The 281,988-nt window shown below is 49.0% G+C and overlaps 8 protein-coding genes and 3 long non-coding RNA genes across 35 annotated transcripts; 5 read left to right on the top strand and 6 right to left on the bottom strand.

The window, feature by feature from the left end:
- The first annotated feature begins 35,413 nt into the window (after positions 1-35,413).
- Positions 35,414-37,509, top strand: IFI27L2 (interferon alpha inducible protein 27 like 2). The gene is made up of 4 exons (XM_024231698.3): positions 35,414-35,672; positions 35,979-36,008; positions 36,618-36,779; positions 37,301-37,509. Exons 1-4 carry the CDS (start codon positions 35,666-35,668, stop codon positions 37,489-37,491), a joined length of 390 nt encoding a protein of 129 aa, XP_024087466.3. The 5' UTR covers positions 35,414-35,665; the 3' UTR covers positions 37,492-37,509.
- Positions 37,510-48,554: 11,045 nt separating this feature from the next.
- Positions 48,555-80,868, bottom strand: IFI27 (interferon alpha inducible protein 27). 4 transcript variants are annotated; one of them, XM_024231887.3, is made up of 5 exons: positions 80,744-80,793; positions 65,184-65,262; positions 50,368-50,397; positions 49,307-49,468; positions 48,555-48,807 (listed from the first exon to the last, which is right to left on the bottom strand). In XM_024231887.3, exons 2-5 carry the CDS (start codon positions 65,209-65,211, stop codon positions 48,722-48,724), a joined length of 306 nt encoding a protein of 101 aa, XP_024087655.1. In that variant the 5' UTR covers positions 65,212-65,262; positions 80,744-80,793; the 3' UTR covers positions 48,555-48,721. The 4 variants fall into 4 exon arrangements, with proteins under 4 accessions (XP_024087655.1, XP_054386439.1, XP_054386438.1 ...); XM_054530464.2 differs by lacking the exon at positions 65,184-65,262 and having other exon boundaries at positions 80,744-80,868; XM_054530463.2 differs by lacking the exons at positions 65,184-65,262; positions 80,744-80,793 and adding an exon at positions 58,504-59,346.
- On the bottom strand, positions 59,428-65,319 carry IFI27L1 (interferon alpha inducible protein 27 like 1). Of its 2 annotated transcripts, XM_054530462.2 has the most exons (5): positions 65,184-65,308; positions 61,632-63,638; positions 61,373-61,405; positions 60,165-60,326; positions 59,428-59,660 (listed from the first exon to the last, which is right to left on the bottom strand). In XM_054530462.2, exons 2-5 carry the CDS (start codon positions 61,732-61,734, stop codon positions 59,569-59,571), a joined length of 390 nt encoding a protein of 129 aa, XP_054386437.1. In that variant the 5' UTR covers positions 61,735-63,638; positions 65,184-65,308; the 3' UTR covers positions 59,428-59,568. The 2 variants fall into 2 exon arrangements, with proteins under 2 accessions (XP_054386437.1, XP_024087654.1); XM_024231886.3 differs by lacking the exon at positions 61,632-63,638 and having other exon boundaries at positions 65,184-65,319.
- Positions 80,869-80,985: 117 nt separating the features above from the next.
- Positions 80,986-112,124, top strand: DDX24 (DEAD-box helicase 24). Its single transcript, NM_001131566.1, is given in 9 exon segments — positions 80,986-81,074; positions 82,422-83,144; positions 100,414-100,938; positions 101,963-102,116; positions 102,418-102,933; positions 105,143-105,218; positions 107,853-108,041; positions 109,917-110,046; positions 111,578-112,124. Coding segments are annotated over 8 exon segments (2,580 nt in total). The 5' UTR covers positions 80,986-81,074; positions 82,422-82,426; the 3' UTR covers positions 111,850-112,124.
- Positions 112,125-114,124: 2,000 nt separating this feature from the next.
- OTUB2 (OTU deubiquitinase, ubiquitin aldehyde binding 2) lies at positions 114,125-147,433 on the bottom strand. 4 transcript variants are annotated; one of them, XM_054530458.2, is made up of 7 exons: positions 147,256-147,433; positions 139,826-139,947; positions 125,554-125,649; positions 123,945-124,063; positions 118,972-119,056; positions 118,247-118,441; positions 114,125-117,331 (listed from the first exon to the last, which is right to left on the bottom strand). In XM_054530458.2, exons 2-7 carry the CDS (start codon positions 139,829-139,831, stop codon positions 117,125-117,127), a joined length of 708 nt encoding a protein of 235 aa, XP_054386433.1. In that variant the 5' UTR covers positions 139,832-139,947; positions 147,256-147,433; the 3' UTR covers positions 114,125-117,124. The 4 variants fall into 4 exon arrangements, with proteins under 4 accessions (XP_054386433.1, XP_054386434.1, XP_024087653.1 ...); XM_054530459.2 differs by having other exon boundaries at positions 147,292-147,391; XM_024231885.3 differs by lacking the exons at positions 139,826-139,947; positions 147,256-147,433 and adding an exon at positions 136,495-136,728.
- CCDC197 (coiled-coil domain containing 197) lies at positions 143,011-167,510 on the bottom strand. 7 transcript variants are annotated; one of them, XR_008513195.2, is made up of 8 exons: positions 167,329-167,510; positions 167,035-167,123; positions 166,093-166,329; positions 163,007-163,181; positions 160,825-160,962; positions 159,137-159,253; positions 155,540-155,630; positions 143,011-143,164 (listed from the first exon to the last, which is right to left on the bottom strand). XR_008513195.2 is itself a non-coding variant. In XM_054530455.2 (8 exons), exons 2-7 carry the CDS (start codon positions 166,194-166,196, stop codon positions 155,613-155,615), a joined length of 639 nt encoding a protein of 212 aa, XP_054386430.2. In that variant the 5' UTR covers positions 166,197-166,329; positions 166,757-167,008; the 3' UTR covers positions 155,389-155,514; positions 155,602-155,612. The 7 variants fall into 7 exon arrangements, 6 of the variants coding, with proteins under 6 accessions (XP_054386429.2, XP_024087676.3, XP_054386428.2 ...); XM_054530455.2 differs by lacking the exons at positions 143,011-143,164; positions 167,035-167,123; positions 167,329-167,510 and adding exons at positions 155,389-155,514; positions 164,670-164,752; positions 166,757-167,008 and having other exon boundaries at positions 155,602-155,630; positions 163,003-163,181; XM_054530454.2 differs by lacking the exons at positions 143,011-143,164; positions 155,540-155,630 and adding an exon at positions 154,419-155,514.
- A 23,270-nt stretch (positions 167,511-190,780) lies between these two features.
- On the top strand, positions 190,781-234,975 carry ASB2 (ankyrin repeat and SOCS box containing 2). 2 transcript variants are annotated; one of them, XM_024232039.3, is made up of 10 exons: positions 190,781-191,126; positions 203,028-203,306; positions 211,297-211,401; positions 213,682-213,848; positions 214,659-214,814; positions 216,907-217,152; positions 220,632-220,803; positions 228,450-229,014; positions 230,272-230,425; positions 233,359-234,975. In XM_024232039.3, the coding sequence occupies exons 2-10, from the start codon at positions 203,101-203,103 to the stop codon at positions 233,493-233,495; spliced, it is 1,908 nt and encodes a 635-aa protein (XP_024087807.2). In that variant the 5' UTR covers positions 190,781-191,126; positions 203,028-203,100; the 3' UTR covers positions 233,496-234,975. The 2 variants fall into 2 exon arrangements, with proteins under 2 accessions (XP_024087807.2, XP_054386424.2); XM_054530449.2 differs by lacking the exons at positions 190,781-191,126; positions 203,028-203,306 and adding an exon at positions 207,313-207,415.
- A 2,622-nt stretch (positions 234,976-237,597) lies between these two features.
- FAM181A (family with sequence similarity 181 member A) lies at positions 237,598-249,223 on the bottom strand. Of its 6 annotated transcripts, none has more exons than XM_003778355.3 (2): positions 240,643-240,922; positions 237,598-239,897 (listed from the first exon to the last, which is right to left on the bottom strand). In XM_003778355.3, exon 2 carries the CDS (start codon positions 239,808-239,810, stop codon positions 238,932-238,934), a length of 879 nt encoding a protein of 292 aa, XP_003778403.1. In that variant the 5' UTR covers positions 239,811-239,897; positions 240,643-240,922; the 3' UTR covers positions 237,598-238,931. The 6 variants fall into 6 exon arrangements, with proteins under 6 accessions (XP_003778403.1, XP_003778405.1, XP_054386425.1 ...); XM_003778357.3 differs by lacking the exon at positions 240,643-240,922 and adding an exon at positions 240,471-240,567; XM_054530450.2 differs by lacking the exon at positions 240,643-240,922 and adding an exon at positions 240,467-240,489.
- On the top strand, positions 240,950-248,610 carry LOC129049827 (uncharacterized). Of its 5 annotated transcripts, none has more exons than XR_010137014.1 (6): positions 241,666-241,849; positions 242,338-242,495; positions 244,130-244,727; positions 245,769-245,874; positions 245,977-247,172; positions 248,368-248,610. It is a non-coding gene; the product is annotated as an uncharacterized LOC129049827 (long non-coding RNA). The 5 variants fall into 5 exon arrangements; XR_008513193.2 differs by lacking the exon at positions 241,666-241,849 and adding an exon at positions 242,788-243,015 and having other exon boundaries at positions 241,856-242,495; positions 244,278-244,727; XR_008513189.2 differs by lacking the exons at positions 241,666-241,849; positions 242,338-242,495 and adding an exon at positions 240,950-241,202.
- A 3,770-nt stretch (positions 249,224-252,993) lies between the features above and the next one.
- On the bottom strand, positions 252,994-259,591 carry LOC129049969 (uncharacterized). 2 transcript variants are annotated; one of them, XR_008513444.2, is made up of 4 exons: positions 259,474-259,591; positions 258,347-258,842; positions 256,870-257,068; positions 252,994-254,303 (listed from the first exon to the last, which is right to left on the bottom strand). It is a non-coding gene; the product is annotated as an uncharacterized LOC129049969 (long non-coding RNA). The 2 variants fall into 2 exon arrangements; XR_008513445.2 differs by lacking the exon at positions 252,994-254,303 and having other exon boundaries at positions 256,829-257,068.
- A 73-nt stretch (positions 259,592-259,664) lies between these two features.
- On the top strand, positions 259,665-271,157 carry LOC112128840 (uncharacterized). Its single transcript, XR_008513187.2, has 4 exons — positions 259,665-259,932; positions 260,714-260,856; positions 268,750-268,882; positions 270,712-271,157. It is a non-coding gene; the product is annotated as an uncharacterized LOC112128840 (long non-coding RNA).
- The last annotated feature ends 10,831 nt before the right edge of the window (positions 271,158-281,988 follow it).

The following is a 281,988-nucleotide window of genomic DNA, read 5'->3' as shown; positions in this document are numbered from 1 at the left end:
GGCACCCTGGACCCAAGGAGCTGGCTTTATTTGTTTGAAGTCCTGACAGAGGGTCCATGTACCCAGCAGCCTGGTCTCATGAAACTGCTCTAGCAGGGACCTTGAAGAGGGTGCCCAGCTTCATTTCCTGCTGGGTGGGACTCCAGGTGTCTGCAGCCAGGTAAGGGGCTCTGATCTCGCATGGCAGCCGGAGCTGCTTCATTAGCAACAGGCTGTGGCCGCCCAGCTTCTCCCACTCCCAACCCCCCCGCCGCTAGCCTCCCCATCAGCTGCCTCAGCCAGCCGCTCATGTGCTCGTCACTTTGCAAACTCTTCCTAAACTCCGCCGCCCCCTCAGCTGTCTCTGGAGGGGGAGAGGGCGTTCGCTGCCACCACTCCCCTTCTCTGGGAAGGGGTGTTTTTTCTCATGTGTGGGCTGTGTGTGTTGGGCTGTGCCTCGACTCGAGGGCAGATTCCTCCCTCCAGAGGTGATGATACGCGCCAGGAGCAGATTGCACATTTGTCTCCTGGGAGGCAGTGGGCGAGGGAAGCAGAATGCGCTGTGTGAGCGTGGGGAGGGGGTGCCTGCAGAACCGTGATGGGGTGATGGGCTCGGAGTGCATTGAGTGTGAGTGACTGTCGCTGCTGGCTGCCTGCAGAGGCAGCGGGAGACTGATTATAGGGCTGGGTCCCGTGGCCCTGGATGTGGGTGCAAGAAGCTGCATTTGCACTTGCCTGTCAAGGTGGGGGTGATGGTTGCCCTGGTGACTAGGCTGGGAAGTGGGTTGGCCTTGCCGGCAAATGCTGGAAGGAAAGTATGATAAGCACCATTTAGGGATTTTCTCTTTTCTTTTTCTTGATTGGAGCACCAGTTCGATAGAGCCTTGTGATCATAAATGAAGGATAACTTTCAGTGGTTGGACCCACCATATCCTTTCTGATTCCCTGAGAAAACCCCACAGCACCTGCTCTAAGCCCACTGAGCTGGCATAGAAAGCCTGGATCCTAATCCTAACTGGTTAGCCCTGGAACCTGGAACAAGTGGTTCCCGCCCTCTAGTCTTCACTTGGACAAGGAACCCTCAAGGACCTCTTTGTGTTCTGATTCCTCACCCCCAGACATTGTGATTAGTAGGTCCACAGCTGGGCTTAAGAATCTGCATTTTAGCCATTCCACCCTGCACCTTCCACATACACTGGACCTGCGTTTCAGAGCCGCTGTAATCTGTCATTAAAAGTGCTGGCTTTGGGATCTGACAGGACAATCTATCTGTAGCCCATCTAAGCCTCAGTTTCCTCACCTGTATAGTGGAGGAAAAAGGACTCCCACCCATGCAGCTACTGTGAGGAGCAGATGAGATAAGGCCACAAGCATAGCACAGGGCCCGGCACCTTGGGGCAGGGGAGTCCAACAAATGTTAGGCTTTCCGCTTATTATTCTATATGAACCTGCAGTATCTCTACTACCTTCTCCCCTTCCCAGCAGCCCCTTGCCAGGCAAATCCCACATCCAGGAAAATGGTTTCTGCAGTAAGCGAGAATCAGTCAGGCTAGAACTTAGGCAGAGGAGGAGGAGGCAGTGCTCACAGCTGGGGCACTCACACCTGAGAGTTCCAGCTCCGTTTAATCTGTTGCCATGACAATCGCAGCTTCACCAACCTCTGTAGGGTAAAATGACTTCCTCCAACATCCAAATGCTCTGGATGTCTGTGGTCATTTTACCAAAAGCACTAGGAGATGGCAGGGATACACACCTCTCTCATCCCGACCCAATCATCATTTCAGTTCTCATCTCAGGATATACTGAGGGCTTCTGGAGGACAAGGACTTGGCTGAATTTTGCTTCAAAGCCCCAGCACCTAAAGCAGTGCCTGGCATACAGTAGGCAGATGACAAATGCTGGTTGAATGAATAAATGCTGTGTAAATCTGATTTTCTTAATCAACAATTCACTTCATTTAGTAGAGAGATGAAATGCAATTAGGACTCCAGGCATCTGTTACTTGATTTCTTCCCCACTTACCTTTTTTGAGAGAACTGCATTTCAGCCCCTGTAAATGGCATTCAGTCCCCTTGGCATTAGTGCTAGATCCCCCTAGGAAAGCCCAGGGCATGCAGATACAACCCACCAGACCCTCAAACTTTTGAAGTACTGTTTCCTCAGCATTTTCATTCATACAAGCTCTTCTGAACCTTACTGGTTATTGATATATCAAATTTCATATGCAACAAGAATTAATATTTCCCTTGCAGGAACCTGCTTCCTCCAAACATGAATTCTTCATGCCTCATCAGTTCCCATCCCCTTCTGTCTAGCAAAAAAATGGAATTGATGAAACTCAAATCTACTCAGAATTGCAGCTGATTAACCAATCTCAAAAGAAGATTAGGCCAGGCTCAATGGCTCACACCTGTTATCCCAGTACTTTGGGAGGCTGAGGCAGGCGGATCACTTGAGGTCAGGAGTTCGAGACCACCCTGCCCGACATAGTGAAACCTTGTCTCTACTAAGAATACAAAAATTAGCCGGATGTGGTGGTGTGCACCTGTAATCGCAGCTACTGGGGAGGCTGAGGCACTAGAATCACTTAAACCCAGGAGGTGGAGGTTGCAGTGAGCTGAGATCCTGCCACTGCTCTCCAGCCTGAGCGACAGAGTGAAACTATGTCTCAAAAATAAATAAATAAAAAAAAAGGAAAAGATTAAAACTCTTGGCTCGGAGTTTTTTAAACAGAATTATCTGAGGGATTAATATATCTATGTTGTCTACCATTAGTAGATTGAGCTTTGGTTAACGAGGCCTGTGCTTAAGAAGTAACATTTGTTTATTCATTAACCAAGTATTTATTGAGTACTTCCTATGGCCAGGCCAGCAGCATAGGTAAATGACCTGGGCAGTTGTACAGGGTCCGGAGCTCAGAGGGGCCCTGAGCTTGGTTTCCTGTTGTGGCCATCTTGAAATTCTCAACAATTTTATCTTTGAACTTGTGTTTTGCAAATGAAGTCCTATGGGACACTGGAACATGTCTGTGAGCAGAGGAGGGAGGTAAAAGGCGTGTTCACCCTTGCTTGCTGCCAGTTACACAGTGTTCACGATGCTTCATGAACATGGAGTTCTGGGGACCCACAGGCATGGCAGTTCAGAGAGGCTCAAAGTGAGTCCAAGGTAACTGTGTTCTGCCCAGAGCCTGAAATTTCTATTCAAACTAGGAGACTTGCTTCAAACACAGAAAGAAGGCAATGGTATTCTAACCCACACCATGGCAAGATGCCCCATCACATTCTTCCTTACTGGTGCTGCTTCTCTGCATTGGCCAACCACACCCACCGAAGATGACTTAGAAGGAAAGGGGAGAGAAGGTCCCCAGAGCTCCCGTTCCTTTCAGACCTCCCTACTTCCCTCAACAGGAAGGCAAAGAGTGCTGATGAAACGTGCACATATCAAGAAGTGAAAGGAAAACAGATTAGCTTGTTTTTGGCAGCATTTCAAACACTGTCCTGGTAAAAATAAAGTACATAGGCACATGCAAACTACAAAATTCCGTGGTTCCATAAACAAGTTTAATGCATTCATATTTGCATTTAAAAATGGCATTGCGTAACATAAGATGAATGCTGAAATTCATGCTAATAAGTTTTTAATTTTTCTTTGCTTACAACATTAAATAATATATAAAATATACATGATAAGCTGAGAGAGATACCAGGGAAGACAGGAAAATGCTTTCTATTTTAGTATCTCTAATGACTTTTTTTTTTTTTTTTTTTTTTTTTGCTTTCTGAGCAAGGAACCTCACATTTTTATTTTGCACTGGGCCCCACAAATTATGTAGCCAACCTGGGGTCACAAGTTGGGAACACAGTGCCTCTCTCCAAAAAGCTAATTTCTTCTTCTTTCTTTCGTTATTCTGGAAAATGTTTCCATCCTTACAGAGCAAGCAAATAAACAGTTTTAAAAGAAGTGAAAAGGAGTAAATAACTGACTTTCATAGAGTTGATGAGGATTAAATGAGTTAGTACAAGTCAAATGTTGAGGACAGCATTTGCAGCATAGAAAGTGTTATCCTAAAGATGTCTTGGTCCATCTGTGTTGCTATAAAGGAATACCTGAGGCTGGGTGATTTATAAAGGAAAGAGGTCTATTTGGCTCACAGTTCTGCAGGCTGTACAAGAAGCATGGCACATGCATCTGCTTTTGGTGAGGGCCTCAGGCTGCTCCCACTCATGGCAGAAGGCAAAGGGGAGCCCATGTGTGCAGAGATCACATGAGAGGAAGCAAGAGAGAGAGGAAAGATGCCAGGCTCTTTTGAATGACCAGCTTTGACAGGAACTAATACAGTAAGAACTCATTACCACATGCATGGCACCAAGCCATTTGTGAGTGATCCACCCCCCCAAACAAATACCTCCCATTAGGCCCCACCTCCAACACTGTGGACCAAATTTCAACATGAGTTTTGGAGGAGACAAACAGCCGAACTATAGCAAAGGGTTTGCTAATATTATTGTTCATTCCAAGGAAGAGAAAACTTCCCTCACCCCTCGGTTTCTGAGGATGGGGTTCTGGGTTTCTTAGGCCAGTACAATATTTTGTTTGTTTTGGAATTTGAATTTCAAAACTATGAAGGGGAATAGCGCTGCCCAGTTGCCTCTGGCCTTACTACTCCTAGTTGGGGTAGAACCTGGCCATGCCACCCACTTGTTATTTCTCTGAGCATTTTATCCCAGCTTTATTCATCAGTTTCTTCAACAAGCAGTGTTGAAGGCTGTTTTTAGTTCCTGTCCTACATGCTCTCTTCTGTTGCGTAAAGGAAATGACCCCTTTATTCAACCCCAGTGCAAACCCTGTTTCGATCTAGCAAAAACATTCCTAAAGCTTTGCTCTACTCACTTAGCACCATGCTTGGAACTAAGACAGAACAAACGGCATCTAAATGAGGTGCATGCAACCCTTGCCTAGATGAGCTTATGATCTAAGACAAGAAACTACACATACAGACTGCTAAGTACAGCTGCATATAATGCAAATATATGTGGCTTAAAACCAGAACTGATTGTAGTTACTCAGAAATTACTTCTAAGGGTCAGGGCGGGAGTGGGAGGGGAGGAGAAAGTGTGTGATATAACTTAAATCCATGAATACATTAAATCTTAATACCATTAACTCCTTTCCCTTATGAAAGACTGGAAGGGCAGGGAATCACACCTAAGGTAACTGTTTGCTGTTCAAGGAGGTTGCATGAATGAATCTTTGGCCATCAAGATATTCCCTGAGTCATCAGGAGGCAGAGATAAAAGTCTTTCCCTGTGAGGGAAAGAAGATGCCCAAAACACAAGGAAGTCATCACAGTGGAAAGAATTAAGGATGGTGGCTGGGTGCAGTGGCTCACATCTGTAATCCCAGCACTTTGGAAGGCCGAGGCAGGCAGATCACTTGAAGTCAAGAGTTCAAGACCAGCGTGGCCAACATGTTGAAACCCTATCTCTACTAAAAATACAAAAAATAATTCCATCAAAAAGTGGGCTAAGGACATGAATAGACAATTCCCAAAAGAAGATTTACAAATGACCAAGAAACATATGAAAAAATGCTCAACATCACTAATGATCAGGTAAATGCAAATCAAAACCACAATGTGATATCACCTTACTCCTGCAAGAACGGCCATAATCACAAAATCAAAAAACAGTAGATGTTGGCATGGATGTGGTGAGCAGTGAACACTTCTACACTGCTGGTGAGAATGTAAACTAGTACAGCCACCATGGAAAACAGTGTGGAGATTCCTTAAAGAATTAAAAGTAGAGCTACCATTTGATCCAGCAATCCCACTACTGGGTATCTACCCAGAGGAAAAGAAGTCACTATATGAAAAAGATACTTGCACACGCATGTTTATAGCAGCAATTGCAAAATCGTGGAACCAACCCCCATCAATTGATGAGTGGATAAAGAAACTGTAGTATATATAAATACAATGGAATACTACTCAGCCATAAAAAGGAGTGAATTAATGGCATTCGCAGCAACCTGGATGAGATTGGAGACTATTATTCTAAGTGAAGTGACTTGGGGATGGAAAACCAAACATCGTATATTCTCACTGATATGTGGGAGCTAAGCTATGAGGACGCAAAGGCATAAGAATGATATAATGGACTTTGGGAACTTGTGGGGAGGAGTAGGAGGGGTGCAAGGGACAAAAGATGACAAAAAAGGTGCAGTGTGTACTGCTCAGGTGATGGGTGCACCAAAATCTCACAAGTCACCACTAAAGAACTTACGTAACCAAATACCGCATGTACCCCCATAACCTATGGGGAAAAATTTTTTTTAAATGAATAAATATTTTTAGATGTCACAAATGAAAATAAAAATAAATCAGCCAGGCGTGGTGATGCATGCCTGTAGTCTTAGCTATTCAGGAAGCTGAGGCTGGAGAATCTCTTAAACCCAGGAGGCAGAGTTTGCAGTGAGCTGAGATTGTGCCACGGCACTCTAGCCTGGGTGACAGAGCAAGACTCTGTCTCAAAAAAAAAAAAATACTTAAGGATGGTGATGTCTAATATTCAATATTAAGTTGTTTGCATTGCTGGGTGATAAAGGCCCCTCTTTTGCCAGTAAATCTTCAAGACAATTGGCCCCAGAGACAAAGACACTGTGTCCCATGAGTGGGGCTTCTTCACTGTGAAAAATGACTTTCTCATTTTTACTTCTCCCATTAGTGTCTGGCACTTGGCAGGAAATTGATGACTATTTATTATGAGAGAGATTTTTAAAAAGAAGAGATATTTAATGAATAGACAATTAGAGAGTGAATGATGGTCGACTAGCACAGATTTCTCTAACCTCACATCTGGGTACAACTGGAGAGACAGGATGCACACAAGGAGGGCGCTGCCCCAGGATGTGGCTTGGAGAGGCGACGCAGGGCTTCTGTTCCTTTATATTTGGAGACCCAGCTTATAAATAGATGCCATGGCCCCAAAAACTCTAAATGCCTCAGAAGTCAGCCTGTGTCAGAACGGCTCCCATTCAGGATGAAACGGAGTGAGCTAATGTACAAATGCTTCTACACAATTTCTCAGCAAGACTATGCAGAGATCGTTAAAGCCATGCCCTGGGATAGCGTTTGTCTTGGCAAACAGAACTATCGGCAGTCCGCTGCCACCTGTTTCACCACAATACCCGCTGATGCTCCTTCCTGACTCACACTGGCTCAGTTTCATAAGAGGGAGCAGCTCTGTTTCTCTCCCTGTGTCACCACAATAATTATTGAGAACAATAATTTGAACAATGAGAACTTATAATTCTCTAGTAACATGCAAAAGTAGTGTCATTTGCAGAAAAAAAAAATCTCCTGAGTATTGGGTAACAGAAACCATATGTTCTGCTTCAGTTTTCATGGCAAGCTTAAACCTTGGTGGTGAATGGGATTAGAACCATTCATTCATTCATTCGTTTATTCAGCACATACTAATAAGGCACCAGTGACACAGCAAGCAAGGTATACAGTGGAGACTAGTCTGGCTTTATTCCCTCCTACATCTTGATCCAGAGAGAAAGGCTGCCAGAACAGTGACCATTTGATGCTGAAGTTTGGGAGAGTGATAAGATACATCACAGACACCCAAGAACACCCTTGCTGCCATCTTTTAGGAGACACACTCTAATGGTTTAAGTCTCAAACTAGAAACCTCCTACAAATACCATAGACATAACAGAGTGGGCAGATTTCAGGCTTAATCCTAGTCCTGCCCCTCACTAGCTGTGTGGCCTTGGACCTGTTCTTCTCCTCTCTGAGCCTCTACTGCAGGAGGTAAAATGGAAATAAAGCATGTTCACTAAGATCACTGAAGCAACAGAAAATAGGAGGGACTGATGAATTTAGAAACTAAGACAGATCTTAAGAATAGCTATTCTATGCTACTCCAGGAAAATTGTTCTAACTCAAAGAATATATTAATGACAAGTATAAGCAGATAAGATTAGTTCCTCTTAAAATTAGCTCTAGAACCATGAAACAGTTTCAGGAATACTACAGCCTTTCAAACTCTTTGTTAGGTAACTACAATGCAATAGACCCTGGAGAACTCAATGCATGCACAAAATGTCCATCCACATTCAACAGTGACTCCAGCTCTTTATAGCACATGAACCTGGACCCAAACAAGACCTACTTAACACAGTTTCCAGTTTGTTGCTAAGTAACCACTACTGCCTGGTATGAGTGTGTGAGCACTCTGTTTCTTGTGTCAACTCATTATGCCAACATAATAGAGTGAACTTAACACTGGAGAATGGAATGTGAGATTTCATTTTTCATCACCTATACAGTTAGTCTATTATTGTCCAGCCATCTAAAGAGTGTTATCTAGAATAAGGTGAAAGAACAGAAAGGGCAAGGAAGAACTGAGAGCATATGGAGGAAGGAGGTAAATATGATTCTTCGTGTGACAATACACAGAAGCCCACCAATGACCACACTTAAACCAGGTGGCAGTCTATCATCTTTTGTCTTTTTCCTTGTCAAATACTGTGTTGTCACCTGGTCAAGTATGAGCACCTAAGACTTGGTGCCATAATGTACACTGACCAGTAGAGTGAGGGGCAGTATTTACACAGTGGCCGTCACCGTTATCCTAAGCCACTCCCCACTCCTAGCCCAAGGAGCACCAAGGCCATTGGGATTATGGTGGCATTCTCCTCCCTGAGGAGTGAGAGGTAAGAAGTGATGGTGTTTTCTCCTAGTAGCTCTGACCCACTGTCCAGCTGGTCCAGACAGCTGGGAATCCATGCACCTGTTGGTGGCTGTAGTTTCCCAGAGTCCCACAACCACCCTGGAGTCCAGAAACACTCTAGGTGGCTTCTTTCTGAGTTGCTGGAGAATGTTTTGTGAATCACTTCTCTTAGGAAAGCAAGTGGTCCCAAGGTAACTCCAAATTATTTTCCTCCAGCTTTATTGAGATATAACTGACAAATAAAAATTGTATGGACCATGTGATTTTTGATAAATATATATACATTGTGAAATGATTACACAATCAAGCTAATTAAGGTATCTATAAGATCTACTCCTATATGGTAGCAGCATGGAGAAGTGCAGAGCAAAGGGGAGTGGGGAAAAGCCCCTTATAAGATCTCATGAGAATATACTATAATGAGAACAGCGTGGAGGTAACCAGCCCCATGATTCAATTACCTTTCACCGGGTTTCTCACACAACATATGGGGATTATGAGAACTACGAGTTGAGATTTGGGTGGTGACACAGCCCAACCATTGTCATTCCACCCCAGCCCCTCCCAAATCTCATGTTCTCACATTTCTAAACACAATCATTCCTTCCCAACAGTCCCCCAGTCTTAACTCATTCCAGCACTAACTCAAAAGTCCAAGTCCAAGTCCAAAGTCTCATCTGAGATAAGGTAAGTCCCTTCCTCCTATGAGCCTGTAAAATCAAAAGCAAGTTAGTTACTTCCTAGATACAATGGGGGGTAAAGGCATTAAGTAAATACAGCCATTCCAAATGGGAGAAATTGGCCAAAACAAAAGGACCACAGGCTCCATGCAGGTCTGTAATTTAATAGGACAGTCACTAAACTTAAAGTTTGAAAATATTTCTTTTTTTTTTTTTCTTTTATTATTATTATTATTATTATTATTATACTTTAGGTTTTATGGTACATGTGCACAATGTGCAGGTAAGTTACATATGTATACATGTGCCATGCTGGTGCGCTGCACCCACCAACTTGTCATCTAGCATTAGGTATATCTCCCAATGCTATCCCTCCCCCCTCCCCCCACCCCACAACAGTCCCCGAAGTGTGATGTTCCCCTTCCTGTGTCCATGTGTTCTCATTGTTCAATTCCCACCTATGAGTGAGAATATGCGGTGTTTGGTTTTTTGTTCTTCTTTTGACTCCATGTCTCACCTTCAGGTCACACTGATGCAATAGGTGGGCTCCCACAGCCTTAGGCAGCTCTGCCCCTATGGCTTTGCAGGGTGCACCCCCCGCTCCAAGCTGCTTTCACAGGTTGGCATTGAGTGCCGGTGGCTTTTCAGGGCACATGGTGCAAGCTGTCAGTGGATCTACCATTCTGGGGTCTGGAGTACAGTGACCCTCTTCTCACAGCTCCACTAGGCAGTGTCCCAGTGGGGACTCTCTGTGGGGCCTCCAATCTCACATTTCCCTTCCACACTGCCCTAGCAGAGGTTCTCCATGAGGGCTCTGTCCCTGCAGTAAACTTCCGCCTGGACATTCAGGCATTTCCATACATCCTCTGAAATCTAGGCAGAGGTTCTCAAACCTCAATTCTTGTCTTCTGTGCCCCCTCAGGACCAACACCATGTGAAAGCTGCCAAGGCTTAAGGCTTGCACCCTCTGAAGCAATGGCTGGAGCTGTACCTTGGCTGCTTTTAGCCATGGCTGGAGCAGAAGCAGCTGTGATGCAGGGCACCATGTCCTGAGGCTGCACAGAGAAGCGGGGCCCTGGGCCTGGTCCATGAAAGCATCTTTCCCTCCTAGGCCTCCAGACTTGTGATGAGATGGGCTTCCATGAAGGTCTCTGACATGCCCTGGAGACATTTTCCCCATTGTCTTGGTGATTAACATTGGACCCCTCATTACTTTTGCAAATTTCTGCAGCAGGCTTGAATTTCTCCCGATAAAATGGGTTTTTCTTTTATACCACATTGTCGGGCTGCAAATTTTCCAAGCTTTTATGCTCTGCTTCCTCTTGAATGCTTTGCCACATAGAAATTTCTTGCATCAGATAGCCTAAATCATCTCTGTCAAGTTCAAAGTTCCACAAATCTCTGGGGTAGGGGCAAAATGCCACCAGTCTTTTTGCATAGCAAGAGTGACCTTTACTCCAGTTCCAACAAGTTTCCCATCTCCGTCTGAGACCACCTCAGCCTGGACATTATTGTCCATATCAGTATCAACATTTTGGTCAAAGCCATTCAACAAGTCTCTAGGAAGTTCCAAACTCTCCCACATTTTCCTATCTTATTCTGAGCCCTCCAAACTGTTCCAACCTCTGCCTGGTATGCAGTTCCAAAGTCGCTTCCACATTTTCAAGCACCTTTACAGCAGCACCCCACTCCTGGTACAAATTTACCGTATTAGTCTATTCTTATGCTGCTATAAGGACATACCCAAGACTGGGTAATTTATAAAAGAGAGAGGTTTAATTGACTCACAGTCCTGCAGGCTGAGGAGGCCTCAAGAAATTTACAATCATGGCAAAAGAGGAAGCAAATACATCTTTCTTCACATGGCAGCAGCAAGGATAACTGCAGAGTGAAGGTGGGGAAAAGCCCCTTATAAAACCATCAGATCTCATGAGAACTCACTCACTATCAAGAGAACAGCATGGAGGTAACCACCCTGATGATTCAATTACCTCCCACTGGGTCCCTCCCATGACATGTAGGGATTATGGGAACAACAATTCAATATGAGATTTGGGTGGGAACACAGGCAAACCATATCAACTCCTTTAGCAAATTTCAGGTATACATAAACTATGGTCACTGTGCTGTATATTAAGTCTCCAGAACTTACTCATCTTGGAACTAACTACAAGTTTGTACCCTTTGACTAACATTTCCCTATTTCTCCAACCCCCTGACCCCTGGTAACAATTCTTCTACTCTCCATTTGTATGAGTTTGGCTTTTTTCAAGTCCACCTCAAAATTTTTCATTCGCCCTCTCACCTAGATTTAAATTCACTTCCCCTATTTCACCGGACAGTCAATTGTGTAAAACATAGGTCCCAGCAGTGATGCAATAGAAGGAGCATAGGAAGACAGAAGTCAGCAAATGACCATCCAGTGCAGCAAGCAACGTGCTCAGTATAAACAGGTAAGCCTGTGGGGTCCCAGTGAGGCACCTGAATGGGATAGAAGGGTCCTATCCCATCTATCCCATCTATCAGAGGTGACATCTGAGGAGCTGTAGCTGTGGCTTCCCCACTTGAGAGCAGGGACTTGGGCCCAGCCAGCTTTGCATCTTCCCATACCTGGTACAGAGCCTTTCGCAGGGTGGACATGGAGGAACCACTGGCTTGCACTGTCACCTATTCAGCCATCCCAGATGACCACTTAGCACCTGAGCAACTGGGTTCACCTTTCTCCCACTCCCTTATTCATTGAGCCCTGGGGGTAAGTTCATTTACGTGTGTTTAAGGTTTTTTATTTTATTTTTTTTTTTGAGACAGAGTCTCACTCTGTCATGCAGGCTGGAGGGCAGTGGTGCCATCTAAGCTCACTGCAACCTCCACTTCCTGAATTCAAGCAATTCTCCTGTCTCAGCCTCCTGAGTAGCTGGGACTATAGGTGGGCACCACCATGCCCAGCTAATTTTTGTATTTTTAGTAGAGATGGGGTTTCATGATGTTGGCCAGGCTGGTCTCCAACTCCTGACCTCAAGTGATCCACCAGCCTTAGCCTCTTAAAGTGCTGGGATTACTGGCGTGAGCCACTGCACCAGTCAAAGTTTGATTTGCCAATTTTATTAAAAAAACAAGTGAAACCCGGCTTCCAGGCTCTCGGCTTGTCTCTGAAGGAGTTCATCTTCAGGTCTACATGGAACCCGGCACCCAGGCCAATTCTAGACATTCATGTCCTGAGGCTCCTCAGACTTTTCTAGCACCTGCTGAGGGATTCAGGCAAGTCAGGGAGCAGATGGCAGAGCTCTGTTAGAGGGACCCACCATCAACACTGACAAAATAGCATAGCACCTTACACAAGCTGTGTGGTGGACACACAAACACTCATAGGTTTTATTTGTGGGCAGCAGTTTTCCAGAAAAGTAATACAAGTGTCAGTTAAACTCATTAAGGCAGAAAAGGTAAAAAAAAAAAAAAAGCAGGGGTTGCAATCCTAGTCTCTGATAAAACAGACTTTAAACCAGCAAAGATCAAAAAAGAAAAGAAGGGCATTACATGATGGTAAAAGGATCAATGCAACAAGAAGTGCTAACTATCCTAAATATATATGCACCCAAAACAGGAGCACCCAGATTCATAAAGCAAGTTCTTAGAGACCTACAAAGAGACTTAGGTTCCCACACGATAATAGTGGGAGACTTTAACACCCCCACTGTCAATATTAGAAGATCAACGGACAGAAAATTAACAAGGATATTCGGGACTTGAACTCAGCTCTGGGCCAAGCGGACCTAATAGACATCTACAGAACTCTCTACCCAAAATCAACAGAATATACATTCTTCTCAGCACCACATCACACTTATTCTAAAATTGACCACATCATTGGAAGTAAAACACTCCTCAGCAAATGCAAAAGAATGGAAATTGTAACAAACAGTCTCTCAGACCACAGTGCAATCACATTAGAAGTCAGGATTAGGAAATGCACTCAAAACCTCACAACTACATGGAAACTGAACAACCTGCTCTTGAATGACTACTGGGTATGTATTGAAATTAAGGCAGAAATAAATAAGTTCTTTGAAACCAATGACAATAAAGACACAATGTACCAGAATCTCTGGGACACAGCTAAAGCAGTGTTTAGAAGGAAATTTATAGCACTAAATGCCCAGAGAAGAAAGCAAGAAAGATTTAAAATCGAAACCCTAATATCGCAATTAGAAGAAGTAGAGAAGCAAGAGCAAACAAATTCAAAAGCTAGCAGAAGACAAAAAATAAGTAAGATCAGAGCAGAACTAAAGGAGATAGAGACATGAAAAACCCTTCAAAAAATCAATGAATCTGGGAGCTGGTTTTTTTGAAAAGATTAACAAAATAGACCACTAGCCAGAATAATAAAGAAGAGAGAAGAATCAAATAGACACAATAAAAAATGATAAAGCGGATATAACCATTGATCCCACAGAAATACAAACTACCATCACAGAATACTATAAACACCTCTACACAAATGAACTAGAAAATCTAGAAGAAATAGATAAATTCATGGACACATACACCCTCCCAAGACTAAACCAGGAAGAAGCTGAATCCTTGAATAGACCAATAACAAGTTCTGAAATTGAGGTAGTAATTAATAGCCTACCAACCAAAAACAAGCCCAGGACCAGACAGATTCACAGCCAAATTCTACCAGAGGTACAAAGAGGAGCTGATACCATTCCTTCCCAAACTATTCCAAACAATAGAAAAAGAGGGACTCCTCCCTAACTCATTTTATGAGGCCAGCATCATCCTGATAGCAAAACCTGGCAGAGACACAACAAAAAAAGAAAATTTCAGGCTGATATCTCTGATGAACATCAGTGTGAAAATCCTCAATAAAATACTGGCAAACCAAATCCAGCAGCACATCAAAAAGCTTATCCACCAGGATCAAGTCCACTTCATCCCTGGGATGCAAGGCTGGTTCAACATACACAAAGCAATAAACATAATCCACCACATAAACAGAACCAATGACAAAACCACATGATTATCTCAATAGATGCAGAAAAAAAAACTCTCAATAAACTAGGTATTGATGGAACATGTCTCAAAATAATAAGAGCTATTCATGACAAATCCACAGCCAATATCATACTGAATGGGCAAAAGCTGGAAGCATTCCCTTTGAAAACCAGCACAAGACAAGGATGCCCTCTCTCACCACACCTATTCAACATAGTATTGGAAGTTCTGGCCAGGGCAATCAGGAAAGAGAAAGAAATAAAGGGTATTGAAATAGGAAGAGAGGAAGTCAAATTGTCTCTGTTTGCAGATGACATGATTATATGTTTAGAAAATCCCATCATCTCAGCGCAAAATCTCCTTAAGCTGATAAGCAACTTCAGCAAAGTCTCAGAAGACAAAATCATCGTGCAAAAATCACAAGTACTCCTATACACCAATAATAGACAAACAGAGAGCCAAATCATGAGTGAACTCCCATTCACAATTGCTACAAACAGAATTAAATACCTAGGAACACAACTAACAAGGAATGTGAAAGACCTCTTCAAGGAGAACTAAAAACCACTGCTCAAGGAAATAAGAGAGGACATAAACAAATGGAAAAACATTCCATGCTCATGGACAGGAAGAATCAATATTGTGAAAATGGCCATATTGCCCAAAGTAATTTATAGATTCAATGTTATCCCCATCAAGCTACCATTGACTTTCTTCACAGAATTAGAAAAAAACTACTTTAAATTTCATATGGAACTAAAAAAGAGCCTGTATAGCCAAGACAATCCTAAGCAAAACGAACAAAGCTGGAGGCATCATGCTACCTGAATTCAAACTATACTACAAGGCTACAGTAACCAAATCAGCATGGTACTGGTACCAAAACAGATATATATAGACCAATGGAACAGAACAGAGGCCTCAGAAATAACATCACACATCTACAGCCATCTGATTTTTTACAATCGTGTCAAAAACAATTGGGAAAGGATTCTCTATTTAATAAATAGTGTTGGGAAAACTGACCAGCCATAGGCAGAAAACTGAAACTGGATCCCTTCCTTACACCTTATACGAATATTTACTCAAGATGGATTAAAGACTTAAACGTAAGACCTAAAACCATAAAAACCCTAGAAGAAAACCTAGGCAATACTACTCAGGACATAGGCATGGGCAAAGACTTCATGACTAAAACACCAAAAGCAATGACCACAAAAGCCAAAATAGACAAATCGGATCTAATTAAACTAAAGAGCTTCTGTACAGCAAAAGAAACTATCATCAGAGTGAACAGGGCAACCTACAGAATAGGCGAAAATTTTTGCAATCTATCCATCTGACAAAGGGCTAATATCCAGAATCTACAAGGAACTTAAACAAATTTACAAGAAAAAAACAACCCCATCAAAAAGTGGGCAAAGGATATGAACAGACACTTCTCAAAAGAAGACATTTATGCGGCCAAAAAACCTATGAAGAAAAGATATCATCACTGGTCATTAGAGAAATGCAGATCAAAACCACAATGAGATACCACCTCATGCCAGTTAGAATGGCAATCATTAAAAAGTCAGGAAACAACAAACAGATGCTGGAGAGGATGTGGAGAAATAGGAATGCTTTTACACTGTTGGTGGGAGTGTAAATTAGTTCAACCATTGTGGAAGACAGTGTGGCAATTCCTCAAGGATCTAGAACCAGAAATACCATTTGACCCAGCAATCTCATTACTGGGTATATACCCAAAGGATTATAAATCATTCTACTATAAAGACACATGCACACGTATGTTTAATGCAGCACTAATCACAATAGCAAAGACTTGGAACCAACCCAAATGCCCATCAATGATAGACTGGATAAAGAAAATGTGGCACATATACAACATGGAATAGTGTGCAACCATAAAAAGGATAAGTTCACGTCCTTTGCAGGGACATGGATGAAGCTGGAAACCATCATTCTCAGCAAACTAATACAGGAACAGGAAACCAAACACCACATGTTCTCACTTATAAGTGGGAGTTGAACAATGAGAACACATGGACACAGGGAGGGGAACATCACACACCAGAGCCTGTTGCAGGGTTGGGGGCTAAGGGAGGGATACCATTAGGAGAAATACCTAATTTAGATGACAGGTTGATGGGTGCAGCAAACCACCATGGCACATGTATACCTATGTAACAAACCTGCACGTTCTGCACACGTATCCCAGAACTTAAAGTATAATTAAAAAAAAAAAAAAAACCACCAGATCTCATGAGAACTCACTTGCTATCATGAGAACAGCATGGGGGAAACCACCCCCATGATCCAATCACCTCCCACCAGGTCCCTCCCTCAACACACAGGGATTATGGGGATTACAACTCAAGATGAGATTTGGGTGGAGACAGCCAAACCACATCACCCATCTTTCTGCACATGGTCCATTCCGGTCTTCTACACTTTTCTGTGTTTTATGTCTCCTTTTTAAATGTAGAGGGGAATATAGTATAATAGGAAGCTCACTGCATTTGGAATTGAGTCCCAGCTTTGCCAACTATTAGCTGTGTGACCTTGGACAAGTTACTTAATCTCTCTGGGCCTCAGTTTCCTCATCTATAAAAAAGAGACAATAATGCCTACCTTGCAAAATTCCGGTGATTCTTAGAGGTAATGGGCATAATTGCAGTGGCACACAGGGAGCTTAATAGTGATGGCCACCCTTGGTGTTAATGAGCAGTAAGTCCTCCTTCTGCTGGCCCGGCCTTCCCTCAGGTCATAATTACAGACAGACAGCTGGCTGCAGCAGTTGCAGAATGGCACTGACTTCCTGCTTACCCCAATCCTGCCTGAACATGCAAACCCCTCCTACCTACCTCGCACAGTTGCTCCCTTCTAGCACACACAAAATGCTACTCGCCATTGTTGGTTCATGAGATAAATGGTCACTTTAATCTAGGGATATTGTTTGCTGGGCCTTTCAAGTGTTTACTCTTCAAGCCACTCCCTCCATGGGGCCCAGCTCAAAACCACCTCCCCTCGGGAAGCCCTTCCTCATCTTTTCAATCAGAAGTTCTCTGAGCCAGGCGTGGCGGATCGCACCTGTAATGTCAGCACTTGGGGAGGATCACTTGAGCCCAGGAGTTCAAGACCAGCCTGGGCAACATAGTGAGACCCTGTCTTTAAATATATACACATATAAATTATATATATGTATATATATATAGAGAGAGAGAGAGACAGAGAGAGAGAAAATAACCAGGCATGGTGGTATGCACCCGTAGTCCCAGCGACTCAGGAGATTGAGGTGAGAGGATCACTTGAGCCCAGGAGATTAAGGCTGTAGTGAGCTGTGATTGCACCACCGCACTTTAGCCTGGGTGACAGTGAGACCCTAGCTCATAAAAAAAGGTTCCCTGGAATGCCTCTGAATCCACCTTACTCTGTGTCCTTTGCTTGTGGCCCTGAGAGAATTAGATGAGTTATCCTATGAAAGGGCCTTAGAATAATTCCTGGCACAGAGCCGGCCCTGTGAACATGTTGGCCATTATTAACCCCTATCCTTGTCCTCCCTCGCCCACTGTGTTGGATGCCTCCGCAGGTCCCTCCCAACCCACTCTGTGCCATCTCTGTCCACAGGGGTTGACTTCCAGGGATTGCATCAGGAGGCCCCCTGGCCTCTAACTTCCTGTTGGCTTCAGCTAAGGAGGAAGGAGGAACGCTGAGAGGGTACAGGAGGAGGGAGGAACATGCTGTCAGGGTATTGTGTTTTTCCAGTGCCTTCTCTGTGGGCTGCTGAGGGCCTGAAGCCCCCTCCTCACAGCTCTCTCCCTCTCCAAATCCTGATGTGACCAGCCCCACCCCCTCACTCCCTCAGGCTCCCTGAGGTTGCCAGCCCCAAAGTATTCACTGCCTTTGTGGTTCCCCCACACCTACCCTCGCCTGTGTAAATGTTCCCTTCATTAAATTCTCCTGAAATGTCCCAGATTGACTCTGCCATCTGTTTCTTGCCAAGACCCTAATTGAGACACCTACTTTCTGAATATTAAACCTAACCATGTTTCGGGCTTTTTTTGTCAAATGTCATAGGTTGTTCAGGTTCCTTGAGGCTCCTCTGGATGTATTTTTTACAAGACTATTTTAAATATGTATATATATATATATATATTTTTTTTTTTTTTTTTTTTTTTTGTGAGACAGAGTCTCTGTCTGTCGCCCAGGCTGGAGTGCAGTGGCACGGTCTGGGCTCACTGCAACCTCCGCTTCCCAGTTTCAAGCGATTCTCCTGCCTCAACCTTCTGAGTAGCTGGGATTACAGGTGCCTGCCACCACGCCCGGCTAATTTTTGTATTTTTAGTAGAGACAGGGTTTCACCATGTTGGTCATGCTGGTCTCGAACTTCTGACCTCGTGATCCACCCACCTCAGCCTCCCAAAGTGCTGGGATTACAGGCGTGAGCCACTGCACCCAGCCATAGATATGTATTTTTAAGATTATTATTAAGTGTCAATTTTACCGAGATTTGGAGTGTTCTTCAAGGGTGAGAAATTAGCCCTATTGCCATGTAGTGCCGTAAAGCCCTGGGCCCTGGATGAGGGGTAGCTGGGAAGATGCCGTGGAGGCCACACTATGAAGGCAACAGACTTCACAGAAGAAGCAAATGCCCTTGTGGCTGAGCCTTCAGGGAGGGGCACCTTCAGTCCCTCCTCAGAGCCACAGTGCTCCTCAGAGAATGAAGGATCCGCCCTTGTTAGTGGCACTGAGCAACAGAGTGCATGATACCAGTTGGTCCCCATGTTGTCCTGGACAGAGTGGGGTGTGTTGGAGAAAGTCCTATGATGACTGACAGCCAGTCCCAAACCTTGACAATGGCAGCTCTAAGCCATATCTAATTTGATTTTAAAAATAAAGAAATGAGACATTTCTTTAACTTCATTGTTGTGGTGCAGACTGGTACTTGTTGCCCCTTCCTATTTTAAGGAGGAGGCTAGAGACAGACAATGGCTGTCCAGAATAAAGACCCAATTTCCCAGCATCCTTTGTAGTTAGATGTGAGCAGAATTTCCAGGGCCTACCCTCTTCTCCCTGTCCCCACTGGAATGCAGGTATAAGTGCAGAGCCAATTCAAACCTGCAGGTGGAGGCAATACGCTGGGGATAGAAGGTATATGTGGCCCAAAATGGCACAGAGAAGAGCCAAGTAAGAATAGACTACTATGTTTTTTAAGCTACTGTTATTTAGGGCCCCCTGATAGAGATACCTATGAGGCAAATATTGCATGTGAAAAATATGAAGTATTTTTATCTATGTAGAAAGTCAAAAAAACAAAAAACCAACCAACATTCCCCAAACTAATAAATAAGTTTTACAAGGTCATAGCATACAAGGTCAATACATAAAAATGCATTGTATTTCTATACACTAGCAATATACAGATGGAAACAAAAACTTAAAATAATAGTAGTCACAATAGCTTCAAAAACTGAAATACTTAGGTATAAATATAAAAAAAAAGTAACAGATATCTAAGCTGAAAACCACAAAATGCTGATTAAGGAAATCAAAGATTTAAATAAGTACAGGGACATACCATTTTCATAGATTAGAAGACTCAACAGAGTAAAGACTCCAATACTCTAAATTAATTCATAGATTTAATACAGTACCAATCAAAGTCCTAGCAGGATTCTTTCTGAGATATAGACAAACTATTTATAAAGTGTGTATGGAAAGGAAAAGGAATGAGAAGAGATAATAGAATTTTGAAAAAAAAATAAAGTTGTAGGAATCACACACTGTAATGTTAAGACTTACTGTGAAGCTATAGTAATGAAGTCGGTGTGGTATTAGCAAAGGGATAGACACACAGATCTATGGAAAAGAATGGAGATACAGAAATAGACCCACACAGATAAGGCTTATTAGTTTTTTACAAAGTTGCAAAAGCAATTAAATGGAAAAACAGAGTCTTTACACCCAATTGTGTACATGCAGCAGATCCTCAAATGGACTTCCAGCTGGGGCCGCTGTAGAGTCAGCACATTCTCCTTATGTGAGCCTAGGTTTTCTCCAGGTACTCCAGTTTCCTCCCACATCCCAAAGATGTGCACATTGGGTGAATTGGTGTGTCTATATTGTCCCCATGCCAGTGTGTGTGTGTGTTTGTGTCTCTGTGTGTGAGTGCACCCCACAACAGAATGGCATCCTGTCCAAGGTGGGTCCCTGCTTAGCACCCTGAGCTGCTGGGATAGGCTCCAGCCAAGCACCGCCCTGCATTAAAATAATTCTGCTTATTTTTATTAATCTTTCTTAACTGTACACATAACTCACATTTATTTCCATGTTTAATGTTAGAAGTGTTTTGGTCTTTATTTAGAAGCTCAGTGATGTTTTTGTGATGAGAAATATGCCATAGGAATTTAATTCTTCTTTATATCCATTAGCTTATGGTAAAATTGGTTTCATTATACGTTGTTTTGCCATTTCACTTATAGCCGCAGTTTCCAAGACCTAGCAATGGTATTGAGGACTTACTATACAATCGAACATTCATAGGCAGAAAAGGGAACCTAAACCTCATTCCTTGCACAAAACACAAAGTCCATCTAAATTTATCATGTACAATTATATAACAGTTAGAAGAAAAGGCCAGAGAACATCTACATGACCTTGAATTTAGCAATGAGTTCTCAGACATGGCACCAAAAGCACTATCCATAAAATTAAAAATTGGATTTTACCAAAATTAAGAACTTTTGCTCATGAAAGTCACTGTTAAGAGAATGTTAAGGGCCAGGCACGGTGGCTCACATCCATAATCCCACCCCTTTGGGAGACCTACGCAAAAGGAAAGCTCGAGGCCAGGAGTTTGAGACCAACTTGGGCAACATAGTGAGACCCTGTCTCTACAAATAAAAAATAATAAAAATATGTTGGTGTGCACCTGTAGTCTCAGCTTCTTGGGAGACTGAAGCAGGAGGATTGCTTGAGCCCAGGAGTTTCGGGCTGCAGAGTTATTATCGTGCCACTGCAGCCTGGGCGAGGATGTTGGGGCAGCTTTAGACTGGGAAGAAATATTTGAATTATATGCATCTGGCCAGGCGCAGTGGCTCACGCCTGTAATCTCAGCACTTTGGGAAGCTGAGGCGGGTGGATCACCTGAGGTCAGGAGTTCGAGACCAGCCTGGCCAACATGGTAAAACCCCATCTCTACTAAAAATACAAAAATTAGCTGGGCGAGGTGGTGCACGTTGTAGTTGCAGCTACTCAGGAGGCTGAGATGAGAGAATCGCTTGAACCCGGGAGGCAGAGGTCGCAGTGAGCCGAGATCACATCATTGTGCTCCAGCCTGGGCAACAGAGTGAGACTCCATCTTAAAAAGAAAAAAAAGAAAAAAGAAACTCATGCATCTGACAAAAGATTTATATTTAAAATACGTAAAGCTCAACAATAAGAAAATGAATATTCCAATTTAAAGATAGCCAATGCCTGGCACAGGACCTGACTTGTAGACAGAAGCATCAAATCAGTTTTGTCGACAAAGAAAATGAGAACCCAGAGAGACAATATGACCTGTGAAAGTAGCTCATCCTCCTCATTTGATTGACAAGCATTTATTGAGAGGTGGAGACAAATAGTGCAAGGCAGATTGAAATGCAGATTGGAATGCTCTTTCTTTGGGTCAAATCGAATAGTGTCCCAAGGAAACAGCCCTGCACAGGGTGACAACCTGTAGGAATGTGTCTTTTTCTGATGTCTTTCCACGTGCATCCCCTGAATGAGCCTTTCTCTGCAAGGTGCTCCGGTGTGCTGCCCTGCTGCCATCTGTTTTTCTTTCTTTCTTTTTTTTTTGAGACAGAGTCTCGCTCTGTCACCCAGGCTGGAGTGCAGTGGTGCGATCTCAGCTCACTGCAAGCTCCGCCTCCCGGGTTCACGCCATTCTTCTGCCTCAGCCTCTGGAGTAGCTGGAACTACAGGCGCCAACCACTGTGCCTGGCTAATTTTTTGTATTTTTAGTAGAGACAGGGTTTCACCGTGGTCTCAATCTCCTGACCTCGTGATCCACCCGCCTCGGCCTCCCAAAGTGCTGGGATTACAGGCGTGAGCCACCGCGCCTGGCTGCCATCTGTTTTAAATCCAGAGCCCCTCTGACCTGCTTAAGAAAAGTCAGACAAGAGCTGGTCCAGGAGAAGGCTCAGAGGTGAAGCCAGGTGATGAACTTGAGACTACAATTCAGAAGCCCACACGCTGGCCCCGACACTGCCCATAATCAATGAGTGGCTTCGGCCAAATGTCCCTGGCTATGGGCCTCTGCTTCCCTAGTTGTTCAGCAGAGGAGCGGGGTGTTCAGACTCGCAGCTGCACCCCTCCACCCTGGACATTCTCAGATTCACCAGAGCTAACGCTGTCGCTCATTAACTGGACCGCATTTCATTCTTCTTTTCGTACCCAAGACCCGAAACCCCGAGCATGTTAGTCCTTTGTCAAATGCCAGCAAGCTTAAACACAGATGAAAGCACGTGTCCTTGCTGACTGGAAACCTAGAGGTTGAACGCTTGGCCTCAATGTCCCTGCTATCTTGAATTCTCCAGGTGCCCTTGGCACAGCCCACAGTTCACCAACAAGTTCATCATCTCCAACTTTGTAGACCTTCTGGCAGATTGCAGCAGCTTCTATTATTTCAATGTATAATTTATATGGCCCATTTTCACTGCCAAGGACAGCCTACAAAGCACACTTGATCCTGCACAAGAAAACAGCGAGCTTTGCCCTCTGGGATTTGTGTGCTTTCCACCTACGGACACAAGCAACTTTTCCAAAGTCTTTTGCTTTACTGGGGCACCTCACTAGGGCAGGAACAATGGGACCTCAGAATAATAGGACAGTCACCACAATTTCAAGGCTGCTCTCAGAGGCAGGTATGTGGGTGACATTAAACACATAGGGTGGTTTCCAGCCACTGGAAGGCCATGCTGGCAGGCTGGAGGCCCTTTGCATCTTTGTAGGAGAGCAGCATGACGCCCCAGGCAAGAGGTTCCTAATCTGAAGCGGCAGCTCCATTTCCCTCATGCTGCCTGCTACCCAGGGAAATGCATATATGTCATGGCAACTTTCTAGACTTCAGCCTCCTCTCCCCTCCATCCAGGGCATTAGCTCCCGCCCTGACAGCCTTGCTGGATTGTGGCAAGGATCAAGACAAAAAATATATGAGAGTTTTTTTTTTTTTTTTGGAAAATGCTATGCGCTTGCTACATAAAGTTTGGTCCATGGACCAGCAGTGTCAGCATTACTTGAGAGCTTGCTGGCAATGCAGAATCTCAGGCCCCACCTCAGACCTACTGGATCCGAATCTGCATTTTAACAAGACACCACGTGATTTGCATGACAAGTACTGCAATACGCTAACGGAAACGTGGTATGGGAGCTCTGAGTTCAAATTCAGCTCAGCCACAAAGTCCTTCGTGGCCTTGGGAGGTGGCTGGGGCCTCCGTTCCCTCAGTAGGAGAAGTGTCACCCTGCTGCAGTAGGAGAATGTGGAATGGAGAGGACAGGGGGCAGAGGGCAAAGGGCTGAGCGGCAGGGAGCCCCTTCCCAGTGGCATGAAGGGAGTGGGTCGGAGAAGACAATGGAGAAGATCAGGGAGAGGCCAGCGCTTCCCCCTGTCAGCCCTGCTCACCCCCACCGCAACCCTTCCTCAGTCACCGAAGCTTCTTGGCATGGACCCTCAAGTCAGATGTGGGCCAAAGGCAGCTGAGAAGTGGAGAGCCCTGCTTGGTTGTCAGATATCCAAAGTGGCACCAGGAGGCCTGGAGGGTCTTCAGCCTGCCCCAGGCTGCAGAGTATCCCCCGTAAACCCAGGACTGAGATCAGTAAGTGGATCGGGGAACCTTGGAGTAGCCCCATCCTCCAAGTTGCAAAGGGACCAGCTGAGCGGATCTTGCAGACTGTCTCAGAGGCATCGTCTGCACATTTAACGAGCGGTATTCTCATTACGCTGGCTTTTCTATTAAACAAGCTTCTTGATATAACTCGAAGGTGAGGGCACTTGACCTGTGTTTCAAAATTTCCCTGCAATGCTGGGAAATGGACTGCATCATGCTCGACAAGACTCCATTCAAGTAATTACCCAGAGAGAGGTATGATAATTGCAAGGAGGTAAGTGTTCCATTTTGTGGGTTTAAAAATACCAACTTTATGAGGCTGTGGTGAGCATTAAATGTGAAAACGTGTGGCCCGCTCTTAGCACAGGTTTGCAATTAGCCTTTTCCCCATAGTCTTGCAGATGAATCGAAAGCTCTGGTCTGGCCCAGAAGCCCCTTCCTTGGCCTCCACCAGCAGCTGAACTCTAATGGCTCTGCTAATCAATGTTTCAAATCCACGGTGATGAAGCCATGAGCCCTAATCCTAAAAGCTGGACTCAGGGCTGGGGGTGTTCTTTTCTGAAAAATCTCTTCTATTGTTTTCAAGAAACACAAGCAGCTTGGCCCTACGTGCTTTCCGAGCTGCACCCAATCCCTTGAGGAAATCAAGTTAAAGGAGTCCTTTCTGACAGTAGTTTTAAATGCTCGCATGTGTGCGTTCAAAACCTAGAGAATAGGCCGGGCGCGGTGGCTCACGCCTGTAATCCCAGCACTCTGGGGAAGCCGAGGCGGGCAGATCATGAGGTTAGGAGTTTGAGACCAGCCTGGCCAACATAGTGAAACCCCGTCTCTACTTAAAAAAAAAAAAAAAAAAAAAAAAAATAGCCAGGCGTGGTGACGCATGCCTGTAATCCCAGCTACTTGGAAAGATGAGGCAGGAGAATTGCTTGAACCCAAGAGGCAGAGGTTGCAGTGAGCTGAGATGGTACCACTGCATTCCAGCCCAGGTGACAGTGCGAGACTCAGTCAAAAAAAAAAAAGAAAACCTAGATATACAAATAAACATGTGCATATACAAATAAACTGCAGGAGGACCTAACTGAGTGAAGACTGAGAGGAGGATCCCCCCAAAAATATATCCCTTGGGAAAGAGTCCCTTCCTACTTGGGCACTTGCAAAGTATTTCATTTTCTGGGGGCGGGGGGCTCTCATTTTTTTGGTAACAGAGGACTGTGAGACTCCCTCAATCTGTGCTGGTTTCAGATGCACTTTGGGATCACCTGGCAGAACTGGGAGGAGGGAGTTTCATCATTATTCCTGGGAGCGTAGCCTCACTGTGCCAGGGCTGGACAGCAGGTAACACGACTTAACGACGACTTTTAAAGCATCACGATGAGTGCTTACACAGCGACATCACAAACACTTGAACAGGAGCTATTCTAATGTGTGTAAATAAGGCTTTGGGGCTTGGGATTAATTTTCCAGTGACGGCATCTTTTATAGATTCCAAAAGTGGGAAAATGGGGCATGATGGAATATTGTGGGTCACCTTACACCCAGCATCTACGGTATTTCACACAATTCTTCTGGAAAGGCTCCTGACGCAGGCTTCAGTAACTCGGCTTTGGGTCTCAACAGTGATTGATGTGTAGAAACTGTAAATAAGTATTTGCATTTTGAACAAATGAATGAACTTCATTTTGATACAGGCTCTATGAACCCTACTGTGGGGCCCTGAGATGATATCCCACAGACCAGTGAGTGCTCTACCTTACTGTCTGGGATGGCAGGGAACAGACCAAGGGAAACAGTGCAAAGGAGAGAAAGGTGGGTCATTTGGGGGGATACAGGCCTGGCATCTGTGGCCATCAAAACAAAAGACTGATGCTGGGTTGGGAAGAGAGCCTTTCTTTCCAGGACTGGACCCCAGTTCTGGGGGTCTGCGGGCTACCTCTCCAAGGCTGGGTTAGCCATGGCGCCGTTGTTGTGTTGGATGTTGATGTTGTCTTAATGTAAGACTGTCCAGAGACTTTACTTCTCTTCAAAACCAGAAGATCTGTCCCTATGGGACCCCCATCCCATGGCACCTCAGATCCCTCCCTTCCTTTACACAGGACAAGAAGTTGTGTAACTTCCCGGGTTGCCTGAGACCTCCTTAGTCTCTGCTGCCATTTGTCGTGGCATTTGGACTGTAGCTTTTCTTACAGTAAAATACTATTAATACTCATGTCCGTATCAAAAGTGGGACAATGAAATGGGAAAGGGGATTTATATTGTGAACTTGAGGAAGGTTCCTGGTTGTTTAATACACAGACACTGGGGCAGGTTCCTGAGCTGTCTTTTGCTGCCTGGACATTAGCCCCAGGCCTCAGCCCAGTGCAGGCCTCCCCTCTCCCACCGCCCCACACTTCCCCCTGGGAGGGGTCTCTCCTTCCAAGCAAGAGCAGAGCAGGCTGGACCCATCTTTTAGTTCTCAGTCTCAAGGGAGAAGAAAGGTGGGAACTCCCAAAAGAGAACTCAAATGGTCAAATACCTGGAGAGATCAAGTGGCTGGTTCCCAAGCCCAGCCTGTTTTGTGGTGAGGCCCCATTCTTCCTACAAATACACCCCAATTCCTGCCAAGAACCCAGACCTGCACACCCCAGAGGGGGTTATGCACCAGCCCTGTGGACTTTCTGCAGTTTTAGGGTCTCGAACGGATCTACCCGGGCTCCCAAAATGAGCACGAATGTTTGATTATCTTCAAAAAATATAGTAGGATCATATTGCTAACTTTAAACCTTCTGTTTGCTTTCTACCTCACTTTGAGCAAAAGCCCAAGTCCTTTTGAATGCCCACCGGCCCTGCGTCCCCGCACTCCCCCCTACACAGCCTGCCTCCCTGAAGCTCCCTCCACCCCTCTGGCCCCATCTGTAGCCCTCACTCTCTCCTCTGGTTGCACACTCTTCCTCAGTGCTCTGCAAACACTTCCTGCCCCAGGGCCTTTGTACTGCCTGTTCCCTCTGTCCAGTGCTCTTCCCCACATTGCCACTTCGCTCCTGTGCTTCCTCAGGTCCTTCAGGTACCAAGTCCCACCTTAGCAGAGACGCCCTTCTTGACCACGTGACTTAAAGTGGCAGCCCCACTCCAACATTCACTGTCCTTCTTCCTCCACTTCACTACATAGTCTTCACAGCACCTGACATGGTATGTACTTAACTGTTTGTTTAAGGTTCATCTCCCTTCCATGAGAGCAAAGATGTCATTTTTCTCACTGCTCTTTCCCCGGGTTCTTTAGCAGCGTTTGGCGTGTAGAAAATGTGAATAAATATTTGGTGGGTGAATAAATGAATGAGTGAATGAATGAGTAACATTAGAAGCAGCCAGCAAAAATGGATTCCTTAGGACTCTGGGTAGCTTCAGGTATAATGAGGCATAAGCAATAAGGTCAAGGAGCATCTCAGAACCCAAAAGTTGGAGGCAGCCAGACCTCGGGAAGGTCTAGAAAGGAGAACACAGAAAGGATTATCTCTGTCTCTCACTCTGGCTTCTTCCTGAAAATGTGGTCCATTTCTCTTTCTCAGCAGATCAGCTTTTTCTCTTACTCAGCCCACGTGGAGGACAGAAGATGGCTGCTCCATGATTACTCTGTTGTTTCTTATAAATCCAGCTGTCCAGTTAGTGCCTCGATATCTCGGTCTCTTTCCAAATGTGCCTATCATCTTTGGTCCTATCAGTGTGGCCAGGAAAGTGAGGTCATGTTCACAAACACGGTGTCCAGGAGCCCACCAGGCAAGAGCTGGAGAGACATCTAAAATAACGCACTGCAAAATCTCTTCCAATGGGAGGCTTCTGCTCTCCCGGTACAAAAGTTAGCTCCAAGAAAGGGAGCTGCTCGTTCAGCCCTTTCAGTTTGAGGTTCAGGACAAGCCTGCTCCAGTCCTGAAAACAAAGCTCCAGCCCAGCCAACCCAGGCTCTGTGGGTGCGTTATCCAGCCCACTAGCAACTGCGCTTGCAGTTTGAGATATTGCCACGAGAGGGCACTCCAAAGCAAGAAGCGCATTCTCTCAAACTCCAGTCCTCAGATTGCAACTCAACTGCCGCGGGCCCAGCTAGGTTGGCTATAGAAAGTCTGCAAGGCTGGCAGAGACATAGAGGACAGGGACCCACGATCCCAGAACTCTTGGCCTGCTGCCCAGGCCCTGCCATATCTCATGAAGGATAGCACATCCCAGGCAAACCCAGTCACTGTATTTTAAGCTGGAAGTTTGGCTCAGAACCCCAGTGGAATTTTCAGAGGGGTACCGGGAGACTTGGCTAGAGGCCAGCCTAAGGACTACATTAAATGCAGGCAAAATGGGGAGAAACTCTAAAAGCTCTGCACCATAAACATTAACAGGGTTAGTGTTAGGAAACCAGGGGCTTTGATTTTTTTAACTTTGCATATTTATGTTTTCTAAATATTCTAATGAACACGTATTGTGTGTATAATTCCCTCGCTAATGTACATTTTTGGTTATTTTCAGTTAGGGGCTTTTATGAACAAAGCTGTTTTGAACATTGTGTACAAGCCTTTGTGTGGACATGTTTTCATTGCTCTTGTGTAAATGCCAAGTAGGGGAATTAATGGATAGGAATATCTTTAACTTTATAAGAACAGCCAATGGTTTTCCAAAGTGGTAGTACCATTTTAAACTCCCAACAGGAATATGTGATAGTTGCTCCATATCCTTGTCAACACTTGGTGTAGTGAGCCCTTTAAATTTTAGCCATTCTAGCGGGTGTGAAGTGGTGCTCCCTGGTGGCGTCATTTTACATTTCCCAAATGACGAAAGACGTTGAGAGTCTTTTTTGTGTGCTTACTGTCTACTCATATATTTTGCTTTGTGAAGCATTTGCTCAAACCTTTTGCCCCTTTTTAAATTGGGTGAGTTTGTCTTTTTCAAATTGTGCTATAGGAATTTTTTACAAATCCTTTATCAAATCTGTGCATGGTATGAACTAAAGGTGGAGGTTCATTGTTTTCCATTTGGATTATATAATTTCCTGTGTGTACTATAACAAATTACCATAAACTTGGTAGTTTAAAACAACAGAAATCTATTATCTCACAGTTCCGGAGACCAGAAGTCTGAAATCAGTATCACTGGACCACATTTAAGGTGTCAGCAGGGTTGTGCTGCCTCTGGAGGCTCTAGAGAAGAATCTGTTTCCTGCCTCTTCTAGCATCTGGTGGCTGCCAGCAATCCTTGGCTTGTGGCTGCATCACTACAATCTCAGCCCACGTGGTCACAACATCTTTTTCTCTTCTATGTGTCAAATATTCCTCTGCTTCCTTCTTATAATGATATTTAGGTTCCATACAGATAATCCAGGATATCTCACAGTCTCAAGATCCTTAACTTAATCACATCTGCAAAGACACTTTGCAGGTAGTGATATGGTTTGGCTGTGTCCCCACCCAAATCTCATCTTGAAAAGTAGCTCCCATGATCCCCATACGTCATGGGAGGGACCCAGCAAGAGGTAATTGAATCATGGGGGGGATGTTTTCCCATGCTGTTCTTGTGATCGTGAATAAGTCTCATGAGATATAATGATTTTATAAAGGGCGGTTCCCCTGCACAGGCTCTCTTGACTGCCACCATGTAAGACATGCTTTTGCTCCTCCTTCACCTTCTGCCATGATTGTGAGGCCTCCCCAGCCATGTGGAACTGTGAGTCCATTAAACCTCTTTTTCTTTATAAATCACCCAGTCTCGGGTATGACTTTATTAGCATGGTAAGAACAGACTAATACAGGTAACATTCACAGGTTCCAGGGATTAGGACCTGATATCTTTGGGCTAATTATTTAACCTGCCACATGGATCTTCAGTAATTCCAGGATCAGTTGAAACAATTACCATCCTTATTGAATTACCTTAGTACCTTTGTTGAAACTCAGTTGACCATATATGTTTAGGGTCATATATGTTTACTTATGGGATTTCTATTCTGTCCCATCTATCTCTCTGCCTATCCTCACACCAACATCACACTGTCTTAATTATGTAGCTTTATACTGTCTTGAAATTAAGTACTCCAGTGTTAATCTCCCAACTTTATCTTTTCATTAAAAAAAAACAAAAAAAGGATATTCTATGTCGTTTGCATTTCCATATATATTTTAGAAACATCATGTCAATTTCACACAAAAAATTAAACCCTGCTGGAATTTCTATTGGGATTGCTTTGAATCTACAGACCAGTTTGTGATGTATTAACAACTTAATACATCTTAAAATTCAGTCTCCCAATCCATGAATGTAATTTATCTTTTTTTTAGGTCCACTTGAATTTCTCTCAGCAATATTTGTAGTTTCAATCTATATGTCCTTCATGTGTTTTCATAATTTATTCCTAAATATTTCAGTTTGGATGCTATTGTGTCATTTGAAAACAGTTGGATGCTATTGATGTTTCGTTTTAACTTGTGTGGCTGATATTTATAAACGCAATTGATATTTGCAATATTGTTAAATTCACTTAGGTCTAGCAGTTTTTGTAGATTCCTTAGTACTTTCTACGTAAACAATGTTGTACATGAATAAAGAAAGTTTTACATCTTTCTTTCCAATCTTGATACCTTTCTTTTTTTTCTTCTTTCTTCCCTTCTTCATTACACTGGTTAAGGCTTCCATCATGATATTAAATCGAAGTGGTGAAAGTGGATGTCCTTGCCTGCTTCCAATCTGAAGTAGAATGCATTCGATACAGCAGCACTAAGCATGATATTTGTTGTTTTTTTCTATAGAAAACTTTAGAAGGTTGAGGAAGTTCCCTTTATTCCTAAATTGCTCAGAATTTTTAATCAAAGCATGTATTGATATGCACATACAATATTTTCCCCTTATTCTGTATATGGGGTAAATTAATTGATTTTCAAATGTTGAACTCACCTTATATTAACCTCACGAGGTCATGACATAAGTCTCTTTTATATATTTATAGATTTGATTTGCTAGTATTTTGTTCAGGATATTTGCATGTATGTTTGTAAGGGATATTTTTCTGTAGTTCTTTTTTAATGCCTTTGTCAGGTTTTGGTATCAAGGTGACATTGATATATTCTGAATATCAATTCTTTGTCAGTTATGTGTATGGCAAGTATTTTCTCCCACTATGTGGCACGACTTTTTATTCTTGTCATGGTGCCTTTTGTTGAACAGAGATTCTTAATTTTATTGTGCTCAGATAATTAATAATGTTTTCCTTTAGGTTTAAGTGCCTTTTTTGCGTTTGCTTGAGGCTTACAGTCCTTATTTGCATATTCTAGGAAGTCAGAAAAGGTCCAGTTGGCACTACTCAGGGTGTGTTAGAAGGCAGCTGGTGGCTGGGTGCGGTGGCTCACGCCTATAATCCTAGCATTTTGGAAGCCAAGGCGGGCGGATCACTTGAGGTTAGGAGTTTGAGAACAGCCTGGCCAACATGGTAAAACCTCGTCTCTACTAAAAATACAAAAATTAGCTAGGTATGGTGGCGCACGCCTATAATCTCAGCTACTCAGGAGGCTGAGGCAGGAAAATTATTTGAACCTGGGAGGCAGAGGTTGCAGTGAGCCAAGATAGTGCCACTGCACTCCACTCTGGGCAACAGAGTGAGACTCTGTCTCAAAAAAAAAAAAAAAGAAAAGAAAAAAGGCGGCTGGTAAACACTCGAATTTTGGGTTATCCTTGAAAGCAGCTTTGATAAACACTAAAGTCTATTTGGGTTTTTAGATTAATATTCAATTTACTGAAATAAATTTAAAATCTAGTAATCCTTAAATTCTTAGCTTTAATTAAAATCCTAATATTCTATTTATAAATCTAAGGGGACTTTTACAATTTAGTTGAGCAAATTCTCCGAAATATTTTAGGCTCCATGTATATTAACATAATCTAGTTTCCTTTTGTGTGCATGTGTGTGTGTGTGTGTGTGTATAAATATATAAGGGTTGTCAATTTTCTTTTTAAACACTGCATATGTCTCTAACAAGCAAAGACTTCCCATGAACACAGATGAATTTTATAAATTTAATAAAATAAACATATAATTTTGAGTGTTGTTTTCTTAAACAATATTTGTTACCAAAATTGTTTTTAAAGTAGAATACCTTTCAACTTTATAATCATGAGATTAAGTATCTTATGGAAGTACATCATTAAAATTGGAATTATAAGTAATCTGCCCCATATGCCAAGTTCTTATACACACGTTAAATACTCAATATGCACAAATTAGTCCTAAAACTAATGCCAAAAATGTTAATGCCATTGGTTTTGTTTATTTTGTTTTATTTTCTCCATAAGTAATTATAAACACTTCTAGGTTTTTAACAAAGGCAGTAGTTTTTAGCAGGCAGTAGTTTTTAACTATTAATACTAAGGCAGTAGGCTAAGGCAGTAGTTTTTGCAGGCAGTAGTTTTTAACCATTAATACTAAGGCAGTAGACTAAGGCAGTAGTTTTTAACAGGATGGTACTGCCCCCTAGGGGACATTTTGGAAATTTGATGGTGTGCTTTTATTAGTTAGCAATTGGCGACGGGATGCTTGTATTTAGCTCTTGAATGGGGACAGGGGCCTGACAACTGAAATAGGTAAGACAATCCTGCACAGCTGAAAGTTACCCTGTATAAATGTCAAAGATCTCTTCATACAAGCAAAAAGCTCATAATTATTTAGGCCTAGAACTTTAAACATGTTTTATGTGTTTTTGGCATAGTTTTAATATAGATTGAATTTTTTTTAGGAATTTTGTTATCTTGTAAATCAGGGAGAAATCATACTTTGATTTGTTCTGAACTTTACCAAGAGTTATTCACCATTTCAGAAAATCATGTCACTGGTAGCAATGTACTTCAGCCTGTATTTGCAGCTCCCTCATTCAGGGTGATTAGATGTAGATATATGTATATAAATATATAGATATGTTTCTTAGATCCTTGTTTTGAAACATCAAATATAAAAAAATAAGCATTGGCTGGGCATGGTGGCTCATGCCTGTAATCCCAGCACTTTGGGAGGCTGAGGAGGGTGGATGATGAGGTCAGGAGTTCGAAACCAGCCTGGCCAATGTGGTGAAACTCCATCTCTACTAAAAATACAAAAATTAGCCGGGCATGGTGACGTGCACCTGTAATCCCAGCTACTCGGGAGGCTGAGGCAGGAGAATCGCTTGAACCTGGGAGGCGGAGGTTACATGAGCTGAGATCGCACCACTGCACTTCAGCCAGAGCGACAGAGCAAGACTCCATCTCAAGAAAAAAAAAAAAATTAAGAATTTACCATTGAATATTGTATCATCTTAAATCCAAACTTTTATGGTTGCAAACAATTCATTCTTTCATTATACCTTTTGGTGTAATAGTGCTTGAGCATGTACATATTGAAATATACACTATTTTATTACAAATAATTTTCTTGTATTTCTCTTTTGTTTGGGCAATACCTTGTGTGTAACTATAATAGAGGATGTTATCTGAATTTCATTTCAGGATAGAAGAGAGCATTACAACGTATTTTTAATCTTCACATAAAATGTGTAGCCCTGGATTAACAATTCTGATACTGCTGTGCACAGTCAGATTTTAAATCAGATAATAAATTTATAAGATTGAAACAGTGTGATATTGTTGCCAGAAGAGATAGCTTTTTGGAACAGAACAGAAAATATCCAAACAGATATACTGGTATATATACCAGCTAATGAGTTTTGAATATAAAGATGGAATATCAAATCGAAGGTGAAATGTAAGATGATTTAATAATGGTAGTGGAACAACTGGCTAAGACATATATGGATACATAAAGCACTATATGTACCAGTCTAAATTCCAGATGGATTAAAGTAAATCTTAAATAGCAAACCCCAGAAGAATCTAAAGAAAATACAAGTGACAGTGTATTGAATAGCTGGTAGAAATGGCCTTTTCTAAAGACAAAAATAATAAAGTAAAATATTGGTAAGTTTGCATAAATATTAAACACTTTTCTATTTCAAAAAGAAAACACCAAAAAGGCAGAAATGAAGTGTAAATAAAAATTTGCAACATCTATGAGAATGATGAAGATAATTAATATATCATTAATTCATATATATCAATAAGGAAAAAAATACTTCAGTAGAACAGGGGTCCAAGAATATGAGAAGATAACTCACAAAATAAGGAGTACATGAAGCTAATAAACTTAAAAATAGTTTAGTCTCACTAATGGTGAAGAGAAAAGTATATTAAAATAAGTCACCTATTAAATCAACAAAGGGTTTTTGTGTTATTGTTTCTTAACGACAAAGCTAATTGTTAGTGAGGAGTAGAAAAAAAATAGATCCTCTTACATACTTCTGGGAAAATGTAAACTGATGACAATATTTTTGGATGCCAACGTAACAACATAGGTATCAGGTGCCGTAAAAAATGCACAGTTTCTGACCCAGCAGTTCCACCTCTAGGAATATACAGAAAACACCTGTGCCCCATAATGTTAGCGCTTCATGCTAAAATAACTTATCAGAGCAAAAATTAGACTTTAAACCCTTAAAACGGAGGGCTGATACGTTGAACCCACGGGGATGGAATATTTAATGACAATTAAATATCATACTGAAGTTCTGGAAAAGGCAAATGGGCGGGGATGGTTGCCAGGAGCAGGGCGGGGCGGGGAGGGGGGACTCCAAAAGCGCATGAGAGAATTGATGGAGGAGGGGGCGGGGCATGTAAAAAAAAATGGTCTGAATCGGAGCTGTCAAAGTCGCCCAGACTCAGAAGTGTACACTAAAAGGGTGAATTTTACTTTGTGTAAATTACGTACACCTTAATAAACTTGACTTTTTAAAAATCTTGTTGAAGAATATTAAACAGCCTGGGGAAATCTAAATGGTTGATTAACTAAAGTGTGTAATTTGCAAGGCAGAGTGTGACGGGAACTTGGCCGGTGGTGGAGGGGTGTTTCCATATTCAGGGAAGACATAGGCTGGAAGGAAACGTGCCAGAATGTATTTATATTAGTGTCTCTCTGGAAATTAAACTTCGTTTATTAAATTAAACATCGTTTTTCTCCTTGCATTTTGTTTGTTATTGTTGTGTTGTTTTTGGTTTTGGTTTTTGCAGCAAACAGCTCTTCTGTTATTGGCGGGGTTGGAGTGGGGGGCGGTGCTACAGCAATTTGGAAGCACGGCTCACTTGCTATGGCTTCCAGGTTCTTTCCACCGCTTTTCTCTTCGGTAGATCAGTTAAGCCGGGACAGGCGAGCCAGGAAGTCGCGAAGGCGCCAGGGCGAGCTGGGTGGGGCGGGGGGCGGGGCCTGCGTCTCTCTAGGGCGGCCGGAGTGGGCGCGTCCCTATTGGTTGGAGGGGGAAGTAACACCTCAAGAACGCTGTCATTTCCTGGGCCAAGTTGGGACCCGGAAGGCCTCACCATGATGAGTGAGTCTTGCTTCCCCAGGGGGCTGGCGGGCTGGGCTGGGGGCTGGCAGGCTGGGCTGGGGGCAGGCTTCCCCGACCCCAGCGCAGGAAGGGACAGGGAATAGCTTCATTCCCTGACTTCATCAACCAGCTGACCTACTGACTCCCTCTCCCTCCCTTCCTCCCTCCCCTTCTCTTCCTCCCTCCGCTCCTTGCTTCCCTCCCCCTCCCTTCTTCCCTCCCCCTCCCTCCCTTTCTCCCCCTCTCTCTCCTCTTTCTCCCCTTTCCCCTCTCCCTCTGCCTTCCCCTGGCACTATCTCTCTCTAGAACAGGCAGTTGCTGCTGCAGTGGGAGGAGGTAAGTTACCCGGATCGCCTGTCTCCAGGCCCTCACCTAGCCTGGTCCCGGGGGTGCTGGGAGAACGCAGAGATGAGGCGCTGGGCTGGCTCTCATCCTCTCACCCTCCACTTCCGAAGCTGCCTGAGTTGCCTGAGTGAGCCATAGGGGCCGAGAGCAGCATCAAAATACTCCAGGGAAAAGCTCACTCCCATTCCTGCCCCAGCTTCTCTTCTAGTTCCTTATGTCGAATAAGCATAGGAGGAAGATCGTTTGAAAGAGGGTTTGCAGCTAAACTCCACATGGCTTATTTCACATTTATGCGTGGACACACACACACACACACACACACACACACAAACTTGAGACCCAATGAAGGGTATTGACTTCCTCAGCATCACACAGCAAGTTAGAGACAAACCAGGGCTATGGCTGGTCCTTCTATGACATCTTTGCTTCACCTGGCTCCACACTCCATCTTTTCTTCACCAGAAGACCCCTAAGCTGCCATCTCTCTATTGCTCAAGGTGACAGTCCCCGGAAACTGTCAAGGAATTCCTAAGCGGGGGGCAGGGGGAGGGGTCCCTTCTCCTGAGCCCACCTCTGCACTCAGCTTCTCTCTCCCCACAGCCCTGGCAGTGGGGACTGTGCCCCTGGTGCTCAGTGCCGTGGGCTTCACTGGGGCAGGAATCGCCGCGTCCTCCGTAGCAGCCAAGATGATGTCCGCAGCAGCCATTGCCAACGGGGGTGGGGTTTCTGCTGGGAGCCTGGTGGCTATTCTGCAGTCCGTGGGTAAGTGTCCTAAACAGGACCACCAGAGCTGCGAGAAGATCCAGCCCTGAGGCTGAGCCCGAGGGAAGCTCTTCTCACCCTGCAGTTCCGTGACCCTCAGCTTCCTGGGTCTTCAGTCTCTCCCTCACTGTCCCCTCTTCTGGCTCCTTCTGAGTGAGGTTTGGGGTGGGAGTGGAGGGGTGATGGGGTGATGGGTAGGGAGAAGAGGAAAGGAACCTAGGCCAAGAGCAATGCCTGGGCTCTGACACCTGGGTGACCTGGGCAAGGTCCCCTGCCCTCTCTGGGCCTCAGTGGCCTCCTGTGTAAAGTGAGGGGCCCTGTAGCTCTTAGGGTCTGTCTGTGGATGACTCTCCCTCTGTCTCTCAGTTTCCGTGAATTCACCCCTGAGCTGTCTTTTAGTTGCCTCTAGCAGCTTCTACCCAAGGCAGAGCCCTGGGATTTTCAGGACCTGGAGGAGGGATCCAGGTGGGATTTCTGGGCCACTGCCCGACCCCTGTGCTCATTCTTTGTCTCCTCCACAGGGGCAGCCGGACTCTCCACATCATCCAACATCCTCCTGGCCTCTGTTGGGTCAGTGTTGGGGGCCTGCTTGGGGAATTCACCTTCTTCTCTCCCAGCTGAACCCGAGGCTAAACAAGATGAGGCAAGAGAAAATGTACCCCAAGGTGAACCTCCAAAACCCCCACTCAAGTCAGAGAAACATGAGGAATAAAGGTCACATGCAGATGCATCTCCCTGTCTTTGCTTCTTGCAGCTCTGGTTGGAGTTCTGAGCTGGAGGTTTCCAGTTCTCCCTCTCTCCTAGACTGCCCTGTCATGGAGGGGCAGAGGGAGGTGGTTGGCCATGCAGATAATCGGTAGGCAGAAGGCTTTGATTGGTCTCAGCCTTACGGGGATGGGCTGTGTGACTCAGGGCCATTCATGGGCCTTTTCTGGGCCTAGTTTCCCCCTTATTCAATGTTGGTATTGTCACAGGCTCCTGTTGGGAGGCAGGGGTGAGGGGTAGCCAGGGCACTTCAGGAACCAGTGACTGTAGAGCCTTCTGTTCTTCATTAATGGCACCAGATACCCAGAATGAGCAGGACACCATCCTTCCCTTGCCTAACCTCAGTCTTTTCAGAAGGCTGCTAAGCAAGCCAGCAGGAAAAGAATGTGTCCAGTGTTACATTCAGGCTCTAGGCACTTTGAGGGGAGGAGGCTGAGTCAGGAATGGTCACCAAAATGTGGCTGGAAAATTGAAGGAGAGGCTGAATTCATGCATGAAGACCTGGAACCCTGACCACACCCTCACTGTGTTAGTCTGTTTGGGGTAGCAATAAAGGAATACCTGAAGCTGGGTCATTTATAAAGAAAAGAGGTCTATTGGGCCCACAGTTCTGCAGACTGTACAAGAAGCATGGTGCCGGCATTTACTTCTGGTGAAAGCCTCAGGAAGCTTACAATTGCACAAGGGGAAGGAGGAGCAGGTGGGTCATGTGGCGAGGAGGGAGCAAGAGAGATGCCAGGCTCTTTTAAGTAGCCAGCTCTCTTGTGAACAAATAGAGTGAAAACACTCCTTACAGTGGAGAGGACACGGAGTCATTCATGAGGGATCCACCCCCATGACCCAAACACCTGCCACTAGGCCCCACTTCCAACACTGGGGAATCACATTTTAACATGAGACTTGGAGGGTACAAACATCCAAACTATATCAGTCACCTAAAGACTCCAGTCTTTGCTCATGTGACGGGTGCTACAGTGGATGGGAGGGGTCCACACAGACCCCCAGGAAACTATGATGTCAGGAGAAACTGGGCACTTACCCAAACAAAAGTGACACAGAGCATTATGTTCAGTGCAGTGATGGACTCCAGCCACAAGCAGGGAGCACAGAGGAGGCAGAGATATAGTCTCACATCTGGGGAGGCTTCCTGGAAGAGGAGGCAAAAGGCTTGGGCCTTGAAAGGCAAATGGAAGTCTGACAGAGGAGGAGGCAGGCAAAGGGAAAGGTGTCCCAGGAGGAAGGAAGTCCCAGCTGCTCAGTGAGAGAACTGGAGAGGGAGATGTAACTAGGCATTTCCATGGCAGCGTGGGTGGAAGGCAATACCTCCGAGAAGCCAGCAAGAGGAAGGGGACCTCTAGGCAGCCATGGAGAGCAACAGAGGCAGGAGGGAACTCCCAAGCATGGAGGTTTTACAGGGAGGCAGGTCTGGTCTGGATGACCCCCAGCTGTCCTTCTGCCCCCATGCATATTAGATTCCTTATGCTGAGGCACATGCATGTCTGCTGCTCCTGAAACTCCCCTGTATTTTGTGGGACAGAGACCTAGGCTCTGAGCCCCCCAGAGGACAATGGCAGCCCAGGCCCCACAAGGGGAGCACCCTGGTCTCCATCTTCCTCCCAAGGACTGCCTGCACAGCTGAACCCAGGAAAGAGAGGCCAAGTGTCCAGGACAAAACCTCAGCCCTTTTCCCCAAGGGCTCAGGTATGAAGGGGTGACCGAGAAGGCTGCCTCTCCTCTCCTCCAAGGGATCAGCATCAACTACACAGAGAACAGAGCAGAAGGGGCATCTGTCTACTTCTGTCTCGTCTCGAGGTCTCAGCATCTTGCTCCTTCCCGCCATGTTCCTGGCCCCTCAGAAGCCGTCACCACTGAGGGCTGCTGCCCATAACCCATAAGACAGCTCCAGCCTCCCCGTCTGGAGACCCAGACACGGCAGGGATGGAACCTTTTCCCTTCATTCTTCTAACCCTTGGTCCCACCACCATTAGGCCAGGCTGTGTGATGAATGTCATCAATGTGAGAATAACAGAGGCCCTCCTTAGATGGAATGGTCAAAGAGACGCTTTCCCTAAGATGTAAAGGACAGGAGAGAATTTCTTAGCTTCAGCCTCTGGAAAACTGAAAAATAATAAATAATTTAAAAATAAAATAATTTTTTTTTAAAAAAGAGAAATAACAGGATGGGAGATGACTACATTTATAAGTTAGACTTTTTTTGATTCCCTTGTTCCCCAAGGAGGAACTTCGTGGGTATTCACATCTCCTACCCTGGTGACAGGCATTTTTGGGTGTCCCCTGATGCTCCATTCACTGCTAGGGTGAAGTCTCACTTCCTGCCAGAGAAGCCTCATTCCCTGGAGGTGTTTCAAAGAATGAGGTATAAGTAGAAATGCAAGTTCTAAAATTTCCACCCACACTCTAACAGATGGTCTTAAGGCAGCCTTCTGGGTGCACACAAGGCATCTTATAGACCACTTGGTAACCTGTCAAGAAGGAAGAGCTGGCCAGGTACAGTGGTTCATACCTGTAATCCCAGAACTTTGGGAGGCCAAGGAGGGTGGATCACTTGAGTGCAGGAGTTCCGGCCTGGGCAACATGGCAAAATTCCATCTATACAAAATATACAGAAATTAGCCAGGTGCATTGGCACATGCCTGGGTCCCAGCTACTTGGGAGGCTGAGATGGGAGGATCTCTTGGGGCAGGGAGGTGGAGGTTGCCATGAGCCGAGATTGCACACTGCACTCCAGCTTGGGCAACAGAGCAAGACCCTTTCTCAAAAAAAAAAAAAAAAAAAAGGCCAGTCTACAAAATTCTTACTTTCCTTGAACCCCTAGGACAGCTGAGGTTGCAGGGGCACCAGATGGCCTGAACTCTCAGGACAGTCAGGTGCCTCCAAGGAGAGACAGGACTCTGGATCACTGAGCCCCCTGGGGTCCACTGCACAAGCAAGTAAGGAATCAGCTAAAAGTCTTAAGTGATTGCTAAAGGCCAACTAAGACTCACGTGAGTGCATAGGACCTTCAGAAGCCACAGAGACATCGTGGGTCCTACCAACGTGCAGACCTTTTTCCCTGTGGGCTGGGTCCCTGCAGGGTCCTGGAGAAAGCTTCCCTGGGAGGGGCAAGACTGGAGGAAGGGAGCAAGAAGGGCATCAAATACCCCCCACCTTCCTTCTCTTCTAGAAGAAGGGCACAAAAACCTTAAGCTGCGGGGGAAAGACAGCCAACCCTGTAGCTTCCAAAGCTCATGCAAAGACAATTGCAGAAGGAGAAGAAAAAGTGAAACCCTCCGCCCTTGGGGAAGAGCAAGAAACCATTCTGAGCCCAGACCTGGAGACCTGCTACCCTTAGGAGAGGGGCAGGGATCTTGAGAAAATGCCGCCCCTGAGCCCCAAACACACAGGGCCTGCCTAGACTGAGGCTGGATGAGGATCATAGAGAATCCAACTTCTCCCATCCAACCAGGCTAGCAAATAACAAGCAAACAGATGTCTACCACTGGGGATGGGGCAGATGTACAGAGACCCATATCCAAGGCTCAGGCACAGTGCAGAAGCTTAAAGACACTGAGCAAACTCCTCTGCAAGCCAGCCTCCACCCTAAGCACAGGGTAACACTGATCTGAAGCCAGTGGCACACTCACAGCAACCACAGTGTCTTAGTCTGTGCCCCTGTAAGAGAAAACCACAGACTGGTTAATTTATAACTAATAGAAATGTATTGGCTCACGGTTCTGGAAACTGGGATGTCCAATATCAAGGTACCAGTATGTTTGAGGGCCTTCTTGCTGCATCATCACATGATGGAAAGTGGGAAGATGAGAAAGAGAAAAACAGGGCCAAACTCACCCTTTTATAATGGCATTAATCTCACCCATGCGGGTGGAGCCCTTGTGGCTTACCTCTTAAAGGTCCTCTTTCTTAATACTGTTACAATGGCAATTAAATGTCAGCATGAGTTGGGACAAACATTCAAACCATAGCATAGGGGAACTACAAAACCCAAGTCCAGCTCGACTCCTGCTTGGATTGACTCAACCCCCAGGGAAAGGCCTAGCCAGAAGAAAAGACATACACATTTCCCAGCATGAATATCATTTGTCCTGTCTGTACTGTTGCCCCTACCCGCTACACTCTCTCTTCTAGTCCCTGCCTACTGCTCCCTACATCCAGCACCTTTGACCCTCCCTCCCAGGGTCCCACCCATGAGGCCCACAAGACAGGCTGAAAGTGTCCACGCATTGATCCAGAATAGACCTCAGCCAATGATGGATGGGAGTCGGGCGATTAACACCCTACAGGTGGGACAACTCTTGCCTGTTCCACATTGTCTCCAGTGATCCCCAGCGGGATTGAGCCTCAGTGGCCTGCGTTGCAAAGTCACTCATTAATCGACCCTTTCTGGGCTGCTGTCCCTTCTATTGCTCACCTCCCCATTCCCCTGTTGGTGTTTCCTGGGATCACCTCCCAAATAAGCCACTTGCACTCAAATCCTTGTGTATTAGTCTGTTCTCACGCTGCTAATAAAGACATACCCAAGACTGGGTAATTTATAAAAAAAAAAAAGGGGGTCTTAACGGACTCACAGTTGCACATGGCTGGGGAGGCCTCACAATCATGGCAGAAGGCTAAGGAGGGGCAAAGGTACATCTTACATGGCAGCAGGCAAGAGAGCGTGTGCAGGGGAACTGCCTTTTATAAAACCATCCGATCTCGTGAGACTTATTCACTGTCATGAGAACAGCACAGCACAGCCCCCATGATTCAGTTACCTCCCACTGGGTTCCTCCTACAACACATGGGGATTATGGGAGCTACAATTCAAGATGAGATTTGGGTGGGGACACAGCCAAAACATAACATCTCGTCTTGGTGTCTCAGCTAAGGCTGCTTCCCACTCTCTTCTCTGTCCCCACTCAGGAGCCCATAGGCCTGAGCCTAAGATAGCCACAGCACTCTATCATATTGCTCCTGAAATCTGGCTGTGTTCAGGTCTTATCCATCTCCTTCCCTTGGGATAAAGCTCAGACAGGTGGCTTTGCCATCTCTGTGCAATGATTCACCTGCTCAGCACCACAGGTAGCCCCTGACCTGTCCGAATCTTAGAAGAGTATACAGCTCAACTTTGGGGCTGGTCCCCAGCTGGGCTACCCTGGGCAGTGCCATGTGCCAAGGCATGGGGCAATGGGGTAAATCACTCAAACCGGTGATTGATCCCTAGGTCTTTGCAATTTGTCAAGGGAAAGCCTGGCTCAATTTCAATTTTAAATGTTTCTTCTCAGTTATCTTTTCCACTAGTAAATCCCTGTTACCAAAGACACTCAAGAGAGTTTGGCTGAGGCTGGTCCCAAAATGGTTAAAATTATTGAACTAATCTGCCCCCACTCCCACCCCAGACCTCTTCATCAATCTGAAATTGTTTGATTCATTGTAAAAGTAAATTTACCTCCCTGATTGCAGGCTGGTTGCTCAAGGAGGCAGCTGGAGAGAGCTAGTGGGCAGGCAACCAGATTCAGGCTGCAGATCTACTGGAAATAACCTGCAAAGTTGATCATTTTCAGCCATGGAAAGATGCCCATCTTTAATAGTAGCAGGAGTTGGGTTCTCTGGATCAACTTCTTACAAGTTCTTCTAACAACGTCTATAAAATAGGACCAGGAGCATCACCTTTCTTGGAATGGCGTGAGGATTTTATGTAATGAGACATGGGCAGTGACTTGACCATGGTGTGTGTATATAAGTGTTATTTGTTTTGATCTTCTTGCCGATCTTCTTGTTCCAGCACTTTTAGGACTGCCCTGTGGCTATTTAGGGTGTCCCATAGGTGACCCAGAGGTTGGTATGAGGACTCAGGAGAACAGAGGGCAGAGTGGCAGGACATAGAAGCTCTTTTCCTCCCTCCCCCAGTCCAGGTGCTTTGGAAGTCACAGCACTCCAGCCATATCCCACTTGGGCTCATTGCAGTCCTCACAGCTCATAACTCCTTTCTGTGCCCACTGTTTTCCACAAATTCAGAGCAGCCACTCCAGTCTCCCTTGGGTCCCTTGAGTCTCCTGGTGGGTGGGGAAGCCAGTGTTTAAGTTTCACAGCTGTCAGAGGGTGAGTGCTCCTGGATGGGCTGCAGCTGGGGGTGATAGGAGGGAGAGGATCAGAGACATGAGGGGCTCACACCTGCTTCCCCGTCATATCTGAGCCTTTGTAGATATCCAATGGCAGGCTTGGCCACAGGGGCTGTTCTCATCAACCCGAGAACTGTACTGTGATCTGACCCAGGCTTTCAATGGCCAGTTTCTTCCCAGAGTGTCAGAATGTGAGCATTTCTTTTCCTGAGCTGGTAAAATGCCTGGGAAGAATCTCCCCCTAAACCCACACACACACATTTTTTGGTTTTTTTCCCCTCTCATTTGGCCTCTCATTCTCTCTCACTCTCTCTGGAGAGTGGCTATAAACTCTAGCCCTGTGCTGATAGGGCTCTAGAAATTTGGTCTTGAATGTTTACAATGTAAAAGCAGACGAAACTTCTTTATTCTTTATCCTGGAGGACAGCCTAAGGCCTAAATGTTCAACCCATGACCAGGCAGTCTCATCATAGGAAACTTGTTTATACTGGCACACACTCTTGTGGCTCTTGTCTGACTTGTGTCCAGTTTATTCCTACCAAGATAGTCACACTCTAGGAAAGGAGTCAGGTTTACGTGTATTGGTCAGATGAGACTCAGAGGAGGCAACTCAACAAAATGCATGAAATAACAGAAACAGTTTATTGCTTACAGGTCCCAGAGAGAAGAGGGCAGAGTGCCACCCAGGGCCAATGGGAACAGGGCGCCCTCCAGGACACATGTGCTTGAATAGCAGATGAGAGTGAGAGAGAGGGGGCAAGGGACATGTGGGCTTTTATGAGGGCCCAGGGCATTACCCAAGCAGGTTTCCTTTGGGGGTTCTAATTGGTGGGTTTAGAGCATGCAGGCGTGACTTCTGTGGAGTCACACTGTGATTGAGAAGTGAATCAAGTAGGTGGTATTTAGGTGTCCCATAAGGAGGTGGTCACCACAAGGCAGTTTATGAGGCAGATATATGGATCGACCATCTTGAGAGACTGGAAGGCAGCAAAGAATTGGAAACTGTGTCAAGGGTGACCAAACCCTACTTCTGGTATGAGAAAGTCCAAGTTAGATTCAGAATGGAGGCCAAGGCCACATAAAAGTGTAAGAATTCACTGCACTTCCATCCTGAATGTCATAGCCTGCCTGCTAGTGTTCTAGGTGTCTACTGATAAAGAAGATTGAGAGACTTAACACTTAGTATAGAAACTTTCATTTTTAATGTGAAGCTCCTGCCCTTAGTCATGTTGGTGGCCCCCAGTCCAGAGACTCAACCTCTCCAAAGATAACTCTCCAGTGGTCTACTGGAGGGGGACTCCTGGGGTTTGCCTGCTTCATAAGCAGACTTCCAGCCAGCCCTCCTGCTGTCAATCTACCTTCATGCCGAGCTCCAAAGCCCATGCTGCTCCAGTGGCTGAGCCTTCAGGGTCCTACAGGGCAAAGCTGACTCTTTCTGCTCTCTTTACTGACAACTTAATATCCAGCTTTCTTGGGGCTGCTAAGTGGAACCACTTGTCCATGTCATTTCTGGCTGTGGGCCTTTATGGCGGTCCAGGGCGTTACCCAAGCAGGTTTCCTTTGTGGGGTTCCGGCTCTAATTGGTGGGTTTAGAGAAAGCAGGTGCAACTTCTGTGGAGTCATCTCCTTTTTTCTCCTCTTTGTCCTTGTGGGCTTATGCTTTTCTTTAATCCTTGACTGTTATTTTACTGGTGTTTTGAGATGGAACAGAGATGGAAGCAACTCTCTTTATTGGGTTAATTCTTCCATTGCTTGCAATTAAAAGATTCCCTACTGTGTGCAATAGAATGTATGTTTGTTTGCAGTAAGAGACCCTCTTGGCTTACACAAGAGGACTTTCTTCTCTTTCATCTAGAAGTATCAGCCAGGGTGGTGGCTCTGCTCTGGGAGACCCAGGCTCCTGCAGTCTTGTTGCTCTGCCTTCTGTAAGGTGTTGTTCTCAACTATGGGTGTAAGATGCTCACTCTTCCACCTGCAGCAGAGCCCATGGGAAAGGACAAAGGGGCAAAGGTGGGCCCATCCCCAATCCCTTTAACTGCATACCCAGATGAGTGCATCTAACTGCAAGAGGCTTTGGGAATGCAGTTCTTCCCTGGGGACTGTGTGCCTAGCCAAAGCCAGGGCTCTCTCCTACCATCTAGAAGGAAAGAACAGGCATTGGGTGACTACTAGCAGCCTCTGCCTCTCTGGTGAAGACACCAGTCTCGACAGGAAGCCATTCTAGATCCCTGCAATGAGAATTCTCTGCATCCCTGTTCAGCCTGCTGAGCCACTGTGTGCCACAGCCCAGTTAGCTGTGGATATGCCTGGCTTCCCTAACACTGCAGGCCTGAGGACAGGCAGATTCTTCTGGCATCCCACAGGAGTAGAACCTGGTGTCCCAGGGGCCATCTGGGGCCAGGAGTGTCAGGAATCCTGGGGCTGCCAGAGTCAGTTCATCCAGCTCCTAAGTGAACAAGCCTCAGCCCAGTAAAGGGAGAGAGGGTATCCAGGCTGCACACATTTTCTACTACTGTGTAACAAATTACCACAAACTTAGGTGGCTTTAAATGACACCCATTACTATCTTACAGTTCTGCAGGTCAGAAGTTCTGAGTTCTCTCCTTATGGCCCCACAAGGCAGAAATGGAAGGTTTCAGGCAGCCTGGGCTCTCATCTGGAGGATCTGGTAAGAATTGGCTTCCAAGCTCCTTCAGATTATTCACAGAATTCAGTTATTTGCCATTGTAGGACTAAGGTCCCCTTTTTCTCGTGGCTGGCAGCTGGAGACAGCTTTTAGCACTGAAGAGCCACCCACATTCCCTGGCTCATGGCATCCCTATCCACAAAGCCAGAGACAGACATCAGATCCCCTGCATGCTTCAAATCTCTGACTTCCTTTTCTGCTGTGAGCAGAGAAAACTCTCTGCTTTCAAAGGGTTCATGTAATTGGATCAGAGTCACCCAAATAATTTCTTTTCTTTCTTTCTTTCTTTTTTTTTTTTTTTTTAAGACAGGGTTGCACTCTGTTTGCCCAGGCTGGAGTGCAGTGGCACAATCATGGCTCACTGCAGCCTCAACCTCCTGGGCTCAAGTGATCCTCCCACATCTGCCTCCTGAGTAGTTGGGACAACAGGTGTGCACCACCATGCCTGGCTAAATTTTTGTGTTTTTTTGTAGAGATGAATTTTCATCATGTTGCCCAGGCTGGGCTCAAACTCCTGGGTTCAAGGAATCCCTCTGGTCTCCCAAAGTGCTGAGATTGCAGGCATGAGCCACCTTGCTCTGCTGATAATCTCCTTTTTGCCATTAACGTAACAAAATCACAGGAGTGATAGCTCAACTTGCTCAGAAGCTCCACCAACACCCAGAGAGGAGGGGATTATGCTAGGGAGGTTGTTGGGCACCATTCTTAGAATTCTGCCTGCTACAAAGGTCGAAGCTGAGGGTTTAGAGATAAAGTACCAGGTGAGAGCCACAGAACCGAGGAGGGGGTGAGGGGCTCAGTGCCAGAATGGAAACAGGTCCTCTGGGAACTGGGAGGCCTCATCTTCATGAGGGGGACGAGGGAGGAGGTCAGGACTCACACCTAGAATAATGCGTGCTCCAGGGTGACCTGCCTTGCAGGACCATTTACTGGGCTTCAGCTGGGATGCAGGCTTGTCCATCCTTCCAGACCCAGGTCAGACCCAAGTGCTTTCCTTTCGGAAGGGCTTGGATTTCTAGTTAACGCGGGGGGTTGTACCTTTCATTCCGATGACAGTCTTCCGATGTTCTAATGAAAGCCCTGACATTGAGGGTATTATTTGGGGAATGTGTACACTTTGTGGGGAGAAGTTTCACGGCTTTTTTCAGGTTCCCCAAGGCATCAAAGAAAGGGGAAGGTGGGGGAAAAGAATCATGTATTGAAAGAATATCTTGAGAAGCTTAATTCCTATGGCTGGAATTAAGTTGCAATAAACAATTAAGTTGCAATGACGCAATAAACCGTGCTTCATTGACCCAATTAAGAGACATGGATGAGTTGATCAAGTTTTTGAAATGTCTGTAGCACTAGACTCACAGTTTTGCTTCTCTTTGCTTCTCTGCTTTCAAAGGGCTCATGTAATTGGATTAGAGCCACCCGGATAATTTCCTTTTTTTTTTTTTTTTTTTTACTTTTTGAGACAGGGACTCACTCTGTTTGCAGTGATCACAGACGCTATGGCCAAACACAAACCTGAGCCACACGAACTGAGCCAAACACAAACCCTGGCTGGGATCTTGAAGGTCATTTAGTTCAACTCCCCATTTACAGAGGGGCAAACAGGTTCAGAGAGGAGGTGACCTGCCCAGGGTTATATACGGAGTTGTAGCAGGGGAGGGGACAGCTTGTCTTCAAATTTAGATTCATTTTGGTTCATCACATCCCAAGTTTTTGTGATGACAGTATGGGGAAAGAGAATTGAGCCTAACATGACCCCTCCCCAGGGCGGGGTGCGCGGGGTTGTAGTGTCCGTGGTCACTGCCCTGTTGAAACCCTTCAGTGCCTCTCCAAAGTCCTCAGGATAAAATCCACACTCCCCTTCCTCAACATGCCTCCGGCCCCCAGAGCCATGGGCTGGCCTCTCGCATAGCACTTATCAGAGGTCCGTGCCCATGGCCATCTGCCTGTGGGTCCATCCCTTCAGCAGACCATGAGTGTTGCTGGCTGTGGGGATTGAGGGGACTGAGGGGACCGAGCTGTGTCCCCTCTGTTCCTTGGGGCCCAGCCCAGTGCCTGGACCACAGCAGGTGCTCATAGAGGGTGTGGAAAGAAGGAGCAAAACAACCCATGAACGCATTTCCTGATACTCCTGAGCCTAACACGCCCCCTCCCCACCCCAAGTATGCTGGGCCTGCCCCACAGCCAGCGAGAAGAAGAGGTTCTGGGAAGAGTTGCAACAGTTCATCTTTATTTCTTATTTTCCTCTGGAGGTGCAGAATTTGGTATATTTCACCCCACGTATATTTGAGATAGTTGGCTCCTCGCTGGGTCAGGATGGCTGAGTGCCTTCTCCCTGGCATGGTTCTCTTCTCTGCAGGGCGAGGGGCAGGGAGCTAGTAGAACCTCGCAATGCCAGCCGCAATGGCAGACCCAGTGGAGCCCAGGATGAATTTGGTCAACCCGGAGAGTCTAGTTGCTCCTGGGAAGAAGCAGAGGGTGAACAGAGTGGGACATGCCTGTCGGGGAAGCTCTGTGGGCAGGACTGTGGGGTCAGAGACTCCAGTGACCCTCAGAGGGGGCTGAGGCTTAGAGACCCCACCCAGTTCCCCTCTCTGTTTCCCAGTACCCTTGGGGTCTTTGTTTGGGGAGAGGCTGCTGCGGGCATGAACTCCCATGGTAAACTCCAGAGCTAGAAGCAGCCTCACTCTTCAGGGAAGGAGGCTACACCCCAGAGGGGAGGAGATGCCCCAGGTAACCCAGCAAATCTGCTTCGGGCTGAGTCTTCCTGAGTCCACTGTTCCTGGCTTGGGCTCCTTCCCTCCCTCCTCCATCTCCCTCAGAGAAACCCTGAGGGAATGTGTAGAGAGAGACAGAGGAACAGAGAGATTGAGGTTCATAGGATTGAGATTGGGACTGGGTCCTTGGAAGCTCTTGCCCTCCTCATCGCCCTCCCCAGCAAGCCCCGCCAGGATACTTACCCAGTGACTGCAGAGTAGCCACAAGGCTGCCCGAGGCAACTCCACCCCCATTGGCAATGGCCGCCGCGGACATCATCTTGGCTGCTATGGAGGACGAGGCGATTCCCGCCGCAGTGAAGCCCATGGCACTGAGCACCATGGGCACAGCCTCCACGGCCATAACTGCAGGGAAGAGGAGCTGGGTCGGTGCGTGGGCTCAGAAGGGACCCCCCAGATACACTGAGTCAGGCTTGGGGACCTCAGGGGATCTGGAGAAAGAGGTGAACTCTGAGCTTGGGAGAGACTATGGGCATGGCCAATAGGCACGAATCAAGGGGAGCACAGCCAGGCGGGGAAAGTAGAGGGAAAAGCCAGTGGGGTCACTGGGCACAGGGCTCTGGGCCAAGCTCTTCTAGGAAGCAGGACCTTCCTTGGGAAAGCTACTTGTCCTCGGAGCCTCAGTGTCTGCCTTAGCCAAATGCTGGACCAGGGGAGTGGTTGGCGAGTTTCTTATCTTTGCTGGGGAACAAATCTCATTAGGGGAGCAGATCTTGCCTAGGAGATTATGTAAGAGGCACATTCAGAGCAGCTCAAAAAGACAGCTCTAGGGCTCCATGGTGTTGCCACAGAGCACACTGAAAGCAACTAAATCAAAGGGAGCTGAGCCCTGGCATCTCTTTCATGTCTACTGTGTTCAATCTCTGTTGTTTCACCCTATGCAATCCTGACCATAACCCTGAATGGGCATTACCAGCCCTTTCTCTGGAGAGGAAACAGGAGCTCAGAGGAGTTCAAAGACATGCTCAGGGTCACACGGTGAATGTTCTGCAAAGGGTAAATGGCCTCTGCCCGACTGCTGCCACACCCTGCCCACACACACTCCAGCTCCCAGTCTCCAAGCCCCCTGCTTCCAGCTTCCAGTGCTGTATTTCTAGCTCCTTGTTTCATACTTAGCCCCTCATCCCACCTCCTCCCGTGACCACCCATGTGAGGGAAACCTTGGCATGGACAAGGCCAGCTGCTCCCCAAGTCCACCTCCCTAGGGGCAGGTGGTTACTTGAGCCCCTTCCCCACAGACTCACCTCCTCCAATCACAACTGTAGCAATCCTGGCTGGAAACCAAAAGAACATTCTGTGAGTAGATTCACACTGGCCTCCCCTCCACTTTCTAAGCCGATTGCCCATCTAGAGGGAGGGAGGAGGCTGCCCCAGGTTGGGAGCCACAAGAAGGGATGACTTCTGTCTACTGCTCTTTGCTTCATTTCGGGAAGTGGAATTTCCGGAGGAGGGTGAGGATCACTGGGGAGTTTGTCCCCAGCGCTTGTCCTGAATGAATTTACGTAGCCCTGACCTAGTTGGTTGGTTGGTTGATCGGGGGAAGTCAGACGTCTTTTCTTTTCTGCCTCCCAAGGCACGTTTAGTTCAAACAAAAAGCAGAATGAAAATGAACAAAATCTTATAGATGTGGCCAGGAAGGCATGCTACTGTCATGTCCATTCCCAGTAAATACAGGATACTTGGCAATGAAATCTAGGGCTTGGTGGTTTGACCAGGGCAGGAAGAAGCAAACAGGATGGGTGTCATGCTTTCTGAGCAGGGCTGTTAGCTCATCTGAAGCAGGGTCAGTGTTTATTAGTGAGGGATGCCATGACTTTCTCCTATAGTCCAGAAAAAGCTCTTCAGATAGTAATAAGTCCTCATGGTAGAGAAAGATGTGCTTCCTTTTGCACTGTGTGCCTGAGTCATGGCAAGCATTATAGAATGCTTGAATGCCACGTGAGAGCAATGCTTGAATGGAATGAATTGAAAGCTTCTGATTCTTCAAGGTCCATGCCATTGTTCCCTCCTCCACGAAGCCTTCCCAGATTCTTCCAGGCAGAACTCATCCTTGCTCCTCATGACTGGAGCCACTCACAGCACTGGATATACATGGTTTGCTCCCCCACACGGTGAGCCCCTGGGGAGCAGGCAGAGGTTCTGTTCCCCAGCAGCCAGAGGGGTCAGAACTGCAATTTGGGACCAGGAGTTCTAAAGATAGCCAGATGTACAGGAGTGAGCTCAGCCAGCTCCCAGGGAGAGGCCTTAGAGGGATGGTGGAGGAAGTAAAGAGACACAGGTGTGAAGGCCCACCCCTGAGTGACCAGAAAGGCCACCTAGAAGGGTTATGAGCCCAGGGACTCAGGAATCAATAACCTCATTAGAAGGTTCAGTTTTATTGGCGGGCAAGAGAGGTGATGTCAAGTTGGCTGGCAGCCTAGCAGACCTGGACCCTGACACACAAAAGCCCTCAGAAACTGGCTGCTCTGTGTCTGGGGGCCTGCCTGTTAGGCTTAGCTGATGGGCATTCACAGGGCAGAGTAGCCTGGCCATTATTTTGTGCCATTCAGAACCTGCCCTACCCTGAGACCTCCCTCCAACCTTCTCCCACTTCTATTAATATTTCTTCCTTTTTTCTTTTTTTTTTTTTTTTTGTTGTTGTTGTTGAGACAGAATCTTGCTCTGTCACCCAGCCTTGCACAATCTCGGCTCACTGCAACCTCCGCCTCCTGGATTCAAGCGATTCTCCTGACTCAGCCTCCCAAGTAGCTGGGATTACAGGCATGCACCACCATGCCTGGCTAATATTTGCATTTTTGGTAGAGACAGGGTTTTACCATGTTGGCCAGGCTGGTCTCAAACTCCTGACCTCGAGTGATCTGCCCTTCTTGGCCTCCCAAAGTGCCAGGATTGCAGGTGTGAGCCACCATGCCTGGCCTATTAACACTTCCCATCATTGTTCATTGTTCTGCCTCCTGTTCCAAGCCTGGAAGTAGCACAACCCATACCCTTCTGTCCTGCCCAGAGCACTTGGACAACAGTAAATTGTCCCAGTTGGTAAATAAGGGACGATATTATCTTCTTATCTTCCTCTGGGGTTGTTACGAGAATTAAATTGACAAACCTCAAGTGCTAGGGTGAGTGACTAGAACATAAAAGCGCTTGCTTAAGTTGAGCTGTTATTATTTTAATTTTATGAATTGCTTGATCTTAAACTGAGAAGTCATCTGCATTTCCGACAAACAGAAAGGACTGCTGGGCGTGGCCCAGGCCCTCACTTGCTCATCACACTTCTCTGTACTGAGTTGGGAGCCCAAAGAGTGGTGTGTGTTGCCGAGGGCCAGTTACCTCCAAGTTGCAAAACAGGGTGCCAGTGAGGGACCCCAGCATGAAGGAGCTAACCTCCAGTGCCCCCAGCAAGGGTCTGAGGAGAGAGATGTTGGGGCTCAGGGCAGCTGAGGATGACAGGGTCAGCAAAGGGTGAGTGCAGGCTCAAACAGAGGTTAGAGGTTGGGGCAGGGGTCAGAAGTCAGGGTAGGAGTCAGGGGCCCTGTGCCCCCATTCAAGCCTGTGCCATTTGTGCTGGCGGAGTTGGGGGAACCCCTGGATGTCCACCCAGGGAGACAGAAAGGTAAAGGGCAGGGGATACACGCAGAGGAGCACTTGTCAGCAGGTAGAAGCCAGGATTAGATGCTCATCGAATGACACTGATGGATCTCAAGAATATGGTTCTCAGTGTGGAAAAAAGCAATAGAATGGGATCTACAGCACACCATCCTGCATGTCAGTTAAAATGCACGCAAACAAAACACAATACCCATTCTGCAAAAATACATACGAAAAACAGACACACATTAAATATATTAGAAAGGTTGACTTTGAAGGAGGGGAATCGAGGATGAAAAGGAAGAAAAATGAGAATAAATAAAACCAGAAAGAGATCTCCCAGAAACTAACCGGCTAATTTTTTGTATTTTTAGTAGAGACGGGGTTTCACCATGTTGGCCAGGCTGGTCTCAAACTCCTGATGTCAGGTGATCCTCCTGCCTTAGCCTCCCAAATTGCTGGGATTACAGGTGTGAGCTTTCGGCTGTGGGATCACAGCCATTAAACCTTTCAAAACAACCTGCATAACTTTCATAAAACAAATTGTATTGAACTTTCCTTCAAAACAACTTGCATAACAGCCTCTTTCTCTAAAAAATCCCCAGCTTTTTCCTTTTTTCTCCAAAACAAAAAGGCCACCCTGGTCCATATTTATGTTGTGGGATTGCAAATCCTACTTCTTGTGTATTATTCCCAAGTAAAACTATTTTACTTAAAGATTTGTCTCCCTCTCTCTCTCTCTTTTTTTTTTTTTATGTTGACACAAGTGTGACATCAACATGTTGGTTCAACTAGTTTAAGCCACACTGATGGCGATCTATACTCCTATTCAGGGGTCCAGCAGGTGTCCACTCTGGCTTTCTCTCTGGGAAGGGCCCCCGGGGAGGCCATATATTCAGAAATCTACACGCCCCCATGCAGCTACTACATCAGTACCAGAGACTTTGCAAATTAGCATAACGAATGTATGAATGTATGTATGTGACATCATCAGGCTCCATGTCCTAACCAAAGGCTGGGTAAGGGTCACCCTAATGCTGAGGCTCAAATCACTTCTGGATGGAACAATACACAGCCAGCATATGGACACAGTTTTTGTCCAGCAGTTCTACACAATTTCAATAGTAAATAGTAATGCAAATCAAAACCACAATGAGATACCATCTCACGCCTGTTAGAATGGCTACTATAAAGACACGTGCACACGTATGTTTATTGTGGCACTATTCACAATAGCAAAGACTTGGAATCAACCCAAATGTCCATCAATAATAGACTGGATAAAGAAAATGTGGCACATATACACCATGGAATACTATGCAGCCATAAAAAAGGATGAGTTCATGTCCTTTGCAGGGACATGGATGAAGCCAGAAACCATCATTCTCAGCAAAATATCACAAGTACAGAAAATCAAACACTGCATGTTCTTACTCATAAGTGGGAGTTGAACAATGAGAACACATGGACACACTGGGCCTGCTGGGGGGAGGGGGCTGGGTGAGGGAGAGCATTAGGAGAAATACCTAATGTAAATGATGAGTTGATGGGTGCAGCAAACCAACGTAACACATGTATACCTATGTAACAAACCTACACGTTGTGCACATGTACCCTAGAACTTAAAAGTATAATAAAAAAAAAGAAATTCCTCCAAAGTAGGAAATGTTCCTTTAACAACCAGCGACACAAGTACCATTAAAAGGGAAAAGACAAAATAAAATGAGGTGGATCATTACCGTAGAATACTAAGCAGCAATTAAAAATAATGAAAAAGACTTATAAAATGTAAAAAAAGCCAGCATCAGAACAGTATGTATTAGGTTAAACAAAACCATAGCAATAAAAATGCATATAACAGAACTACATAAAAATATTTTCTATGGAGATACCTATATATCTCTTCTATCATCTATCCACAGAAATAACTTTAAAAGGGCACAGAGAACTAATTGCCCAAATGTGAGCCACAAAACTATGAAACTCCTAGAAGAAAACATAGGGGAAATTATTCATGACATCAAACTTGGCAATGAAGAGTAAATATTCGGAGTATACCAAAAAATGCTACAACTCCACAACAAAAAATCAAATAACCCAATTTTAAAATGAGCAAAAGTGGGAGTGGTGGCTCACGCCTGTAATCCCACCACTTTGGGAAGCCAAGGCAGGCAGATCACCTGAGGTCAGGAGTTCAAGACCAGCCTGACTGACATAGTGAAACCCTTTCTCTATTAAAACTACAAAAAATTAGCAAGGCGTGGTGGTGTGTGCCTGTAATCCCAGCTACTTGGGAGGCTGAAGCAGGACAATCACTTGAACCCAGGAGGCAGAGGTTGAAGTGAACCGAGACTGCGCCATTGCACTCCAGCCTGGGCAAGAAGAGTGAAACTCCATCTGAAATAATAATAATAATAATAATAATAATAAATATATAAATGAAATGGGCAAAAGACTTAAATGGACATTTCACCAAAGATGATATATACTATAGTTTATTTGCCCCCTCCAAATCTCGTGTTAAAATGTAACCTCCAATGTTGGAGACGAGGCCTAGTTGGGGGTGTTTGGGTCATGGGGGTGCTTGGCGCTGTCCTCACAGTAATGAGTTAGGTCTCACTCTATTAGTTCCTGCAAGATCTGACTGCAGAAAAGACCCTGGCACCTCCTGCCTTCCTCTTGCTCTCGCACCGTGTGATGTCAGCTCCTCTTGCCTTCCATTGTGAGTACAAGTCTCTTGAGGCCTCACCAGAAGCTGAGCAGATACCAGTGCCATGCTCCCTGCAGAACCATGAGCCAAATACACCTCTTTTCTTTATAAAGTACTCAGTCTCCAGTCTCAGGTATGCTTTTATAGCAGTGCAAAATGAACTAATATGATATACAAATGGCCAAAAAGCACATGAAAAGATGTTTAAGATCGCTAATCATTAGGGAAATGCAGATCAAAGCCACAATGAGATACTACCTCACAACCATTAGGATGGCTGCTATCAAAAAAACAGAAAATAAAAAGTGTTGGCCCTTATATAATTGGAACCATTGTACACTGTTGGTGGGATCGTAAGATGGAGTAGTTGCTATGGAAAACAGTATGGAAGTTCCTTAAAAAATTAAAAGAACTACTATATGATCTGGGAACCCCACCTCTGGGTATACCCCAAAGAATTGAAAGCAGGGTGCTATGGTCTGAATGCCATGGCCCCGCCAAATTCGTTAAAATCATAACCCCAAAGGTGATGGTATTGGGAGATGGAACAATTTGGGAGGTGACTAAATCAGGAGAGCAGAGCCCTAATGAATGGGATTAGTGCCTTTATAAAAGAGGCCCCCCAGAGAGCTGCCTTATCCCACTACCATGTGAGGACACAGAGAGAAAGCACCATTTACAAACCAGGAAAGGGACCCTGACCAGACACCAAGGGGGCTGATGCCTCTTAATCTTGGACTTCCCAGCTTCTAGAACTGTGGGAAATACATTTATGTTTTTTAAGCTACCTAGTCTATGGTATTTTGTTACAGCAGTGCAAATGGCCTAAGACGCCGGATCTTAAAGAGATATTTGCATACCCACGTACATAGCAGCACTACACACGATAGCCGAGAGGTGGAAGCAGCCCAAGTGTCCACTGATGGGTGAATGGATCAATTAAATGTGATCTATACCTCCAGTGGAGTATCATTCAGCCTTATCGAGGAAGGAGATTCTGTCACATGCTGCATCATGGATGAGGACATTACACTAACTGAAATAAGCCAGTCACAAAAAGGCAAATACTATATAATTTTGGCCAGGCATGGCGGCTCACACCTGTAATCCCAGCACTTTGGCAGGCCAAGGTGGGTGGATCAGCTGAGCCCAGGAATTTGAGATCAGTTTGGGCAACATGGAGAAAAAGCCCCATCTCTACACACATATACACACACACGACAAATACTATATAATTCTACCTGTAAGTGGTACCTAGAGTAGTCAAATTCACAAAGACAGAAAGTAGAATGGTGGTTACCAGGGGCAGGGGGAGGGGCAGAGCGGAGCTGTTTAATGGAACAGTTTCAGTTTTGCAAGATGAAAAAATTCTGGAGATGTTTCACAACAACGTGAATGTATACCTAACATTGCTGAACTGTACTTAAAAAATGGTCAAGATGGTAAATTTTATGAATTCTTATCACACTGTAAAAGGGGGGTCCATGGAAAGGAACATATGAAACTGCAGCAGTGCTTTACTTCTGAGGGTGGGAGTAGGGGCTGTAATGAGGGGCAAGGATGCTTATCAGAGCCAAAGGGGCTTTAGCCTTACCTATACGAATTTAGATTTTTAAGAGTAGAAGCTACTTCAAGATTTCTTAAGTAATTTAAATGCAATAAAATGTTGGTTTTCATTAGAAAATAATATAATCCCATACTGTAAAGTTAAAAACAAAAAGACAGTAACCTACTGTCCATTTGCCTTCGGGTCTGGTTGTGCTCTTCCTTAATGGCTGGAGCGGTGAGGATAACAAGACAGAGAAAGAAGCAGCGAACCTGTCTGGGAGCCCACTTTGGTTCCCCCAGGGATCCTCGAGGCACAGTCTTCCCTGAGAACAACGCCCACGCTGTCTGTACAGGACGCTGTGTTTGGGCACTCATTGTCTCTTACCCCTCTCTTCTTTGAAACAGAAACCTCCTCTTTCAGGTATAGGAGCCCCTGCCCTGACCTATGAGTGTATCAGAGGCATGGGATCTCCTCGCACTTTCTAAAGGTGAGTCCAGGTGGACTTAAACCAGTCATCACATCCCACCTATCCTTTGGGCCTAACTAAAGGGCTTTAGGAATGAGTAAATGACTCCATTTAAGATAGTAGCATGAACATTTACTAGAGGTATTTGGGAAAGATGTTTCTTTGCTTTTCAGGAGAAAGTACATGAACAAATGTTCTTTCTGGGAGACATGAATAAAGAAGGTGGCTTCCAGAGCTTGCTAACAGCTGTCTTGTAACTATGAGAGCTGGCAGCCACAGGATGAAGCTGATGTCTCAGAAACTAAGAATAGAAAAGACAGGTCTTTGGCATCTGTGTTGTGTTGCTGAATCAAACCCTGCCTGAAGCATACTTTACCTTTGGACCTTTCCATTTAGTAAAGCAATGAAATCCATTGAACTCTGAGCAAGTTGCGATGAAGTTTCTAGTACTTACAACTCCATAATCCTTAAGTAAAACAGCACTTACTCCAGGAAGTCTTCCCAGGTTGCTACAATTAGAATCTATCGCTTCCTTTTCTGTCCTACGAGCCATATAGCCTGATCCTCTTCAGTGATTGTACACATTGTCTTATGTTGTCAGTTACCTATGGCTGGATAAAAAGTGACCACACAATTTAGTGGCTTAAAAAAAGTTATGTAGCTCGTGATTCTGTGGGTCAGCAATCTAGGCAGGTGGTTCTCCTGGTCTCAGCAGGGCCCCTCATCCATCTGCAGTCAGCTGCAGGTCAGCTTTGCAGAACTTGGCTGGGCTCGCTGCCATGTCTGGGGTCTTGTCTGGAATGAATGGACTTTGTGTGCTTTCCCAGCCTGGCTTGTTCTCCTGGCAGTGATGGGGTCCGGGAGGTACAGCAGAAGGCTGCAAGGTTTCTTAGGGACTAGGCTCAAGATTAGCACGCCATCACTTCCACCGTGTTCTATCGGCCAGGACAGAGCAACTCCCCAGGCCAGAGGAGATTCAAAGGGAGGGGAAAGAAATTCCTACCTCTTGATGGGAGGAGCTGTACAGTCATGCTGAAAGGGCAGAGAATGTGGTCATTTCTGTAACTTACCCCAAGTCCCTTCACATCATTGGTTAAGGGCTGGCTTCCCCAACATTGTGCACCCTGGGCAGAGATGGACCTCTTGATCCTCTGTAGCCAGGGCAATCCTGTGGGATGAAGCCTTGGGGCCCCTTTGGGAGCTGTGGGAGTCAGCTCAGCCAGCATCCCAGGGAGAGCCCTGTAGGAGTGCAGCTGTAAAGGAAAAATAAGTGTGAAGGTCAAACAGCCCAGAGTGGGACTGACGTTGAGGTCAGAGGCCAAGTCTAAACAGGCCTTCCAGAAGTCAAGTGTGGTTTACTTATCCTCAAGGCCAGGCAGGTGCCGTGTGGCAGATGCCAGGTCAGTGTGCATAGGACAGCTGGCACCTGATCTGGGGCCAGGTACACAGTAGGTCTCTGGAAATGGGTATTCTGCATTCGCCTGCTTCTCAGGAGCCCCAGCCCCTTGCCCATCCTCACAGGCTCTGCTCAGTCCACCCGGGAGCTGAGGAGCCTGGGCTTTGTGCTGAGAGGGACAGAGCTCCCTGGAGGAATGAAACTTCTCTACCTGTATGGAGAAGGCCCATAGGCCAGGCAAATGTAGGGTTGCTAAACTTCTAGAGTAATCATACAGCCACACCCTGAGTCCTGGGTGGGAAAGGAAGGGATCAGTCATGCATAAGGACAAAGGGCTTCGTAATTGAGGGTCAATGGCTCAAGCAATGACCCAAGAGCCACACCTGGCTGACTTTCCCATCTGAAGAGCAGCAAACTGAGGCTCAAAGGGCAGACATGACCTGCTCAGGACCACAGAACGAGTGGAAAGCCTGGGGCCAGACCTGGCTCCGGTCACAGACATCCCATGCTGCTTCCTCTTGAGTCCCTCCCTGTCCAGCACTCCTGCAGCAGTGCTGTACCCTATCCTGACCACAAGAACAGAGAACCGACACTAGGAGAAGATCACCAGCATCTTTATTTTTCATGTTTCCTTAAATAATTTTGGGAGTAGGGGACTTGTCCTTTGGAAGACTGTCATCCAGAGGCCCAGGAAAGTCATCTCCACCAAGAGAGCCACCTCCCTGCCTCAGTGTGGTGTTCAGCTGGAAGGGGGTGAACCCAGCCAGGCCCCAAGAGCTGTCCCAGCAAAGCCCAGGATAACTTTGGATGTCACAGAGAGTCCAGCTGCCCCTGGGGGAGAAGAGATGGTGAGCACAGGGCATGGGGAGGGGTAGCAGCTCCTAACAGGGGGTTGGAGGCCAGAGACCCTGGGTTCCTCCAGAGGCCTGAGGCCCAGGCAGCCCAACCCTGTTCCCCACCTCTGCTTCCTAAAACCCTAGGATTTCTGCTTTGGGAGGGGCTGCTGCAGGCCACTGCCCAGAGAGGAGGCAAGAACTCTGGTGGGGAATCCCAGCAACAGGGAAGACCCTCTGAGAAATGGCAGGTTCCTTATGTTCCAAAGGCCCAGAGAGGGGAGGAGACCTGCCTGGGTTTTGTAGGGTTCACCAGGAACGCAGATCTCCTAGGCTGCACCCCTGGTCCCACCTCCAACCAGAAGAGGGGACAGTGACAGAAAGACAAAGGGCCCAGGAGGCAGAGGATCACGGACCTGCAGTAAGAAGAGAGGCCTCCCTGGGGTTCAGCCTCGGGGCTGGATCATCTCCTGGCTCTGGTCACCCTGTCCAGAACACTCACCCACTGACTGCAGAATAGCCACCAGACTGCCCGCGGCAACTCCACCCCCGTTGGCAATGGCCGCTGTAGACATCATCTTGGCTGCTAAGGAGGACGCGGCGATTCCTACTGAGGTGAAGCCCATGGCACCGAGCGCCACGGGCACAGTCCCCACAGCCACAACTGCGGGAAGTGGAGATTTGGGGTTGGCCTCATGGGACGGAGTCCCCCAGACCTCCCTGACATCCTCCTGTGGCGATGAGGAGGAAGAGGGGTCTGCTGTGCTCTCAGGAAAGACTCAGAGCAGGGATGGGATCCCAAAACAAGGGCAGTCAACGTGTAAAGCAGCCAGTGGACCAGCTCCCAGGATAATCTGAATCCCAGGCTTGTTTATGCCTGTTTCACAGACACCATCGAGGGCTCACTGGCCTCCCTGGGCCTCTGTTCCCCTAATGTAAAATAAATACATTGAAGCAAACAGCAGTCTTCAAACTTTCGCTTTTGGCAAGGAAAATATGATCTCTCCAAGCAAAAGGTTGACAGAAGACAATATCAGAGCTGCTTTTCTGGAGAGGTAAGGGGATGGAGGCCCTGAAGGCCCTGCAGCAGCATGCGGGGGTCCTCTAGGGCTCCCCAAAATCTCCAGAGCAGTGCAATCAGAGAGCCATCTGCAATCATAGCCACATTTGTTTTCTGTACTGTCTACTAGGGTAGCCACGTTTAGCACTTGAAGTGTGGTGCAGGTGACAGAGAAACATTATGATTTTCTTTAGTTTTGGCCATTGCATTGGAGGACATTGCTTTATAGCAGCTCAAAAGCTTCTGACTCAGTGGATGGGCTACCAGCATTTGTCAAATAATTTTGAGGAATGAGACACAGCTCAGCTGACATACTCCCTACAAAAGTCCCCAAGGATACCATGGGCCGTGCTTTAGACGGGGAGGAATCCCAGGCTCTGACTGCTCAAATGACTCATCTGAGGTTGCATGGTTTGTACTTGGTGGAAGCTGAGAGTAGCCCCAACTCTGGCTGCCTCCAAAGCCCTGTGCCTTTAATGGCTTTGCTTTGCTTCCTGCTGCTCTAAGGTTCCCATCATTCTGCCCACTCCACCGCTACCCAGCTATGTCTTGGAGAATCCTGGGTTTGGTCAAAGCCAGTTTCTCCCAGAGGCTCAGGGCTGGGGGGAGGCGGGGGATGGGGGCTTGAGCTCCTTCCCATAGAGACTCACCTCCTCCGACCACAGCTGCTACAGCAGCCCTGCCTGGAGACAACAACAACAACAACAACAACAAACAAACAAACACAAACCTATGAGAGTGGGTCCACTCTGATACCCCCATCTCAAATTCAACTTTGCTATTCTTTCCCTCTTCTGAAGCCCCCTACCCATCCTAGGCCATAGGTCAGAGGTGAAGGCCCCATTCTCAGGGCTCCACACGTGACACCTTCTGCAGGAAGCCTCCCCAGGTCCCCGCATCAGAAGTCACCTGTCTCCTCTGCCCAGCCTTGTGGCTGGGCCCCCTGCGGCACTGGGCAGAGCATGCCTGGGCCTCCTGAGTTGCGTTGAGCTCTCAGGGCTGGCAGGAACATCTGACAATGGCTGCCACAGGGGCAGGGACTGGGGTGCTTAGGCAGCTGGGACCAAAGTTCTGGAGATTTCAGGGCCTGCTGGAGAAAGCTCAGCCACCTCCCCAGGAAGAGGCGCCTTGGTCTCAGCCAAGTAAGAGAAGGTGCAAAAATCAGCCTCAATCCTCCCGTCACTCCCTGCCATTTCTTGAAGCTTTTAGCTCATGGCTCAGGACCTCCCTTTCTCTCTGTCACGACTCCTGACCTGTCTTGAAGATTTCAATCCCTACTCAGGTGACATGTCCCAAAAGCGTGTCTTTCAGTTCTTATTTCCTTGCTTCCAAAGATCTTGGACTCTATGCCCCATATTCCCTCAGTCAAACCCTAGGCCTGTGCTGCCCACTTGTAACCACTAGCTATGTGTGGCTATTTAAAGTTTAGTGAATTAAAAATGAAATAAAACTTAGAACTCAGTGCCTCAGTTGCACTAGTCACATCTCAAGAGCTCAAAAGCCACGTGTAGCCTGTGACCATCACAATGGACAGCTCAGAGAACAGAAGGTTCTATTATTTCTATTAGCATTCTGTCCTAGACATTGTTAATAACAAAACAGTACCCTCCCTATTATCAGCAGCGAGCAGCCCCCTAGAGGCCCCTAACTCCTCCCTTTCCAGTTTTCTGACTCTAACACAAGCTTTGGGAGTTCTTCGGTCACCCTGGGATTTCTGAGCTCTGTCTTAGTTTCCTAGGCTGCTGTAACCAAGGACCCCAACCTGGTTGGCTTCAAACAACAGAAATCAATTCTCTCAGTTCTGGAGGCCGGAAGTCCACAATCCAGGAGTCAGCATGGCCACGCTCTCTCTGAAGCCTCTCAGGGAGGGTCCTCCTGTGCCTCCTTCTAGCTTCTGGTGGCTGCCAACAATCCTTGGTGCTCCGGGCCTGTGGCTGCATCACTCCAATCTGTGTCTTTCTGTTCCTTTCACTCCCCACTCTCTGAGATTATGCAAATTTCACAACTTCTCCCTGATCTTCAAACCTGCACCACCTCCTCTCTTGCCTCCCTCAGGGTCCTAATTCACCAAGAAAATGAAGGCAACCAGAAGAGAGCTTCCCCCTGCTCTCACCACCAAGTCTACCTCGGCCACCCGCCACCCCTGCCCCCACATTCCCCTGCCCTCCCGCTTCTGTGATGAGCAGTGCCTGCTCCTGCCACCTGTGTGCCTCCCCACTTGTGCGCCTGCCCCGCCGTGCGCTGGGCCCACCTGCTCTTCCTACTCCAAGTCATGCTCCAGTAGTGCCTCCCTCGCTTCTGCATCATCAAAGTCTCCCTCTCTCTGGGATTGTTCCCAATACCAGTAAAACAAGGACAGCCCCTCCCTTCATACCACATCTTCCTCCAGCTGCCACCTCACTTTGCTTTGCTTCTTAGAGCAAAGCTCCTTGTGGTAGTTCTGTCCATTCAGGGAAAGGCAGGATGGCACCGTGGTTAGGCACCCAGACCCAGAGCTGCATGACCTTGAGCAGTTACCTAGCTTTCCTGTCCCCTCTATAAAATGTGTAAGATAATGAGAGCAGCCACCTCACAGGGTTAGTGGGAGGGTCTAATGCAAAGCATGAGAACATGAGTGAATCATCAAGATGTGTGTATAGGCAGGACCCACCACCACTCATCTCATGCACTCTCAAACCCATACCCATCAGCCTTCTCCCCAACCCAGTCCCCAGGAAACTGGACTTACAACGTCTCCACCGACCTCCTTGGTGCCCATTCAGAGCCCTCCCTCTCGGGCCTCAATGTTCCCAGCTCTCAGCAGTGTCTGACAGGGGTGATTACTCTCTCTTCCTCAAAACATCTTTGTTGCGGGTTGAATTGCATCACCCGAAAAGATATGTTCGAGTCCTAACATCTGGTACTTGTGAATGTGACCTTAATTGGAAACAGGGTTTTGTAAATGTAATGAAGATGCGGTCATACTGGAGTAGGGTGGACCCTTAATCCAATATGACTGAGGTCCTTGTAAGGGAAAAAGAAGAGACACAGATACTTGGAGTCACACAGGGAGAAGCCCATGTGAAAACAGAGATGGAAATCAGAGCGATGCAGCCACAAGGCAAGGACGTCGAAGACTGATGGCAGACACCAGAAGCTAGGGAGTGGCATGGAATATTCTCCCCAAGAGCCTTCAGAGACAGCATGGCCCTGGGACACTCTGATTTCAGATTTCTAGCCTCCAGAACTGTGAGAAAGTAAATTTCTCTTGTTTTAAGCTATTCTATCCGTGGTCCTTTGTTACAGCAGCCCTAGAAGCCGACACATCTTCCTCACCTGGCCTCATCCTCCATGTTTCCCCCTGCCATACTAGCCTCTCCTTCTCAGTCTCATTCAGCCCCTCTCCCTGATCTCAGTGCAGTGTGGGTGTGTCCGGGGTCAGTCCTCAGACTCCCCGGCTTTAGCCCCACGCCTGGGGGCACTTCACCCAGTCCCACTGTGTTAAGTACTCTGGTGACTTGCAGATTGATGTGCTCAGCCTAGACCTACTTAACATGTCCCTTGGGTGTCTGAGAAGCACCTCAAACATAAAGTGACCCAAGTGCACTCCCATTTCCCCTCTGGAAGCTGTCCCTCCAACAGCTGCCAGCCTCTATAAAGGGCAGCCCCGTTCTCTCAGTAGCTCAGGTTAAGTGGCCTGGAGTCCTCCTTTACTCCACATGGTTTCTCTCCTTCACAGCAATCTATCCGCAAATGCTTATTCACCTTCAGAAATATCCAGTCTGACCATTCCTCATACTTCTGCAGCTCTAGTCCTGGACCAAGCCGCCCACGTCTCTCAGTGGGATGACTGGAGGAGCTTCCTAACTTGTCTCCCTGCCTCTGCTCTGGCCCAAGTCACTGCTGAACCTGGAATCCATTCTCTCAGCAGCTCAGGCCAAAAGCCTTCCTGCTATGAAAGTTGTCAGAATTAAAATGGAGTCGCTTATGCCAAATCCTAACAAAATGGAGGCAGGCCATCAAGGAGGGGCTCTCAGGCACACATGCCTGTGAAAAGAGCTATTACAAAGATGCTCTGAAAACCACAACCTTGCAGAAAGGCCACTGCAGCCTTCCATAAAGAACACTTCTGAATGGATGACTGCCCAACAACTGCCCGTTCAATCTTGGGCTGATCCCACACTTGTAGCCAAGGATCATTGTTTCAAAACCACTTATGTAACTTTCCTTGTTTTGCTTTTAAAAACCTTTGTCTTTCTTTGCCTTCCTGGGTACATATGTGGCCCCGCCATGGTCCACTATGGCACGTGTATTCTGGGATTTAAAAATCCCCTGTCATTCATTCCTGAATAATCTCTTTTCTATGGAGAGCCTCCCTCTCTGTTATTTGGGGTTGACATAATCTGGTGTCAGAAGAGTGGGACACAAAATGCATTCACCTCGGAAGGACCAGCAGCCCCAAGAATCATGTGCAGTACCCACCTGAGCCCCATCCACTCTCCTTTCCCATGGTTGGCCCCTTCGCCTCGGTGAGTCTCCACTCAGATTCTTGGACTTCCACCTGTTGGTTGAGTTTTGACTTTATTCAGGATCCAGTTTGGATAAAGCTGCATTAATAAAGGACTCTGCATCCCTCCTGGGACTATAAAAACATTAAAAATAGAATTATCATATAAATCATATAATCCCGTAAACCCACTTTTGGGTAACTACCCTAAGTATTTAAAGCATAGCCTTTTTTTTTTTTTGAGACAGAGTCTCGTTCTGTCACCCAGGCTGGAGTGCAGTGGCGCAATCTCTGTTCATTGCAACCTCTGCCTCCCAGGTTCAAGCGATTCTCCTGCCTCAGCCTCCTGAGTAGCTGGGATTACAGGCATGTGCGACCACGCCTGGCTAATTTTTGTATTTTTAGTAGAGACGGGGTTTCACCATGTTGGTCAGGCTGGTCTCGAACCCCTGACCTCGTGATCCGCCCGCCTTGGTCTCCCAAAGTCCTGGGATTACAGGTGTGAGCCACTGCACCCGGCTGAAAGCATACTCTTGAACAGAGATTTATACACCCATGTTCGTAGCAGCATTATTCACAATAGCTAGGAAATGGAAGCAACCCAAGCATCAGGAATATAAAACACTGAATGGAGATGTATCTATTGGCTGCTGTGGTACAGGGAAAAGTCATGGTGTTGACCTATCCATCTGCCTAAAACCCCTCAACAGCCTTGTATGGCCCATGGGATAAGCAAGTCCTCCATGAACTGGCTTCTGCCTCACCCTAAACTTATTGCTGCCAATATCCAGCTATGTTTCTGTCCTGGGGGACAAATAGAAGTCATTCCCTGCTCTTTTAGGCCTCTGATCCTTTGCATGCCAGATCCAGGAAAATTTTCAAGACCTCATCATCTTACATATCCTCCAGGAAGACTTCCCTGGCCACACATTCCCAATCTCGCTTAAGCAACTATACCCCCACCTATGCTCTCAAACGTGAGTCCACTATATTCTTTCTGCCACAGAATTTCCCACAATGCAACGTTGTTCTCTATCTCCTCTGCTGGATTCGGAGCTCTTTAAAGTCAAGGACTGCTATGGTTTGGATGTTTGTCCCCTCCAAATCTCATATTGAAATGTGATCTTCAATGTTGGTGGTGGAGTCTGCTGGGAGGTGCTTGGGTCATGGGGGAAAATCCCTCATGGTGGCTTGGTGCCCTCCCCATGGTAATGAATGAATTCTCACTCTGTTTGTTCATGCAAGAGCTGGTTGTTTAAAGGAGGCTGGTACCTCCTCCTCTCACTCCTGCTCCCTCTCTTGCCATATGACACGCCTGCTCCCCCTTCAACTTCTGCCTTAGTAAAAGCTTCCTGAGGCCTCACCAGAAGCTGAGCAGACGTTGGTGCCATGCTTGTATAACCTACAGAACCATGCCAAATAAACCTCCTTTCTTTATGAATTACCCAACTTCAGATATTCCTTTATAGAAATGTAAAACTGACTAACGCGAGTCAGGAGTCATTCACTGCTCCATCCCTCAATGCTAGGCCCAGACCGAAGATCAAGTAGACACTGAGTATTTCATAAAAAGAAATATGGATAAAGAGTGTGCCTAAGGCTTGGAATGGTGGCTGGCACCTATAATCCCAGTTACTTGGGAGGCTAAGACAAGACGATCACTCGAGGCCAGGAGTTCCAGACCAGCCTGGGCAATATAGCAAGACCCTCATCTCTAAAAAAGTCTCTAAAAATTAGCCAAGTGCTGTCATGTATACCTGCAGTCCCAGCTACTTGTGAAGCTGAAACTGGAGAATTGCTTCTACCTAGGAAGTCGAGGCTGCAGTGAGCTGTGATCATGCCACTGCACTCCAGCCTGGGCAACAGAGTGAGATCCTGTCTCTAAATTTTTTTTAAGTGTGCCTTTGTGCATCCTTGCCTTTTCTTAAGAGGGGCCTTTAACCCACTCTATCTTAGGAGAGACTCTAATTCCCCTAAGTTGGACTTCTAACCCATTCTCATCCTTTACCCAGGTAAAATGTACCCCACTACTTACCCAAAGTCAGCCAATTGGTGTTGTAGTCTATTTCCTTTGGGTCAGGGGTCTCCTCAATATCATCCTTTTATGGTTCACCAGGAGTACATTACTGGAAAGGGGTCCCAATCCAGACTCCAAGAGAGGGTGCTTGGACCTCGCACAGGAAGACTTCAAGCCAAATCCAGAGTGAAGTGAGAGCAAAGCAGCAGCTTGGGCCACTCGACTGATAATACTTACAGTATTATATTGATTATATGCTAAACAAGGGGTGGCTCATTCATGAGTTTTCTGGGAAAGGGGTGGACAATTCCTAGAGTGATGGAGGTCACTTCCGTCACCATCTAGGTTTTGGTGGATTTGGGCTGACTTCTTTACATCATGCTGCTTTATCAGCAAGGTCTTTTGCTGAATTATTTGGGAGTGTTGTTCTAAAACTAAACAGGACTGTGCGAGGACACGGCGGGGTGGAGAAGGTGAAGAGCTCAGGGAGGTCAGAGAAAGACCCACCCGTTGCAGCAACAGTGACTCAAAAATTCAGGCGGCCACTTGTCATCCTGAAGGGTTCAGCTCTCAAGTTTCCACCTTTAGAGAGAAAAAATCTCCCCATGTCCCATGATCCTGTACATGCTCAATCCTGCCACCCACAGCCATCAGCAAAGAGTGCGAGGCAGATTAACCCAAAGAGAATAGCAGTTAATACCTCATAGTGCCAAATCCATTTTTAACCAAGAGATACTTTACTGAGAGGGACCTCTAACCCCCTAAATCTTAGGAAGGACTCTAACCTTCCTAAATTGGGACTCAAACCCAAGTTTGGTCAAGCATCCTTGCAGGACTGGGGTTGGGGTGCAGGACACATTTTCTCTCCTTTCCTTGTCTTGCACAAGGGACACAGCCTCATTTCCAGGACATTAGAGGATATTCCAAGCAGAGGGCCTTTCCCACCCCGATTCTGTCACTTCTTTAATTTTCTGTATTCCTCTCTCCGCAGACTTCACACTGAGACTCTCACTTTCCTCTTTTTTCTCTTCATTCATTCTTTCATTCAAAACATATTTACCAAGCTCCTGAGCACTGACCCAAGAGAAAAATATAGATACATCCTTGTTTCATGAATTTATTCCAGTAGGGGAAAAGGACAGAAACAAGCAAATGCAAAAAACAATAGTACATATCTACTAAGTCCCTATTTGTCACCAAACTAAGGCACATCAAGGTTAATTCACTTGCCTCAAGGCCACAGCTCTAAGCATTTCAATCAGGGCCACTGTTCAGAGATCATGCTGTTAGCCACCAATCCATGCTGACTTCCTGCTTATCACAAATATAGGAGTAGGGCTCCATGCCATTTGTCAGCTAGTGTAGAATGTTTCGTACTATAAATCTTCTATGTGGGATGAAGGGATGTTCTCCATACAAAATGAAGTTCATAAGAAATGCAGTCAGGGCCCGGCGTTGTGGCTCACGCCTGTAATCCCAACAATTTGGGAGGCCGAGGTGGGCGGATCACGAGGTCGGGAGATCCAGACCATCCTGGCTAACACAGTGAAACCCCATCTCTACTAAAAATACAAAAAAAAAAAAATTAGCCGGGCATGGTAGCGGGTGCCTGTAGTCCCAGCTACTTGGGAGGCTGAGGCAGGAGAATGGCGTGAACCCAGGAGGCGGAGCTTGCAATGAGCTGAGATCACACCACTGCACTCCAGCCTGGGCGACAGAGCGAGACTCCGTCTCAAAAAAAAAAAAAAGAAAAGAAATGCAGTCAAAAATTTTGATGAAAAGGAGGCTTCTGAATTCCTCACATCTCCACGAAGGGCATTTTGAGGGGAAAAGTAACGTTCCTGATATTGGGATGTGTTGGAATTAGATTTTCCTGGCCAACATGGTGAAACCCTGTCTCTACTAAAAATACAAAAGTTAGCTGGGCGTGGTGGTACGCACCTGTAGTCCCAGCTACTTGGGAGGCTGGGGCAGGAGAATCGCTTGAACCCAGGAGGGTGGCCAGCAAATAGCGAATGAAAAGCGAAGCATAAAGGGAAACCCCTTATAAAATCATCAGATCTTACTCACTACCACGAGAACAGCATGGGGGAAATCGTCCCGGTGATTCAATTATCTCCCACTGGGTCCCTCCCACAACATGTCAGAATTATGGGAGCCACAATTCAAGACGAGATTTGGGTGGAGACACAACTAAACCATATCAGGCATTCTTCAGTTTTTCTGTAAATTGAACATTGGAATAAAAGCACAACAGAGTTTTTCTTAGAGCACTGATCTTCTCTTTAACAAGACTTTGCAAAGGGTTATAAAAGGTTTATGAGAATCTTGCCTCATAGACAAACTGATTAAGATTGATTTGTCTGTAAGGATTTTTTTGTTTTGTTTTGTTTTTTGTCTTTTTTTTTTTTTTGAGATGGAGTCTCGCTCTGTCGCCCAGGCTGGAGTGCAGTGGTGCAATCTTGGCTCACTGCATCCTCCGCCTCCCGGGTTCAAGCAATTCTCCTGCCTCAGCCTCCTGAGTAGCTGGGATTACAAGTGTGTGCCACCGCACCTGGCTAATTTTTGTATTTTTAGTAGAGACGGGGTTTCACCATGTTGATCTGGCTGGTCTCGAACTCCTGACCTCGTGATCCGCCCACCTCAGCCTGCCAAAGTGCTGGGATTACAGACGTGAGCCAGAGTGCGCAGCCAGATTTTATTAAGAATTGAGTTTGACATCAATAGTACACTAATGCAAAGGGTGAAATCTGGCTTTCTCTCTTAAACAAGATTTTCTTTTTTTTTTTTTTTTTTTGAGACACAGTCTCACTCTGTCACCCAGGCTAGAGTGCAGTGGTGCAAACTTGGCTCACTGCAACCTCCGCCGCCTGGGTTCAAGCGATTCTCCTGACTTAGCCTCCTGAGTAGCTGGGATCACAAGCACCTGCCACCACGCCTGGCTAATTTTTTTGTATTTTTAGTAGAGACAGGGTTTCACCATGTTGCTCAGGCTGGTCTCGAACTCCTAACCTCAGGTGATCCACCTGCCTTGGCCTCCCAAAGTGCTGGGATTACAGGTGTGAGCCACTGCACCCAGCTGATTTTCATGTTATATTAAAAAAAAAAAAGATTTTTGTTTGCCTTTTGAATAAGCTATAGACAAAAGAAGGAAAAGGAAAGAGACTGTTTGGCAAGCTAAATCTTCCCTCTATTAATGAGTAAAGGTTTTGCCTTTTAAAAAATTCTGAGTTATTGTTTCGGCTAAGTAAGTGACTTATGGTGACCTGGGATTTGATTTTATAATATCAAGTGTTTTAAACCTCTGATATTTGACAAAATTTCCAAAATCAAATGATAAATTATGTCTTCTTCTGACCTCCTAATTAATCTTTTAGATATTAGGTCTCCTCAAGTCCAAAAATGACATATTTGCCTTATTTGGTATAAAAATCATATAGGAAACATGCTCAAATATGAAATGGTTGGGTGTTTGGCTTTCTTGGCTGTATTTGTATAACTAAGTTATTGGTATGTGTTCTAAAATTATGGGAAACTCCTATAATCATGACTTAGTGTATGCTACTAGTAGTTATAATTATTATGTAAAATTGTTGTATGCCATAGAAGTAACCACAATTTCTAGCCAATTGTGGCTATAATAGTGGCTGTCCTAAAACTTTTTGTCATCCACAGGCAACTGTTATCTTGTTTTGATCCTCTTTAAAAGGTGACCCTTAATCAGCTATAGGACTTTGATAGATGCTCTTGAATGCAGGTTTCTGATAACTTTGGACACTGTGATGTTAGAATACAGAAAATCTTTCAGGACTTTCATGGAGAGCTGAAATGTTCATGAGCATCAGACAGAACAGGAATTAAGTGCATGAACTAAACTAATAGAAGTCTGAACCAATCTTTTTGACTTTTTGCTGATCTTTTACAGAGCCCAAAAAATTTTTATTTTGAGCTATTTACAACTTTTGATAATTGAGTACACTCCTGTGAACAAAATTTGGAGTATATTTGCTTCTACCTGATTTCTCCAGAATTTGGAAACTGCATATTCTTAATTTATGGCAATATAGTTATCTGCATAAGTACAATAAGAATCCATTTCATTTTGCAACTGGATGCAACTGGAGACATTGGTTATTTTACCAAGGCTTTGACTGTAATGATGTGCTTTCCTTTAAGGAATCAAACTTGACTTATAGAGCCAATAAAAGCCCCTTGGGAAAACTAGCCTCATATCTTGCCTACACAGTCACTGTACAGGGTTCCTGACCAAAGAATGTCACTTTCTGACAGGCCCAAGAGCCCCAAGTTATCTTGAAACCTCTTAAGGAGAAGAATTTACCCAAACTTGTAGGTATCTGCTACCAACCCATGGCTGGCCTCAGCTTTAAAAATGTCTTATCTGAGATTCCTTTTATGGAACAAAGTTCCACCAAAGTCAATTAAAGAAGCCTATGTGAAAAATAATCATTCTTGCTGCACTTTATACAAATAATCAGGCCAGGTATAATAAACCAAATCTGTCAAACTATGATTTGTTTTACATTAAAATAACGACTGGAGAGAGAAAAATTAGGTTTCAAAAACTATGGTACACCTGTTATTAAATTCTAGTCTCATCAGTTGTTTTTGAGTTTTTTTCTGCAATTTAGACTGACCCTGCTTATTCCTGTGAACCAATCAGTGATCTCTGGCTGCAGCTCAGAAGAAACAAGAGGGATGGGTAATGTAAAAATCCGGATCAATATTCTAATTCTGGGCACATATTGGAATCAGCTAGAGACCCCCATATCAGCTTGGTTCCAACAATTGCCCAGTTCCTGGAAAGCCTTCTTATTCAGTTTACTTGGGATAATTTTGCTTATTTTACTTTACTGTTGTGGAATATGTTGCTGTTGTACTCTTTGTATAGAAATGTAGGATGAGCTTACTCAATGTTATCTTAAATTGAACACTTACTGATCTTCCAGATATCACCTTTTGTAGGAACTCAAGAGTTATGAATGGTCCATGCCATACCGACACTTTCTGACTGAGCTCCACTCTACCCTGAATACAAGAGACCCTAATAGTTAGGCAGGAACATCATCGCCCCTATTCAGTCTGAAGAAGTTACAGAAGATGGATCTATATACTTCTACAACCCTTAGGCTTAAGGGTTTCCTTGTAAAAGGGAGGGGGGAAATATGTCAGAAGCATTTGAACCAGAGTGACTCCATCTTGAATAAGAGCTCGGTAAAATAAGGCTGAGACCTGCTAGGCTGCATTCCCAGGAGGTTACGCGTTCTTAGTCCCAGGATGAGATAGAAGATAGGCACAAGATACAGTTCACAAAGACCTTGCTGATAAAATAGCATGCAGTAAAGAAGACAGCCCAAACCCACCAAAACCAAGACGGTGATGACAGTGACCTCTGGTCATCCTCATTGCTCATTATATACTAATTATAATGCATTAGCATGCTAAAAGACACTCCCAGCAGCACCATGACCATTTATAAATGCCATGGCAACATCAAGAAGTTACCCTGTATGGTCTGAAAGGGAGAAGAACCCTCAGTTCCAGGAATTGCCCACCTCAAAAACTCATGAATAATCCACCACTTGTTTAGCATATAATCAAGAAATAACTATAAGTATTATCATTCAAGCAGCTCAAGCTGCTATTCTGACCACGGAATAGCCATTCTTTTATTCCCTTACTTTGTTAATAAACTTGCTCTCGCTTTATGGATTCATCTGAAATTCTTTCTTGCATGATATCCAAGAACCTTCTCTTAGGATATAGATCGGGACCTCTATCCGGTAACAGCTGCAGTGAGCCATGACCCAACCACAGCACTGCAGCCTAGCCAACAGAGCAAAACACTCTCCCTAAAAATAAAAATAACAAAATAACCACAACAAACAAAAAAACACCATGAACGAAGTCCCTCGTGGTGAAAAATGGATTTATCATGAAGGTTAAGAGACAAGTGACATACTGAGGGGAAAACAAACCAAACAAAATAATACTTTTGCACAATTAGTATCCCCAACTCAAAGAGAGTTTTTCTTATTAATCAATTTTTAAAAGGAACTGCCTTTAACAAGGAACTCAGAAGACTAGGAGACAGCTCCCCAAGACAGAATTACACATGACTAACAGACACTTAAAAAGATGGTCAATCTTACTAATAGTAAAAGATTGAAAGGAGGTAACATTTTGTATGTGTGTCACATGCATCTACTAGTCAGAGTTCAGCTACAGATAACAGAAGTCACTCCAGCCAACTTAAGCAGAGTGGGTTTTGACACAGGGAATTAGGCGACCATAAGATTGTTCCAGGGGGTGGAGCTTGCAGTGAGCCGAGATCGTGCCACTGCACTCCAGCCTGGGCGACACAGAAAAGACTCTGTCTCAAAAAAAAAAAAAAAAAAAAAAAAAAAAGATTGTTCCAGGATTGGAGGAGGAGGGTCTAGGCTGATGTTCCAGGAATGACCCCACCCCCAGAATGTGGCTCCACCCTAGAAGTGGGCCACCAAGAATGCTTCAGCCAGTGCCATGATCACGAAACTGGGATATTGGGAAGCCACTGCCACACCTGCTGGCTCTGGGGCATCTATGCCAGTAAAATGAAACCTCACCTTCTGCATCTCGCATAGTAAGGTAAGAAATGGATCCTGGGACTCTGCTTCTGCTACTGCAAAAAACCAAGTCCCTACTACAATGCTTGGCAGTAGAAGCAGCAGAAGCACAGCCCCTGTGTCCCTTCCACTTTCACATCCTTGCACAGGGGAGTCAGCTTGGCACAATTCAGGTCATTTGCAGAACTGGCATATGGGGAAGCCAGGGGAATAGAGTCATTAGCTTTCTATCCTTGAGGGTTCACAGCAGAGCATGAAACAGAGCTGAGTGACTGCATCCTCATGATCTGCCTCAGGAAGCAAATAACTGGAACATGTGGTGTTTGCATGAGGCAAGGAATAGTGATCCTCATTCACTGCTGGGTATGGCGTGTTCTAACCCATACTTTCTGGTCAGCAATTTGACAGCATGTAGGGAAAACTTATTTGGTTTAGAAATTTTACTTCTTGGAATTCATCACAAGAAAAGAATCAGAGTGCACAAATATCTGCACATGAATGATGATCACACTGTTTTTGATGACAGCTATAAAAGCAGTCAGAGTCAAAATGGAGTTGCTTGTCTTAAAAAAAAAAAAAAGACACCTGGCCAGACACGGTGGCCCACACCTGTAATCCCAGCACTTTGGGAGGCTGAGGCAGGTGGATCATGAGGTCAGGAGGTCGAGACCATCCTGGCTAACACGGTGAAACCCCGTCTCTACTAAAAATAGAAAAAATTAGCCAGGCGTGGTGGTGGGTGCCTGTAGTCCCAGCTACTCGGGAGGCTGAGGCAGGAGAATGGTGTGAACCCGGGAGGCGGAGCTTGCAGTGAGCCAAGATGCGCCCTGCACTCCAGCCTGGGTGACAGAGTAAGACTCCATCTCAAAACAAAACAAAAATAAAAATAAAAATAACAAAAAACACAACCAAACTCTGACAAATAGAGCTAGGGAAAACCCATGAAGAGAGGGTTTTCATGCTTTTGTATGCCTGAGAACAAAACTATCATCTGCAAAAATTGCAATCTTGCACAAAGGCCATCACAACCTTACACAAAAAATACTTCTGTGAGCACATCTGCCCAGAAACTACCTGCCCAACCTCGGACTGGTGTCACCCTTGCTATTAATTCTTACAGCCAAACTTGTTGTTATTATTATTATCTGTAAAAGTAAGTTCTTCTAAGAGTAATTGATTAAAGCTGTTGTCTTTTAATTGCTTTCCAATCTGGCTTCAAAACAATGACGTAATTGTCTTCATTTTTCCTTTAAAAACCTTTGTCTTCCTTTACATCCTTGAATATGTACATAGTTTACTATGGCATGCATTTTCCCACTGCAATGCCATATTCTCAAATAAATGTCATTTTCTTTTAGACGGCTTCTCTCTGTTTGTTATTTAGGTTGACACAGCAAAAGCGTGAAGTAACAAAAATTGAATAAATAAAACTTTATACTCCTATATAAATAATTATATGTAGCCACTGATGATAGAAGCAGAAATGGGTTTACCTCGAAGCAAAAGAAGCCTGAGTTCAGGCACCCTCGCTTGCACTGGCTCCTTCCAAGACCCTAACAGCAGCTCTAGCCATTGCTCACTTTGTTGTTGTTGTTGTTGTTATTATTATTTGCAAAAGTTCTTCTAAGAGTAATTGATTAGTGTTGTTGTCTTGTGATTGCTTTCCAATCTGGCTTCCCTCTGCCATACTTCCCCTAGTTTGGGGTGACATTGTAGTGTTACTGGTATTTTGTATTATAACTCCCTTTTTTTAAGCTCTCTGCCCCACCAATTATGTAAGCTTCAGGTCCCTAAATAGACTGGATCCATCCCTGGTTATAGATTTATATTTATTGGCAATGGGGAATTGTTCATTAGATATTATTGAGTGAAAGAGGCAACTTACAAAACAGTGGTAAAGGAAGACCTCATTATATTAGGCGATTCTTGTATTGCTATAAAGAAATATCTGAGACTGGGTAATTTATTTTAAAAAGAGGTTTAACTGGCACACAGTTCCGCAGGCTTTACAAGAAGCATGCTGCTGGCATCTGCTCAGGTTCTAGGTAGGCCTCAGGAAGCTTACAATCGTGGCAGAAGGTGGAAGGGGGGCAGGCACATGAGATGGTGAAAAGAAGAGTCAGAGAGAGTTGAGGGGAGGCGCCACACTCTTTTAAACCACCAGATCTCACATGAACTCAGAGCGAGAGCTCACTTATTATGAAGCAGATGGTCCAAGCCATTCATGAGACATCTGCCCCCATGATCCAAACACCTTCCACCAGACCCCAACTACAGCACTGGGGATTACAATTCAACTATGAGATTTGGGTGGGGACAAATATCCAAACTATATCACCCATGTAGAATGCTTATACATACGTATGTTTTTTGGTGCTAGATGAATTACAATGCCTCAGGCATAAGTCACTTTTACAATAAATGAAAATACCAAAATGGTTCCCATTTAAGAAATAGTTGCCAATTAATTTTTAAATTAAAATATAATTGCGTTCTGGGTAGGGATAAAAACTAACTGGAAATGGGGATGAATGAATTTTCTGGGGTGACGGAAATGTTGTTTATCTTGTTTTGTGCAATACTTATATGATGATATGGAAATGTTAAAATTTATTGAACTGAAAAGCTGCACTCTGCATTTTATTGTACACTAATTATACCTCCATATAATATATATAATTAAAATAATCACATTAAAATTGAAATATTGAAAAGAAAAAATTACACTCAGTTCCATCACCTTAAAACAACTACTTAACACTGTTGGATGTTTCGCCAAAATGTGTTTTCCCCCAACTTATCACCTTTTCATATTTATACTATATGAAAGGTATATGTATGCTTATAAAGAAATGTGTGATGACAAAAGGAATTGCTAAGGTCAATTGAGCTCACCATGTGCCAGGCACTGCAGCAAGAACTTTACATGTATTTACGTTTAATCTTCTCAACAATGTTATTCTCATTTCACAGATGAGGAACTATGCAGGAAGAGTAAGTAATCCGCCAGAGTCACACAGCTAATGTTATAGAGCTCAGACCTGACTCCAGGCAATCTGATTCCCCCACCCTTCTAGATGCCCTACCTGGCTAGATGAGCCATTTTCTTGCTGGGGAATTTATGAGCTCAACTGTTCCAACTTCTCCATATGCATTCTTGGTTCCCCTCGGCCCACATCGAACCTTCAGTCTTTTTGGAAAGTCAATCAACACATTCATAAGTACTCCCACTTCAGCCACTGGCAATGGAGGCTTCTGCATGGGTCCCTTGGAAACTGGGACACATTCCTTATAGGGTTTCTTGATCTTGATTACTTTTTTTTTTCCCCCCCACACAGGGTCTTGCTTTGTCACTCAGGCTGAGTAGAGTGGCATTGGAACAGGAATTAAAAGAAATTAAAAACTGTGTAAGCAAAAACTCAGTTGTATGTAAAAAAAACCCAATTCCCCTTGAGGAAGAGAAAGGGCTGGAGTCCTTTAAAATTAACTGCCTGTTTTTCTTTCTGAGGCTAGTGAGCCTTATCTCTCCCTTTCCCAGGCATTGTGAAGACTGTTTCTCTAGCTGTGCAGCTGCAAGGTCACTAGACAGATACTCTCAAGTCGTAAAACATGTTGTTCCTTGAAAAGTAAGAAATAATGTAATGCCATGTCTCAATTGAATAACTGTCTTTGTTTCTCGCTTCCGTAATATGCTTCCCACTGCACAAATCTCCCCCTGCCCCACGAAATGCTTAAAAGGTAGCTTGACTCTTTGTTCAGGGCTCAGTCCTTTGGATGTTAATCTGACTGAGTCTGTGCACCTAAATAATTAAATAATTCCTCCTCAACCCCTCGGTCTCTTTGGTTCCTTAATTATCCCGCAGCAGCATGAACATGGCTCTCTGCAGCCTTGACCTCTTGGGCTCAAGCAATCCTCCCACTCCAGCCCCCTAAGTAGCTGGGACTAAGGGCGCATGCCACCAAGCCTGGCTAATTTTTGTATTTTTTGTAGAGACAGGGTTTCACCATGTCACCTGGGCTGATCTTGAACTCCTGAGCTCAAGCGATCCACCCGCCTGGGCCTCCCAAAGTGCTGGAATTACAGGTGTGAGCCACTGCACCCAGTTAAAGTCACAGATCTCCGAGTCAGGTCTGAGCTCTGTAACATTAGCTGTATGACTCTGGCAAATTAATCTTCCTGCATCTGTTTTCTCATCTTTGAAATAGGAATAACATTAAAATAGTTTATTCTTACTATTTTTTAAAATTAGAATATTGAGAAGAAGGAAAGAAAATACCTATGTTCCCACTACTATAATGGAAACTTTGCCATCATTTTGCTCTTGGTTGGCATCTCCCCCTCCCCCATTTTTAAAAATTAAAATTGACTCTCTTTCTTTCCTTCTTTCTTTTTCTTTTTTTAAAGATGATGTCTTGCTATGTTGTCCATGCTGGACTCACACTCCAGAGCCCAAGCGATCCTCCCTCTTCAGCCTCCTGGATAGCTGGGACTACAGGGATGTGCCACCACACCTGGCTTAAGCCAATTTCTTTTTAATTCATAATTTTTAAATCAAAACAATTTACTCAACTCTTTATTTTGAAAAGTTTTAAACCTCAAAAAAGTTGAAAGAATAGTACAATGAACACTCACGTACCCTTACTCTAGCACCAATAATTCACCAATTATTAACATTTTGACTGTGTCCCCCTCTGCCATAATATACTTTTCTTTTTTTCTGAAATCAGCTGATTGATTAGGGTAGTGGTTGCTGAAAGGTGAGGTGCTGTGGCAATTTCTTAAAATAACACAACAATGAAGTTTGCTGCATGGATTGACTCTTCCTTTCATGAAAGATTTCTCAGTAGCATGTGATGCTAATTGGTAGCATTTTATCCGCAGTAGAATGTTCAAAATTGTAGTCAATCCTCTCAAACCCTGCCACTGCTTTATCAACTAAGTTTACAAAATATTCTAAATCCTTCATTGTCATTTCAACAGTGTTCCCAGCATCTTCACCAGGAGTAGATTGTATCTCAAGAAACCACTTTCTTTGGTCATACATTAGAAGGAACTGTTCATCCATTCAAGTTTCTCATGAGATTGCCACAATTCAGTCATATCTTCAGGCTCCGCTTGTAATTTTAGTTTTCTTGCTGTTTCCAACCACATCTGCAGGTACCTCCTTCACTGAAGTCTTGAACCTCTCAAAGTCATCAATGAGAATTGTAATCAACTTCTTCCAAACTCTTGTTAATTTTGATATTTTGACCTCTTCCCATGAATCACAAATGTTCTTAATGATATCTAGAATAGTGAACCCTTTCCAGAAGGTTTTCAATATACTTTGCCCAGATCCATCAGAGGAATAACTATCTATGGCAGCCATAGCCTTACGAAATGTATCTTAGGTAATAAAACTTGAAATGCAAAATTACTTCTTGATCCACGGGCTGAAGAATGGATCTTGTGTTCACAGACATGAAAACAATATTCATCTCCTTATACATCTCCATTAGAGCTCTCGTGTGACTATGCGCATTTTCAATGAGCAATAATACTTTGAGAGAAATCCTTTTTTCTGAGCAGTAGGCCTCAACAGTGGGCTTAAAATATTCAGTAAAACATGCTATGAACAGATGTGCTGTCATCCAGGCTTTGTTGTTCCACTTACAGAACACAGGCAGATTATATTTGGCGTAATTCTTAAGAGACCTAAGATTTTTATAATAGAATGGTAAACAAGCACTGGCTTCAATTTAAAGTCACTAGCTGCATTAGCCTCTAACAAAAGAGTGAGCTTGGCCTTTGAAGCCAGACATTGACCTCTCTAGCTATGAAAGTCCTTGATGGCGTCTTCTTCCCACAGAAGGCTGTTTTGTCTACATTGACTACTTGCTGTTCAGTGGCCACCTTCATCAATGATCTTACCTAGATCTTAGGGATAACTTGCTGCAGTTTCTCCATCAGCACTTGCTGCCTCATCTTACACTTTTATGTTCTGGAGAGGGCTTCTTTCTTAAACCTCATGAAATAATCTCTTCTAGCTTCAAACTTCTATAGCTTCCTCACCTCTCTCAGTCATCATAGAATAGAAGAGAATCAGGGCCTTGCTTTGGATTCGGTTTTGGTTTTAGGGGTTTTGGTTTCGGTTTTCGTTTTGCTGTAGCAGGTTTTATTTTCTATCCAAACCACTAAATTTTTCTCCAAATCGGCAATAAACTGTTTCACTTTCATATCATTCATGTGTTCATTACAGTAAAATGTTTAATTTCCTTCAGTAACTTTTCCTTTGCATTCACAAACTGGCTAACTTTTTGGTGCAAACTTTCGGCCTAGCTTTCAGCCTATCCTGCCTTTTGACATCCCTTCCTCACTAAGCTTAACCATTTCTAGCTTTTGAGTTAAAGTGAGAGATGTGAGACTCTTTCTTTCACTTGAACACTTACAGGCCCATTGTAGGGTTATTAATTGACCCAATTTCAATACTGTTGTGTCTCAGGGAATAGAGTCCCAAGGAAAGGGAGAAAGAAGGGAGAACGGCCTGTCAGTGGATTAGTCTGAACACACACAACATTTATCAATTAAGTTTGTATCTTATATGGGCACAGTTCATGGCGCCCCAAAACAATTACAATACAAGGAACACTCATCACAGGTCACCCTTGTAGCAGAGCACATCTCCCTATGATCTAGGTACGAGCATTGTACCTAGGATGGACGGGTTAGTCCTCTTACTTTCGGGAACGCTCTACTCTGTCTACGGAGTAAAGTACTTAATAAACTTGCTTTTGCTTTGCTATGCGGACTCGCCCTGAATTCTTTCTTGCGCAAGATCCAAGAACCCTCTCTTGGGGTCTGGATCGGGACCCCTTTCCGGTAACAAAACTACACTAAGAATACAAGAAAACTTACGTTACTCTGCGAGAGCTGACAAAGTCTCTCGCCAGAGGGAGCACACAGAACTTCACCTTCTCGGGCCTTTTCCTAAACTGGCAGGAGGAAAGCTGTAAGAGGAGGGGCCAGCGCCCCAAGCCAGCTCTCCCACTGGCACTGCTGTGGTCCGCGAGGTAGCCAATCAGGTAGCTGCGTTTGCCATAGGGGCGGGACTTCCTCCCCAGCGCGCACGAGTACGTGCGTGGAGGTCCCGCCCCGGAACTGCAGTTGCTGCTGCAGCTGAGGTACGGCGGCGGTTTCTGAGGCACCTGACCGGCGACTGACGGAGCTGCGGTGGCGTCTCCACACGGTGAGTACCAAAACGAGCGGGGCTGGAGCCGACTCTGGAGAGGGGCTGAGACCAGGAACCCGGGTTCCTATCGCGGGTCTCTCTGGGCCGGTGGGTTCCCGGGTCCAGAGAGGGCGGCCGCCGGCCCAAGCCGTCCAACCGAGCTGCGTGCCACGGTCCCCGCGCCTTGGGCTCCTTGTCCGGGCATCAGAGCCTGACAGCCTTGGCTTCTCGGCTTCTCGGTTTCTCGGTTTCGTGCGCGCGTTCGTGCCTGAGACAAAGCGAGAGCGCCGCGTGGGACCGGCGTCACGAGGAGACAGAGACCCTTCTACTCTGCCTGGCGCTCTCCGTGTCCTCTCCCGGTTGGCGTGGCACCCCCCGCCCTCTCCTCGTTGAACCCCGCGTGTTTGTTTGTTTGTTTGTTTGCCGTGGCGCAGCGGGTCCGGCGGGCACTGTGTGCGAACGTGCTCTCCTCGCCGGGCGCCATGCTCAGCGGTTTTTTGACGTGCGTCACTTTTTCGTAGTGGCGTATAACGATTCTGTGGGACAGATGTCCTCGTTATTCCCATTGTGCAGACTGGGAAATAGAGACTCAGAGATTAATACGTCCACCGCAGAGCCACAGCTGACAAGTGGCGGATCTGGATTTGAACCAAGGTTTTACCTTGGTCTTTTTCACGGAATCTGTTATCTTTCTTGGCCTTTCTGAAAAGGAAAAACCTGGATCGAGTTCCACCCAAACGAGTTGGGCCTAAATGGCCATTAAGCCACTTAAAATATGATGAAAAAGCTGGATGGGTTTTAAGACGCTTGGCAAAGGAAAGGATGGTGGAGCAGGCATTTGCTCTCTCAGGCAAGGCTTGAGAAGGAAGCAAGCGCAGTACGCTTTTAATAAAGCTCACCCCTCCTGCCCCCACAAGAAAAACCCCTGAGGTTCTTACTCTGCCTTCAGAACGACTTACGTGTGGCAAGCTTCATCCTCCGTGCTTTACGTAATTTCCTTTATTTACCTAAAATATACAACTTAGATATTGTTAGGTACCCTCCCCCCTTTTTATAGATGAGAGCACTGAAGTTCAGAGAGGAGTGGGTGGCACTATCCAAGGTCACACACGCAGTAAGTGTTGGATTTGGAATTCAAACCAGGTCTAGCTCATACGTCTTTGTTCCATCACATGTGTACCCTGTGTTCCAGGCAAAGCTGTCTGTTCTGTGGTATTCTTTGTTCTTCTCTAGGTGGGAGCAACTGTGTGATAGCCATCTTTGTATCCTCAGTTCTTTGTAGGGCCTAGTTGCTTAGAAAATATTTGTTGCATCAGAACCCTCTGCGCCGACACCAACCTAATAGAACATGTATCTCCTTTTCAGCAACCATGAAGTTGAAGGACACGAAATCAAGGCCAAAGCAGTCAAGCTATGGCAAATTTCAGACAAAGGGAATCAAAGTTGTGGGAAAATGGAAGGAAGTGAAGATTGACCCAAATATGTTTGCAGATGGACAGATGGATGACTTGGTGTGCTTTGAGGAATTGACAGATTACCAGTTGGTCTCCCCTGCCAAGAATCCCTCCAGTCTCTTCTCAAAGGAAGCACCCAAGAGAAAGGCACAAGCTGTTTCAGAAGAAGAGGAGGAGGAGGAGGGAGAGTCTAGCTCACCAAAGAAAAAGATCAAGTTGAAGAAAAGTAAAAATGTAGCAACTGAAGGAACCAGTACCCAGAAAGAATTTGAAGTCAAAGATCCTGAGCTGGAGGCCCAGGGAGATGGCATGGTTTGTGATGATCCGGAGGCTGGGGAGATGACATCAGAAAACCTGGTCCAAACTGCTCCAAAAAAGAAGAAAAATAAAGCGAAAAAAGGGTTGGAGCCTTCTCAGAGCACTGCTGCCAAGGTGCCCAAAAAAGCGAAGACATGGATTCCTGAAGTTCATGATCAGAAGGCAGATGTGTCAGCTTGGAAGGACCTGTTTGTTCCCAGGCCGGTTCTCCGAGCACTCAGCTTTCTAGGCTTCTCTGCACCCACACCAATCCAAGTCCTGACCTTGGCACCTGCCATCCGTGACAAACTGGACATCCTTGGGGCTGCTGAGACAGGTAAGGGCAACTCCGGCCAAAGCAGGATTGCTTCTGGATTGAGCCCATAGCTGCTAATAGGCCAGATAATTGGGAGAGAGAAGAATGTTGAGAACATAACCACAAAAGCAACGCTGAATAAAGGTGTTTAGCAGTCAGCACCTCTGGTTTGAAATATGCTCTTCTTGAATGGTACCCTAGCCAGATCACTTTTATCTCTCTCAGCTCTGTAGACCCTATTATCAACCAAATGGAGATAACGGTTTCTACCTCTTGCATTGCTGTGAGGGTTAAATGCTACAGTAAACTAAAGCTTATACTGTATATTGGAAGTGGTCTGCAAATCGTAGTTTCTGCTGTTCTTGAGCCTTTTCTAAATGGCTCAAAGGGGTAAGCTAAGGCTAAGATCAGCCCTCCGGAGAGGTAGATCTTCATGAGTATAAGGAAGAACTGTCTAATTCTCAGGAGTTGTGCAAAGGTGAAAAGGGTTGCTGCTTTGGGAGTTGATGAGTTTCTTGTCATTGGAAGGATTTGAGTGTGGTGGATAGTCATTGGGTGGATTTTGTAAACAGATTCAGCTATGAAGTGTTAGGACTATGCTGTGTTTGAGGTTCCTGCAAGACTTTTGGAAGCAATGACAGGTTGACTTTGCTGGATAGACTAGACTGCTGACTTGGGGGAGGAACTAGTACTGCCTGGAACTATTGGTCTGTTTAGACCAGCAGTGTCCATTAGAAATACATATAGTCATCTCTTGATATCCATGGAGGATTGGTTCCAGGACCTCCCTTGGATACCAAAATCCAGGGATGCTCAAGTCTCTGATATAAAATGGTGTAATGCTTACATATAACCTATATAGGCACATCTTCCTGTAGATTTTAAATAATCTCTAGATTACTTATAATATCTCATACAACATAGGTCCTATGTAAATTGTTACACCGTATTGTTTAGGGAATAATGACAAGAAAAGTCTGTACAGTGTTTAGTACAGATACGGTTTTTTTGTTTTTTTTTTTTAACCCCCCCGGAATATTGTCGATCCACAGATGCAGAACCCACAGTTGCAGAAGGGTGACTGTATAATGTGAAACACATATGTAATTTAAAATTTACTAGGAGCCACATTTTTTAAAAGTTAAAAACTAGTGAGATATTTTACTTTTTTTTTTTTTTTTTTTTTTTACTAAATTTTCAAAATCCGGTGTGTTTTAAACTTGCAGCACATGTCATTTTAGAGTAACTACATTTTAAGTGTTCAGTAGACACGTTGTGCTTTGGGTTTCTGGAACAGTGGTCAGGAAACTCAGGATGACGTTCTGTGACAGTCATATAGATGGAAGAGTGAGGAACTGCAGGAAAGGGGAATGGAGATAACTTAGAACATTTACTGAGCATTTAAGATGTGTCATGCGCTGTGTTAAGTGCTTTATGTTGATGAAATCGGTTGTCACAACCACCCTGGGGTAAGTACCATTATTCCCATATTACAGATGAGAAAACTCAGCCTCACAGAGCATAGACAGCTTCCCTAAAATTACACAACTGAAATGGTAGTGTCTGGATTCCAGGCTAGTTCTGTGTGTTGTTAAGCATTCTGCTACACTGCTTTGGTATGTGCAGCAGAGTCCTGGAAGTAAGTCCCTGGAAGGCAGAAACAAGGTTTATATGAGCCATTGTGGCCAGAGATTGACATTTGGATTTATACCACAGTTCCTGTCAGGTTGTGAATCTACAAGTCCGGAATTCAAAACGACTTGGATAAGTCATCCATCTGGGGCTGTGAACAGACCACTGCCCATGCAATAATAAATAGACCCTTAATGTGGGGATTAGGGGCACTGGTCCCCCGTGCAGTCGAAAATCCATGTATAATTTTGAACTCCCCCCAAACTTAAACACGAATAGTCTATTATTGGCTGGATGCCTTACAGATAACATAAGCAGTCTATTAGCACATATTTTGTATTATATACTTTATTCTTACAGTAACATAAGCTAGAGAAAAGATGTTATTAAGAAAATTGTAAGGAACAGAAAATATATTTACTATTCATTAAATGGAAGTGGATCCTCATAAATGTGTTCATCTTCATCTTCACTTTCAGTAGGCTAAGTAGAAAGAGGAGGGGTTGGTCTTGCTGTCTCAGGGTGGCTGAGGTGGAAGGAATTCTGTGTATAAGTGGACCCCCACATTCAAATTTGTGTTAAAGGGTCAACTGTATATCCATTATCCCCAAAAAGATGCCCTGGGTTTTTTTATTGTCCCTCCCTCCCTCCCTCAGTTCTTGTTCCTCCTCAGGCAACCACTGATATGCTTTCTATCACTATAGATTAATTTGCATTTTCTTCCTTTCTTTCTTTCTTTTTTTTTTTTTTGAGACAGTCTTGCTCTGTCACCCAGGCTGGAGTGCAGTGGCGCAATCTCAGCTCACTGCAACCTCCGCCTCCTGGGTTCAAGTGATTCTCCTGCCTCAGCTTCCCGAATAGCTGGGATTACAGGCACTTGCCACCACACCTGGCTGATTTTTGTATTTTTAGCAGATACGGGGTTTCACTATGTTGGTCAGGCTGGTCGCAAACTCCTGCCCTAATGACCTGCCTGGTTCGGCCTCCCAAAGTGCTGGGGTTACAGGCATGAGCCACTGTGCCCGGCCTAATTTGCGTTTTCTAGAATTTTATATAATGAAATCATACAATATGTACTGGAGGGAGGGGTGATATGTACTGGAAGGAGGGGTGGTATCTGAGTCTTTGACTCAGCATAATTTGAGATTAAGCCATGTTATTACAATTACTAATAGTTCATTCCTTTTCAGTGATGAATAGTATTCCAGTGTGTGGATAGAGCAGTTTGTTCATCTATTGATGGACATTTGTGCTTTTTCTTGTTTTTGGCTATTACAAATATAGTTATTGTAAATACTGTTGTACCAGTCTTTGTATGGATATGTGCTTTAATTTCTGTTGGATAAATACCTAGGTGTGGAATGGCTAGGTCTTGTGGTAAATGTAACTTTTAAAGAGTTTTCCAAAGTGATTATACCATTTTACGTTGTCACTAGGTGGTATGAGTTCAAGTTGGTCCATATTCTTGTCAATAACTAGGTATGCTCAGTCTTTAATTTTATTTTAGACTTTTAAAATTTTACTATTATTTCATTGTCATTTGAATTTGCATTTCGCTAGTGACTAGCAATGTTGAGCATTTTAGCATATGCTTGTCTATTTGATTATTTTGCCCATTTTAAAATAGGGATGTTCTATTGTAGAGTTTTGGGAGTTCATTGTGTATTCTAGATACATGTCCTTTATCAGATGTGAGATTTGCAAATTTTTCTCCCAGTTTGTGGCTGACCTTTTCGTTCTCTTAACAGTGTTTTTCAAAGAGCAGAAAGTCTTTATTTTGATGAAATCCAAATTAGCCTTGTCTTTTATGAATTTATGCTTTTGGTGCCTTTGGTGTTTTATCTAAGAACCTTTTGCCTAACTCAAGATCACAAAGATTTCTCCTGTGTTTTGTTCTAGAAGTGTTAATAGTCTTAGGTTTTATGTTTCGTCTCTGATCCTTATTGAATTAACTTTTATTTAGAGTGAGAAGTATGGATCAAAGTTTGTAGGTTTTTCTGCATATGGCTAATTATTTCAGCACCATTTGTTGAAAAACTATTCTTTCTCCACTGAGTTGACTTTGCATCTTTGTTGAAAGTCTGTGACCATATAGGTGTGGGTCTTTCTCTGGAGTCTTTTTGTTTTCCATTGATCTGTTTGTCTAGTCTTTATGTCAGTTTCTTATTCTCTTGGTTATAATAGCTTTATAATAAGTCTTAAAATCAGGTAGTATGAGTCCTCTGACTTTGTTCTTTTTAAAAGTTATTTTGACTGTTATAGGCCTTTGCCCTCCCATATGGATTTTAGAATCCGTTTTATCAATTTCTGCAAAAAAAGTAAGCTGATATTTGGATTGGGATTCTGTTGATTACAGAGCAAATTGAGGATAGATGACATCTTAACAATATTTAATTTTCCAGTCTATGAATATGGTGTCTCTCCATTTCTTTAGGTCTTTAACTTTTCTTAGCAAAGGTTTAAAATTTTCAGTATATAGATTTTTCACATCTTATGTTAGATTTATCCTTAAGCATTTAATATTTTTGATTCTATTGTAAATGGTAATTTAAAATTTTTTATTTCCAATTGTTTGTTGCCAATAAGTAGAAATATGATGGATTTTTGTATATCGATCTTGTGTCCTGCAACTTAGTACCACCAAGTAGTTTTCTGAGGATTCCATGGTATTTTCTGCAAAGATGATCATTATCCAGTCTTGGATGCCTTTTATTTTTCTTGTTGTATTGCAATGGCTAACACCTTTAGCAGAATTTTGAATTGTAGTGGTAAAGTGGGCATTATTGCTTTGTGTTTGATCTTTTGGGGAAAACATTTAGTCTTTCACCATTAAGTCTGATCTTAGCTGTAGGTTTTTTGTAGATGCTTTTTATCACGTTGAGGAAGTTCTCTTTGATTTTTCATTTGCTGAGAGGTTTTATCAGGGATGGATGTTGGATATTTTTCAAATGCTTTTTTACTGCATATATTGAAATACGTGGTTTTTCATTTTTAGTCTGTCAATATGGTGAATGACATTGATTTTCAAATATGAAATTAGACTTAACATTCCTGGGATAAACTGAACTTGGTCACAATATACTATTCTACTTATATATTGTTGGATTTGATTTGCTAAAATTTTGTTGAGAATTTTTGAATTTATGTTCATGGGATATTTGTAGTTTTCTTGTAATGTTTTTGGTTTTGGAATCAGTAATACAGCTTCAGAATGATTTCTGAAGTATTCTGTTCAGTTTTCTGAAAGAATTTATACAGGATTGACATCTTATCCCCAACTTAAATTTTTGGTAGAATTCATCTGAGCCTGCACTTGTCTTTGTAGGAAGATTTTTGACTACAAATTTACTTTGTTTAATAGATTAGAGATATTTGTGTTACTTATTTTTTTCTTTTTTTTTTTTTTTTGAGACAGAGTCTCACTCTGTTGCCCAGGCTGGAGTGCAGTGGCGCAATCTCGGCTCACTGCAAGCTCTGCCTCCCGGGTTCACACCATTCTCCTGCCCCAGTGTCCCAAGTAGCTGGGACTACAGGCGTCCACCACCATGCCTGGCTAATTTTTTGTATTTTTAGTAGAGACAGGGTTTCATCGTGTTAGCCAGGATGGTCTCAATTTCCTGACCTCGTGATCTGCCCGCCTCGGCCTCCCAAAGTTCTGGGATTACAAGCATGAGCCACTGTGCCCGGCCACTTATTTTTTTCTTGAGTGACCATTTTCTACTTGCAGTTCTATTAGTTTTTGTTTCATGTATTCTGATGATCAGTTTATGTGAATATATGTTTTATGGATTAAAACATTAGATTATTATTATATCCTCTAAATGAATTGGCTTGTTATCGTTATGAAATGGCCACCTTTATCCTTGGTAATTTTTTTTTGTTCTAAAACGTACTTTGGTATTGATGCAGCCAGTCCAGCTTTATTGATTAATGTTAGCATGGTGTGTGTTTTTCAATACTATTACTTTCCCTTATTTATATCTTTATATATAATGTGAGTTTCTTATAGGCAGCATATAAATGGGTCTTGCTGTTTAATCAGACAGTTTGTGTCTTTGAGTTGAATTATTGAAGCCAGGCATGATGGCTCACATCTGTAATCCCAGCACTTTGGAAGGCCAAGGCAGGTGGATCACTTGAGGCCAGGAGTTCAAAACCAGCCTGGCCAACATGGCGAAACTCTACTAAAAATATGAAAAAATAGCCGGGCGTGGTGGCATGTGCCTGTAGTCCCAGCTGCTTGGGGGGCTGAGCCACAAGAATTGCTTGAACCCAGGTGGCGGAGGTTGCAGTGAGCTGAGATTGTGCCACTGCACTCCATCCTGGGTGACAGAGTGAGACTCTATCTCAAAAAAAAAAGAAAAAAAAGGAAAAAAAATTGAGTTACTGAGATTATTTACATTTAATGATTATTGATAATGGTTGGGTTTACTTATTTATTTTTTGACTGATAGCATACCTGATTTATTTATTTTTTCACATTTCTGTTTTTTATTTTTAAATTTTTTTTCCTTTTCTATGTTTAGATGTTTATTTTTAAATTTTTTTTATTTTTCCATAAGTTATTGGCGTACAAGTGATATTTGGTTACATGAGCAAGTTTTTTTTGTTTGTTTTTTCTTTTTGAGACAGAGTCTTGCTCTGTCACCCTGGCTGCAGTGCAGTAGTGCTATCTCAGCTCACTGCAGTCTCCACCTTCTGGGATCAAGCCATCCTCCTGCCTCAGCCTCCCAAGTAGCTGAACTACAGGCATGTGCCCTCATGCCCGGCTACTTTTTGTATTTTTAGTAGAGACAGGGTTTCACCACGTTGGCCAGGTTGGTCTTGAACTCCTGAACTCAAGTATTCTGCCCGCCTTGGCCTCCCAAAGTGTTGGGATTAGAGGCATGAGCCACTGTGCCCAGTTTAGTGGTGACTTGTGAGATTTTGGTGCACCTATCACCCGAGCAATATATGCTGCACCATATTTGTAGTATTTCATCCCTCGCCCCTCTTTCATTCTTCCCCCCAAGTACCCGGAGTCCATTGTATCATTCTTATGCTTTTGCATCCTCATAACTTAGTCCTGCATGTCAGTGATAACATAGATGTTTGGTTTTCCATTCCTGAGTTACCTCACTTAGAATAATAGCCTCCAATCTCATCCAGGTCACTGCAAATGCTGTTAATCCATTCCTTTTTATGGCTGCGTAGTATTCCATCCTATGTATACCACAGTTTCTTTATCTACTCGTTGATTGGTGGGAATTTGGGTTGGTTCCGCGATTTTGCAATTGTGAATTGTGCTGCTATAAAATTATGTGCTGCTATAAAATTATGTGTGAAAGTATCTTTTCCTCTGGGTAGATACCCAGTAGTGGGATTGCTGGATCAAATGGTAGTTCTACTTTTAGTTCTTTAAGCAATCTCCACACTGTTTTCCACAGTGGCTATACTAGTTTACTTTCCCACCAGGACGTAGAAGTGTTCCTTGTTCACCACATCCATGCCAACATTGTTTTTTTTTTAAGATGGAGTTTCGCTCTTGTTGCCTAGGCTGGAGTGCAATGGTGCAATCTCGGCTCACTGCAACCTCCGCCTCCCGGGTTCAAGCGATTCTCCTGCCTCAGCCTCCCGAGTAGCTGGGATTACAGGCATGCGTCACCATACCCAGCTAATTTTGTATTTTTAGTAGGGACGTGGTTTCTCCATGTTGGTCAGGCTGGTCTCAAACTCCCGACCTCAGGTGATCCACCCATCTCGGTCTCCCAAAGTGCTGGGATTACAGGCGTGAGCCACTGTGCCTGGCTTTTTTTCTTTTTTTAAGTCAAAGGCTCACTCTGTTGCCCAGGCTGGAGTGCAGTGGCACGATCTTGGTTCACTGCAACCTCTGCTTCCCGGGTTCAAGTGATTCTCCTGCTTCAGCCTCCTTAAGTAGCTGGGATTACAGGTGCCTGCCACCATGCCTGACTAATTTTTGTATTTTTAGTAGATATGGGGTTTCACCATGTTGGCCAGGCTGGTCTCGAACTCCTGACCTCAGGTGATCTGCCTACCTCAGCCTCCCGAAGTGCTGGGATTACAGGCATGAGCAACTGTGCCTGGCTGCCAACATCTACTGTTTTTTGATTTTTTGATTATGGCCATTCTTGCAGGAGTAAGGTGGTATCACATTGTGGTTTTGCTTTGCATTTCCCTGATCATTAGTGATGTTGAGCATTTTTTCGTATGTTTATTGGCCATTTGTGTATCTTCTTTTGAGAATTGTCTATTTATGTCCTTAACCCACTTTTTGATGGGATTGTTTTTTTCTTACTGATTTGTTTGAGTTTGCTGTAGATTCTGGATATTAGTCCTTCGTCAGATGTATAGATTGTGAAGATTTTCTTCTGCTCTGTGGGTTGTCTGTTTAGTTTGCTGACCTTTCCTTTTGCTGTACAAAAGCTCTGTAGTTTAATTAGGTCCCAGATATTTATCTTTGTTTTTATTGCATTTGTTTTTGGGTTCTTGGTCATGAAATCCTTGCCTAAGCCAATATCCAGAAAGGTTTGTCCAATGTTATTTTCTGGAATTTTTATAGTTTCAGGTCTTAGGTCTAAGTACTTAATCCATCTTAAGTGGATTTTTATATAAGGTGAGAGATGAGGATCCAGTTTCATTCTCCTACAGGTGGCTAGCCAGTTATCCCAGCACTATTTGTTGAAAAGGATGTCCTTTCCCCACTTTATGTTTTTGTTTCCTTTGTTGAAGATCAGTTGGCTGTAAGTATTTGGGTTTATTTCTGGGTTCTCTATTCTGTTCCATTGGTCTTTGTGCCTATTTTTATACCAGTATCACTCTGTTTTGGTGACTATGGGCTTATAGTATAGTTTGAAATCAGGTAGTGTGATGCCTCCAGATTTGTTCTTTTTGCTTAGTCTTATTTTGGCTATGCAGGCTCTTTTTTGGTTCCATATGAATTTTAGAATTGTTTTTTCTAATCCTGTGAAGAATGATGGTGGTATTTTGATGGGATTGCATTGAATTTGTAGATTGCTTTTGGCAACAGAGTCATTTTCACAATATTGATTTTACCCATCCATGAGCATGGGATGTGTTTCCATTTGTTTCTGTTGTCTGTGATTTCTTTCAGCAGTGTTTTGTAGTTTTCCTTGTGGAGGTCTTTTGACTCCTTTGTTAGGCATATTCCTAAGTATTTTTTTTTTTTTGCAACCATTTTAAAAGGGATCGAGTTCTTGATTTGATTCTCCACTTGGTCACTGTTGGTGTACAAAAGAGCTACTGATTTGTGTACATTAATCTTGTATCTGGAAACTTTGCTGAATTGTTTTATCAGTTTTAGGAGCTTTCTGGAGGAGTCCTTAGGATTTTCAAGGTAAATGATCATATCGTCAGCAAACAGTGCCAGTTTGACTTCCTTTACTTTTTTTTTTATTTTATTATTTTTATTATACTTTAAGTTTTAGGGTACCTGTGCACAATGTGCAGGTTAGTTACATATGTATACATGTGCCATGCTGGTGTGCTGCACCCATTAACTCCTTATTTAGCATTAGGTATATCTCCTAATGCTATCCCTCTCCCCTCCCCCCACCCCACAACAGTCCCCAGAATGTGATGTTCCCCTTCCTGTGTCCATGTGTTCTCATTGTTCAATTCCCATCTATGAGTGAGAACATGAGGTGTTTGGTTTTTTGTCCTTGCGATAGTTTACTGAGAATGATGATTTCCAGTTTCATCCATGTCCCTACAAAGGACAGGAACTCATCATTTTTTATGGCTGCATAGTATTCCATGGTGTATATATGCCACATTTTCTTAATCCAGTCTATCATTGTTGGACATTTGGGTTGGTTCCAAGTCTTTGCTATTGTGAATAGTGCTGCAATAAACATACGTGTGCATGTGTCTTTATAGCAGCATGATTTATAGTCCTTTGGGTATATACCCAGTAATGGGATGGCTGGGTCAAATGGTATTTCTAGTTCTAGATCCCTGAGGAATCGCCACACTGACTTCCACAATGGTTGAACTAGTTTACAGCCCCACCAACAGTGTAAAAGTGTTCCTATTTCTCCACATCCTCTCCAGCATCTGTTGTTTCCTGACTTTTTAATGATTGTCATTCTAACTGGTGTGAGATGGTATCTCATTGTGGTTTTGATTTGCATTTCTCTGATGGCCAGTGATGATGACTTCCTCTTTACTGATTTGGATGCCCTTTATTTTTTTCTCTTGTCTGATTGCTCTGGCTAGGACTTCCAGGACGATGTTGAAGAGGAGTGGTGAGAGTGGGTGGGCATCCTTGTCCTGTTCCAGTTCTCAGAGGGAATGCTTTCAACTTTTCCCCATTCAGTATTGTGTTGACTGTGGGTTTGTCATAGAAGGCTTTTATTACATTAAGGTGTGTCCCTTGTATGCCGATTTTGCTGAGAGTTGTAATTGTAAAGAGATGCTGGATTTTGTCTAATGCTTTTTCTCCATCTATTGAGATCATGTGATTTTGGTTTTTAACTTTGCTTATGTGGTATACCACATTTATTGACTTGCATATGTTAAACCATCCCTGCATCCCTGGCATGAAACCCACTTGATCATGGTGAGTTATCTTTTTGATATGTTGTTGGATTTGGTTAGCTAGTATTTTGTTAAGGATTTTAGGATCTATGTTCATCAGGGATATCTGTCTGTAGTTTTCTTTTTTGGTTGTGTCCTTTCCTGGTTTTGTTATTAGGGTGATGCTGGCTTCATAGAATGAATTAAGGAGGGTTCCTTCTTTCTCTGTCTCGTAGAATAGTGTCAAAAGGATTGGGACCAGTTCTTTGAATGTCTGGTAGAATTCTATTGCAAATCCGTCTGGTTCTGGACTTTTTTTTGTTGGTAATTTTTTAATTACCATTTCAATCTTGCTGCTTGTTATTGGTCTGTTCAGGGTATCTCATTCTTCTGACTTAAGCTAGGAGGGTTTTTTTTCCAGGAATTTATCCATCTTTTCTAGGTTTTCTAGTTTATCTGTGTAAAGGTGTTCATAGTAGCCTTGAATGATCTTTTGTATTTCAGTGGTGTCAGTTGTAGTATCTCCTGTTTCGTTTTATAGTGAGGTTATTTTGATTTTCTCTCTTCTTTTGTTGGTTAATCTTGCTAATGGTCTATCAATTTTATTTCTCTTTTCAAAGAACCAGCTTTTTGTTTTCGTTTATCTTTTTTTGTTTGTTTGTTTGTTTGTTTCAATTTCATTTAGTTCTGCTCTGATCTTGGTTATTTCCTTTCTTCTGCTGGGTTTGGGTTTGGTTTGTTCTTGTTTCTCTAGCTCCTTGAGATGTGACCTTAGATTGTCTGTTTGTGCTCTTTCAGACTTTTCGATGTGGCGGTTTAGGGCTATGAACTTTCCTCTTAGTGCTGCCTTTGCTGTATCCTAGAGGTTTTGATACGTTATGTCATTATCGTCATTCAGTTTGAAGAATTTTTAAATTTACATCTTGGTTTTGTTTTTGACCCAATGCTCATTCAGGAGCAGGTTATTTAATTTTCATGTATTTGCATGGTTTTGAAGGTTCCTTTTAGAGTTGATTTCCAGTTTTATTCCACTGTGGTCTGAGAGAGTGCTTGATGTAATTTCAATTTTCTTAAATTTATTGAGGCTCATTTTATGGCCTATCATATGGTCTGTCTTGGAGAAAGTTCCATGTGCTGTTGAATAGAAGTGTATTCTGCAGTTGTTGGATGAAATGTTCTGTATCTGTTAAGTCCATTTGTTCCAAGGTATAGTTTAAATCGATTGTTTCTTTGTTGACTTTCTGTCTTGATGATGTGTCTAGTGCTGTCAGTGGAGTATTGAAGTCCCCCACTATTATTGTGTTGCTGTCTATCTCATTTCTTAGGTCTGTTAGTAATTGTTTTGTAAATTGGTGAGCTCCAGTGTTAGGTGCATATATGTTTAGGATTTTGATATTTTCCTGTTGGACAAGGCCTTTTACCATTATATAATGTCCCTCTTTGTCTGTTTTAACCATTGTTGCTTTAAAGTTTGTTTTCTCTGATATAAGAATAGCTACCCCTGCTTGCTTTTGGTGTCCATTTGCATGAAATGCCTTTTTCCACCCCTTTACTTTAAGTTTATGTGAATCCTTGTGTGTTAGATGAGTCTCCTGAAGGCAGCAGATAGTTGGTTGATGAGTTCTGCATCCATTCTGCAGTTCTTTATCTTTTAAGTGGAGCATTTAGGCCATTTCCATTCAATGTTAGTATTGAAGTGTGAGGTACCCTTGTGTTCATCATGCTCTTTGTTGTCTGTGTACTTTAGTTTTGTTTTTTGTTTTTGCTTTTTAACTTGTATTTGTGCATCCTGTGTGATTTTTACTTTATACTTTAAAGAGGTGGTTCTGTTTTGATATCTTTCCAGGGTTTGTTTCAAGATTTAGAGCTCCTTTTAGCAGTTCTTGTAGTGGTGGCTTGGAAATGGCAAATTCTCTCTACATTTGTTTATCTGAAAACAACTGTATCTTTCCTTCATATATGATGCTTAGTTTTGCTGGATACAAAATTCTTGGCTGAAGATTGTTTTGTTTGAGGAGGTTGAAGATAGGGCCCCAGTCCCTTCTAGCTTGTAGGGTTTCTCCTGAGATGTCTACTGTTAATCTGATAGGTTTTCCTTTATAGGTTATCTGGTGCTTCTGTCTCACAGCTCTTAAAATTCTTTCCTTCATCTTAACTTTGTATAACCTGATGACAATGTGCCTAGGCAAAGATCTTTTTGCAGTGAATTTCCCAGGTGTTCTTTGTGCTTCTTGTATTTGGATATCTAGGTCTCTAGCAAGGCTGGAGAAGTCTTCCTCAATTATTCCTCCAAATATGTTTTCCAAGCTTTTAGCATTCTCTTCTTCCTCAGGTACACCGATTATTAGGTTTGGTCATTTAACATAATCCCAGACTTCTTAGAGCCTTTGTTCATTTTTTCTTATTCTTTTATCTTTGTCTTTCTTGGATTGGGTTAATTTGAAGACCTTGTCTTTGAGCTCTGAATTTCTTTCTTCTACTTGTTCAGTTCTATTGCTGAGACTTTCCACAGCATTTCACATTTCTAAAAGTATGTCTAGAGTTTCCTTAATTTTTTATTGTTTTCTCTTTATGTATTTCCTTTAATATTTCTCCCTCCACTTCTTGTATCATTTTTTGGATTTCCTTGCATTGAGGCTTTATCTTTCTCTGGTCCCTCTCTGATTAGCTTAATAATTAACCTCCTGAATTCTCTTTCAGGTAAATCAGGGATTTCTTCTTGGTTTGGATCCATTGCTGGTGAACTAGTATGATTTTTTTGGTGGGGGGTGTTGAAGAGCCTTGTTTTGTTATATTACCAGGGTTGGTTTTCTGGTTCCTTCTCATTTGGGTAGGCTGTTTCAGAGGGAAGGTCTAGGGCTGAAGGCTGTTGTTCAGATTCTTTTGTCCCATGGGGTGTTCCCTTGATGTAGTACTCTCCCCCTTTTCCTGTGGATGTGGCTTCCTGTGAGCCAAACTGCAGCGATTGTTGTCTGTCTTCTGGGTCTAGCCACCCAGCAAGTCTACCCGGCTCTGGGCTGGTACTGGGGGTTGTCTGCACAGAGTCCTGTGATGTTAACCGTCTATGGGGGTCTCAGCCATGGATACCAGCGCCTGTTCCGGTGGAGATGGCGGAGGGTGCGTTGGACTCTGTGAGGGTGCTTAGCTTTGGTAGTTTAATGCTCTATTTTTGTGTTAGTTGGCCTCCTGCCAGGAGGTGGCACTTTCTAGAAAGCATCAGCTATAGGATGGAGAGGGGACCAGCGGTGGGTGGGGCCCTAGAACTCCCAAGATTATATGCCCTTTGTCTTCTGCTACCAGGGTGGATAGGGAAGGACCATCAGGTGGGGGCAGGTCTATGCCTGCTCAGACTCTCCTTGGGTGGGTCTTGCTGTGGCTGTTGTGGGGGATGGGGGTAAGATTCCCAGGTCACTGGAGTTGTGTACCAAGGAGGATTATGGCTGCCTCTGGTGAGTCATGCAGGTTGTCAGGGAAGTGGGGGAAAGCCGGCAGTCATGGGTCTCACCCAGCTCCCTCACAAACCGAAGGGCAGTCTTACTCCCACCGTGTCCTCCCCAACAGCCCCAGTCTGTTTCCAGGAGGAGGGCTTGAAAACTTGCCCAAGGCTATCTGCTTCCCAGCTCTGAAAGAAAAGGGGCTTTAGTTCTTCCCCTGCCTGTGAAGACTGGATTCGTGCCCTCCCCCGAGTTCTGGCCAGGAGGCTTCTGGTCCTGTTCAGATTGTTAAATTGTTACAGAGTTTGGCTAGAGAATGCCTTCTTTCTGTGGAGTTTTACCTCCTGCTCCTCTGGCCACCCTCCCAGTGGATCCCTGTGGTGCCAGGCAGGAATGGGCTGCTTGGGGACCCAGCGAGCTCCCAGGGCCTTTCTGCTGCTTCCTCTACCCCTGTATTTCACTCAGCTCTCTAACTTGACTCAGCTCCAGGTAGAGTCAGAAACTTCTCCTGTAAATGGACCTTCAGCTTCCCCAGTGGGGGTGTGTGTTTGGGAGAGGAGAGTCTCCCTCCTCTCCACAGTTGGGGCACTCACAGTATTTGGGAGTCTCCTGGGTCCTGCTGGAGCAGTCCGCTTCCTTCAGAGGGTCTGTGGGTCCTCTCAGGATTACTGGTTTGTTCTTGCAGTCAATTTGGAGCTAAAACTCACAATGCAAGCCTCCCCTTGCTGCTCTTTCAGGAGTTGCAATCTAGTCCTGCCTCCCATCTGCAGTGATCCCGGGAGCAGATATCAGTGGTTGGGTTTAAATCTGTTACTTTTCTATTAGTCCCAGCTCTTCTTTGTTTCCTTCTTTGGCACTGAATTTGTGTGTGTGTGTGTGTGTGTCAGAGAGAGAGATACTATTAAGATCTTCTACCCATAGGCCGGGTACAGTGGCTCACATCTGTAATCCCAGCACTTTGGGAGGCCAGGGCAGGCGGATCACGAGGTGAAGAGATCGAGACCATCCTGGCCAACATGGTGAAACTCCATCTCTACTAAAAAAAAAAAAAATCAAAAGTTACTTGGGTGTGGTGGCGCATGTCTGTGGTCCCAGCTACTTAGGAGGCTGAGGCAGGAGAATCGCTTGAACCTGGAGGTGGAGGTTGCAGTGAGCTGAGATTGTGCCACTGTACTCCAGCCTGGCGACAGAGCAAGACTCTGTCTTAAAAAAAAAAAAAAAGAAAAAAAAAAAAATTCTACCCACAGAACACTCTTGGCATCAAATGTGTGGGTTTTTCCCACACTCACAACCAACTCTGCAACTCTGTGGACACCAACTGGTTATCCTACAATTCTGTTCAATTCAGACACGATCTACCTGGAGCTAGTGTCATTCCTTACAGGTTAAGGGCTCAGTCCCACAAGGTTGCCCCCATTAATGATGCAAATCACAGATAATGGTACTTCTGATCAGCTTGGCTACAAATTGGGTATCCCACAACACCTTCCTCAGGTTCAGCACTTTGCTATGCCTGACAGAACTCAGGGAACCACTTTACTTGCATTTAACAATTTATTATAAAAGATGTAACTGAGAAACAGCCAGATGGATGAGATGACTAGGGCAAGGGATGAGATGGCTAGGGCAAGGTATGGTGCGGGGTCGGAAGTCAGGAGAGGTAGGGCATGGAGTTTCCCTGGTCCCTGGGTACACCACCCTGGAATCTCTCCGAACTCCATCACTTAGAGATTTTGTGGAGGTTCCATTGCATAGGCATGATTCATAATTGATTAAATCATTGGTTGTTAGTGACTGAGCTCAGTCTCCAGTCCCTCTCTCCTCCCTGGAAGTTGGTGGGGAGAGGCAGCTGAAAGTTCCATCCCCCATCCTGAAGCTGTCTAGGGACTCCAGCCACTAGTCATCTTATTAACATGCAAAAAGATGCTCTTACTACTACAAATATTTTTAAGGTATCACAAGGTTTTACATCAGCAACGGAGGACTAAGACCAAATATTTCAACAAAAGATGCTCCTATCACTGAGAAAGTTACAAGGCTCTTAGAAGCTCTGTGTCAAGAATTAGGGACAGGGACTATAATATATATATATGCATAGATACCATTTTATCTTTTTTGTTGTCTTATTAGCTATAATTCTTACGTCTTTTTAGTGATTGCTTTGGGGTTTATAGTATATATCTTTAATTTTATTGTAGTTTACCCTCAAGTCATTTACTACTTCGCATACAATATAAGAACCTTACGAGAGTATTTTCCATTTCTCCCCTCCTTTGTGCTTTTCGTTGTATACTTCATATGTGTTAGAGATTCTAGAATACATTTTTATTATCTTTGCTTTAAACAATTATTTTTGAAGATGTTTAAATAAGAAAAATAAGGGGTTTTTTGTTTGTTTTTAGAGACAGTGTCTCCCTCTGTCACCCATGCTGGAGTGCAGTGGCATGATCATGGCTCACTGCAGTCTCAAACTGCCATGCTCAAGCAATCCTCCTGCCTCAGCCTCCCAAGTTACGAAGACTACAGGAGTGTGCCACCATGCCTGGCAGTTTTTTTTAAAGATGGGAGTCTCACTATGTTGCCCAGGCTGGTCTTGATCCTCCCGCCTAGACCTCCCCAAGTGTTGGGATTACAGGCATGAGCCACCATGCCTGGCCATGAAAAGAAGTTTTTAAATATTTACCTATGTAGTTACTGTTTCGGTTGCTCTTTATTTCTTTGGGTACATCCGGATTTTCATTTTATGTTATCTTTTCTATGGCATGAAAGACTAATATTTCTGATAGCTCACATTTGCTGCTGGTGAATTATTTCAGCTTTTATATGTCTAAAGTCTTTATTTCACATTTTGTTTTGAGAGAGAGTTTTGCTGAGTGTAGGGTTATAGATTGTCAGGGTTTTATTTTTAGGCATTCAAATAAAAAATATTGCTACAATGTCTTCTGGCTTTTCATTGTTTCTGGTAAGTCTGCTGTTCTTCTTATCGAAAGTTTTATGTGTCTGTTTTTGCTCTCTTTTTTCCTTATAGTATCTTATTTGTGTGTGTGTGGTTACTTTTTACTGAGAGCTGCTTATTTCCTTTGAAAATTTTTGGAGATGTATGATAATGGTTTCTCCCTTGAGAAAGCATTTATTGGCTTTTGCCTAGGGCATTATCGCTTTGGAACTTCTTTAAATTCTCAGCCTGAGATGTTTTGTTTTGACCACCCAGATGATTTGGACTCTGTGTACATTCAAAGGTCAGTTTGAAAATGTTCAGGCATAGACAAAAGTTTTATATTTACCTTTTCTGAAAACTTAAGAAAATTTTCTTTTACTCCCTCCTTTCTCACCAAAGAAAAGTCTTGGGAAAGTATTGTATAGATTACTGTTTCCTACTCCTCACAAAAACAACACATACACCCAAAACTTGCCCTTTATCTCTTTGTTGTTTCATTTCTTGGACATTTGTAATTCATTACTGGTGACCTAAAACCTCAGTGCTAGCCTGCCATACTTTTCCTCGGGTTCTAATTTACATGTGCCTTCTGGTTCCTTCTGGGGAAATCTGTGTAGAGGGGAGGAGCTTTGGGTCGGTCAGGGTGGCACTTGGCCACCTTATTCTGTGCAAAAGAATGAATTCCAGACTAAAGTATGTTCATCCGTTGATTCACACTGTTTTTATTTTGTTTTGTTTTTTTACTTTTAAGGAAGTGGGAAAACTCTTGCCTTTGCCATCCCAATGATTCATGCAGTGTTGCAGTGGCAGAAGAGGAATGCTGCCCCTCCTCCAAGTAACACTGAAGCACCACCTGGGGAGACCAGACCTGAGGCCGGAGCTGAGACTAGATCACCAGGCAAGGCTGAAGCTGAGTCTGATGCATTGCCTGATGATACTGTAATTGAGAGTGAAGCACTGCCCAGTGATACTGCAGCCGAGGCCAGAGCCAAGACTGGAGGCACTGTCTCAGACCAGGCGTTGCTCTTTGGTGATGATGATGCTGGTGAAGGGCCTTCTTCCCTGATCAGGGAGAAACCTGTTCCCAAACAGAATGAGAATGAGGAGGAAAATCTTGATAAAGAGCAGACTGGAAATCTAAAACAAGAATTGGATGACAAAAGCGCCACCTGTAAGACATATCCAAAGCGTCCTCTGCTTGGACTGGTTCTGACTCCCACTCGAGAGCTGGCTGTCCAGGTCAAACAGCACATTGATGCTGTGGCCAGGTTTACAGGTGAGGTTTAGTTCCATTTAATAAATATTTTCTAGGCAAATCCCAAATGCTCATTGGTAAAGATGAATGAGCTGTGGCTCCTGCCCTCTAGGGTAAGCCACTCTCATCTATGAGCCAGACAATTAAGCCCTACAGAAAACTGATTGAGTGATATTTTTTCAGTTCCCTCAAGGATAATACATAGTTGGTGCCATTGTGGATGCATAGGAAATTTATAGGATACAATAGATGCTCAGGGCAGGGATTAGCAAACTGTCTGGTTTTGTAAAAGTTTTACTGGAACACACCCACACCCATTTGGTTTTATATTGTCTATGGTTGGTTTTGTACTACAAAGGTGAAGTTGAGTAGAGTTAATAGCTGTGACAGAGACCATCTGGCCTATGAGGTCAGTAATGTTCACTAGTGACCCTTTCAGAAAAAGTTGGCTGATCCCTGCTCTAAACAATTAGGATTTAATTCTCTCAGGGAATTCACTCTGGGAAGGGCTTCACTCTGGGAATTTTAATTTTATAATAAAAGCAGCAGTTAATTACCAAGTTGTTACTATTGCTAAGCCCTTCACCCGCATGATACTATGAGAACTTCTGCACCAGAGAAGAAAACAACAGGGCATTAGAGGACCTTTCAGAATAATTCTAATTGAGGGAATGGAAGGGCTTCCTAGGAGAGGTGTAGCACAGCTGCAGGCCATATTCCCCCCAGCATTATGGTGCCCCAGTGCTCAGTTTTCCCAGAGCTTTGGAGGTAAGCATACCTGGGTTCAAATTCAGCCCCTTTGGTGTGGTTGGAGGGGAGGGAGTAGAAAAGAAATGAGGTTGAAGAAGTAGGGCCCAGATCACAGATTTGGTAAGCCCTCTAGGAGTGGCATCAACAGTCTGGCCAGGCCTGCTCTTTTAGCAATGCTCTAGAGCATTACACTGTGCTGATGTCTGTCTCTGCTAATCTGGGGTGCCTGTGTCAGCCATGTAAGAAAATGATCACCCAGATTGAATAAGTGTCCCTTATGTTTTCTGTCCCATAGGAATTAAAACTGCTATTTTGGTTGGTGGAATGTCCACGCAGAAACAGCAGAGGATGCTGAACCGTCGTCCTGAGATTGTGGTTGCTACTCCAGGCCGGCTGTGGGAATTAATTAAAGAAAAGCATTATCATTTGAGGAACCTTCGGCAGCTCAGGTAATAGATGGTACTTCTCTTTTCCCCCTCACTGCCTTTTCTGAAATGAGCCTTAGGTGACATGGTGTGGGCAATGCCTTCTTCCCATTGCAGAATGCCATGGTGTGGTATCATCCAGACCCTGGCCTTTAGAAAGCCAAGAGTGCATGAGGGAGATTAGTTGAGGGCCTGATGGTGGTGGTGGTAGTGGGGTGTGTACGTGTGTGTGTGTGTGTGTGTTTAGGATGAGCGTAGGGTGTGCTATAGATGATTCCTCTTAACCTGCTGCTGACCAATGATATGGGTCTCTCTGGATCTGCAGGTGCCTGGTAGTGGATGAGGCTGACCGGATGGTTGAGAAAGGCCATTTTGCTGAGCTCTCACAGCTGCTAGAGATGCTCAATGACTCCCAATACAACCCAAAGAGACAAACGCTTGTTTTTTCTGCCACACTCACCCTGGTGCATCAGGCTCCTGCTCGAATCCTTCATAAGAAGCACACCAAGAAAATGGATAAAACAGCCAAACTTGACCTCCTTATGCAGAAAATTGGCATGAGGGGCAAGCCCAAGGTCATTGACCTCACAAGGAATGAGGCCACGGTGGAGACGCTAACAGAGACCAAGATCCATTGTGAGACTGATGAGAAAGACTTCTACTTGTACTACTTCCTGATGCAGTATCCAGGCCGCAGCTTAGTGTTTGCCAACAGCATCTCCTGTATCAAACGCCTCTCTGGGCTCCTCAAAGTCCTTGATATCATGCCCTTGACCCTACATGCCTGTATGCACCAGAAGCAGAGGCTCAGAAACCTGGAGCAGTTTGCCCGTCTGGAAGAGTAAGTTAGGACTATCCCCAGAAGCTTAACCTCTAGTTAGTTACTGGGGTAAAAGGGGTCAGGATGGTGGGGAAATGGTAGAAAAGCCACCTTCTGTCATAGGGGCCTTGTCTCAGTAGTAGGTAGCCTTTTTTTTTTTTTTTGCACAGCATTTGGTAAGGTCACTCTCATTTAGTGGATTTGGTTGCTGTTCAATGCCATACAGAAACTTCAATACTAATGAATGTGGGTGACAGTACATAATATTGAATATATAGACAATAGATTAGGTCCTATGCTGGCACTTTAGATTCAGAATCACATTCAGTTACTCTCCTAACATCCTTAAGAGGAAACAGAATAGATTCATGGTTAAGAGCACAGATCCTGGAACCAGAATGCCTGAAATCAAATCCTAGTTCTGTCACTCCTTAGGTGGTCAAGTTATTTAACTTCTCTGTACTTTAATTTTCTCATGATTGGGATAATAATAGAGCCCGTTCTAGGGTTGTTATGAAGATTGATTGTAAATTCATGCGTGTAAAGTGTTTAGAGCAGTCTCTGGCACATAGTATGTGTATATTGCTAAATGTTAGCTTTAATAATTTCTAGTCCCTTTACTACTTATTATCATTATCACTATTTTTATTTATAGATGAAAAAATGAGGTCTAGAAAAGCTGATCAGTCTGCCTAAGGTTTCTCTGCCTGGAAGTGGTAGAGCTGGGCCTCAGACAAACCTGTTGGACCTCAGAGCCCATGCTATTTCTTATTCCTGATGTCTTTGTCCATCTGCCTTTGGACCAGACTGATGCTCAGGGAATGGGGTGCAGATTGTCAAGATGAGGGCCTGGGAAGTTGAGGCAGACTATAAAGTGTCTTTTGCCAGTGTTTTGTCAGGTCACGGGCTAATTAGTTTCTAGAACAAGTGTTTGATTTACTGGTTTTTAAAAATTGGTAAGTAGTATCAGTGGTTTACTGAGATTAGCTTAGAACAAGGCTTGGCAAACTGTAGCCCTCGTGCCAAATCTTGCTTGCTGCCCTTTTTTTTTCTTTTTTGAGATGGGGTCTTGCTGTGTTGCCCAGGTTAGACTTGAACTCATGGGCTCAAGCAGTCCCACCTTAGCCTCCTAAGTAGTAGCTAGGACTACCAATGCATGCCATCACACCTGGCTGCTGCCTGTTTTTTTTAGTAGACGTTTTAGCGGAACACAGCAAGACCCATTTATGTATTGTCAATATCCGCTTTTGTGGCAGAGTTCAATAGTTGCCATAGAGACTATGTTGTTCACAAAGCTGGAAATGCTGTCTGGCTCTTTACAGAAAAAGTTTGCTGACCTTGACCCAGAACGGTAGTTTAATGTTGTACAAACTAGGATTTGCATTGCATTTCCCGGCCTCAGCTCAGACATGCAGGGAGTGAGGACCCTGAAGGGCCAGAGTCTTATGTTTTGAAGCACCTCAGGTACTTTTGACTTTCCATGAACCACACATTGAGAAACATCATCCAACACATTTATCAAGTGCTTACCATGAACCAGACGTTGTTCTATGTGGTGGTAATACAGCAGTGAGTAATTCAAAGTCCTTGCTCTCATGGAGCTTACATTCTAGTAGAGGGAGATAATAAATTGCAAAGTAAGCCCACAGTCTGCCAAGTGATCCTAAGAAGTAAGTCGAGCAGGGGTTGGAGAAAAGAGATTGGGTATGTGTGGTCAGGGAGGCTTCTCTGATGAAGTGAGAATTGAGCAGAGAGCTGAAGAAAGTAATGAAGTGAGTCATATGGATATCTAAGGCAAGACCCTTTAAGGCCTAAGGCAAGTTAAAAGGCTTGGAGGTGAGAGCATGCTTGGTTTGTTTGGGGAAGATCAAGGAAGTCTGTGTGCCACTGGGAGGAAGTAAGTGAGAGGGTGCTAGAAGAGGAGTTCACTGACCCAGAATATGTATGGCCTCTTTTAACTCACTGGAGGGAGTCTTTATCATTGCAGAGTATGGCATGTTGGTTGGGGTCAATGAGTCCCAAATTTGGATCCAGACTCCACAACTGAATAGCCATGTAGATAGCTTGGGAAGTTAATCTCTCCGAGCCTCAGTTCTGTAAAAGGGTATACAAGTGATATCTTACAGAGTATTGGTAAGGTCTGTAATGTTTAGGATGCTCAGCAGTTGGTAAGAATTTGATTAAAGATAGCTGTTAGTTATTATTAATAAGCTTTCTCTCTCTACCCCAGCTGTGTTCTCTTGGCAACAGATGTGGCAGCTCGGGGTCTGGATATTCCTAAAGTCCAGCATGTCATCCATTACCAGGTAGGGGCATCTGAAAATTTATAGGCATCTGCCTGCATTGAATGGGGAATTTTTAAGGCAAAGGTTGGGGGAGGGAGGAGGAATTGTTGGTTCCAAGGCTCTTGCATCAGAGAATACCACTGGCATCGAGTGCCCACTACTCCCGCCTTTGGAACACTGCTGAGATTTGATCTCCAGAAAACCTTGCTTTGTCTCATGTCAAGTAACCCTTCTCTCCAAGCTACTTGGTATTGTCAGGTTAGAGTCTTAGTTTTTTCTGTGAAATGGGCATAAGTTAAGCATGTAATTGGTTACCCTGATGTAGAGAAATATTAATAGAAGAGTGTGGTAGTTTAGATCTCTCTGGGCTCAAATCGCAGCTGTGTAACCTTGAACAAGTCATGTAGTCTCTCTGTATCTCAGTTTTCTCATGTATTAAATGGCAATGAGTACCTGCTTCTTAGGGTTCTTATTGAGGTAAAATAAATTACTAAGTATAAAGAGCTTAAGAAGCCACCTGGCACATTGCAAGCACTTAACTCATGTTAACTGCCGTTGATAGTAGCAGTAATATTAGTGTGTGCATCTAGTGAATATCAGCATAAAGTTGTGGTTAGGAGTATGGGCACCGGAGCCAGACTGCCAGGCTTTGAATCCCCAGTCTGCTGCTTCATAGTTGGTTAGCTTTAGGCAAATTATTTAGTACCTCTGGTTTCAGTGTCATTGTTTGTAAACTGGAAGTAACAACTAGCTACCCCATAAGGGTCATCCTGAGAATTAAATTGAGCTGATGCTGATGAAGCTGGTAGCACAGTGTAAGTACTCAATAAATGGTAGCTAGTATGGCATTATTATTTTTCCTCTTTAATTCCTCTTTGTGCTTTTAAAAATCTTTTAGGCTGCTGTTTCAGAGAAACAACAAACTCAAAGTGCTTTTTCCCATTCTCTCACTTCACAACAACAATCAACACAGAAGACTTCTGTAACCAAATGTGTGGGTGTTCTTCACCACATATCAAGCAGCAGCCACCAGCTGGGTGTCCTCTAATTTAGTTTCATTTTCTGATGCTGTCTTCCTGGAGATAGCCTCAGATCCCACAAGATGTCCCTCCTCCCCGCAACCAGTCAATAAGTCAGGGCCTCTGGAACTTCTGACCAACCAGCTTCAAGTTGAGGTTCTCATGACCCTGCTTTGGGTTCAGTTAATTTGCTACAGCAGCTCTCAGAACTAAAAGAAACACATTTACCAGTTTATTATAGAGGATATTACAAAGAATATAGATGGGGAGATGTCTAGGCTGAGGTACAGGGGAAGGAGTATGGAGTTGCCATGCCCCTCCTGGGTACACCACCCTCCAGGAATGTCCACATATTCAGCTTATTCAAAAGTTCTCCAAACTCTGCCTTTAGGAATATTTATGGAGACTTCATTGGATAAGATGATTGATTAAGCCATTGGCCTTTAGGAAGTAGTGCTGCAAGTCCCAACCTTCTAATCCTGCCTTGGCCTTTCTGGTTACCAGCCCCCATCCTGAAACTACCTAGGGGGCTATCAGCCATCAGTCAATAGTTTGTCATTAGCATACAAAAAGACATTACTTTTGAGATTCCTTTGCCAGGAAACAGGATGAAGAGCAAATACATATTTCACTGTATCACAGGTGCTAATTTTGGTTTAGCAAATCTCTATAGTCTTCCCTTTTTTGGGGAAGGAGCTGGGTCAACCTTTGTGGAGTCAAGATGAATCAAATACAGTCCCAGCCCCTAAGAAGTATTGGATCCAGCAGAGGAGGTGAGATGACCACAGCCATAATTTAAGGCAGAAGGTATTAGAAAATTACAAAATACAATAGAAGAGAGAGGTAACTTCTAGTTTGGGAGGTTGGAAAGTACTTTCTAAAAACATGCCTGGCATTTAAGGGTGAAGAGGATTTGGACATGTAGAGGCATTAAAGGAAGGAGCAAAGAAATGGGCAGTGTTCAGGGGCACTTGGCTCAGAGTGAGAAGAGGGGATGTGTTGGGAAAGGAATAGTTGCTGAGGCTGGAGGGGTAAGTTGAGGGCAAGTCACTAAAGGCGCTGAGTGTCAGGTTGAAGAGTTGGGCCTTTATCCTCTAAGTAAAAAATGGCAAATCTCATTTCTAGAACTCTTATGAACAGTTCATAGTGGCTACTTAAAGTACTGTATTGAAAAGGATACCTAGATGTTATCTGGGCCCAGTGGAGAAGACTGTTGTGCTTGATTAATGGTGTGTGCCAGGGGCTCAGTGGGTGTGTCAGCAACCATGCCACATTGTCTATGGATAATATATATATAGGAGTAGAGACCGTATAACCCAGGGATTAACATGGTCTGTGGAGCTGGGCTGCTTAAATCCTGGATAAGAAGTGACTGCTGTGGTCTGGCTGCATGGTCCTGAGGAACTGAACCAGGGTCAGGGGCACGGGAGGGAAGAGCCTGCACAGTGAATGGGCTAAACCTGGGAATATTTTGAATGTGGGACTAAGAGGAGGGCTAGATTACTCTACAATGCTGCCGAAGTTTCTACCTTCCTGGCTGGGAGGTAGGAGGGTCTGGTTTGGGGATGTGGCCCTGAGGAGAAGACCAGTGTTTGGCAGTGGCCATGTATTGATCTCCCAGTTCTTCCTGTGGCAGGTCCCACGTACCTCGGAGATTTATGTCCACCGAAGTGGTCGAACTGCTCGAGCTACCAATGAAGGCCTCAGCCTGATGCTCATTGGGCCTGAGGATGTGATCAACTTTAAGAAGATTTACAAAACCCTCAAGAAAGATGAGGACATCCCACTGTTCCCCGTGCAGACAAAATACATGGATGTGGTCAAGGTAGAAAGCAAAGTTAAAACCCCAGTGCTAATGAAGGGATTGTGCTGCTCCCTTGCAGAGCACCTTGCTGTGGGACTCTGGCAGCATAACCCTTGAAAACTAAGGAATGGTTCTGCCAACAGCTGAACAAGGAGACTTGTAGAAAGGATTGAGAGCAACATACCTGGGAAAAGGGAGAAAAGGGGAGTGACCGAAGGTGGGAGGCATTTTCTCCCTGAACCATTTCTTCCTTGTCTGGCCCTGAAGTCCCCCCTCCTCACCGGACAGTGCAGTGGTCATGGCTGCCTGGATATCCTGTCAGAGGGTTGTAGACAGTGTGGTTAGCGTTTCTTGCTGAGGCAGATGCTACAGGTTTGGCACATCCCTGGAGCAGGTGCCAGTAAATTCTGTCTTTTGGGTTTTAAGTCAGCAGGCATTCCCCAGGTAGGTGCCGCTTACCGTGGGACACTGTATTAGTGACCAAAGTGGGGTGGGTTCTCCTTCCCAGAGGTTTGCCAGCTGTGAATAAAGTTCAGGTACAGTGGAGCAGTATGGAATTACTGGGCATATGGTTACATTGGGAGGAGAAGAGGTTCTATCCCAGCTTCCTGCTGGCAAAGATGTGGAAGGGTACAGAGGAGGTGGAATTCCAGGAATTGAGGGAGCAAAAGCATGGCACAGTTCAAGTAGTGTTGGCTTCTCTGGCTCAAAAGGAATATTAGCTGTGTGGGGAAATAGGGTGGAGATAAGGATGGAAAAGTGGACATCATAGAGAATTCCCATTAGTAAGGAGGATTAGGAGCCACCCAGGCTTCCCGTGGTTTCTTTTGCCACATCACAAGATCCTTCTCATTTTGCCACTGCAATGTAGCCCCAAAACCCTCTAGAGGGAGAGTTGAAATGTTTTATCTTAGCTCAGCTGTGGAAGCGAGCTGTGGCATCTGCGTAAAGACTTCACTTCGGTTACCTATAGGTTGGCAGTCAAACCAGTAAGGGTTTTCAAAGGATGTGGCTGTTCAGGTTGATTGTTGGAAAAGCTGGCAGTTGTGTTTAGATGTGTACACACAGATGGGTAATGGTTGCCCACTAGGCTTTTATCAGGAAACAAAACAAATGCATTTCAATAGGAACTGAACTGCATCTCACCACTGATCTCAAGAGCTTATTTATTTATTTATTTATTTATTTATTTATTTATTTATTTTTTATTTTTTATTTTTTTTGAGACGGAGCTTTGCTCATGTTGCCCAGGCTGGAGTGCAATGGCATAATCTTGGCTCACCGCAACCTTCACCTCCCGGGTTAAAGTGATTCTCCTCCCTCAGCCTCCCAAGTAGCTGGGATTACAGGCATGCGCCACCATGCCCAGCTAATTTTGTATTTTTAGTAGAGACGGGGTTTCTCGATGTTGGTCAGGCTGGTCTCGAACTCCTGACCTCAGGTGATCCGCCCGCCTTGGCCTCCCAGGGTGCTGGGATTACAGGTGTGAGCCACCACGCCCGGCTCAAGAGCTTTTTCAAAACACTACTTGCTGGGCACGGTGGCTCACGCCTGTAATCCCAACACTTGGGAGGCTGAGGTGGAAAGATTGCTTGAGCCCAGGAGTTCAAGACCGTCCTAGATAACACAGTAAGACCGTCTTTACAAAAAAAAAAAAAAAAAAAAGAAATTACCTAGGCATGGTGGTGCCTCCCAGCTGCTTGGGAGGCTGAGGTGGGAGGATTGCTTGATCCAAGGAGGTTGAGGCTGCAGTGAGCCATGATCATGCCACTGCTCTCCAGCCTGGGCAGCAGAGTGATACCTGCCTTAAAGACACAAACACAACTCAAGTGAGACTTTGCTTCCCAGAGGCCTGAACTCTATTTCAGATGAATATTTTCTGTTACTTCCCCCCAGGAGCGAATCCGTTTAGCTCGACAGATTGAGAAATCTGAGTATCGGAACTTCCAGGCTTGCCTGCACAACTCTTGGATTGAGCAGGCAGCGGCTGCCCTGGAGATTGAGCTGGAAGAAGACATGTATAAGGGTAAGCCCTTGGGCGGGATGGGAATTGAGGAAGTTGAAATCTCTCTTTAACTTTTACTTTGTTGGAACCATCTCTACTAGTGTGGGTCTTGTCAAAACCAGCAGGGCGTCCTTCCCCCTCTTTGCTAACAGGCCCTAGTCCCAGATGAGCCTACTGCCCTCGGTCAGTCTTTGTTTCCTTTGTCTCTGTCTTGTGCCCTCAGCTGCCTCCTCTTACATGGACAGGCAGTGGAGTACAGTGAGGAAGGGAGCAGGCTTTCTGGCCAGGCTGCCTGTGTTAGAATGCCGGCTCATTGCCTTAACTATGTGACTGAGTCAAGTTATTTAACCTCTGGTGTGTTCTCAGCTTTCTCCTCCATAAAATGGAAGTAGTCAGCTACCTACTTCGTGGGATTGTTGTGAAGACTGATTGAGTTAAAAAATGTGAAGTGCTTACGGCATTGCCTGGCAAATAGAAAGTATTACATTTTAAGTTATTTGTCATTATGGTTCCTCCTACACCTGCCTTCCAAGCTGACAAAGCACTTCCATGCCATTATCTCATTTGATCTTCTCCACTTTCATGACATGAACACAGCAGGAAGTACTCTTCTTTTACATATGGAAACTAGATACCGCAGCAGAGGCAGTTTGTGCAGGGAAACAGCTCTGTCACAAGGCATTTCCTGAGCTGCTACTCTATATGTGACCACAGGCTGAGGCTTCAGGGATGAATCTGCTTGGTCCCTGCTTGAGAAAGCTCCTGGTCTAAAAAGTGGTAGAATCAAATCTAGAACTCCATGCTCCTTCCACATCACCAAGTATGCAGCTCAGCAGAGATGTTGACACCTCAGTGCCCAAGTCAGCAAATTCAGAGGCAGACTTACTGCTGTCTGCTCAGCGTGGAAGCCAGGAGCCAAACCAGTGGGCTTGATGACAGTGAACTATTCCTGGTGGCTCAGGGTTGGGGCTTGGGCTGAAGATGTGGAGGCCCTGGCTTCCCTTCCTGAGGACAGGCTGAGGTGGAACCTTTTGACTCTGCCAGCCTCTCCATGTGCAGTCACAGCACTGGTGGCAAGGCATAGGAGAGGTGGGCTACAAAGAAGCATTCAGTGTCTCCTGGGGTGGCGGGGGGGCGGGTTGTAGTTGTGAAGTCACCAAACCCCAGGTGGGCAGTAAGTGGGTGGGTCATAGGAAGAAAAGTGATCTTCAGTCAGGAGACTTGGGTTCTGGGCTCTGTCTGATGGCTGACTCTGTGATGTGAGCCAGGTGACTTCTCTAAGCCTGAGTTGCCTCATCTGTAAAGATAATTCCAGTCTTGGAGGATTTTTATGAAGTAAAAAAGAACAGAGCGGTCCTGCGTATCCCCCGCAAATGGTTAGACGTTATCCATTTACAGCCCCGCCAAGCCACCACTAGCTTCTTCAGAGAACTTTTGAACCTTGCCTCCCTAAAGTAGTTCTAAAACATTTTTCACTGTGTTATCCATCAAGGGAAACAAAATGTTTCTACAAACCATAGTAAATAGGATCTTTTTTGTATTGTGTTTCAAGGAGGAAAAGCTGACCAGCAAGAAGAGCGTCGGAGACAAAAGCAGATGAAGGTTCTGAAGAAGGAGCTGCGCCACCTGCTCTCCCAGCCGCTGTTTACAGAGAGCCAGAAAACCAAGTATCCCACTCAGTCTGGCAAGCCGCCCCTGCTTGTGTCTGCCCCAAGTAAGAGTGAGTCTGCTTTGAGCTGTCTCTCCAAGCAGAGGAAGAAGAAGACCAAGAAGCCGAAGGAGCCGCAGCCGGAACAGCCACAGCCAAGTACAAGTGCAAATTAACTGCCCTGGTCAAGTGCGTCAGTGACTGCACATTGGTTTCTGTTCTCTGGCTATTTGCAAAACCTCTCCCACCCTTGTGTTTCACTCCACCACCAACCCCAGGTAAAAAAGTCTCCCTCTCTTCCACTCACACCCATAGCGGGAGAGACCTCATGCAGATTTGCATTGTTTTGGAGTAAGAATTCTATGCAGCAGCTTAATTTTTCTGTATTGCAGTGTTTATAGGCTTCTTGTGTGTTCAACTTTGATTTCATAAATTAAAAACAATGGTCAGAGCCATTGTGTCATCCTGATTTTTTTTTTTTTTTTTTTAGCTAGAAGATGGGGGTGGTGGTGTAGTTTGTTTCATTATTAACTTAGTGATTCTCCTGGGCCAGCACAGTGCTAAGCCCTTGAAAGGACAGGAATAGTGTCAGGCCTCTGGCTGCAGGCCAAGATTGGACAGTGTGGATGGAGCAAGAGGCTGGAATGTTCAAGAGGTGCATGTTCCTGCTTTACCCAGAGCAGCACCCTAATAGCTCCTTAGCTCTCTCCACTCTCCTGGGTATTGTTTGAGCCACCGTGGGAGGTGGGCAGGGATGAGGTTGCTGTCTTCAGGCTTCCCTCACATCACAGAGCCAACAGTAACAGTCGCTAGGTCTGGCGTGTGAAGCCCTCAGGATCTAGCCACAGCCTTGTCTCCACTCCCCTCCTCTGTGACAGAGCAGGCTCCTTCCCACGGTTCCATGCACCCCTTCTCTTGTCCTGAGCCTTTGTGCAGAATAGGCTTTTCCCTCGGTCTGAATTGCCTTTTGGCCTTCTCCATCCTGGAGCACTGCCATGGGTCCTCTAGTCCTGAGCCTCTAAGGGGGAGCAGTGCTTCTCCTGGGGCTCCCTTAGTGTCCTGTGCTTACCCTCTTCATGGCACTTGCCATGCTGTGTTCCCTTAGCTGAGCTCCTTGGGAGAAGAGGAACTCAAGGCTTGGTCAGCCTGGTATAAATGTGTGCTCAGGGAACTAGGGACTTCCTGATGCTGCTCCAGCTTTGTCTGGATCAGTGTAGGTGAATATCCACAACTCCCACAACCATGGGAGAAGCATAGATTTCTGCACAGCTGTCTGGCTTCCAAACAGGTATTCGTCAGGGCACAATACAATACAGCTGTTTAGTTCAAGGGGTGCTAGGGAATTGAAGAGGATACGCAAAGGGACCAAGATAACCCAAGATCTAAGTAGCTAGCCTCTCTCTCAGCCTCATGGTTGGCACTTTTATCTAATTAGCATTTAGTCTTGAAGGTCCTGAGAAATATTTTTTTTTTTTTTTTTGAGACAGGGTCTTGCTCTGTTGCCCACGTTGGAGTGCAGTGGCACAATCACAGCTCACTGCAACCTCACACTCCTGGGCCCAGGCAGTCCTCCCGCCTCAGCCTCCCAAGTAGCTGGGACTACAGGCACACACCACCACACCTGGCTGAATTTTTTTTTTTTTTAGTAGAGATGGGGTCTCACTATGTTGCTTAGGCTGGTCTCAAAACTCCTGCCCTCAAGTGATCCTCTTGCCTCAGCCTCCCAAAGTGCTGAGATTACAGGTGTGAACCACTGTGCCCGTCTATAAGTCTTAATAGTGTTGTTTGTACTTGAGCATATAGACACCCAGTGATTGAGACTTGCCCAGGGCCACACAGCAGCCAGGTAGCAGAGGTGGGATTAGTATCTTCCTTCTGGGCCCAGGACAAGTTCAGAAAACTACTTCAGTCTCAGAAGTGTTGCCAAGGAATGGCCTCCCATCCCCCAGTGTCACCAGTGACCTGAATAGGAGGGGAAAGTGCCCCTGTCTGTGAGGTGAGCTCCTGACTGACAGCTATCAGAGAATGGCAGGGAGACTCTCCATTTTCCAAATGATGCAGTGGTGGTCAGTGCGGTTAGTAAGCGGGCTCAATATCCCCTAATAGCACCTGAGCCGTGGGAGTGAAGCCACTTGTCATAAGCCAAACATAGATCCCCTGATGACTGTCCGTGTCCTGCCCTAGCCATCTAACAGCAAATTCTTTTCCTTTTTTTGGTGGAGGAGCTAATACGTAGACAGGCTTTAAAAGACAGGAGCAGCCTTCCAAGCAGTGCTACTCTCGCCTGGTAAGGTGAAGTCAGTGGGCAGAGCTTCCTGAGTGTCCTGGATCTGCCATTAAACAAGGAATATCCCTCCCCAGCTAATCTACTTAATACATAAGCACCACAGAAAAGCAGAGTTCTTGGCTGCATGCCAGGTACCCAGTATTAAGAAGCCAGGACAAAAGTAGTTATGGAAACCATTTTAATTCTAGGAGAATGTTTTTACTTACTGCCCAGGGAAGCTGTAGGGCTTGGCCCACATCCCGCAGGGCCTGGGGCCCCTGGAAGCCACTCACTGAGTTACAGCCCCCTCCCCACTCCTGTATCTGCTCAGGGTGGCGATGTGTTTGGCTCCTAGACTCTCTCTAATGGTTCCCCTGACACTCCTGCTTGGGAAGCCATGGAGTCACTGCCAAGGTGACATGCTTCCCCATCTGCAGTGCCCTATGCTTCCTGTTGGGAAGGACAGGTTAGGGAACATCCCTTTGTAGAGCCCATACGATGAGTGTGTCAGGCATAATAGCTATTTTCATACAAGGAATCTCATTCCGTTTCAACCAATAATCCAGTGACACATAGGTATTGTCGCCATTTCACAAACTTGGGAATTGGGGCTCAGGGAGGTGAAGTGACGTGGCCAAGATCATACAGCTAGTAAGTGGCAATGCTGAGGTTTGAACCCTGGCGTTCTGGCTCCAGAGCTCTCATTTGTGCTTAAAATAGGAACCCAGTCAAAAGCAGGGACTGTGCTCTTTCTGTTGCTAATTGTTCCCATTGATTTAAAAGTTTCCTTTGGAGAGAAAGTATCATAATAAACATGCAGTTGTAAAAACAAGCTCTCAAAGCAACTCCTTCCAGCTTTTGGTCTGGAGAGAGATGGCTCTGTGGGGTGAGGGTAGAGAATTATCCAGGAAGTGTGACTGGCCAGGGTGACTGGCTGCTGTGGACAAGCAAGGTAACATCCACAGATGACTAGATTTTAACAAGCTGCCAAAGCCTGCCACACCTTTTCATCCACTATGTTTTCCCTTTGAGACAAAGATCTGAGAGAGAACGTGGGGGAACAAGGGCAATGGTTCGGATTTGGCCAATGGTTTTTTGCAAAAAGGGGAAAAGCAGAGGGTAAGACCATGAAAGTAACTTGGCCTGCCTCTGCCAGAGCTTGAGTGTCCTGATTCTGAAGTGATAGAATAGATTCTTTCCTGGGAAGAGGACCCCTGTGAGTTTCCGGGGGGCTCTGTGACCCGGAAGCACAGCACAGGCAAGTCTCCTAGAGGGAATTTCTCCAGCCAGTCTGCCAAACAGCTCTGCTTCTGAGGCCACCACACAAGCCACAGATACAGAGACATAGCAGCCAATGAGGCTTCTGCTGTGCTTGAGAGCCTAGCTAGAAGGCCCAGAGCCCACCTTCCAGCCCCTTAGAACAGCCAAGGCGTCATCCAGGCCCTGTGTGTGTCCGTTTACACGTTTCAGTTGGGAAACAGGGATCCCCTGGAGACTTGTCTGGCAAAGATGATGCTATTCACAAATCATGTCATGTGTTCCCCCCGTGCTTCCAGTGTACTTCTCATAGACCATGGTGGGACACTGAACAAATTCAGAGGTGATGGTCAAATTTACATTCCTGTGAAAAAGTGACATAATGACTTAGCCAGAGCCTTTGGATCCAAACTCCAGCTGAGGGCAGTATGGAAACCAGGGGCCCTGCTTGGAACTAAAATCCCCTGACATCTAAGAGTGCTATTGGCTTTTCACGAAGGCAGAAGAGTGACACAAATCTGACATTTGTGTCAAGAGGACTCTGAGGAAGGAGTCTGCTACCCAGTCCTTGTGCAGTCAGGTTGTCAGCAGACTCACGCAGCAGCACCAATAGTTTCTAGTAAATCCCTGCAGAATGAAACCTGTGAGAAGGTGGCCTTCAATTAAGGAAGGACCCCAAAGGGCAATTCCACACCCTGCATTTTCCATTTCCTCTTAACAGAGGAAGAGAGGTTGCTAGCAGCACCTCCACCCAGCCAGGGTGTGAGTCTCCACTGGTGCCGTCTCGCCGGCCAGCCCACGGATGGAATCTTGAAGGTCCTGAGGCAGAAAGGTGAGGGGCTTATTTAAGGGGCATGGCCAGGTGGCTGAAGGAGGAAGCTGCTGGCCAGAATTCCCAGGCGGTTTCCACAGTGGAAATCTCCCCACTGCCATCTTCCATGGCTTGTCTGTTCTTTCCCACTTACCCTCTGACCAGTCCATAAAGAGAGCAGAAGCGGGAAAGGGAAGAAGCAGCCAGGGGCAGCCTGCAAAGCGTCTGCTCTGCTCAGCTGGGTCCATGGCTGTGCGTACCAACACCTCTATCCTTGAAGTATCCAGACTCCACTTCCAGGATTTGCTGGGGATGATGGGACAGCTGCAGCTTCCTGGTCCCAGACAGAAATACACAGATTCTGGTCCAGACCCTAGTCTTGTAAGCCTCTGTCCAGGTGGGGCTGACAGCAGAACCCTGAAGGGCTCGTCTGCCAAGAGTCAGGCAGTTCTAGCCCTGAGAGAGGTAGAGGGGCCCCAACAATTTGAGCTCCTACTAAAGGCTAAAGGCCCCTTTCTGGACTTTGGCAAAAAAAGGAAGTCTTTTTTTTTATCTCAAGTTAGGGGTAGGAAAATCCATCATGAATGTTTGAAACCACACCGCAGCCCTCACATAAAAGTTGACCTCAACAGGCCATCTGTCAGAGCCCAGTCCAACAAGTGACTGGACTGGACTCTTTGTAGGCCTGGTAAGTCACTTGGGTTAAGACAGCTAACCTTGAGCTTTTCCTCCCCCGCAGAGAGGCACTGCCCCTGGTAAAGAGAAACCAGAGGCCCCATTTTTCTACAACGGAATGTCAGCATAGGCAGGGACTTCCTCCAGTTGAAGAAACAAGTCCAGAGAGGGCAGGTGACCCACCCAGGCCTCACTGCGAACTGGGGTGCGGAGTCGGGGGCCCAGTTAGAAAGCATTTGTCCCTCCATTAAAATAAATACTAAAAATCCCACCAAGTTATCACAGTCCATAATGGGTAGGCCTCGTTCCCAGGGGCTTTGCCCAAAAGGCTGCACATTTTCTTGCTACAGTCTAAATTGCTTAAAAAATTGAAGAGCCGGAATGTTCCATTCAGAATGCAGTCCCATTAGGTGACAGGTTCCACTGCATGGCCTAAAATTAATCAATGTTTATCGGCTGCATAAAGGATGTTGTAGTGGGATGTTTTATAGAGCAGGTAAACGGAAGGGGTGGCGGCCTCAGGGAACACGTGGTGGTTCAGGGCAGTATCCATCTCGTCCACGTACTCCACTTGCAGGGCGATGCTCAGGGCCTGCGACAACGCCGTGATCTGGATGTGGTCACACTCCGTGGCCATGGGCTCCACTTCCTGCAGGGGCCAAAATGAAAACAAGCCAGCTTAGGAGGGAGGCCTGGCAGAGGACAAGCGAGTTCAACTCTGGCTGTCCGGGTCATGGCCACAGCCTCTGTGCTGGGGCATCATCTTCACAACATCCCATGAGTTGGGTGTGGACATTCTCATGTCACACAGGAAACAGCCTCATTGAGAGGCAGCACAGCTAGAAATCGCTACAATTGCAAGAATCGAACCTGAATCTTTTCCATTCTAGACCTTGTAGTTACACCTGAGAGCAGGCTACTGCTTTAGAGGGATCTGGAAAGGGGGGGCATCAAAGAATCTTAGAGATAAAAGGCACCCTCTCATCCAGGGGTGCCTTTCAAGCTTAAGTGTTTACAGAGGCTAGGCTGGTGAGTGCAGGTGCGAGTCTGGGTGCTGCAGAGAGAATGGAAGAGGCAGAGGCGGTGGCAAGCAGGCGTGTGTCCCACATAGAGAGGGCAGCTGCTGCGTAGTGCCTGCTGATACTGCCCTGCAAGAGCAAGGGCCTCGGGGCTGGATCTTCTTATTTCCCAGCAGAAATCCAAATATTCATATGAAAAGTGCCTAATTTTTAAATACCGGCAACTCTTTCTGGTAAATACCATGCATCATAAACACGTCAGGCAAATGTGACTCTTGGACTATGACTGTGGTTTTGTAAACAGGCCAGTCCAAATCCCTTATTTTTCAGATGGGAAATCTCCAGAGAGGGAAGTGCCTTGCCTCAGGCCACACAGCTCAGGCAGCTCAGGTGGGACCTGTCTGCAGCTTGCTGACGTAGCTCTGTTTGAATTGCAAGGGCAGTTGTGATACCCGAGTCCCTTGGCTACGGATGGGTGCTGAAGTCTGCAGGAGAGGGCCACAGGAGCAAAGCCCAGGGCCGGGGCTGAGACCCCAAGCACCTACATGAGTGCAGAAGTCTTTGATGTCCATCTCCTCATCAATGAAGTGCCGGAAGAAGTCAGCTCGGTTCCTGATGAAGGCCGACGTGAGCAGGCGCAGGAACTGCACGATGTGGTCCGAGGCACTCTGGTCGTTGAACACCTTCAGCAGGCTGGACACTGAGCCGTCCTTCTCCACCAGTTCCACCGCACTGTAAAACTGCGCCCACCTGGCCCTCAGCTAGGGAGGCCAAGCAAGCCCCAGCCCTCCCTTTGCATTCTCCCTCCGCTCCCTCCCTTTGCCTGAAGCCCTCACGTGCATTTTCATTTGTAGATTCTCAGGGTGAGGTAAAAATCAGTCTGAGATTCTGCCTAAGCTAAGTAACCCAGGGTTAGCAAGACTTTGCGGTTTGTACACTAGCCCAGAGGCATGTCTAGGGAGCGGCAGTTGGGTCTCCCCGCCATGACTACCTGGGTTTGGATTCTCACGTGCACACTCAGAGTGGCAAGCGTCTGAGAGTCCTCGATCCCGCCCCTTCACTAATTGGATAGGGAGGCACGAGGTGGAGATGGCATAGGGTGAGGGAATAGGGTGAGGGCTCCCTGTGCCCACACACCCCCACAAGCAGGAAGCAACCCTCCGTCCTTCGCCAGCCAGGAGGAGCAGAGCTGTGGGCTGTGCAGGGGCTCCAGCCAGTGCCCGCTCCTGTCTGCTCTGCCAGAGTGGAAGCAGGGACCAGGAGAACTCACAGCATTGAAGAAGTTTCTGAACTTGTGCTCCTCAAAGCCAGCAGCCAGAAGGTCATTTGGGGTCTGCAGTACGCGTTCTTTGAACCTACAGAGGGGGTAGACTGAGTGTTTACAGGGAAACACAGCGAGAGTGCTGTGATTGGCAACTGTGCGTCCCCCTCTCAACCCACTGTGCCCACCAACCTCATCTCTAGTCCAGCCACAGAACCTCCTGCCCCTGCCCCCAACACACAGCCACATACACCGTGCACATCTCCACCCCGGCCCTGCCGGGCCCTGGTGGCTGAGCTGCATTGTGTGTGTGTGCATGGTGGAAAGACGACATGACAAGGGCGTGTGTGATTTTGCATCTTTTCCAACTCCCTACTCAGTGACCTCATGAGGGCAGCTTGACTCAATCATGATAATATTGAATACCGACACCACAGCAATTGGCTGACAACACACGCCAGGCCTCCCGCACGCCCACAGCCGGCTGTTAAGCATCTGCCAGCACCGAGTCACCCTTGGGGGCCTGCTCCACAGGCCCTTGCTCTGTGCATGCTGGGTTGTTCCTCTCTGCACCCACTGCAGGCCCCCTCATGGCACAGCCCCTTTCTGGGACCTGTCCTGGTGCCCTCAGCGGGTATGGCAAGAAACCCAGGCCTGGGCCTGGCCCTGGCTCCAGGACCTGGCTCCCAAGTTTAGTGACAGCAATGAGGTATGGAGGAAGGGCTGCCTCCCACAAGGACCAGGTGAGCGGCCCTGGGTGACCAGCTGGCAGGCGCAGAACACTAAGGCCACACCTAGTTCTCCAGCCCCTCACTTTCCCTGGGAACAGAGATGAGGCTCTGACAGCACCCAGGAGGCAGAAGGTTTCACAAGGGAATACAGAGGCCTGGGCCACCTCAGAAGTTGCTGTGCTCCGGGAAAGCCCGGTGCCTTGTAGGAGGACGGGGCGGTGAGGAGGGAGAAGGTGGTGGGTGTGGACGGGAAGCTGGTCTCCTAACTCAGAAGGAGGAGTGTTTGCCTAGATGCCGCTTGCCCCTGGCTGGTCCTGGCATATCTAACAGTCCTGCCTGGGCCAGGACTAGTTTGTCCTGATTGTGGGGTGAGGTGCCTGGATTGGAGGGATGGAGCCTGTGCTGGCTTCTAGCCGCAGTCCCCTCCAGCCCTGTCAAGTCCCCCTGTGGCTTTTGGCCATAGGCTCCACTTTGGCGCAAGTGTGGATGGTGATGACGCCTTGACTGCAGGGGTGCTGAGGGCGAACGGAGAGCTGCCTGGGAGGACGAGGCCTCCACTGCGGTGGTACCTGCTGCCTAGGTTTCCCCTCCTGGCCAGGGCAAGGATCTGATGGTTAGTGCTGGCTAACGCCTCTCGCTCAGGAGCCACCCTCATCAGCACCCCCTGTTCTGTCTTCAGCTGCGGCTAGGTGGCCCATGGCCAGAGTATTAGAAGCAGCTCCAGGAAGCAGCTGCAGTCCTCCAGGGCCGCTCCAAGGGCCCGCACCCTCTTCTAGCCACTCTGTCCCTGCATGGCCATGAAGTGCACTGCTCTGCTCCCAGCTCTCCTGCCCCCGCTCCCACCCCCAAACCTCTGCCTCATTCCACATTCATTCCTCGCCAGTGACTTGTGGGACCCTCTGTGCCAGGCACTGGGGGCACGGAGATAAGCAGCGTGCAGTCGTAGGCCCTGTCAGAAGGGGGTAAGCCCCCAGGCCAGGACATGCACCCCCGAGAGGCAAGCCAGGGATATGGAGAAGGATGGCGCTGGGGCTCGGAGGGGGTGCAAGTTCAGACTGCTGGGGCTGCACACAAGCCTGTGTGTGGGACCTCTGGCAAGTCATTTGACCTCTGTGAGGCTCTGTTTGCTCATCAGATGGGGTAGTAACAGTGGCTGCCCTCAAAGGAAGAGCGTGTTCTCCAAGCCTCTGGCACACAGAAGTACTTCGCATACTTCTAGAGCAAGTATGCAAGATCCAGGGCTGGAACGAGCATACTGCTGCAACACGCTTGCTCCAGCCCTGCAGCAGCACTGAGCAGAGAACAAGTGTCTGCCTGGGTGGCTCTGGGCTCACTGCACACAGGGAGACAGCAGGTTGTGGAGGATGCATGACGCTGACGCTAAGAGCTAGCACAGAACACCCCAGTCAGTGTTCCAAGTACTCACGAGTCAATCACTTAATGTCTGTGACAGGGCTATGGCCACTGTTCAACTGGGGGAAGGAGCTACAGAGGAGTGAGTGAAGCAACCTGCCTGGGGCCCAAGGAACCCACAGCCGGGTCAGAAGCAGGGCTACCTAGGCCTAGGCAGTGTCAGGCGGCATGTCATGCCTGCAAGCTCTGGTGTGTGTAGGATAAGTGAGTCCCTGTGCCTAGAACTCAGGGTGGGCAGGCAACGGGGCAGGAGAGGCAGGGGCCTGGTGTGGAGGGCGTTGGTGTCAGGGGTTTCCACTGCTCCTAGAGGTCAGGGGCATATTTCAAGCTTGGGAGTGACACGGTCTCGGTTTTTCTGTAAGAAGATGCAGGCTGAGGAGGGAGGACCGCCTGAGCCCAAGAGTTCGAGGCCAGCCTAGGCAACATAGCAAGACCCATCTCTTAAGAAAAAATAAAGAGAGAAAGAAAATGTTTAAAAAAAAAAAAGAAAAAATGCTGGTGGTCTCATGCAGCCTTTTGGTTTGACTTATCACCTGTGTGCCCCAGCCTGCCTGCTGAACGCCAGCCTCATACCTCCACTGCCCACCAGACACCCCCGCTCTATGGCTCCCGGACATTTCAGAAAGCATTGCAAAACACAGCTGCTGATCTTCCTTAGCCCTCCTTTGCAGCAAACGGCTTCTCCATCCTGCTGACTCTCAGGCCAAACCCCTGGGAGCCATTCTTGACTCTGCCATGTCCAACATGTGAGTCAGGCACGAATCCTGTCTTCGCCACCTTCACAGGTGTCTAGACCTGCCCACTTCTTGCCATGCCCACTGCATCCACCTGCTCATGCCACAGTCATCTCCCCTCTGGATCTCTCCCCGACCACATCTCCCTGGCTGTGTCTCTGCCCCTGTCTGTCCTGCACACAGCAGCCAGCAGGGCAGGTCCCCCGTGCTGCACAATCCCTCGGTGGCCCCCATGTCCTTCAGGCTGAAAGCCAAGGTCCTCAGAAAGGCCCAAGGCCCTATGTGCCCTGCCGCCCTTATCTTTCCAACCCTACTTGAAATTGCCAACCCCAGACCTTGCACTCCTCGGCCTCCTTCCTGCCTGATTTTTCCCACAATACTTAATCACCATCCGACGCCTCAAACGTGATACTCATGTACTGTCCATCTTCTCCCATTAGGACGCAAGCCCCACAAGGCAGGGATTTTGTCTTTCTTGTTCACTGCAGTATCCCCACAGCCTAGAGCAGGGTCTGAGCATGGCACCCGTGTGTGCTGACTGGAGTGGGGAGACAGGATGGAGTGAAGGTAAACAGAGCACGTGGGCTGGTGCAGAGAGAGATGCAGGTGCTGGGCTTGGCCAGCATCACCCACTGAGTCCTCACAATAGCACTCTGAAGTGTGTTATAATGTCCACCTTCCACAGGCATGAAAACAGGATCAGAGAGATCAGGTCACTTGCCCAAGGTCACACAGCAAGTAAGCAAGAGAGTGAGGTCTGACCTCAGAGCCCAGGGCTGCTGCATGGCACAACTCCAGGGGACACGGGTTGTGGGGAAATGAAGTTGGGGTCATAATCCCTGCACTGTGCTGTGCTGGTCCCCACAGGGCTGTGAGAAAGTTGGGGAGGGGAATGGATTGAGATAGCTGACTCTCCATCAAAAGGGGCTCTGCCAGTCTGTCACTGGCGAACTATCTGAACGGCTCAGCCAAGGAACAGATGGCTTAACTTCTGCCCTCTTTGAGATCATCTATATTTTGAACAGGAGATGATGGCCTTAACCTAGTAGTTCTCAACCAGATAGGGTCAATTTTTTTCCTCTGAAAGAGATTCTTGGCAGTGTCTGCAGGCAGTTTCGATTGTCATGACTTGGGGAGGGGGTTACTACTAGTATGTCATGGGTGGGGGCCAGGGATGCTGCTAATAGGCCTACAATGCGTAGGGCAGCCCCCACCATGAGCATGATCTGGCCCAAAACATCAGTCATGCCGCTGTTGAGAAACCTGCCTTAGCCAAAGAAGTGCTCTGTGACCCACTGCCCACCGTACTGTTTCCAGAGAGCATGTGGGTGCGGGTCTCAGATGAGGAGGGCCCATGGCCCTCACCAAAGCCTCTAAGGGCTCTGAGACCCCCAAAGGTTAAGAGCTAGGTGGGTCTCTTAGCTCCTTGCTCCTGAAAGCGTGGTTTGAGGCCCAGCAGCATCAGCATCTCCTGGGAGCCAGTGACAAAAGCAGTCCCCGCTCTGCCCTGCTCCCACTGAACAGGAATTCGGGTCCTAGCCAGGTCTCAGGGGTTTGTTTGTCTTTGCTTTTTTTTTTTCTTGCTATGGACTAGAGAACCAGGGGCCTTGTACAAACTTCAGGTATGAGAAGACCTGAACTAGCCGAGATGACAGGGGCAGCTCTGGACACAGACCTTCTCCAACATGAACCTCAGGGACAGGCCCAGCCAGCTGAATGCCTGAGTCACACACACTCCAAACCAACGTCAACAGGAATTATGCAGAACACCGGGGCAAAGCTTCTTTTTGTGTTTTCTTTTCAGAGTGGGTCACGAAGTACCTGCTCCGTGCGACTCACCTGGGCTGACCCAGGCCTGTGGTGGAAGCAGAGGCTGGAAAGCATCTGGGAGGTCACAGATTCCATCCTCCACCCCTTGGCTGCCCCCAACTCCACCACAGCGGGCAGCTGGGCCCCCCCCCAACATCAAACGCCTCTGCCAGGCAGCCCTTCAGCTCACTCTCTGGGTTAACCAGGCTGAGTGTAACAAAAACCTCCGAGAGACTTGGGGCTGACCTAGCACAGAGAACACAGCCTTGACAGCCCAAGGGGCCCCGGCACTCACTTGAAGATCTCCCTGCTCTTCCCCAGCAGGGACTCCAGGTAGGAATAGCCCAAGGCCCTGTAGAAGCAGTTCCCATCCCCTTTGGTCTTGCGGATGGCGGTGAACCTTTTGCTGAGTTCCTGAGGGGGACAGAAAGAAATGTGGGCATTTGCACCAACAATGGCTCTGTGTGGTTTGGGCACTGGAACTGGCCAGGTGCCCCCCATCTCTCCCAGGAAATGCCTGCTCCCTCCCTTCAGGCTGCTATCCCCTCAGCCTCCCACCCTCGTTCATTCCCCTGATATAAAAATACACTGCATTGTCCTGTGTGTCCGTCCCTGTCTCCAGGCAGCCTATAGTCCGGGAGGGAAGATGGATAATTAGACAGTGGCACTGTGAGGACAGAAGGAGTGCCCGGCTGGGTGCCACGGGGCACTGGCATGGCAGTGGATTTTGGAAGTTGGGGAAGCCTTCCTGGGGGAGCAGCACTGAGAATCGGGAGCTGGCAGAAGTGGGGGGTGGGGGGTTGCATGTGTGAGCAGGGGCTGGAGGGGTGGGCTCCAGCTCCACTCCTAGCAGTAAGTAGGTGTCCCTCTGAACTGGCCTGGAATCCCCTTTCCTGCCTCATGGGACTATAAGCAGCATTTTGACAGCAGAGGATGGTTTTCAAGGGGTCTTGGAGTTCCTGTTCCCCCCATAGCCATGAGAAGGCTCAGAGCGGACTTGGGCCCACCTGAGGCCAGTTGGCAGTGGGGAGGCAGGCACTCTCTGGAGCCCTTGGCTCATCTCCCAGGAGGGCTCTGGGGGACACAAAAGTCAGTGGGCTGCAGAGCCCAGCTCCTGCCCTGGAAGTGCCCCGCAGCAGCGTTCGGATCACATGATGCCCACACCACTACCCCTGGCTGCTGATGGACATCTGACCCAAGCTGGACCCATCAGAGTCTCTGAGGATAAGTACTGGGGCCCAGCAATGGTGCTGCGTGTCTGAGAGGAACTTGAAGGGAAGGGCCTGTGGGGCCAGTGCCAGAGCAAGCCTGTCCTGCAGCGAGAGGAAGTCTTGCAGAGTGCAGAGAGCGGCCGGGGCCTGCTGCCAGAGGGACAGAGTGGGCACCTGGCTCCTCCTGCCATCCACGGGTGAGTGCTCCATGAGCGATCCCTGCAGCCTTCCCACAAATCCCTTTAGCCTCACTGGAGTAAACTTTCCCTCCAAGAGGTCTCCCAGCACAGCAGTTATGAATGTGACTTGAGACTCGGCTGCTTGGGTTTAAATCCTAGCTTGGCCACTCATGAACTAAATGGCCACCACTTAATTTCTGTGCCTCAGTTTCCTCAGCTGTAAAATGGGGGTAATAAAAGTACTTACCTCACAGAGTTGTAATGAAGTCTTGGTGAGTCAATAAAACATTAGGATAGTGCTAAACTTTTCAACAAAAAAAATCCTTTTTTTTTTTTTTTTGGAATGAAAGGATTTATTGCTAAGGCAAATGTCCAACATCAAAATATCCTAGGAATCCTTTCATTTGCCCAGGAACCTGGCCCAAACTATCAGCCTTCAAAGAGGCATCACCATTACACTCCCAACTCCAGCCTGTTTAGTTTAGGATGCTCTTCTCCCTGCCCTCTGCCCCACCTCGATTTTCCTCCGGTAAATCCTGTTTTCAGGATGGTCCCGAAGAATGGATAGAATGTCACATTTTTCTGATATTAGGTTGAAAGATGTTTCACTCTGAAAGATAGGGAAGGAAGAAATGCTGTGACAATTTCAAAAGCAACAGATGGGACTCCCCGAGCTGGTGGCCTCTGAACTGCCGGTTACAGACAACAATGAATGAGACCTTCCCACCTTCTCATGCTGGGAGTATGTTACCAGCATCCTAGACGCCTGTTGGGATCACCGCATTTCCAGGACAGGGATAGTCAGGGTCGGGGCCATCGTGAAGAGATAGCCCTGGTTATAAGGAAATTCATCTTGTTACTGGAAGCCTGATTCATTTCACAGAATTTGTATCTCGAACCTAATGAATCTTCATGCTGGAGGATAAGGCCCTTTGTCTCCTTCCGTCCCTTCTCTCTCATTCATGCATTCATTCATTCTTTTATTCATCCAACAATTCCTGAACATCCACATGCCCAGCACTGTGTCACATGCTGGAAATACAGAAAGAAGGACGTCTAGCACTCCCTCACCCACAAGGCTCACAGTCTACAGGGAAAAACAATCAAGATAGGGGGTGATAAGGTCACCAGAAAAGGCCACACTGTGTGGCACTGGTACACGGAGATGCCAGAGAAGGTGTCAGAGATCTGGGCTCAGGGAGCACAGGGCAGGAGGGCATCCTCATGCACCACCTACCGGCGAAAGTTTATACTACAGCCCAGCTCTAGGTCTAGGTCAATTCCAACCCAGAAAGACAAGCCTCCTACAGGCAGGGTCTCTCCAGGCCCGAGAAGAAATTGGCGGACAGAGAGGAGGCAACTGCAAAAGGAGGCTTCGGGGTGAAGGAAACTGCAGGAGACACATTCTAGCAGCCAACTCCCCGTAGGCCTGGTCTCCACCTTGTGCTATCTTGTCAACAGGGCTCAAACAAGCTGGAGATGCATCTCTAGCCTCCAACCTACCCAGAGCCGCTTCGATTGCAGCATGAACATACTGTGAGAGACACGGTGTTAAAGCCACTTATAGTTTACAGCTTAAAATAAATGAGGCTGGCTCCTGCACACAACCCAGGGAGACCATTTTTATGCAATAGAGCACTGTGGATGGTCACTGTTAATTGGGGTTTTTGTAAATAGTAATCAAGTTTTCCATCCATGTATCACCATCATTGTTGACATGCAGTTGTAACTGGCCTTTTTCATGTCACACCAGCCACAGTGGCCTTCCCTGGTAGCCTCTCAGCCTCATCACTGACTAGATAATGATCTCAACCCAATACCATCCTGCTCAGAGAGGAGCCCTCTGATGCTACAAACCCCTTTCTCCACCTGAAGAAATCTATCCGGATTTTTGATGATTATCTTTTTCCAAAGCTCAGCATACAGAAGCAGAAAGTTGGGCCATGAGATTAGATAATGAGGCCTAAATGACTTTTGTTGCTCCTGTCTCCACATGGGACGGACTGCAAACTTCCATCTGGCCTGGATCCTGTGTCCAGTGTCAGGTCAGGGGAGAAGCTGGGACTGGGCAGGGGTGTTTTTAGGGGACCTGGAATGACAGCTTGTCATACTGTCTGCCATCTTGCATTCACCCAGGGCCTGGCACGGAGAAGGGGGTGAGATATTTTTCAAACAAATGAATAAAAGCTACCTCCTCCATGAAGCCTCCCTGATCTCCCCACCTCATCTGAGTCAGGCTTGGGCTCTCCCTTGAACTTACACTTTATTCCATTTCGCCCTTTCTGGTGGCACCAAACATGATCTCCCCCCAACATGGGGGATTCAGGGCAACTTCCCAGAAGATAGCTTAAGAATAGAGGATGAATTCATTGTCCTAAAGAACTGGATGGGCCAGGCACGGTGGCTCACGCTTGTAAAACCAGCACTTTGGGAGGCCGAGGCGGGTGGATCACAAGGTCGGGAGTTCAAGACCAGCCTGTCCAAGATGGCAAAAACTCGTCTCTACCAAAAATACAAAAAATTAGCTGGGCATGGTGGCACGTGCCTGTAATCCCAGCTATTCAGGTGGCTGAGGTAGAGAATTTCTTAAATTCGGAAGGCAGAGGTTGTAGTGAGCCAAGATCGCGCCACCACTCCCGCCTGGGTGACAGAGCGAGACTCTGTCTCAAAAAAAAAAAAGAAAAAAAAAGAACTGGATGAAGAATGTTTCCAAAAGAGGAAAGAGGAAACAGGGCATGCAAACACTTGGGGGGTGGGAAGAAAGGATTCTGGATTTTGCTTCTAGAAGCTTCCACTCTGTACCGACTCTTCTTTGTGAAACTAATCCAGCCCCAGTTTCCTTCCTTCCTTCTGCCCTGACCTCATAGCGTGGGCTGGCAAAGCAACAGGAAAACCATCAGGAGGAATCAGACAACACTTGGGGGCAAGGTGCCGAGGGCTCCTGTCTCATCAGCTGTGACCCGTTTCCTCCCCACTAATGGAATCCCACAACATGATGAAAAATGACTGGGTAAGTCACAACAATCCTACCTCTTTCCCATTCTCCTAGCCTCCCTTGCAGCTATGGGCAGCCAGGTAGCTGGAGTTGGCCAGCTGGACCCATGAAAAGTCTGCTAGGGACTTCTGGGGAAGCTTTTGGTTTTGGATAAAAGGAACAGAGATGGAATGTTCTACTCCTTCCCACCGTTAATGCAGATGCAATGTCTACAGCAGCCATCCTGCGAGCGTGAGGCTGAAAGTAAACATACAGAAGATGATCTGGCGATCTGCTACCCTAGGCCCAAGGGTATGAAGTGATAGCAGGTGCCATTATTGTGCAAATACTATGTGCTTGGCTCGGGGAGAGAGGCTGACACGTCCCCATTATCTCACTTAATCCTCATGACCACCTCCTGAGATGGGTATTATACCCATTCTACTGACGAGGTCAGGTGCCCTGTGCTAAGAAGTAATTTTAGGCAGATCTATCTGACTCTGAAGCCCATGAAAATTCTACCATGCCAAACTGCTAGGCAGGCAGAGCACAGAGGTCTTGAGGGACCAAGGAACGTTCCACGCAGGGCAGCCTAGGGCCTTCTTATCAACAGGCCAGGCCCCCACCTCCTGCCCCTGAGGCCTCCCCCAGGAAAGTTCTCCATCCAGCTCCTGATCCTGGGGGTTCAGTGTCCACAACAGCATTTTCTAGCCCAAGAGATGCTCATCACAGGTGGAACAGGACACGATTTACAGGCAATATCCAGACATGGTGGTAAAATACATCAGTGATATCTGGAAGGAAAGTGATTTGCCTTTCCACTTCCTTCAAGCCTTCTGATCGCATCAAGGAGAAAGACAGCCTCTAGCATACCTTGAACTTCTTTCTACTTTGCTAGTCTCTCTTCTCAAGAGTGGGCAGGCCTCTGACTCGGAGCTTAAAATCATTCCATTTTCATTTGTGTTTTTTCTTTTAACTTACACCAAGCCAGATTTATTGACTTCAAAGGCAAATTTATAAAAAGTTAACATGTTTTGGTCTATTCTAAATCATGAAAGATTGACATTACTAGCATAATAACAATTGCTAGTTGTACAATTAATTTGGCACTCATACTGCGTGCTAATAAGGCAAATATTCATAGGATTCTATACATTTCAGAATGAAAGCTCTCCCTCTGCTGCCTTGTGTGGATGGTAAGAGGACAAACAGGTAATACTGAAAAACAGGCGCACCTGCTCTGCCCAATTCGTTCCCACTCACGCACCCTCTGACTTCATTCCAAAGTCCCGTTATTTATCTAACAATTTGTTTATACTGTATAAAAGCCTTGTTGTTTACACAGACAGCTGACTAAAAATGATGGCTTGGGTCTTTTTAAATCATAGATCAAAAAGTAGAACAACTGTAGTTAATACTGCTTGTGCTTGGACTGCCCGAAACCAAAACCAAAATGGTGGAAGGAGGACACAAAATCAGCTACATTTCCTCTGCAGTGTCTGAGAAGGCAATCAATGGAGGAGTGGAATGGATTTAAGGAATTAATCTTCAACATGCAGACATAAGTACTTCAATGCAGAAAACTGCCATCAACAGTTAAAATGAGGAATATTTAAAGGTGGATTAGAAACGGGGGTGGCACCTATGCCAGGAAAGTCAAGTTAGGTTTCCACTTGCTCTATTAACATAAAATTTGCATTTTTGACAAATCTACTTCAGCTCTTTAAAAGAGCCAAGTTAAGGAAAAATATTACGTAGGGCCGGGCCCGGTGGCTCACCTCTAATCCCAGCACTTTGGGAGGCTGAGGCGGGCGGATCACGAGGTCAGGAGTTCAAGACCATCCTGGCCAACATGGCGAAACTCCGTCTCTACTAAAAATACAAAAATGAGCCTCTACTAAAAATACAAAAATGAGCCGGGTGTGGTGGTGGGCACCTGTAATCTCAGCTACTTGGGAGGCCGAGGCAGGAGACTCACTTGAACTCAGGCAGCAGAGGTTGCAGTGAGCCGTGACTGCACCACTGCACTCCAGCCTGGGCAACAGACTTCATTTCCAAAACAAAAAAAAGAAAATACTACACAGCAGTTTGGAGCCCTCTCAGCTGCTAAGAGCTGAGCTCACCACACCTTCAGGACACACTGTGGGCACCAGCCTCAGGAAGGAATTTTTTCAGGTTTTGTTCTCCTTCGTCCCTGATCCCTATTTCCATTCCTCCATCCCCCCATGCCCCTATAGGTAGTCTCTATGGCATGTCTTTCTAGATATATTTGCTTTTTATTATGATTATGGTAAAACATACATAACCAAAAATTTATTATTTTAACCATTTTTAAGTACACAGTTTAGTGGCCTTAAGTACATTCACACAACACTGCAGCCATCACCACCATCCATCCCAAAACTTTTAATCTTCCCAAACTGAAACTCCCATACCCATTTTTTTTCTTCCATGTACTTATGATGAATCTTTACTCATTAAACACTAACTCTCCATCCCCTTGCCCCCAGTCTCTGGCGACCACCTTTCTACTTTTCTGTCTCTAATGAAGTTGACTACTCTAGGTACCTCTTATAAATGAAATGCATTTGTCTTTTAAAAAATACAGACTTGTAAGTATGCGTGCATTTTAAGTTTGCATATTATTCTATAGATATTCTGGAGATTGTTTTCCCTTTGCTCCACACTATTTAAGAGCTACCCCTGCTTACAAATGTCTCGCAGGTGGGCTATTCCATCTGCAGGTGATGGAACCTTGGGCTACCTCCAGCGCACCAGTGGTCCCAGATGTAATTATTGGGGGACCTGGGGACAAGTGGATTCTCACTTTGGCCCTTCAAGTCCCCACCTGGCACCTCCAGAATGACCCAAGTCCGCCCAAGTTGGTCCCCTGCCACTCCCCACTAGCAGGGCTCTGGCCGCACCCCTGGCAAGACCAGAGACTCAAGCTCCCGGAAGAACCCCAGGCACACCCTCAATTTACTAGCCCATAAATCAGGCATGATGCTTGACCTGGCTGACTCTCATTTATAATTGCTTTTAAAACCATGGCTGAAAATTTCTAGGATGTTATGGAGAAAGGACAGGCCACATCTGACAATGTCCTGTCAGACCTAATTAGGCCACCTAAAAGGACTTTAGCCCTTTAATTGCTGGTTTGCAAATAGATGCTAATTAATTAAGTCAGATAGCACTGCAGCTTGGAAACAGATTTAGCAGCTTGCGTGGAGGAATATATTTCAAAGTGAGAAAAGGATGTTCTTTAATCACCGCCTTTCCCCAGTAACCCTGGGAACTAGCAGAAAGCGCTGGGACGTGGGCTTGGTGTTCAGACTGGCTTTGAGTCTTTGGTGGGAGCCAGCACTACATCTGTCTGCTGGTCCTTCCTCCTACATCCCTGGAATGCCGGCTGAGATTAAAGAGCTGGGATATAAAACTCCCACCATGATGCTGGAGAGGTTGCCCCTGATACCCCATCCCTAATCCATGTACCGAGCCCCACCTCCAAATTTAGGGAAAGTACGAGTCCCCACTTTCTTCTGGTTTTCCCTCCCAAGCCTCTGTATATACCTGAAACCTGCCCACATAACCCAAGGACTCCTCACGCAGCCTGCAGCCATGGGCCCAGCACTATGGACTGCTCCAGGGGCTGGAAGGAAATGTCCCTTCAGATGTGTACTCAGGGGTATGATATGTGACGTATGTACGCATGCAGTGCTCAACGTTGTTTTCTTTTTCTTTTTTTTTTGAGATGGGATCTCACTGTGTTGCCCAGGCTGGTCTCAAACTCCTGGGCTCAAGCAATCCTTCCGCCTTGGCCTCCCAAAATGCTGGGATTACAGGCGTGAGTGCCTGGCCGCAGAGGTTTTGTATTGATGAGATGAGCGATGATAAATGTTTGGAAGCCATGGATTTGGGGGCAGCCGAGTGCCCTGAGTTTCCTGTGGCTGCTGTAACAAGCGAGCACAAACTTAGTGTCTCAAAACAACACAAATTTATGATCTGACAGTGCTGGAGGCCACAAGTCTGAAAGGAGTGTTGCTGGCCTAAAGCAAGATGGCGACAGAGCGGCGTTCCTTCTGTGGGCTCTAGAGGAGAACCTGTTTTCTTGTCTTCGGTTTCTAGGGGCTCCCGGGTTTCCTGGCTTACGCACCGGCCCCCAACCCCACATCACTCTGCCTTGCTCTCATAAGGACACTTGTGATTACGTCATTGTGCCTACCTGGATAACTCAGGATCCTTAACTGAATCCCATCTGCCAAGTCCCTCTCGCCATGGTAACATAGTCACAGATTGTGGGGATTAGGACATGGACATCACTGGGGCCATTGCTCAGCCTGCTACATGTCCCTTCTCTGCTGCTCCACTAAGAAAAGTGACAAGACCCTGCACTGAGCCTTCGCCCCCTGGGTCAGTTATTGGCTGGCTTTGCAGAGACCCTGACCTGGGCCCGGGCCTTCTCTCTTATCATATGCCTGGACTCATACAGCATCCTCCAAACAGCCCTCAGATCTTCCTCTCCGGGCCTGACCTCTCCCTAGAGCTCTGACTCCACAGCCACTCCCGCTCAGAAGTCTGAGAACATTACTGAATTAGCGTGTCCCTGACTGCTCTCCTGCCCACCTCGCCCCCCACCCCCCACAGGCTTCTCCAGCTCCCCAGAATGCCCCTCCATCTAAGCAGAGCTCACGCCGAGACCCAGAAGTGCTTCTCCACTCCTCGCTCCCCGACCTCCCCATTGGTCCAAGCTGCCATCATCTCCCCCCAGGGAGGCTGCACCAACATCTGCCCAAGGACCTCCTGGCTTCCACTCCTGCCCCCATCCCAGCCCATTCTCCACAAGCAGCCAATACAAGCTGCTTAGCCAGCAAGGGCACGCCCTTCCCCCACGCTCTCCAATGGACTCCCTCACTTAGGCCAAGCCTCAATCTTTTGACAAAGACCTCCCAGGTCTGACCCCATGTGGCCCTCTCTCTGTTCCTTCACAAGACACACTCATTCTCACCCCAGGGCCTTTGCACGGCTGCTCCTTCAACCTGGATTCTTCCTCTGCCTTTCCCAAGATGCAGGTGGCGTCACCTCCTCAGAGAGGACTTCCCATGCCGCTCCCCATCCCTCTCACCTCTATTTCTTCATGGCATGATCTGATAGGGTCGCCTGTTTACCCACATGCTGCCCGGCTCCCTCCACTGGAATGCCAATTCCATGAGGGCAGGGACTTTGTCTGCCTGTGAGTGCTGGCTCCTCAGTGCCTGGCACACAGCCATGCTCCAGAAATGTAGACTGAGTGTTATGGGTTGAACTGTGTCGCCCCACCAAAATTCATATGTTGAATTCCTAATCCTTGGTACCTTAGAATGGGATCTTATTTGGAAATAGGGTTGTTGCAGATGTAATTAGCTGAGATGAGGTCATACTGGAGTAGGGTGGGTCACTAATCCAATATGACTGGTGTCCTTATAAAAAGAGGAAATTAGGACACAGACCGGCATACAGGAAGCGCACCACGTGAAGATCAGAGTTCTGCAACCACAAGCCAAGGAGCTACCAGAAGCTTGGAGGGAGGCCTGGAACAGAACCTTCCCTAGTGCCTTCAGAGGGAGCATGGCCCTGCTGACACCTTGATCTTGAGCTTCCAGCCTCCAGCACTGTAAGAATCCATTTCTGTTGCTCTACACCAGTTTGTGGTACTTTGTTAGGGCAGCCTGGGAAGCTCACACACTGCATGAATGAATAGACAGACGCATGCATGGGACTAGCCAGGCTCTGACTCCAGCCTGGCTACCTCCAACCCTGTGTCCACTTCATCGTCAGAGAGATCGTCCAAGTCAACTATCTCTTACTTGTCAAAATTATGTTATGGTTTCCCCCTCATTGGTGGAATAAAACCCAAACCCCACAGCATAGCAAGTGAGGCCCTGCACAGAACATCCTGACCCCACCGAATTTTCTAGACTCAATTTCCCTGCCTCCCTCAATCTCCTTGCATCTTCAGAGGCTGTTTACCTTTGCCAAAATCCCCCATTCTTGACCATGCTTCAAGGCCTGATAGCCCACTGTCCCCCCGCACCCGCCAAAAGGAATGTGCCCTTCCCAAATCCTTCTTGAACACTCATATACATCCTTCAACTCAGCTCAAAAGACCTCCCCCAGCTCAAAAGACCTCCTCTGCAGAACCTTCCAACACCCCCACTCTCTCAGAGCATACTGACCTCTCGCTGTGTTCCCAATGTCCTTAGGCCTCTTAGGCCATGACCTGTAGCTCAGACACTGCTTGTGTCCAGCTGTCTTGGCCAGCAGGCAGTGAGCTCCTAGAGCGGGCAGGCACCTTGTCTTTCTCATCAGTGTCACAGTGCCCAGCACAGGCCTGACAAAGGCGCCCACTGGGGGCCTGTTTGACAAATAACAGAACAAAGCACAATAGGACCCTGTGGTTTTCCTGCTTATGTCTGACTCATTCATTCGTCAAACATGAAATGCACCTTGAGTGCATGAGACCCCTAGCTATTTGCAGTCCCTGCCAGAGGCCTGGTCCTTGTCTCACCCCTACCTTCCCAAGTGTCTTTGTGTCTTCCACGGGGGGCCCTTCCTCAAGCTTAGCCGAGTGATGTAGAAACAGGAAAGCAAAGAAGATGCTATATTTCCAAGGATATTCCTTCTGTCACCACCATCCACATAGTGCAGGTTCAACATAAAAACCCACCATGCAGCACAGGGCCCAGTATGGTCCCTGCATGCAGTAGGTGCTCAATAAATGCCATGTGAAGGGAAGGGAAAAGACCCTGCATGGCCTCCACCCCTGTGATTACCAGACAGACGTCCTATTTTAGTGGGTTAACCACTTCATCCATCGCCAAGGCACCCAAGCCCCTGGTGAGGGGTGAGGGCTTTGGACCCCCATCTGCCATCTAACTTCCAGTCTCCTGAGTCAGGGCAGATAGGGGGCAGAGTGAGCGGCCTCACTGCATGGCACAAAGAGCAGCTACCGCCTCTGCTGTGCACTCAGCTGCTGAGTGGTGGCCAGAGGGCATGCCAGCCTCCAGCTCCTGGGTGGCTAAGTCCATCATTACCCCAGCTCCACCACTCCCTGGTGGGTGATGCAGAAACACCTGGGATGTCTTCCGGGAGCAGCTCAACCAGGTAAACCCTTAGGCACCAAGTGGAAGCAGGAAGCTGGTGCTTCCAGATGCTCCAGAGGCCCCCAGCTACGCCCCAAGCAGCAGGCTGGCTTGGCAAGGACAGTCCCAGCTCAAGTGCCCTGGCTGCCTATGCCACACCCAGATCGTGCCAGGCCATGACCAGGCTTTGACCCATGCCCCAGCCTGGCAGCATCCTGCCGTGGTGACCCATTTTCCTGCCCAGTCATAGGAGAGAGGAGGCTAAGCTTGAAGAACCGGGCATCTGTGCACACCCATTTCCAAGACTCTGTTGTCACAGGAAAAGCTCCAGCTAATCATCTCACATGGTTCCCGTGACACAGATGTGCAAAACGGTGCTGAGGGGGAGAGCGGACCAACCAAAGCCTCTTCGCTTTCCAACAGGTGGAAGTGAGACTTGAACCTGGGTCTGTGTGGCCCCAACTCAAGCCACCCAGCCCTCACTCCATAGGCTCCCCCTGCTCAGGGTTGAAGGGTCTTAGGCAGCCATCCTACCCAGTCCCCTGCAGGATGCCTGACCCCAGGGCAACCTGGAAGGTGAGCTGATGTAACACAAAGAGCACTGAACTGAGAGTCCAGAGGCCTGGATTCAAGTCCCAGGTCCACCACAATCAGTACCAGTCCTTCCCTGTCTGGCTTCAGTTTCCCCACCTGCCCAAACCCAGGGTTAGCCTGGCTCAAAGGGTCTCTGGGCCCCGTTCTGCGCAGACAAGACTCTCCATCAGGGATTCCTGAGTATTTTCTTTTCCCCGACCCCTAACTCATGCGCCTCACAACTTGAGGCATCCTCTCTACGTGGGTCCTGACTCCAAAGATGGAGACGGTCTAGTCGCCCGCGGGGACAGACGACCTGGCCCCCCGCGCAACCCCTAGATCCCCTCGTGGGGTTGAGGCAGGGGCCAGGAGGTCTTTGACGGCCGAGCCGTCGGTTGGGTGGGGCCGTGGACTGCTGACTGGGGGGCTACTTAACAAAGAGGAGGCGACCCGTAGCGCTGCAGCCTCCCTGTCCCTGCTTCCGTCGAGGGCGCCCACCCAGCGCCGTCGAGGCGGCGCCCCGGGCCACCTGGGGTGGACACGCTGGGGGCTGGGGCTCGGGGCCGAGCTGGACCTCCTCAGCTGCACGTCCACGGGGTACGGGGGGCGCGACCTGGCCCTCAGTATCCGTCCGGACTCCGTATTTCAGGGGGTCGGAACGCGGCGGGGGCGGGCTGGGGGCTGAGCCTCGCGTCCGACCCCCGTCCCGCGGGTGCACCCGCTCCGGCAGCGACCCCGCCCACCGCGCCCCCTGCCCGCTCCCCATTCGCGATCCCCCACGATCACTGACCATAGTGACCGGAGCCGCCAGGCCAGGTCCCGCCCCAGCGAGGAGCGATCCGGTGCGGGAATGCCGCGGGAGGTGCGGGCGGGCTCCGCCGCTGGTTCGGTGGCGGGGACCTCGAGGGCGTGGGGGCGGCGGAGAATACACCCGACCGCTCCGCAAACCAAAGGTTAGACCTCCACTGTGTCCCAGCAAGACACACGCCCCGCGATTGACGTCTCAGGCGGGCAATCAGGAGCCGGGACCTAGGACGTCATAGAAAGTGGGTGGGACTTCACGCGCCTTCAGCCTATGCTTTAGGGCCCATTTGACAGGATGCCTCCCCCTTTTAAAGACACAGAAAGCTTTTAACTAGCAGAGGAGTTAGCTCAACCCAGAAGGACAGGTCCTCATTTGTAAAGGCTAAAGGGTTTTTGCGCAAACCTCAAATTGGAGTCTTCTGAAGGATTAGCTGGCCGTCATTAATTCATAAACAAGGTCACATAAGTATAGTTTGCACAAGATCAGAGGATAGGCGCTTAGGGAACACGTGTCCAATAACATTAAGTATGGCTTCTATATAATATTTTACCCTCTTCCAACTCATGAATCAGTAGGTTGCCACGCACCCAGTTAATGTTTGTTGAATGAATGAATGTCCAGGATCGTTGACTCTGTGGCTCTGGAATTGTAGGGATATCCGTGAACCAGGTCTAGATGACTCATCTTGCCTACAAGCTCATTATTAATGGACATCAAAATAGGAATATTTATCATTCAAAGATTCATTCACCAGCCCTTGAGTCCTGGAGGAGCTGCTTGGGTATGGGAGGGAGAGTTTGTAGGGGAGGGGGGCTCAGTGCATTGCATGCATCCACTTCACAAAATTAAGATTTCCAGGAGCGTGTATTGAGCAATTCCCCTTCCTGCTGCTGCCCCCCGCCCCCGCCCCCCGTGCCCCACTCTTACTGATGTGGGGCATACAGACATCTGAGTCTTCCAAGCATGTATCATGTCCTGGGTAGGGAGTGTGAGGTCAATGGAGGCTCAAGGAGCAGTAACAATAGCAGGTAATTTTTTACAGTTACTCATACAGTTATGCAGAACACCTACTACATATCAGGCGCTATCCTGAACTCTCCACATATACAGAATTATCTTACTTAATTTCCTCACAACTGGTTTATGGGGGTAGGTCCTGTTATTATTATCCCTATTTCATAGATGAGGAAACATGTACAGAGAGTTTAAGTTCCTTGCCTAAGTCACATAGCGCTCAAGTGGGATTCAGTCCCAGGCAGTGTGACTCCAGAGCTGGTTTCGAATTCACTCTGCACGTGACTACAGGGGCTGTGTTACCTGCCCCCGCCCCTGACCCCCATTTGTTTTCAGGCGGTTTCTTTTTTTTTTTTTTTTTTTTTACCGCCAAGGAAGCCAGAGAGGTGACAGGAGCAGCCCAGTGCTGCTGAGCTAAGAAGTGGCCTGGCTGGGCTGGATCCCCGGACTCCTGACTCCCCAGCCAGTGCTCATTCCAAGGAGTGTTAGCTTCCCTCTGTGGAGGAATGACTGAGCCAGGTTCCATGGCATCTGGGTGAGAGGTATGGGTGAAGAGTCTTTTCAGCCAAGGCTTTGATGAGCCCTCAAGTTCGGCTGCACTAAGCCCCGACTCCTGGGCCCACTCTCTGCCCTTCCTCAGGCCCCAGCAGTTCCAAACCAAGCCAGCACGGGAGTGTGGGAGGAGCACTGGGCTGGAGTCCATGAGGAATTCTGGGCCCCTGGGCTCTGCCACTCTCTGCTGTGTGACCCCAGGCAATGCCCAGGCCCTCTCTGGTCTTCTGGTTCCTCACTCAGTGAGAGGGTTGGACAATCTGGGTGGTTAAAAATGTTTTGTTTTGTTTTGTTTTAATATTTGTAGTAACAAAGGCTTTAAACACACACACACACACAATCTTACAAGAATCTCAGTGTATGCGTAACAGAATATTTCCTCAAATTTAGCTCAATTAGCAGGGAAAATGTAATTTCCTTAGTCTAACTAATCAAGATTCCTCGTAAGCTCTCTAAAGCCTGATTAGAAGGAAAAAAGTGGCAGAAGGGTTCAGTGGATTTTCAAGCTGGGTCTGCATCGAAAATGCGGACAGCGTCGTTAGGGGCTGCGCATGGCAGGGGATCCATGTGTTCTGTCTGGAATGAATTTGCTCCATCTTTCCTGCACCCCTTCTCCCTGTTGTCCAGGTGTCTGGGTGGAGGGGTCGGGGAATGGCAGCTGGGGCTTCACAAGTCCAGAGAAGCAGGAGGCTTTGGTTGTCCTGTCTTCCAGCAAAGGACCTGCGTACCTGGGTACTGGATGCCCCAGATTTGAGGGCTGGGTTCTGCTGCCCATGCCACTCACGATCTGGCCCTTCTCAGCCTGGTCAGACCCAGAGAGCTCTCCCGGGTTGATGTCATCCCACTCTCTGCAATGGAGCCCCAGCCCACTTTTCTCACCTTCTCTCCCTGACTTCCCCACTTGTCCAATAATACATGAGCTTACAGGGATGGCTTTGAGGGCCTGGAAACTTCCTTGTGCCTTCACACCTCTCTGTGCCTTTGCTCCTCCTGGAATGCCCACTTGTCAAATACCACTTGTCCTTCAAATCCTGGGTCCTTGTCCATGAGGCCTTCCCGGATTGCCCAGATGGTCATGAACCCCTTTGAATTTCCCCACCATGTCTGTCCTCCTTTGGTGTTGATCCCTTGCTATTGGGATTTGGAGGGAGCAGGAGGCCATGGTAATTATGAGTGTGGGCAGCGAAGTCAAGTATGTTCATGTCACCCTTCCCATGGCATTACTCCTTGAGCAAGTCATACCTCTCTGGGCCTCGGTTACCTCATCTGTAAAGTGGGAGTGTTCATTCCTATCTCAAAGATTACATGAGATGATCGTGAAAAGCACTAACATTGTACTTGGCATTCAGTAAGTGCCTAATAAATGTGGGCTTTGCTTGGTGGCTATTCGGGGCCTGAGTCTCCTTCCTCCTGGTGTGACTAAGCCTAAAGGGGACAAGGTCATCATGAGGCCTGAGACTCGCGGCTTCTGTTAGCTGGTATAGATTTGCATGTGACAGGGAGGAGCCCCACCAAGGATGGTGTCTGGGTGCCTGAAAAGGGGGTTGTCTGCCGTTTCCCTAGATCAATGGAATGAAGCTATGATGGAGGCATTTCAGGCAGCCACACCCATGCTGGCAAGAGCGGCCATTTTCCTGATGCTGGTTACACTGTGCTATTTTATTCACTTGACAACGCCTTCCCCACCCTGCCAGCTGCGGGAAGGGTGCTTGGTAGGAACACCAGGCCCCCAGGATGTAAAGCACTTCACCTCCATGCAGAGTGCAGGCTCGACTCAGACTTTGAGTTTCCTCTGCTGAGTGTCAGCACTCTCCTCCTGCAACCTTGAGCTGGAAAACTTGTTGAGATACACATTCAGGTGTTGTTTCACTGCTGGGAAAGATCAAAAAGAAGAAGAGCTAGAATTAGCCCTCCCCTCACTCCTCCCTTGCCCCAGTCCCAGGGAGCAGAGCTGGGTGTTGGCCCTGGAGCCAGTGGCTGTCCTGGCTCCCACCCCCAAGGGCAAAGGTGAGAAAGAGGCTTTTGTTTTTGAGAAAAGAGGATCTTTCTAGGAAGAACAGTGGGATTGGGGGGATTAGGGAATGAGGAGGTGGATCTGGCTGAGTAGGGAGAAGTTTCTGGAATCCAGGAAGGGTAGAAGCAGGTGTCTTAGGACAGAGGAGACTCGTAGTGCAGTACAGTGAATCCTCACTCACAATTCACTTGTTAGATCCTGAGAGGACAAGCCTGTATTGCGTAAGGGAACTCAGGCCCCTGGCCTGGCGGAGACTCCTTTGTCCTTCCCTTAGGAGCATGTTTTGGGTGAGGGGTGTAGCAACAAGGCAAAAGGCATTCATTCAACATTCCACAAAGAGTTACTGGACATCAACTATGTGCCAGGCACCCACTGCACATCACTGCATGAAACTGACGAAAGTCGCTGCTGTCACTCAGCCTACATCCTCCTGGGGAAATAACCTCCAATTGTTCTGCACTAAGTTGCCCCAGACTATGCCACCCCAATGGGGTTGGGGGTGAAGATGGGGAGGAAGTTCCCCCAAATAACTGAGAGCTAATTTTCCACCAGCCCAGGGATACAGGATATACAGTGAGTTGGTTTTTGAGAGGAGAAACAAAAGAACTGTGGGATTTCTTGAACCCCCAGAGAGGGCCCTGAGGAGGCATGAATGGCTTTTCAAGTGTGAGGCAAGAAAATCGGGAGGAGAAGCCATTTTATAAGGCTGGGTTAGGACCATGGCATAACCCCCTCTTCAGTTTACACACAGGCCCAGGAGGGTAATAGATGGGCCCGTTTTCCAGCCATTCACCCCTTTGTGGGTTCCCCAGGGCCTGGGTTTTGAAAGCTAGCGTTTTTCAGCTCACATGGCAAATGCTTGTAACCCGTCCAGCCTCCTGGGCTGGGCAGGAAACCATCTCTAGTTTCTATGGGAGAAGGTGCATTTGCTGTGGTTTTCAGAAAGGCCAAGACCAGTAGCAGGAGGTCCCCAGGCTTGGAGAAAGCTGCCTGTTCCTGCCCTGTCCTCGCTCCCTGTGGTAGGCACAGAGAGCCCAGCTCCCAAAGGCAGCTGGAACACATTCTAGCGATGAGACCTTGGGAAGATTATGTGACCTCTGTGATAAGTAGCCTCTAAATGGTTCCCAGTGACTACCCACCCCCTCTATCTCCTGTGTTCAAGCCCTTGGGTAATCTCTTCCTTTGAGTGTGGGCTGGACCTGGTGGCTTGCTTCTAACCAATACAGCACAGCAAAGTGATGGGCTGTTATTTCTGAGATTAGGATTCCCAAACCCTGTGGCTTCCAGCTTGCTGGCTCACCCTCACTCCCTCAATTGCTATGTTAGGAACTGCTCTGTGGAAAGATCCACAGGGCCAGGAGCTGAGGGAGACCCCCCCACCAACAGCTGGCAAAGAACTGAGGCCTTCAGTCAAACAGCCAGGGAGGAACCTCATCTGCCAATGGCTGTGTGAGTGAAATTGGGAGCTGATTCTCCCTGGTCGATCCTTCAGGTGAGACTGCAGCCCTGGCTAACAGTTTGATCAAAGCCTCTGGAAAGACCCAGAGCCAAAGGACCCTTCTCAGCCATGACCAGATCCCTGGCGCATAGGAATAAGATAATAAATGGTCATTGTTTTGCTAAGCTTTGGGATAATTTGTTAGGCAGCATTAGATGACTAACACAGCCTCTCTTGTTCCCAGCCTCAGTCTGTTCCTCTATGGCACGGGTTAATGATACATCTCTGGGTGATTGTGTGGATGGACACAGCCTTGGGGATGGGGACACCTCCCCAAGCTCCCACTGGAGGCAGAGTAGATATTCTACAGCACATTCCTCCTCACTGCTCTAGTTGCACAAATCAATGTCTAATTGCAAATTATGGCAAGTGCTGGGGAAGAAGAGAACAGGGAGCTGTAGAGCAGATGAGCAAGGGCCTGGCCTGTCTAGCGGGGAGGGGAGGCTTCTCAGAGGAGGTGAGTTTTGAGCTGAGGTCTAAGGATGAGTTGGAAGAGGCTTCATTTGTCCTCTTCCCTGTCCCCACCCTGATAGTCTCTTCCTTAGCACTTCGCTATTTCCCATCCTAGCATTTCTCACAGTTCGTGATTATTCCCATGTATCTGTCCACCTGTTAGATAATAAGCTCCAAGAGGGCAAGAACTAGGTCACCACAGTACACTGAGTACCTAGCACAGTGCCAGGCACATAGCAGGCACTCAGGAAAAATGCCCTGAATAAATGAGTGGGAGTAGGCAAGGGCTAAAGGGACAACACTACAGTTAGCTAGGACAACATCAGTGAACCTCCTGAAGAGGAGCCTGGTGAATTCTAGCAACTGGGAGGGGCCGGTCTGGCTGAGCACAGGAATAAAGGGGGAAAGTGAGTGCTTCGTATCAGGCTGGAGAGGTGGCCAGGGCCATGCAGGCTTTGCAGGCAACTGTAAAATGGATTGACACGTGGGCAACAGGGAGCATGGAAGGGGCAAGGGCGAGGGTAGGCATGACCAAATTTGTTTCTTTGAGGGATTGCTGGGGCTGCTGTGAGGAGAATGGGTTTGGGAGAGCAAGAGTGGAAGCAGAAAACCAGGAAGGAGTCTGCTGTAGTGGTCCAGGCCAGAGATGGGCGTGGCCAGGTCCAGGTGGGGCACAGAGATGAGGAAAAGTGGAAAAGGGTCCAAGAGCAGGAGGGGACATGGACAGGGCTTGGTGGTGGGCTGGATGTGGAGCTGCAGGAGAGTGGGGGCCCGCCTGGCTGGCTGGATGGGGCAACTGGACACCAGCGCAGCTCAGCCTCCATTAGACGGAGCAGAGCTCAGTGCCTGAGGGAATTCCCCAAATAACATCTCCCAGGACATAAAAAATGGAAAAGTTCGACGCTTCGCGATTTCGAGAAATGCTCCAGGTCCCTGGAGAGCAAAGCTCAGAAAAACTTGGGCTTGGAGTGGTTGGTAAAAACTTCTTGAAAGAGGAGCCTGTGTTTACAGATAGTGGAGGCTTGTGTGGGGTGAGGGCAGCTTCCGTAGAGGTCCCGGGTCTCCGAGCTCTGCCAGGCGGGACTTGAAGTGCAGCTTCCGGGATAATTTATTTTACTGTGAGACTGTTACAAGGACAAAACATAATTTTTGTACTAGAGCAACACATTATGAAATAGAACGCAAATTCACTTATATAAAATTTTCTGATGAAACTGCAAAGAAATCCTGTGCTTCCCCTCCAGCCTCCGTGCCAGTGCCCTGCAGGTCCGAGTTCACTCTCCTTTGCCGTGAGGGATGTTGGGGGAAAGTTTGAGAAGCTTTGATCAGGAAAAGCATCCCAGCCTTAAGGTCAGCCAGACTTGGGTTCTGCTGCCTGTTTGCTGTGTGACCTTGAGCTAATTACTGTTTCCCTCTGAGCCCAGGCATCAGTGTTGGTTGCCCTTGAAAGCACCTGCCTTTCCCAGGCTGACCACTTGTTCCTCTCAAACTGGCTTTTCAACTCTCACAATTCTCACCTTTATAGCATTTGCTGGAAGAAAATTAAAGTTTGTTCATCTTCTGGATAGCAGCATCTTGCCTAACATAATTTCTTATGGGTGCTCATAGGAAATAGAAAAATTGAAATCAATCATGCAGAAACAAATAATTATGGAGGACCCCTCATACCATATCCAGTGCAGGATGTGACAGTAAAATTTAAATTGTTAGAGGTCTTATATCAACTTTTTGAATTTTTTTTTTTTTTTTTTTTTGAGACAGAGTCTCACTCTGTCTCCCAGGCTGGAGTGCAGTGGTGCGATCCCAGCTCACTGCAAGCTCTGCGTCCTGGGTTCATGTCATTCTCCTGCCTCTGCCTCCCAAGTAGCTGGGACTACAGGCACCTGCCACCACAACTGGCTAATTTTTTGTATTTTTTTTAGTAGAGATGGGGTTTCACTGTGTTAGCCAGGATGGTCTCGATCTCCTGACCTCGTGACCCGCCTGCCTCGGCCTCCCAAAGTGCTGGGATTACAGGTGTGAGCCACCGTGCCCAGCCTTGAAATCCTTTCGATGATGTGCTACACTGCTCTGTGTGAAAGAAAAGAAAGTTAGAGAGCTCTCGACCTCACCCCCTCATCAGCCAATTTTATAGCTATCATGAGATCTTATTTTTAGTCAAATCTTCCCAAATCCATTCTCTAGAATTGGTGATAATCTATCCAGCCACCGTGAATAATCTAGGAACAGACAGCAAGTTAAATACATGCACACGCACACACAAACACACCGCCCCAGGGTGCCCATCCTGTTTTTCTAGCCCTTCCCATCCCAATTCCATGTTAAAGGTCAGTAGGGCCAGGGAGTCTGAGGGACTTGAAAGGGCCCCATGGGCCTGTTTGGCTGCACTCAGCCCAGGACAAGTCCTGCTGGCTCCCAGGAGACAGATGCTATCCTCGGCTTGGCTCATGAGTCTTCTCCCTCCATATTCCTTGGCAGCAGCCCAGGGTGACTGGTGACAGAATTCCTGTGATTTATGATGCTGTGGAGGCTGGGCGAGGGAACCCTTCCCCCAGTAATTCCCCTGGAAAACTCATGGGCACTTGGCCGGCTTTGCAGGGCTCCTCCAATGGGTGCTAGAGAGGCAGCTCATTCTGGGAGGTGGTGTGGTGCCCTGTGCACAGGACACAGTTGATCCCGAAGACCAAGTTGTAGCTAATATTCTTCTGCCCCCCCTTAAATATCCCTCACTTTTGACTTCTACACCTTCCTTAAAATGTTCACTTAGAGATTCACTCCTATGCTTGAGAATTTCATTCATTCATCATTTGTTCTGAGGACATAAAGATGTCCAACACAGATTTACCGAAGGCCTGTTCTGGACTGGGCTTCACACTGGATTCTGGGTATGTGGTTAAGACAAAGCTTTTCTTCTTGAGAACTTCTCCTTCCAGTGGGGAAGAGAAGAGTGTAAACAACTAAGTGATGACTGTAACAAGGCAGGTGCTCTCAGGAGCCTGTGGCAGAGGTTGGAAGCCCAGGGAGAGCTCTGCTGTCTCTGCCTAGGGCAAGGGCAACTGGCAAGGCTTCATGGAGGAGGTGAGACAGGAAGTGGCCAGGGAAGAGAGGGATGGGAACACGACCATCAGGCAGAAGGAAACTCCCCAAAAGCACACTCAGGACTGGGGCTTATCCCGCCGTGTCCTGCAGCTTGAGTGTGTGTCCACACCAGTGCAAGCTGGGGGTCGAAGGTTGGCTGGCCGGGGGCCTCATGTCTCTTGGGTCACAGCCCCTACAGCAGAAGTCCTGGATGATGCCAGCTGTCCACACGAGTCACTTTCTCACTGGAAGGCAATGCTAGACTCAGACCCACCTCAGAGCAAATCAGACCAGTGCTTGCAACCCTTACTGCGCACATGGATCACCTGGGGACCTCACTTGAATGCAGATTCGGCCTTTCTCACAAGCTCTCAGTGGATGCCCACGATGTGGTCCTCAGACCACACCTGGGCACGGATACACAATAACACACTCATCCCTTGATTCTGTCTGTCAGCTGTCTTCCATTTGCGCTTGAGCCATCAAATCTGCCTCTAGATCACGATTCACTGTCATGCTCCCTTCAGCCTATAGTGGCTGAGAGCTCTAACTCTGAAAGGAGACAGACATGATGGCTGTGTGACCTTGGGAAAGCCTTTAACCTGTCTGAGCCTCATTTGCGCAATGGGATAAACACTTCTTCAGGGAAAGCTGCCTGAGCTGTAATGAACTTAGCATCCAGCAAGCATCCCACACGTTAGCTCCTGTTCTTACAGTTCCTTTACTACTGAACTGTCCTGTGACAGTGACAGTGGTTCAGTTTGGAGCCCAATGCACTTGAATTCATGTCCAGGCTCAACCACTGACTGTCTGTGTAACCTTGGACAAGGCACATTTTCACACTGAGTGGCAGTTTCCTCTTATAAAAGGGGATTAGGAAAAACTTTCTGGCTCACAGGTTGCGGGGACAACTCAGGGACTCACGGTGCCCAGTAAGCAGCATTCTGGTACCCTGTGAGGAACCCTAACTCCCTTGTTCATGCACATACACACCTGTTCCTTCAACACTGAACACCACCTGCTTTGTGCCAGCCCCCCGGTAGGCACAGGGAGTTGGAGACAAAGGACACAGGGCTCCTGCCCTCAGCGTGTGCACTGTTCACGGTGCTAGAGAGCAGGTGGGGACCTGAGGCTCCCTCTCTTGGATCTGTGAATTCAGCATTCCATGCATGACTGAGTCCTACAGAAAGTCCAGCAGCCGCCAGCGAGGGGTGAGCAAGTTTTGGCAGCAAAGGGCACGGCAACAGTGCCAGCACCTTCTGGAGACTCCAGTCAAGGGAAATGGGGGAACCCCCAGGTTTGGAGATGTTTGAGACGTTCCCATGGAGTGCCTTTGGCCAGACTGGCACTTACAGCCTTGGAGCACAGGCCTCCCAAGTGGCCTGGCTGCTCCTGAGCCAAGAGCAGGGCTGGGCCGGGCATCTGGCCCCCAGTGAAGGGGGTGGGAGTGGGGCTGGAATGCCCTGCACCTTTTCAGCTGAGGCCATGGCAGGGAAGCCTCTCCAAGATATTTCCTGTAATCCTTGTCTGGCCAGCCTCCTTACCTGGAGAATAGGACTCAGGTTGGGACGCCAAGATTTAAGGTTAGAGACCAAAGGGGATCCCTTCAGAGAGCAGGAGCCAGTGGTGGCAGTGTCAGGGACAGGTGCTCATACAAGAACCAGAGTTAATGAACTTTGAGAAAACCCAATATGTGGAGGGCCGAGTACCTTTCTCCAGAGATTTGAAGACAGTTATGTGGGTGAGGGATTTGACAATTCCTCTTGTTCTTGGGGACACCAAGGGTAAGGATTGGTGAGGTGCCAAGAAGAGTTGGTTTCTAATTTTTTAATACAGTTATTTCTTTCTGGTTATAAAAAACATGTTAATCACAGAAACTTTGGAAACTACACGAAAGTATAAAGAAGAAAATTAAAAAATCCTACAATCTGGAGATAACCACTGTTAACATGGCAGAGCTCTTCTCCACTTTTATGCATTCCAGCATTCCTGAGACACAGGATCCATGCCTTTGGATGGCCTGGTTTCCCACAAGGGGGTGATGCTAGGTTGGAGAAAACAAAGAATTTGAACAAGTGTGCAGGTGTATCAGGCAGCTATTGCTATCATGCTGTGTAAGAAGCAACCTCAAACTTGCCCTGGCTTGCAGGTAGAAGAAGCATTTGTCTGTCACTCATGAGTCTGTGCGTTGGCTGAGGATTGACTGATTTAGGTGTATCCCAGCTGCAGGTTGGGTCCATGTCTGCACCACATGACTCTCATCCTCCTGGAATGAGGGGGGCTCCCTGAGGCAGATTCTCTTCATGGGCAAGCTCACAAGTGGTAAGTGCACACTGCACAATTATGTTTTAAGCCTCCGTGTCATAATCCACTGATATTTTATTGGCCAAAGCACACAGCCAACCCAAGTGAAGAGATGGGGATGACTATTCTGTCCACCAGAGGCCCTGGCAAGAGTGTGAATGTACACTACTGGGGCTGATCATTTCGTCTGCTACACTAGGTGGGTCTAATATTTGCTGCTATCCCCAAGGGTCTTGATCCTCTTGCTTAAAACATTGTTTTAGTAGATTTCCTTCTACTCTTATATATGTATAATTTTTACTAAATTGAGTTTCTATTCTACCTTTTTAAAACTCCTTCTTGGTTTCTGTTTTCACTTAGCTTTATACCTTGTACATTTTTCTAACATTAAATATTTTTGAAAATATGTTAATGGCTGCAGAATCATAACATGTTTTGGCATAATTCATTAATCTCTTCTTCTAGGATACTTAGGGTTTTCCAGTTGGGGCTACTATAAATAACAACTGATGAACATCTTTGTGCAGAAACTTTGTTGGCATCTGTTATGGGCATTTCTTGCTTCTGTTTGTCCAGTACCAAGTCCAACCTCCCTCTGAATTCAGTGAGTCAGTGCCCCGATTTCCCTTTGGGGGAACCGCCCCTCACCTACTTTGAGTCCATGTAGTTCATGTCGCATCCATCACTGGCTCCTGGGGAATGGCCTCTAGCCACGAAAGGTATTCCATCTCACTAAATCTCAAAAATTGGGCCCAGGCCTGGCCATCCAGAGTATAGAATCCCCCTCATTACAGAGATTAGTTTAGGAATGACACAGTGCCTAGTCCTGGCTAATTAATGGTTGTTTAAAAAGAGGCACATGACCCAAGGTGATCTAATCAGAGTGAATCCTGAGACTAGCCAAGGAGTAGCTAGGAAGAGGCATTCTCTCTTCTCTGACTTCTGCTTCAGAGGGTGCCGGCAATCCTGAGGTTGCTGGAAGCATCTTGTTTACACTGAGCCTGAGAATAAAGCCAAGACCTGGGCGATCAAACTCAGAAACGAAGAGACTGGATTCTGCTGACATTGTACTCCTGATACATCCCAGCTGCATCCCAGCAAGAATCCCTGCTTTTTTCAGTTTCAGAAGCCAATGCGTTTCATTTGTCTCCTAAACTGAGTTGTGCTTTCTATCACTTTTAACCAAGTAATAGCTCGTGCTATTGACGGAAGTTCCTGAGCTGGAATTTCAGTTGTTCCTCAGTGTCTGTGAGGGATTGGTTTCAGGACTCCCCCAACACATATCAAAATCCTCAGATACTCAAGTCCCTGATATAAAATGGTGTAGAATTTTATGCACATCCCCTCATATACTTTAAGTCATCTCTAGATTACTTTTAATACCTAATAGTATGATGCTCTATAGTTGTTGTACTATATTTTTTAACTTTTGTGTTTTTTTAATTGTGTAATTTGAATTTTTAATGTTTTTTTCCTGAAAAATTTTTTTTTCGAGACAAAGTCTTGCTCTGTTGTCCAGGCTGGAGTGCAGTGGTGCCATCTTGGCTCATTGCAACCTCCGCCTCCTGGGTTCAAGCAATTCTCCTGCCTCAGCCTCCCAAGTAGCTAGGATAACAGGTGTGCACCACCATGCCCAGCTAATTTTTGTACTTTTAGTAGAGACGGGGCTTTGCCATGTTGGACTGGCTGGTCTCGAACTCCTGACCTCAGGTGATTCGCCCTCCTAGGCCTCCCAAAGTGCTGGGATTACAGGCGTGAGCTATCATGCCCGGCTTTTTTTTTTTTTTCTTTGAGATGGAGTTTCACTCTTGTTGCGCACTATCTCGACTCACTGCAATCTCTTCGTCCCTCATGAGCGATTCTCCTGCCTCAGCCTCCCAAGTAGCTGGGATTACAGGCGCACGCCACCATGCTCAGATAAATTTTTGTATATTTTTAGTAGAGATGGGATTTTTTTCTGAATATTTTTGATCTGGGGTTGGTTGAATCTGGAATATTTTTGATCTGTGGTTGGTTGAATCCAAAGGTGTGGAATCCGTGTATACAGAGGGCTGACCATACTGAGCTGAAGGACATAAACATTTTTTAAGCCTCTCAAGACCTCTTAGCAAATTGCTTTCCAGAGAGTTTATACAAACAATTCTACAGTGAGCCTATCTTAAAAGCATTTGTCTGTTGCTTTAGTTTGATAGGCAATAATTGCATGGTTGAAATATTTTTACGTTTATAGGCCATTTTATTTCATGGTTTGCTGAATATGAGCAACTGGTGTCAATTTTTTTTTTTTTTTTTTTTTTACTTTATAAGAGCTCTTTAAATATCAAAAACATTGATCCTTTCCCAAATTCCTCACCATTTCCCCCCAGCTTATTGTCTTTTGATATTTTGATGTGCTCTGAAGTAGATGTATTTGTAACTATTTTTTTTTTTTTTTTTTTTTTGAGACAGAGTTTCACTCTGTCACCCAGGCTGGAGTGCAGTGGTGCAATCTCAGCTCACTGCAACCTCTGCCTCCTGGGTTCAAGTGATTCTCCTGCCTCAGCCTTCTGAGTAGCTGGGATTACAGGCACCTGCCACCACGCCTGACTAATTTTTTGTATTTTTAGTAGAGACAGGGTTTCGCCATGTTGGCCAGGCTGGTCTCGATCTCCTGACCTCAGGTGATCCACCTGCCTCGGCCTCCCAAAGTGCTGGGATTACAGGTGTGAGCCACTGCGCCAGGCGTATTTGTAACTTGTATGTGGTCAGATTGTTTTTGGGTGTTACTCCTGTTGTTTCCATTTTTTCAAAGTCCTTCCCTATCGAAGACCAGGTGAATATGGACCAAGTTTTCTTCTTTTTGACATTCAGGACTGGGCATGGTGGCTCGCACCTGTAACAGCAGCACTTTGGGAGGCCGAGGCGGGCAGATCACCTGAGGTCAGGAGTTCCAGACCAGCCTGACCAACATGGTGAAACCCTGTCTCTACTGAAAACACAACAATTAGCCGGGCATGGTAGCAGGTGCTTATAATCCCAGCTACTCAGGAGGCTGAGGCAAGAGACTCGCTTGAACCCAGGAAAAGGAGGTTGCAGTGAGCTGAGATTGTGCCACTGCACTCCAGCCTGGGCTACAGAGTGAGGCTCTGTTGAAAGAAAGAGAAAGAGAGAAAGAAAGAGAGAAAGAGAGGAAGAGAGGAAGGGATGGGATGGGAGGGGAGGGGAGGGAAGGGGAGGGGGAAGAGGAAGGAAAAGAAAGAGACATTCAGATGCCCAGTGTTTCTCTGCCTATGATTTGAGAGCTGTCTGCATTGGAATCACCTGGGGAGATTGCTAAAAATCCAGATTTCTGGGGCCTCCCCCTGGAAACAGAGTCTCTAAGAGGAAGCCACAGTTCTCTCCATTTTTAGCAAGTATCACATGTGGTTTCAGTGAACACTTAAGTTTGAAAACCACTGCTCAAAAGAATGATAGGACACAATTTGAAAAAGAACACAATCCAATTCCCCACTCCCAAGAGCCAACTTCCCCAGCACCAGCCATTTGGCAATAATCCAATTCTTCCAGGATAGTCTGTGGGAAGAATTTTCTCATGCTTGAAGTTGCTTAAAGCTGGGATTCACTGGCAGGTAATGAGCTCTTGGTCTCAAAATGTCCAAGCCCGGGACTGTTGGTGTCTTGGGATCCCAAGGTCCAGTTGGAAGGTCAAATGAAATGATATTTCATAAGGTACCTGAACTAGTGCTTTTTATTTTTTCTCCAAATGCCCTCGAAGGTTTTTCTCCAGCTAATATATAACCTATGAGAAAAGTGCTTTGAAGATGCAGGGTCATGGGGGAGTGAGCTTTCTGTAAGGCAAAAAGCCAAGAAAGGAGAAACAGCATTCTGGTACTCACCAGCAGCCTGAGGTAGCTGCGCCGTTAAGCGCAATGCCCTGTGTCCAATTCATGGCCCCAGCCCTGCCCAGGGGAGGCTGGGAGCTCCCAAGGTACCCAGATGCTGGCTGCAAATGTCGATTGGTGGCCAGGCCATTGCCACGCCAAGCAACTGTTCCAATCACGCTCCTCCCCAAGGAGTGTGACAAAATGAGCTAGATCAAGCATGACAGGTGCACAGCAGGCAGGTGACAGGGGACAGAATGACATAGAGCCCTCGAAGGCACAGCCAACAAGCCAGAGAACTGCACTCTGGGCGTAGAAGGCAGTGCTCTCTCCAGCACCTCCCGGGAGGTCAGACAGGATTAGGGCAGCCCTCCTGGAATGCCCCGTCCAGCCCCATCGTGCAGAGGGAATTCCGAAGTCCAGGCAGGAGGAGTTGGTGGTGGTCACGGTGGGGCAGTGCCTGGCTTCAGCATGTAGGATTTGCCATTACTATAAAGCAGTGGTTTTCAAAATCTAACCCCAGGACCAGCATCTGCCACATCCGGGGACTTGTTAGAAATGCAGATTCTAGGGCCTGCAAGCTCTGGAGGTGGGTCCACACTCTGCATTGATACAGGCCCTCCTGATGCGTGTTCAAACCTGAGAACCACCAGCTTAATCCTCTGCACTGGGGAAGATTAATGGGATACTTGAGCTTGCTTTGGAAAGATGCGAAAGACACAGAACAGAGAGGCACGAGTGTGTGAGGCTCCCCTTACACCGCCCTTGATGGAGTCTAAACCTCAGCCTGGCGTTTGGGGCCCCACGTGGTCCCCCAGCCCACCTTCTCAGACTGCTCGGGGGGTTCCGCATGCTTCAGCCGAAATGCAAGTCCCTACTCCGGCGTTTCTGTCCCTTTTCTTTCGTGCAGCCTCTTCCTTCTGAAATCCCACTCAAGCCCTACCTGAGGTGCCCTCTTTCCTCTGAAGGTCTATGAGATAAGAAACTCGAAACAGTGGCTCCCTCCTGGCTCTCCTTTTAAAAACTACACTACTTGCTGGGCACGGTGGCTCACACCTATAATCCCAGTGAGAGGTGACAGCGTGCTGGCAGTCCTCACAGTCCTTGCTCGCTCTCGGCGCCTCCTCTGCCTGGGCTCCCACTTTGGCGGCACTTGAGGAGCCCTTCAGCCCACCGCTGCACTGTGGGAGCCCCTTTCTGGGCTGGCCAAGGCTGGAGCCCACCCCCTCAGCCTGCAGGGAGGTGTGGAGGGAGAGGCGTGAGCGGGAACCGGGGCTGCGTGGGGCGCTTGCGGGCCAGGTGGAGTTCCGGGTGGGTGTGGGCTTGGCGGGCCCTGCACCCGGAGCAGCCGGCCGGCCCTGCCGGCCCCAGGCAATGAGGGACTTAGCACCCACGCCAGCGGCTGCGGAGGGTGTGCTGGGTCCTCCAGCAGTGCCAGCCCACCGGCACTGCGCTCGATTTCTCACCGGGCCTTAGCTGCCTCCCCGCGGGGCGGGGCTCGGGACCCGCAGCCCGCCAGGCCTGAGCCTCCCACCCCCTGCATGGGCTCCTGTGCGGCCCAAGCCTCCCCGACGAACGCCGCCCCCTGCTCCACGGCACCCAGTGCCATCGACCACCCAAGAGCTGAGGAGTGCGAGCCCACGGCGTGGGACTGGCAGGCAGCTCCACCTGCAGCCCCGGTGCAGGATCCACTGGGTGAAGCCAGCTGGTCTCCTGAGTCTGGTGGGGCCTCGGAGAATCTTTATGTCTAGCTCAGGGATTGTAAATACACCAATCGGCACTCTGTATCTAGCTCAAGGTTTGTAAACACACCAATCAGCACCCTGTGTCTCCTCAGGGTTTGTGAGTGCGCCAATAGACACTCTGTATCTAGCTGTTCTGGTGGGGCCTTGGAGAACCTTTGTGTGGATACTCTGTATCTAACTAATCTGGTGGGAACGTGGAGAACCTTTGTGTCTAGCTCAGGGATTGTAAACGCACCAATCAGCGCCCTGCCAAAACAGACCACTGGGCTCTACCAATCAGCAGGACGTGGGTGGGGCCAGATAAGAGAATAAAAGCAGGCTGCCTGAGCCAGCAGCGGCAACCCCTTGGGGTCCTCTTCCACACTGTGGAAGCTTTGTTCTTTCGCTATTTGCAATAAATCTTGCTACTGCTCACTCTTTAGGTCCAGGCTGCTTTTGTGAGCTGTAACACTCACCGCGAAGGTCTGCAGCTTCACTCCTGGAGCCAGGGAAACCACGAACACATCCGAACATCAGAAGGAACAAACTCCAGACGCGCCACCTTAAGAGCTGTGACACTCACCGCGAAGGTCCGTGGCTTCATTCTTGAAGTCAGTGAGACCAAGAACCCACAAATTCCGGACACACCAGGACTTTGGGAGGCCAAGGTGGGCAGATCACCTGAGGTGAGGAGTTCGAGACCAGCCTGGCCAACATGGTGAAACCCCATCTGTACTAAAAGTATAAAAGTTAGCCAGGCATGGTGGCACGTGCTTGTAGTCCCAGTTACTTGGGAGGCTGAGGCAGGAGAATTGCTTGAACCCGGGAGGTGGAGGTTGCAGTGAGCAGAGTTTGTGCCACCACACTGTAGCCTGGGTCCCAGAGAAAGGCTTAGTCTCAAAAACAATGACAACAACAAACAAACACCCCAAAATATAACTACACTACTCTTAAAACCTGGCCACAATCAGCCTTCCTTCTTCCGTGTATCTTTCCTATTTAACTCCCTGGCCAAACCTGACTCATCTCCCACCCTCTCCCAGCAGCACCTGGAGTCAAGCGGGCTCTCGAGGTTCTTGGCTGACAGTCAGCATCTTTTCTTTTCTAAAACTCCCCTTTGAAAGTTCATGTGCTGACTCACCACTGTTCACAGCTCAGCAGCTGCTCTTAACTTTCTGCCTTTACCTAGATAAATTAACAGCAGCTGACCGCTAGAGTTGAATTATTTTGGGGGCTGTGGTGGTTGCTAGAATGATTTTACCCCAATGGCACAACAAAAGCAAGCAAGTGCCTTCTATGCAGACCTGGCTTTTCCAAACTTGACCTAGAATGTCAGACTGGAGTGGGGGGCTTAAACATCCTCTCACCACCACCCCCCTTTTTTTTAAAGACAGGGTCTTGCTCTGTCACCCACACTGGAGTGCAGTGGCACAATCACGGCTCACTGCAGCCTTGACCTCCCAGGCTCAAGTGATCCTCCCACCTCAGCCTCCTAAGTAACTGGAATCACAGGTGTGTGCCACCATGCCTGGCTAATTGTTTTATTTTTTATAGAGACAGGATCTCCCTGTGTTGCCCAAGCTGGTCTTGAACTCCTGGGCTCAAGTGATCTTCCTGCCTCTGCCTCCCAAGGTGCTTGGGATTATAGGTGTGAGCCACCGTGTCCGGCACTCTCTCCCAATTTTACAGGTAGAAAAACCAGCCCAGAGAGGGGCCTTGTTTTGCCAAGGTCTCCCTGAGAGTACCAACCATTCCAGGCAGCTCAGACACCTGCAGGATGCGCAGAAGGTACCAACCTGATACTCAACTTCTGGAAGCCAGTGATGAGATGCCCCCTACACATTCAGCACCCCCATTAGCTCTGCAGACTGCTGTGGGCAAGGTGAAATCTCATGGATCCCATGGCCCTGGTGGCTCTTTACGGTGTCCTGTGACTGGGACATTCCCAACAGCCAAGCATCCGTCCAAAGCTCCTCAGTCTCAGGAACCCACCATGAAAGTGAGAGACACAGCCCCGGCTCCCAGGTGGGGAGTCTTCAGCCCAGGATCTTCCAGCCTGGCTGCTGCCCCCAACTCGGGAACCTGCCTCTCTCTCCCCGATCCCAGGCAGGCCTTACCTGGGTCCCTGCCAATCCCCCAGGACGGGGAGCAGCACTCCCAACCCCAGCTGAGCCCAGGACCCTGACCACCCCCTCAATGCCCCCAGACTCTCTCCCACTGGCTTAGAGGTGTTGGTGGCAAGAAAAGGAGGCAGGCAGGTAAGGAGAGGTCGTGATGCCGCGGGGCCCGCAAGGCGCAGGCTGGTCAGTACAGGCTGGAGCACTCTGAAGCATGGGGGCTGGGAAAGGGGGTCCTGGGGGTGGAAACCCGCCTCCTTGGACATTTCCTGAAGGGTTTGGGGTGTCTTCTGAGCCACTGGTCCCTGAAGCTGTCCCACGACCAGCACACTTTGGGTTCCGTGAGCAGTGCGATCAGTCTTACAGTCTCCATTTTGTCCAACATGAACTCCTGGGAGGGGAAATTAATCTCTCACCTGACAGTGTTTTGGCCTCTGGACGCTGCTTCCTAGGTACCAAGGCATTGTCAAAGGCTGACCTACTTCTCCTTTAACTCTCACAAGCACCCTGCAAAGGATGTGGTATCAATGCCACTGGGCAAATGAGCAAATGGAGGCTCAGAGAGGTTAAGTGACTTGTCTGATGTGGCACAGCCAGGAGTGACAGAGCTGGATGACTAGGAGTCCAGATCCTGGTGTGACTTCCTGAATGTGGTTGCCTGCCTCTTCTCACTGCCTCCTCCAAGAAGCCCACCCTGACTGTCCCCAGCCTCCCTCTCTGAAGGGCATTCGTTTCTTAAGGACCAGATGAGCCTCCATCTCCTGTTGCCTAGCAGAATGCTGAGCATATTCAGGTGGCTCAGTTCATGTTGGCTGAGTGACTGACAGATGTCAATCCAGAGGCCCAATCTGATTGTTGCTTGGGACCCTGTGACATCACCACATAATTTCTTCCCTTTTCTTGGGAAGAAGATGAAATTAATACACTGTGACTATTTAGATAAATGTGTCCTTACTCAGAAATCTCATTTCTTTGCAATATGACTAAGTTCCAAGCTGTATATAACTAGGGATGCCAATTACACAGACTTCCACTGAATGGTGCCCACTGAGTTGTGCCATGCAGCAGCCTCAGTACTGCCTGTGAGGTTCCTGGAGAAGTCCTTCTGAACTGAGCCACAGGCTTGCTCACTGCTGACTGTTGCACTGGACACTAGGGAAGAGACCTGCCCCTCAGTGTTCCTGGGAAGCTAAGTATCCTGTGTTTGGATCATCTGCACTGAACCTGCCTCAAATGAGGTAAGCAAGTCCTGACTTAGGATGAAGTCAGCGCTAAAGGTGGCAGAAAGGAGAGTATGGAAAGGATGGGTCTTTGATGATGCCGCTGAGCCTAGGATCACACCATGCCTGAAACCCACCCAGGCACCAAACTTCCACTCATGACACAAGATGTGCCCTGGTAGAGAAGCCAAATGACCTCAGAAAAGAACAAAGTTGGAAGAGTCACACTTCTCCATTTTAATATTTATTACAAAGCCACAGTAATCAAGCCAGTATGGTACTGACATAAAAACAGGCATAGCGATGAATGGAATAGAATCAAGAATCCAGAAATAAACTTTCATATTACGGTCAATTGATTTTTGACAAGGGTACTGAGAAAATTCAAAGGGGAAAAATAGAACTTTTTAAACAAATGGTATCAGGACAACTGAATATCCTCATGCAAAATAATGAAATTGGACCCCTACCTTACACTGTATTAAAAAATCTACTGAAAATGAATCACAGACCTAAGCAGTAGAGCAAAAACTATAAACTTCTCACAAGAAACAGGTGTAAATCTTCATGACCCTGGATTAGGCAATGGCTTTTTAGATATGACACCTAAAGGACAAATACATACACATACCCAAAGTAAAACTGTTGGATTCTCGGCCGGATATGGTGGCTCACATCTGTAATCTTAGCACTTTGGGAGGCCGAGGCAGGTGGATCACTTGAGGTCAGGAGTTCAAGACCAGCCTGGCCAACATGGTGAAACCCTGTCTGTACCAAAAAATACAAAAATTGGCCAGGTGTGGTGGCGCATGCCTGTAGTCCCAGCTACTGGGGAGGCTGAGTCAGGAGAATCGCTTGAACCCAGGAGGCGGAGGTTGCAGTGAGCCAAGATGGCGCCACTGCACTCCAGCCTGGGTGATAGACTGAGACCCTGTCTCAAACAAACAAGCAAAAATACAAACAAACAAATTGGATTCCATCAAAATTCAAAACTTCTGTGCTTCATCAAGATAGTAAAAAGATAACATGCAAGATAGAAAATACTTGCAATCATATGTTTGATAAGGGACCTGTATCCAGAACGCAAAAAGAATTCTTACAACTCAACTAAAAAAAGACAATAGGCCGGGAACAGTGGCTCATGCCTATAATCTCAGCACTTTGGGAGGCCGAGGTGGGTGGATCACTTGAGGTCAGGAGTTCGAGACCAGCCTGGCCAACATGGTGAAACCCTGTCTCTAATAAAAATACAAAACTTAGCCGGGTATGGTGGTGCATGCCTTGTAGTCCCAGCTACTTGGGAGGCTGAGGCAAGAGAATTGCTTGAACCCGGGAGGGCGGAGGTTGCGGTGAGCCAAGCGAGATGCGCCACTGCACTCCAGCCTGGGCAACAGAATGAGACTCTGTCTCAAAAAAAAAAAAAATAATACAAATAATCAAATTTTTTAATGGGCAAAGAATTTGAATAGACATTTCTCCAAAGGAGAGATACACATAGCCAATAAGCACATGAAAAGATACTCAACATCATTAGTCATCAGAGAAGTGCAAATCAAAACCACAATGAGATGCCACTTCACACCCATTAGGAGGGCTAAATTAGAAAAGGTTGACAATAGCAAATGTTGGCAAGGATGTGGAGGAATTGGAACCCTCGTACATTGATCATGGGGATGGTAAATGGTGCAGCCACTTTGGAAAAGAGTTTGGCAGTTCTTCGAATGTTAAACATAGAGTTAACAGATGACCCAGAAATTGCACTCCTAGGTATGTACCAAAGAGAAGTGAAAACATATCTCTGCATAAAAATTTGTACACAAATGTTCATAGCAGTAATATTCATAATACCTAAGTAATGTAAACAATACAAATGTCCGTCCACTGATGAATGGATAAACAAAAGTTCTATCCATATAAATACGCCCATACCATGGAATATTCAGCCATAAAAATAAAGCACTGATTTGTGCTAGGACATGGATGAACCTTGAAAACATTATGCTAAATGAAAGCAGCCAGACACAAAATGTATCTTTTTGGGGGTGATGAAATGTTCTGGAATTAGAGAGGGGTAATAGCTGTGCAATTTTGACTATACTGAAAACACGGAAGTCCATAATTGTAAGGGCTAAATGTTATGGTATGTGAGTTATATCTCAATAAAGTTGTTATTTTAAAAACACATGCTCCATTGTCAATCAAAGCCAATCTGATCACGTTTTCTGTTACTGCAGTAACAGCATCCTGACTGATGGGGGCAATGAGGAAAGAAGCCCAGTGGACTGACAGTGTGAAGTTTAAGGTGAGGACCCCGTGCAAGAGGCTCCCTCAGTCACTGAAATGCCCACTGCCAGCATGCTCATATGTGTAAGAGTGTGATCATACCTGTTTGCACCTTTGTGTGTGCAAGTTGATGTTTGTGTGCTTGTTGCAGGTGTGTCTGTGTATGTCTCATGTGTAGGTGTGCAGAAAGCACACGTGGATGTTGATGGGTGTATACTGTGTGTGTGCATGTGCCTGTGTGTGATGTGTCAGTGTGGAGCTACATATGAAGACCAGGTGGGAAGTTCCTCTATGCACCCTCTACACTGACCCTTCACCTAGTGGGTGCTCAAGTTTGTAGACTAATAGAGACCTTAGGACCTTTCTGCACCAGGCAACCATGTAGCTATGGAAAGAAGAGCTGATGGGGGGCTAAACACAAATGCAGCCTGAGCTAAGGAGCAGGACTAGCTCAAGTTGGAGTCTTGCCTGGGGCAGTCAGGAGCCCCGCAGCCATCTGTCTATCCTTACCTTAATCAGATCGAGCTTGGAGAAGAGATCCATGCTCTTGGGCACGCCGTGGGCAGAGGGGCAGCACTGCCGGGCCATGTTGGTGATGGTCATTTGCATGTAGCCGAGCAGCTGATCCTGCGGGAAAGAGAAGGAGGAGGTGGTGGCTCAGGCTTCTCCCAGCATCCCCTGCACCTGCCCTGGCTCACTCCGGCCAGCGAAGTGTCGTGGACAGAGCTGGGACACTGGCAGTGTCCTTCTCATCATGGTCTGTATTCCTCTCCTGCGGTGCTTGGTTGAGTTCCTCCCCACCTCAGAGCCTGAGCGTCCTCCCCTGCAAAGATGCAGGCTGGACCAACTCCTTTCAGAAGGGCTTCCTGGCTGGAGGTATCGGGGTCCACACCTCGTTAGAAGCAGAGGACTGGGAAGGGGCAAGGAGTGGGCCCCTGGACTTCAGACCTCCAGGATCCTGGTCTGCTGCAGCAGCTTAGAGAGAAAGACCTCAAAGGGGCTCTGTAGACTGTGACCCACCCAGCTCCCTCCCTAAGCCCCTTGCCTTGGCTGGAGGTCAGCAGCCAATAGCCCCCAAGCCTCGTCTTCCAAACTCAGATCCCTCGAGGCCCAGTCAGTCTGGACCTGAGCAGGTCTCACACTCACTCCATGACCTCATCCTGTGCAGGGAAGGTGTGCCTAGCACAGCCCTGTGCCCAAGCCATGGTCCCAACTGTCCTCCCGCAGTCCCTGAGGCCAGAAGAACATAGATTGTTGCCTCCATTTATGGCGAGGAACCGGAGTCCAGGGGTGACCAGACCACACTCGCAAGGCCAGTAAGGGGCAGTGCAAGAGCTGAATTCTGAAATCCCTGGAGTTCATGGCCATGGACTTTGGCCATGGCTTGTTCTTTCTGAGCCTCATTTTTCTCATTTGTAAAATGAGTGTGGGTAAAATTCACCAATATTTAAGAACACCTATTCCATGTCAGACTCTGCGCTAAGCACTGGTCTGGAATGATCAGAGAGACACCAGGGTTACTGAAGACAGTACATAACAACCACTCACTTAAACGCCATTATCTTATTATTAACCACAAACATTATACAAGGACTAAGAGCTTGGCACAACACTAAGCCCTGGGACTGGGCCGGTGGATCCCGGCTCTGGTTCTTGGCAGAGCTCTGCCCTGAAATATCTGTGGCCTCAGTTTTCCCATCTGTAAAGTAACATCTGATCCCTCTAAGACAGGCCCTTCGAAAGCAAACTGTCACCAAGGAGCAGTAAGTGGTGCGGGTCTGTCTGTGTGTGTCTGTCTCTATGTATGTCTCTGCGTGTGTCTGTGTGTGTGTATGTGTCTGTGTGTCTGTGCGTGTGTTTGCCTGTGTGTGTGTCTGTGTTTGTGTGTGTGTGTGTGTCTGGCTGTGTCTGTGTTTCTGTGTGTCTGTGTGTGTCTGGCTGTGTCTGTGCATTTGTGTGTATGTGTCTGGCTGGGTCTGTCTATATATCTGGTTGTGTCTGTGTGTCTGTGTGTCTGGCTGTGAATATGTCTGTGTGTGTGTGTGTCTGGCTGTGTGTGTGCCTGTGTGTCTATGTGTCTGGCTCTGTGTGTGTGTCTGCGTGCGTATGTGTCTGTGTGTTTTGGGATTGATGATGGAGGCATCAGCTTCCCCTTCCCCACCCCTAACCCCACCCCCAGGCTGAAAGACTGGACTCACATTATAGCTGCTGCTGGTGTGTGTGTGTGTGTTAAAGTCAATGTCCTTCTGGTAAGTGATGCTATGCTTCAGCTGCCACCACTGCTCCTGCTTGCGGTAACACTTCTTCTGCAGCTGACACAGCCGGGTCTTGAGGCTCTGGGGCAGAGGGAATGGGCCATCTTGGTACAACAAACCCTCCAGGGCATGTGCCCTGGTCTGAGTCACCAGGGTGGTCTGTGCAATGACAGGATAGGAGGAAGGAATACTTCTGGGTGGCTGGGGCCATTCAAGGCACCAGAGATGCAGAAAAGGGCGTGTCCAGGCTGATGGAGTTTACCTGAGCCCCAGTTCCTGATGATTTTATAAAGGAGAGTTCCCCTACACAAGTTCTCTTGCTGCCACCAGGTAAGACGTACCTTGGCTCCTCCACCTTCCACCATGATTGTCAGGCCACCCCAGCCATGTAGAACTGTGTGAGTCCATTAAACCTCTTTTTCTTTATAATTTTTTTTTTTTGAGACAGTCTCACTCTTTTTGCCCAGGCTGGAGTGCAGTGGAACAATCTTGACTCACTGCGACCTCCGCCTCCTGGGTTCAAGTGATTCTCCTGCTTCAACCTCCTGATTAGCTGGGATTACAGGTGCCCACCACCATGCCTGGCTAATTTTTGTATTTTTAGTAGAGATGGGGTTTCACCATGTTGGCCAGGCTGGTCTTGAACTCCTGACCTCAAGTGATCTGCCTGCCTCGGCCTCCCAAAGTGCTGAGATTACAGGCATGAGCCACTATGCCCAGCCATCTTTTTCTTAGTAAATTACCCAGTCTCAGGTGTTTCTTTATTAGCAGCATGAGAAGGAACTAATACATGTCCCCAGCCAGGCCGTGTGGGATAGAAATTTGAAAGATACAGAACAGGTTGGGTGTGGTGGCACACACTTGTAATCCCAGCTACTCAGGAGGCAGAGGCAGGAGAATCGCTTGAGCCTGGGAGGCGGAGGCTGCAGTAAGCTAAGATCACGCCACTGCACACCAGCCTGGGCAACAGAGTGAGACCCTGTCAGAGAGAGAGAGAGAGAGAGAGAGAGAGAGAGAGAGAGAACATACCCCCGGAGAGAGAGAGAAAGAGAGAGAGAGAACATACTCCCGGAGAGAGAGAGGGAGAGAGAGAGAGAACATACCCCCGGAGAGAGAGAGAGAGAGAGAGAGAGAACATACCCCCGGAGAGAGAGACAGAGATAGAGAGAACATACCCCCGGAGAGAGAGAGAGAGAGAGAGAGAGAGAGAGAGAGAGAGAGAGAGAGAGAAACATACCCCCGGCCCCGCTTCTCTGAGGCTTACTTTCCTCCCCTCGAAAATGGGAAGAATAGCATGGCTGGACTTGCCTTTCCCTAGTCCCAGCCCTTGGAATAGCAGCAACTACCTGGGATCAGGATGCTGGCATGAGATTTAAGTGAGATAAAGCATGTAAAGTGCTTCACGCAGTGCCCAGCCCATCCATGAATTCCATTCTCCAAAGAATGGTACAACGTGGTGCAGGCTTGCAGCGCTGCCACTAGGGGGCAGATGCTCTCTCCAAAACTACGCAGCAACCCTTTGCAGGGAACCAACCGGCTGGTCACCCTTCGTCTGGGATCCCGAAGTCCCCGGTCTCAGTGGCAGCATGAATCTTCATGATGCCACGCCTTTGTCAGGGCAGATTCTTCCACCTGGAGTGCCCATCCCTCCCAGCGGAAGTCCTATTTATTATGAGATAACCACAAAGGAAGGGAAGAGAAATGATGTCTCCGGCACTTACTTTGAGGCAGTTTGTGTTTGGTGCCTCGGAAGGACCCTAGCAACTAGGGTGTGTTGCCCCCACTTGACAGATGCAGAAACTGAGGCTCAGAGAGGATACAAGCTAGTCACACAGCTAGTCGGTGGCTGAGCTGGGAGCTGAGCTCCAGTCCCTCTGCATCCAGGACACATGGCTTTTCTACCATGCAGAACAACGTTTAGGCACGAGCTGAGCCTCAGGCAGCAGAGGGGAGAGGAAGGGGATATGGAAGGTGGCTCAGGAGCGACAGCCCCACCGAGGGCCCCCCAGCATTACGCCGCTGCTCCCTCCAGGCCTTCCCCAGGGCTGTGCAGGAAAGGGGGCCCCACACCCCCAGCTCCCTGGGCCACGGGGAATGGAACAGACTTCAGGCAGCTGTTACCAACATGAGAGCCCTGTGGTCCTCCTCTAGAGACTCCAGGCTCCGGTGGACGGCCTGGCTCATCTGGGAGAAGGCCTCGAGGCGCTTCTGCGTGTCCTGGCTGGCTGTGAAGAGCTTCCCGTAGTGCTTCACCATGGCCTCCACCAGCACCTCCTCCGGCTCCTCCCAGCCCGTGCAGCCTATGGAGACAGCGCCATGGCGGGATGGGTGGGTGCCCCTGCAGTGGGCCATGCCAACAGGGTGGCCAGGAATTCCGGCTGGGGCCACAAAATTGAGAGGTGCCAGACCATCCATGACAGTAGAATGACCCCAGACAGGAGGATGGTCCCGCAGTTCTCCAGGCTTGCCATCCACACCTGCCCCCGGCCTCCCGCCCCCTCCACTTCAAGGGAATCCTCAACCTTGGAAAGTTCAGCCAGAGACTGAGACAGGGATTATGGATCAAGACCACCAAGAGAGGCAGGAGACTGCCCTCAAGGAGACGTTGCTGCTTGGGGCAGCCTGAGAGGGGGATAGGAATTGTTCCTGTCCTGAGCAAGCAAGTGCCAAGTCCTGGTGGTTATGCATTTTGGATGGGTTGAACGGGGCAGAATTGCTGAATTAGGAAGGTCCCAAACCACGAGCAGCACTGGGTGCTGGGTCTGCCGCAAGCCCCATGCTTGACCTGCAGCCCTGACCCCTCCTTGGCTCAGTACTCAGTATATATCCCCAGCCTCCCAGCCACATCTCCCAGCAGCCTGGAGCTCACCACCCCCAAACCCACCTCGCAGCCCTATGGCTCCTGCCTACATTTGTGTCCCTCCCTCTGCCTGTAGGGTCATTATACTTTGCTGCACCCATTTGAGCCCCATGAGAGGTCACCTCCTCCATGAAGCCTTCCCTGATCTCCAAGGCAGAGTTTTTGGAGTTTCCATAGCTCCTCTCATTCTAGCACTTAGTACAGTGGCTATGAAGTCAGATGGACCACAGTCTGAGCCCAGTGCCACCACTTCCTGACTGGGCGACCCTGGGCAAGTTCGTTACCCTCTCTGAGTCTGAGTAACATAGTAGTGCAAAGCTCATAGGAGGGGTAAAGAAGATTTGCTAAAGACCTTAGCACAGGGCACATATTTAATAAATGGTAATAATTATTATTGATGGTGTTGAAATAATAATGATAACAATAAATATGTGTGACTCCCCTTCCCTTTTCTAATGAGTTTCCAGTACTCATAAAACAACACACAAAACCTCATCTCAGATATCCTTATACTCTTAGTTAATAATAGCAAAACAAAAACACAAAACCAAAGACAAACAAAATAATAATAATAATGGCTAACGTTTACCAGGTACTAGCTAAACGCGGGGCCCTGTGCTGTGCTTATAAAGGATAACTTCATGTAGTCCACATAATTATTGCTGTTCCCATTGTACAGATAAGAAAATCAAGGCCTTGAGAACTTGCCAGAGGCCACACTGTTAGTGACAGTGGAGCCGGAGTTGGGACCAAGCAGTCGGACTCGGCTGCCTGTGCCCTTCCCCACCACTGTGGGGTTGGCCTTTGTGGATTCCCATTCTATAGATGAGCAGCTCGTGGCTCCATGAGGCCACACACCGTGTCACAGTCCTGCAGCCAGTAGGCGGCTGTGGAGAGAAAGGGCTTTCCGAGGAAGCTGTGTACATACCCTCGGGGATTTTCTCAAGGACCTTAATCAGATAGTCTTCAAAAAGCTTGTGCTTCTCGACTTCTCTCTTGAGCTTCTTCTGCCTGTAGAGCCAGGTGTAGGAACATGGCCTGGAGGCTCCCAGGTCACGCAGGACCCCCTGTGAACGAACCTGGGCCACCCTCTCTGATCTCCTGCTTGGACTACACTGAGCCGGCCACGTACCACTTTATCAGTTGGCCATAGACTTAGGAGTCTCTCCACCTTCATTTCACTGCTCAGCAAACTGAGTCACAAGCAGGTCAAATAAATGCCCTAGCAGCATCTCCCAGGCAGCAAAGAAGGCGTCTGGGGGAGAGTGAAGGCTGAGCCTTTCTGGCCAGAGTTTACAGTGCCTCCCCTGGAGGCTGTGCAGGTGCCTCCCATCTTGGGAGACAGGCCAGCCCCTACTAGCTGGTGATGTGGGGCCAGCTGCTTCACCTCTCTGTGCCCAGGTTGCCCATCTACAGCAGGGGTGATGTGAGCTGCTAGCCAGGGTAATGCGTGGGGCTCCCAGTGCCTTGGGAGCACTCCATCAGAGGTGGGGGCCCCACCAGCCCCCAGAGGGGAGACGGCCACGTGCTATTGCCTGGCCATACTTGTCTCTTCGGGGAATCCCTAAGCAAGTCACCAACAGGTCACCTGCTCTGGACCCAGCCAAGGTCAGCAGTCAAGGGCAGAGACCAGAGCGGGGCTTGGCCTGGCCAGCTGGCCGAGCTCCCAAGCCACTCTGACTGTGCAACAGGGGTTGTGCTGGGGGTCTCTGAGTGGCCCAGGGCAAGCCACTCTGCTTCTCTGGGCCCCCCGTCTCTCATCCATATGGTTCTGAAAAGTGCAGGACAACATCATCCTTCCCGCAGACACCACGTGGGGCCCTGTGAGCCATGACAGTGCTAAACCTTATTGGGATCAGGAAGCCCTCAAGATCTGTTGGGTTAGCCCTTTTCTTCATAAAACTTTGCATAGACACATCCTTTTGCATCTAATTCAGGCTTTTGTGGGTAGCCTGAAATTTCTTATCTCCCCAACCTCCCATCCCCATGGGGTGAGGACCCACGGTCACCACGAAGAGTCAAGGCGGCAACCTCGTAGACTGGACTTAGAGGGGCCGAGTGGACAGGTGCAGACGGATGGTCACCCGCAGTCCTCCTTCCTGATGTAGAGGCTCAGCCTGCAGATGGCCCGGTACTGGCCCAGGATCTCAGGCCAAAGGGCAATAGCCACACCTCTTCTCTCTCCCATCACAGCTGTTGCTCAGCCCCGCCCATTTGCTTTCAAGCCACACTGCCCTCCTGATCCACCCCCTGTTCTGGCCTCCTCGGGGTCATGTTTGCTAAGTCCAGCCACTTAGCCCACGGGGGAAGCGCTGGGGCTGGGGCTGGGGCAGGGCTGGGACAACACATACTTAGCCTGGAGCTGGTAGAGTTCCTGCCACAGCCCTTGAAGGTCCCCTTCCTTGTCACCAGGATTGCTTGGGTCAGCTCTCTGGCCTGTGTCCATGGCTGCCATCACCTCACCACCGCAAGCTATGCAGGAGGACAGGAGCCCCCTGAGCCAGGCAGGATGAAGACAGACCGAAAAGGGACAGTCACAGCCGCAGCTTCCTCTTCAGATCCTCGGAAGCCAGGGTTAGCATCCCCACCTTACAGAAAAGGAGACAGAGGTTCAGAGAGGGGCTGTGACCAGCTTAAGGTCATCTGGCAGGACTGGATGAGGACCCAGGGCTCATTAAATCCCAAGTCCAAGGTCTTCGGGCTGCATCCCCAGCTCTGGAGAGGTTGAGGGTGCCATTCTGTAGGGGCCTTGTTTCCCTTGCAACCCTGTAACTGGTACAGCCCCATCACCCCCAAGTCTTCAGTTCCTGGCCACCAAGATGCCTGGGAACTTTCAACAAGTGCTGGTTTCAAATAAATGATGGAAGAAGTCATAGGGTCAGAGCCAGAGTTTGTTCAGAAAACAGCCTGCTTAGGGAGGAGGCAGCTTCCTCGTCATCTCTGCCCACTCATCCCCCATCCATGCATTTATTCACTTAACCAACATTACATGCTCTGAGCTCATACAGGGCTTACAGAGCTACAGTGGAGACTGAGCAGAGATGCTTTGAACAAGCTCATGATCAAGCTGGGAAGATGGTCTAGTTACAAGTAGCTTCAACACAGTCTTGCAAACAGTTCCTGGGCCACTCGCCCAAGGCCGGTATGCAAGCATGACCCTCATTGGTCAACTGCTGAACCAGCCCAGTGCGTTGGGGAGAGAAGGTGAGGGGCTACAAGGTCAGTCTTTCTAGCCCCAAGCATCAAACACAGTTAGATAGGCACTGGAGGAGGAAGGGGCCTAGCTGACTCACCTACAGCTCCAGGAGCACAAAGACACAGCCAGGCTGTGACATCACAATGCTGGCTTCTGTCCTCATGATGTGTCCATTGCAGGATCCACCTGTGGGTGGAGGGCCAGATTCTCCGTGGTCCTAAAACCTCCCACCCCCAACTCCCATTCCCTTTCCCAAGATGGGGAGAAAGGGCACTGGCAACCCCATGGGAGACTTGGGCTATTTTTGTCCTTTCTATCAAGGCTGGTCTGCTTTATGTGCTGCCCAATTCCCATTGACCTGTCCCGGGACTCTCCCTTGACCCCATCCCACCTGATTTTGGTGGCTGCAGCTCAGGCATTTCTCCATCAGCCCCCAAGGCTCAGCCCCACCCATGGCTCAGGACCAGGCCTGGCTCCGTGCAGGGGGTGGGAGCCAGCTGAAGGACCCATGTCTGGGAACTGCCCCTGCCTACGGCTTGGCCCTGAGCCTCCTGTTGGAGCCACTGGACCTGTGCCACCAGGGAAGGTGGGGTGGGGAGGGCTGGGCCTCTTGCCCACCCTGACACCCCACCCCCACCACACGCACCACCCTGCTGGCTGGCCTGGCCTTCCCCCGCAAAGGCTTCCATTGGCTCAGAGCTGGGCAACCTCAGACGGCTCCTGGGAAGCCACAGCTCAGTGTGGGCTCCACTGGGAGGAACGCTGTGGGTGGGGAAGGTCCCCAGAGAGGGTGAAGGAGGCAGGAGCCAGGGCAGGGCCTGAGCCAGAGCAGGGGCCAGGAATGAGGGAGGGGCTGGGGTCTATTCGGGGGCAGAGCAAGGGCTGGGGGTTCAGGTCTGTGGCTGGAGTTGGGGCAAGGCTGGAGCAAGATCTGGATCAAAGGTTGGGGCTGGGGCCAGGGTCAGGGCTGGGCTGGGGGCAGGGGCAGGGGCAGGGGTTTGGACTTTTCCCCCTCACGACTGCTCACCAGCAGGCAGTGAGATCAGCCCCAGCTAGCCCAGGAGTCCCTGACAGGTGCCCAGGCTGCCTCTCTATGGTACTAGAGCCCCTCGCTTATGTGCTGAGCACCGACTGAGAATGAAGGTGAAGGGTCCTGGCTCTGGCCTTGGGTTCACACTCAGGAGGGAGGTGGATGCAGGTGTGGGGGGCATAGATGCAGAGGGAGAGGAGCTCAGGGGCTGGGGTTGCCCAGAGAAGGAGTCAGCCCAGTTCGAGGAGGGGTGGAGGAGTCCCCCAGCGTCAGCAGTGTCCGAGGTGTTTCACGAGGATAAGAATGTGAGGAGAAGGTGGGAAGGGCATTCTGGCAGAAGGAATGGCAGGGACAAAGCTTCGGAGGCACGGAACAGCTTGCACAGCCTGTGCAAACTGTAGGCAGAGCCTTCAAAGCAGAAGGGGGCAATCAGGGTGGGAGTGGTTTGGACCATGGCTGGTGAAGCTGTTGGCAGGAGTCAAAGGGTATCAGCCAGCAGAGAGACTGCCCGGGCTACTCTGGGCAAGGAGGGGTGCATGGGACGCTGTAGGGAGGCGCAGAATCAGAAGAAAAGCTGAAAATCCAGCTGAAAATCCAGAGAGGACAGGGGCTCAGGGCAGCCCTGGAGATCCATGCGGCAGGAACTCAGGGAGGCGCCCCCAGAATGAATCCTTCTCAACCCCTTTTCATCATCCTCTCCATTCTCAAGAATCAAGAGAGGGCGCCCAATTGGCTGAGCCTGGGCCATGTGTCCACCCCTTGGCTTGACTGACAGTCATATCCTAAGAGCCTGCAGTGGGGCCCGGAAGTTTCCCAGTATAAACCCTGGCGCTGTTCCCAGGGAATCAGGACAGCTGAGTAACAGAACCCACAGGTGCTCCTCCATGGAGGCTCAGGGACAATAGGCTGAGGAGGCTCAGGGACAACGGGGCTGCGTCCCCAGCTCTGGATAGGTTGAGGGTACCCTTCTGTAGGGGCCTTGTTTCCCTTGCAGCCCTATAACTGGTACAGCCCCGTCACCCCCAAGTCTTCAGTTCCTGGCCACCGTGATGCCTGGGAACTTTCAATAAGTGCTGGCTTCCAACAGGCTCTGGAAGGAGTCATAGGGTCAGAGCCGGAGCTGGTTCAGAAAGCAGCCTGCTTAGGGAGGAGTCAGCTTCATTATCATCTGCCCACTCAGAAATGGTCAGAGCATTTCTGAGCATGCTGTCTGGCTTAGAGTGGCGGTGAGGCTGGCAGCGTGGCAGCGGGAGTGACTCATGTTTGTGTGGCTCAGGTCTAAGCACTTCCATGCAGGAGTTCATTCATCTTCATGACACACCAAGGTCAAAGCTGTTATTTCACAGAGGGCAAAACTGAGGCCCAGAAAGGCTAAGTAACTTGCCCAAAATCTCACTGTTAGAAAATAGTTCCGATATTAATCCAGAAAGTCAAGATCCAGAACCATCTGGGAGGCTGAGTTGTTAGGACCTTGAAAGTGATGGATAGGGGGTCCCACAGCGGAAGGCTGTTCTTGGGGAAGACTCCATTAGCACCTCTGGGTATGGGACCTTCACTGGGGACAGGCAGATCACTGCCTCTTCTGGCCAGAAGCAGATGCTGGAGAAAGCTCGCCAGACTCTCGTCCCTTCCCACGCTCAAAAATTCCGGGACTTTACTTCCCAGAAGTTCAAGGCTGTAAACCACTTGACTCCATAGGTGGGGGTGGGCAGGTGGGTTTGGAGTGGGGATGGTGGCACTATTTGTTTTCCAGTGACAATTTCATTTTTGGCCTGAAGTGTCCCATAGGTGCTGAGAGAACACACAGACAAGGCTGGGAGAGGCTGCAGCTCCTTGGGAGCCGTTTCTCCCACCCAGGCCCCCAAAGAGTGACTGTCACAAGCACCAGGGATTGAGTCCTATCACGGATTTGCCCCTGCCTGACTCTTTACCAGGAGTCTCTCGTTTCATTCTCAGAACAGTCCTCTGGGGTGGTGGTAGCACTGCTCCATTTTGCAGATGAGAAAACTGAGTCTATGAGGTGAAGTAACTTGCCCAAGGGTACACAGTTAATACAAGGTAACAGTGCTGGCTACACAGTTTGTGGGGCTCAGTACAAAATGAAAACACTGGGCTCCTTGTACAAAAATTATTAAGAATTTCAAGATGCAATAGCAGAAGATAAAGCTAAATGTGGACTCTTGTGAGTACAGATCCTGCACAACTGCATACGCCCCACACTGGGATTTGGACCCAGGTCCAGGGATTCCAGATGTAGTTATTCTCCATCCTGCTCCTTAAAACCCACAGGCCTGCCTTAGACCCCTCTTCACCGCCCTGGCTCTTCCTCTTCTTCCTCCCCCTTCCCCAGCAGACCAGCAGACCCCACCCTTCCCTAATTAGGGGAAGACTCAAGCACTTACATGGAGGTGAAAGGAACTTAAGAAGAAAAGAAATGATCAAGGCAGAGAGACAGGAGCTGCCAAGGTTCCACAGCGGTGAGGGGCACAGGTCTCTCACCTCCCAGACTAGCCTCTACCGCCTGGGCCTTGGGCAAGAGAAATCCAAGGCAAGTCTGTCTGTTACAGGCAGCTGGGAATCTTGGGAGCTGGGAACCTGCTACAAGGACAGAGCTGCAATTAAATGGCAATAGAACCCCTTTTCAAAAACCTTAACAAGGATTTTTGGGGCTGGAATCGTTCCCCAGGCTTGGGTCACCAGGCACAGCAGAAGGAAGGGCCTGATCAGGCCTTCTGCAGAATTCACCCCATCTGGTCTACAGCCCCAAATGCCCCCAAACAGGGCCAAGGCCATCCCTTCCTCAGCCATTGACGCTCAGGATGCAGAGTGGGGCTGCAGGTTGAGGCAGGGCTACCAGCTGTGTGGCCTCAGGAAAAGCACTGACCTCTCTGAGCTTCAGTTTCCTGAAAGGCAAAGTTTGGGTCATAGCACCTAGGGATTAAATGAGATAATCCATGTACAACACTTAGCATCTTCTCATTTTTGTAGAATTAACCCATGTGTGCATAGGAGAAAGTCTAGAAAGATATGAATGAACATTTTATGTCTTAGGGGCAGGGAAAAGGGGAAACTTTTAAACTGGTACAACTCTTTAAGAGAGTATCTGTTCTGACCGTTTAGGAAAGCAAGCAGCCCAGGGCTGACCCATCGTAGGTATTCGACGGGCGTTAGTTTTGTTTCCTGCCCATCTCTTCTCTCTCCCTCCAGAGGATCACAATGGGCTGATCCCCTAACACGAGAGCACAGGAGCTTCGACAGAGGTTGCTGGGGTTGGCTGGCAAAGGTGGCTCTGATGGGAAGAGGTGAGAGGGTGCAAGGAAGACAAACTTGGCCTCTTGATTCGGCCAGAATTTTACTAAGACCTGGCACGATGTAGCTCCTCCTGCATTGAGACACAATCTCAGCAGTCTACCTCTGTCCCCTGCTTCCATTTCTAGCACAAGAGGCAAACCCAGGGCATCCTGGGCCCAGGAAGCTGTGCTGGGGCCCCACCTCCTCTGAGGCCCTCAGCCTGGCCCAGCACCCACTTCCCTGTGCCCCTACCTTCATCCTTGCTCTGCACCAGGAAAAGCTCCAGGTCCCAGAGCTGGGGAATCACCCAAGCAGGTCCTAGGACACTGTGAGGCTGTCTCCAGCTCAGTTCTCCCAAGACAGGGCCTTCCCGTGGTGGAGGATGGGGGCTCTGGTCAGGGTCCGAGGGGCCACAGTGGAGTTCTGGGCCTTCCAGTGTCTATGATACTGACATCCTGCCACCCCTCACCTCCCTGGAATAGCTCAGAGGAGATGACCTCCCAAGAGGCCATGTGGGAAGGGGCTGCTCTGACCAGAGGGAGCCAGGGCTGAGGGGCAGCCAGGGCATCATCAACTGTTTTCTCCCGTCCCAGAACCGTCACCTTCCTGGGAAGAATCACTGAGGTGTAGGGCACAGAACGAATTTAGGGACCCTGCAGGCCTGGGTTCAAGTCATGCCCCTCCATGCCACCTTGTCGCCTCCTGCTATGAACCTCTTGGTGGGGGTTGGCCCGGCAAGGCTGTTAGCTCTGCCTCCAAAATCTCTGGAATCTCTTCACTTCTCTTCGCTGGCCCATGCTGGTCCCACCTGGAGCAAGCACTGGCCTTCCCTACTGTTCTCTCTGCTCCTGTCCCCTGTGGGCCACTCTCCACCTGGCAGCCAGAGAGAGCTCGTCTTAAAGCGAAAATCAGATCTCCCCATTTCCCTGCCAAAACCAGTGATGTTCAGGTCAACAGTGAACGGCAGAAAAGCCAAGATGTATGGCATTCATCAATTCCCGTGGTGTCAGTCCTCCCGTCGTGGCTGATTTCAAGCTACTAACAATTTAACAGCCTGTTTGCAAAATGCCTGAAGACTTAACACTGGCTCTTATGAGCTGGTCTGAGCTGGCTACAGCACACCACCACTTTAAAACATGACAGATGAAGTTCACGTTGTGGCTGATGAGGCTCCAAATGCTCTGGCTCCCCCTTGCCTATTCCTCTCACAGTGGCTTTTCTATTCTTCTTCCTGGCCGCAGGGCCTTTGCACCTGTGGTTCCCTCGGCCTGGAGCACAAGTCTCCAATCTCTTCATAGTACTCTTTCCCTCTGGTCTTCCAGATCCCAGCTCAGAACTCACCTCCTCAGAGTGGCCTTCCCTGACCATCTCAGGTACCCCGACCCCAGCTTAGCCTTGATGACCTCACCCCTGTGCGGCTCTATTTTAGCACTCCTTCCTGTGGATTTTCTCCCTCCCCACTGGAATGTGATCTCCATGAGGTCAAGGACTGGGACCTAATTGTCCCTGCTGGAGTCTCAGTGTCTAGAAGAATAGTACTGGACCCACAGCAGGCGCTCAATAGATGTATGCATGCAAACAGAGCTTTGGAGATGCACAGCTTTGGGTTTGAGTCACGACTCTCACACCAACCACCTGTGTAGCCATCATGAATCACTCAATCTCTTTGAGCCTCTGAGTCCTCATCTGTAAGTGGGGGACAACAACAGTACCTATGTGATGGAGCTGTGAGGGCCTAATGATGACATAGGTAAGGCACTCAGCACAGTGTCTGTCATACTAGGACCTCAGTAAATGAGAATGGCCTCTTCACTTCATATATTCAGTGATGGGCAGCTCATCCCCTCCCACGGTAGCCTCCTCATCCACCTCTGGGTCACTGTGACCACTAGAACATCTGCCCTTTGTTGTATTGAATCCAAATAAGTTTCTTCCGGTGTTCCCTGCCTCAGTCCTAGTTTAACAACTTCCCACACGGAAAGTCTCTTGCTATTAAAACCACTTTCTTAATGTTGGCATGAAGGTTGATAGAGTCGTGCTTCAGCATGAAAGGAACACTAATGGCAGGTCAGGCACCCCTTAGCAGCTCTCATCAGTCATGAGCCGCCTGGCCTTTGGCAAGTCCTTCACCCTCACCTAGCCTCAGTTTCTTCCTCCATGAAATGAGTTTAGCAATATTACCTACCTCCTGGGGTTTCTGTGGAGATGAAATTAGCTGGTATACATAAAGCACTCAGCATCTAGCACAAAGAAAGTGCTCAAAAGACGTCACTATTGTCGTTATTATCATGCCTGGTGCAGGTCCACTCCCAGATCTAGCGTCTGTGGCCTTTTTCTGCCCCAAAGGCCAGGCCTCTCCTGAATGCTCTCCAGCCAAGCTGGAGAAAGGGCCAGTTCTGGCTCACCCACCCCAATCTGCACCCCAATCTGTCAGAGCTGCCCCCTCACAGTCCACTAGAAGGTGATTCGGAGCTTCCCAAAATCTCCCATGGGACTACCTGACCCTGGGCAGTCCTTCCATCTACTGGGCTTGGAAGATGTCCCCAGCTCCTGGAAAATAAGCTGGGCTGGAGCGGGAACTGAGAGTGGCTCAGTCCACTCCGGGCTTGAGTGGCTTCTGCCAGCTCCCTGGGTGGCCTGGACCAGCCCTCTTTCTTATCATTTTTTATGGATTCCTGATGTTCTTAAATATGCTGATGGTGGTAGGAGAACACAGCTAACGAGATCAAGCAGGAGGTGAAGTGAGGAAGGAAGAAGACCAGGAGTGTGGTACTCCAAAAGCCGAGAAGGAAACAGACCCGAGAGGGTCTAGGAAAGAAACAGATCTAAGAAGCCCCCAGGATTCCCCTTAGTCCCTGGGGCTGTGAATGTGGTGAGCAGTCACATCTATGATCATGTCACCTTTCATGACAATGGGGATTTTGCAGATGTTGTTTACCAATCAATTGACCTTGAACTAGGAAGATTATCCATGGGTCTAACTGATTACACAAGCCCTTTAAAAGCAGAGCATTTTCTCTGTGGCTGGTAGAAGAGGAAGGCAGAGATTGGATGGGTGAGAGGGATTCAATGGGAACAGAGAACAGAGGTTCTCATTGCTGAGATGGCAGGGGTCATAGGGTAAAGACCAGAGAAGCCACTAGGAGTTAAGAAAAGGTCCCCACCAGCAGTCAGAAAGGAAACAGGGACCTCAGGCCTGCGGCTGCGAGGAACTGAACGCTGCCAACCACCTGAGTAAGTTTGAATGTAGATTCTTCCCCAGGGCCTCCAGACAAGAGGCCCAACCTTGACTTCAGCCTAATGGGACCCAAAGAAAAGAACCCAGTGGAGCCCTCCCAGGCTTCTAACCTACAGCACATCTGGGCTGGTTCAGGAAAGACCCTCTAAGAGCTACAAGACTCACTAAGAATGAGTCTTGATCTTGGGTTTTAATCTTGCGGGCCTTAGGGACCCAGGTGGGCATGAGGAACAAGGTCAATGTGAGTTTGAAGGCTATTATTTGACCTCTTTCAGTTCTAAGTATCCCAAAGCCAGGACAATAATTGTATCTGGATGAAATCCTGATGGCTTCCTAGGAAGGGTGTGGAGGAGAAAGGCCATCCATGTGCCCCACTGAGCATGCCAGGGCCACTAATGGCTCCTGCATTTATAGGAGCACCACACTCTGAGCAGCATCTGCCCTAGGTAGAGGCATGGGACTGGACAACTGAAGCAAGTGGTGTGCTCTGACATCCAACCCAGTGCTGGACGTCACTGCGTCACAGAGCAGCCTGCAATTTTCATACAGTCTGTGCTTTTTATCCTGGGTCTTGGGCTGCAATGCTTCTGACCTGGGAGCCGGGTGTCTGGGCAAGCATCAAAGGGATGGCTGGCCCTTTTGAGAATAGTTAATCTGACTCCCTAGGGTCTGCAGCAGCTGTTAAGCATCTCAGTAACTCTGGCTGGAGTTACATAAGGTGGCTGCTATTTACCCATGTGTTCATTGAAACTCCCCCGGCCTCTCTCACCGTCTCTCGCATGGACCCCAAACATTGCAGTTTACACAATCTTTTTGTGTCAGGATCTCATGGATCTGCAGGCACACAGGGTCCCAGACTCAGAAGTGCTTGGTTTAAGTCTCTGCTGTTGCTGTCTCCCATCCTCTCTCCCATCCCCTCCTCCCATTCCCTCCTCCCATCCCCTCCTCCCATCCCCTCTCCCATGCCCTCCTCCCACCCCCTCCTCCCATTCCCTCTCTCACCCCCTCCTTCCACCCCCTCCTCCCATCCCATCCTCCCATCCCCCCAACCCCTCCTCCCACCCCCTCTCCCATCCTCTCCTCCCACCCCCTCTCCCATCCCCTCCTCCCATTCCCTCCTCCCATCCCCTCCTCCCATCCCCTCTCCCATGCCCTCCTCCCACCCCCTCCTCCCATTCCCTCTCTCACCCCCTCCTTCCACCCCCTCCTCCCATCCCCTCCTCCCATTCCCTCCTCCCATCCCCTCCTTCCACCCCCTCCTCCCATCCCCTCCTCCCACCCCCTCTCCCATCCTCTCCTATCCCCTCTTCCCATCCCTTCTCCCATGCCCTCCTCCCACCCCCTCCTCCCATGCCCTCCTCCCACCCCCTCCTCCCATGCCCTCCTCCCACCCCCTCTCCCATCCCCTCCTCCCACCCCCTCTCCCATCCCCTCCTCCCACCCCCTCCTCCCATCCTCTCCTATCCCCTCTTCCCATCCCTTCTCCCATGCCCTCCTCCCACCCCCTTTCCCATCCCCTCTTCCCATCCCCTCTCCCATTCCCTCCTCCCATCCCCTCCTCCCATCCCCTCTCCCATCCCCTCCTCCCATCCCCTCTCCCATCCCCTCCTCCCATCCCCTCTCCCATTCCCTCCTCCCATCCCCTCCTCCCATTCCCTCTCCCATCCCCTCCTCCCACCCCCTCCTCCCACCCCCTCCTCCCACCCCCTCCTCCCATCCCCTCCTCTCATCCCCTCTCCCATCCCCTCTCCCATCCCCTCCTCTCATCCCCTCTCCCATCCCCTCTCCCATTCCCTCCTCCCATCCCCTCCTCCCATCCCCTCTCCCATGCCCTCCTCCCACCCCCTCCTCCCATTCCCTCTCTCACCCCCTCCTTCCACCCCCTCCTCCCATCCCCTCCTCCCATCCCCCCTCAACCCCTCCTCCCACCCCCTCTCCCATCCTCTCCTATCCCCTCTTCCCATCCCTTCTCCCATCCCCTCCTCCCATCCCCCCTCAACCCCTCCTCCCACCCCCTCTCCCATCCTCTCCCATCCCCTCCTTCCACCCCCTCCTCCCACCCCCTCTCCCATCCCCTCCTCTCATCCCCTCTCCCATCCCCTCTCCCATCCCCTCTCCCATCCCCTCTCCCATCCCCTCCTCTCATCCCCTCTCCCATTCCCTCCTCCCATCCCCTCTCCCATCCCCTCTCCCATTGCCTCCTCTCATCCCCTCTCCCATTCCCTCCTCTCATCCCCTCTCCCATCCCCTCCTCTCATCCCCTCTCCCATCCCCTCTCCCATCCCCTCTCCCATCCCCTCCTCTCATCCCCCTCCCTTCCCCTCCTCTCATCCCCCTCCCATCCCCTCCTCTCATCCCCTCTCCCATCCCCTCTCCCATCCCCTCCTCTCATCCCCTCTCCCATCCCCTCTCCCATCCCCTCCTCTCATCCCCTCTCCCATCCCCTCCTCCCAACCTCTCCTCCCATCTCTTCTTCCCATCTACTCTTCCCATCCCCTCTCTCATCCCCTCTCTTGTCCCCTTTCCCATGCCCTCCTCTCCCTCATCCCATCCCCTCCTCCCTTCCCTCCTTCTATCCTTTCCTCCCATTTCCTCCTCCCATCCCCTCCTCCATCCTTTCCTCCTGTCACCTCCTTCCATCCCCTCTCTCATCCCCTCTCCCATCTCCTCTCTCATCCCCTCTCCCATCTCCTCTCTCATCCCCTCTCCCATCCCCTCCTCTCATCCCCTCTCCCATCCCCTCCTCTCATCCCCTCTCCCATCCCCTCCTCTCATCCCCTCTCCCATCCCCTCCTCTCATCCCCTCTCCCATCCCCTCTCCCATCCCCTCTCCCATCCCCTCCTCTCATCCCCTCTCCCATCCCCTCCTCTCATCCCCTCTCCCATCCCCTCTCCCATCCCCTCCTCTCATCCCCTCTCCCATCCCCTCCTCCCAACCTCTCCTCCCATCTCTTCCTCCCATCTACTCTTCCCATCCCCTCTCTCATCCCCTCTCTCGTCCCCTTTCCCATGCCCTCCTCTCCCTCATCCCATCCCCTCCTCCCTTCCCTCCTTCTATCCTTTCCTCCCATTTCCTCCTCCCATCCCCTCCTCCATCCTTTCCTCCCGTCACCTCCTTCCATCCCCTCTCTCATCCCCTCTCCCATCTCCTCTCTCATCCCTTTTCCCATCCCCTCCTCCCATTCCCTCCTCTCTGGCCCCATCCCTCCTCCAACTCCTCCTTCTAGACTCCCCCACCACTCACTTTTCCTCCCTGACCTTCACCCCTCCTTCCACCCCCTTCCTCCCATCCCCTCCTTTCATCCCCTCCTCTCCTCTCTGGCCCCACCCCTCCTGTCACTCCTCCTTCCAGATGCCCCCACCGCCCTGCTGTTTCTCCGTCGCCCCTCCCCTCCCCCACTCCCTCCTTCCCACCTCCCTCCGCCTCTGTCCTCCCTGAGGCTGTACCTCCTGTGGGTAGGAAGTGTATATTCCAGGAGCTGACGCTGCTTCTGGCACTTAGCAGGGCTCCTGGCATTTAATTTGTGCTTTGAGGATAAAAATAATAATAGTTCCACTTATTGGGCACTCGCTTCCTGCAGCCCCTGTCACGGACTTGCTGGAGTGTTAACTCTTTGAAGCCTCACTCCTGCCTGTGAAGAAGCTGCTGCAGTCCTGACTCCTGCGTCACAGGTGAGGACCTGGTGCTCCCCGCCTCCAGAGAGTGGAGGGAAGAGGGAGGGAGCCAGGCTGCTGGCCCAGCGCCCACACCAACCCCATGCCAGCTGCTCCCAGGGCCCACACGGCCCAAGGGAGAGGGCATTCCAAGCCCAAAAGGGTTCAACAGGCCAGACACAGATGGACAGACGGTGGGGCAGAGGCAGAGCCATGAGGAAGAGGAGGCTGCGCAGGTCCTCTGGGGCTGACCACATAGGCCGCAGAGGCCCTACCAAGAAGATCTGGCAAAATGCAGCCACCTGCTTTGATTCTCTCCAGGCCAGCCTTTCCCAAAAGGCGATGCACAGCAGCCTTCGGGTTGGACAGGCACCTGGGTCAGAAACCAGACCTCTGGGTACTGCAGCCTGGAGATCATCTGAAGGCCTCTGCAGTCCTTGCTTGGGACGTGTGGCACGGCAGACATTTGATCCCACTGGGCCAGGCAGTGCTGGTAAATATAAAGCCAGAGGCCCTGAGGGCAGGGCAAAGACAGAGAGGCCAGCTGGAATGCCAAGAGGGCCACGGGCAGGCCCTGCACTAGCATCCAGTCAGCACTTGTCCCACGAGCCCGGGGCTGGCAGTGCCCTGTGGGCTGCAGTGTATCCACCCTCAGGGCACAGCCCTGTCTGTCGATGTGACTGCCCAGGTCACACGCTCTTCAGGGGCCAGGCCAGGAGCTATGACAGTGCAGTTTGGAGGGGATGTGACTGGCTTCAGTGGCACCAGGAAAAGTGGGAAGTAAGGGAGAAAGGGCAAGGAAAGACAGAAAGAAATCTGGACCCTGCATTAATGCACTGAACCTAGAAACATGTTTTCAAGTCTCTATACTTCCATCTCCTTAGCTGTGAAGCGGAGATGGCCACTTTGGACCATGAGAAATATCAATATCAAACACCCTTTCTTTTCATGCCCTCACCTTCCTCACCCAGTGTCAGCTCATACCAGGGGGCCCTGAGCTTCCTGGAAGGTCTCCTTACCGGGTGCGTACAAGACCATGCGTGTGCACGAGTATGTATGAGAGTACCTGTGTGCACAAAGGTTGGCAGCAAACATGTTTGTTAAATGAATTCTTTTTTTTTTTTTTTTGAGACAGGATCTCGCTCTGTCACCCAGGCTGGGGTGCAGTGGCACAATTTCAGCTCACTGCAACCTCTGCCTCCTGGGCTCAAGTGATCCTCCCACCTCAGCCTTCTGAGTAGCTGGGACTACAGGTGCACGCCACCATGCCTGGCTAATTTTTGTATGTTTTGTAGAGATGGAGTTTCACCAGGTTGCTCAGGCTGGTCTCAAACTGTACCTTCCTCGGCCTCCCAAAGTGCTGGGATTATAGTGAGCCACCATGCCCAGAGGCTGAATTTTATCGAACAACCAATTATTTTGAAATGACGTGGGACAGGAGGTTGCATCCCAGGATTCACAAACTCTTCCAAAATAATTATCCCATTTTTTATTTCTGTTTTTGAAAATATTTAGGTACGCTTGATTTAAATTCCAACTGACTTATGATTAGAATTTTTATTCTCAGAGAAAAAAGATTGGTGGATGCAGCAACTTCCAGTCGCTCATCTGGTTTCAGAGGCACTTTCAAAGTGTGGAAGGGCCTGTATTCCTAAGAGCTCCACAGTGCACTCCCTTCCTCAATTTCTCAGGGCTCTGGAGAGGGGAAAGGTTTGCATAGGGTCAGAACTTTCCAGAAGGGTGAAGAGCAGCACACTGGTGGTTAGGCTCAAGTCCTTTCCAACGTGTGAGGTGCCTCACATGCCTGTAGAGTTGTTAGTTTGCACATCTCACATGTGCTCATACGTGCACACTGGGGCATCCACACACACACCTGCACACATGCACACCAAGAAAGAGATGGAGTGTTGTATTTGTAGAAAACAGGAGACTTCAACAGGTAGGTACTTAATATTTTTAGAAGACTAGTTCGGCTGGGTGTGGTGGCTCATGCCTGTAATCTCAGCACTCTGGGGGAGGCTGAGGCGGGCAGATTACCTGAGGTCAGGTGTTTGAGACCAGCCTGGCCAAGATGGTGAAATCCCGTCTCTACTAAAAATACAAAAATTAGCTGGGTGTGGTGGCAGATGCCTGTAATCTCAGATACTCAGGAGGCTGAGGCAGGAGAATTGCTTGTACTTGGGAGGCGGAGGTTGCATTGAGCCAAGATCGCACCACTGCACTCCAGCTTGGGCAACAGAGCAAGACTCTGTCTCAAAAAAAGACTAGTTCATTTGCCCACTGTCATACTAACTGGTGGGTTAAATCCACCTCTTCACTTAAGGAATGTAAACTATGTGTGTGTGGTGTGCTGTCAGCTACAAGCAGGGCTGAGACCTGCCTAGGGCTCCCCTTTCCTGCTTAAAGGAGGACCCCGACCTGCACATGGTCACTATGGCTGTTCTTTCTGTGCTGCTCAAACCACAGCCACATGTCCCCCTGCTGGTGGCCTTCAGAGTGGGTTTACGAGCCCCATTCAGTGAATCATCCCATTATGTAACAGTCACAAGGCGTTGGAAATCCACTCAGTTCTTCTGGTGGCAGCTATTCCCGAAATCCAAACCTACCCCTTTGTCAGCTTGGCTCAGGCTCCGTTCTACTCCCTAACAGCCACTTTCCACTGCCCCTGCTCTTCAGCCAGGCTTCCTCCCCATGGCACTGTGGACATTTGGGCCCTAATTCTATGGGGTGGGGGGCAGGCAGGCATGGGTCCTGCCTGGTGCATTATAAGATATTTAGCAGCATCCCTGGCCTCTGCCCACTAGATACTAAGAGCATCCTCCCCTTTCCCCCAAGTTGTGGCAACCCAAAATGTCTTCAGGAATTGTCCCCAGTTAAGAACCACTGTCTCCAGCCAACCACCATCCCCTCTGTCTCTGTCATCCTCTCTGTCAGCAAGTTTAAGCTAATAACAACCTCTAACATTTATAAGTCTTTATTCTAAGGGATATATACATATATGAATATGAACATACATATACGGATATATAAATATATGAATACTATATATAAATTATGTATGATAACATATATTATGTATATATTGTATTAATATATACACATATTGTATATATATGTGTATATACATATATATATACACACATATATATACACAGAATGCTTGGGGGTACTATGTCATAAAATTTAATCTTTGCAAACTTCCTGTGAGCTATGGATAATATCATTCTCCTCCTGCCTGCAATGTATATCAGGAAGCCAAGGCAGAGAAGTTAAATAGACTTTCCACAGTCACACAGCTACTAAGTGGTTGAGCTGGCAGATGACTTCAGAGTGTGGGCTCTTAGCCACTGGGTTCTGAAGAGGGATCTGGGGCAGTCACATTACCAGCAAGTCTGTGCTGGGAGTGGCCCCTAGCCTGACCTCCTGTGGTTGGGAACAATGAGGCACAATGACATTGACACCCGAGTTGCCTGGGCTTGAAGCCCCTGGCTCCTTCCTGGGGCTTGGGATCCATTGCAAACCACAACCTCCTCGCCCCTAGGCATTTCTGGGAGTCTCCAGGGGGTAGCAGGCATCTTGAATGTGCCCATGAGGAAGTGCAGCCTGCCGTCTGGGCTCATCCTTCTCCAGTGTGGTGAGGTTCCTGCCTATGTGCCCCACAACCTGGGTTTAAGGTCTATCGCATGATGAGATTATCATGGGAGGAAGCTATGGAAAAGCACTCCGTGGGTTTCTGGAAGTCATGGCTCCTACAAAGGCCTGACAAGCCCCTCTTATTCTCCAGACTCGCTTCCCCTTTCCTCAGGAAAAGGATGTTGGAACATGAACTGCAAGGAGCTCTCAGATCTGACATTCCCGGCTGTTCTGATCTTTCAGTCCTCTGCAGGACAGAGGCTGTGTGGACGGAGGCTGTGTGGCTGGAGATCCCACCGTCTCTGAGTTCAGGCAAGTCCCATGAGGGTCTCAGCAACTCATCCGTAACATCAGGATGATAAAGCCTCCCTTGCAGGATGGCCGTGCGAGTGCCCAGATCCCAGGGGAGGGCTGGTAAATGGGCGTTCCCTGCCCCATCCCTTCCTACCTGCAGGGAAAAGGAGAGATGGCCCAGCCTCAGGTCATCAGGACCCTTGACCCAACCCTGCATCTCAGCCCTGCCTCCCACCCAGAATGCCGGCCTTCCTCACCAAGGGTCTGGCTGACACCTCTGCGATGCTCATCACTAGTCATTTGGGATTCCCTGGTGATATGGTTTGGCTGTGTCCCCACCCAACTTTCATCTTGAATTGTAGTTCCCATAATCCCCACGTGTCATGGGAGGGACGGGATGGAGATAATTCAATCATGGATCGGTTTCCTCTGTCCTGTTCTCATGATAGTGAGCTAGTTCTCACGAGATCTGATTGTTTTATAAAGGGCTTCTTTCTTCGCTGGGCACTCAGTCTCTCTTCTGCCATCATGTGAAGAGGGTCTTTGCTTCCCCTTCACCTTCCATCAGGATTGTAAGTTTCCTGAGGTCTCCCCAGCCATGCGGAACTGTGAGTCAATTAAACCTCTTTCCTTTATAAATTACCCAGTCTTGGTTATTCCTTCATAGAAGCATGAGAATAGACTAATACACCTGGGGAGCAAGGCCGAGGGTGAAAAGTGAAGCTGAGAGCAGTTACCCTCCAGCTGGAGGCACCCCGCCCCTCCCACCACAGATGCCAAATGGGTAACAGCTGCCTGTCTGGAGCAGGTGAATCGTTTTGCTCCCTGCGAGCTCAGGCTCCAGAATGGCTGAGCCAGGGACTGTGTCCACAAGGCACCCTCCTTCCCAACTGCCAGTCACAGTTAGTGCTGGAGGAGGCTGGTCTGACCTCAGCTCTGCCCACGTGGCCCGGAGCTCTTGCATCCAGCAGGACGTGTAGGGTCCGACCCAGCCACAGCGCATCCCCAGCGAAGGAGGCTGGGCTGCTGCACTCTAGCCTCCTGTGGGAGAGGCCTTTCCCCCCAGCCAAAGGGCACCAGAGAGCTCCAGCTCATGGAAAACCTGCTCCCAGCAGCTAACTTGGGCCTGTGGGCCACTCAGGGTTTAATTTTGTCCCTGAGTTCCCAAGGGTGATTCATGCAGGATGAGATTGAGCCCTGGAGGGGGCCAAGTGACTTGGCTAGACAATAGAGCCAGTGGCCTCCAGGAGAGTGCAGCTCAAGGCCTGAAGACGGCAGGTGGGGAGGAAGAGGTCTGATTAGTGGGTATCTCCTACTGAGTCCTGGGATCTCATTTAATCCCCCTAACAGCCGTGGGAGAGAGTCATCACTCCCCCAGTTTCAGAAGAGGAAGCTGAATCCAGGGAGTTGCAGGGCTGTAGCTGGGGGCCCACAGCATTCAAGGAATGGACTGGGATCATCTGACTCCAGTGCCCGGGCTAGAAACTAGATGGGGTGGTGCTAACTTGGATTGCATCTTCAACAAGGGTGGCATCTTCAACAAGGAAGACACCATCTGCACAGGGCTCGCCAAGCGCACTCCCAAGCGGGAAGCCCAGGACCAGGTAGGCACTCCCACCAGGGGCAAGGTATTCATGAGAGACAGTCCTGGGCTTCACAGGCCAGGGCTTCTGCTGTGGAGAGGTCCTTACTAAGGGCTGGAATGGGCAGGGACAGTGGCTAAATCAGACAGCTTACTAGTCAAGGGATAGTGGCTAAATCAGACAGCTTACCAGTCAAGGGATAGTGGCTAAATCAGACAGCTTACCAGTCAAGGGATAGTGGCTAAATCAGACAGCTTACCAGTCAAGGGATAGTGGCTAAATCAGACAGCTTACCAGTCAAGGATGGCTGTAGATTTGTATGAGGGGTTGGGGTTTACAGCAGGGGCTTGCAAGGAAGGCTGAGGTCATAGCTCTGCCCATTCTTTCTGTCCCACTCTTCTCTCTTAGCTACTCTTGCCTGAAGGAAACCCCCAGCCAGCTGCAAACAGCCCAGTGTCCCGCAATGGACTTTGCTCCTCAGATCTGCTAACTTGGGTGACACGCTTATGAGATCCCACTGGTGCCCCCACTACATGCATGTGGGTGTTGGAGAGAACAGGGCCAGGGTTAGGCCTAGTGGGGCCTGGGCACAGCAGGAGACACAGGAGGGGAGGCCTCCAATGCCACCCTGAGCCAACTACAGGCAGCCCTTCACCGTTCCCTAGGGGACATTGCTGGATAATGGATCCTCATCTTAGTGGGTGTCCCCCTACATGTAGAGTGCCATAGGCTGGGAGGCTGCCCTGCCCCTTCTCTCCCATCCGAGGCATGTGGCTTCTGCCCTCGCTCTGCTCTCGATAAATGGGGAACACTGTCTTCTCTCCCTGGGACCTGGCTTGGCCCTCTGAGCTGGGAGGTAAGCTGGGAGCTGGTTCCTGATTGCTCCAGAACAAAGGCCCATTTTGAAGAAGGAAGAGAGGACGTCTCACTCTTTCCCTGGATCCTCTCCTCCCCTTCCATGGATGCTTCTTCCTCCCTCCCAGGACTTGGGGCCTTTGTCTGGCCTCCCCTATGCCATGCTGTCCGTCCTCTGCCCATCCCCCTTCAGAACCCCGCCCAGGGTGAGGATCAGACTCTTGTCTGTCCATCTTCAGCTTGGTTATTTGAAACCAAAATAAACTGATAGCAAGAGGCAGCCAGGGCTGGGAGCCAGGACGCCAGGACCGCAGGGGTGCTTATTTTAGCGGATGATGTTCCATTGCTGGGTTGGAGTCCGCCCAGGACTTGGCGCTGACTCACAGCTCAGCTCCCGGGGGCTTTTGGCTGGCTCTTCCTCCTCCACTCTCTTTCCCTCCTTCTGGAAGAGGTGTCACTGTCATAGAAACATGTGCTGGTCTTGGTTCCCCCTAGACCCGACTAGGTATGGGGCCCTGCAAACGGCCTCTCCAATACATACATGCACCCCTTTATTCCTGAGCATTCAGGCTGACATAAACAGAGAGGGATGTCTGGAAGGGAGAGACCTATAGTGTGTGTGTGTCTTTGTAGCCACCGGCCAGGCTCGGGCTGGCAGGCAGAACCAAGGCCCTTCCCAATTCTGCCTCAGGGGCTGTGGGCTTGAGTGTGGGCACACATGTCCAACAGTTATGGAATGAGCATCTCTTATGTGCCAGGCACTGCTATAGACACTAACACACAGCAGTGAACAGAAGGACAAAGTATTCTAGCTGGAAGAAACAGGCAACACACATATGGGAGATAAATATAGAATAGGTCAGCAGGGAGGATAATGCCAGGTGAGGGGGTAGAGTAAGGGAGGGCAGGTTCTATTTAGGCTTGGGAGAGTGAAACCCACCTTGGTGCCAGGTGTGAGTCCTGGGGCTTTCCTGTGGTGGACACATTCTTCTTCCCACTCCCTTTCAGGCTGATCAGTTGCATAGTTTCTGCCTCTGCATTTTTATTCCCCTTCTATTCCCTTTGTTTCCCCACAAAAACCCTCCCTGGAGGGCTGTTCCCAGGGTGGCCTGTGGGCCTTGTGCAAAGTTAGGGACCCCAGAAAGGCTCCAGAGATCACTGAGGCCAGGGCTGCTCAAATGCTCACAGTAATTTGTCATCAGGGGTGTGCAGATTAAAACTGCAGCAAGATGCCACGGATGCCCATCAAAAGAGATAATATGAAAAAAGATGGAGGCTGGGTGCGGTGGCTCACGTCTGTAATCCCAGCACTTTGGGAGGCTGAGGCAGGCAGATCACCTGAGGTCAGGAGTTCGATACCAGCCTGGCCAACATGGTGAAACCCCGTCTCTACTAAAAATACAAAAAAATTAGCTGGGTGTGGTGGTGGGCACCTGTAATCTTAGCTACTTGGGAGGCTGAGGCAAGAGAATCGCTTGAATCCAGAAGGCAGAGGTTGCAGTGAGTCGAGATCTCACCACTGGGCTTCAGCCTGGGCAACAGAGCAGGACTCCATCTCAAAAAAAAAGAAAAAAGATGGAATCTACCAATGTTGGTAAGGATATAGAGTGACCGGAACTCTTATGCATGGCTGATGGGAGTGCAAACTGACACAACTTTGGAAAGCCATGTGACAGTTTCACTCAAGTTGAAAGAAGGCCTAAACTGACCCAGCAAACCCCATCCTAGGTGTATACCCAAGAGAAAGGAGTATGAATATTTACCAAAAGACATGTACTAGAACGTTCATAGCTACACTCTTCATCATCGCCCAAAACTGGAACCACCCAGATGTCCATCAACAGTAGAATAAATAAATTGTGATATATTCATAGCATGGAATACTACACAGCAATTAAAATAACAATCTACAACTCCATGAAACAATATGGGCAGGTCTCACAATGTGTTGTTAAATGAAAGGAGACGCAATGATTTCATTCACATGAAGTTCAAAGGAACCTGTCCTGCTAGCAGTCAGGAGAGTGGTCACCCCTGGCAGGAGGTGGTGGGTGGTGGGAGCTCTTGAGGTGCTTATAATATTCAGATGTTGGGTGTGTCCAGTCTGTGAAAATGTGTTGGGCTGTACATGTGTGAAAGTTGCACTTTTTTGTGGGTATATTGAACTTTAATAAAAAGTTTTTAAAAATCGGTCCTGTTTGGGCCTCGACACAGATTATTTAAATCAGAATCTCTGGGGTGGGGCAGGCATAGGTAAGTGTAATATGATTCTAATGAGCAGCTAAGGCCAGATCCCAGCACAGTTCTCTTTCCTCTGAGTCACACTGCCTGCCCTCCACAGGCTCGAGTTCAACGCTGTCCCTGCCTTTGTCAGGAGAGTGCCTGTGCTTTAGGACTTCAACCTCTGATCCCATGGGGCATGGTTCCCACTGGCATGGTTTTCAATGTGTGAATTATTCTGCCCCCAAATTGCTGGGTGATCTCAGAGAAGGCACAGAACCTCTTGGGGCCTGAACTAGTAAATGAGGGCTCTGAACACCAGGATAGCCAAGAGTCCCTTCAGTTAGAGGGATCACAATACCCCCGTAAGACAGAATCTCAGCCAAAGGAGCTTCTGGTCTGATAAACCCAAGAACTGGGAAATGACTTGGGACTACATTCTTTTGTAAAGAGTGAGGAAAAAAAAAATTTAGTTTGAATCTGTTTTTCTTTTTTTAAATGGAAACAAAGACAAGTGGAAAGTCAGAAAAAAGTTCACGGGTAGCACACGAGAGCTGAGGAGCGTGCAGCTGAGACCACAGTGAATATTTGGTGAGCGTCTGGATTGACTATTACTACATATCAAACTACCTCAATCCCCAGTGGCACGAAACAACCATTTTATCATAGCTTGTGGTTTATAGGTCAGGAAGTTGTGGGTGGTTTGTCTCTGCTCCACGTGGCATTAGCTGTGGCAGCTGCAGGTGGAGGATCCACCTCCAAGAGGGTGTCTTCACCCCTCTGCCTGGTGCTGGATGCTCCAGGGGCCCTGGGTGTTGCTTGCTTGGACTTCCTCACGACATGGCAGCTACAGAGCATCTCATGACCTAGCCTTGGAAGTCTCAGGACATCATTTCTACTGCATTCTATTGTTACATCAATCACTAGACCACCCCATATTCAAGGGGATGGAAGGAATAGACTCACATCTTGGATGGAGTTTGGTGTGTGTGTGTGTGTGTGTGTGTGTGTGTGTGTGTGTGTGTGTGTGTGCGTGCCCATGCACAGGCATGCAAGCATGCATACATGTGAAGGGAAGGAATGGATGGCAGCCACCCTGGATATAAGCTATTATGTTGGTGCAAACATAATTAATTAATTCCTTTTTAATTTGCACCAACCTAATACCACTGTAAGTTGATGAATATCTTTCTTTCCCCTGGCCCTCAACTCATCCCAGTCTTAGGAAGCTGGCTGCTGCTAGTAAGTGTCCACAAAACTCAAGACAAAGACAGGATTGGCCTGTCTGTTGACAGTCACAGAGGGAATTATTGAAATAGACTCTAGGAGGACACCCTGGTGAACGATGGTCCATCTTGTTAAGAGCTGGGCCCTAATGTCCAACCAGAAACTCAGATCCAATCAATTACCTAAATAATGTTGCCCTTGCCATTTTTTCCATGCTGTAATTGCTGAAAATTTTGAAACACAGAGGTGTTTCAAAAGAGGTGACTTCTTAACATGTAGTATTTCCTTCTAGATATTTTTCTATGCACACTTGTACAAAAGAGGGAAACTTTGTCTTTCCCACTTAACATATTGTGACTGTTTCCCTGTATATTTCATTTTAACTTGATAAACACTCTGCTGTTTCCCCACAGATTTTGTTCCAACTTCATCACTTTGGGAAAGCCACATGTACTTTTGGATACAGCTCAGATTTACCAGGGACTTGGAGGGGCAATAAACGTGGGGAAAGGCTTGGTCGTGGTTGAGTAAGACAATAAACCCCATTCTCTCATTTAAGAGTGGGCTTTGGGGTCCTCGATTGTGGTCACTTTTCTGATACCACTTGGTGGCCTGTGGTTTGGCCCCTTCTGTGGAAAGGCTCACGTGGGGACGTGACCCAATGAAGGAGGCGGGGCCTTGGCTCAGCCCCTGTGGCATACTTGGTCTCCTTATCTGGACACTGGGGATAACACACCCAGCCTGTCCACCTGACAGCTCCCCTACACCTCAGATGAGGAAAAGAATGTGAATGGGCTAGGCGAGGTTTTCATCCCTATGTGATGCACCCCGGCAAAGGTCCTTCATGCTTGAATTGACAGCCCTGGCTGAAACCCCACTGCTGGTGAATTATGAGCACAAGAGGAGCCCAGAGGAGAAGAGGACACAGTGATGCTGGATTCCTTGGTATGGCGACAGGGGAGCAGAAGTCCTCATCCAGAGGACATGTTGTCTGCTGGTCTACAGGACAGTATGTATCCAGGGCACTCTTCTAGCAGCTTCTTCCCAAAGGAACCATTATCAGCAACCTAGAGCTTCGGGAATTTTTCCATCCTGCCTTGTGGGGTTCCTTGTTCTGCCCCAACATTTGCGTTGTAGGAGATACAGCTATGGCTAAAAGCAGTGGTCTTTGTGTCAGACATAACTGGGTCAGATAAGCTAAGCCATCACTTACAAATTGTGGCATTGTAGACAAACCACCCAACCTCTCTGAGCCTCGGTTTCTTCATCTGTCATATGGGGTGATGCTTGGAAGGTTGTTGTGAGTGCAGCAAGATGATGCCTTCATGTTCCAATCAAAGTGTGTCCAGCAAGCCCCCATCTTCTGCTGTCCACCCCCACCCCCAAGTGCATTTTCTGTTCTCTGTGACTCTTATCCACAACTTGGGTCTTGATTTTCTAAAGCTAAGTCCAGGCATAAGACTCGGGATCTGGAGTGTGAGTTTCTCTAGCTCTGTTGACCATAACAGCTTTGTCTGGACTGAGAGGGTGAGGCAGAGGGCAACCTAGGAAGGGCCTTGCCTGACCGTGGCCCACCTTCCAGGTCAGATCGGGGAGGGGCAGGTGGTGAGCAGGAAGTAGAGGAACCTGTGTTTTGCCTCCAGCAAGGAGCCCAGGAAAGCAGCCCGGCCTCCGGGAGCTGTCCCACAGAGGCCACTGGAACGTCCTACTGGGCAGGAAAGTCTCCAAAAAGTAAAAAGAATCTGACAGCCCTTTCTCTGCCCTTCTCCTACACTCCCTCCATAGCACATGGGTCTGGAAGGGGCTGAACCTGAGCTAATTTTGAGGGGCCACCCAGCCACAGTGGCCTGGGAAGACTGACCCAGCTGGGGTGATGAGCAATTTGGCAGGTACCAGGGAAGCTGGGGGACCGCCTGGGGACCGCTGGTGTCCCTCTCATCTTTAGCACCAGTCAGACCTCCAGAACCTTGACCCAAACCCATGGCACCTTGTATACTGAGATGTATTTCCTTGTGGAATATTCAAAGTGTGTGTAAAGGCATCCTGAGGTTTCCTGAGTTTGAATCGGTGAGAAATCATGCTGTGGCTGTCATAAATCCACATCCTCCAAGGGGAATGGGCCACTGAAATGAAAATGATTCTCCCCTTAGAGGAACAGACCAAGTCATGTTTCTGGACCCCCAACTCTGAGGCATGAGATGTGAACACACGGGTGGGAGCATAGGTGCCTGGCCGTGTCCTGTCACATCCCGGATGCTCAGTGCGTGTGGCTGTGTATGTGTTGTCTTTGACATTTGACCTATTCCAGAAATGGGACGTTCTTCCCTAGACCAGGAGGAAGGGCTCTCTTCTGTTGTGTATCTCTGCCCAGGGCTTGCCCACATGCCTCTGTGTTTGTTTGTTGGCTCATTTGTACCCTGGCCCTTTGTATCCCCAGCCCCACCCCACAGTATCCAGCAGCCAGACACCTGCTATCCCCAAATGCTGCCACAAGCTCAGCACCAAACCTTGATTTCTCCAAATCCCTTTTACATCAACTCCTTCATCTCCTCTCTCCCCCTCTTCCCTTCTCTTTCACTCCATCCTCTTCCTTCCTGCTGTCTTGCCTTCCCTCCTTTGTTGCCTTTTCTTCTCCTCTTCCCCTTCTTCCTCCTCCCTTGTTCCTCACTCTTTATGTCTCCCAACTCTGCGTCTCCTCGTCCTCGTTCCCTGCCTCTGTCTCTGACCCACTGCATCTCTCTCCTGTCTGGCTCCCTCCTGGGTAGTTCCAGAAACATACCCATATATGGCCTCCATGTCAAGGATCACAAATGATGACATCACGTGAGGGCCAAAGCTCCGGGATCCTCTCTGAAGTGAGAGTCTGTATTCGATGCACCCGGAGGAACAGAAGGCAGGATTGCAGCTTCCTCAGTGCAACCTCCAAACAGGAAATCTGAGATGCATAACATCTTATAGTTTGGCTTGTCAACGTTGGTCATGCGGTGGCCCCAAAATAAACTCCCTGCTTCAAAGGACAGCGTTTCAGAACTGCCTGGCAGAGCAGCCAGAAGCTTGGGGCCAGGGCAGAAGGAAAACTCGGGGAGCATGTTCTGAATTAAGACACTTTCAAGAAAATCCTTTGTATTACCCCTGAATTGTACCCTTGTTTCAGAGCCTAACAGGTAATGCATGCTTTCAACTTTCTTATACAGATCTTGCAAAAGATTGTTTGGCTGGCGGGGATTTTCGGCTGCAGTACTTACTGGAAACCTCTTGTAGTCAAACTGTGATGTTGCTTTTCCCTCTCTCTCGTATTTTCTTGAGTTATACAGCATGCTGGTGACTTTCATTTTGGATGCAATGAACAGAGACTCAGCAATTTGCATGTACTTACCCATTCTGCTGGAGGACTCTTGCTCAGAATATCACTCTGCTGTGCACTTCTAAAAATGGAAATGCAAAAGGATTTATCAATGATGCTATTGTTGAGTCTGTAGGTCTTGGGCAATATCTGTGTCAGACAAGTGACTTTCAGAAATGCTTTCAGGTCAGACGCACAGATAGAGGTTTTCATGAGAGGGAGTTAATTTAATGTAACTGTTGCAGAGTGCCTAGCCATGCACGGTATTGTGGGAGACCATAGCAACCAAGGTGCCATGGGCTCTGCTTTCAACTGTTTGGGGATTAGGAGAGGAAATGGAGGAATGTTATTTATGTGAGATCCAACAAAGCTGTGGAATGCAGGGACGCAAGAATACCATGCGTGTGTGTGCACGCGCGTATGCATGACACGTTTAAGGAGGCCAGGGCCTTTGAAAGGATAGGTGGGATGCCTCAGGGTGGAACCAGAGACCTCCAGGTGGAGGAGCAGCTTGGGCAAAGGCAGGGAAGTCAAGAGACCTGGGGTGATGGTGGAAAGTGAAATGTGGCTCTGGCAAAGGGTCTTGCACATGAAAAATGGGGGTGAGGCTGGAAGGGGAGCCCAGAGGGAGAGGCAGATCCTTCCAGGCCAAGCAAGAAGTTGGAACACTTTCTGAGAGTTTTTGAGCAGAGGACAGCACACACATAGCCACACACATTGAGCATCCGGGATATGACGGGACACGGCCAGGCACCTACACTCCCACCCATGTGTTCACATCTCAGGCCCCAGAGTTGGAGGACCAGAAACATGACCTGGTTTCTGGTGCCTCTAGGTGGAGAATCATTTTCATTTCAGTGGCCCATTCCCCTTGGAGGATGTGAGATTTGGCTTCGGCGGCTCTTCAGGAAGCCAGGGGTATGGACTGGAATGAGGAGGCAAGAAGGCTGGTGACTCCTAAGGGCAGCAGGTAAATGAGGAAGGCCTGAAGTATGGCAGAAGCTGAGCCCCTGCACAGGACACGAATGCTTTTCTGAAGATAAGCTTGTTTCGTGAGGCGAGGGCTTGAGGGGGTTCAGAGGGACGCAGGCAGAGCCAGCTGGGGCCAGCACCCCCGCCACAGCCCTGACCTCTGCCTGGGCAGAAGCACCATGAGGCAGCCAGTGGCAGATGTTCGAGGCACTTCCAAAACAGTTGGACGGCTTCCGACAGCTGGTGGTAGGCCCATGTGCTGCACAGCGTCCCCAAGAAGCTGGCAGCGGCTCCACTGGGCGCCATGCTGGTTTGCATCATCTGTTCTTGTACAAACAGGCCGGGTCATGAGTGCCTTGTGGTGGTGGGGGTGGGGGACGCTGTATAATCCACCCACGGTGACCTCACAGTGAACAACAACACAGGCCATACCAGCAAGCCTTCGTTGAGCACTGGCCCAAGCTTGTGTGCAGATTTCTCTCATTGACTTCGGTCAAGGCCACCATGAGTTATAGGTGATCGTTATTCCCATTTTCAGGTCTGGAAACAGGTTATGAGAGCTTAAAGGTCTTGCTTAAGGCCGGATGGCTGCAAGTGTTGGAGTCAGGAATCTGACCTCTTGGTCTGCAAGGTCCACGTTCAAAGCCACAGCATCCTGTGGCCTCTCGAGGTGCTGTGGCAGTGGTAAACAGGACCATCATGCACCCAGGGGAAATGTCTCTGGCACAGTCAAGGCATCATAAGGTGCCCGTATATTGTGGACAGGCTAGATCCAAAGAGTCTTCCCGAAGGAGGCACAAAAATATCTCTGGGCCCGCCCAGTGTCCTTCTTCCATTTCTGAGCTGCAGAGGGTCAGGCTGCCCACAGGAGGTGGCTGTCACAGGAGTGGCTTGTGTCTGTGGTTCTCTTTCCTTAGCACCATTGTTCGGAATAATTAATGCCCAGGAATACAAATGAAGTAATTAAGAGCTTTGTGGTTGAGAGGAATGTTTTTGGAGAGGTGGTGCTGAAATAAAAGTAAATTGAAATTCCTAAACTACCTGTTTTTTAAAAGAATGGGACATAGAGGAGTAAAAAAGGAGAGAGGAAAGCAGAGAAAAGAGAAGAGAAAGATTTAAATAAAGGCGGGGTCAGGGGAACTCAGAGGAGAGAGGATAAAAAAAGGAAAAAGAACCTCACTGATTTGGGTGAGATCTAGCTTAAAAGATTTCCAGCCAGCCCTGCAGGTGAGGAGGGGGCTATGGAGGATTCCCCCTGCCCTGCCCGAGCCTTCCCACTCTGCTGCCTGGGGTTAGAGCCTCCAGAATCCCCTATGTGTTCTGCCACTAAGGAACCAAGGTGAGGGTCTGCAGTCTTTGGGTGCCCAAAGGACAGAACAGGGCTAGGCGGGCTGCACTAGGACAGGGGTGCTGGGGAGGCTCAGAGGTGGACTGACGAGCCCCGTCCACCCCGTCACCCCCACCTCCGGTCACTGGCACAGATGGCAGAGCCTGGCATTGGTAGAGCCTGGGCAGAATATGGGTCAGGGGCCTGGAATCCTGTGTCCTGAGCTGTGAGTGTCTGAGCCACACAGATGCGGGGAGGGGCCAGCCTCTGGCAGGGCCAGGAGGCAGCAGAAGGGCCTTTCACTCAGGAGGTGGAGAAGAAGGTCGCCCATGGGCCTGGAGACTCAATAGCTCAGGGACCCAAAGAAGTAAACTGGAAGCTTGGCCTTTGTGGGTGCTTTTCTTAGCTGGTGGTGTGGGCACTGCCGCAGGTAGTGGGCATGTCCTGTGCAGAATGGATGCTCATCATTGCAACAGGGCACTTTCCACATTAAAAAAACCTTGTACAGGGAGGTTTCTCCTGTGTTTTTCCTTCTTCCCTCTCTTCCTCTCACCATCATTCTTGCTCTCTTTTTGGAGTGGCATCCTCAATGTACATCAATAAGTAAATAAATTACCAAGACTTTTCGTTAGGGTCTTAGACTCTTCGGGAGAGATTCACCAAGATTTGGGTCAGCAAGAAGCGCTCCATTTCAGATGCAGCCTCAGTCTCCTCCTCTATACAATGGGCACAGACTGTCTGCTGGCGTGGGAGCAGAGCCAGCTTTGGACAGGTTCAGATCCCTGGTTGTCACCTCCTACAGGGTTATGTAGGGGCAGTCACACCCCCACTCCATACAAAGAGAAGAGCCCTGTCTTGTGGAGTCAGCTGGGGCCTGCAGCCCTGAGCACACCTCTTGAGTCACCTCTAGCAGCCCCAGCCCAGCCTTGGAAGCCCCAAGGCCCTGCCACCCAAAAGCCGGGAGCTTGAAATCAGCATCAAAAGGTCTGAGATGACGCAGCCAGTGGTGGTGGTGGCTGGGGGTAAACTGGAAGCTTGGCCTTTGTGGGTGTTTTTCTTAGCTGATGGTGTGGGTCTGAGCAAAGGTTCAAACTCCTAGCAGCTGTGAGGCCCTAGACACCAGGCCCCGGGGCAGCCAGAGGCTTGAGAGCACTGCCCCCATGGCCAAAGGCCCACCCTGGCTATGACTTGGCCACTCATAGGGGTCAAGGGCAAGGTGGCTGGGATTCCATTCCCCCTTCCTTACCAAGGTCAGATCATTTCTTAGCCAGAGCAGAGATGAAACCTCCAGAGGGATGAGGTTTAGGGTCACAGAGCAACTGACTCCTTGCCATGCCCTTAATGTTGTGTCAGAGGGTCTGATGAAGACGGCGCAGGCTGACGTGGTCTCAACCTCTGTACCACATACATTCCAGGCCTTAGTCTCCTCATCCGTGCCGTAGGAAGACCACTCTTCTCCCTGGTGCTGAAAAAGTAAAATGAGGCAACCTATGAAAGTGGCTTGGATGGAGACAGGACAAGGACCCACAGGCACCAGCTTAATTTTTATTGATTAGGTTTTAAAACAATAGGCCCTGGAAAGGGAAGAGAACAACGTCCTACACCCCCGAGCGCCCCAGCTGGAAGCGTTTCCTTGGGTTTCCTAGGACCACCCTGGATCCTGGGGGGAAAGGCAGATCAGAAAGATAAGTTTTGGCAGAAGGAGAGAGCATTGCAAGGAAGGAGGTCGAGTGCCCTGGGTGCCAAGGAACAGCCCGGTTAATTCCCGAGTCCTCGTGTGTCGCCAGGCTAGCCCAAGCAGCCAGGTTTTAGGATTGCCTCAGCTAAGGGTCATGTGATATTTGGGAGACCTTGAAGCTTTTGGAGCAGATTTATAGAGAGTTTGTATATGTGTGTATATTATATATATAATATATGTATAATATATATAATATATATTATATTAATATAAAAATATATAATTATATATACTTATATATTTATTATGTGTGTATATTATATAATATATATAATACATATAGCATGTATGTAGTGTTTTTGAATATGAACACACACACACACACACACACACACACACACACATAGTCTCACACATAGTCTTCAGTTTGATTCTGGCCTTCACTCAAATCTTGAAAAACATCCGGTGGTTGCTATTCATTGTGTGGGATGAAAACTTGGTGTAAAATCAGATGTAGCCTCTAGTCTCTTCCTTGTCACTTTCTCCCTCAGTGTGCCTCAGTTTCCTCATCTATAGAATAGGAACTATAATACCCTTATAGATTTATTATGTGGTTCAAACTAAAGACAAATATGAGAGAGAAATTCACTGCAAGGGAAGGTGTTACGGTTATGATTCTCCCCATACCTGCTGTAGTAGGACGTAGTGACCTGAGGGTGACATGTAGATCTGAACCGCAGGCTTTGCATAAGAGCTAAACCTAAAAGGTACAAGTGAACCCTAACCAAAATACTCATGCAGCACTTGCTCCGTGTCCAGCACCGTTAAATGAATTACATGATCACTAAATGGCCACTCTTGTCATTTGTTGGCAGTCACCTCGTGCAGAAATTCAAGCTTCCAAAGTCTAGGGCAGCAGATGATGTGAGCAGAGAGTGCAGGGGGACAGGAGGGTTCCTGGAGAGTGGGGAATTTGAAAGGAGTGGGCAGAATCCATCCTGCACCCAGGCTGGCTTCAGGGGAGGGCGTGGAGATCCCCTTCCTCCCCAAGCTCCAGCCCCATGATTGACCCCTGGGACCACCCGGCAGGCTCTGCGCACAGCCCGGGGAGCTGACAGTCACAGCGGCAGCTTTTGATCACAGCTGTCACGCGAAGGCTGGCCTTGGGGCTCATTTTCACTTTCACTCTCAATCTTGTTAAATGGAGGAGAGCTTGTGGGAATTCAAATCCCCTGGATGGAGCCTCCTAGAGAACCGCCAGCTGGGCACGAGTTTCAGGTAGCATCCTCCCAGCAGGAACAGGTTTAGGCTGTTTCACCCACTTTCTGGGGTCATGGCAGAGAATCGCAGCATCTTGGGACCTGTGGAATAACACGAGCAGATTTTTAGGGGCCACTGGCTGTGTGCCAGGTGCTCCACATTTATACCTGTTACCTCATTTCACCTGACAACACCTCCATAGGCAGGATGCCATTAATATCTTCATTTTATAGATGAGTAAAGTGAGGCACAGAGTAACCTGCTCCGCATCACACGGCCAGGAGGTGGCAGAGCTAGGGTTGAGTATAGGCAGTGGGGTACTGGGGCCGTGCCACCATCTACCACTGTGCAGTAAACTTCTCCATAACAGCTGTGCTTCCAGGGGTTTGAAGCACTGTCTTGATCCTATCGTTCATTCACCCGTCTGTCCAGCATTTATTTGATACCTATTGTGTACCTGGCTTTGGGTTAGTTCCTGGGGTTACAACATGAGTGCGACATAGTCCTGCTCCTCAGAAGTTTCTAGACTTTCTAGAGAGAGAGGCCCATAGCAGGCAGTCCAAGCAGTAGAATGTGAAGGGGGCACTTGGAGGCAGCAGAGGACTCTCAGCCATCAGGGAGGCTTCCTGGTAGAGGAGATGCTGGAGCTGTTTCTGGAAGGACCCCTTCAGGGCAGGGTAGGCTGACGAGCAGCTCCATCCACAAACACAGCCAAGGATGCCAAGTGGCTTGTGCAGCCTCATATGCCTGACCCAAGTCCCTGGCATGACCCAAGCCTCTGGTGGAGCTTGGTGTGGTGGAGGATGGCTGCCAGCCTCCTTCTTGGCCCCGCTTTCCCAGCTGTGTCTCCTCTAGCCCCCAGTTTTCTGCTAAGACATCTGGAGAGTGACCAGCTCCCACCCCAGCCCCTCAAACAACCACATAGACCCACCCCATCCACCGCCAGTTCCCGGGCAGACCCTGGCTGTCCGCAAACCTGGGTTGGTAGAGAGGGGAAGGTACTAGGAGGAAAAGGACCACTTTTTAAATGCGATTTTGGTCATCACTATAGCCCTGCCAGGGTCCATGTCTCTTTTCCCATTTCACAGATTGGAGACTAAGTCCCAACTTAGAAGAGCGCCGGCTCTGAACGAACCAGGTACTGCTCTGAGTGGATTTTCCTGAGTAATTTACGTGGATTAACCTAAGTAACCCTGTCACAGCCACTTTACAGATGTCACCTGGGGAAAGGTGGGGCTCCTCAAGAACCAATGTTTGGGGTTCTGCAAAGAGGGCAGGAAAGGCACTCCTGAAGGCCCTGGGGGGCCAGGCCTCCCCTGCTCCACACTGGCCTTGGACTGGCCCCTCCCTCTACCAGGAAGCCTCCCTGATGGCTGGGCAAGGCCTATTAGACTCCTACTTTCCTTGGGAAAGGGCTATTTTTTATTCCAATCAGCCTCCCAGAGTGTCCCTTGAGGCTGCTGGCCTCCCTCCAAGACTTAGGCCCAGAAGGCCGCCCAACCCCCAGGCAGAGGTCTCAGAAATCAAGCTGGGCAGCAACTTCATGACAAGGGGAAACTGAGGTCCAAAGAGGAGCAAGGCATCACCCAAATCAATGCCCTGTCCCAAGAAATAGGTGCTCTGACCATGTCCGTTTTACAGATGGAGAAACTACTATTCCAGAGGCTCTCCCGGCTAACAACCAGCAAAGCTGGGATGTGAACTCAGTCAGGCTGGCTCCACACGCTGCTTCATAACTTCCCCCTCGTGCTAGGGCTGAGCAGCACCACCTGTCCCCCAGGGGACGCCGCCATAGCATCCCTGACAGTTGTCACCAGCCTACGATTGCATCAGTTCAGGGACGGGGAGTTTCCTGTCCTGAAGCGGCCCGTATGTTGCACACTTACTAACAGCCAGACCCATAGCCAGACCCATTGCACACTTACTAACAGCCAGACCCACAGCTGAGCCCTTTTGACTCTACCACCAACCCCATAATAACACTTGCTAATATCTCCATTTTATGCATTTTATCCACTTTACCCATAAAGGTGGGTAACTTACCCAAGAACCCTTGAAGGCTGGGGACCTCAGTGGGAAAAGCAAGAGATATGTGGGTCCACAGTGGGGTAGGAAATTTGCCTCCTCAAAGGCAGAGTCCCTCTCTCTCAAGTAAACTCCATAACAGCTGTGCTTCCAAGGGTTTGAGCACTGTTGTGGTCCTATCATTCATTCACCTGTCCATCTAGCATTTATTAAATACCTTTTGTGTACCCAGCCTTGGGTTAGGTCCTGGGGTTACGAGTATGACATAGTCCTGCTCCTCAGAAGTTTCCGGACTTTCTAGGGAGACAGGCCTATAGCAGGTAGTCCAAGGTGTAGACCTTCTCAAGGTCCTGTCAAGGTTAAGCCCTTCTCCTCCCTCTGCATGTACCCTCCATGCAGCAGGCAAAGAGGCTGGTATGGTGCCCAGGGCACAGATATAGGCCAGGGGTGCTGGGCAGCTGGGAGGATAGCTGGCTGCAGCTGGATGAGGACGGGTCTGCTCCAAACCCATGTGTGTGTCAGTTGCTTGGGTCAGTGCTCCTGGAATTGCCAGAAGGAGCATTGGATTTGAGGTTGGAAGATCAGGCTTTGAATCCCAGCTTTCTAGCTGTCTGTCCTCCTATAAACCCTTCCCCTCCCGCTCTAAACCTTACCTGCCTCATCTGTAAAATGGAACCAATAATGTAGGAGTATCAGGGTCCTTTTGGAAGGAGAGGGGCTGTAGAGGAATTAGGTTAATTCAGTGAAAATCTTCCTACCTTCCAGGGCTGTGTGAGGGTAATGACATGGATAATTGGCCAATGTAAAGTCTCTGAGTGGTGTCAACCCATGAGAGAGGCTTGGGAAGGGCCTGGTGAGTCTGGAATTAGCAGCAGGATTGGTGATTCTGGGTGACTATTACCTGGCTGCCTTCGCCTCCAGGAAGGCACATAGTCAGGCAAGGGCCACTGCAGCCACGTGCTATGAGTCTCTGGCCCATACCAGGCTGCAGGGCCAGCAGCTGCCTGGAGATGATGAGGGGTCCCCATTAAATAATCATGTTACCCCTTACAAGCTGCCTACACATCTTAGCTCACATATGCTTCTACAGCATAGCGAAGTAGCTTGTCTCCTTCCCGTTTTTATTGATAAACAAACTGAGGCCCAGAAAAGGGGAAGTGACTTGCCCCAGGTCATATAGCTAGTAAGTTGTGGAATTGAAAGTAGACTTAGGGGTCCTGACCTCCAGACTCAAGATCCCTCCACTCCCCCCCGGGTTTTCTGTTCCCCCACGGCCAATACTAAGCTCTTTTTGTCGACATGGCCATGGGGGATCCCCAGGGACAGACAGTTTGAGGTTTAATAGCACAGAGCCAAACCAAACGTCTCGCTGAGTTGCAGACTCTTTAGAACTGAAAAATCTGCGGAAACCTTCCAGCCCCAAATCCGCCTTTTGCAATGAGAAAACTGAGGCCCAGAGTGGGACAGGGACTTAGCTGAGGTCACAAAGCACTTTGGCATTAACATGGCAATTATAGCTCAGCCTATGACTCTTAGTGCAGTGCTCTTCCCCCTTGTGCCCTGGCTTTGAGCAGACACCTTTAGATGGTGGCACCAGGATGCCAGGCCAGGTCCTGGGCACCAGCACTTCCTGCTAGTTTAGCACCATGTGCACTGAGCCCCTACCATGCACCAGGTGGTGGGGTATGTAAAGCCAAACCAGCTTTAGAGAAGAGGAGGGTGACATACCTCACTGGGCAGGGCCCCTTCCCCCGCACTGAGGGCAGACCTGGGCCAACTCAGACCTGGCAGGGACCCCAGCCACAGAGAAGCAGCGAAGGGGTGGGAAGCCAGGCCTGGGCCAGCTGGAGATGGGGGCTCCACCCAGCTGCACAGGTACCTCCTGCCAGTACCAGAGGGCCAGAGGACAGGCTCTAGTCTACCCTGCCATTTAACAGATGGAAAAACTGAGGACACAAGAGAGGAAGAGAGGTGCTCATGGCTGACTTGGGACAGAAACCCAAGTCCCTCAGTTCCCTGTCCTGGGCTCCTTTCACAATAAGTAAAACTGCTGCTACTGCTGTAAATAACAGCACTCCAAGCATCGGGCATAAAATGATTGAGTTCATGACCCTTCCCCTCCTCTAGTGTGGACCACAGAGTGGCCACCTGACATATTAATCTCATTGAGCAGTGGTTCTCAACTCTGGCCACACACTAACATCACCAGAGAAGCCTCTAGCATTGCATTCCCTGGGTCCCAGCCCTGAGGCTTTGAGTTCATTGATCCGGGGCCGAACCAGGTCCTTGATATGTTTTCAAGACTCTCAGCCAGGCCTGAGAGCCATCTGTTAAGATGATTTGACTGCCTATAAGAGAAAACCCAACTAACATTGGCTAAACCACAAGGATCTTCAGTACCTAACAAGTAGGCTAGGGTGGGCGGACCCAGCATTTGTTCAGCAGTTCTGCAACATAATGAAGGACCCAGAAAAACTATTATTCATTATGCCAAACTCATTGTATCAACCTGTCATTCACTGTCCTCCTCGTGGTCACAAGATGGCTGCTGCCACTCCAAGCATCAAGTCCTCCAAGCACTAAGCAGAGGTTGGGGAAAGGAGTCATTTTGTTCACTACTGTCTCTTTTATTAGAAAGGAAAGGCTTCCATAGGAGCACGCCAGAAGATTTTCTGTTGTAACTCTTTGGATAAAACTAGGCTACAGTCCCACCCCTGGACTTGTCACCGGCTGAGGCGGTGAGATTGTCCCACCTGGCTTGAAGCAGTCATGACTCATCCATGGGACAAGGCACCCTGTTGCCTAGACAAAGCCAGGTTCTGCTCTCAGGGAAGATGGGGGAAATGGCCGTTGAGGGGACCATCCGCAGGATCTGCCACACCCTATGAAAATGGAGCTGTTTGGCCAGCCATGCAGTGAACTTTGACCTCCCCACATAAGGTGCTGGCCTTGGAAAGAGGATCCAGAGTCAAGTCCACCCATGAACTACTGACCACAGCTCAGGCGAAGTTCCTCTTCCCAGAAGGATCTGGGTAGGCTTCCCAGAAGAAGGGCACTTGCCCTGGGCCTTGAAGAAGGAGAAGGCTCCTCTGAGGAAGTTGGGCTCAGGTGCCCGGGTGGGTTCTCTCTGGGGCCTAGGCTGAGGGGCAGCAAGCTCCAGTGGGAAGCTCTTCTCTTGGTGATGGCAGAGGAGCAAGAGCAAACCCCAGTGTACATACTTGTCATGCATCTCCTTGACGCATGTCCATCAGCACTCACAGGCCAGGGCAAGTCATGCACATTGAGACCCATATCAACAGGGAAGGGTGGGGAAAGATCTGCCTTTACGGAAAGGGAGTGAACATTTGCTGAACAAATCAAAGTAATGCACTGGTATTTGGGGTATTTTTTTAGAGGGCCATGTGATTCAATGTTCAGCCAGGACCAAGAACCATTGACCCACACACTGTGAGTCAGCCAGCCAGAATGAAAATCAAGCTTAGTTGATTCCCCTTCATATTCTTAAAGCATTGGCACCCAACTGGAGTCTATTACTCTTTGAGGCATTTTTAAGAAAAGAGTCACTGGAATTAACACGGGATGTTATTTTAATGACTGATTTTAACTAGATCATGTGATTTCAAGTAATGGGTCTGTGTCTGATTCATCTCTGGTATTCTCAGGCCTGTCACAGTGCAAAGAAATGGAGAAATGCCAGGATCTATGCTCTTGGTAACTGGTATGCAATCCTGTGTAAGCTCCATGAGGGCAAGGATTTTTGTCTGTTGGAATCATCGTTGTATCCTCAGTGCTTAGAAGAGTGCCGGACACAGAGTGGGCGCTCAACAAGTGACCTTGTAGTTAATGTATGCATAAATACACGGATAGATAGGTTACCTGGAATGGAAAAATAAACAATGGATGAGTGGATGATTGGATAGATGGATGTATGGTGGGTGGATGTGATGATGCATGAATAAATGGATGGCTGGGTGGACAGATAGGACAATGGAGGGATGGGAGGACAGTTGGATGGATGGTTGGATGGATAGAAAGATGAATGGATGGATGAATGATGAGTAGTGCTGAGAGAATAGACAGATAAATGGTCAGATGAGTAGACAGATGGATGGATAGGAGTATAGATGGAGGGCGGCTGAGTGGGTGGTTGGATAGTTGAATATATGTATAGAGGGGTGGATGGATGGGAAGGTAGATAATATATAGATCGGTGGGTAGATGGATGTATGGGAGGATGAGTAAATGGATGGATGGTGAGATGGGCTGGTGGGTAAATGAATAGATGAGTGGATAGATGGATGGATATATAGATGGATAGGTGGTTAGGTGGGTCATGTGACCAATGAATGAATTTAGAAATGAATGTGTTATTGTCAGTGAAATGCTCACCCTTCCCTGAGGGTAAACATAGCTATCCTGCAAAACTGTTCATGACCAGGATGGTTTTGGTTTCCTCACAGGGTTTTCTGATTTGCTGTTCCCTCCTCCCCACTGGGTGTCTGTTCTGGAGGCCAGGGTAAGAGGTGGAGAAGGATGGCCACGCAGATCAGCACTCGGGGCAGCCAGTGTACCATTGGGCAGGAGGAGTACAGCCTGTACAGCAGCCTGAGCGAGGATGAGCTGGTGCAGATGGCCATCGAGCAGAGCCTAGCGGACAAGACAAGGGGCCCAACCACTGCTGAGGCCACCGCATCTGCATGTACCAACCGCCAACCTGCCCATTTCTACCCATGGACCAGGTGAGCAAGCCGAGGCTGATGAGGGAAGTGGGGCCATCCAGGACATCCACAGACTGTAGATCCCTAATGCTGTTAATCCAAAACCAAGGTATCCTGGTTTCTAGGTTGCCTTTCACACCTTTCCCGTTTACATTTGTTATCTGAACTTACTGAGCTCTGGCTGTGCCAGGTACTGAAGTGGGCGCTATACACACTCTGCCTCCTTTCATCTGCTTAAGGACCCTCTCAGCGGGCTCTGGGTTATAGACCCATTTAAAAGAGGAAACTGAAGCTCAGGGCTGAAAAAGAGGCCCGAGGTCACATAGCCAGTAGATAATGCTGCAGATATCGGAGCTGCCTGGCTCCCTATCTTACAATACAGCCTCCCTTGAAAAACATGTCTGGTGAGCAAGGGATGTCTGCCCAGCAGAGCCATCCTGTCTCCTTCTTCTGGCTCCCCACTCTCAGCCCCACCTCATCCTCTCAGTCACAGGACTTTCTAAAGCAGTGCCATCCAAATATGACACCAGCCACAACTGCAATGCACGGATGCAGTTTTAAAGATTCCAATAGCCAAAAAAGTAAAGAGAAACAGGTGAAATTAATTTTCATTGATAGTTCACATCTGAAGTATCACCATTTCCACCAATAGATTTATATTTCCATCAATATAAAATTATGAATGAGATTGTTACTGTTTCTTTTTGCCCATCAAGTCTTTGAAATCCAGTGTGTATTTTACACTCACAGCGCATCTTGATTCAGACCGGCCACGTTTCAAGTGCTCCCTAGCTACATGTGGCCAGTGACTGCCTTATCAGACGGTGCAGATCTAGAAGACACCTTCTTTGTAGGAGGCGGGAGCTAGAGAGGTGATTAAGCAGAGTGGTGATTGATCTTAAAATGCATTTGGAAAAGACCTATATAAGCCATAAAATTGCTTTTGCTCCCCACTCCCGCCCCCAGCCAAGGTCAACTGTGTTTGGGCATGAATGGCAGGGCATGGAAATTGCTGTGACAATTGTGTTGGGGTTACTTTGAGGCATGGGCCACAAATCTCATTGTGTACAGCAGCCAGCTGGCTCCCTGCGTGACCTCAGGCAAGTCACTTAACCTCTCAAAACCTCAGCTTCCTTCTCAAATAACAACAACAATAAACAGACTTTTTCCGATGTGCAGTCACAGTTGACAGGGGGTGAAGGTGGGTGATGGTGCATCTCAGCCCTGTCCCCTAAGTGACTTTGCCCTTGCCGAGGCTGGACCATTTCCTTCAGGCTGGCTGGGCAGAGGCCCAGAGCTGAGGAGCCCCTTTTAAAGGGGAAGGCAGGCAGCTACTTTGGGCAGCTGGAAAGAGTATGAAGACCCCAGGTTACTAAGCTGCCCCCGAGGACGTTCCATTCCGAAACCCAATCTGAAAAACAGAAACCTGAAGCGAAGGACTGGGTTCATCTTGGCTTGTGCTCAAGGTGGCCCTGGTTCCTGTTCTGGCTGGTTCAGCAGAAGACAGGCCACAAGTTCCTCTTTCTCAAGAGGGGGTCAGATAGAGATAGGTCATCCTTCCTCTGAAGACAGGGCCTGCTGCATGAAGCCAGCACGTCCCCCCAGGTGTCTGCAGCCTTCTCCCCAGCCTAGGAGCCCCCTCAGGAGTCCCAGGGGTGCTTGGAAACATTGGAACGAAGTGGGCCCTCGGCGTCCAGACCCTGACTCTGCCTTCATCTGGTGGGTAAGGAAATGGAGGCCCACAGTGGGCCATGAACATTTATTCAGCTTCCTGCGGAAAAAGCTCTCCTGGAGAACTAAGACCATTTCTCCCAGGTCAAGCAGCCCTCATCTGAGGTCCAGCCCCACAAGCAATATAGCAGAGGAGGGTCAACCTGCATCTTCTTACTCTAGGAGTGACCTGAAACCTCCTAGGTTCGGTTCTGCGCCTCTGGAAGAGGGCTGGGCTTGGGCCCTGCTGGGAAGAAAAAGCCCTTAGATAGAATGTTTGATGCAATTCTCCTCCCCTCAAATGCACATTGAGCACCTCCCATGTGCCTGCCACACATTAATTCACTTAATGTTTACAAAAGCCACCCAAAGTGGATTGCTTCTGTGCCCATTTTACAGACGACAAAACATGCCCACAGTAGGGCCAGGCATGGAACCAAAGTCTGTCCCGCTCTGAAGTTCAGACACTTCACCAGGCTCTGCTGATGCTGTGAAGGCCTCTGTTTCCTTCCCCTACCCTACCTTGAGGTGAGGTTTTCACCTCATTACGTCCGTCTCCCACTCACAGAGGCCCAGGGTCCCCAAATTCACACGGCACACACGCACTTGTGCCCTCACACCCAGTCATGCATTACAGTGGGTGCAGGACCCGAGACAGTCCTTGTTCACTTTTGTCTGTCCAAATAAATCCACAGCAAGTTTAGCAATAGGATGTCACCCTTGTCCCCAGGCAATCCACATGGCAGCTCCTTCTCATCTTCAGATCTGAGATTAAGCGTCACCTCCTCAGCCAGTCCTGCCCTGACCACTCTCCCGGGCCAACTGGTTTTTCACCTCTTCCTTGTTCTCATGGCTGTTTCCTTTGTGGCCTTGACCTTTGACTTACAATTCTTATTTATTTGTCTGCTTCTGCCATTACCCTATGCCTCCAGTGAAGCGCTGTGTCTGACCTGTGGCAGGCACCACATGGCTATCTGTGAATAAGTGAATGGGTGAATAAAGGAATAGATGAAAAGGCAGCAGAGTGGAAAGAGAAGTAGGTCTAGAGATTCGAATTCTTCCTCTACACTTACTGGCTGTGCAACCTTAGGTGGGTTGCTAACCCTATCTGGGCCCCAATGGCCTCATCTTTATAACAGCAACAACAAAAACGTGCTGTGCTCCCCTTGCAGTATTCCTGTGAAAAGCAAATAAGATGAGGTGGGCATTGGAGCCTTCCCACATCTTGCAGCTCGTATTGACCTCCCAGGCCCTGTCCGAGTGCTCCAGCACCAACCTCATGACGGCCTCTGCTTCACAGACAAGCTTCTTGGGTCTTCCTGGGACACCCTCCTGAGAGTGTTCCCAGCTAGACTGTGGCCTCCTTGGGGACAGAAAGCTGAGCTGATACTGTTTATTTATTTATTTATTTTTGTATCTCCAGTGCCCAGCTTAGAGCCTGGATCATTGTAGCTACCTAATAAGTGTTTTTAAACAAATAAACACCTTTGAAACCAGTAAAAAGCTCTAGCAATGTAACTGATCATTATTATATTGTGACTAAATGGAGTCCACTGAGTCTTCGGGATCTTGGAAATGAAAGATCAGTATCCCAAAGAACACAGAATCCTGTAGAAAACCTTTTCCCAATTTGCTTCTGTCCCACCTCAATGTAAGGGACAGAATTTGATGAGGATCAAATGAGGATCATTTGCCAAGCTTTGGTCCCCTAAGGGACCCCAAAGAGACAGACCTAGCTTCCTGTTCCATGGAGAAGTGGGGTCCATGAACCCATGAAGTGCAGAGCCCAAGGTTCCCATGAATGGACCAGCCAGAGTGAGTCCAGGAAGCTGGGTCTTCATAATATTTAAACTTCTGCATTTTATTTAAGATACATTTCTGAGAAGACAAAGGAGGAAAACATGAAGCAGGAACTGGCTGAGGCTGTTGTGTGCACAGCTTCAAACAACTCAAATCAAGCCACCCACACTCACTGTGCACTTATGACATGCCAGGTTGTGAATCAGGGCTGGGCCCTGCTCTCCCTAAGACCACAGTCTAAGGAGGGTGAAGGCCCAGAACTACCTGATGACACAGCAGGGAGAGCACAGCTTGCTCAGTTACAGAGGGACACTAGAAAAGGTCAATTAACTTAGTCAAGGAAGTAGGCTTTGCAGGATGAATAGGAGTTCATCAAGCAGACTAGAGGAAGCAAGCCTCTTTGAGCCTCAGTTCTCTCATTTGCAAAGGAAGCCAATTACTTCTCCTTCACCAAGTGGACTGGGGAATTAAATGAGATGCTTGGTGTAATGTGCCTGTTATAACAAGTACTCAATGAGTCACAGCTATGGATAGGAAGGCAGAGTCACAGCAGCTTGGAATTCACGTTCTCCTCCACATGTGATTCTTCTCTGATCAGCCCAGAAAGGATGGACTGGCTGGTGGGTAAGGGAAAAACAGAAACCTCCTGGGTGGGAGGCCGATTCCAGAGACTGCGCAGGAACCAGGGTGGGGGTTAGTTCCATGCTATGAGCTCTTCTCTCTACCTGAGAGGGCAGCGGACAGGCTCTCCAGGAGTATGAGATCTTGGTCCACAAACACACAATACCAAGATTGCCATATGGGGTTTTAATCCTTCAAAGACTTTTGTTTGTTTTGTTTTATTTACTTAAATTTATCAAGCACCTACTGTGTGCTAGGCATCATATTCTTGATATCTGGGCTGATGTACGTTGCCGTGAGGCTCTGGTGAGAGAACAGAGGGCCTGGCACAGTGGCAGGCATAGGGTAGACTCATGGCACAGTGGCAGGCGTGGGGTGGACTCGTGGCATGGGGTGGGCGTGGGGTAGACTCATGGCACAGTGGCAGGCGTGGGGTGGACTCGTGGCATGGGGTGGGCGTGGGGTAGACTCATGGCACAGTGGCGGGTGTGGGGTGGACTCGTGGCATGGGGTGGGCGTGGGGTAGACTCATGGCACAGTGGCGGGTGTGGGGTGGACTCGTGGCATGGGGTGGGCGTGGGGTAGACTCATGGCACAGTGGCGGGTGTGGGGTGGACTCGTGGCATGGGGTGGGCGTGGGGTAGACTCATGGCACAGTGGCGGGTGTGGGGTGGACTCGTGGCATGGGGTGGGCGTGGGGTAGACTCATGGCACAGTGGCAGGCGTGGGGTGGACTCGTGGCATGGGGTGGGCGTGGGGTAGACTCATGGCACAGTGGCGGGTGTGGGGTGGACTGGTGACATGTTGGTGGGCGTGGGGTGGAATCTCGATTTTGTTAGCTCCCTCCTCTATTAAGGTGCCTACCTGCCCCCTGCATTCAGCCAGGCCCAGCCCAATCACTGCCTCCCTGGGGCTGACCCGGGCTTCTTACTAACTCAGACAGAGCAGCCATCCATTGACTCACCGAGCGACTAGGAGCACTGTCCTCCCAGCCCATTCTCTGCTCTCACTGAGCCTGACCGTGCCTGAATTCATGACAAGCTGGACTCCAGGGTCAGGTGATGGTGACACACTCTCCACCCCAGAACCTGCCCAGTGGCACACAAAGGACAGAGGCCCTACCTGGGGCTCTTCCAGGGCATGACCTACACCCACATCCTGCCGAGGCCAGGCTCCTCTCGCCTCTGATGACTCAGCCCAGGAGGTTTGCTCTGTTGGGAATTCCCCTGCTTGGGGCCTGAGGGGAAATGGGGCCTCCAGCCTTGATTGGCAAGAGCACGAAACCCAGTCGGGGTCCCTGGCTCCCCAGCCAGCCCTGAGACTTACGACTCAGTAACTCTGAGCAGTCGCCTTGCCCTGTTGCCAGCCCCAAAGCCAGTGGATGCACCCGGATCTCAGTGCTCCCAGAATGAGCCCTTCTGCCCCGATCTCAGCCCGTCCTCTGTGACTCTGTGGCTGTGTGTGGCCTTGTCTCCCTCCCTGCTGACTTCCAAATATCCTCAGGATCCACAAAAAGATAAATCTTAATGAGCTGCATCACCACCCAGAGTGGCTCTGGGACCGAGCCAGAGCTGGGAAATCTCTGTTGAATGGAACTCAGTCTGACTGTTTCCTCATCTGCAAAATGGGAACAGCACACCCGCTGCTTCCATCAATGGTGGCAGGAGAATAGAAACGAGGAGAGGCTCGGCATGCCTTTGTGAACATTTGCCCTGCACAGTTGTTAGAAACTGTCATCATCACCATCTCCCTCCACCTCCATCAACCTCAACATCCCGGCCACCATTGCTGCTGCTATTACTATGCAGAGACAGGTCCTCGTTTAGGATGGCACAGTGGGCTTTTTCCCAATGCTTTATTATCCTGCTAAAAACATTCTAACAATGGCAGGTAACTGGAGGCCACACATGCACTAAGTATGAGGGTGGCCGTGACCCGAGGATCCTGGGAGGTGGAAGCCCAGGGCCTCATCAAGACGACAGGGCTGGAAACAGCTGAGGTGAGCCTGGCCCCAGGCTGCCTCCACCTGCCGGCTGTCTCTCCTTCTCAGGACCAGGCACTCCTGCAGAGGACACTGAACCCAGCAGCTGTTAGGGCTGAGGAGGGGCCCTGGCTCTGGAATCTGTTGGACACTGAGTCTCTCCACAGCTACAGAAACAGTGAGGACATCCCCAGTCTGGACCTGGTCCCACTTCTCCATTTTGCAAATAAGGAAACTGAGGCACAGAGAGGGGATGGGGCTTGTCCAAAGTCACAGGGACAGTCAGTGTGGAGCTCGGAGAGCTGGAGAAAGGACGAAAAGGCAGGAAGAGGCCAGGCCTTCAGAGGACAGGGTGGCATCAACAGCTGGGCAGACAGTGGCAGTCTGAACCTCTGCTCCACTCGCTGTCCCGCTGCAGGTGACCCTGCGCAGTTACATCCCCTCTCACAGCCTCCGTGTCCTCATCTGTAAAAGGCACTCCCGTCTAGGTTGATGGATGTGGATAAATGAGGACACATGAGGCGGTGTCCCGCCCACCCCAGTGAGGGTCAGTAGAAGGCCAGAAGCAGGGGATGGGAGAAGGAAGGTGGGAGGGAGTGACAGCGGTGAGGATGAGGAAGGCAGCCAGGTCTGCAGCCAGCCCTGAGAGGGTGAAGCAGAGGGGTGAGCAGGTTCCCCTCCTCCTGCCACCCTTGCTCCTCTCTACCAGGCCCTGGCCTTGCCGGGGTGTACCCACAGAATCTGTAGGCTCTGGCCTGGCCAGAAAGAGTGTGGGTGCTTCTCAGGGTCATAATTACCCCATGCCCCACAGGGTGTGAGTCACCGGTAGCAGAGTCCTCCCCAATCCCCCCCAGAAGAGTGTGGTGAAAGGCCAGTGCCGCTGGGGTGTCGAGAGTGCCAGGCCTGACCTACTGGGGCTGGTGTCAGTAGGGGCCATATACCCTGTTCTCACGACAACCTCAGGCCAACTCAGATTTGTGGAGCGGCCATCCCACCTCCTTCCGGCTCTTCCACCCTCACAAGAGCCTGGTGGGGCAGGAAAACTGAGGCCTAGAGAGGCAAAATGATGATAAAATGAATAGTTAGTACATGTGGAACACCCTCTGTGCCTCACACTCCACTAAGCTCCTCACACCATTCACTTACTCAGGCCTCACTGGCCCTCGAGCACAGGCTGTTTTCATGCCACCTTGCAGGAGGGGGGACTAAGGCACAGAAAAGTTCAACCTGTCTCACGTCACACAGCCAAGGAGTGCCAGAGCCCGGATGTGAACCTGTATCCGTCTGACTGCAGCCCTGGTTCCGACGCCCTTCCTCATGCATCCTATAATAACACTATAGAGGTTACTATAGTGTCTGCTCCTACCCATGGGACAAGATCCCCTAATGAGGAGCTGGCAGTGGGCGTGGGGGGCACAGGTACAGCTTGGCTTCTCAGCTTTGCTCCCCTATCCTCTGCTTTGCCATGAATCTCTCATCCAGCCCTGCAGGGATCTGCCTGGCCAGCGGTGAGCCTGAGCCCCTTTCATCCTGGGACCTGCCGACCACCGCTCACATCCTCCTGGGTGAAGAATGTCACCTTGCTTCCTATCTGCCACTTTCGTGGTTGGCTGGGGAGGGGGACCGGGGGGTGGGGTGAGGTTAACCTCATTGTTGTCTTATATGGTCATTTAAATCTCCCAGGGCTTCCTCCAAGGGCCAAAAATAATCCGGAGACACAGCAGCTGCGTCCAGCACACAGAGAGGACCCGGCCATCTGCTTTGGTTCAGAGCCCTGTGTCTGTCTGTCAGTCAGCTCTCCCTGGCTCTCCCTCCATCCTCGTTCCTGCCTGAAGCCATGACCCGCTTCTCCTATGCAGAGTACTTTTCCCTCTTTCACTCCTGCTCTGCACCCTCCAGGTCCACTGCACCTCCTGAGAGCTCGCCGGCCCAGGCCCCAATGGGCTTGTTCCAAGGGGTCATGCAGAAATACAGCAGCAGCTTGTTCAAGACCTCCCAGCTGGCGTAAGTGACTCCTGTCTGGCCCCAGGACCATCCAAGTTCACTCCCCTAACTGGGATGGCAGGGAGGGTGGGAAGCAGGCCCACAGCCCCCAGGAGGGCAGAGGGCACTATGGAGGCACCTGCCAGGTAAGCTCCTTCTAGGGGTGTCCCCCTGGGGCCCCGCTGCTCCTGCTGAGCTGGACTTGGTGGCCACAGACTTCAGTCCTCAAGGAACTGCCAGCCAGGCATGCTGGTGATCTCCCCTCAGATGCCCCCAGCATGGGACCTGAGTGCTGGAGGAGCCCCATGGGGCTCTGAAACTGGGGACCCAGCACGAGGGAAATTGGGGAGATGGCCTTAAAACCCCAGAGGCCTAGGAGAGCTTGGAGTTGAACTTGATGAGTTGGCTGCACCCTTCTGTTTGTCCCAGTCTCACTTTCCACCATGCCATCTCTCTGGGTACATCCAAAATGCCCACACCCACAGCCTTTGTTTTGTTTATTTGCCCTTAGTTGTGAAGTGCCAGGTGCTAAAATCCAGAAATAATCTAAGCTGCAGGGGTTCTGTTTGCCTGGCACCAGGGGGCAGGGCTAATGGGTTCCTTAGAAAATAATTCTGCCTCCCTCCCCTCTCTGTACCCCTGGAATAGTGACCCCGGAAGCAGCCAAAAGCAAAAGAGGGACCCTATCACTGGAACTGCATTTCCTCACTCAGTTACGTTGTAGAGAAGGGAAGAGGCAATTGGCCAATATTTTCTTTCTCCTTCCCAGTCTTTTTCAAATCCTGCCGCCCTCCACTTCCTTGGTGTGGTGGGTGTGTGGAGTGGTTGACAATCTGGAAAAGGGAGACCCAGTGCTGGTCTCAGCTACTGCCACCTCCTGCATGACTGCCTGAGAGTCGCTGTCCCCTCTGAGTCTCCCTTCTCTGCAGGACATGGCTGGAGAGGGCAACGTGACCTCTAGGGTCCCGTCCAGCTTACTACTCTGATAGCCTGACACCCCCAGCACCCTCCTCCCCCCACAGGGTGGGGACTTTGTCTGAGGTCACGGAGAAGCTGTGAATGTGTGGGCTGAGAGCTCCAGGGTCCTTGCATCACAGCTGGAGAGACCCAAGCTGGGCGACAGGTCCTGAAAGTGTTCTCACGACACTGCACCACGCCCTGCTCACCAAGGCCACGAGAAAAGCCAGCCCTCCTCCCTTCCACTTCAGCTGGGGTCCCTTTGGAGACATTCCAGGAAAAGGGGGGCACATACCCCCACTGGGCTTTTCCTGATGCTGACAGGGGCTGCTCTGGCTGCTCCTAAGTGGAACTCATCAAGGTGGCAGTGACGGTGCTGATGGGGACTTCAGGACTTATCTGGTCAGTTTCCCATCGTCCTTGCTGGGTCTGTTGCTTCACCGGCATCTGTGCTCTGATGCTATTAATAACCAGAGAGCCCGAGAGTCAGGAGGAAGTGCTGCTCACGCTGGAGGAAGTGGCTGGGAGAGTGCAGGGGCTGGTGGCAGAGACCCCCCAGAGCCCATCCTAGCCCAACATGGCGTGGGTGTCCTGGGAATGAGGCCTGCCTCCAGCCTCACCTTCTCCATCTAGGAAATGGGACTATTGATGCAGAACCCTCCCCAAAAGTGGATCTGAGAGGCATAGCATCGTGGTTCTCATGGACTCTCCAAGGATGGGGTAGGGAGCTCAGTGAATGAAGGAAGGAAGGAAGGAAGCAATGAATGAACAAAGGGATTTTAACAAGCCAAGCAAGGAACGGCTTCACTTTAGCCCTCAAATCTCTTTGACATTCAGAAGTTTTAAATTGTGAAGGCTTCAAATTTATTAATCCTTCCAGTATATATTTTTTTTCTGCAGCTGGATGTACTGGGAGTAGGAATAAGCGACAGGGCAAGGAGAGGAGTTGGAAGACCCCAGAGAGATGCTCAGGGTTAAGAGCGGCCCCCGAGGTGGGCGTGCCTGGTAAACGCTAGAGTGCTATACTCAGGGAAAGCATTTAATTATCACAAGGGCTTCACATGTGGGTGGTTAGCCACCCCCTAGGAGGCTGGCATTGTGTGCCTGAATCCTCTTGGTAGAATTGGTCTTGGTATAACATTCACGGCAGCCATGGAAAGCCACAGGGATGGAGGGGTCCCCCAGTCCTCTTGCAGCCACTGGGCTGCAGGGGGCTGAGTGCTTATCCTAGAACCAGCAGGGACGAGGACCGAGTGACTCCACTGCCAGCACTCCCTGGAAGAGAGGCCCCCTGGCCTGGCCTTGGCCTGACCTTGAGGACTGACCCACTCCTTGCTCTCACAGGCCTGTGGACCCCTTGATAAAGGCCATCAAGGATGGCGATGAAGAGGCCTTGAAGACCATGATCAAAGAAGGGAAGAATCTCGCAGAGCCCAACAAGGAGGGCTGGCTGCCGCTGCACGAGGCCGCATACTATGGCCAGCTGGGCTGCCTGAAGGTCCTGCAGCGAGGTGAGGGCCGGGCTCTGATGGTGGCAAGAGGTGGGAAAGGGACTGGGGGAAGGGCTGCCGCTCCTGAGGCTTCATGTTCTTTGCCCACAACCATCTTGGTGAGAAGGGCGGGCAAGGCTGTCACATTCATTTGTCAGTTAGTCATGGAGTTACGAGAGGGGAAATGAGTTGTCCCCATCCCCTGCTGCCACCTCTCCAGGCCTCCGAGGACAGGAGAGCCTAATTCCTAGAAAAGGAATGAGGGAGGGCTGACTTTTAGAAGAGCCACTGCCAACTTGTTCCAGAATGTCCCAGGGGCTGATTTGGTGTGAAAAATACTGCAGCTGTGCCTGTGCCCAGCCAAGGCTATCCCCCACCTGCTGTGGGGCTGCGGGACAGTCATGCCTCCTCTCTGAGCCCTGTCTTCCTACTGAGCCAGGTTCAGAAGGGCAACTCCTGCAGGCAGGTGTCACCTCTGCCCTGAAGCAGCACAGACCCCACACAGCCCCCGACACTCCAAGAAACCACGGCATGTAACAGTGGGTTTCCAGCAATGGCTGGTGTGAGTTCGAGGGAAGGACAGGAGTATTCGAAGAGGGAGGGGCTCCATTAGGGAAGGCTTCTCAGAGGACGTGGCATCTGAGCTTGGACTTGTATGAGCAGGAAGCTAAAATGGCCCTGTGAAAGGGCCAGATGAATGCAGTCTGTAGTTGGTAAATTTCAGAGGATGTCATCCATTGTTCTTGAAATTGGGAGGCAATCGGGAAAGCCTCTGTGTTGCGGGGCTGAGTATCTTCCTCCTACATGAGTTTCCCGGTGGGCCCTCCCTAGCGTACCCAGGGACCATCGACCAGCGCACCCTGCAGGAGGAAACAGCCGTTTACTTGGCAACGTGCAGGGGCCACCTGGACTGTCTCCTGTCACTGCTCCAAGCAGGGGCGGAGCCGGACATCTCCAACAAATCCCGAGAGACACCGCTCTACAAAGGTGAGGTCCCCACCCCGGAGTGAGCTTTCCTGAGGAAGAATCCAGAAGCTGGGCGGGCAACAGGGAATGTTGCTCCCATAAGTGCATAACCCCCAACGTGGCCCTGCTCAAATGCACAATTTATGTAACCGAATCATTCATTCCTGCATGTATTTTACCAACATTTTCCAACTGCATCCCATGGGCCAGGATGCTGAGGGACACTGAGGGCTTGGAGCTGAAAAGCTATAGTCCAACCTGTGCACCCTCCCAGCCCTGTAGGCACCCACACACAGACAGCAGTAAAGGGCTTGGCAGGAGGCATTGTGGGAGCATGGGGGAGGGGCACCCAGAGGAACCGCAGAGGAGGAATCACCTGCTTGCCAAGCAGCAGGAACCGCACAGGCAAAGGCATGAAGGTATGCGAGAGCATGTACCTCTGGGACATTTGTTTAAGAAAAACAAGGCCTCCTGGCTTACTCAGTACATCATCCATGGACATTTGTTGGCTGCCCTAGCAGTACCCAGAGTCAAAATCTAAATAATCACAATAGCTAGCATTGATTGAGTGTTTAGTATGTGCCAGGCACTGTTCTCTTATGGACCCCTCATGTTCATCTACACATGAGGTAGACACTGCTGGTATCCCCTTTCACAGATGAGGACCTAAGGCACCATGACATTAAATGGGTTGCCCAGGATCACACAGCTAGCAAGGGGTACCCCAGTGGTTTAAACTCAGGGAGGTGGATGTCACACTGCCCTCAACCACTACATTCTAAAGCATCCTGTCCATGCCTACATGCTGAAGCAATCAGCTGGGGTCTTACAAAAATGATCAGGCCTTTGTACTTGGAAAAATTACAGATATCCCTGATTTCCCATGTGTCTATCCACTGCTTGGAACAGCTTGGGCAGCAGGAACTGAGTAGTAGGTCACTGGATCCACTGCAGACCCACCGTGGAAGTGTCTTCCCTGGAATCCATGCCTGCCAGGGCGCCATGGCTATCACCTGGAACCTCAGCTGTCCAAAGGGAGTGCTCAGGAAGCTGGGCAGCCCACAGCCAGAGCTTGGCCCTGGTCTTGCAAGCACACGTACTATGTCCCAAGCACCATGCTCATGCCTTACACACAGTCTCACTCCCATAGCATCTGCTCAAGAAGGTTTTATTCTATCCATTTTACAGGTGAGAAAATCAAGGCTTAGAGAGGTAGAAGGCTTGGCCTATGGTCCTGTTTGAAACAGTACACAGGCAGCCCTCCTACCCCTGCTGCCAGTCTCCCCGACCCATTCCTCACTCCTCCTCCCACTGACATAGACACAGAGAAGCTTCCAGGGCTGGTTAATTTGGACAAGTGCCCAGGTGACTCCAATACCACCTGCAGCTCCTGGTGAGAACTCTGGGGCCAGAGCCAAGGGCACGTTTGGGGTCTAGAGAGAGATGAGGCTTATAAAGGAGGTTAGAGCGGGTCAAGAAAGACTTGCAGAGCTGTACTCACAACGTGCATTTTACCCTGAACGAAATTAGTAGCCTTTGCTGGAGCAGGGGGAAGTTCAGCAGGATTATGACACCGTCCACTCCTCATCTAGAAAGATTCTCCCAGCCTTGGTAATGTGGAGGACTGAAGCAGGTACCATTGGAAGGGGAAATGACAGGGACATCCTGGGACATCCCAGGGGACAGAGACCTTCAGCCTGACTACCTGGGTTTGAATTCCAGTTCTGCCACTTAGTATCTGTGTGACTTCAGGCAAGTCACTTACCCTCTCTGTGCCTCACCTTCCTTATCTGTGAAAGGGGATAACATCACTACAGCCTTTAAGGGGATTTGGGAGGATTAAATTAGTTAATCCTGTAAAATGTGCTTAGAACAGACAGCCTGGCATAGAACCAGTACTATGCATATGAATCAGCAAGTATTCTTGCTAATGTTAGTATCAGTATTACTTTTAGTCGTCTATCCCAGGTTCATTGCAGGGATTGGAACTTAATACACGTGCAGTGGAAAGCTGAATGAGTGGATGAGTGAATGGACAGGCAAATGAATGCAGTCTCTGCTGGCCAGTTCCTGCCAGGCACTGCTGACCATCCCTGCTTCCCCCTGAGCACAGCCTGTGAGCGCAAGAACGCGGAGGCAGTGAAGATTCTGGTGCAGCACAACGCAGACACCAACCACCGCTGCAACCGTGGCTGGACCGCTCTGCACGAGTCTGTGTCTCGCAATGACCTGGAGGTCATGCAGATCCTGGTGAGCGGAGGAGCCAAGGTGGAATCCAAGAACGCCTACGGCATCACCCCCTTGTTCGTGGCCGCCCAGAGTGGACAGTTGGAGGCCTTGAGGTTCTTAGCCAAGTACGGTGAGTGGCTAAAGGTTCCTAGGTCATGCAGTCCCCAAAGGGCACACGGGAAGGATGTCAGAGGTCACCTCCAAGGGAAGGCGAGTTAGGGGTCATCTTGTGGGCACACTGATGGAGAGTTTCCTCCTAGAGTACTGTGTTGAGAAAGATGCTGAGGCTGTGTCCAGGCTCAGTGGGAAGAGCGTCAGGATCCACTAGTGACAGCTGCCATTAGCACAAATATGGGGGGTGTGGCCCACGAACCACCTATTTGCCATTTATAATCTTTTCCAACATTTTCATTTTACAAACAAGGAGTCTGAGGCACAGAGAGAGGAAGTGACTTATCTATAGTACTATAGCAAATTAGTTGTAAAACTAGCTAGACTCTTGGTCTCCTGACACCCCAGCCGCTTCTCTTTCCACCACATCACACTTCAGGGCCAGAAGGAACCTCAAGCAACATTTAGATCACCTTCCCCTTTTATGGGGATGAACTCAAGGACTAGGATGGGAAAGTGATTTGTCCAAGGTCACACAGCAAATTAGTGGCAGAGCTGGGACTTGAACCCAGGTCTTTGCCCTCTTTGCCTGTGAAATATCTTAATGGGAGAAAATAACACAATACTGCCTGCATTATGATGGCCCAGTAGCAGAAGACCCTGAGACATGGCAGACTTGCTTTTGGTTTCAGAACATTATATCCTGATCTTTCCCAAGAACGCCTTTGATTTCTTTTCTCTCTCCACGGAAGTAACCCTCTCTCTCTAGCAACAGAGAAGCCAGAGGTAATCCAGACGCTGAGGCTGAACTGTAGTAATCTGTTGAGGACTTGCTAAGTGTGAACACAGACTGGGGCAATGGAGCTTTCCCCATAGCCCCATGTGATAGGTAGTATGCTCGTCCCATTTTATAGATGAAGAGACTGAGGTTCAGAGAGGTTAACTAATTGGTCACAGTTCAAGCCTGGATGCTGACCCACTGCCATCTGACTCCAAACTGCACATGCTTTGTGCTCTGCCAGCCACCCTACTCTGTGAGAGTCGGCAGCATGGGACTCTGCCCAGGTAAGCTTCCATGCCTGAGCAGTGGGGAACATAGGTGCAGGCCATTCCCTACAGCCAGGAACAAATCTGGGCTGCACAGCGTAAGAACAAAGGGGCACAGGCAGGGTCCTGGGAGCCCAGGCCGGGGGTCCTGGTGAAGGACAGCATGCTCAGCGGGCAAGGGTGACCTCGCTAACTCCAAACATCTGTCCAGGTCTCCCACCGACACTCTGAGTCAGGGTGTGTTCACTTTGTGGGCTGAGTCCATTTTCCAACCCAAATATTTTTCCTGTGTGAGCAGGCGGCTTTGCTGGTAGGGTCCAGGCTCTCCAGGGTACCTGCCTCTGAGAGCCCGACAGAGGGTTAGGGCGGCTCACTGGCTCTCCCTCAGGCCGAAGGCAGGACGAAGCCCTCTGCCCAGCTCCTTCCATCCTGAGCAACTGGCATTTGCTGAGCAGCTTCCCTGTGGCAGGCACTGCGCTGAGAGATGTGCTTACACTATTTTGTTTACTCCCTGCGGTAACTCCGAGGGGTAGATACTATTATCCCTGGTCAACAGATGAGAAAACTGAGGCTCCTAAAGGCTTTCTGAGACTGCAGAGCTTGTCTCTGCCTCATGAAACAGATGCCTCAACTGATTCTCATCTGTCGCCAAAGCCTGTGTTTTTTCCGCTAGATCAGAAACTGGTCACACCATCATCAAAAATAAGAAATTACCAGAAAGTCTGAGATCAGCAATGTGCTTAGAGAGATGACCTGTGGTTAGCAGACGCTTTTGATTTTAGCCCCACTGACATCTTTCAGCATCTTAGTTCTATGTCTTTCCAGAACAAGAAAGGACTGCTGAACTCTCTTTCTGCAGAGAAAGCTGTGTGCACATCAGTTCTCTCCCTCACCACCCCCACCAGGAAATGAAGCAGGTGTAGACGATTGAGCTGAAGGCAGATTGTCACCAGGCCTGATTCCTCCTCCTAGCAGCATGGATTATTGTTTTCTGGGTTTTGTTTGTTTTGTTTTTGTTTTTGTTTTGGGGACAGGGTCTCACTTTGTTGCCCAGGCTGGAGTGCAGTGGTGTGATCCCGGCTCACTGCAGCCTATATCAACCTCCTGGGCTCAAGTAATCCTCGCACCTCAGCCTTCCAAGTAGCTGGAACTACAGGCATGCGCCACCATGCCCGGCCAGGAGCTACTCAGTAGGTGTAGAGAACAGAGTCTCATTAGGTTACCCAGGCTAGTCTTGAACTCCTAAGCTCAAGTGATCCGCCTGCCTTGGCCTCCCAAAGTGCTGGGATTACAAGTGTTAGCCATTGCACCTGGCCTAGTATTTCCTTGGGAGGAGACAGAAAGTAATTCTCTTATTCCTTGAAGTGAAAGGCAGAGAATTAGCAATTAGCAAGCATGCAGGGAATACCTAGCACAAGGAGCACTAGTGATAAGAGCTAGAAGTTATTGATAGCAATAACGATCCATATTAATAGCATGGTAATATTAGCAATAATAATAGCAATATTAATAGCAAATTGCAATTAATAACATTATTGGGGTTTTCCTTTATTAGGGGCTCTGTGCTCTCCTAGATCTGTGAGGCGTGTCTCAGGGCAGAGCCCAGGCCCTCTGACACGGAGTGAGGGTTAAGAGCATGGCCTCTACCATCAGAATATCCAGCATGGCCTCTGCCATCAGACCATCTGAGTTCAAGTTTGGCTCCATCTTTAAGAGCTGGGTGGTCTGAGGCAAGTGGTCTAGGTGTTCTGTGCTTCACTGCCCCCATCTGTAATCTGGAGATAAGAGCAGTACTGACCTCACAGGGTGACCACCCACTGTGAATTCAGATATAGCCTGTGGAAAGCACGATGTTCAGCACGTAGTAGGTGCTCAGGAAATACCAGCATCATCGTGGCTGCTTGTATCCTCTCAGAGGCCTCTGTTCGGGCTGGCAGGCCCCTGGGTCTTTTTTTTTTTTTTTTTTTTTTTTTCCAGATGGAGTTTCACTCTTGTTGCCCAGGCTGGAGTGCAATGGCGCAGTCTTGGCTCACTGCAACCTCCACCTCCCGGGTTCAAGCGATTCTCCTGCCTCAGCCTCCCGAGTAGCTGGGATTACTGGCGCCCACCACCATGCCCAGCTAAGTTTTATATTTTTAGTAAAGACAGGGTTTCACCATGTTGGCCAGGCTGGTCTCGAACTCCTGACCTCAGGTGATCTGCCTGCCTCGGCCTCCCAAAGTGCTGGGATTACAGGCGTGAGCCACCGCACCTGGCCAGGCCCCTGGGTCTTGATGTTGTTGAAAGAAGCTGGGGGTGGCCCCAGGTAGACTCCTCCTTCCTAAGGGTCGTTGTTAAAGGTCCCGTGCATTACCGTGGTTAGCACAGCAGGCCCACCACGCGGTGGCGTTACACTGAGGACAGCAACTTCCCCGTCACTTGGCCACTTGCTGATGTCTTCTCCTTCCCCAGGTGCTGACATCAACACGCAGGCCAGCGACAGCGCATCTGCCCTCTACGAGGCCTGCAAGAACGAGCATGAGGAGGTGGTGGAGTTTCTGCTTTCACAGGGTGCCGACGCCAACAAGACCAACAAGGACGGCTTGCTCCCGCTGCACATCGCCTCCAAGAAGGGCAACTACAGGTCAGCCCAGGCTCTGCCAGCACCCAGGCAGCTCTCCTGAGACCCACACTGGGAGTAGGGGATAGGAGGGGTGGGCCTGCCCTGAATGTCCCACCCACAGGATTAGGGAGGCCCAGGAGAGGTCAGAATGGACATCACCTTTCCCACGGAAAGGAGAGAAACCCCTTAGCAGTTAGCAAGCATGGAGTGAATGCCTGTAACAACAGCAACTGCAATAATAACAGCAAACCCTTATGCAGCACTTACCAGTACTTCGCATCAGAAACTTATTTAATCTGCTTAACAGCTCATTGAGGAGGATATTATTATCTCTGTTGTTTAGATGAGGAAGCTAAGACACAGAGGTTGAGTGACTTGCCCAAGGTCACACAGCTCATAGGCGGCAGGTACTCACCTGCTCCAAAGGTCACATCTACAGGAATTCTATCCAGGGGGCAGATATGAGTCTGAACTAATGAATATTTCCGGGAGTACACGAATGCAAGGATAACCTCCCAGGCAATTAGCAAGCATGCAAGGAAAACCTACCATAACACAAACAGCACCAATGATAAGAACTAGCAGTTATTGAGCAATTACTATGTGCTAGATACTCTGAGCGAGAAGAAAGAGGCTTAAGTTCCCAAGGAGCAATCTGGAGGAAGGGAAGAAGCACAGATATGTGAATTCATGACATCATGCAAGAGCATGCCGAAGAGTTGCATGGCTCCTGTGGAGACAGACAAGCCAGAGCTAGAGGCAGAGGTGTGCTAGAGCCAGCTCGTGCCAGTTCTCATGAACCGACTGCACACCTCTTCCCAACTCCGTGTTTGCTGACCTCACATTGATAGCTTAAAATTGGCCATGGGGGAATATTTACAGCATGGAAATAGGCTAATGCTACAAACCAGAGTCCTTTCCCCCTTTCTCTGCCCCTGCTTGAGCCAGTTTTTAAACATTCCTAGCAGCACTGCTACATGGGGACACCTGGGCCGCAGAGATGGAGCTCCAGCTGCCCTTGAAGGATGGACAGGGCTTGGTCATTTCCAGAGTGTGACTCATCTGCCTCCCATGTGGGCCTCACACTGTGCTGTGGGTATGCGGGTCAACCCGGATTTTCATTTTACAGGACAGGAAACGAAGACTCTGGTAGTCAAGAGACTTGCCCCTTGAAAGCCCCGTCCCCAGGGCTAGGACTTAAACCCCAGCACCTGACCCTTTTTGCTGGACAGTGCTTCCCAAACTTTGTCCATTCACAGATTTTCTTCCTGATTTTAAATATCTATACGCTCATTGTTTAGTATTTTTTCCTTTAAATAATGTTTTTACTTACAATGAATTTATTTTGAAGAGGAAACATTTATCACACTAGTATGTTATCCATTTACAATCAATTTTAAAAACATTTCATTTAAAATCCCATCTTATGTACCCTGATGACACTTGGGGAAACACACCCCAGTCTTCCAGACAGGCAGGAGAGTGAGAAGCACAGACTGTGTGTATTGCGACATGTTTGTTGTCTTCACTAAGGCAGAGGGAAATGGGGTCAAAGTGACATTCCAAAGGCTGAAATAAAGACTCAAGGCTTCAGAGCCGACGCTTAAAGCTCCAGCCCCTTCTGTGCAGGGTGCCTGCCACAAGACCAACCAAAGATGCCCTCCCCACTCCCCACACCCCCCAGTACATACACAGAGGAGACTCGGCCTTCTCTGGACAGCACAACTGTCCACAAGGCTGACAGATCTGGGTGTGAATCCCTGCTGAGGCCATTGGGAAAGTTGCTTAACCTTGCTGAGCCTCGTTGTCCTCATTTATAAAATGGGAAATGGTTACACCTGCCTCATGGGGTTGTCAGAGGACCAGTAAAATGGATACGCACGGATATAGAATGGAAAAAAGCAGAGTGCCTGCACCCAGTGTGTGCTCAGGCATCCTATGCTCACCCGCTCTTAGGGAGAGTGCATTCCATGATTGAGCAGTTCAGACAGCAGCTCAAGCCGGACAGTGGCCATGGACAAGAGGGCTGCTTTCTCTTCAGGGCATCAGTCAGAGTTGGGCAAACACAGTTTACCTTGAGCCTGACCCCAGAGAGATCCAGAGTGAACACACGGGAAATGGGTGCACTTTGGAAATCTCCTGGCCCACTGCCCCCCAGTTCTAGCCTGCACATCCATGTCCCTCTGGGCTATTTTTAAAATGCCATATCAGATCCGGTGAACCAGAATGTCCAGGACAGAAGGAGCCCCACTGTCTCTTTGAAAAGCTCCCTGAGCAAATCAGATACAGCCTGTCCATAACTGCAGGGACCATTGATCTAATTCAGGCCCCGGTTTTACAGAGAAGGAAGCCAAGGTCAGACATGGAAGCGATTTTCGAGATAGCGGCAGGGCTGGGACCTTCATCTGGGCTGCCTTCAAGTGAACCCAGAGGTGTTGGCAGTCTGACCCCAGCTGGAGGAGAAGCTGAAGGGGCACTAGGTGGCCTTGGGGATGATCAGAGAGCAAGGCGCGTCCTGCCTGGAACACTGTAGACACGGCTGATGTTCCCCTAAACTCACCTACATTGGATTCATGCAGATTCCCAGGGCAAATTCCCTGGTTATTCAACCTCCACCCCCGGGCCCCATTTCCCACTGTCCCCCAAGGCTCAGAGGGGTCTGGGCCACTTCTTAGGGCTACCCAACAAAGGGTTAAAGCCTGGTTCCCAGCAGCTTCTGCCGCCAGGCAGGGCCCATGGCCAGCAAGCCCCGAGCTCATCACTCCCTCCCTGGGCATACAGCATTAAAGGCCCTTTGCTGAGGGATTTGATGTGACATTCCATAGGCATTCCACATTCTGCCACCTGCCAACACACCCTGGGCCGTCCCAGGCATGGAAGGCTGCACCAGGAGCCGAGGGCTGTTTGCCAGATGGTGTCTTCTCGTCAGCACACTTAACCGCAGGGAGTGACATGCAAGTGTGCTGAGAAAGGAACCCTAAAGTCCCGATGTCGCAGTCACCTCCAAGACACACATTTTCCTGTTGTTCATTTCCAGTTTAGCAAAGCCACCGTATGAAATCAAAGATCAACACTAAAGATTGACATATTAAGAAACTGTGTGAGTTAGCCCAGAGCAGATGCACCAAGAATAGCACCCAAAACAGTAGTGTCCAACCTTGGCTGTACCAGAAACCCTGATGCCTGGGCCCCACCTGAAGAGATGGCGCTGCCGCTGGTCTAGGCTGTGGCTGAGGCTTCAGGGTGTCTAAGAGCTGCCCAGGAGGTTTTACTGTGCAGCCTGGGTAGAAAATCAGGATCTTAGAGTCTCTTCTGGCCAACAGAAAACACAGACTTGTGTTCTGGGTCTTACTTCTGACTCCTGGTTTTTAAATATTCCTTCTCTTTTAGTTCCAACATACAATACTTTTGCTGTATTTTATCAATCTTTGCAAGCCACTTGAAATTCTTCCCGGAATAAGGCAAAATAGAGAACACTTAATACATTAAATTAAAAAGCAGTTTATAAAGCACACTGACAAGCAAGTTAATATCCCCATTAGTTAAAAGAGAAACTGAGGCCCAGAGCTCAAGACTTCATGGAAAACAAGTCAGAGTGGCACAGTGAAGCTCAGAAGTGTTGGCAATGGAGCCATCTGTGGGCAACTGGTTGCCATGTCAATCCTCCAGCCAATGTTTTTGTTGTTTGTTTGTTTTTGAGACCGAGTCTCTGTCACCCAGGCTGGAGTGTAGTGGCACAATCTTGGCTCACTGCAACCTCTGCCTCCTGGGTTCAAGTGATTCTCCTTCCTCAGCCTCGCAAGTAGCTGGGATTACAGGTGTCCACCACCATGCCTGGCTAATTTTTGTATTTTAGTAGAGACAGGGGTTTCATCATGTTGCCCAGGCTGGTCTCGAACTCCTGAGCTCAAGTGATCCACCTGCCTCAGCTTCCCAAAGTGCTGGGATTACAGGTGTGAGCTACCACGCCCAGCCCTCCATCCAAATTTACACTGAACACTGACAAAGGTCAAACCACAGTGACCTGGTGACCCAGAAGGCCTGTGTTTAGGGTAGTAGGGGCAGTAGGCTGCAGTCGTTGTGGTGGTCAAGACACCAAGAGCACTGTTTATTCACTATCGACTACAGGCCAATCAGATTCATGCATAAGATCTCATTTTATACTCAGAAGCAGCCTTGGTGAAAGATTATTACATTGTGCTTTGTAACCTGGACCTGGGATTGTAAGCAGTCCTACCTTGCTGGATTGTTATGCGTAAATGAGTAAATGAGATTAAGTTCTTAGCTCTGAGGGTCATGCTAGGATTAAATTAAGTAAACAAATGTGAGGACCACTTTAAATGGTACCTGGCACATAGTAAGTGCTCAGCAATATTAGCACAATTATGACTTAGGAAGGTAAGGGGTAAAGCGCTCACAGCAACCCACTGGAGCTCAATAAAGGGTAGCTATAGCTATCGTCGTCATCATCATCATCATCATCATCATCATCATCACTATTATTACAATTAATTACCCCTCTGCTTTAGGTGCGGTTCAGAGAGGTTAAGTGACACGCTTGCACTGGCCCAGTGCTGAAAGGCAGAGCTGGTGTGTAACCCATGTACCCCTGACTCTGAGCCTCCCGGTTTCCCCACTGCCCATGCTGGGCCCCTCTCTAGCTAAGGACAGCTTGTGTTGGCTCAAAGCTCTCTGCCCATTCCCCTTCTGTTGGGCTAGATTCAGGAAGGACATCAGAGCCAGGACCAGGTGGTATGGCAAGGCTGCTGCTTTGAGGAAACTAGAATCCTGGAGTGGGAGCCCGGGCCTGGGGCAAGGATATCAGGCTTCAGATAGTGGTGGGTCCTAGGAACAAGACAGGAGCCCAGTGATTCGGAATGAGGCCCAAGGTCAGAGACAGCTCAGCACCTGCCACACTGCTGCACTGGGTCTTCCTGGAATGATCCTGAGCTGGATCTGCTCTGGTCTCAGGGCCTAGACAGGCAAAGCTAAGCTGGTAGTTGTGGCCTGTGCATTGGGGAGGGGACAAGGAAGGGGTAGGCGGCCATCCTTCCGGACACCTACGGCTCTATCAGACAACAGTCACCTTTGTTCCTCTTCATAAGGTGCCGCTTGAGCAATTATACTCTGAGATCCCAAAATGTGCCTGTGGGAGAAGTGGGAAGAGTCAGACAGTTTGGTGGGGTCACCCCCTTGTCCTCCTGTCCTCTGCCCCACAAAATGGGCTGGGAAGAGGAGTGATGATGTGCAGTGGGGCTACCAACGCGGCCGCTCCCATAGTTGGGAAGAGAGGGGCATGGTAGAAGGCCTGGCCCTGGGCATCCAGAGACCTGTATTTTGCTCTTGTGCACCAGCCACCTTCTGTCCAACCTCACTCTGTTCCCCACCCCAAGCCTGGGCTTCAGTTTTACTCTCTGTAAAATGGGAGAGCTGGATGCACTGATCTCCAGAGCCTGTCCGGCATTACACATTCACTTTCTGATTGGCAGAGTCCTGCCGCAGTAAGATGATTCACCGCATTACTGAGACAATGCTCAAGTTCCCACATTTCTGCCACTTTCCCTTGGTTCGTGGAGAATTGCCGGAGACCAGCTGTGACCTGCCAGAGATACCAGCCCCATCTGGCCAGCGGCCCCGGGGCAGCCCCTCTCACCGTTCTTTCCCGTTCTTGGGCACATTACAGCTGTTAGCGGAGCATTTGTTGGCCGTGGCCGCCATCCAGGGTGAGGCCCAGGCCTGCCTTTGACCAGCACCTCTGCAGAGCAAAGTCAGGCCTCCTGTGCCTACACAAATAGAAATTAGGAGGCAATTAGACCCCCTGGGTGTGTGAATTTCCTTTTGAGGTTTTAGAGTCAGATTTTAGCCAAACACAGCATCACTAACAATAATAATACTTTCCACTGAGATCCCAGCAGGAGGTCGCTGGCATCAGATTTCCAGGAAGCCTGCGTGCCAGGAGGCCAGAGGCGTGGGAATGGGCCTGGTGGCACCTGCTTCTCTCCCCTTCCCCCGCCCCCGCCCCACCCCCTGCAATGGCCACCTCCTTGGAGTCCCACAGGAGGCTGTGAGGTCACCTGTCAGCAGGGATTGGACAGATTAGGGTCTGGAATCATATTGGTGGCAGGAGCTTCTTCTTGCAGGTGGCAGGGGTCTAGGAGAAGAGAGCCAAGAGAAGGGGTCAAGAGTCCTGGGGTTGAGCCCCCAGAGTTGTCTTATGACCCCTGATTAGTCACTTTGGCTCTCTCAGCCACATCTGTTAAAAAGAAGGCCACAGGCCTGCTCCGGCCACTCCCACCCAGGCCAGGGCTGAAGTGAAGGTAAAATGGGCAAGCAAGTTAACACATTATGAAGACTGCAAAACCCCGGGATATATTAACTGTCACCCTGACTGCTACACAAAAGGTAGGGGAGTTGTTAAGAGTGTAGCTTTGGGGTCAGACTGCCTGGGTTCAAATCCTGGCTCCATCACTTACTGGCTGTGTATCCTTGGTGGAGTCACATACCTTCTCTGGGCTTCTGTCTCCTCATCTCTGAAATGAGGATATTATAGTACTCACTTCAGAGGGCTACTGGGAGGATTTAATAGATTAATAGAAGTAAAGTGCTGAGATCAGTGCTCGTGTTTTAGGGAAGAGAGGAACTGGTGGTTGCAGGGAGCTCAGGCTTCCGCAGTGGCTGACCAAGTTCTCCACACCCAGGTGAGGCAGACAGACTGGGAGAAGCTAGCGTCAGCCTTCAGGGGAGGAGGCGTTGAGACTGACAGGAGAGGAGTGTAAGTGACCTCATGGTCACAGTGGGCTTGTTGGGGCCTGGGGCAGTAGTAGTTGGGGCCAAATACATTTGTCCCCTTTTGTCCTCAGGATCTCGTGGCTCCACCGGGGTCCCAGGACAGCAAGATAGGGACAGCTCAGCCCTGGAGTCAGAGGAGGGCACACATCCTGGTTCCCCTCTTCTGACTGTATGGCTGGGCAAGCCCCTTAATCTCTCAGAGCCTTGAATCTTCTCATCTGCAAAATGGGAATGATGAGCCTTGCTTTAGGGGTTATTGTAAAGATTAAACCCAATGGCACTTGTAAAGCCTTTAGGAGCCTCCTGGCACACGGTGGGCTCTGGGATCTGGCTGTCCCTGTCCGTCCTCCCCCAGAGAGAGCAGGATCTGGCTCCAAACTTCGCCACTAGGCTCTACTGCCTCCTGCAGGGAGGAGGTTGGACATTCATTGGGTTTGAGGGCCTTCCAGTCAATTCCTCCAAATAACTGAGCTGGCAATAGGCAACAGCGCTTAGCCTGAAATAAATCAGTGGGAGCTTTTTGAAACCCTAGTGCAGTCTGGCTGAGGTTTTTAAGAACTCAAGACTTCGGAGGCCAAGGGTTCTGGGTCTGAAGCCCAGCTTTGCCCCTTACTGGCTATGTGACTTTGGGAGGGTGGCTGAAGCTCTCTGAGCCTCAGTTTCCTTATCTGTAAAGCGGGGACGGCAGCCGACCCACCCTCCCCAATGAGGTGAGAATGGTTGACCCGCGGCGCCCCCTGCCGGTGGGATCAGCGTCGCAGCCCGCGGTCAGGGCGACCAGCCGAGCCTGGCGCCCGAGCGCTCCTGCTGGCGGGGCCGGCCCCAGCCCGCCCCACCCCGACCCTCCCTTCACCCGCGCCCGCCCCTCGACCCGGCAGGATCGTGCAGATGCTGCTGCCGGTGACCAGCCGCACGCGCATACGCCGTAGCGGCGTCAGTCCGCTGCACCTGGCGGCTGAGCGCAACCACGACGCGGTGCTGGAGGCGCTGCTGAGCGCGCGCTTCGACGTGAACACGCCGCTGGCGCCCGAGCGCGCGCGCCTCTACGAAGACCGGCGCAGCTCCGCGCTGTACTTCGCGGTGGTCAACAACAACGTGTATGCCACCGAGCTGCTGCTGGAACACGGCGCCGACCCCAACCGCGACGTCATCAGCCCCTTGCTCGTGGCCATTCGCCACGGCTGCCTGCGCACAATGCAGCTGCTGCTGGACCACGGCGCGAACATCGACGCCTATATCGCCACGCACCCCACCGCCTTCCCCGCCACCATCATGTTCGCCATGAAGTGCCTGTCGCTGCTCAAGTTCCTCATGGACCTGGGCTGCGACGGCGAGCCCTGCTTCTCATGCCTCTACGGCAACGGCCCGCACCCGCCGGCCCCGCAGCCCTCCAGCAGGTTCAACGACGCGCCCGCGGCCGACAAGGAGCCCAGCGTGGTGCAGGTGGGCGGCGCGCGCTGGCGGTGGGGAGCACGCCTTTTGGGTGTGGCCCGGGGACGCGCGCGCGCATGGGCGGCGGGCGGGGCCGCCTGGTTCCGCTCCTTGGGAGCAGCGTGAACTAGTGATTAACACCCTTCGGGGGAAGTGTGGCCAGCTTTGGAGGCAGCAGAGCACGGTGGTTAACCTGCGTCCTGGGTAGCGTGGGTTAGCGCTTAGGGCGCTTTGGAGGGAGCTCTGGAGGGAACTAGGAGTTAGCACACTTTGGAGGCAGCGGAACCGGTGGTTAGCACACTTAAGAGGCCGCAGAACTTAGTGGTGCATTGGAACGGTGAAATCCTGATTGTGGCCCACTGCGTTGGGGAATTTAAGGAACCAGTAATGGAGCGGAGAACTCTGCCAAACTAAGAGGCTCGTCACTTCCAGCAAACCTACACCTGGAATGCGATGTGAAATAAGCACGATCCGGAAAGGGGTGTCAAGAGCAGGCTGGTGTAGGGTCAGGTCAGAAGCAGAAAGCCAGCGACCCAGAGGCAGGACACATCCATGTTGGTACTTTAAAAGTCAGAACTTGACCGGGCGCGGTGGCTCACGCCTGTAATCCCAACACTTTGGGAGGCCGAGGCGGGCGGATCACGAGGTCAGGAGATCGAGACCATCCTGGTTAACACGGTGAAACCACGTCTTTACTAGAAATACAAAAAAATTAGCCGGGTGTGGTGGCGGGCGCCTGTAGCCCCAGCTACTCGGGAGGCTAAGGCAGGAGAACGACTTGAACCCAGGAGGCAGAGCTTGCAGTGAGCCGAGATCGCGCCACTGCAGTCCAGCCTGGGCCACAGAGCGAGACTCCGTTTAAAAAAAAAAAAAAAAAAAAAAAAAAAAAGTCAGAACTTAAAAGGAAGTTAGACACACTCCTCTCCTGGAGATCATTATTTTAATGGTTAATGGCGATCATTCTTGGGCTGCCTGCTGTGTGCAAAGTTTGTGTTCATATTGCCTAATTCTCATGTTAAATCCCCTTGGAGTTGGTTTCATATACCTATTTTATAGATAGGGAAATTGAGGCTCAGAGGTGATGTGACTTGCTCAAGTTGCGCATCTTCCACTTTGGCAGCAGAAGCCTGTGTTGAGGGGACATGGTTCAGGGGATCCTAGCCTGGGTGTGTACAGTGTCTGTGCTTGGACACATCCCTGCCCTCCCTGGCCGCAGGCTCCTGCAGGTGGGATGAACTCACTTCTTGGTCTCGGCGTGTTCTCTTTCAGTTCTGTGAGTTCGTATCTGCCCCGGAGGTGAGCCGCTGGGCAGGGCCCATCATTGATATCCTCCTGGACTACGTGGGCAACGTGCAGCTCTGCTCGCGGCTGAAGGAGCACATCGACAGCTTTGAGGACTGGGCCGTCATCAAGGAGAAGGCAGGTAGGGACTTGCTGCTGCCGCCAAGGCTGGCAGATCTCCCTGCCTGACTCAGAGTCCCAGGCCTCAGGGAATGGGACTGTTCCTAACCCTGTGAGCACCTGCTCCTTGCCAGGCTCTGTAACTCCTTGGATGAAACATGAGGAATCTGCCTCTCAGAGAGCTGTGCCACCTGGGCCAAATTCACAGTTAGTGGCAGAGCTGGGATTAAAACCCAGGTTTGACAAACCCCAGAGTCTCTCTGCTACATCTTTCCATGATGTTTTCAACAGCTACAGCTCCCTGAGGGGTACCGGGACCTTCAGGGTAGGTTGTGAATGATTTGGGGCCACCAAGAGGCATTGTAGGAGGGGAGAGGGGAGGATGGTGGTCTAGGATGTCTCAAACTAAAGTGCATATGAAGCACCTGGGTGTCCTGTTAAAAATGCAGCTTTTGATTCCACTGGTCTGGGGCGGGGCGGGGGAGTCTGCATTTCAACAGGCTCCCAGGTGACACCAAGGCTGTTGGTGCACAGAACACCCTGGTGTGGGAGACAGGCCCCTGAACCCTGGAGCCAGCCTTGCCAGGGCCTTGCTGGGTGAGGCCTCTCCCCACCTGAACAGAGGGGCCTGGGCAGGCTCATTGTCCAGCCCCTTTCAGCTGGACCCACCTGAACTGTGCCAGGCACAGTGAAGTGGAGTTCGGCCACTGTCCCTCTGATGTGTGCAGAGTAGATGGGGCTGCCTGGCTAAGTCAGGCTGAGGAAGCCAGAATCCCTCTTAGGCATTTTTGGAGCTCACCTGGGCAAACAGGATGCCACAGGTGACAGAAATGGGTATCTGTGCAGTGGCATTCCAGCTACCCTAGGGCTTTCCCTGGCTCTGAGAGCACAGTCCTGCCCTGGCCAAGTGTTTACAAGGAGGCTGACCTGCAGCAGGTCATTGTCATTCCAGCACTACTGCTCCTGTCCCCAGGTGGGACTGCGCAGCCTCGGGGGGCCCACCCCTGTGCCCCAACTCTGACTCACCACATTCTTCCTTGATCCTGGCACCCCTGTGAACCCAAATGTGCTGTAGGATTTTTCATTGGCACAGGTGCCTGGAAGCCACTTGAATTGAAGCCTTTGATAAAGTTTCTGGGGCGGTGATGGAGGAGGGAGGCATCAGCTTGCGCATTCACTCAGGGCTTAACTCTAGATGCGTGATAAACCTTCAGGGAATTAATGAATAATTGGTTGCTGTCACCACGATCCTTGGCCACTAGAGGGTGGAGCAGTCTATGCCTAGGTATCAGTCCCACCCATTCTGTCACCTTCTCCTGCCTTCCTTAGAGAAGAGTGGTCCCCCACAACTAAACCATGCCCCAGGGAAATCCCTGCAGAGACCTTAGTGTGCAGTACACATTTGTTAGCCAGTAAAACCAATCGTTCTTAACCAATATCTATTTGGGTTACTTTAAAGCCCACTTTCCACCTGCAAGACGGTCCCCACGAGCTTGTTTGTTTAATGCTGCAACGTTGACCTCCTTATTCTGGGAAGGAACCACCCAGAGCCCATGGATTGGCCAGCCCAGCCCTCATGGTTCTGTGTCCTCTGCTCACCAGCAGCCTGTGCTGAGTTTCCCAGAGGGGAGGTTATGTTCTAAGCTTGTTACCTAAGGGTTTCCCCATCTATCTTCTGGACTATTAAAAAAGTGTCCTAACTGGCCTCAATGCCTATAATTAATTATTCCAATTCAGCCATTAAATGAATATATATTCAAGACGTTTTATGTGCGAGGTAACCATATTATATTTTATCCAGACCACAGCATTTAGGAGATAGAAATAGGAACTAACCAGGCAAGATGCCTGGACAACAAGAATGATGCTTCCCTGCTCTTTGGGGTACTATGTAGTAGAAGAATCTGAGCTCAGAAGGCAGTGAGCTCAGAGGGCAGTGGAAGTGTCAGAAACACAGTGATGGGTGTGTGGATGCTTCGCTAGGCAACGCTGCAGCTGCCTGGCCCTCCGCCCTTGCTCCACATCCCACCTGCCCCTCCAGCCCCAGGCTTGCATGACTTCCTTGCCTTGCCACTTGCTGTTTTCCCTGTTTAGAATGCCCCTGTCCCCCTTCCTTACCTGGAAATTCCTGCCCCCACCCCTCAGGACCTCACTCAGAGGGCACCGTCTCTTGTGGAAGCCTCCCCTAGAGCCTTTGGGTAGGCACCTCTGCATATCTGGCCCAACCACACAGCCAGGTGCAGCAGAGGGGCTCAGCATTTGCCTGGTGGATGAACGAATGAATGAATGAATGAATGACATTCTGTGATTCTACAAGCCCTTTCTTTGTGTCCGACCGTTTGCTCAGGATTGAAATAAATTACTCCCATTACTGGATGTGTTCATCCCTGCTCTTACCTCTACCCACTCCCCAGCTCAGAAAACTCCACTACGTGGCTCCTGGGGGAGGCAGCCAGGTGGGATTCTGGGGCCCGAGGGGAGCTGCCAGTGTCTGCCCCCTTACTCAGCACCACCGGGAGCTCCGAGCGGAATTCCACATGTGGGGGCACTTAAGAGGTCAAACCTTCTGACCCCTTTGCTAAGGCTGTGTTTGGGGACCCAGGTTGTGTGTGAAGAGGAAGAGGCTCAAGAGGAGGGAGACACCACCACTAGTCCTAGGAGGGATCCTGGGCAAGGCTCAGAACCTTGCTAAGCCTCGGTTTCTGCACCTGTGAAATGGGTGTGCTAACCACACTGTCCACTGTGTGGGCTGTGCAGATCAATGAGGGGTGAACAATGGGAAGGTGCCTTGCTGTGTCTCTTTAGTTGGCAGGGACTGGGGTGACCAGCAGCAGGCACCCCCTCTCTTACCCAGCCGCATCAGCTGGGCACCTCCCATAGGCTGGGGTCACAGATGCAATCCCTTTGCTTATTGCAAATGACAAATCAGCCTCTGTCTTTCCCTCCTTTTTTCAGAACCTCCAAGACCTCTGGCTCACCTTTGCCGGCTGCGGGTTCGAAAGGCCATTGGGAAATACCGTATAAAACTCCTAGACACCTTGCCGCTCCCAGGCAGGCTGATTAGATACCTGAAATACGAGAACACCCAGTAACTGGGGCCACGGGGAGAGAGGAGTAGCCCCTCAGACTCTTCTTACTAAGTCTCGGGACGTCGGTGTCCCCAACTCCAAGGGGACCTGGTGACAGATGAGGCTGCAGGCTGCCTCCCTCTCAGCCTGGACAGCTACCAAGATCTCACTGGGTCTCAGGGCCAGAACTTTGGCCGGAGCAGAGAACAGAATGTGTCAAGGAGAAGAATCATTTGTTTACAAACTGATGAGCAGATCCCAGACCTTCTCTACCTTCAGGAATGGCAGAAACCTCTATTCCTGGGGCCAGGGCAGAGCTTGTTCTGGGGAAGATGGGCTCAGAGCCTTCCCTCCACTTGCTCTGGAAAACTCACCACTTGACTTCAGAGCTTTCTCCCCAAGACTAAGATGAAGACGTGGCCCAAGGTAGGGGGTAGGGGGAGCCTGGGTCTTGGAGGGCTTTGTTAAGTATTAATACAATAAATGTTACACACGTGACACCTGCCCAGTGAAGTCCCTCTCATCAGACTCCCTGAAACCTGAGGTCCTCAGCCTTACTTCTGGCAGTAGCGGGAGCGGGGCAAATGTGGGGATGGGGCACAAGGACCCCTGAACATGTCACCTTTGGGCTCCTGAAAGACCCAAGAGGCTGTGTCCTTTACTCCCCAGGCAAGACTGGATGATGGCCCAATGGGTTTTCCTCTCCTGATTCAATCACCATGGAAACAGGCGCTCCATCACAGTCTCAGGGCCCACATGTCTCCCGACACCTGGGGTTGTCTTACACATGTTTCCTGGCACTCTGTTTTCACACGCTGCTCACCCGTTTTGCTGGTTGTTGAGAAACTAGGAAAAAAAAAATTAAATACTGGCCACTGTGAGCAACGGTGCTAGAGTGATGGCCATGGTCAGCCCTTGCAAAGGCACCAAGCCTGAGAGTGCACAGAGCTCTGGCCCCTGCGTACCTCCCTCTGTCTTCATGTGGCCCTGTTGGGGGAGCAGAGCAGGAATTGTCATCCTGTTTTCAGGTGGTGCGGGGCAGAGCTGAGGCTTGCCACCATGTGGCACTCTGGGGGTCTCTCCAGGCCCCGAGGGCTGAGAGGTAGCATGCCCTATTTCCGTGGAAGCTGCAGTAACTCATTGGCACTCCCCTTACAAGTGTGAGTGAAGCTGCTGAGTCCAGGCTACTCTGCAGCAACACCGGAGCAGGCCACCTGGCCGAGATCTGTACCAGGCCAGCCCCAGGATCTAGTAGTGTCTTAAACAAGGTCAAAGGTAGTTTCTGGCCTTTGGAAAGTAAGCAGCTAGATTGATGGAGGGGAGCACTGGTTCCGGGCTCAGCTCTGCCATTGGCTTACATCTCTGGGGCCTCAGTTTCCTCATCTGTGTGGTGAGACACGATGGCCACCTGCCGGCTCTGACACACTGGGTTTCTTTTCTTTTTTTTTTTTCGAGGCAGAGTCTCACTTTGCTGCCCAGGCTGGCGTACAGTGGCATGATCTCGGCTCATTGCAACCTCCGCGTCCCAGGCTCAGGTGATCCTCCCACCTCAGCCTCCCAAGTAGCTGGGACTATAGGGGCGTGACACCATGCCCGGCTAAAGACACACTGGGCTTCTATGGAATCAGTAACTCCCAGAGAAAAAGTCTTCCAAGCAGCACTTTCTGGCCACAGGTCAAAGGGAGCTCAACCAGGTCTTGCCCGCTCCTTTGTGGTACAAATGAGAAACTGGCCCAGAGAGGGGAAGGGACTTGCCTGGGCACACACAGCAAGTCCCTGGGGTTCCAGCTCAACAGTGCTAGGCCACAGTCCCATGTGGCCTTGCAGTACACCAGGCAGAACCTGCAGGGATCCTAAGAAAGCCCCAAAGGAAACCCGTACTCTCCCCGACTGGGGATGCTCAACCCTGAGAGCCCAGAGGGTAAATTGCCAAGGAGGGTTCACCTCCCAGGGGAGACTCTGATGGAAGAACGCCTTTGCTCACCCGGAAGCCAAAGGGAGGGCATTTGCATCTCGGGTGACTGCTGGTCAAACTGACCTGAGGGATGGCAGGTGGTGATGGAATGAGGCACGCAGGGCCAGTGCGTGAGTTGTTTGGTGTGTGTGGACTGAGATGCGTATTGGGCAGACTCTTAACCTACAACATCTCCTGGGCCACATTATGTCCCAAACAGTCCTATGGCAGCAACCACAAATCTCCCAGCCCAGAGACCCAGGCACTGGGCAGGGCAGTGTACGGGTCTGAGGGAGGTGCCACCCTGGGGGAGGTGAGGCTGAAGGAGTGAGTGGGAGGTGTAGGGGAGGGGTTCAGCCACTGTTTTCTCTATAGTCGCCGTTTGCAGGATGTGGCACCTCCTGGCCTGGGACGCACCAGTGCTACATTTGGGTTCTTAGAATATTAATGTACATGCGTCCATGCCACTTAGTCAAACACTGCTCAGGACCCCTCCCGGCAAGTGCCATGCCCAGCCTTGGCCTCCTTAGGTCCCTGCCCCCATCTTCCCACAACCCAGCAGCTAAGGGGTTCATTCCTGGCCTGGGACTGCTCCAGTGGGTTGGTTCCAGTTGGTCAGTGCTCACATTGTGCCATTCATGATGTATTTTGACCATCACTCCTGTGTAGAGCACTTTACAGCCACCTCCCTCTGCAGAAGTGGGCCCCTCCCACAGCCGCACCTACCCAGCCCCAAGAGGTTTGCAGCCTCAGGGACGTCTCACAGCATCGCAGACACAGCCCTGAAAGTCTGGCAGAGATTCCCCTTCGTGAACAGGAGCCTGCTTCACCCAGTGATGGGTGTCAGGGATGGTGAAGGGGTAGGGGGGTGTGCCTGGACTGGCTCTGGGTTTTACTTTCAACCAGCACCGTTCACTTTGTGGTTAGGGGAGTATCTGCTGTTGTCACTGCAGCGGGATTTAAAACTGATTTTTAATACCAACGCTTTCCTAAATGCATGTTTTCTGCCTACCTCGCTTCCATGTGGGGGCATCATGTTGCCAGGGGCTTCTGTCAGGCCATGTCTTAGTAGAGGTTTCTGCTTCCCAACTTTTGAATGAATGGATCATCAGGTACTCCCTGGGGCTGTGAGCAGGGACAGGCCAGTCTTATCAGACAGACCAGAGCTTTCTCCCCAAAGACTAAGATATCTTAGTCTAAGACTGAGACATGTCTCTGGAGCTCAGGTCCTCCTCTAGTAGGTGCGGTTGGTTGGATGGTCCAGGCACATCATCCCCTGGGCAGCACAGCCCATAAACAGTATTAAAATGTCAGCGTGACAGGACCTACAGACACCATTAGATAACTACAAGAGGCGACTTGTGGTTGGTGAAGCTTTTGAGCATCTGGGTAGCGCAGTGGGCCAGGCACTCACATTGGCCTCACAACAACCTATACAGCAGGTCTGTTATCAATCATTCTTCAAATGAGGAAATTTCAGCACAGAGAGGTTAAGTAACTTTCCCAAGATTGCACAGCTGATAGATGGCAGGCTAGGATGCAGGCCTTTAAACCGCTGCTATGCAGTTTGCAGGGAGCTGAGGCTCATCGACATGGATCCAGAGGGCCTGTGTGATGCCACACAGAGGGCAGAGGAGGGTACCCCACCCCCCAGCCCCTTGCTGCTCTTTAAGACCAGAGCAGTCTGAGGTTGAGGGTCTAGGTTGATCCGTCCCCATCCCATGGCCAGATAATGACTCTGAACAGCTCTGCCCAGGCCATGCCTGTTTCTGTGGCCTCTGAAGTCTTCAGAGGCCATTGGACAGAAACCACTGGCTGGCTTCCTGGGGCTGGGGCTGCCCCTCCAGGGGACTCCCCAGGCCAGGGGAATCCTGGAGTAAAACAAGACAAGTAGGAGGGGCCCTTGGTGACCATGGATCCTGCCTCCTGTGTTAGTGAGGAGGAATCAGAGGCCATGTCTGGGCTCCAAAGAAGGGAGCCTGCAACCGGCCAACACTTGCCTGGGGTGCAGAAGAGGTCATGGCACCTGTTTCCTAGTCCCCCATTGTACAGATGAGGACACTGAGGCACAGAGTGAGGATTAACTTGTCCAGCATCATGCTGCTGATGAGAGCACCATAGCCCCCAGCCAGGACTGGCCCGCTGCACCCTTCTTAGTTGTGGAAACTGTGTTCTGATAAAATAAGCAGCTCGGCAGGCCAGCAGGCCCACCCTCTCTCAGCCATGGAGCCACGTCCACAGCAGCAGAGAAAACCTGGGCCTGTGTGCAGGTGGAGGCCCCTCAGGTAGCTTTGCTAGTAGGACACTAACAGCAAAATCCAGAGCCACTTCCTGCCACCGATGCTCCCCTCTGCACTGTCACGGGCAGAGGCCTCATCATTCCATTGATGGGTCACCTGGTGTGTGCCAGGCCCGAGGAGAGACCCATCAGCAGGTAACCTGGAGTCTGAATTAGCTAGAGAGAATCCTTTTGTATGTGCCAGAGAGAACGCGGTTTAGGGGAATTCGCTATTATTTTTTAAATTGATTTATTTTCCCCGTGGACGTAGACTCCAAGACCATGCTTACAAGAGGAACAATTTGGTCAAGCCACCTGTTTTGTCCACAGGGACCAAACTCCTGTTTGGCCTGATTTTCCCTCTGACCAGAGTTGGGCACAACCACCTTGGCACAGAGGCTGCCCTGAGGCTGTACACAGAGCAGAAGGCACTGCAGAGAGACCCATTCTCATCTCATTGTCCTGCAGGTGGGGTAAGGAGACCCCCAGAGGAAGCGTCCAGCCCCACAGCACAGGGCGGCGCTGATACTGCAGCCCCACCTCCCCTGGTTCCAGCGCCTATTCTCCAGCGCCTATTCCCCCCTTGGGGGTCCACGCCAGCATGTCCTTCCCTAGTGGCTCCTGTCCTCTCCTCCTCACCCTCCTTCCTTTGAACCAAGCTCTTGGTCCCCAGCGCCCATTCCCAGATATCTCAGAGGTTTCAACCACTCCTGGCCTCCCTGAAACCAGCCACCTCTGCCAGCAGCCCTCAGCCTGGGTGGGGCTCATTCAACTTCATGACACCCAAGATATGGAAACTCCAAAAGAAATATCTTTATTCTTTTAACTTTCTCAATATTTACAAAGAACAAGAAGAACAAGAACAACAACTGAGATTGGCTCGCAGAGTGAGTGGCAGGTGAACAGATGCGTCACTCTGGCTTCTGGGGTGACTGCAAGGAAGGGCAACATCCCAGCACCCATGGTCTGCACAGGGACAGCGGGACAAGCTGCTGGGCCCTGGCCTGCTTGGGGAGGGGCCAACCAGGTCCAGCCCCCCAGCTTCCAAGGCTGCAAGGCTGAAGGGTGACTGCCTGAGGAGCCTCACCCCAATCCTGCCCTCCACTCCCATACGCACACAAACAGAAGAGGCCACAATGTGGCCCAGCCACCTCCTCACAGGAGAGTGCCTTGGGGACCTCGACACTCCTGCAGGCCAGAGGTGGGGGCTGAGGCCCTCTCGGCCCAGCTAGAGGTAGCCAAAGACATTGAAGATGGGTGGGGGCACAGCCGGCTTGGTGGGGATGGGTTTCAGCACCACCGGCCTGCATACCTTCTGCCCCAGGCCGTCCACATCCTTGCAGAGGTGCGTCAGCTCCCCAGGAAAGGCTGGGCTCTTCCTCCAAAGGCCCAGGCTGGGGACAGGACTCTGAGGCAGGGTCCCCAGAGGGCCCGGGTAGATGGGCTGTCCATGGTACTGGAAGGGGCAGCAACTCCAGGCATTGACGCGGCCCACCAGGGAGACCCCAGGCATCTTGAGCGGCTCCTTTTCAGCCAGGGCCCTTGGAGACATGGGCACCGGGGTAGTCTCAGGCCCTAGGGGTTCCAAGCCCTTGCAATTTTTCTTACCCTCGTAGGGAGGTCCCTCCCTGGGGCCCAGTCCCCCCTCCAGCCCCACATGGTAGCTGTGGGTGGGCCTCGGCTCTTCCCAGAAGGAAGCGGGCAGCTGTCTTTTCCTCATGGGCACCTGGCCAGGCTGGGCAGCTTCTGGATGCTGCCCCTGTGGGAGCTGCTCCTTAGCAAGACATTCCTCCCTGTAGGGGTTCCTCAGCGCCTTCTCCTTGCAGCCCCCACCCCCACCGGGGCTGGAATCAGGGCCCAAATCCAGGAGCAGCCTCCCGGGCCGGTCCTCAGACCCCCTTTTCAGGTAGGGCTCAGCAGCTCTGCCCGGAAGGCCCCGCGGGAGCCGGGAATACTTCTGGGAGAAGCGCTTGAGCTGCTTCTGCAGGTACTTGCGATGGTCCACGGAGCGGCGGCAGGGTGCGGACTTATCCAGGGCTGCCTTGATGTCGCTGGACGCCAGGTTCACGAAGTTCAGCAGCATCTTCACATCACTGTCGGATGCCATCACCAGGGGGCCACTGCACGAGGCTTTCCATGAAGAGGGTAGGCTCTGCTGGTGGCCGGCAGCTCCAAGGAAGGGCACCGAGCTGACCTGGGGGACAAAACAAGCCATCGGAGTCTCTCCGAGCAACCACACCCAGCCCTCCCAAAAGACCACAGCACCTGCCTACAAACAGTGTCCCCACCCCAGCACCTCTCAGCCCTAAACAGAGTCCTAGGTAGAGGGATGTGCCTGCCAAGTGGCTGAGCACTTCCTGCACACCTGGGATGCGGCAGGCTCCAGCAGAGCCTCGCCCAGCCTGCTTGGGTCTGGTGCCCCTTCTTGCAGCCAAGGCTCAGAAAGGTCAAGCAACTCGCCCAAGGTGACCGAGCTACAGGTGGCATTGCTGGGGCTGGCACACACTCCCAGCCTGCCCCATCTCCCACACACCACGCTGCCAACGTGTGCAACTTGCCAGCGAGGTGTTTATTCTCTGAGCTGAGGCAACTGCTCCTCTTTAAAGCAAGGCCAAGCCCCCTTCCGCCCTGGTGGTAGCCTCCCCCTCCCACCACTTCTGCCCTCAGCACGAGGAGCACCAGCCCCCCTCCTCAGTCCCCACGCTCCACCCCCAGCTCTCACGCAGGACCAGGCAGGACCCCTGTCTGGCACTTAATCGAGACCTGCCTTGCGGGCTGATCTCAGGCTGTGGGCAGCAGGGACTCCCCCGAAGAAGCATCTGCAGCAATTTCATGCCTCCTCAGCCACCACCCACCGCACCTCGCCCCTCCCCCAGGCCCCAGCCTGCCCCCACACCCGCCACCCAGTCGGGCCAGAGCCACCGGGCCTCCACGCTGACTGAAGGTGTGGCCCGGGCCCCACCAACGTGGCCCGGCAGGTTCCCCACTGCAGACCTGGGACAGGCCCCGGCGCAGCCGGCCGAGCTCCGTCCGGCTGGAAGCAGTTGTGCAACCCTTGAGTGGGCTGAATGGAGGACAACTCCCCGGAGCTGGGGGGCCCCTCAGGCCAATCAGGAGCGCCTCTCCAGATACAAAGCATCCCAATCAGGCGGCGGCGCCCCGTTCCCACATTCTTTGCCGTCACAAATTGTCACCATGGGGACCATCACAAAAAAGACAGCTCCCAAATGCAATCATTTCCCGGTAAATTTCTACCCTTCAGCCCCACTCTCCTCGGCTTCCACGCCTCTCCTCCCCTTGACCTCGGTTCCCTGGTTTCTCAAGGGGGTGGGGTGTGTGTGTGTGTGTGTGTGTGTGTGTGTGTGTGTGTGTGTGTGTGTGTTTAAAATGTCCAGGATCGAGAAGGGGCTGGGCCTAGTGGAGACAGGCTTGCAAACCTCCCCCAAAGACTCCAGGCCTACAGCTGCCATGCTCCAGTGCGGACAGACAATCGGACGGGGTAAGCCAGGGCGGGCTGCTTTTCCCGCTGTCCTTGAGTGTTGAGTGGCTCTCTCACTCTCACTCTCTCTTCTCCTGTCTCTCTGTCTCTCTCTCTCTCTCTCTCTCTCCCCCTGCCAACACCACCACCCTCCCTGCCAGGATCCCCCAGGGATCCGGGATGGAGGGCCTTCAAGGTCGGGAGGTGCACTGATGCCTGTCGGAAAAGGTGGCTGAGGAAGGACTCTCTAACGAGGTGCTGGGATATCCATGGGAAGGGAGCTGGAGCTCTCAGGAATCTTGTCTTTATGTTTGCTTCCTCAATTGAGCTGCACAAAGCCTGAATTGCCCATTCAGCGCAGCCGGACAAAAGGTTGGCGTTGCACGGTCCCCTTGCATTTGTAGTCAAACAGTTAGGGACTTAAATCGAGTCGTCATGATGGAGAAAGAGGTGGACAAAGCCCATAGAATTGCCATCAGCAAACATTTTCCTGTGTCATATTAGCCAGTTTCCATGGCTCCCCCTGGCCTGCGGACAATGGCACAAGTTTGCACACTTGGCTACTGTCACCGTGCCAACGCCGGCGGGGCTGCAAGCAGGGCCGCTCTGAGCGAGCAAGGGAGCCCAGAGCCGCTGTTGGCCCTGCCCACCAACTGGTCAGAGGGAAGGTGAGGCTGAAGGCGAGGGCGGCTGCCTGGGAAATGCTAATGGTCGTGCCTCCGTGCCAGCCCAGCTCACGGGCCCCTTTCACGCCTCGTCATTTTTCTGCCCAGGCTCAGCCTCCTCTTCCCTCCTCCTCTCCTTCCCCTTCCTTTCCTCTTCCCCTTCTACTGCCTTCTCCTCCTGTCTCCCTCACCAGCCAGATGGCTGGTGGTCTACGCGCCAACCCACACCTCCGTACTACAACCTAAGATTTGGCATCTTAGGTTGCAGGACTCCTCCCTGGAGTCTCCCTACCCAGACTGGGGGCATTGGCAGGGCAGGGCCAGGGCCTCCATCCAGGAGTGATGGCCCCGCTCCTTCCCACTGGCCAATAGACAGCTGCTGTGGCCTGACTCCAAGCCATCTCCCCTACCCCCGGCCCGAGGGTCCCTACAGGCAAAACGAAGGATTTGGAGGAGATGGCCCGGTGCTGACAAGCTGTGACTCAATTTAGGCCTTGAAAGCCAGCACTGTATTCTCCATGCCCCTACCCTGCTGCGGGGTCGGGGAAGTGTGGACCGAGATGCAAGTGCCGCTGGACTGATGCATCCTAGATTGGCGGCCACTACGTGCCCTGGAGAGCTGCTCCTGCCTGCGGCAACCTCTGCATGGGTAAGAGCCAAACCATCATCATTTGAAGTACCAGAGATTTGAGGGCTATGTGTTTCTGCAGCACGTCCCAGCCCACCCTGACTGGTACAGGCAGGAAATGTCCTTTCTGCTCCAAAACATCTGGCACACATGGCTGAAGAGAGTGCCCTGAGGGCCCGTGGCCACCAGGGCCAGCTCCCTGCTGCCTACTGCATGAGGCTGGTGTGCACAGCCAAGAGTTTGAACCTCTCCAGCAGCCGGCACCTGACTACATAACCACCTGCTTTGCTGTGCTCTGCCCTTTTCTCCCCAGGCCTTCTGTGCTTTGTGTGGGCTGCATCAATTCCTCTCTCCAGAAGGTCTTCTCTCTTCTAAGGGCATCAAGACATTTTAGAGCCACTCAGCTCAGCTCCCAGCTTCCTTGAGATCCCATGGCACCTGCAGCCCTGCTGGCCCATTCTGCACTGCCCGCTCGTGAAGCGGTCTCTCCTTTCTTAGCCAGTAGTAAGCCTCCCCACCAGGCCCGTGGACTCCGTGGGAGGTGAGTCGGTGTCTTACGAAAGTCTTTCCAAAGCTCTTAATGTGGGCTGTTCTTCCACCAAACACTTTTTGAGGAAAGAGAGAAGGAAGAAAAGAGGGAAGAGAGAAAGGAAGGGGAGAGAAAAGTGGAAGAAAATGGATTCTTTGTGGACACCCAGCATGTGCCAGGAGCCGTATTCCACAACCACATGAAGACCTCACCTGACCCTCGGGGCAGCTCCGTGAGGGTGGTGTTGTGGTTGCCCTGACAAATGAAGTGAGGTTGAGTTACCTTCCCAAGGCTTCACAGCTGTTAACCAGCAGAGCTTGAACTTGAAGCCAGGCCCGTCTGTGTCCAAAGGCTGAAGTTGGATCTGCCTGGCCACATTGCCTCCTGGAGCTCCCGTGAGCACCAGACGCTGCCTAAGCGCTGCCGGCCACGAAGACCAGATTTTCTCCATGCGTCCTGGGTTCCACTCTTCTAGCCCAACGTTGGACCTTCCTGACTCAGGAATACGGGAGCTGCAGCTTTGGGAAGTCAGGAGCGGGGAGAGGAGGCAACTGTGGCTTGAGGCCAGGCCTCAGGGTGCCTCTGACCCACACAAGGGAAGGCTCCTCTGTGTTTTTCTCATTGGCCATATAGGCAGGTGGAAAGACAGCAGTAATCATACGAGTCATAAGACTCCCCCAGTGTTCTCTCATTATTGTCCTGGGTCTGGGCAGAGAGGGGATTATTTTTCCCGTTTACAGTTGGTGACACACCCACAGAAGCCTCAAACCTGATTCTTGGGCCCAACTCAGCCAACCCTGTCCTCTCAGCCATTCTTCAAGGCCCAGCTCAAACATCCCCTCCTCCAGGATGCCTTGCACCAACTCCTAGCATTGTTAATAATGCCCCCTCCCATCCCTGTGTTCCTAGAGTCAAAGATGAAGTCTAACCTCCTTAGCTAAATGCAGAAGGCCCTTTGTAATCTGACTCCTACTAGAGCCTGGCACAGAGTAGCTTCTTACTAAATGTTTTATGAATTAAATACTTTGCCCATTCCACTGAGCAGGATTTTTCCTGTGAACTGTAAACAGCTGTTATCTGTCTTATTTTTTTTTAATTTTGTCTGTTGATTGTTTGCCCCGTCCAGGTGAGCTCCAGAAGGAAAGGGAGCTCGTCCACAGCTTTCTCTCTGTATCTCCTGTGACTTGAATGGACTCAGCACACAGCAGGCCTGAGTGAAGGATGCTTGTGTTTGCTATGGCTTACATGACAACGAATTGTCTGTGATCCTACAGGACTGTGGCACATGAGAGCTGGAAGCGCTTCTTCCCGACTGCATCGCCCAGCACCAGAGCCTGAGTTCTGTAAAGCTCTGTTAAAGGCACGTGAGCTGTGCTGGCTTCAACTGCCCTGAACTTGGATAAGCTGGGCCGCTGACGGCCCCTTCCCAACCAGTTGTTGCTGCCTTGGTTTCCCGACGGCCCACTGTGCTAACCCTGCCGCAGGGACTCCCAGCTTTGCATCAACTCCATTCAACACCTACTGTGTGCAAGGACCAGAGGGTGTGGAGGTGGCATTCCCTGCTTTAGCTTGATAAGTAAACATTTGTCTCCCGCCCACTCATCAGTGAAGCAGAACAACTCCCTAGCAATCTCCTGGGAGCCACCCCTCCAGAACCTCTGGATGTGGACAGACATCATCTCCTTCTAGGATTCAGCCAGCACATGTGTAGACTGCAGCTGCAAGTGAGAAGAGGCATCTGGCAGGGCATGCACAGGCCAAGCCTTAGGGACCCGAGGAGCTCATCTGGGCAGTGGGTTTTCAAATTGCTTTGAAGCAGAGATGCCCATTTAAAAATATGTGGAGATTCAGCCGGGCGCGGTGGCTCATGCCTGTAATCCCAGCACTTTGGGAGGCCGAGGCGGATGGATCACCTGGGGTCAGGAGTTCGAGACCAGCCTGGCCAACATGGTGAAACCCCATCTCTACTAAAAATACAAAAATTAGCCAGGCGTGGTGGCAGGCGCCTGTTATCCCAGCTATTCTGGAGGCTGAGGCAGGAGAATCGCTTGAACCCAGGAAGCAGAGGTTCCTTGAACCCAGGAGGCAGAGGTTGCAGTGAGCTGAGATTGTGCCATTGCACTCCAGCCTGGGGGACAAGAGCAAGACTTCATCTCAAAAAAAAAAATGTGGAGATTCAACGTGTAAAACTGTGAGAACCATGGGCTATGAGTACAAATTTATTTTCCATGCTCAAATGCTTACCTTCTACTTATTTGCAAACAATGCATTAGAACAAGGAGTCTGTTCTGATGATATAAAACTTTGAAATCAGGAGATATGGATTATGGTTTCACATCAGCCATCAGCCATACTTTGTTTTGGTTGCAGAACATTTACAAAATCTCGGTTTATAGAGAGAAGCAGTTGAGATGTCAACTTTTTAAAAAAGTTTATCTTTTAATTTATTTATTTTTTGAGATAGAGTCTCGCTCTGTCACCCAGGCTCTAGTGCAGTGGTGCGATCTCGGCTCACTGCAACCTCTGCCTGCCAGGTTCAAGTGATTCTCCTGCCTCAGCCTCCTGAGTAGCTGGGATTACAGATGCATGCCACCACCCCTGGCTAATTTTTGTATTTTTAGTAGAGACAGGGTTTCACCATGTTGGCCAGGCTGGTCTCAAACTCCTGACCTCAGGTGATCCACCTGCCTCAGCCTCCCAAAGTGCTGGGATTACAGCTTTCAGCCACCACGCCCGGCCTAAAAAAGCTTCTCTTATGATCTTAGGATGGTCATCAAATGAAAGGAGTCCCTGGAGAAACTATTACCTGGTCCCCAGAGGAGTTAACCTGACTGCCCAAGTTCACCAGTCGGCAGCCTAGCGTGTCACCTTGTGAGTTAAAATGCATTTAAATGTATTTGTTTGTTGGTACATGTTTGGTAATGTTTTAAATTGCCAAAAATAAACGTTAAAGGAGATTTTACACCTCTACAGAAAATTCAGTTCCAAAAGATGGGCTGACTTCTCATTTTAGAGATGAAGACAGAGAGGCCCAGAGAGGGGCAGAGATTCATCCAAGGCAGAACCAGGCAGAACCAGGTAGGAGAAGAACCTGGGAGGGAGCTCTGCTCTGCCGGCCACCCGGTGCTGTTTCTCACACCTCATCATATGAGTGTAAAGTCCTGCTTGATGGAAATATGTGTCATATATTGTCATTTGTTCTCAGTTGCCATGGTTACTCTCTTTAATTGATGAGGAAGTTGAGGCACAAATTGGGCTAGGAAACTCGCTGAAGGTCCCATGGGCAGTAAATGACAAAGCTAGGGTGAGAATGATCCTGAGATGCTGCTCCCACCGACAACTGTGAACCAATATGAGGGCTCCGTCTCTCTCCCAGGGGCCTTGCTAGCCCAGGGCTGCAGACTCTTCCCAGCCAGCCACCCCTGCCCTGGAGAGTTAGGCCCGACCGACCACGCCAGCTCGGGGAACGTAACAAAGGCCACACGGAGGACAGAGTGGCCCGGCAGCGCCTCTATGGACGTGCGACGCAGACATCACAAGATGATTTATGTAACCTCTTACATAATGGCAGTATTTCTAGCAAAGACCAGCCTGCGGCAGGCTGTCAGCCGTAATCAGAGTGGACGTGCTTCTTGCTTCCTGGGAACAGGAGGCACCAGGTCAAAGCCAACCCCTTTGGCTGCCAGGCCGAGGGCTTCCTGTGCTGGTGAAGTTGCCTGGTGTGGCTGTGCCCTCAGAGGAGGCAGAGACCTTGCATTGCCCCAGAGTAGTCACAGCCCGGCTCAGCCAGCCCCAGCACCCCTGGCTGCAGTCCACCTCCAGTGACAGAAACCACTATCAGTGTGATCAAGTTCCACATTGGAAGTGCTTTCAACCATATTATTGTATCATGAAAGGGAGACTGGCTTTGGAGATGAGATCTTTGAACTCTGCCCCTACCTGGCTGTGTGATCTTGAGGTAGTCACTCACCCTCTCTGGGCCTCAGTTTCCTGGTTGAATTACATCATCAATTCTCGACCTCTGTGCTGCACACATGGATATTGATATGGTGCTATCATGTGATACGGTGCTATATGATAGCATGCCACAAGTCGGTGCTACTTATATTTGGCAAATGATTTGGTTTTTCCTAGTATAAATCAGAGCAGATTCAACATCATAAAATCAGGTAAGCCCACTTACACTCCCCTGTGCATTCTTGAAAGGGATATGAATGAGTGGGGTTAGAGCTGGTGAGTCTGAGGACTCAAGCCCCAGGAAGAGAGGAGAGCTCATCCCATCTTCACCATGTGGAGTCTCAAGAGGGATGGGGTTCAGGGAAAGAGTTCTATGTTGAAGAAGAGTGGTGCAAACAGACCTCTGTGTCTTGTTCCTGATTTTGGGGGAAAAGCTTTTGGTCTTTCACCATGGGATATGATGTAGCTGTTGGAATTTTGTAGATCCTCCTCATCAAGTTGAGGATACTTTCTTCTATTCCTAATTTTCTGGGAGTTCTTGTCATGAATGGATGTTAAATTTTGTCAAATGAATTTTTTGCATCAATTTATAAGATCATATGTTTTTTCTTTAGCCTATTTACAAGTTTTATTATGCTAAGATATAACATCATAACATTTACTATTTTAGCCTGCCTTTCTGTCTTTTCCTCCCTCCCTCCCTCCCTTCCTTCCTTCCTTCCTCTCTCTCTTTCTTTCTTCTTTTTTTGAGACAAGGTCTTGCTCTGTCACTGCAGTGCAGTGGCACAATTGTGGCACACTGCAGTGTCTTGACCCCCCGGACTCAAGCAGTCCTTCCACCTCAGTGTCCGGAGTAGCTGAGACTACAGGTTCATGCCAACACATCCAGCTAATTTTTTAAAATTTTTTGTAGAGAGGAGGTTTTACTATTTTTCCCAGGCTGGTCTCAAACCCCTGAGCTCAAGCTATCCTCCCGTCTTGGCCTCCCAAAGTGCTGGGATTACAGGCGTGAGCCACCACACCTGACTGCATTTCACTTCTGATATCATAATCTATGTCTTCTCTCTTTTGGTCAGTCTTGCTAGAAGCTTGTTAATTTGATTGATCTGTTTAAAAACCAGCTCTTTTATTTTTTTTTTCTATTTTTTTTTTTCTGTTTTCAATGTCATTGACTTCTGCTTTTATCTTTATTACTTCCTTTCTTCTTCATGCTTTGGGCTTATTTCACTTTTCTTTTTCTGAGGGCACGGCTTTGATCACTGATTGAGATTTGTCTTGTTTTCTAATGTAGGCCTCTTAGTGCTATAAAATTTCCTCTCAGCACTGCTTTGGCCACATCTCACAAATTTTGTTATGTTGTGCTTGCATTTTTGTTTGGCTCAGTATATTTTTGTTATTTTCTTTGAGATGTCCTCTTTGGCAACAAGAAAGAATTATGTGGGACTTTCTCGGCAACAAGAAGACCCACGTGGGACTTCCCTGGGGAGTTGATAATGCTCAACAAGTGGTTCTAAAGCATTTAATGAACACCTACTATGTACAGGACATTCTCTGAAGTGCTGGGGGTAGCAAAATGAATACGAAATGCATGCCAACAGCCTCGAAAATAGTTTACTGACCTCTTATTAAATGCTAATAATGTTTCAAAAACTTCCTCTGTATTAACTCCTTCATAATGAGGTGGCTATTGCTATTATGCCTACTCTACAAATGAGGACACTGAGGCACTGGTTGACTAAGTGACTTGCCCAAGACCCCACAGCCAAAAGGGGTGAAGCTGGAGTGCAACCCAAGCCAATTACTGTGATTTTATGATTAATCATCATGATCAGTAAGCTCTAAGCCTCCTATTCCTCACCCTTGAAGTGGAGCTAAGGGTAGTTCCCTGGCAGGGTTGGTAATGAGGATTAAGACATCAGCCATGAAAACTCAACAAACACATCGATCACCTGGTTCATAGTCGGTGCCCTTCTCTCGCCTTTGCCTCTCCCTTGGGCTGGATATGATGGGTGCCCAGGTGAAGCCATAAAGAAGGGCTAGTGGGACAAAAGTGACATGGTAGTGGTGTCTGTGCCCTGCGGGGCATCCCAGATGGACCACCGCCCCACATTCGTGCCCCTGCTCTGCATGCTCCCCCACCCCCACACACCCATCACCTTGACTGTGTCCTCCAGCACTGATAGGCCTCGTCACTCTCCCAGGCACCAACCAGGAATGAAAAGTCTGTTTGATCTCAACCGTCATCTCGGGTTTGATTGGCGATGACTGGCAGGTGCCCTGTGGAGAGATTCCAAGGGTTCAGTAGATAGGACACTCTGATCTACTAGTGATGTCTTCCCTGAGGGAGGATGGAGATGAAGCCGGCTGTGTGCCAAGTGTCCCTGGATCCAGGTCAGAATCACAGGATGGGAAGCCAGGGATGTCAATACTTGGCATTCTGGTGATCCAACCCTGCCATTTTAATCAAGGGATTGGAGCCCCTTGAGAAAAGCGGTGACATATTCAAGCACATATTCCTGTGACCAAGATTCAAGTTTCCCACCTCCCAGGCCAGAATTCATCAGGTCCGTTCAACAGACATTTGTCACTAAGTTTCATCTCCAGGCCAGGCACTGACTTAGTCATGGTAGATATCTTACACATCTCATAGTATTTATTCTCACAACAACCTTTTGTGATAGATTCTAAAGTCATTCCCATCTGGCAGATGCAGAAACGGGGGCTCAGGTAGACTAAAGAACTTAACAGCTAGTGAGAGGCAGAGCCAAGATCCGAATCCTTACCTCCTGACTCTGAACCCGAATCTTTCTAACATGCTGCTTTGTTTCAGGGGTGAGAGGCAGCAGTGATGGCAACAGCCATAGCTTGAGTCAAGGCACCGAGACGGAGAGTGTTAGGCATTTTGGAGGGTGGAGACAGTGAGCTCAGTGCAGTGGGGAGGAGAGGTCGCTGCAGGGAGTGAGGTGAGATAAGGTTAAGTAGAAAAGTTGAATCCCCCATGTATCTTTGCATGCAGTAGGCACGTGATACATGCTTAATGACTGACTGACTGAACGAACGAACGAATGAATGAATGAATGAATGAATGAATAAACAAATCAGAGCATAGAGTAAAATGGTTGGTTGGCTCCTGAGCCATTTTAGGAGCTCCAACAGCCAGTCATAAAACAATCTGTAAACAGCAAGTGCATCCTCAATGCCTGGCTCCCACCCTTCTAGCCACACTGTCCCTCAGGTATGTTGCACAAACAGCACACCCTCGTCGTCAGAGAGGATCCCTTGCCTCCTGGGATGGGAGTTTCCAAGGGAAAAATGATGGGGCAGGGGTCTAACTCGCATTGAATACTGCAATGCCCCAAGAGTTAGATATTTGCCGTCTCATTTAATCCTCACTAAACAAATAAACCAATGAGTCAAAATGAGTCAATAAAACCTGAGATGGGTATTGTTCTTCCCATTTGACAGATTCAGAAACTAGGACCAGGGAGATAGAACTCTCCCCTAGTGGCAGAGGAGCTGGGGTTTGGGCTCAGCCGGTGTCTACAATGCCCTTAGGGGAAGGTGGGGTTGGTGGTGGACATTCTGCCTTCTTGCCTTACAAATTCCCAGCCCCCACCCCAGCCACCTGGAGCACCTGTCCTACTTGAGTAATAGAAGACTCTTCATCAGCATCTATCATTTAGTTCCTAGCCTCTGATCACAACTCTGTCTGTAGCCCCAATCTAGCCCATAACAAACTTTTTCAAAATTCTCTGAATATGCCGTCATCTCTCAGGAAAGGGGCATTTGCATCATCAGCAAAAGGGCCATTTTCACCTGCCTTGGCATTCGGCTCCTGCACTCCCTGACTTGGTCCTGGTGGGGCGCGCTGGGACTACGAAGAGTTACTGCTGTGAGCGCTGCAGCCCCCTTACCTCCACCCTAGCACCGAGGTGAGCTCTCCTAGACCAACGTTGGCCCCTTGGATGGCATTCCAGTGCCTGGCACATGGCAAACCCCTTGAAGCATGTTTGTCACCCACAGAGGTCACTCACACACCTTAGGAGTCAGACGATTGCATTTCATTCCTGCCTCGCTCATCTGGGCAGTGATTTCATCTGTGTGGGCCTCACACTTCTCATCTGATAAACTTGGTGGAAACAGTGCCCAGCTCCCGGGCTGGGGTCCCTTCCAGCAGGCTAAAGGATGAGTAGGGGTCGTTTTAGCTCTGCTGCTCTGGGGTGGAGGGGAGACTGGGAGGAAGAGTGTGAGGCAGGAGAATAGGGTCTGGAGGCAGGGACCCTAAGGCAATTCACACTGACTTCCTAGAACTGAATCAAAAGGAAAACACCATCTTTCCACACCCAAGTAACAAGGATTAGAGGCTGCTCCCTTTGCAGACCCTACCCGTTTTCCCACTGTGTTGCACAAGTAAAATGTAAAGTACCTCTGATCAATCACCTCCTGCCACCAATCAGACTGTTCATGGGCCAAGTCTTTATTTACATAGTATGTAACTCTATATAACCAATGGGAAACCTCTAGAGGGTACATAAACCCTAGAAGATTTGCAACCAGTACTCTTGAGCCACTTGCTTAAGTATGCTCCCACTGTGTACTTTCATTTCAGTAAATCATTGTTTCATTCTTTTGTTGGTTTGCTTGTGCATTTTGTCCAATTTTTTGTTCAAAATACCAAGAACCTGGACAACTTGTAGTCAAGACCCTCCACTGGTAACAAGCATATAGATAAAGGAGAAGATTGGGAAGACGTGGGCTGGAGGGCTGCAGACCACTCCCAGGGTGAGAGCTCTTGCTGATGTTTCAACAGATCTCAGCCAATCCTCCCCAGAGAAAGAAGCATGGCAGTGGATGTGAGTTCAGGTGTGTTCAGTGGACCTTAAAGTTGGGTCTGTAGCCACATCCCCAGGGTGAGGGTCCCTGGACGAGCCCTGAACAGGGCCAAGTCAAGCAAGAGCCTCTTCTCGCCCCCTTCCCTGTTCCATTGCCAGTTATTTCTTTAACCTTATCCACTGGTCATCCTTCGCCAGCCACATCCTTTTTCTTGCTGTTCCTCAGGCACCAGGCTCACTCCCACCCAAGGGCCTTTGCACTTGCTGTTCCCTCCTGGAATTATCTTCCCTTAGCTCAGTGGTTGCACTGATAGGCTTGCCACGTGTTTGTGTAAATAAAGTTTTATTGGAACACAGCCAGGCCAGTTTTATTGGAACACAGCCATAGACATATTGTCTATGCTGCTTTTGCCCTACGACAGTGGAGTTGAGGGTTGTGACCGACCCCAGAGTGCACACAAAGCCTCAAGTATTTATAGTCTGGTCCTTTAGGGAAAAAGTGTTGCCAGCTCCTGCCTTGGATACTTGCACAGCTCACCCTCACCAGCTTCTCTGTCTTTTTTCAACTCACTAGCTAGTGCGGGCTTCCCACTCTCCATCCTCACCTCTTTCTCTGCTTTCTTCCTCTCCCTGGCTCTGGGCACATGAGATCTCTGGGTATTGATTGCACTTCATTGCCTGTCTGCCCACCACAGCACAGGTCCCAGAGGGGCAGGGACTTGGGTTCTTGTTTCTTGCTGTATCCCTATGCCTAGAACAGGGCCTCACACCCAGACGTGCACAGGAAATACACTGTCAATGAATGAGAGCTTCCTACACTCCTGGGCACTGGCCCAGCCCACGCCTCTTGGCCCCTGTCAGTTTCTCTTGCCATGGAGCCAGGGTTTTGGCAAGTCCCTTGCCAGGTCTCTCCCCAAGGAGGTTGAGTCCTATCATGAATGGTCACAGTCCCCAGAAACACCCAACCTGGGTTCAGGGGAGCCCTGCACCACATCCGTTTTATGAGGCTCTCATTATATTAAAAAAATAAAATGTTTGAGGTGATGCACATCCCAAGTACCCAATCTGATCATTACACATCATATACATGTAGCAAAATATTACATGTACCCCCAAAATATGTACAACTATTATATATCAATAAAATTTTTTAAAGACATGCTAAAACCAGGGGTGCAGAAATGATCGTATTTTCAGTGTTGACATGGAACAAAATTAACACTTTTAATGCACAAGTTCACTGTTACATTTCACTGTTACAGCTCATGAAATCGTTAGAGTGTATTTTCAATATTAATTAAATTTTATTAACAATGTTAAAGTTTACTGGACTATTAAGACAATTTTAAAATAATTAAAATCTATGTTAATTTCAATATTAACTAACAGTGACCAGAGAGACACAAAGTAGGAGTTGGAGAGTCACTGTCTTTCTTTTTCTCAATCCTGTCACATGGTGATCTTATTTGAAAGGAATATATAGAGCATAATCCCCCCAAAAAAGTCAAAAGCTCCATGCTAGGACCCAGGCTTCTGACTCCCGCACAGAGCTCCCTGGTACAGTGCAGGAGAGCATTCTGCTCAGGACCTCGGACCTCTGCTGAATCTCTGCCTCCCGCACAGCCCTGCCCTGGGGCCTGTGACCCTCCCATTGAACGCTGGCCCATCCTGAGCTGATGCTCTGAGACTTTTAAGCCCCAATAAGAGCTTTGATAACATTCATTTCACGGAGGCACACAGAGCCTCAATCTCACACACAGAGTCCTCCAACAGGACTATCGGGTCCTTCTTGGTAACTCCGCTGTACAGAGGAGGAAGCTGAGGCACAGAGTGACCTGCCCAAGTTCATGCAGCTAGGAATTGGCAGACCTGAGATCAGAATCCACGCCCATCTGAGCTCAGGGAGCTCCTTGACACTTCCCATCTGTCTTTTCCTAGGGGCCAGCCCTACACAGATGCTCCAGCCCACGGAGCAGCTGGGAGTGTTATTTATGAACCTTCTAGGCTTGGCCCCATCACCCCCAAGGGCCCCATCATCTCAGGCAGTGCATCTGAAATGCAGATATTCCAGGTAAACTGAGGCAGTGGAGAAGAGATGGGTTCTGGGGTCAGCAGGACCTGTTTTCCAGCCATGGTCCCACTGCTCTCAGATGTATGCCCCTGTCACTATTGCTGTAGCAACCTCCCTGAACTCAGCGGTACTCATGGGTCAGGAATTCAGAAAGGGCAGTGGGAGCCACTTATCTCCATCTGCAATGTCTGGGGCTAGAAAGACTCAAAGACTGGGGGTGACTTGACAGCCGGGACCGGAGCCATCTCAAAGTCCTCTTCATTCACGTCTGGGCCTTGATGCTGGCTGCTGGCTGTGGCCTGAGCTGGACTGTTGCAGGCACAGCTCCAGTGGCCTCTCCTTGTGGCTTCCTGGCTTCCTCACAGCGTGGCGGCTGGGTTCCAAATGTAAACATCTCAAGAGACAGGAAGTGGAGCCTGCTAGTTTCTTATGACTGGGGCCTAGAAACCAAAACCAAAACCACATCACTTCCGTAGTATTCTCTTAGTCAAGCAGTCACAGCGCCCAGACTCAAGAGGAAGGGATGTAGACCGCATCTCTCAATGGGAGGACGGTCAAAGAATTTTGGAGCCATGTTTTTTTCTTTTGTTTGTTTTTTTTTTTTAATTCTTTTTCTTTGTTTCTTTTAAAAATGTTTCTGGAGGGGCCATGTTTTACCACTGCCACATTCTGTGACCTTGGGCAAATGGCTTGATCTCTTGAGGTCCCAGTTTCCTTGTCTGTAAAATGGGGATAGTGGTGTCCTCCTCAGAGGGCTGTTGTATACGGTGAACTGAACTCTCAGTTAATAGCAAAGTCAGGCCTTGCACCTGGATCCTCAGGCCCCACAGCCAGTGCTCCTGATACCACCTGCCCTTCAAGTTGGGGCACACGTACTGCTTCTTCCAGGCCTGGGGCAGCTGCGAGGACGGTTTGCCTACAAAGTCCAGTTAGGATGTGGACAAGCCTTTCCACACATTCACTCAAAACTACGCCTTGAGCACCTACTATGTGCCAGCACCTTCTGGCCTTACAGCTTTGATCAAAGCAAGATCTCTGCCTGGGGAAGTTAGTTGTACATTCAAACCCTGTATTTGGGGGATGATGAAGCCACTGCACAGAGCAGCCTCTGGGCCTTTGGTTCTGACAGCAGCAGCTCTGCCTCATCTCAGTCCATTCCCTGCTCCTAGCTGGCCCTGGTCCTGTCCAGCTAGGCAGGACTGTGGGGCAGTATCCTTGCCACCTCCCAGTCTGGCCCCCTCCCTTCCTGTCTATGTTCTTTCTATCTATCTATCTATCTATCTATCTATCTATCATCTATCTATCTATCGTCTATTCATCCATCCATCCATCCAATCCCCCTGTCTATCTACTTACCTACTTATCACGTTTCTGTTGTTTTCATGGCTTATTTCCTACCAACCACTTTATCAGATGACTATCCTAGGAACTCCAGAGGCCTTGGGAGGACACAGAAGAGATCTGTCTCTTCCCGGGGTATTTCCACATTGCTCAGACCCCACGGGACCTTAACACAGGGCTGGGCTTTTGAACCAGCTTCCTTTGGTCACGAATTCTTTGTGGCAATAATAGATGTGATGTGTGTATGCTGGGAGGTGAAGGTATTTACCAAGTCTTTTTTGTTGATTGTTTAAATTATAACTCTAATTATAAATGGTTGAGCCGTGTCCACATGGCCATGAATGATGACAGCCCCAAGCCCTCCCTGTTAGCCCAACTCTGCCCAGTGAGCCTGCTCCAACATCGCGGAGCCATGCTAACTCAAGCCCAGCAACTGGAGTCTGTCTTGGCCACACCCAGCATGAAACCTGCTTGGAACTCTGCCTCCCCTCAAGTAGCCTCTGGCAGTAGAAAACTCATGTGTGCTGGAAATCTCCCAGCTGGGTGTGATTCCCAAGCCTATGCCCTGAACTTTACTTTGCCTCTCTGCGCCTCATCTGTCAATGAGGATATTAGCATCCTCTTTGCAGGATTCTCATGAGAGCTGAATATCCGGGTGCTCACTCACACTCGGCTCTGGACAAATCTTCAATAAATGTCCCTCTTTCCCCTCTGAGAAGCACACAGCCGCACCTTTGCTCAAGCTGTTTCCTCTACCTGGACTGCCCTCTTTCCTCTCACTCCCTCATTCACTGTCAAAATTAAACTCATACATCAAGGCCACGTTTAATATGAGCCCTATTTCCAAGGCTGTTCAAAAAAAAAAAAAAGAAAAAGAAAAAAAGCAAATTTTTCTTTTAAGCAACTGTCTCACTGAAGACCAAAATGTGAGATGAGTTGGAGGGATCAGCTGTGGTTGTGACTTGGGTGGGCTGGGGCGGCAGTCCCCCTCTTAAACCCCTGAAGTCCATCTGCAGAAAGATTGAGGCTCTGCAGAATACCTTAAAAACAGGGACTGGGTCTGGTTTATTTCTGGGGCCCTGACAGTTCAACTGGCTCAGAGTAGGGGCTCAGCAGTGCTTTGGGAATTGACTGAATTAAACTGAGTCATGTGGAGTTGGGAGGCAGACCCTACCAGACAGGCAGACATACGTTTTTCCCGGATCCCAGCCTCATCCCCAAAACTGTTGTGCACCCAGAGCTTCCCATACGTCCTGGCCAGCAGGGGCCTAGAGGAGGCTGCAGGTGGCAGCCATCAGAGGGACCCTGGCCCACTCAGCACTAAGAGGCCAGTTCTCTCAGCACCCCACAGGCCTGGCCTTGGAGTCCCTGGTGCAACTGGGCTCATGGACACCAGACAAGACCAGAGAGGCCTTCTGGAGAAACATGCAAGGATCAGTTTTGGTGGCCCTATCACTTCCAAGGTGAGACAGAAAGGAACACCTTTTCAGTGGGAAGGTATTTATGGAACCAGGTAAGATAGTAATATTTGCTAATACTCATTGAGTACCTACTGTGTGCCAGCCACTATTCTAAGCATGTGGTGTATTAATCAGAGTTGTCCGGAGAAACAGAACCAACAGTTCACACACACACAAGGAGATTTATTAGAAGGAATTGGCTCACGTGATTGTGAAGCCGGAGAAGTCCCACAATTCACCATCTGCAAGCTGGAGACCCGGTAAAGCCCACTGTGGAGATTCCAGTTCAGATTGAAGGCCTGAGTGCCAGGAGCATTGAGGGCAGAAGATCGATGTCCCAGTTCAAGCAGTCACAGGCAGACAGCAAACTCACTCTCCCTCCATCTTTTTGTTCTGTGCAGGCCCTGAACAGAATGAATGGTGCCACCCGCATAGGGAAGGGCTGTCTGTCTTATAACCCGTGAGTAGATACTATTAGCAGCCCATCTTAAGATGAGGAAGCTAAGGCACAGAATGATGAAGTGACATTGAAGGTCACAGCTAGTAAATGGCAGAGCCAGATACAAACCCCAGCAGTCCACCTACAGGGCCACTGCCCCCACCTGCCTCCATCTGCATGTGACTTTAATTCCATGCAGAATGGGCCTATATCATCCAGCTGTTTGGTGTATTTATTTACCAAGCCCCCACCCCTCCATCTCCTTCATGAAGAGCTGGGCTAAAGAGTCCTCTGCTCACCGACCTCTGTGTGGGCTCCTGGGTGTGACAGAACCTGGAGGATAGGCTGATGGGACAGAGGCTGGAACAGAGGAAGGGAAGGTGGGCTGGGCTTCAGGAACAGAGGAAGGGAGGGTGGGCTGGGCTTCAGGAACAGAGGAAGGGAGGGTGGGCTGGGCTTCAGGAACAGAGGAAGGGAGGGTGGGGTGGTCTTCATCCTGCTGGATGGTGGGGAAGGGACGCTGTAAGGATGAGAGATGGGCTTAACAAGGCGGGATCGGGCACCAGAGGCCTCACAACTTGTTCATGTCAGTGCCGTGATTTGCGCCCAGGTTGTTGGGCCTCAGCCTCTGGGCATGACTATTGCAGTACAGTGGCCACGGAGGGACAGGGAGGATGGGTTTCTGTGCCCATTAGGAAACAGACTTTATAGGGTCAGATATGGGGGCACAAAGGAGAAGTTCAGGGAGACTTGCAGGCTTGGGCAAGCGGGCAGGTGGTGGAGTCACACCCTAAGAGGGGGGGCCTGGGAGGAGGGGCCCTGCCATGCCCTTCAGGGTGATGGTGACCATCAGAGGAGATGGCGACACTAGGAGGTCTGTGCTGTCATAACGAAGACATAACAGTTGAAGAGCACTTACAGGTTTTTCCTCATCTCCATTTCCATGTCAAAATTTACCAGTCCTGTGTCCCGTTTCCTCCAGACCATTGCTAATCTGATAAAAAAGCTTCCCTATGGAGGTGGCATTGGAAAAAGGCTGGGTTCCCTTCTAACCTTCCCCTCTCTTTTTTACCAGGGGGCTTCCTACACTTGATCTTAGCCAAAACGCCGAGAAGCGATGCCAGGGGCCTTCCTGAGGCAAATCCTCAGCCGCTGTTGCGCGGGGGAAGAGGGAAGGGCGAGGTCAGCCTGGGGAGGATGTGGTGGGATGAGTGCTCAGGGGCTGAGCATGCCGCACACATACCAGCCGTCTCGGAAGCCACCTCGTGTGCCAGACCAGATGGGCCACACCCCTGTCTCCACTGAGAGTGTGCCTGCTGTCTCCAGAGGTAATCAAGCAAGAATAAGACTGCCAGTTGGGGAGAAGATAGTAATGCAGATTTAAGCATCGGCGTGTGCACTGGGGAAGTTGCCTGAGGTGATCTGTAACCTTCAAGGTCCAGAGTCAAAGATGCTGGGATGCTGTGGGTTGCTGAGAATTGGAAACTCCTGGGAGTACCCGCAGGAAGGAGGGTCCATGCGAAGCATCTCCCTGTCTTTCATCTCCAGTTTGTCCACAAGGCCTCACCTCTGGCATGGCTGCCCCTCAGACTGGCCAGTCCCCTTTCCATCCAGTACATCTCCATCTCTGGACACCTCATTTCCAGGTGAAGAAGCCAGATCCTCAGAATGTCAGGGCTGAGCAGGACCTCAGAGCTCAGCCAACCAACCTTTGATTTTCAGGGGAGGACCCCAAAAGCCTAAATGTACAAACAGACAATGGCCTGCCTGTGTAGGAAAAGAGAACCTTGTCCCACAATCTCTGCAGCAAGCAGCACAGGAAGCCAAACCAAACCTCTGTGGCAATGGGCCCAGAATGGTCAGGGCTCGGTCAATCCTGGTCAGCTTCCCTATTGTTGACTACTGCTTCCAACTCAACACCAACGAGAGAGAGCCAAATATGCTCCCAATGCAATCACATAAGATGTCGGGCTTCCAGCTAGCCACCTCCCGCTTCCCCATGCAACAACCTCCAATCAGGGCACACCTGAGGCCTCCCCCTTTTCACTATGATGCTTCCCCTCACCCTGCCTGCCTGGGAGTCTCTGTCAAATGCAAGTGACAATGGCCAATTCCCTTGCCATACCAAGCACACAACGAATGGCCTCTGTTTGATCTCCTTTGGGTTATCCCAATTTATTTCCACAACACAGAGACCCAGAAAGGGATGGTGGGTTGTTTAAGGTCACATTCCAGGTCTAGGATAGAACTCAGCTCATTCATTATCGCCTCCTTAGAACTTTACTTCTCTAACTCCCTCTGTTATTCTAGGTAGAATTGACCACGTTCTCCCTCTTGCCTCTCAGTATCCTTCACACTCTATCTCAGCACCTTCCACACACGCGATGATTTTAAAGTATGTCCAAAGCTCTGTGTTACTCATCCCTTTAAGAAGTGGAGCCTAATACTCCTCCCCTTAGTGTGGTCTGGATTTAGTCACTCTTCTAGTGAATAGAATGATATGAAGTGACCATCTGTGACTTCAGAGATGAGGTCATAACAGGCTCAGCAGCTTCCTCCTTGCTCTCTTGGATCAGCTCTGGGGGAAGCCAGCTGCCATGTTGTGGGGATGCTCAAGCAGCCCTGAGGAGAGGCCCATATGATGAGGAGCTGAGAGGACTTGAGCCAAAAGCCAGTGGAGAATTGAGGTCTCCTGTCAGTAGCCATGTAAGCAAGCTATTCTGGAAGCACATCCTCCATTCTCAGTCAATATCTTAACTTCAACCTCATGAAAGACCTTGAGCCTAGCTCAGCCACTCCCAGACTCCTGACCCACAGATACTGTGTGAGGTAATCCAAGCTTGTTGTTTCAAGCTGCTAAGCAGTCTGTTGCAATAGATAATTAATGCAACACATTTCTGAGTTTTTTGCCCTACATGTCTGAGACATATAATATCCAATAATATCCAATTAGGAGCTCTTGCGAATAAGGCACCAGTAGCTCAGGGCTCAGCAATGTTTGATGGACAGACATATGGATGAATGGATGGGTAGATGAGGGTGCACAAACTTTGGCTTCAGGGTTAGATGGATGGATGGATGGATGGATGGATGGATGGATGGAAAGATGGGGAGATGGGTGGGTGGATGGATGGATGGGGAAATGGATGACTGAATGGACAGGTTGGATGGATAAGTAGATAGGTGGGCAATTGAATGGATGGGTGGATGGATGGAGGCGTGGGGAGATGGGTGGGTGGATAAATGCATGTGTGGATGGATGGATGGTTGGACAGATGGATAAATGGATGGATATTCAAGAACTTCCAGGCTGCTCAGAGGCAGCAAGCTTGGTATGGGCAGTTGCAAAGTTTATTTAAAAAGTCTGATGATATTTTAGTTCAACATGTTTTCAGACAATGGGGCCCTTTCTTGTGCTCCTTGGTGGCCCAGAAAACACAGTTTTGATGGCTAATTGAGTGGTGGTCATAATTTCTTCTCCGGTAAAGACCATGCTTTTTGTCTATGAGGTTGTTCTGGGCCTGACTGTCCTGTCAACTGTCTCTTTGGTTCCTATCTTATCTACCTGCCAAGACCCTACTCTCTCCTGTGAATCTCTTTTCTTCATCAGACACCTCGAATCACAGATAGTTGGAGATGAAAAGGACCTTAGAAACCATGAGAAACACCATGGACGGGGAGAGTGGGGAGCTCTGGAGCCATAAACCTGGCTTCAGGTCCCAGTTCTGCCACTCACCAGCTGCGTGGCCAAAGGTAAGTCATGTAACCTCTCTGACCCTCAGCCTCTTCCTCTGTGTGTGGCACCTGCCTGCCATCACATGTGGAGTGCTCAGCTCAGAGCTGGCCTGTGCTACAGAGCTAAGCACAGGAACAACCCATCAATGTCACTATCATCCCAAAGCCAAAGTCCTGCCATGTCATTGGAAGAGGCTACAGTAACACGTGCAGAGTGTTTATCTCAGCACTCTCATTTGTGAGAGCCATTCATCTCATCCAACCCTCTTAGTTTGTTGTTTTTAGACAGTGTCTTGGTCTGTTACCCAGGTTGGAGTGCTGTGGCATGATCATGGCTCACTGTAACCCCGAACTCCTGGGCTCAGGCAATTCTCCCATCTCAGTCTCCTGAGTAGCGGGGATTACAGGTGCGCCCCACCATGCTGGCTAATTCTAAACATTTTTTTTTTGAGGTGGAGTCTCACTCTGTTGCCCAGGCTGGAGTGCAGTGGCGTGATCTTGGCTCACTGCAACCTCCGCCTCCCGGGTTCAAGTGATTCTCATGCCTCAGCCTCCTAAGTAGCTGAGACTACAGGCACTCACCACCACACCTGGATAATTTTTTTTTTTTTTGTATTGTTTAGTAGAGATGCAGTTTCACCATATTGGCCAGGCTGGTCTCAAACTCCTGACCTCGTGATCCACCCACCTCGGCCTCCCAAAGTGCTGGGATTACATAAACATTTTTTTGTGTGTGTGTGGAGACAGGATCTTGATATGTTTGCCCAGGCTGGTCTCAACCTCCTGGCCTCAAATGATCCTTCTGCCTTGGCCTCAAAAGCTTTGGGACTACAGGCGTGAGCCATGGTGCCAGGTAGACCACTTCATTAACCAGATGAGGAAACTGAGGCTGAGGGTTGAGTGGTTTGCCCAAAGCAACCTGGTGAATTAGTGGCATGGTCAGGATATGAATCCTGACTCCAAGACAAGTGCTCCTCCTCTCGCTTCTGAACCCATTTTCTGCACCCTTGGCTAAGAGAGGAAAATGCAGGATTCACCTGAACACTCAGCTTTGGCCTCAAATGGCCACGAGAGGGAGCCCTTGGAATTGCTCGGGGCCTCCGTGCTTCCGGTGAAAGAAGCCTTTCCATCCGTTCTCGAAGGCGCCTAGGCCAGTAGCCCCTGCCCTGCCCCTTCCCTCCCTGTGCCAGCACCTCTGAGGCATTCCAGACTCCGGCTCCTTTTCCTTCTCTACCTCCACCCTCCACCTGGATCCCAGGATTGTCTTTCTCCTTTTCCTGAGTAGAAGTGGGATCCTCAGAACCCCACGGTGGTTTTGCCAGGCAGGTGGTGCACATTTGAGGCACGCTGGCTTACTTTGGCTTCAGGGTTGCAGTGACATGTCCAGTTGTCCCTTAGCATCTACTGACACTCCCATCCAGCTATTCCACACACTTCTGCTCAGCCACGCCGGGTGGGAGAGGCCAGGCCAGGGGAGGTGGAGGAGGTGGGAGAGGAGTTTACCTACTGTGTAGCCAGAAGATGACAGAGTTACAGCACACAATGACAGGACATGGCTCGGAGTGTTAGTTGGACCCAAGCAGAAGGGCTGATAGTAGAGGCCTTGGGGACAGCTCTAGCGGCAGATTTGAGCCGTAAAGGATGCAAAATAGTTGGCCAGGCAAATAAGGCCCACAAGTTCCTAAGAAACTGGGAGGAGGACCCTTGCCTCTGGGTCAGGGGTGCTACCTGGGAGGACACCCCTTCTCTGGGCATCGGTAAATAGGAATAATAAAACCTACTCTGCCTTCCTCATAGGAGGAAAGAATGTCTGAGTACGTACAAATGGAAGCAGATTGGAAATTAAATACCATGCCCATCTCGGGGATGTATTTTAGCACAGGTGTTTTTCTCTTTCCCAGGATGTTCTCCAATAAGCGTTCATTCTGTGTCCCCCAGCACCCACTTTCCCTGTCCTGACCTTCCTGCAGATGCATTTTGAGACCACTCAGGTTCCTGGGTCTCTGATGAGCGTCCCTGTGGGCCTCCCACAGTCCTCCACTTGGTGGCTGACTCCAGCCCTCTTCCCTAGCTTGGGTTTTTCCATGAGTCACTTTAAAGTCTTTGTATAAGGCCTATTAGGATAAAAACAGGAAGGCAGGCAAGCCAGCAAGCCCTGGAAGCCATCCCTGGGCTCTTAGGAGATTAAAGTCTGTAAACACAATCCCGGGTGTCTGTGGGCCATCTGCCCCCGCACCCCCCATGTGCTGACCAGGAGGACCTCGGAATCTGGGATGAATGTGACACTGTTTGAATGTTGGAAATGCCCCGTTGCTCCTTTCTCTATATCTTTTTAGGCAACACAAATGGCAAGCTCTTTCCAAGTGTCATTCTCCAAATAGATTCCTTCTAGTCTAGGGTCGGCGGGGAGGGAGTGGAATAAGAGGTGAGCCCCTCTGATGCTCCAGCAGCCCCCTCTGTGGGCCCAGCAGGCCACTCTTAACATCTCCAAAACCTGTGGTTCTTGCAGGACATACAGTTTGTTTCATATTCTCCTGGGCTCACTGTGCATAACCGAGTTGGTAATTCTCCAGTTCTCCCAAATGCATATTCTCCCTTGCAGACAGCATTTTTCAGAGAACAGGAAGGAGCTGCTTCCTTAAGTATCGTCTGGGATCACATTCAGACTGGAGATGTTGCCAGAAGCAAATCCACCTCGGTGGGGATTCTGGTTGACCCAGGAGACCCTCTGCTCCTGAGGGAACTACTGAGGGGCTTGGGCTGTGACTCCAGGACCAAGGGTTTTGAGAGAGACTTTCCTTCCCTGGACAAGGAAAAGGAAGTGGAGCTACCAGCTGCTGCTCTGGGAGGCTAGAGGCTCATCTCTCTACCATGTACCCTTTCCAAAGCTCTGTTCTCTGAGGGCTTCTCGAAATACCCACTTTAATCAGAGTTAAGCCGGATTTGAAGGTTGAGATGATTAGATGTGTCAAAAAAATTTTACAGTCTAATAACACCCAATGCTGTCAAGAATGTGGAAAAAAAGAGACATGTATGCATTGTTGATATGAGTGTCAATTGGTATCCATGTTTTGGAGGGAGTTTGCTAGTATCATTAGAATGTGAAATAGATATGCTCTCAGACTCAACATTTCCACTTCTAAGAGTCAATTCTAGAGAAATATGTGCACATGGACACAAAGAGTCGGGCATGAAGACGTTTGCAGAAATGTTGTTTGCAACTGCAAAAAACAATAAAATAAAAAACCACCAAATCAAAAAACCAAACACCTAGCATTTGTCCCCAGCTTTACCAAGATATAATTGACAAGCCTCGGATTTAGACACTATGGTGGAACTGGGGTACGGTATGCTTTGCAGCCACTAAAAAGAATGACATAAACCTACAGTTGCTGACTTAGAAGGACCTCAAGATGGACCTTTTCATGAAAAAAAGGGATACAATTATATGTACTGTATGACCCCATTTATGTTAAAAACAAAAAAGAAGAAAGGTAAAATAAAGTCAATGGGAATGCTTGGGAATGTTTGGGACGAACACACCCCACGTCGAGAATAGCAGTGATTTATGAAAGGTTGTAGGCTGGGAAACAATTGAAAAGGGTTGCATTTTTTAGTTTGTAAACTTTTCTGTTGTTTGAAATGTTTCTTAATGAGCACATACTTATGTATATTGTTTTTGTTCCCCAATATGTATATTGGATTTTGCTCCAGGGCACCCACCTCAGAACAGTCCTGCTCAGAACCTCTGAAGTCAGTTGACTTCATTCAGCGAACATTTTCTATGTGAGCCTCTGCCCTGCACAGCTCTGTGTTGGGTGTTGAGGACATCAGGGCCATTGTCCGCAACCCCAGGGAGTGCAGTTGCCTGCAGGGAGAGGCAGATGGACAGATGAGGACTGTGCAGTGGCAGAAACTGTGAGGAGTGTCGTCGTAAGGACGGCAAGAGTAGAAGGCAGGCAAGGCCAGTTCCCCTGGATGAAGTCAGGGGAGGCTTCCTGCAGGAAATGACACTAACTTGAGTCTTAAAGATGATGGGGGTGTGGATGGGGTGTAGATTGGGTGTGGATGAACCAGTGGAAGAAGAAGAAGGAAGATTTGAAGAGGAGGGTTCCAGGAGGGGAGACGTGCACTTGGGGGAACACAGGGCGGGTGATGGGTGGGGTTGGGGAGGACGAGAAGAGTTAGGGACAAGGGCTGAGCTTGGCTTCTCATCTGTCAACTCCTGATTGTTGCTCTGGGGTGCAGGGAGCCAGCCAGTGGCCAGCAGAGGGCATTTCTGCCTCTTCCAACTGCAGAGTCTGGAGCCCCCAGGAGGAGCTGGTCAATGGTTTCATGTTGACATGGGCTCTCAGGACCCCAGGGAGGGTGCACCCCAAGAGCGAGTGAGACTGAGACACAGATGATTAAGATGCAGCGTGAGGAGGTGTGGCAAAGGACTTTAGCCAGTCCACACGTGCAGAGAGGTCATCAGCAGTGCTGCTTTCCGAGATGGTAAAGAGAGGGGCTTCAATCAGAATGTGAGTGCGTGGTGGCACAGGAGGCTCGTGGCCATGGTGAAAGCAAAGGCTAGAGTCGAAGACAACATCCCAAGAGGGTGCTCCGAGGGCTGCAGCAGCATCAGCCCCGGGGATCTGACATGTGGCCTCTCCCGCTGGTCCCCTCCACCGCCCACCCTCATTCTCTCTGCCTGAGCTCTTTTCCCTGCTCCTCCAAAGCAGTGTCCCCTTCCCAGTCCTGAGCACTCCTGGGCCCTCCACCTGCTTCCCAGCAAACCCACCTGGAGCATCTGCTCAGTGCCGGGTCTTCTCCTGGAGGCGGGGACATGGCAGGACCCCAGGAAAGCCCTAGATCATTCCACTGTGGGGGAGGCACAGACACTAACTAAGCAAACAGAGCTTCCGGCAGCGATGGGCCCCATGCAGAGGATTCAACAGGGCCATGGACAGGTCAGGGGAGGCCCCTGGGGACGCTTCGGCTGAGACCTGAATGTCAAGCTGGAGCCTGGCATGAGGGTGAGGCCCTTACAGGTAGAGCTCCCTGGACAAGGGTGAGCGTGGGGCTTTCAAGAGAGGGAGAAATCAAAGGTAACCCCTCAATTTTGACCCGGGCCACTAGGTAAACGGAAGGGCTGTTTTCTGAGGAAACGGGGGCTGTGGGAGAAGCCAGCTTCAGGGAGGGAATCCAAAGTTCCGTTCTGGTCACCAGAAGTCAGAGGTGCCAATTAGCAGTGCACGTGCGGGGTCACGAAGGCAGTGTGGGCCAGGCGCCGCTGCTCACACCTGTCATCCCAGCACTTTGGGAGGCTGAGGTGGGAGGATAGCTTGAGCTCAGGAGTTCGAGACCAGCCTGGGCAAAACTCTGTCTCTACAAAATATACAAAAATTAGCTGGGCGTGATGGCGCGTGCCTATAATTCCAGCTACTGAGGTGGGAGGATCGCTTGAACCCGGGAGGCAGAGGTTGCAGTGAGCCAAGATCGCACCACTGCACTCCAGCCTGGGTGACAGAGCAAGACTCCGTCTCAAAAAATAAATAAATAAACAGAAAAGAAAAAGAAATTTGAGTTTGGATCCTCGGAGAGAGGTCAGATGTGGGAGTCCGCAGTGGGCAGGCATCTAAGGCCAGGATGAGAGTCTAGCTGAGTCCAAGCTCATACCAGTCATCGCCCAACAGCCAGTAAGTCCAGTAAGTTGAGAGACAAGGTGTTGGGGTAAGAAAAGCGACTTCACTCAGAGAGCCAGCAAACCGAGAAGATGGTGGACTAGTGTCCTAAAGAACCTTCTTAAGTTAGTAGGGACTTCAGGCTCCCTTTAATGTCAAGAAGGGAAGAGGAGGGAGTTGAGGTCAAGAAGTGACCGACGACCACAATCATGTGGGTGTGAGCAAGGGTCTGAGGAGGTTGTGAAACATCTTTGTTCTTGGTCAGTTGACTTCGGTTCAGATGAAGTAGGTCAGGCCACAGTGTTCCTATAAATCTTTAACGAAATACTGTTCCTCCTGTGTACACGTCCTTATCTCCTCGGGAGTTAGTTTTGAGAAAGGGGCTATTATCATTCTTTTCTTAAAGTTGAACTGCAAGTAATTAGTTAGCCTACATGTAAAGCTAAGCAGAAGCTTTTTTTTTTTGAGACAGAGTTGCCCAGGCTGGAGTGCAGTGGCGCAATCTCCACTCACTGCAAGCTCCGCCTCTTGGGTGGTTCACGCCGTTCTCCTGCCTCAGCTTCCCGAGTAGGTGGGACTACAACAGGCACCCACCACCAAGCCTGGCTAATTTTTTGTATTTTTTTAGTAGAGACAGGGTTTCACCGTGTTAGCCAGGATGGTCTCAATCTCCTGACCCCATGATCTGCCCGCCTCGGCCTCACAAAGTGCTGGGATTACAGGCGTGAGCCACCGTGCCCTGCCAGCAGAAGCTTTGAACCTAAAGCAGGAGTGTCCAATCTTTTGGCTTCCCTGAGCCACACTGACAGAAGCGGCATTGTGTTGGGCCACACATAAAATACATGAACACAAATGATAGCTGATGATCTTTAAAAAGATCACACAAAAAAAATCTAATGATGTTTTAAGAAAGTTTATGAATTTGTGTTGGGCTGCGTTCAAAGCCTCCCAGGCCGCATGGGGCCCGTGGGCCACGGGTTGCATAAGTTTTACCTAAAAGGTTTTACTATAAGGGCAGAGGCAAAATGGAGTTGGTTAGGCTAAGCCTTCCTCCACTGTTAGAAGATTGCCCCAGAGATGAGGGACAAGAAAAGGCCGGGCCTCATTCCTGCTGCAGACAACGTTTGCATGTGGAGGAGGAAGTGAAGGAGAACAAGGAGTGAAACCAGGAGAGCCCCCTGTGTCCAGCAATCAAGTGGAGAAGCAGCCTCAGGAGCAGGGCGGGATCAAGCTTGGCTGACGCTGCTGTGGGGTCAGGTGCAGCCACAGCCTGGGATCCGGCATCTCGGAGGTCCTAGGTGCCCTTGACTTGAACTGTCCCTTTCTCCTGGAGCATTAGGGTCTGGTCCCATCTGCCTCCCCTCCTGCCTGTGAGTGTGTCCATCACATCCTGAAAGTGATGTCGCCTCCTTGAGGGGCTCTTCACAAGTGAAGGATGCACGAAGAAGGTCGTCCAGGACCATGTGGAGGGTGGGGTTTGGTTGAAGCTGGGAACCAGTGCAGGGTTGCCGCAGGAATCTGGCGAGATGGGGCAGAGCATGGAACTGAGGCAGCAGAAGGAGATGGTGTTAGGGGAGGGAGTAGCGGCTCCTTCATTATGGCAGACAGATTCCTGAGCAAGGTGACCTTTGGGCCTCAGGCCTAGTATGGGGCTGGTCTGCAGCTGGGGGCAGGTGGACCAACCCCCTGAAGAGAAGAAAGACGGTGCTCCTGGCCCCTCCAGCCTCACCTCCCTCCAGCACCCCCACTCCCAGCCCATATGCCAGTTCTCTGAAGTTGTCCAGAGAGCAGGGACAGACATACATGGCCAGAGAGTCCACTCTAGGTCCCCAGAGTCCCCATGCTGTCCTTCATTTTTCCACCTTTGTAAGTGTCATGCCCTCCACCTAATGCTACACCCCTACTTCTTTTCTGGCAAACTCCTACTTATCCTTCAAGACCCAGTCTAAGTATTGCTCACTCCAGAAAACACTCTAGACCACCCCCCAGTCCAGGATTGATGAACCCCTTGGGGCTCCCACTGCCCCGAGGGCTTCCCTGTGGCTTTTCAGCATTCTGTAATAGTCCCCTCCTCCCTCTCCCTCCCTAGAAGGTGGGAATGCCTCTTCCTACAGTGGCCCTAAGATCACAAGCCCTGCCCTGATGTCATCACCACCCTCGCGCCCCATTGAGAAGCAAGTTAAGCGAACAGCAAGTTAAGCTGACCCAGCTTCATCTTGGGACTGCAATGTGTTTGTACACGTTTCAGGCAGACAGAGGGAGTTGCCGTTTCGGGAGAGGAGCTTGACAATCAGAGACAGCCGGCATCCAAATTCTCGTGGACTCAGGATGGAGAGCCTTTCCCTAGGAGATGCTCAGGTGCAGACTCAGGTGTGGGACAGGTCAGTACCGCAGCGGTGGCTAAAGAATGCCTTTTCATGACTGTGCATCTTAGGAAAATCCTCCTGATGCGTTGTTTTCCAGATGGGAGACTGTGGTGCAGAGATGGAGGGATGGTCCAGGGTCACCCAGCCAGTGGGGCAGAGCCCTCCCTCCTGGGTACTTTGCATGTCTTGGGCTTGGCCCAAAGCTCAGAGGTCAGCTCACTGTGGCCCACACAGAAGGCCACACAGTGGTTCCGGCCTCAGTAAGCTCTCAGTTGATGTCAGCCAGTAGTTTATTAACAGCAGCTCAAACTGAGCACCTACTGTGTGCCCTGGTACTTAATGTGGTGGGAGTGGAAGGTGGGCAGTAGAGTGTCAACTAGTCACTCCTGATGTCAGCTGGCCCAGTCCCACCTGACATCCTGATGGGGTGGGCCTGGGGAAGTTGGTTCTCCCGAGGTGCCCCTGCCAGAAGAGGAGGCAGGGATGGGGGGCTAGTCCCAGGGAGTGAGGATGTCAATGGCTTTTCATGCTCAAGCCTGCAGAAGATTTTGAGTTCGAGGGTAGGCAAAGGTATGGGTCATCCTTGGAAGAGACTTTGTTAGTCTCTTCCATACCCTGGGTAGAGAAGTGAGGCCCAGCTCAGTGAAGGGGGATTGAGCTGGTGGGCTCTGAGATGGGGCAAGCATCAGTTCTGGATGGAAGAGGACCTATTGGAGATTGAAGGAAATGCCTGTGGGGGACACAGCCCCCAGGGACCCTCATGTGGAAGGGGAGCTGAGGCAGGCATGAAGGCCCCACCCTCTCTCCTTGCGAACGCTGCTTCTGCACACCGCCTGGCCTGGACATTGTTTGGCCTTTTCTTGTGGCCCTGTTATGGTCTGTAAGGAACCCAGCATTCAACTGTCACTCTGCACTCCTCGCCCTCGCCACTTCCAAAGAGCCAGGCCTCCTGTTCTCAAAAGGCTGAGCCTCAGCACCGGAGCCTGTCTCACAAGTAGACTGAACGGAGCACACAGCAGCTCAGCCTCTGTCTCCGGAAGATGCAGGAAACTGAGAGGCCACGGGCAGCTGCCTCCCCTGCGGAGGACGGCGGCACCTCTTCTACAACAGCGTCTGAGGAGGAGCTCCCGCCTGGAGGACGGATGCCCAGGGCAGCCCCGAGGTGAAGGCGCAGGACAGCCCGTCCTCTGGCTCTGCCCCCTGTCGCTCCTTAGCCTCCTGAACAGGGGCCACGCAGGAGCTGGGGACACAACCCAGAGGCCCTGCTGGGGCCGCAGGACATGTCCATCATGTGTGATGAGTCATAGCAACTATTTTCAGGTTCTTGATCAAGGACATTTTGATCTTTCTGGTTCGCGTCTGACTTAGTGAGAAGCCCTGGCCTCTCCGACCCTAGCAGTGGGACTTGTCCATGAGCTGAGATGCCTGAGAGGCGGCCCGTGCTGGTTCATTTCTGGGCGGTCATTCATGGTCATGGGTTAAACACAAGTCTCGGATCTCAAACCCTGGGCCTCCTGTTGCCTCTGGGGCCTCCATCTGCCCCCATGGCCGGGGAGAGTCACAACATGCATTTGCCCCAGCTCCATTCTGTCAAGATGCAAAAGAACGGATAGTACAAAGAGTCTCACTCCCTCCCCGGCCCCAGCCTCCAGGGACCCTCCTGGAAGCAGCCACTATTTCCAGTTCCTGGTGTCTCCTTCCAAAGATGGTCTGGGTAGCTCCAAGCAGTGGTATAGACATTCCCTGACGCCTCCCGTCTTAAGGACGCTTGTTTGTACAGAAACGGGGGCACACGCAGTCTGACCACAGCTCCACGCTTGCCTTTCCCTCTTCATTTGTTTTAGCCATCAGGCCACATTAGGCTGTGAATGAGCTTGTCACTTTTATCAGCTGCATAAAGACAGACTCTTAAGTGGTATCTCCGACTCTCATCTCATGCTCCTGAAGTCAGTGTTGTGGTTCCAGAGCAGCTGCGCCAAGCCATAGCCTTAAGCACACCCTGTGAATTTCTATTTGTCAGGAGATGTGTCTCATCTTATCTCATTCATTGTATGAATAAGAGCTAGCACTTAAAACACCAAAGTCTGTGAAGGATGTATTCTTTTTCTGAATGAATGATAGCAGATTTAAGATTATTGCTCTCATAATACCAAACTAGGTTAGGAATATTTTTGTTTGAATGTAACAGAAACAGTTTCAAACTGTCTTATGTAAAAGAGAGAAGTCAGTGGCTCTTGTAAGCTGAGAAGGTAGGGTCAGCTGCAGGTACAGCTGGCTCCAGGGTTCAAACAATGTCATCGGAATCAGGTTGCTCTCTAATTCTTCTACACGCCTTCCCTCTGCAGGCTTATGTCCCAGGATTCACTTGTAGCAGGATGGGCAACCAGTTTTGTGCCTGCCTGGTTTCAGGGTGTAGATGTAGGTGGCAAAAATAATCTCTTTTCCAGAAGTCTAAGTGAAAATCTCACCTTGTCTCTGTACTGGTTAGGCAAGGCTAAGTTGCAATGACAAACAGACCTCAAATTCTGTTGTAACAACTCAGACTATAACACTGCATTTCGCTGTCATGTAATATCTGTGGTAGGCCTTTCTGGTCATTTCTCCATGTGGTTATTCAAGGACCCGACTCATTCCATCTTGTGGTTCACCATCCCCTAGGGCAGGAGTCTTCAGACTTTTCCTGGAAAGGGCCAAAGAGTCAACATTTTAGCCTTTGAGGGTCTCTGTTACATAGTCTCTTTCTTTCTTTCCTTCTTTTTCTTTCGTTCTTTCTTTCTTCTTTCTTCCTTTCTCTTTTTTCTTTTTTCTTTCCCCTTCCTTCCTTCCCTCCTTCCATCCTTCCTTTCTTTCTCTCTTTCTTTCATCTTTCACAATGCTTTAAAAATGTAAAAACCATTCTTGGCCAGGTGTGCTGGCTCACGCTGTCATCTCAGCACTTTGGAAGGCCAAGGTGGGTGGATCACCCGAGGTTAGGAGTTCAAGACCAGCCTGGCCAACATGGTGAAACTCCATCTCTACTAAAAATACAAAAATTAGCTGGATGTGGTGGTGAGCACCTGTAATCCCAGCTACTTGGGAGGCTGAGGCAGGAGAATCACTTGAACCTGGGGGTTGGAGGTTGCAGTGAGCCAAGATCGCGTCACTTCACTGCAGCCTGGGCAAAAGAGTGAAGCTATATTTCAAAAAACAAACAAAATGGAATAACCGTTCTTAACTTGTGGGTTGGGCAAAAACAGGACCACAGGCCACACTTGTCCTGCAGGCCTCAGTTTGCTGCTCCTGCCCCAGGCCATGGCACATGCATCCAGCCTGTGGAAGGGAAAAGAAAAACAGACAGGTGACTTGCCCACTTCTTCCCAGCTGTGGCCCCTCCACCTCCTACGCAATTAAGTTGGCCCCAGTCACATGGCCACGCTGAGCTTGGCCATCTGCTCAGGAAGAAGAGAAGTGGCTTTTGGGGAGCAGCTGGCAGTCCCGCACAGTCTCGTTGGCCCTGATCAGGTCGCATGTAACCCATCAGTGGCTGCATCAGTTAGTTTTTGCCGCATAACAAGCTGAATTCGTTTCCTAGGCCCGCCATAACCAGGTATGACAAATTTATTCTCTCCCAGTTTTGAAAGCCAGAAGACCAAAATCAAGGTGTGAGCAGGGCCAAGCTCTCTCTGGAGGCTCTAGAGGAAAATTTTTCCTTGCCTCTCTTCTAGCCTCTGACGGTTGCCAGCAGTTCTCTGCCTTCCTTGGCTTACAGCTGCAGTGACTCCACTCTCTGCCTGCATCCAGACATAGTCTGTGTCTTTGTATCCAAATTTCTTTCCTTTCTCTTGTAAAGAACGTTAAGGCCCGCCCTAATCCTTTCGGTCACCTTAACTTCATTGCATTTATTTTCAAGTAAAGTCACATTCACAGTACTGGCATTAGGGCTTCAGCTAATCTTTCCAGGGGACACAATGCAACCCCCTACACAAGTCTCACTCCACTGTACCTGCCCTCTCCACCCCACAGTACGTGTGCCAAGCTGGCAGCACACCCTTGCTAAAGATCCCCGCCTGCCACAGCTGGATAGCCCACTGCTGCTACCTGAATCTAGGTAGTGAGCCCTTTGTCCCTGGAGGTATGCAGGCAAAACCAGGTTTGACAGCAGCTCAATTAAAGTGGCTTAATTCACATTCATTAATAAACATTTAATGAGCACCACTGGGCTAGGTACCAAGAACAGAGAGGCGGTGATTGTAACCCCAAGAGAAGAACAGATAATTGGCTCATAATATGATAGCGGAAGCAGATAAGCACCAAAGGAGAACGCAGGCCGGAGGCGGAGCAGCTGGGAGGCGGAGCAGCTCAGAGGTGGGCCTCGGTGGCAGCACGCATGTTCTCCACCCAGGGCCATGAGGAAAGGACAAGAGAGGAGGGAGCCCCGATGAGGAGGGGAGGGGGAGGGGAGGAGAGTGGGAGAATTCAGCATGTAGGGAGCAGTGAAAATAGAGCTCAGAACAGATTAAGAGGACAAAGCAAGTTGAAAATGATAGGGACAGCATGATAGAAACAAAGCACAAAATGACGCCTCGTGTTTTCTCTGGATTCATAATTGTGTGTAAAGGTGCTTACAATGGGCTCCAAGGGCAGCCACAGCCTGAGAGCAGCGATTTCCTCGGGCTCACGAGAATAAAGTGGGTGGGCAAAGGGGATTCTAATTGTGTTGTAGAATTCTAATTTTTTAAAGAGAATAGACGTATATGCTATTTGTCTCATTTCTTTAATTTGCACATAGCAAAATGACTACCAGCAAAGACACCAAAATAGCAGCGGCAAATTCTGGGCAGTGGGAATCGGTGACAGTGGTTGGTTCCCTTTACTTTTCTGATCATTTGACTTCCTTAAAATGTGCACGTATCCTGTTTAATAATAAAGAGGCGAGTGGTTTTTCCTTAAAAAATGTCTAGAAGTGAAAATGCCACATATGAGTACATATTAATGTCTCATATTAACAGTGGTTAATTCAGTGGTTAATTCAGAGCAGTGGAGATATGGGGTGTTGTCATTTTCCTTTTAGGATTTTTCTGTATTTGTCAAATTTCCCAAAATGAAAAGGAGGCAAAGGCCGGGCTGGAGCCCAGAAGACCCCAGCATTTGGGGGAGGGTGGAGCCCAGAGCAGTACCCCAGCCTTTGCTTTTCTGGTCTGGATGGTGCCACTGTCCAGTGAGTTTTTGGTAAAAAGGAGGGGAAGGGAGAGGAGGGGATGATTGAGGGGAAGGAAGGGGACAAGAGAGCGTTTCCTTGAGAGTGAAGAGAGAAAGAGGAGAGAGAGAAAGGCGCACCTCCCCAAGGTGAGCTCCGGGTCTCCCGTCTCCCAGCCTGGGAGGGGAAAGGGGCTGGTTTCTGGGCCTTGCTGATGGGAGGGAAAGGGCTGGTCTCCGGGGCCTTGCTAACAGGAGGGGATAGGGCTGGTCTCTGGGCCTTGCTGATGGGAGGGGAAGGGCTGGTCTCTGGGCCTTGCTGATGAGAGGGGAAGGGCTGGTCTCTGGGCCTTGCTGATGAGAGGGGAAGGGCTGGTCTCTGGGACTTTGCCGGGCACCGGCCATCCCTTGTCCCAGGATACAGCCCTGCACACCTTTTTCCTGCTCAAGAGTTTCAGAAAGAAGAAGAAAAAGTCCATTTGCACTCATATGTTTACCTCACTCCAGGGAATTCTCTGGAATGGAGAAAGGCATTTGTTTGCAGTGAAAAACAGCAGAAGAAGAAAAGCCCTGTCAGCTGGAAAGTGTCCGAGCCACAGTGAGGGGCTCCTTCCCTGCGGCTGCCGCACCCGTTATTAACACAGAGGTAATGACATTAGGCGGCGTGATTAAGTCAGCAACCCTGGGCCTGCCGCCCCTTCTCCCGGAGTTACAACCTCATTTTTCAATTATGCTTTCATTTGAACATCTTTGAAAAACGCCTGGCAAGCACGAGAGTCCAAGAGGAGAACTGGGCTCATATCAGCCCATCTTTTTTCTTTCCCCAGGAAGTCGGGTAGCACATTTCCAAGCTCAAGGTGTGCAGGACCCCTCCCCAAATCCTGAAACTCGGACTTGAACAAGAATTTGCTGTGTTCAATTGTCATCAGTTGTCCCTACTCATGCCATAGAAGACTTTCAGAGCCAAGCAGGCTCCCCAGAGATTTAATCCAGCCTCTTCACCAGCAGACGGGAAACAGGTCCAGAAGAGCCCCAATTTGCCTGGAGCCCAGCCAGGCCGGCCTCGGAGACTTTAGATTTCTAAACCTGAATCAAAAGGAGCCAGCTCCTCAAATGGGCATTGGTGCTTCTGTGCAGCTGTTCAGTCATCATAACAAGCAGAGTGGTCTTCGCCTCCCGTGCAGACTGGGGGTCTACAACCGGCCTGTTGTGGCCTCCTGGGTACCTGCCTGCAGTTCCCAGAGCAGCCACCAGGTGGCCCAGGCCTTGCCGACTCTATCTTCATAATCCAAACAGCCCGGCTCAACTTCCAGGGGCTGCAACATAATGGAGAGAACTCAAGAGTCCGCTCCCCACCTCCCCCGCCTGCTTCCCCGTTGTAAATTTGGTGTAATAGTGAACATTCAGGTCTTCAAATTTCAGGGGTGCAGGAGCAGAGACGCAGGGGTACTGGGGAGAGAGGCTCGGATGTGTCTTTTCAGATGCCACATACCCTAACTGTGCTGCCTCTAGCAAGACCCCCATCTCTGAGCCTCCCTTACCCTGTGAACAGGTGTATCCATAGCCACTTGCTCTGCCGCAGAGTTATGCAATAATGGATGTGAAGCCCTGTGGGAATGGCGACCCAAAAGTTCCCAAATGCCAGAATGCCAGATCCCAACTCCCCTGGATTTTTTTTTTCTTTTTTTTTTTTTTTTGAGACAGTGTCTTACTCTGTTGCCCAGGCTAAAGTACAGTGATGCAATGCAGTCATGGCTCACTGCAGCCTTGACCTCTGGGGTTCAAGTGATCCTCCCACCTCAGCCTCCCGAGTAGCTAGGACCACAGGCACACGCCACCACGCCCAGCTAGTTTTTACATTTTTTGTAGAGACGGGAACTCCCTATGTTGCCCAGGCTTGTCTTGAACTCCTAGATTCAAGCAATCCTCCTGCCTTGGACTCCCAAGGTGCTGAGATTACAGGGGTAAACCACCGTGCCCAGCCCCCTGTGAGCTTGTTAACAAGCACAGCTCTGGGCCCATCCCTGCAGAGTCAGAGACAGAAGGTCTAGAGTGAGTGGGTCCCTGAGCGGGCCTCTCCCTCCCTCTGCCATCCCAAGGGGAGAAGCCATGGGGAGCCCTTGGCCCTAGCCCAGTGCGATCCCCACCCCACCACAGCTGCCTCCACCAAAAGAGCAGAAGGAACATCACCAGGATGCCTCACACACTTGGGCTAACAGCCCAGCAGGAGGCCAACATGCAATCAGTTACAACCCTGCCTGGAAAGTGGTGGCGGAACAGTGGGGTGTGGCACCCCCGGGGGGCTGCAATCCACCGTGAGGTTCCCAGCAAAGCAGGTGTGCCCGGGCACTGCTCAAAGACTGACGTCCATGATTCACTCTACAAATCAAAGTGGAAGTCAGGTTATTCCTATACATACATCAGTCTTACTGACATGACAGGCTTCCTAGAATGTTCTAGGTGAGGAGTTAGAGCAACCATGCCAAAAACCGGTCCCAGCCCATGGACATGTGTCCTCTTGTGAGTGCCTTGGGACAGTGGAAAAGGTTGAGATTCTTGGCGCTTCAGGTATTAAAATTGCCCAGGGTGTTTTTGGGAATGCCTTTTGGAGAAGGGGGCATTTGAACTGAGTGTTTCGGGGTAAAGAGCAGGTGAAGGAGAGAAGAGGGGGCTCTGGGAAATGTGAGCAGAGTGTGGAAGGGACAGAGCCTGCAAAAGCTTGATGAGAATGACACACGTTTGGATATAGCTGGAGAGAGGGGAGCAGCGACGAGCGACGGGGTGAGAGAGTTCAGCAGGGCCTGGGCCTGGACCTGAACAAGCCTCTTAAGCCACGCGGAGGTTTGGATTCCTCTTAGAAACCCACAAGGGTCTTTGAAGGCTTTTCAACTCCACAAGGGCGGGGACTGGAGACACAGAGGCCAGACAGTGACCATTACTATCCCCTGGGTGAAGCCCAGGGGCCGGGGCAGAGGAAGAGGGAGCAGAAGAGGAAGGTAATGCCAGGTGACTATTGTATTCAGGATTGAGGATCCGTGGGACACAGGTTCACATCAGGAGCAGATGGGCCACGGGTCATATGGCAACCAGGCTGGCTGGAAAGGCTGGGGTACCAGGAGGAACGAGGGAGGGGGAAGCCTGCAGGACAGCAAAGGCGTCAGGGCGTGAGAGGCTCTGACGGCTTGTGCGGGGGTGACTGGAGCTTCCAGACGGCCCTTAGAAGAGGAATCCGGAGCAGCAGGAAGGATGGACTGGCAAGGGGAGCCAGAGAAATGTTAGGATGTCGGTGTTGCAGAAAGTTTCCTCAGCAAGGGCATGCAGAATGGACGGAAGAGGAGGGGTGCAGAGGTGGACAGGCGGCCAGGAGTGTGGGGTGACAGGTGGCCCCAGTGTGAGTGAGAGCACAGCCAGCTCATGGAAACATCCAGAGTCATAGAGGGGTCCTCAGCAGAGCTGGTGAAGAGAAAGTGAGACCAACTCAATGTGTGATTGTGGATAAGTCCCTGCTCTTCTTTCAGCCCTAGTTTCCTTATTTATGTCATAAAGAACCCAGAGGAGGAGGCCTCCAAAAGCCCTTCCACTATGGACTTTCTGAAGTTGACTAACTGGGGAGTGTCCCCATTCCTTAAGGAAAACGCCAGCTAACAAGGACCTGGGGACATCTCTACTGTGTATGGGTCACTTCTGGACATGCCCTTGACACTGTCGGCAGCGTCTCTTTTATGTGGATTCCAACTAGGGCTGCTGTGAACTGTTGCACAGGCTACGTACTGCATTGTTTGAGGCACAGCCATCCCTTTAGACTAGATGGAGTCTTGCAGAGCAACCTCTGTGCTGAGAACATCCTCCCTGCTCCACAACAGCATCTGGAGTGCCTACTTCCTGGAATCTGGACCCTCTCCCCAGAATGTGATTGGGGAAAACAGGAGGACCTGAGATCTAGGCTGGCCTGTGGTGTTACATGGCCAGCCCCTCGATTCACTGGGCCTCTGTCTCTTTCTCCATAAAGCGGCCAGGACGAGCCATTCTGAGGCCTTGTCCAACTTCTGAGTTCTTATTGCCAGAATCATTTGTCTCTGGAAATTTGCAGTAGCACCGAGAGGGCCATGTGGCCTTTCTGGGCTCCTCCCAGATCAGCCCCGGGAGCTGAGAATTTTCCCTGTGCCTTTGTGCTGCAGAGCAGAGATGCTGCTGGGCTCATCCAAACCCTATCCTCCCCAAAGCCCCAAGGGCCTCATTCCTACAGGGGCTGATTCTCGAGACCCAGGGCTTCATGACTGCCTCGGCCGCCAGACCAGCAATAAGTGTCCAGGGTGGGTCGGCTGCACACCACAGCACCTGACAGCTGGGTGGCTCTTGCTCAAACCATCATTATCTCCCTTAAATCACGTGAGTAGGAAGTCTGGATTTGTCACTAAGGAAAGCTGACAGGACATTCTTCATCAAGGAGGACCTCCAGCCCGTGGACAGGGTTGGTGGGATTCATTGCTTTGAAGAGACCCAGCCCTGTTACAGAGCACTAATTAACATAACCAGTAGCATGTCCTCCATATGTGACAGTCCCTGAAGCCCTTCACACTAATGAAGTCACTCAACAAACACTAAGGGCATACTCTGGGCTAGCTCATTGTGGTCACGGACGTGAACCAGCTCCAGGTTCTGCTCAAAGTTGCTCACCGCCCCTCTGGCTCATAGCTGATTTGATTCTCACAACCACCCTATGAGGTAGGTATTATTATCACCCACACTTTGCAGACCAGGAAACTGAGGACAAGATTTAGGTCCTTTGCCTAAGGACCTAAGGCCAAGCTGAGCCCTGAACACAGGCAACAGACCACAGCCCCCAGGGGTTTCATTCTCCCTCATGTGCTGTGACCTGGGGCCAGCACCTTCCCTTTCTCAGTCTCAGCTCGTCATCTGTAGGTTCTGGTCGGGGGGCTAGAATGGTGACCTAGCTCTGCGGTGCACAGATCCTGTGAGCCCAGACCTGCTGCAGACTTGGCAAACCCAAGAGTTAGCTTCAGAAATCAAATTGGCAGATCCAGAGCTCTAAATCAGAAGAGACACTGCCCAACAAGCTGATTGGGCAAGTAGGCATCCGGGCCAAGTTTGAAATACGCACAACTCACCCTCGTAAGCTGTAAACTGCACCGTGAGGTCCCGCTGTCCGTCATCGGGTGTGTGAGTTGATGTCTGCCATCCTGGAGCCAAGTTTCGGCTGTGGCAGACATTTCATTTCTCCCCACACAGGGTTCCACATTGTAAATCAAGTGCCAAGGAGAGAGGGGGAGAGGCGGGGACAGCTGCCAAAGGCTGGACCTGGCCACGTGAATGGGATTGCGGCACATGAGTCCACTGATTGTGGAGAACTAGTGGCTTTCTCAAATAGGCATGGAGCTCAGGATGCCCTGTCTACCTGGTCAGCTGTCCTTCCCCAAGGGCCTGAGTGCACAGTACTACGGTTAGGTGCACAGAAGCAGCACACCAGGATCCTGGCTCCGTGCTCACAGGCAGTTTCCATTTTCCCCCTAGACCCACCCCGACCCTCCATGCTGTTCTCAGGTCTCTGCGGACGCCATTCAAGGACTCCTTGACTGCTGGTTCCCAGTGAGTTCCCACAACAGTAGACGTAGGCACAAGATCAGAGGGTACCTGGAGACTGAGGTTGGCTATTTATTCCCCTGGACCTTTTCCTACCAAAGACTGCAGCTCCTGACAGCCTGCCCTTTCCTGCAGCCTCTCTCCAGGTTTTGTAACCCCTCTTTCTCCTTGCCCTTCAGGATGTCACCAGCGCTTGACACTGTGCCATCCCTTGTTGGCTTCCCTTAACCGCCTCACACCTCTGTAAATATTCCCCTTTTAAACTCGTGACCTCTTTCATGTACGCCATGGGATTTCTCCCAGGAGGCTGACTGATGCAGCCGTTTACTGTACATCAGTTTTAAGATGCACTGTTATTTTAAGTCTCACTAAGAAAGAATAAACAGGCCAGGTGCAGTGGCCCACACCTGTAATCCCAGTACTTGGGGAAGCCTATGCAGGAAGATTGCTTGAGCCCAGGGGTTTGAGACCAGCCTGGGCAATGAAGTAAGACCCCCATCTCTACAAAAAAAAAAAAATTAGCCAGACATGGTGGTATGAGCCTGTGGTCCCAGTTACACAGGAGGCTGAGGCAGGAGGATCAGAAGATCACTTGAGTCCAGGAGGTTGAGGCTGCCATGAGCCGTGTTCACAACGCCACTGCACTCCAGCTTGGGTGACACAGCAAGACCCTGGAAAGAAAGGAAGGAAGGAAGAAAGGAAGGGAGAGAGGGAGGGACAGAGAGGGAGGGAGGGAAGCAGGGAGGAAGGGAGGGAGAACAAACCACTGCCTTGAGTGATGACACAAAGTAGACCTGTAAACTATGACACAGGGCTTCCTAACACTTTATATTTTTATTTTATATTTAGCAAAAGAGCTGTTTTTTAAACTTGTTTCAATTTAGGATTTTGAGGGTTTTAAAAAATCCTCTATCACTTTTGTTCATACACAAAGAGGGAGATATCAACTAATAAATCAGCTCAGTTGCTCCCAGAACTCTATACTCAAGAGTCCTTCTCTTCTGAGCTGTTTAGCTTCCATGGCATCAGTGTCCACATTTGCCCACATGGAACTGGCTCTGGGCCATCAAGGGCATTGGTGGTGCACCATTTCTTAAAGGGCTGCATCCACTTTTGTCTCTGGGATTTTCTTTCCAAAGCCACTGCCCACATTCTGCAAATTTTAACATGCATGTATGGCAATGACAACTTTGTTATGACTGTCACCTGTCAGCATCAACTGTATGATGTACCTCCATTTTAGAGACCATAAAATGTGTGTGTTAGAATCAAGGAAATGTGGGTGTTAATTACGCTGACCTTAGGCAAGTCAATTTGTGTCTCTGAGCCTTAGTGTTTTCATTAGTTAAAAGGTACATTTACCCAACTTGATCTATAGATTCAGTGCAATCTCAGTAGAAATCTCAGCAAGTTATTTTCTGGATATCAACAAACTGGATCTAAAGTTTATAGGGAAAGACCCAGAATAGTCAACACAATATTGAAGAAGAACAAAGTCAGAGGACTGACACTACCTGATTTTAAGACTTACTATAAAGCTACAATTATCAAGGCAGTGTAGTGTTGGTTGAAAGAATAGACAAACAGATCAGTGGAATGAATACAGAGCCCAGTAGTAGACCCATGTAAATCTAGTCAACTGATCTTGACAAAGGAGCAAAGGCAATTCAATGAAGAAAGAATTATCTTTTCAACAAATGGTGCTGAAACAACTGGACATCCACATGCAAACAAAATTTAATCTAGACATGACTTCACACCTTTCATAAAAATTAACTCTGATTTTACACCTCTCATAAAAAATTACTCAAAATGGGCCGGGTGCAGTGGCTTATGCCTGTAACCCCAGCACTTTGGGAGGCCAAGGCAGGCAGATCATCAGGAGTTCAAGACCAGCCTGGCCAACATGGTAAAACCCCGTCTCTACTAAAAATTAAAAAAAAAAAAAATTATCTGGGTGTGGTGGCACGCAACTGTGGTCCCAGCTACTCAGGAAGCTGAGGCAAGAGAACCGCTTGAACCCAGAAGGCAGAGGTTGCAGTGAGCTGAGATTGTACCACTGCACTCCAGCCTGGGCAACAAAGCAAGACTCCATCTCAAAAAAAAAAAAAAAAAGAGTAACTCAAAATGGAGTGTGCACGTAATGTAAAACACAAAACAATAAAACTTCTAGACGATAACGTAGGTGACACTGGGTTTGATGATGAGTTTTTAGATACAATACCAAAAGTATAACCCATCAAATGAAAAAATTGATAAATTGAACTTCCTTAAAATTTTCTGATTTGCAAAAAACAGTATTAAGAGAAAAGACAAGCTACAGATTGGGAGAAAACATTTGTAAA

Source organism: Pongo abelii, chromosome 15 (genome assembly GCF_028885655.2).
Source record: "Pongo abelii isolate AG06213 chromosome 15, NHGRI_mPonAbe1-v2.0_pri, whole genome shotgun sequence".
Lineage (NCBI taxonomy): Eukaryota > Metazoa > Chordata > Mammalia > Primates > Hominidae > Pongo > Pongo abelii.
This window is presented reverse-complemented; position numbering and strand designations above follow the sequence as displayed.

Bases quoted from the DNA above. Each gene is read 5' to 3' on its own strand.
- IFI27L2 (XM_024231698.3), top strand. The intron at 36,009-36,617 runs GTAAGTTACCCG...CTCTCCCCACAG, and splicing joins TGCTGCTGCAGTGGGAGGAG to CCCTGGCAGTGGGGACTGTG. The intron at 36,780-37,300 runs GTAAGTGTCCTA...TCTCCTCCACAG, and splicing joins GGCTATTCTGCAGTCCGTGG to GGGCAGCCGGACTCTCCACA.
- IFI27L1 (XM_054530462.2), bottom strand. From the start codon at position 61,734: ATGTTCCTGCCAGCCCTGAGAGCTCAACGCAACTCAGGAGGCCCAGGC. The intron at 60,327-61,372 runs GTGAGTCTCTAT...CACTTCCCGCAG, and splicing joins AGCAGCTGTGGTCGGAGGAG to TTGTGGCTGTGGGGACTGTG. The intron at 59,661-60,164 runs GTGAGTGTTCTG...CTTCTCCCCCAG, and splicing joins GGCTATTCTGCAGTCAGTGG to GGGCAGCTGGACTCTCTGTG.
- IFI27 (XM_024231887.3), bottom strand. From the start codon at position 65,211: ATGGGAAAGGAGAGTGGATGGGGCTCAG. The intron at 50,398-65,183 runs GTGGGTACTGCA...TTTGGTTTCCAG, and splicing joins GGAGAGTGGATGGGGCTCAG to CCAGGATTGCTACAGTTGTG. The intron at 49,469-50,367 runs GTGAGTCTGTGG...TCTTCCCTGCAG, and splicing joins TACAGTTGTGATTGGAGGAG to TTATGGCCGTGGAGGCTGTG.
- OTUB2 (XM_054530458.2), bottom strand. The intron at 119,057-123,944 runs GTGAGTGCCGGG...CCCCCTCTGTAG, and splicing joins AAGAGCAGGGAGATCTTCAA to GTTCAAAGAACGCGTACTGC. The intron at 118,442-118,971 runs GTGAGTTCTCCT...AGGTGGGCGCAG, and splicing joins TCAGAAACTTCTTCAATGCT to TTTTACAGTGCGGTGGAACT.
- CCDC197 (XM_024231908.3), bottom strand. From the start codon at position 166,196: ATGGCAGCCATGGACACAGGCCAGAGAGCTGACCCAAGCAATCCTGGT. The intron at 159,254-160,824 runs GTGAGTCCAGTC...TCTTTCCCGCAG, and splicing joins ACACCAGCAGCAGCTATAAT to GATCAGCTGCTCGGCTACAT. The intron at 155,515-159,136 runs GTAAGGATAGAC...TTCCCCTCCCAG, and splicing joins CCAAGCTCGATCTGATTAAG to GAGTTCATGTTGGACAAAAT.
- ASB2 (XM_024232039.3), top strand. From the start codon at position 203,101: ATGGCCACGCAGATCAGCACTCGGGGCAGCCAGTGTACCATTGGGCAG. The intron at 213,849-214,658 runs GTGAGGGCCGGG...GGCCCTCCCTAG, and splicing joins CCTGAAGGTCCTGCAGCGAG to CGTACCCAGGGACCATCGAC. The intron at 229,015-230,271 runs GTGGGCGGCGCG...GTTCTCTTTCAG, and splicing joins AGGAGCCCAGCGTGGTGCAG to TTCTGTGAGTTCGTATCTGC.
- FAM181A (XM_003778356.4), bottom strand. From the start codon at position 239,810: ATGGCATCCGACAGTGATGTGAAGATGCTGCTGAACTTCGTGAACCTG.